The sequence below is a fragment of the Cynocephalus volans genome, chromosome 2 (assembly GCF_027409185.1).
Source record: "Cynocephalus volans isolate mCynVol1 chromosome 2, mCynVol1.pri, whole genome shotgun sequence".
NCBI classification, from domain to species: domain Eukaryota; kingdom Metazoa; phylum Chordata; class Mammalia; order Dermoptera; family Cynocephalidae; genus Cynocephalus; species Cynocephalus volans.
Window position 1 is genome coordinate 39,389,954 of NC_084461.1, and position 288,358 is coordinate 39,678,311.

Sequence of the window (288,358 nt, forward strand, 5' to 3'; positions counted from 1 at the left end):
TGTGAGCTAGACATTTAGATTCATTATAATACCTGCATTTTACTGCTTCATAATCTGGTACAATTATATAAAATAGATTGCTAAGTGGCCAAGTTTACCTGTAAAGGAGAGTTTAAAATACAACACAACATACACCATTATTCATGCTTCAGAGGCATGGCACTTAAAATATGACACAGTTACATCTGAACATTTTTATAGAATTCCACACCCAGAGGTTTGAGTATGTCACCTAACTCTATCATCCTGATGTTTGCCTTTTTGCCATGAAATTGTGCAAGGTGCCAATGATCCTCACAGTTCTGTTATATCATAAATCAGACTGTACCTGCAGAACTTTATGCATACAGATAATATGACAGAAAAAAAGAAAAAACCTTGTGTTATCATCTTTGGAACAGGATATAAAAGCAAGAATTTGAAATTCTCTTAAAAGTTGGAAAAGTAGGCTTGATAATCACTGGGCAGAACACAATGTCCAAGGCAGAACACAATAGGACTGAAAGACCTCATTCATCATTCTGTAGCTCTGGGAAACACAAAGTCCCTCAACCGAAACTCCCAGTAAAAAGTACATCCTCCAACAAATGTCCATGGGCCTGACTGAAAATACCCTGGGTTTTAGTATAAGTTGAAAATATAAACCTTTAACAGTTCTGCATACTCTGTTGCCTGTGCTGTCTTTCTCTTCTCTAAGGTCTACCTCAGTCATGCTGTTGGTCAAAGCTCCTTTACCAGGCCATCTCTGAAGATTCTAACCTACTCTCAATTGGCAACACTTGGATCAAGGGCACACTTCTGTGGTATGTCAACAGGGTTGGGGGTATTGGGTAACAGAGTGAGGTCATGAGGTCAGTGTAATTGGTTATGCTTAAGGACCCATCCAAGTCTGTCCCATTATCAGAAATAAGGCACAGCAGACATTCTGAGGCTTGGCCTATATGGTACAAGATCTGGGAAAAAAATTGTTCAGTAGTAAGCAAAGTATTATTAAGTACCCAGCTGAAGTTAGATGGTAAGAACTGTAGCACAAAGACAGCATGCTTCCATAACTACTTCAAAGACATATGGCCTAAAGCAGAACTGGGGAAAGCAGACTACATGGATTATTCTGGACTAGCTAATTGGATAGTACATAAGGAAGTGTACAGTAACTCAGTAACTTCTAAGTACTGTGCAGGTAGAGCAAGGACAGGATTAAATGATTCCAGCAGATGACTGATGGACCTGGGAAGGTTAAGAAAAATTAAAGATATCAATAAGGCAAAGAGTTGGCTCAATAAAAAGGGAGGGGAGGAAAATAAAGAAGCAGGATGAGTCTAAAGCAGTGGTTCTCAAAGTATGATTCCTGAACAACAGCATCAACATCAACTAGGAACTTGTTGGAAATGTAAAATCTCAAAACCTACTAAATCAAAACTCTGGGGATGGGTCCCAAGCAATCCAAATTTCAAATGTTTTTACCACAAAAAATGCCAAGTGTTTGAGGTGATTGTTATATTAGCTAGCTTGATTTAATTATTTCATATTGTGTACATAAAATATAACATCACTTTGTATTCCATAAATTTATGCAATTATAAATTGTCTATGTACAATAAAAAAAAAAGTAGAGGTAATAGGGGTTCTTAGCCTATTACTAAAGAAAGCTATGCATTGGGATGAGTAGAAAATAGCTCAGTGGTGGAAGTTATCCTGAAGCCAGCATGAATAACACAGCTCAAGAAAATAGTAGATTGGAAGGTGAGATCAGTGAAACAGCCAAGAGAGAATGGAGGATGTCTAGAGGGTGGAGAGAACACACGTTAATAAGATACAAGCCAACTTTCACATATAACGTACTGACACAAATTCTTTCATTACAAGCAAGAACAAAAGAGGTGGCTGTGGAAGTTGGTTGCTAGTTTTCTAGAGGTTATAATCATAGCTTTAAGGGTCCATTTAGAGGACAAAGAACATTTCTCATGGTAGAGGTGGGAACTGAGCTAACCCCACACATAAACTATGCAAAGTAAATTCCCATTCTGATAAAGGAAAGTTAGGACAAACCCCAAAATACCAATGTGACATTCTTAAATAAGGCCCTATATTTTAATAATATTCCTTTTTTTAGTATGGGGAAAGAAAGAGTAGAAAAGGTTTTGTAATTTGGCCAGAAAAAGTTACACAAGATAAAAACTTTATTTCCATGGATTTCTGAAATCAGATGCTCTTTAACAATCTCTAATTAAATGTACCCCCACTAAATAATATTCATTATTATACCAACCAAATTTACACAATTACTTTTGAAACATGATAAATAATAAACTATAAAATCTAATAGACTGTAAAATATAATAAATTGCAACAAATTTGTTAACAAGAAAAAAAGTTATTTCTCTAAAGACCCTGAACTTTTATAAAAATGTATAGAATTCTGTTTAACTTAATATATACAAAAAAATCTGCTTTGGATAGAGCATTTCTTTATGAATCATCCATCATTTCGCAGAGAATAAGGCACAAAATCACTAGCATTATAAATTACAAGTCTGTAAGAAAGTTTGAAGACAGCAGATGGTACATATGCCACAAAGAAAAGCAGGTACCTTTGGGACACTGACTAATATCAAAGTAACATGAGACTGTGCAAATGTAAAATTTACGGCAACTAAATTTTCCTTCTCTGATAAAGGTTAATCATTTTAACAGAGATCAACTGGTAATAACAAAGGAAAAAGCAAATTTCCTAAAACTACTTTATTTTGAAAAAAGGTTTTGTTTCTCAGTATCGAGCAGATTTTTAAAAACCGATTTAAGTCGTAAAATATTTTAAAATAGTATGTAAACAAACTGATAGCAACTAAAACAGTTTTAATGGCACATTCAGGAATTTACATTTGAAATGACATTACTGGCCAGTACTTTTTTGTGTGAATTCAAATTCTATGGTTATGATCCAAGTATCAATATTTTGTTAATGCTATTTGTTAACAAATATTTAAATTTAGTTATGTTTTTCAAAACAGCTAAAACACTAACACATGAGACTTTAGACAAATATACTAAAAAAATACTACTTCAGTAAAATGTTACAATAGCCAACATGTTATAATAATTATTTCCTAAAGTGATATCTGAAATAACCCACATCTAATGTTAATTACTGTCTTTTATGAATATTATAATGATATATCATAAGTGCTCTGAAGAGATTCTGCCAGTAATCATAATTCATAAAGAATTTTGCATATTAAATTTAGTCAGGATCAACATATATGAAATAAATACATGTCAGCATTCACTATACAGCTTATTCATTATCTTATTTATTTTGGCCATTTCACTGTTTCAATATCTCAGGAAATGAGGATCCAAGTATGCTAATTTTCCACAAGTTAGTCATCCTAAAATTTGAGCTGTTTTTCATCAGGAAATAGACTAACTCAAAGGTATACTTCCAGAAAATTTATTGTATATTAATCTAACAGAACTACTAGTAAAGCCAGATAAACAGAAGAAGCAATAAAAATATAGCATGGAATAAATGAAACTCTGATATTGCGCTCGAATGTCATAGAAGAGAGAAAGTAGAATTATAACAAATCTAATTTTTTAAAAAGTTGTACATGTCTCCTGAGCAGGAGGATTTAGGAATTATAATAATTAAACAATATAAGTACCTAACTATGTTTTTAAAAATTCCCTTTAATATTGGCTACCCTTAATTATTATTATCTGAACTATCTGCTTCTCTAAGACTGCCATATTGTTACCTCAGACATCAATACGAATTCCATGTTTCGAAGACATCATTTGTCTGGTCCCTGTTAAATACATAACCAATGAACAGATGTGAGGTAAAGATGATGTGATTATTACATAAAGCCAGAACGGCAAAGGAGAAGTTTTTCCAAATGGGCATATCCACAAGCCGTGACGAATTCCATCTCGGATATGGTGTGAGGTCCAGGATATAAACAACATCCAGGGAAGAAAGCACCATGAGTCTTTGAGCTTGAAAACATGCATAGTAATCTTCAGGGTCAGAACCACGATGGGTATCACAGTAGAACAGTGAAGGAAAGGTCTTCGTGGAAGAGTCAAAGCAGCCTGAAAGGGGGAAGTGGTAGCTAGTATCATTTTCTTCTTGGCAAAACAAAATTTTATAGCTTCTTAATATTTTAAAATATTTTCCAGAGTCTATTGGAAATGCAAAAGAAAGATTTTCTATTCTACCTCAATACATACACCAAAATTAAGTATAAAACAAAGAAGATAAAAGTGTGAGCAGGATATCATCTGAGTTAAAAAATGAAATCAAGGTGGTCTCAGGAATATGGTAATTCATTTTATAAAGTTTCCCATTATTTGCTTAGAAAAGCCACAATATTAACATAATTTACATCCCAAATGTATGGTTTGTGTAATTTGGATTTTTAAAGAATTGTCTGGGGCCTCCAAGAGCATTGAAAAAAAAACACCTCAAAACCAAATAAAGTATTCTTTGATTAATGAAGAAAAAAAGGAATATTTTTGTTATAACCATTTTATATTAGCCATGAATAATTTCAGAATTTATTTATAACATTTAGGGCTGGCCAGTTAGCTCAGCTGGTTAGAGTGTGGTGCCAATAGCACCAAGGTCTGGAGTTTGATCTCTCTACAGGCCAGCAAGAAAAAAGGAACAAAACATAGCTTGGGTGGCTTAAACAACAGAAATTTAAGGGGGCTTGCCAGTTGGCCCAGTTGGTTAGAGCATGGTGCTGATAACATCAAAGTCCAGGGTTTGATCCCTGTACCAGCCAACTTCAAAAAACAAAAAAACCACACAAATAAAGTTATACAAAACCTCAAACCCTCAGCATAAATAGAAGTCAGAGAATGCCCAAACTTCAAATTATCTGTAAGTATTAAAATAAACACCAAATCAGTGAGCTTTCTTTCTCATACTCCCACCACAATCCAGGAAAAGCTGTGTGGAAGAGAGAAGGGAAAGGTAAAATTTATCTAAAATTACCACTAGAAAGAGAAAGTTCAATCTAAGTGTGAAAATACTGAAAAGGGTCCTGGTAGATGAGAGCACTGACTACAGGGAAAGTCATTAATCCTGCATTAATTCTGGGGGAGAAGATGATAAAAAGGAAGGGAGAAGTATCCTTTGGAGATTGGGTGATGAAGGGGAGAAGTAGTAGTGAAAAGAAAAAATTTAGGTTCTGTCCAAAAAAACCCCAAAACTCAAAGGACACACAATCTTCCCATCTCATTAAAAAAAAGTCATCTATTATGAAGACTTTACCTGTCACACTGTCAAATCAGACCACCTTTAAGCTAGGAATCTTGTAAACTCCTCAAACTAGTATTCTTTAACTCTCACTTACTGACTGAACATCAAAGAGTTTATTCTGTGCTCCTCTTTCCCCCATGTAAAGCTAGGGCTAATGTCAGAAGCCTGCCGACTATACCAAGTGTAAAGCTACATGACTATGCCACTTGTCGAGTAAGGTAAATCATAACTAAGGCCAAAATGTTTTGTTATTTTAGTTATACTAAGCTTCCATTTATATTGTCAGAGCTAGGGCTCAGACCCTTCAAACCCCTTGTACAGACTGGGTCACCAGGCCCCTCACATGCCAGGCTGGGTCACCAGACCCCTCACACACAGGTCCACACTAGGTAATTGGGAAAGATCCTGGGAGCTGTTGGCAGACAACATGAGCTCAGTCCTCAGCAGCAGCAGCAGCAGCTTACAGTGGCCTCCAGCAGCAGTAGTGACAGACTCCCCATGGCCCCCCCTCCAGGGGTATCCTGGGGGTGGGGGACCCTGTGGATCAGAGCCACTCATCCTTCATACTTAAGTCCATAACCCAGGACATCTGGATGCACATGCTCAATTACAATAGACAATAACCAAGGAACACCTGGGCACACGTGCATATTTACATCAAATGCTCGGCAAGATTCTGAACATCTGAGAGGCCCTGACTATTTTCCTATATTTTCCCAACACCCCATTTGTCCACCACATTTTAAATTGTTTTGCTTCCACTTCATCAGAACGTGTAACATTTCTGTATTATTGTTCCAGTTTTGTCTCCACCTTTGTTTTTAAATTCTATGTCCACAATATATTTAGCTCAACACCAGTTCTTTTGTTGACACCACCTTTACCAAGAATGCCTTAGAATAAGGAATCATGTAATATCATGAAATGAAGTAATGAAACTGACCAAATCTATAAAAAGCTAGTATAGGAGGAAAACAGAATAAAAACGCCTTAGTTGTTCAACCCTGTTCCCCCAAATAAACAACAACAACAAAATGCTACATAAAGCCTAAGAAAATTATATTACAAGACTCTAAACTGAATTAAAGATCCTCAAACAACCATGTGTGGATATATGAAAAAACATCTTGAATCAGAAATTCAAAAATGTATGTGAATCCAATTATACGTTGTATATTAAAAACACACCAAAAATAAAATGATTCAGAAAAGCTAAAAATAAAGGGATGGGCAAAGGCATGCCAAGCAAATGGAAATAATAAGAAACAGAGGTAGTGATACTGATATTAGACAATGTAGAATTCAAGCCAAAAGCATAAATGTAACATTGAAAAGCCACTAAAAGCCACAATTCACAGTAAAGATATGACAGTTATAAAAAACTATATATCAAGTAATATAACAACAACTTTTATAAAGACATAAAGAGACAGAGAAACACACTAATAGGAGACAGATTAAGTGGACAAGAATAAGTAAGGATACGGAAGACACAGACTACATACCTGATAAAATGGATCTTATGGAGCTTTACATCCTGATAACAGAGAAATGCACATTCTTTCTCAAGTGCACATGAAACACTTGAACTGATCATATATTAATATGGGCATAAAGAAAACATCAGTAAATTTCAAAAAGAAGAGACATTACAAATAACAAAATAAAAAGACAAGGGGCCGGCCTGTGGCTCACTTGGGAGAGTGTGGTGCTGATAACACCAAGGCCACAGGTTCGGATCTCTATATAGAGATGGCCGGTTCGCTCACTTGGGAGAGCGTGGTGCTGACAACACCAAGTCAAGGGTTAAGATACCCTTACCAGTCATCTTTAAAAAAATAAAATAAGATAAAATAAAAAATAAAAAGACAGAAAGCTCCTTTCCATCTGGAAATTTAAAATTCTTCTATTAAACAACTTGTGTGTGAAAGGGGAAATACTAACAGAATTATACAGTTTCTAAAAATTAATAATGAAAACTTCAAATCAGAAACTGGGATAATTTAAAGAATGATAAGAAGAAACTTTATAACCTTAAAATCTTAGCAATAAAAGTAAAATAACAAAAAGAGAAGCATTATATTCCCAGCTAAAGAGGTTTTGAAAAAAGTAAAGGAATGAAATAGTAAAGATATCATGTTAGAGCTCTATCATTTGTTTCCAATACTTTGCATTTACAAATAATGCTGCAGTGAACAACTTGTGTATATATATTTTTATACTTAGAGGTATATCTTTTCTTTTATGTTTTACAAACTAGGCAGAAATAATACTATGCAATCAGCTAACTAAATTAAAACAAATGTTCTAGAACTTGCATTAAAAGCAAGACACACAGGAAAACTACAGATTTTATGACAGCAAGATTATTTCAAGTAGAGAAACTGTAATTTTTCTGATGTTAAAGTCAGTTTTACCGAATAGAACAAGGCAAACAATTGTTGCCAGCATCTAATTTCTAAATAAATGAATTTGAGGTCAACAACATAGCTTCTACTGAGATTAAGACAACTTCTATAAATAACTTCTACATCTAAATTTATTTCTTCCCTTCTACCACAGAGCACTTTCATGTACTATAATAGGAAGGTTTTAGTTTATAATCCATATTAGTAAAAGATAAATCATAGAACTGATTGGAAAGATTGACACTTTTTTTTTTTCTTTTTGGAGGCTGGCTGGTCTGGAGATCTGAACCCTTGACCTTGGTGTTATAAGGCTATGCTATAATCAACTGAGCTAACTGGGAGCCCAAAACTGACACTTTCAATAGAACACAAAAGGGTGGGTTCAAAGAGCCTATGGTAATCACTACTTGTAAGAAAGCAATAACTTGGTGTTGAGATGATTAGCAGTTATGCTCTGGATATGTTTAGAGGGATACTGATTCCTCACACTTTTGTGAATTAATATCTATTTATATTAATAGATACTAAGAAAAGAAATAAATTCTTGTTGTTTGGCTGATTTCCAAAACATCAGTGTAGATTTTCATTAATAGAAAAATAATGAATAATGAAAAGGAAATGGCATTATTATAGAATCATAGAAGTAAAAACAGATCACTGTCATAAATACTTATTCAATTTTGATATTTATTACTGACAATCACATACCACCTTATGATGAATATGAAAAAATTTTAATATTTCATTCAAAAATAAGGATAAGGATCAGTACTAGCACTATGCTATACTTTAATGTGCACTATCTCATTTAATCCTTATAACAACACTGTAAAGTAGGTAGTATTTTACAGAGGAGGAAACTGAGACTTAGGCTAGTAACTTCCCCATGTTTTACAGTTAATAAGTGACAAGCTGGGATTTGATATTAGGCCTGAGTCTATAGCTCATATTCTTAACACTACTACTTCAAGATCAATGAAAGGATATACTATAAAGCCTAAAAGCTTTTAAAAATTACAACAGGATGGTTAAATTCCAGATGAATACATGTATGAATCACATTTTTATAATGCTTTATAGTTTATCCCAATCTCTACTAACATTTATTGCTAACTATTTACCAGTCCATGTCACTTAACATGCTCACTTAACCCTCATAAGAACAATATGAAGTAATGTTATAATTCATACTTTACCAATGAAAAAATTGAATCTTTAAAAAGTACTCTGCTAAAACCACACATCAAGGATTCAAACTCAAGTCATCTCATTCCAAACATAAAAATGTTATATTGCATCTACTTATAGCAAAAAAGTTAAAATTTGTCTTTAATCAGCAATTACTGATTCCTTAATTAAGTTTCTAAATATATGAGACTATTTCTGAAAAATACCTGGTACACACAACTAGAAGAAGTGATAATTTCTCATTTGTTCAACAAATGTTACTGAACACCTAGTAAGTGAGCCAGGCATTGTTCTAGGCCAATGGTTAATGAAGTAGATAAAGTCCTTGCTCTATGAGTTTATATTTCTTTCCTGAAATGTTTACAGATCATAAACATGCAAAAGGTAGGCAAATGTTTTGACATTTAGAAAATATTATCTGAACCACTGTTTTAAGTTTAGTTCAGTTGGAAGGCAGGGCACTGTAAAGCTAAACCCTTTAATGCCTCAATGAAATGACTTAATTTCTCCACCAGGGACTGTGTTCTCACCAGTCCATTAAAATGCAGGCCCCAAGAAGGACTGGAGGAATGAATCCATTCAAGTCATTACCCAGGACTGTGAACCATCTTAAACCTATTCAACATTTTTTTTTTTTTAAAGATGACCTATAAGGGGATTTTAACCCTTGACTTGGTGGTGTCAGCACCATGCTCTCCCAAGTGAGCTAATGGCCATCCATGGCCTTGGTGTTATCAGCACCACACTCTCCCAAGTGAGCCAGGGGCCGGCCCAACCTATTCAACTTTTATGGAGCACTTAGGAGCTGCAAACTAACAAGGTTTGTATTTTCTTTTTTGTTTGTTTGTTTTGGTAGCTGGCTGGTACAGGGAATAGAGCCCTTGACCTTGTGTTACAAGGCCATGCTCTAACCAGCTGAGCTAACTGGCCAGCCTCTCATACTAACTATAAAACATAAAGAGTAAAGGGGAAAACTTAATTGTAGTCCTGAAGAAAGAACACTGAACAAAAAGAACTAGGACAGCTCTGAGAAGGACCCTTATTAATTTAAAGCAGTTTGCTAATACTGCTTTCAAGACTTGGCTAAATACATTCTCTGTAATCCAGCACTGAACTCAGAACAATTAGTGCAGTCCTTGCTCTACGTGCACCCATAGCACTTTGTGATGGCAAATAATTTGATGGGCAACATGTCTGTGTGCATCTTCAGGGAAGTATTAAGTACTCAAAAAACTTGAATGAATGGACTTTCTTATTTTAAAATAAGATTAATCCTCTCAAGCTCTAAATGATGTTGTGAAGATTGATATAATGGTGCTAAAGAAATTAAAGACCATAAAAATAAACATATGTGCTTCTTACCTTTAAAGACAAAGATCTAGCTAGAAAAAAGTGGTCAACATCAATAATAGAAGCTAAACATCCAGCTAAAATGATTTCTCCAAAATCAGTCTTCTTCTTGATACCAATGACTATCGCCCATGACCACATGCCAATCACACAATGTACTGCATTATCTGAGAGGGCGCGAACCCAGTCATTTTGCTGAATTATGGAAAACTGAAGAAGTTTTTCAGCCACTAGGCAAAATATCCCCAGACCAAGGCTGGAAATAAGAGATTCAGTACTACAAGTCTGGAGTAAAGCATGGGTCTTCTCAGTCTCAGACGCCATCACAATGTCAGTATATACTAAAAGCCATCAGGAACCAACAGTCTACTCTTGTTTACATTCCCAGCACCCTAAAACAGAAAGCAGAGAAAAATATTCATAAAGATTATGAACTGCCACATAATATTTAAACAAAATGATACCAGCAATAATTTCACAAATATAAGACCAAGTTGTAAAAGCTGGCATCTTTTATGTTATATATATAACATGCCATGTGGCCCAAGAGTAACATGAGAGGTCCCCAAAAAGTTCATGGAAAGATTTGTATTATCTTTTTATTCCATTTTTCCATGAACTTTTAAAAATATTCTCATAGATTAGCTTTGTAGGAACAATAGTATATGGTAGTATGTATCAAGGAGAATTCATCAAATAGTTCTCTCTCTTCACAATGTGTGCTACAAGGTAGTGGACATCCATTGTGTCTGTCTACCCAACAACTACTTTCCATACTTCTTCTGACAATGGTATCCTCTTCCTTTGGGAACACTACTTACCACAATACCTCAACTCCACAGCTGACCAATTACAGATCCCTGTTTCCCTAGTAACCGTGATTAACCTAGCAATGAGGGTGACCTAGGCTGGGCCAATCAGACTCCTTTCCAGAATATTCCTAAGTGGAGTTGGTGGGGAAAGTTGTTCTTCTTCTTGGAGGCCACGGGTTCCACTACAGGAAACAGCTTAGGAAAATGAAATCCCAGAGATGTAAAAACAAAATGCTAAGAGAATCATGAGGACATCAAGTCCTTAGGTCCCATCTCTAAGGTTTTCAGAGCAGCTCACCCTTCACTTCCATGAGCTACCCTAAGCATTTTTTCAATAAATCTCCTTTTCATTTCTGTTGCCTCTAACCAAAAAACCTTAAATTATATAAAAAGGCAATCATAATTCTGTGCTGAGTTCTTTTCTGGCACAGAATACTGAAATCATTTGTCTAGTTAAAGCCATCAAAACTGTGTGATACCTAATCTTCTATTTGATACTGTTTTGTTTTAATTTTGAAACTAAAGAATAACTAAATGATTTATTGAGAATGACTCAACTTTGGCTCTGCAATAAAAACTATACATAGCTCATTATCTATATTCTAAAATGTATATGGAAATGCAAATGACCTAGAATAGGAAAACAACTTTGAAACAGAGAAATAAGTTGGAGGACTTGCACAATCTGATTTCAAGTCTTATTATAAAGCTACAGTAATCACAACAGTGTGATATTGGTATACAGACAGACAAACCAATGAAAAAGAATAGAGAGTGCAAAGATAAGTCAACGGAGAAAGAATATTCTTTTCTACAAACGGTGCTAGAACAATTGAATATCCATATGCAAAAATAATACACTTCAGTCTATACCTTACTCCTTATACAAAAATTAACTAAAAATGGACCACAGACCTAAATATAAAACATAAAACTATAAAATTTCTGGAAGGAAACAGAACAATATTTTTGTGTCCTTGGGTTATGCAGAGTTATTAGATTCAACATAAAAAGCTTAATCCATTTTTAAAAATTTATAAATTAAACTTTTTCAAAATTAAGAACTTGTGCTTTTTGAAAGACAATGTTAAGAAAATGAAAAAACAAGCAAACTGGGAGAAAATATATGCAAATCTCACATCTGATAAAGGACTTGTATCCAGAATATATAAAGAATTCCCAAATCACAGTAATAGAAAAACAAAAAGAATACAAAAATTGGCAAAAGATTTGAAAAAGTACTTTACCAAAGATGATATATAGATAACCAATAAGTACACAAAATATGTTCAACATCATTAATTATTAGGAGAATGCAAATTAAAACCACAATGAGCTGCCAAATACACCTATCAGAATGGCTAAAATTAAAGACTGCCAATCCCAAGTGTTATAAGCAACCAGAACTCTCACACAAGGCTGGTGGAAATGAAAAATGGTATGACCACTTTGGACAAACAGTTTTCCAATATCTCAAAAAGTATGACCAGTCACTCAATTCCTAGGTATTTTCCCAAGAGAAATGAATGCATATGTATAAACAAAGACTTATATGTCAATGTTCATAGCAATTATCTGCATTAGCTCTAAACTGGAAACAACTCAAATGTCCATCAACACATGAACAGATCAAAAAAATATGGAGTAAAAAGAAACAAACAAGTGATATACATACAAATGTGAATAAATCCCAAAATAATTAATTATGCTAAGTGAAACAAAAAGAAGTACATAGTTAAAATCCATAGAACTGTACACGATAAAGGATGAAACCTAATGTAAACTACGCAAATAATAATGTATCAATATTAGTTCATTAATCGTAACAAATGTACCACACTAATACAAATGTTAATAGGGGGAAATGTACGCAGGGGAAAAGGGAGTACCTGAGAACTCTGTAATACCTGCTCACTTTTTCTGTAAATCTAAAACTATTTAGGTTTATAAAGTCTATTACTTTAAAATAAATAAATAAATGAAGTAAATATGAAAAAATGTTATAATTGTTAAATATAGATTATAGATGTAGATGTGCTGTACTTTATGATACTTTTGTGTGTTTGAAACTTTCATTTGGAAATGTGTTTTTAAAAAGAATACATAGTATGATTCAATTTATATAAAATTCTAGAAAATGCAAACTAATTTATAGTGACAGCAGATCAGTGGATGCTGGGGGACAGGAGAAGCAAGAATGATTAAAAAGGAGGTGCATAAAGACACTAGGGGGACACGTGTTCATAATGTTGATTGTTGTGAAGGTTTCATTGTTCATAGTTTCATACATGTACCAATATGTGTCGAATTGTATATTTTAAGAATATATAGTTAATTCCGGATCAATTATACTAGAACAAAGATGTAAAAAAGTTAGAAAAATGTATTTTGTTGGTAATGACAACATCAGGCTTTTGTGAAAAAAGAGCAATCTGAAAACAAGAGATTATGAAGATGAAAAACCTGGGTGATTAACTAAAAAGTCAATAGAAGCAATGCATAGTAAATAAGAACACTTTCAAATAATTTTTCCAAAGCTTAGGTGGAAAATAAAGGACAAAGACTTGGACACTAAAAGAAAAAAAATAAATTCCAAACATAAAAATAAAATCCTTAGAGTTCCCAAGTCATTAAAAAAAAAAAAAAAGTTATCTGCAAAAGAAAGAGAATGTGATTGTCATCAACCCTAAGTGCCAGAATATTGTGGGGTAACATTTACAGAGCTCTCAGAGAAAGGGATCATGACTGTAAGATTCTAAACATACCTGAATTATGGTACCTATGTGACAATCATGGAATTTTAAGAGTTTTGCCTTAGAAATTATAACACCCATATATGATTTCTTGGAGGGTGAGGATTGAGGAGTAGAACTTCTAAATATTTAAGAGGAGGAGGAAAAAAAGAAAACTACATCAACACAGCAAAACAGAAAAAAGAAAAAAAGGAAAAAAGAAAGACTTATACCTCCCCCCACAAAAAAGAAATAGGAACCCAACATATCAAGTATGAATACCCCCCAAAATGTGAATGTGTTAAATTTCTCTACAAAGGGACAAACACAATCAGACTGGGACAAAAGAAAATATCACTAAGTTACTGTTCATAAGAAAACACCTTGGGCTGAGCCCGTGGCGCACTCGGGAGAGTGCAGCGCTGGGAGTGTGGCGATGCTCCCACCGCAGATTCGGATCCTACATAAGAATGGCCGGTGCACTCACTGGCTGAGTACCGGTCACGAAAAAGACAGAAAAACAAAACAAACAAACAAAAAAACACCTCAAACAAAAAGTCTTAACAATATAGAAAATAAAGAGATAGGAAAATATTAAGTCTACAAAATATAAATAAAATAAAGCAGCAGTGGTAATATTAACATCAAACACAGAATTCCAGGCAAAAGTGGTTAAGTAGGACTAAAATGGGTAAAATATTCATGTCACAGTAAAGTTGTATAAGATGCTTGCATATCAAACAACACAGCAGTAAAATATGTAAATTAAATTTAGAAGTAAAAAAAAGGTACAGATAACATGAATAATATAATTACAAATTGATCTCATAATCAGGTCTAGAACTTTGTATACTACAAAGAATACACATTCTTTTCAAGTGTCCATGGAATATTTATAAAAGTTAACAACACATTTACTTAGCCATAAGAAAAACTTCAATAAAATCTAAAAAGTAGAAATATTCAGGCTAAATTCTCTGATCACAATGCAATATAATTCATCTCTTTTTAACAGGTTAAAAAAGAAAAATACAGTGGCCTGATTAGCTCAAAAAAACTAGGCTTAAATGGTGGTGCAAGAAATACCTTTAGAGTCAAAAGACTTGCCTATCTTTCAAGGGTTTATGCTCTGTAAGCATTTCAGGAAAGAAAACAAAAGCTCAGAGAACAAAGACTTTGTCTACTTAGTTCACCATTATATCCTCAGCATACAGTATGTGCTAAATAAATATTAGTTGAATGAAACAATGAGAAACTATCATACGCTGAATCTGTTATGCACCAGGTATTATGTATGAAATACTTAAAAGGCATTTAGTAAAATGTAATATCTGCTATGGTTTGAATATGGTTTGTCCCCACCAAAACTTATGTTGAAACTAATCCCCAATGTAAGAGTACTGAGAAATAAGGCCTTTAATTTTTTTTTTTTTAATTTTATTTTGTCGACATGCATTGTGGCTGATTATTGCTCCCCATCACCAAAACCTCCCTACCTACTCCCTCCCCCCCTCCCCCCAACAATGTCCTTTCTGTTAGCTTGTCGTATCAACTTCAAGTAATTGTGGTTGTTATATCTTCTTCCCCCCCCACCCGGTTTTGTGTGTGTGTGTGTGTGTGTGTGTGTGTGTGTGTGTGTGTGTGTGTGTGTGTGAATTTATTTATTAATTTTTAGCTCCCACCAATAAGTGAGAACATGTGGTATTTCTCGTTCTGTGCCTGACTTGTTTCACTTAATATAATTCTCTCAAGGTCCATCCATGTTGTTGCAAATGGCAGTATTTCATTCGTTTTTATAGCTGAGTAGTATTCCATTGTGTAGATGTACCACATTTTCCGTATCCACTCATCTGATGATGGACATTTGGGCTGGTTCCAACTCTTGGCTCTTGTAAAGAGTGCTGCGATGAACATTGGGGAACAGGTATACCTTCAACTTGATGATTTCCATTCCTCTGGGTATATTCCCAACAGTGGGATAGCTGGGTCGTATGGTAGATCTATCTGCAATTGTTTGAGGAACCTCCATACCATTTTCCATAGAGGCTGCACCATTTTGCAGTCCCACCAACAGTGTATGAGAGTTCCTTTTTCTCTGCAACCTCGCCAGCATTTATCGTTCAGAGTCTTTTGGATTTTAGCCATCCTAACTGGGGTTAGATGGTATCTCAATGTGGTTTTGATTTGCATTTCCCGGATGCTGAGTGATGTTGAGCATTTTTTCATATGTCTGTTGGCCATTTATATATCTTCCTTAGAGAAATGCCTACTTAGCTCTTTTGCCCATTTTTTAATTGGGTTGCTTGTTTTCTTCTTGTAAAGTTGTTTGAGTTCCTTGTATATTCTGGATATTAATCCTTTGTCAGATGTATATTTTGCAAATATTTTCTCCCGCTCTGTTGGTTGTCTTTTAACTCTGTTAATTGTTACTTTTGCTGTGCAGAAGCTTTTTAGTTTGATATAATCCCATTTGTTTATTTTTCCTTTGGTTGCCTGTACTTTTGGGGTCGTATTCATGAAGTCTGTGCCCAGTCCTATTTCCTGAAGTGTTTCTCCTATGTTTTATTTAAGAAGTTTTATTGTTTCAGGGTGTATATTTAAATCCTTAATCCATTTTGAGTTGATTTTAGTATACGGTGAGAGGTATGGATCTAGTTTCATTCTCCTGCATATGGATATCCAGTTATCCCAGCACCATTTGCTGAAGAGGCAGTCCCTTCCCCAGTGAATAGGCTTGGTGCTTTGTCGAAGATCAGATGGCAGTAAGTGTGTGGGTTGATTTCTGGATTCTCTATTCTATTCCATTGGTCAGTGTGTCTGTTTTTATGCCAGTACCATACTGTTTTGGTTATTATAGCTTTGTAGTATAGCTTAAAGTCAGGTAGTGTTATACCTCCAGCTTTATTTTTTTTTGCTGAGCATTGCTTTGGCTATGTGTGTCTTTTATTGTTCCATATAAATGTCTGGATAGTTTTTTCCATTTCTGAGAAAAATGTCTTTGGAATTTTGATGGGGATTGCATTGAAATTGTATATCACTTTGGGTAGTATGGACATTTTCACTATGTTGATTCTTCCAATCCAACAGCATGGGATGTCTTTCCATCTTCTTGTATCCTCTCTAATTTCTCTCAGCAGTGGTTTGTAGTTCTCATTATAGAGATTTTTCACCTCCTTGGTTAACTCAGTTCCTAAGTATTTTATTTTTTTGGTGGCTATTGTAAATGGGCAGGCTTTCTTGATTTCTCATTCTGCATGTTGTCTATTGGAGAAAAGAAATGCTACTGATTTTTGTGTGTTGATTTTGTATCCTGCTACTGTGCTGAAATCATTTATCAATTCCAACAGTTTTTTTCGTAGAGGTTTTAGGCTGTTCGATATATAGGATCATGTCATCTGCAAACAGGGACAGTTTGACTTCCTCTTTTCCAATCTGGATGCCCTTTATTTCCTTCTCTTCTCTGATTGCTCTGGCTAGTACTTCCAACACTATGTTGAATAGGAGTGGTGAGAGTGGGCATCCTTGTCTAGTTCCTGTTCTTAAAGGAAAAGCTTTCAGCTTTTCCCCATTCAGGATGATATTGGCAGTGGGTTTGGCATATATGGCTTTAATTATGTTGAGATACTTTCCCTCTATACCTAACTTACAGAGGGTCTTTGTCATGAATGAGTGCTGTACTTTATCAAATGCTTTTTCAGCATCTATAGAGAAGATCACATGGTCCTTGTGTTTGAATTTATTAATATGGTGTATCACATTTATTGATTTGCGTATGTTGAACCAACCTTGCATCCCTGGGATGAATCCCACTTGATCGTGATGAATAATTTCACGTATGTGTTGCTGTATTCTGTTTGCTAGTATTTTAGTGAGGATTTTTGCATCTATATTCATGAAGGATATCGGCCTGTAGTTTTCTTTTTTGGTTATATCTTTACCTGGTTTTGGTATCAGGATGATGTTTGCTTCATAGAATGAGTTTGGGAGGTTTGCGTCCGTTTCAATCTTTTGGAATAGTTTGTAAAGAATTGGTGTCAATTCTTCTTTGAATGTTTGGTAAAATTCTGCTGTGAATCCATCTGGTCCTGGGCTTTTCTTTGTTGGGAGCCTTCTGATAACAGCTTCAATCTCCTTTATTTTTATTGGTCTGTTCAAATTTTCTACGTCTTCATGGTTCAGTTTTGGGAGCTTGTGTGTGTCCAGAAATTTATCCATTTCCTCCAGATTTTCAAATTTGTTGGCGTATAGTTGTTTATAGTAGTCTCGAATGATTCCTTGTATTTCAGATGAATCAGTTGTAATATCACCTTTTTCATTTCTAATTTTGGTTATTAGAGTCTTCTCTCTTCTTTTTTTTGTTAGCCATGCTAATGGTTTGTCAATTTTATTTATCTTTTCAAAAAACCAACTTTTTGATTCGTTGATCTTTTGAATTGTTTTTTGGTTTACAATTTCATTCAGTTCTGCTCGGATCTTAATGATTTCTTTCCGTCTGCTAACTTTAGGTTTGAATTGTTCTTGTTTTTCTAGTTCTTTAAGGTGAAGTGTTAGGTTGTTCACTTGCCATCTTTCCATTCTTCTGAAGTGAGCGTTTAATGCAATAAATTTCCCCCTCAATACTGCTTTTGCAGTATCCCACAGGTTTTGGTATGATGTATCATTGTTTTCATTAGTTTCAATAAATTTTTGGATTTCCTGCTTGATTTCTTCTTGGACCCATATGTCATTAAGTAGAATGCTGTTTAATTTCCATGTGTTTGTTAGTTTCCAGAGTTTCGTTTGTTATTAATTTCTAGTTTTAATCCATTGAGGTCTGAGAAGATACATGGGATAATTCCAATTTTTTTGAATTTATTGAGACTTGATTTGTGACCTAATATGTGATCTATCCTGGAGAATGATCCATGTGCTGATGAGAAGAATGAATATTCTGAGGTTGTTGGGTGGAATGTTCTGTAGATATCTGCCAATTCCAATTGGTCTAGAGTCTTGTTTAGATCTTGTGTTTCTCTACTGATTCTTTGCCTAGATGATCTGTCTAATATTGACAGTGGGGTGTTCAAGTCCCCTGCTATTATGGTATTAGTGTCTATTTCCTTCTTTAGGTCTAATAGTGTTATTTTTATAAATCTGGCTGCCCCAACATTGGGTACGTACATATTTATGATTGTTATGTCTTCTTGATGGATCAGTCCTTTTCTCATTAAGTAGTGTCCCTCATTGTCTCTTTTTATGGTTTTTAGTTTAAAGTCTATTTTGTCAGATATAAGAATAGCTACTCCAGCTCGTTTTTCTTTTCTGTTTGCATGGTGAATCTTTTTCCATCCTTTCACTCTTAGTCTGTGTGAATCTCTATGGGTGAGGTGGGTCTCTGGTAGGCAGCATATAGTTGGGTCCTCATTTTTGATCCAGTCATCCAGTCTATGTCTTTTGATTAGGGAATTTAAGCCTTTTACATTAAGAGTTGTTATTGAAAGGTGTTGATTTATTCCTAGCATTTTATTGGTTGTTTGGTTGTCTTAGGTATCTTTTGTTCCTTGCTTTCTGATTTACTGTTTGGTTTCTGTGTTTGTTGGTTCCTTAGGTTGTAGATAGCGTTTTTGTTTGCTTGTTTTCTCTTCATGAATGCCATTTTTATTATACTAGTGGGTATTGATTTTTCTTGGGTTTTTATGGCAGTGGTAGTTATTTTTCAGGAACCAAACCCAGTACTCCCTTGAGGATTTCTTGTAAGGGTGGTCGTGTGGTAGTGAACTCCCACAGTTTTTGTTTGTCTGAGAAATATACTATTTGCCCTTCATTTCGGAAGGATAGCCTTGCAGGATAGAGTATTCTTGGATGGCAATCTTTGTCTTTTAGTATTTTGAAAATATCATCCCATTCCTTTCTAGCTTTTGGGTTTGTGATGAAAAGTCTGATGTTAGCCTGATTGGGGCTCCCTTATAGGTGATTTGATGCTTCTCTCTTGCAGCTTTTAAGATTCTCTCTTTGTCTCTGAGTTTTGCCAATTTGACTATGACATGTCTTGGAGAAGGCCTTTTTGGGTTGAATACGTTTGGAGATCGTTGAGCTTCCTGGATCTGAAGATCTGTGATTTTTCCTATACCTGGGAAGTTTTCTGCCACTATTTTGTTGAATATGTTTTCAATGGAATCTCCATTTTCCTCCCCTTCTGGAATACCCATGACTCGGATATTTGAGCGCTTGAGGTTGTCTGATATCTCTCTCAGATTTTCTTCCATGTCCTTGATTCTTTTTTTTTTTTTTTTTTTTTTGTCTGCTTGTGTTATTTCAAACAGCCCATCTTCAAGTTCAGAGGTTCTCTCTTCAACTTCGACAAGCCTGCTGGTTAAACTCTCCGTTGTGTTTTTTATTTCGCTGAATAACTTGTTCAGTTCAGCAAGTTCTGCTACATTTTTTTTTTTCAGGACATTGATTTCCTTGTACATTTCCTCTTTCAGATCCTGTATACTTTTCCTCATTTCATCATGATGTCTAGCTGAGTTTTCTTGTATCTCATTCAGTTTCCTTAGAATTATCGCTCGAAATTCCTTGTCAGTCATTTCAAGGGCATCTTGTTCTATAGGATCTAGAGTTTGAGATTTATTAACTTTTGGTGGTGTACTTTCTTGATTTTTTGTATTTCTGGTATCTTTTTTTTGGTGTTTATTCATTGTGACGGGGGGTTTCACAGTCCACTGGTTTGAGACTAATGACTAACTAGGATGTTGCTGTGGTTGCCAATTTCGTATGGCTCCCTCCATGACTGCTCAGTTGGCCTCTAATGCCTTGTGTGTGTGGTTGCCTCAGGTCTTGGGCTTCTCCGGGGAGCCACCTTTCTGGTCAGCTTGGACTCTGCTGGGCTGGTGGATCACGTACCACAGGGTGTGTGATCTCTGTTGAGCTTTCACTTCCTGTGCAGGACTTCTCCCTGTTCCGTGTGCTCTGGCCCAGGCTGTTGGATTGTGCAGTGGCGACCCCACAGGGTGTGTGGTTTCTGTCGAGTCTCTGCCTCCCAGGTCGCACGTCTCCCCACTCTGTGTGCACTGTGCTGGGCTGGGGTGTGTCTTCTGCAACCCTCGTCTATCAGCTGGGCCTTTAAGACCCTGCTCGGCACCACCTCGCCCAGGAAGTCTGCCAGGTTTCTGGTAGGCACAGACGACTGGTCGCTCTGGGTGCCTTTGTAGCACTGTGTAGATATTTCTCGGGACTTGTTCACGTTTGTATCCCCCCGGCATAGACCGAATCTAGCGCCCACCTGCAGCCAGCTCTCCGGCAGGTTCAAGCGGACCTGGGTACTCTCCTACCACACTATTCCCAACCAGAAATTGGTTAGGCTTTTTTCCGAACTGGTGGCCGCAGAGATGGTATCTGCCTCCCAGTAACAGGAAGTTTACTGGGGGCCAGAGTCCAGGGTGTAGTGGAGTGACAGTCGGCCCGCCCGTACTTCCTTGCCCTCCCGACACTGGCCGGAGACGCCCCACGCCACCAGCCCCGCCAGAGAACCGCGGAGGGAGTGGGAGGGGAGGCCGGCCCGCAGGCTCCGGAAAGCCCCGCGCTGGGGCAAGTAAGTGGGAAGGCTCAGTGACGGCCGAGCCGGGCGGAGCTGCCAGTACCTGGGAAAATGGAGGCAGCCCCAGGGCGGCGAGTGATCCGGTGATGCAGGTGGGAGCCGGGTGGGCGTCAGCCCCCCAAACAGGGCTTGGCCAGGGGTCACTCACAGTGCTGTGCGAGGTCGGGCGCTCACTCTGCCTCTGGTTTGCCGCCTTCCCCGTTCTCGGCCGCTGCCGCCTCGGGCTGTTCAGTCGCGGCGCGGCTCGGGCGCTCCCAGGAATCTTCTTTAATGCCGGCCTGGAACCTCGAATCCTGAATAGGGCAGCTGGCCGTCTTCAGCGTGGCCCCAGCCTCCAGGATCCTGTCTGCATCCACAGCAGCCCTGGCGCCGTGTTCCCTGTTTCGAGACTCGCTTTTGCAGCTAAGAAACAGTTCTTTTCCTGCTCCACACTTCAAAGCTGTTGCCTGTAAATGAGGCAGCCTCTCCTGCTGGGGGCAAAGTGGCGTTCAGCCCCCACGACCGGCCAGCAGCTGCGGTCCTCCCTTAAGAGATGGCAAGAGGAAGGTCCACAAGTTTCCCGGCTGCCTGAGGCCCAGTGGCCGCCTTTTCCACCTGAGCTACTCCGCGCCAGCCTCCGCAGCCACCGCCATCTTGAAACGCCAAAGGTCTTCTCTGAAATAAGGCCTTTAAAAGGTGACTGGATCCATGAGGGTTCTGCCCTCATGAATGGATTAATCCATTAATGGATTAATGGGTTAATGGATTAATAGGTTATCATGAGAGTAGAACTGGTGGCTTTCTTATTAATTAATTAATCTTGTTTGCTTTTTTTGGTGACTGGCCAGAACTGGTGGCTTTATAAGAGAGAGAGAGACCTGAGCTAGCATGCTAGCATAATCAGCCCTCTAGCCATATGATGTCCTATACTACCTTGGGACTCTGCAGACAGTCCCTTCCAGCAAGATGGCCCTTGCCAGATATGGCCCCTTTACCTTGGACTTCTCAGCCTCCAGAACTGTAAGAAATAAATTTTGTTTCTTTATAAATTACCCAGTTTCAGATATTGTTATAAGAAACAGAAAATAGACTAAGACAACATCCATTCCTGGGAATTTGCATTTTTATCAAGTATGCATAGCAGGTAATTCTTACGTTCACTAAACATTGAGAACTACTAGCTTACCGAAAATGATAATACCATTTGGTTGATGAAACCCAGAAACATTACCTTAAAAATCGGAAACAGTATAGCTACCATAACCCTGTTCTGACACTTTTAACCAATGCGATGAGGCAAATGAAAGAAAGGAAGGAAGGAATGGAGGGAGGGAGGGGGACAGAAGAAAAAAAATGTATCATTTTATTATCTGAAAGAAAAAGCTAATCACATTACTTCACAAGTTAAATTACTGCCTATGCAAGAAAACCAATTGAAAACTCTTGACTTGTAAGTTGGAAAATATGGCTTATTCAAGAAAAATACTACAATAATTTTTCAATATACCAGCAATAATCATAAGAAAAAAAGATGGGAGAACAAACATTCACAACAGCAATAACTCAGAATACCAAGGAATAAACTAAACATGAATGTATATGAAGAAAACTATAAAACTTTATTAAAGGATAAAAAAGATCAACTGACTTGTGCTCTGGTCAACTCAGCTAAGTTGGACTTACATTTCCCACAGTTCCCTTCCTTGTGTAGATCTGAGTAGTGTTGGCCACAGGAGACAATTTGCATACAATATGGGAGCAGAAATGAAGCAGCAGCCATATTTTTTACACTCTGAAGTTTGGTGCAGGGCACACTGTGGAGTTCGCATTCATTGCTGCTGATCTGTTAGCTTACCTTGTTGGCATGGGGAAGCAGCTGGACCTGCAGTTCTTTCACCTCCCATCAGATCTTCTTTCAGCTTCTCAAAATCCTGGGCCAGCATGTGCAGCTCCAGGATCAAGGGTGTTAGACTCTCCTGCAGGTGACCCGCAGCATCAAAATTTGAGTTGGCAAGAGGCCAATGCAGGTTCCATTTTGTCCCCAAGGGTTTCAGTCTGTCCTTGCTCTCATCCACATCCAGCATCCCTGACTGCCAGTCAAGCTGATCTGCAGCAGCTTCAGGATCCACATGGACTCAGTGGCAACAGCCTGCACAGACTGCTCTACTAGCTCCCACAATTCCACAAAGTCCAACCCCTGTAATAAATCCCTTATTCTTTAGCATGCAAAGTAGTATGCTTCTTTGGTGGAAACTGATACACAAGCCAGATTATTTTACTGCATAAGAAGACAACATTCCTCTGCAACCAGGCAAACGAAGGAGCTGGCCATGGGCCAGCCCTACCCCCCCGACTCCCCCTCTCACTCTCACTACTCTGTAACAACATCTTAGAATCTAAAAAAAAATTTTTTTTAAACTAATTATTAAAAAAAAAAGAAGATAACACTGATGGTGTTAATCTTTTCAAATTAATCTATAAATGTAATATAATTCTAATCAAATCATAAAGGGATTTTATTTTAGAATTTCACAAGATGATTCTAAATTTCATTTGAAAGAGTAAATGCTGACAAACTTTTAAAAATGCAAAGTAATGTGCATACTGAAAGATGAATACAAAGTCCAGAATCAGACCAAGTATGTGCACTGTAGGGGGGGTGGGGGAGATAATGGGTGCACCATTCCTAATTGGTAGAAGAAATGATGTATTCTTTAACCCAGATACTGTTATCAGTTAGAGTTCTTAAATGCATGGAGCAGAAAACACTCTTGGCAGTATAAGCAAAAAATAAATTTATTAAAATGATACTGGGAAATCACAGTCTTGCCCAGGTTTCGAGCACCAGGCTTCAAAGCTATCCCTCGAGAACTTCAGTCAAAATGACACCAGACAACTGCTCTGGTGAAGACCTCCCTGCCACCAAGACTGGCTTGCACTGCCCAAACCCATGTCACCAGATATACCTCTGGCATGACTGCCAGTGCTGTCCTGCCTGCTGCTGCCATAAAAGAGTCTTGGCAGCATTTGTTTCCTTGCTCTCAATACAAACTTTGGAGTGGGGAAGGGTATGTATCTCATTGGCTAATTCTAGATCACATGCCCACATCCTAGCTGCAAGGAAGGTTGGAAAAGGTAATATATGATGTTTTTACAAATATAGGAGAGGGTGGATTCTATCTCCCTTCAAGATGCATTAGAAGAAAAATCCCAAATACGCTATACTGAAAAGGAAATGACCAGTCCACACTGGTAGTCAGTAGGTTGGAAAAGGCTATAACTGCTAAGTACTACTGGAGAAAATCCATCATCAAATGAAGCCTAGATTGAATCATTGGCTTTCAGTCTGTATAATACACAGTTTTACAGAGTCAAACAACTTTAGATTTTAAAATGTCATATCCACATAGATTAGGGTTTTGCAATACAGACCATTTCTCTAGTTAAATTAAGAAAGGAAATCAATTTACTTGACTAGCAGCCTGAAAATTTTGCATGGTTACATAGCTTTTGTAATCAGCTTGGTTATCAAATTTGGGATGTTTATATGAATTTGTAAACAGACTTCTACATAGCCTAGCTAGCTAGATGAGCTCAAAATTATTTTTAAAAATTTGAAAGGCATGATTACAGAAAAATGCCAAAACTTCTCCATGGCAAAGTTAAAGACAAATAAATGGAGAAAATGTAGAATATTTAAACAGAGAAATTTAGAACATTTATGACAGAGAAAGATTAGTAGTCTTGATTTATTAAGGACTCTAGAAAGTAATAAGAAAAAATAAGTATCTCCAAAATAATATGGGCAATGCATATGAAAAGGCAATGTGGAAAAGGAAGAAATATGAATGGTCAAAAAAATTATGAAAAGATGTCAGGTCTATTAGTAATTGATTGAATTAAAATTAAAACAACATAATTTCAAAGTAAGATTCACAAAAGATTACTAATACTCTGTTAGTAGCAGTGGGAAAATGATCACTCTCATAGATTACTAGCAAGAGTATAAATTGGCATAACCTTTCTTTTTTTTTTTTTTTTGTGGCTGCTGGTTGGTACAGGGATTAAACCCTGGACCTTTGTGTTGTCAACACCATGCTCTAATCACTGAACTAACCACACAACCCTTGGTCTAACCTTTCTATGGGCAATTTGCCCATGCATCAAAAACCACAAAAAAATAAGCAAACACTTTGATTCAGCATTTGCAATTCTAGAAATTTATCATAAGATAATAATAAAGTAAATACAAAGACCTATACATGGCTGTACAGCATAGCATTGTTGACAATAAGAAAAACTTAAAAACAATATATATGTCCAAAACACAGGACTAGTGAAATAAATTCCACACAGTATTTTGCAGCCATTAAAAAAATACTTATTCCCATATTTACTTAAATAAATAAATATAAAATTTAAAAGGCAGCCTATAAAAAGTATGTAAAATTTTGCATTTTGCTTAAAAAATGTATTAATATATATGCATTAAAAAATCTGGAAGGCTGTTCTTTCCATTTATCTCTCAGTGGTGGCCTTATGAATGTGATCACTTTTTTTTTCTTTCTTTGATTTTCTAAAAAATTTTAATGTCCTACGATTATGACCATAAAACCAATAAAGCTACTTTGAAAAGTTAAAGCCAGAAGTAAACTCAGACTGTGATGTAAAAGACAGCCTCTTAAGTGTACTTAAAAATTATAGAAACATATTTATAACACTATAAATATATATTAACAGAAACATTAAAATATATAACATTAATTAGCATTAATAAAATCGCATACAATCTCTTAAGTCAAATTTATAGTATAATGTAAAAATAGTTTGTTCAGTTATGTATTAGTTGACACATGAAAAGTCTGTATAAAAGATTTCTATATCTTCACATAAAATAAACTTATGTAGGTTCCTTATGTGAATACTTTGCAGAGAACAACTATTTTTTTAATGATAATGGAGTCTACAACAATCCTCAAATTCTTGATCATTTGCAATAATGAAAATTGTTTTCTAAAGCACTAAGATTGAGCTACTTTCTACAAATTCTTCCAGGATGAGGAAATAATGATTTCCAGGTACTTTCAATCAAGATATATGGCCAAAATGCAAAAAATGCAAAGGATACCTCCATTACAAGGTCATGAATACTTTCTATAAACCTCAGGGTTTATAATGCTACAAATTAGGAATCATCTCTACTTTAAAAAATAAACATTCGAAAGCAAACAGAAAGGACATTGTTGGGTGGGAGTGGGGAGAGGGAGGAGGGAGGGGGGTTTTGGTGATGGGCCACAATAATCAACCACATTGTATATCGACAAAATAAAATTAAGGAAAAAAGAAATAAACATTCGATATTAGAATTAATAAAGAAGTCAATGTATTTAAAGGTTTAGTGCATATAATTATCCCTTTGAACCAAAAATAAATGCCATTATCCACTTAGCTGGATGGGAACTGGGACACAGAAAGTTTGAATTAATGGCCAAGCCAGAGAGGCACAGCAGCAGCAATATTCCCCTCCTTAGTAAGCCACTGTGGTCTGTAAGTTATCAAAAGATTACTTCAACTATTTAAATGATGATCCAAATTTAAAGTGACCAGAACTTATCATTTACAAATAACTATCATGATTTATAAATAGTAACATATACACATAGTAGGGTATTAAGAATGTATTTTATAAATGGAAAGTATAAAACAACTTACTTAATGAGAGGGAAAAAAACTCACAAGTGATCTTGGAAGCAGATCTTTCAGCTCCAGTCAAGCTTTCAGCTGCCTGCAGCCCCTGCCAACATCTGGACTGCAACTTTATGAGACCCTGGGCCAGAACTGTCTAGCTAATCCTCTTCCAAAGTCCTGACCCACAGAAAGAATAAGGTAATAATTGTTTACTGTTTTAAGCTTCTAAGTTTTGATGTAATTTTTTATGCATCAATAGATACCTAGAACAATATTGTTTCTATTTTTTTTTTTTTAATGAAGAAAAATGACATTTATTGCTTATAGTTTCTGAGGCTGGGAAGTCCAAAGTCCATCTGGTGGTGGTGACAGTGACCCAGAGGTCTCACACTGCAAGACGGTGGAAGCAGAGAGAGCAGAGAGAAAGACAGACTCTCCTCTTCTTTCAAAGCCCTCAGAACCACTCCCCTGACCACCATTTTTAATCCATTCACTACTGCATGGTCCTACAATCCAATCACCTCTTCAAAGTTCATCCCGTAATAGGATTTCCCACCCTCTTAACAGTCACAGTAGGGGCTAAGTTTCTAATACCTAAAACTTGGGGAATACAATTCAAGCTTCAATGAGTTTTGGGGAGACATAATTCAATCCACTACATTCTACCCCTGGCCCCCCAAAACTCATGTCCTTTTCACATGCAAATATATTCATTTCATCCCCAAAGCCTTAACTTGTTTCAACTCCAAAGTTCAAAGTCCCATCTGTCAAATCAATACAAGTTATCTACTTCCAAGATACAATTGTGTAACAAACATAGGGAATGTATTCCCATTCCAAAAGGGAGAAATAGGCCAAAAGAAAGGTGTAACAGGTCCCAAACAAGTCTGAAACCCAGCAGGGCAGGCATTAAATCTCAAATCTGGCAAATCATGTACCTTGACTCCATGTTCAATGTCCTCTGCATGCTGGTGTGGGGGTTGGGTCCCTAAGTCCTCTGGCAGCTCCACTCCTATGGCTTTCCTGGTCTCAGGTGATGCTTTAGTTCTCACAGGCTGGCGTTGCACACTCTGGTACTTCCACAGATCTGGGGTCTCCATGGCGGTCCCGCTCTCACGGCTCCACTAGATGTGGTGCTGATAGGGTTTCTCTGCTGCAATTTGGACCCCACATTTCTGCTCGGCATTGCTCTAGTGAAGGCTGTCTGCAGTGACTCCGTCCCTGCAACAGATCTCTTCCTGCGTCCCCAAGAACCCCCATTTTCCATACATCCTTTGAAATCTGGGTGGATGCTCCCAAGCCTTCCTAGCTCTGCATTCTGAGAGCCTGCAGACCTAACACCACATGGATGCTGCCAAGGCTTCCAGCTTGTATCTTCCAAAGCTGTACCTCCAGCCACACCTGGGGGCCAAGGTAGCCATGGCTGGAGCAGCCAAAGCAACTGGGGTGCTGGAAGCAGCTTCTCAAGGTGGCTGTGGGCATCGAGCCCATGGAGGGCACCTCAGGCCTGTTCCCCAAGACCATTCTGCCACCCTAGGCCTTTGGGCCTGAAATGGAAGGGTTGGTCCCAGAGGCCTTGTTTCTATTTTTAAGAAAGGTTTAAGTGCGGTTCCAGAAACACACATTTTGGGCATCTATTTCACTCCACCCATTGGTGCAGAATTTAATATCTGGCTTAGATTCTGAACACGAGAAGGAGAAATTTAATAAGTGCACTTCTATTATTTATTGTCTCTGACTAGGACACCTAAGTCTATCAATCTTTCCTCTTAAACCTTTTTCTTCATTTTCCACTTCCTGTTCCTCCCCCTACAAATAAAGTGGACTCCCGAACCTCCTGAACTCCCAAGACTTCAGTTTAATTTACATATTCACTTTTGTTGGTAAGGTTCCTTCAGGGCAATAATTATAATTTTCTTTTAAACCTGTCATGCATGAACTCTAAAGTGCTCAAGGTGTTTAATAAATATTTCACTATACTAAAAAAGGGGTAAGCACATAAGCAATCCTCAGCCTACAAACTAAAGATATTATTTGAGATGACTTCTTTGCCAGTAGCGTCACCCATATCATAAATTTCTCTCCATGACTTGCAGGAGCCACTTTCTGCAATGGCCAGACTTTGTCACTGCCCATCCCCATTATAGCAAATGCCATCAACTATGGGGCCTTCAAAGTATACACAGGAGTAACAGCCCTTGTCCTTAACCCCACAAACACATAATTAGCTGGTCACTTTAATCATATGCTATCATGTATTGTTTGCTAATAATCCCTTAGACATTATTTCTGCCCAAACAAAAAAGAATTAACAAATTCCAAATGTAAATGTCATCTTCTGTTTCAACCTTCCTCCCTCCCCCGCACCCCGCAATTTCACAAATTATTTACCAAAACTTGAAGTAAAAGCACGGTCTGAAATCCAAAAACTGCCTTTATTGTGCTTTACAAATATGTATTCTTCACTGAACTGTAGTTGCTGTGAAACTTAATATATTTAATTTCTTTCCTAAAATACCAAAAGCAGATGCCAAACGTAACGCAGCTAATTGGCAAATAAAGGAAACACAAATCTTGCTCCCTTCCACTGAAATTTTTTATTGCCATCAGATCTCCGCGTAAAACGTTTAGTTCCTATAACCGTTACGAATAAAACATACGATTCTAAATTTCAACACGTTCCAAGTCTCATCAAATTCCCAAAGTCATTCTTTTCTTAGGTTGGTGTGATGCGTAATTTTTAAAATGTCAATTTAAAAAACGGGGCAGGAAGCCCTGGTGTCTGTAGAAAAGGGACCATGTCACATAGCATTCAAGCCACTAGGGCTCCGGGGCGCGAAGGGCTCTCGTACTTGTTAAGGATGGCAAAGGGCTTCTCCGGCCACACCCCCGGAGCCCTGTCGCGGGAAGGGAAACGCCAGGGGCGAAGATCCTAGGCAAGAGCTGGGTATCTATGCGATCTGGAAGGCGCCCAAGGCCGGAGAACGGCGCCAGGGATCCGCGTTGACCCCCGGGGCCGCCGGACAGTGCCAGCCCGGGGGTCACTCCCACTCCGCTCGCTCCGAGCTCCCGCGCGCCTGCCCTCCCAGCACGCCCTCCCCACCCTCAACCCGCGCCTCCAAGACTTCAGGCTCGGTGGGTACCCGCCTCCGGCCTCCCAGCCCAGGTAAGAGTTTCATGGCGGCCATTCCGCCCCCTCCAGCCCAGCCCCTGACACAGCTCAGCCGTACCCACCCTGCCTTCTCACGGCTGAAGCACGCAGCGACGCAACAGCCACCCCGCCCTTCTCCCCCTCGCCGCTGTCGGCACCATAGAGCCCCCGGCCGCCGGCCAGAGCGGCTCCGGCCCGCAACATCGGCCGAGAGGACGCCGGGATACTGGCTCGGCTCCGAGTTGAAAGGAAGCGACGCTTGTGTGCTCTTTGGTTGAATGGGTAGATATCTTGAGTTGCCCCTCTCCCTCCCCAAAAGGAGACTTTGGGGACGACCGAGTGAGAAGAGAAAAGTGCCCTGTTGGTTTCCTTCTGTCAAACCTGAAGATTCGTTTCTCGGCTTAGCCGGGGCGTATTACAGACGCACCCAAGTGGCGACCGGGAAGCTAGAGACGGAGAAAGGGCCCTACCGAACGCCGGACGCACAGGACTTACTCCCAGACGATTGAGCTAGGAGCCCCGGACCGTCACGGGTCGCGAAGGTGAAAAGATATTTCCAACTTCCCCAAGTAGATCCTTCAGGGTGGGTGACGGAGAGCTTTTCACGAGGCGGAGGGACCGCGCGACCTCACGGACCTGACGCTTTTCAGTAGCGCTTTACCTCCCCCTTGGGGATTTCTTGATAACTGCTTGCCGCGACGCGGAAGGATGCTGGGGGCTATTCTGTCTTGTGAACAGCGGTGACACGGCTAGAACGCTTAATAACGACTCCTAAATGCCCAGGAGTCGAAAAAGCAACTGCGTACGGGGTAGCTTGACCTCAATTGATCACACTCACAAGATACAGTTTCTTTACTGGGACTGTCGCCAGGTCCCGTCCTGTCTCCCTGTGTCAGAGTGGTAGTTCTGTCTTAGCACCAAGGAAACATCTAGCTTGACATTCGACGCTAGGAAGCACTGGCCCAAAAGAAGAGGAACATTCTTTTCCCTTTCTACCTACAGTTTCTCAAAACAAGTGCAGAGGGAAAGCAAGGGAAGAAGTAGGATTATATTACATAGTTGAAAGAGGTCATAAAAAATTGGAATCTTCAATCTCAAGCAAACAGAGACTAGGCCCCTAACAGAACTTCAACATTTCTCATAGAATTTTTCATTACTTGTCACACAGTTGGCTCGTAGCCAATGGAAAAGATTCAACTGAGGATAGGTATATACATTTTAACGCCCACATAGATTAAAAGGTAATTAAAAATATCTGTCACCAAATATATTTACAATTTTGAGTGTTTTTAGTCATGTTAAGGGCAATTTTTTTCTGTCAATGCAGTAATAATTTGGCATTACTCTATGGCAGCATGGTACATGTCTTACAGTCTAGGCCTTATGGAACTGTTGAGGTGCTGTGAGGCACCCTCCCCCAAGAAATGCACTTACACGCCACTCATGCACAAAAGGGCAGTTTATTCACTCCAGCTGGCCAGCGTCCATCTCCCAACGAGCAACCAAGGAAGAACAGCAATTGAGCCTTGGTCTTGTGGGGTTTTTAAAGGCAAAAATTACATCCCATTGGCACACGGGTTTGTCCAGGTGCACAAAGCAAGCTAGGGAGCTAGGTCACAGAGGCCAAGAATGAGCTGTTTGAGCAATCAAGCATACAAGTTTTCATTGTGTGTGGTTCCTGTTACCATGTAATAATTCACTGTGTATGGCTTCTGTTTCTATGCAATTGTTTTTGTTTCTATGAGGTTAACAGTTTCTCACGCAGAAGCAGGGGTAGGCTGGTCAGACGAGGCAAAATGGAGTTACTTAGGTTAAGCAAGCAATTCTACAGAAGCAGATAGCGTACATTATGAACGTGTAGGGAGCTCTATTTCAGAGGGACACCATAGATGGCTTCCTAAAAACCAAAACAGAATAAAATTGTTAGTTCTTTTCTCTGGGTCAGTTTACTGCCTAAACTCATGGATTCATTATATAACACAGCTCTGTGTGGCAGGCAGTAGTAACAAGGCTACAAAATGACTATGGAGCTCAAGTTCTAGTGGGAGATATAGGCCACAAGGTAACAAGCTGGAGAAATGGTGATAAATACTGTAAAGAAAATATATAGGGTGATGTTATAGAGTTGGGAGAGGCTAACTTTAGTTAGGCAGTCAGGTAAGGCCCTCTGAGAAAATGATATTTGTGCTGAGACCTGAAATGTGAAGGAACCCAGTGTAAAAAAGGAACTAAAATGAGGACATTGAGCCCATTCAACTCACTGACATTATCACTCCTGATCTACTACACTTCTTTTCTCTCCATATTTCTCCTTGTTTCAGCAGTTGCTTCTTCCCTTTTATGAGAAGAGCCTGGTCTTTTACAGAAATCAGAAAATTAGAACATTTCTGGTTGTATTTTGTATAATCTTGAAGTCTTTTTAGATGGTTTTGTTTTTTTCCTAATAGACAAGGTTGTAATAAATAACACTTTTGGTGAGCTCATTTCTTTTAATTTCACACACTTTGCAGCATAAATCTTTTCATATGTTCGAAAGAAATGAAAATATCTGGTTCATGAGACCATTTAGATAAAATTTAGTCTTTATTGAAGTGCTTACAATATTAGATTTTTTTTTTAAGACGAGGTCTAGTTCTCATCTTATAATTTTATTGAAAAATACTTGAAGAGACTAAATAGCAAATGACCAAATGTACAATTCTGCATGTTAAAAAAAAAAAAAAAAACTTGAAGATTAATAGTGAATGCTCCACAAGATAAACATAACAACTTTATAACTTTATAAAATCTTTTCTCATTAATCTGAAATAAGAATTAAATGAAATAGTTAAAAATTCAAAATAGTTCTTTATTAATAAAATATATATTTAAAAAATTTACAAGTTAGGTAAAATGTCTCCAAAGTTAAATGTCAATTCTCATACAATATTGTGCAGAAGTAATATATGCCATTCTTGGCTTACTAGTAATTTTATACTAGTCACTTGAAACAACATCCTTAAAATTTAATAATATATTGCGCAGTGCGGACGACACCACGCCAAGGGTTGCGATCCCCTTACCCGTCACACACACAAAAAAATAATAATAATATATTGTAACGATTCCATGTTCACTTTTTAGAGTTTGATAGAAGACAGTCAATATCCTGAAGGATTTCAGAGGTTTTTTTCAGTGCTACTGATACTCTCTTTTCATTATCTTCTTCTAGCAAGATTTCTGAAGATCTTGGTTCATAATGATCAGAAAACTGTTCGTTTTTCTTAGAAATCTGGTTTAGAATACCACTGTTCTCCAGTAGCACTGAGTTGCTTAGTTAAGGAGCTTTTCCCCATATATTTCATTATATAAATATTTTTATTTTCAGAAATCCTGGCCTTCATACTAAAATATTTCTCAATTGGGAGGAAGATTTCTTTTGATTCATAATAGAGTTGGCAATTCAGAGCTTATCAAGTCAACATTTTATAGATGAGGAAATTTGTTTACAGTATAAGGAAGGGGGAAGGAGAGAGTATGTAAGTAAGTGTTTGGATGGAGGTTTGGTGGTAGGGAAGAAGTAAAAGAATTAAAATCTCAGTATATTAGTCCATTTCTATTGCTCATAACAGAAAAACCTGAAACTGGGTAATTTATAAGAAAACAAAATTTATTGCTTATAGTTTCAGAGGCTGATAAGTCCAGAACCCAGGGAACACATCTGGTAATTCAGGGTATCACATGGTGAGAATGGTAGAGCAGAGCGTTAACTCCTCACCCTTCTCCTTTTAAAGCCCCCAGAACTACACCGATGACCACCATTAAACTATCAATGGATGAATCCATTCACCAGGGCACAGTCCTCACAATCTAATCACCTCTTCAAAGCCCCACGTTTCAATGATCATAATAGGATTTCCCACCCTCAACAGTTACAGTGGGAATTCAGCTTTGATGAGTTTGGGGGGACATTTAATCCACAGCACTCAGTAACATTTCCTTGAGTGAAGAAGTGATATAGGAATATAAAGGGATAAGAGTGGGGATAATAGGATTATAAATAATCGGTGTTGTGTCTTTTTAACTTTTCTTTTTTGGGTAGCTGGCTGGTTCAGGGATCTGAACCCTAGACTTTGATATATATTTTTTAATTTAAAAAGGGTCTAGAATGAAAAGAAACATGTCCTCTGTTGAATAAAATTTATTTGAATAAGCTTACAGAAAAATCACAAGAGAAAACAAATTTAAATGACTGGGATGACAATGTACAGAACAAAACCTTTCAAAAGAAAAATAAGTCAGAGATAGGTCTTGAACAGTGGTAAGTTAGAATATACTCATATAAGTGAAGAAGTCTCCAAAAGAGACCTTAGCCCTACTTTACTGTTCTTTGCCCAATTTAAACCCAAAGAAAAGTATATATAAATGTTAATATGATGTACCCTCTACAGACAAGACATATCTTAAATTACAATCTTAAATATCTGCTGACTCAATAAAGCTCAGCAACATATAAGTGTGGATTAATATTAATAAAGTACAGTCATGAATTAAGCCCAGAATGAAAAAGGAGTAATTTATGCAGGATAATACATTCATTCTGTTTAAAGGATACAGTTGAACTTCTGTATCTTTTCAAGTTCAGAAGCAACAGACCTGTGCAAGAAAAAAAAAAGTTCATCTAGTTGTATGATTATTTTATATTCATGAAATTTCAAATAAGCATACTTGACTTTTTTCAGAAAGGTTAGAATTGTAAGCAGAAGAACCTAGAAGTTAAGAATTTTCTTTATATTAGCTTTATTTAGCAGCAAATCAACTTGACTCAACTGATATTTGTTGAGTGCTTTTAAAAGCAAGTGAATAAAAGTCCTACCTCAAGGATTTTGTAATCAAGTATCGATGTTTGAAGGTAATGGTCCTTCCGGCTATTTCTTTGTACTAACCTGGCAGGCCCTCTACTTTCTTTCCTAAAGTTTCCTCAAACGTTAAAAACCTACTGAAATTCCATCCCTTCTGTGAAAGAAGTGACTCTTTTTGTTGTTTTGATTTTTTGGTGGCTGGCCAGTACCAGGATCCAAACCGTTGACCTTGGTGTTATCAACACCATACTCTAACCAATTAAACAAACTGGCAAGCCCAAGAAGTCATCTCTTCTTCCTTGATTTCCCATAGCATAATGTTAATTATGTACAGTCTTCTCTTGAACTGTTTAACTTTCTGATCCTTCTACCTAGATTGTCTCTCTCAGAAGAAAGGATCTTTTCCTATTTTTCTGTACATTGCACATATAGTAAGACCTCATTTATATGGAACTCTTAGGGCATGGATGGTTTGGGAGGTCCAAGTTTTTACATAGTTGAATTAGTTGTCAAAATATAATAACATTTTTTTATTAAATTCCTTCTGGAATAGAATCCCTACCAATTTCATTGTTTTCTTAAGAACAAAGCATTAACATTCTGTAGATTAGCCCTTAACATGTTCTACAGAAAGAGATATTGAAGCAACTAGTATGAGGTAGAGGGCAGAATGTATACAACTCCAGCAGAACCCCTTACGCATATGTTATCTTTTTTCTCATCAAGCCAGAATAAACTATGAGCAGTGGCATGCAACTACAAATGGTGTAACTTTACTAGCTCTCTGCAAAATTAATGAGAACATTAGCCTAAAACATCACATTATTCAAGTTACTAGAAAAGTCTAAAGTTCATAATAGGGTATACAACTTGTCTGTTTCATTGGCTTTACTACAAGGGACCACATGCACCTCCCTGTCAGCTTGCACTCTTTTGTGGATGGGGAATGAAAGAGATCTTTCATCATTTTAAGCATCTGTGGTAAAGAACTTAAATATCACTTACTCCAAATCCTGATTCTTCGTTGCAAAACACCTTTTTTTTTAACACAAGATGCAATTTTCCGGGAATAAGCAGCAGTGCAACCTTAGCTGCTATCACCAATCAGCACTTTCACTTTTTAGTATGTCTTGACAGTTATCCTCCTCTCAGCTTTCACACAAACAGGCTGGCATTTTATAAACTTTGCCCCCTCAGCAATGGTAGAGTGATCAGTTTTATAGCCATGTACAATTTCCCTTTCTTCCCAAGTATTTTTTTGCTAGCTAGTCAAGTAACTTTTCTGCTCCCAGACAGGCTATAGCTGAAGAATGAGAGATCTAGAAAGCTGGATCCATAGATACTTGAGATATTCAGATAACACCTACTGATTTGATTTGATTTGTTCTAAGAAGTAATTTATGAAAGGTGATAAGAATCAGGCTTAATGTTTACATTTTTTTTCATCACGCTTTACTAGGTCACCTCACAACTTACTTTAAAAGCTTCCTAAATTGTTTCTGGTATCCTTCTTTTCCAATATATTCAGATTATACTCTCAGTGACAATAATCTTCCTAATAACCTTTCTTCTTGTCATTTCTACATTTAGGAACTTGTAATTCCATCAAATCTGAACTCCTCTATTTATTAAGTTCCATTCCTGTCCATCAAAACTTACATTGTATCCTAACAGATAGCATCTGCTCCATAAAAACTACCTTCTCACTATCTCCACATGGCAAAATGTCCTTTTTAACCTTTGCCCTTGCTTCCTACCTAAAATGTCTTATTTTTCCCTAAATTTTCCTTTGAAGCCCAGTTCTAGTCACCTGCAAAGTAAAATGCACATGGGAGGGACTAAAATATTTATTTGCTGGTTTGCCAATTAATTTAAGGGAAGTAATTAATATGATTATTTAAAATTATTTAAAAATCAACTTTTTCTGAAAGTTTATTATGTTAGTCAACATTTTATTTTAATATTACTAAAATTTTAGGCTGGCTGGTTAGTTCAGCTGATTGATTAGAACACAGCCTCATAAAATCAAGGTCATGGGTTCAGATCCCTGTACCAGCCAACCCCCCCCCCCCAACAAAAAAAGTTTAATAATCCCATTTAAATTTTTCCATAAAGTTTTCAGGATGAATTTATCACATAAAAAGAGTCATTCCTTTTGATGTGAAGTTCTCAATGCAAAGTTTTCTGACCTTCAGATGAAATATAATAAGATGAAATATAATAAGTTAGATGTCTTCTTAGAAATTATTTTCAAGCTTAAGCTATCTAAAATATTATAGGAGTTAAATATATTTAAAACTAAGAAAATGTTCTAGGGAAAAAAGCCTCAGTTTGCCATTTGATATTTTAATTTTTAAGCATTAGTTGATTCTTCTACACAGATTAAGTTTAAAAGAAATAGAAATACCAGTTTTCTTCGAGAACACAAGATGAAGGATGTGTGAGCATCTGTCTTGGACTAGCCTGGGTCAGTCTTCTGCACCATGATGTTACTGTTGTCACATATCTGGAGTGAACACATTAAAATAAATACTTAAAAAATGAACTTATATATATTATAAAAGTATGGAAAAATCATTAAGACAATTTGCAGAAAACAGATAAAAAAATTTTTTAAGTGAGGTATTTACTGAGCAATATCCTAAATCTTTTTCAGTAGACATAGAAAAGGCAAGTTTTTTTCCACTATTCATCAAGAATAAAATGATTCACTCACATTAGTGTGTTATATACTATAAAGCATATGTACTTCAGAGGGCCTGGTTTTCCAAAGCTTTGCAGTTTCAAATATTGACCTTGTGGAGGACTGGAAATTTTCCTCAGGCTATAAAGTCTCTGGTGTAAGATAAAGATTTGTGGCACAGCAAGGTTGCTGGTTCAAGGACAGACTAGTTACTGACTGTTATGTAAAGATACTGAAAAATTGCTGTAAGATCACTTAATTGTCCTCTGGAATGTCATCTGGCTTGTTTCACTGAAAGTTACCAACCTATATTGTTAAACTATAATCCCACCTATGTTCTCTTCCTGTAACTTCCTGGTCTGGAAAATAAATGCAGGAAGAGAACCCCAATTCAGGGTTAATTTCCCAAGGAAGGGTTGCCTCTTGCTTGAGTGTTCCCAAGAGAAGTTAACCACTTCGGGGTCTCTCACTGTTCAGAAGAGATGGGCTTTGAGTAATCCTTTGCATCTCCGTCACCCAGGGGAAGTGGGGTGACAAATCCGTGGGGGGTGAAGCAACACAAAGCAATACATTAGTGATTAATAAAGATGACATTTAAGAATCAAAACAAAGGTGATGCCTGTATTTCATTTAAAGTTCAAATTCGAATGTTTAAATTTTCCTTTTAGTTTTTCAAAGTGAAATGAGTTTCATTAGCTTTATCATGAAAATGTTTTTATACGTAATAGGATTCAGTGAGCATTTGCTTAATAAAATTTAAAGTAGAAAACACCCAGTAATGCATACACATACAGTTATATACACACATATGTACATATGTATAGTAATATATAACTCACTAAATAGACAAAATAAGCATCAAGTTAAATAAAATGAATGATATGAAATGATTGACTAAAACAAACAATAGTATTTGCTAAAGATACTATCTTCTTGAGACAAATTATTCAAAATAGCATTGAACATTAGAGTATTTAGACCAAAAAGCAATAAAGCCCAACAGAAAAATAAATTCAAGAGGTAAAACAATTCTTTGGTGAACATTCTCAAGTAAATTCACTAAAATGTCAAGACTATCACAAGTAGAATTACTATAACTAATAACAAATTATGTAAACCAAAAGAGAAAAAGTATATTCATGAAAAGCTGATTTCAAGAATTGTCCTCATGTTAAGAATAACCATCAGCTAATATAATTTCCATTTTATAGAAATACACACAATTTTAGTTATTTGTGGTTGCAAAACTTATTTCAAATTTGTTAGAGGTTTAGTTAATTGGCTAACACAGATGACAACAGTCCAACCTCCACAGCAAACCCGTTACGTCTATAACATTTTATTTTGAAAAATCACTTGACTACAAATGCAAATGATTAAAGCTGACCTTTCTTTATAGTTATGCTAAATGGCAATACTACCTTGAAACATGCTGAAATGACTTCATTCACATTGTCCACATGGAAAAACTAAAACATTTAAGTAATGTTTATATGCTTTCTGTCAATTAGAAATAAAACTTAAAAATAACTTTAAAATTGTTTCTCAGTACCTTTCATATGGTCCAGGGTGTTCAATTTGAATTAACTGATCTTGTCCATCAGGAAAAGTTAACTTACACCAACCTAAGTTGAGACTTTGATTTACCTTAAGAAACAAGGAGGAAGGGTAAGTTTTATCTTTCTAAAACTGAAAACAGAAACATAAACAATCTCTTCTAACTTCATTATCAATTTAAAAAAATAAGTAGATGAATCATTAAAAATTTACTTTGACAATTTAAACGTTATATTTTAAATGGGAAGGGGGTATTATTTAACCACCATTCATATAGATAATTATCAAAGAAAAAAATACTAATCACTCTCTCTATAATGAGTTGTCTTTACAAACCTAACTATTTGTCACACGTTGTGGATCAGTAAGGTCTCTTGACAGATTTTATAAATTGAAATAGTGTGATACTTTATTTTCTTTGTTCTGTTTCCCATAGATAAATAACTCATAACAAATAGATTTCAATGTGAAGTATACTCACCTGTCTGTTTTCAGTAGAAGAGCTGAAATTCCAATTTAGGGTTAGCGTAATGCCATCTAAAAAGATAGCATGTACTTTGTCATCAGAGTAGACAAGAAATCTTCCCACGCTGGGTATGAGTGATTCTTTCAAAAGAAAAGGCAGTATATTGCTATCATTTATCCTAGGTACCTAAAACCAAGTAAATAAAAATAGCAGGAAATAAGGTTATCCATTAACAAGACTTAAATGAATAATAATGAACTCTGAGGCAACTTCAGATTATTATTCAGAAGTTGAATATTGTAGAATCCTTATATGTTTTAACTTTTCCAGAAGTAGATACCCAAAAACAGTCCATTTATAAGCAGATTAAGATCTAATATCTTTGTAAAGTCACCATTCTGCTCTGAACCTTAAACAGAATATAGACAAAACTTAGAAACTACAGCAACATATAGGTTTGCAATTAAATTAGTATAGATACAGAAATCAAAGTCAGAATCATTTTCTCCAAACCAGCATTAAAAAACTTACTTTAGGGCTATAGCCCATGGCTCACTTGGGAAAGTGTGGTGCTGATAACAGCAACTCAAGGGTTAATATCCCCTTACCGGTCATCTTTTTAAAATAAATAAATAAATAAAAATAAAAAACTTACTTTTACAATTATAAAAATAAAGAATGCTATAATATGGTTTATAATGACTACATTTTTACATACTTCAAATCCAATGAATTCCCCTGTCCTTCACCCTCCATTAAAAATAAAAACTATATATAATAAAAGTATAACATAAAATCCTGAGTTTTCACTATCTATAGGTAGGTCTATTTCTGAATAAACCAATTCTTAAACCAATTTATCACAGAACTGAGATGAAAGCAGTTTGTACTTAAAAGCATAGATACAAACAATAAAACAATTAGAAAATATCTTGTTTGGAATTAATTTTAACATACCATTTTCCAGCAGCATATACGATAGTTATGGCTTAAAGAAAGCCTCACCTTAGCACAATGTTGAAGAATTCTGTGAAAATGAAAACCACTACTTAAGCATTTGCAAATAATGACTTTTTCCAATTCTAGCAATACAGTCCCAATGCCATACAACATTTTAGATGGAAAGTAATTCATTTCTACTGAAATGTGTTGGTTACTCTTTCAGTAATCCTTAAGCCACTGGAAGGGAACTACTCTTGCTTCTCTTTGGGCTAATATTACCTACTTAAGGCTATTCCTCTCATTTTTAGCAATGAAATGACTCCATGGAGAGAATTTTCAGGTGCACATTTTTAAAGGGTGATAGATTCATAGCGCCTGGAAGATTTAGCATAGCCTAAAGTGGTGGAGATGTGAATCAACTAACCCTATGAAATCAAATTACAAATTCTGCTACTTCATATCTATTTTGAAGTTGGTGCGTGGCCAGATTGTGGCCCGGTGGACTCCCCGCTTGCCGTGGGTCGGCGTCTTGTCTCAAGAAGTCTGCGTTCCCCGCAGGCAACAGCCAGGTCCCCTGGAGCCTGTGTACTTGGCACCTCAGACCTCAGGAGGCTCTGCCCACCGCTGGGGATCCGGCCGTGACTGTGCATCCAGCTTCGAAGGAGGGGGTGTCTGGGAGACCTCACCCCCAACCTAGGCAGGTCTCCACGAATGAGTGGAAGTACAGCAGGCAGGCCCTGGCAGAGGAGCAAAGGAGAAATAGAGGCCTAGAAAACTCCTACACAGACCTGAAGTTAGTGGCCCACCCCCGCGCCAAGTGCAAGGTGTGGAAGTACTTCTGCTCCAACACCAACGCCGAAGGATGCATCTCGCAGTGGAAGAAAATGTACTGCCACATCTGCACGGCCGATTGCCTACTCTGGAAATACTTCCAACCTCTCCTACCACCTGGAGAAGAATCACCTCAAGGAATTCTGTGAGTTCGTCAAGAGCAACACCGAGTACAGGCGTGAAGCCTTCGCCACTGCCTTCTCCAAACTGAAGCGTCCAGTAGCCTGCGCAGGATGCACTCCAGGTGAAGGTGGGCCATCGGGCGGCTTTGAGAGCAGCAGGAGCTGGTGGCCGCCATCCTCTGCCTCATCTGCGAGTGGTTGCTTCCATCGTGGACGGGCCCACCTTCGAGGTGCTGCTGAAGACAGCCAACCCCACGTACGAGCTCCCGAGAAGGCAGTAAATCTCCACCAAGGCCATACTTGAGTACGGGGCGCTCTAGGAGGCGGTGCTGGAAGGAGCTGGCCGATGCCTCTTGTTGTGGCATCTCCACAGACATGTGGAGGAGGGAGAACCAAAACCGGGCCTATGTGACCCTGTCCGTCCACTTCGTGGATGTCGGCTCCCCGAAATGCCTGTCTGTGGACTCCAGGTGCCCGAAGATGTTCGAGGTGCCCAAAGATATTCGAGGTGCCTGAGGAGAACAGGGTGGAAACCATCATGTGGGTGCTGTACAAGATCTTCACTGAATGAGGCATCAGTGCCAACGTCTTCAGAGCTACCAGTGACTAAGGCAAGGACATCATGAATGTGTGTTCCTTGTTGGACATAGCCCTTCAGATGCTGTGCCTGGGGCAGACCTTCAAAGCCGGCATCCAGCAGGCTTTCCAGCTGCTGAGGCTGGGCAGTCTGCTCGCCCTGTGCTACAAACTGGTGGATGAGTTCCAACAGTCCACTATGTCCATGTAATGCTGTAGGAGAAGCAGAAATGGCAGAACATAGCCCACTGCATGCTGGTGAGCAACCACGTGTCCTGCCGCAAATCAAGAAGCAACAGTTCCTCATAATCAGTGTTCTGGTGGAGGACAGCAACAACCATCACCTGATGCTGGAGGCCACTGAGTGGACCACCACTGAGGGGCTGGTGGACCTCCTGCAGCCCCTTCAAGCAAGTGGCTGCGATGTTACCTGCCTCCTAATACCTGACCGTCAGCATGGTCAAGCCCCTTCTACACATGCTGGTCAACACCACACTCAAAATCAAGGAGACTAACTCCAAGGAGATAAGGATGGCCAAAGAAGTGATCACAAAGGAGCTCTCTAAGACCTACCTGGAGATGCCCAAGATTAACATGTTTCTGAATGTGGCTACCTTCCTGGACCCCCACTACAAAAGGCGTCCCTTCCTGTCTGCATTCGAGCCACAGCAGGTGGAGAACTGCGTGATGGAAGAAGCCAAAAGCCTCCTGGACAAGGTCAAGGATGGCAACTACACACCAGCTGAGGACAAGATTCACCCTTTGCCTGAAGAGCCCTTGGTCAAAAAGCACATGCAGACATCCACGTTTCCTCCCATCAGTGTAATCAACAACATGGTGGCCAAGATCTTCTGCCAGACAGGTGGCGTAGAGGCCCAGGAGAAATGGTACACCCAGGTGGTAGAGGAGCTGAGCAACTTCAAGTTCCAGAAGGTGCTGGGCCTCAACGAAGACCCCTTCAAGTGATGGTCTGACCACCGGGCACCCTTCCCAGTGCTGCCCATGATCCTGCAGAAGTACTGGTGCATGGCAGCCACCTGTGTCTTCCCCACGTATCTCTTTGGCTCCTCAGCCAATGTGCTAAGTGCCAAGAACTGGCTGGCCCCTGCATACGTCGATGAGCAGACATTCTGTATGAGAATTTGCAGAGCCAGTGGAGGCCAAGCCTGCAGATGAGGACAAGGGACAGTGTGGATTGGACCAGGAGCAGGTGTCTCATCTTAGGAGTGGGTGAAGGGTTGGATGCTTTGCTGTAAATATGGACCTGTCAATCTTGGTTCTGCACCTCAAAGACTGTCTTCAGTCTTTGAAACCAAGAGGGGAAAAAAGACAGAGATGTGACTGTGGTTTCCTGAATGGAGCAAAATGATATTTCTCTGAGAATTGACCTTCCCCTCTCTGTCCCCTTATCCTTCAGAGAAAGGGAAACAAACTCCCTCAATCAGCTCTGCATGTAGGGCCTGCCTGACAATTAAATTCCCAACAGAAGCAGAGCTGGAAAGATGTCTTGCTACACAGATACAACCTCCCACTCAATTTACAGTCTCCCTCGGAGGATTTTGAATCAATCTAAGAAAAAGCCATATGTTTGGGTGGAAGAGAAAGAGCCTTTCCCAGGTACTATCCCTGTGACTTTAGTGATCTGAGGATGAAAGGAATTCAAGTTTACATTTTAACTTAAGCAGGAACCTTGCTTCTGGAAAACTTGGAAGAGATTACGTAGCCGAAATGCCCTTCTCCAAGAGACAAGTTTTAGGTTTTGTGAAGTGTTAAAAATGAGCATAAAATGTAGGCACTTATAAAAAAGCCACACACACAAAAAAGAAAGTTGCTTAGACAAATTTATAAAAGTAAATAATTCGACAATCCACTTTCATTCTTCTGGGTGCCACAGATTAATGAAGAGAATTTTAAAAACATATGAACCAAAGAACCAAACTAAACTTCATCTTTAGTGCACTCTCAGAAATCTTTATTATTCTAAGAATGATGAAATGTGACAATTTCAAATGTATCGTCAAATCCCCAAATTGCTTTCAAAGAAGAATAATGATGCCACACTTACCCAGAGAAAAGGCACTTATTTCCTCTCACCATTATGGATGTTTCTCTATATTTAAATTTCAAAGCTAGAAATACTCTTCTAATGATATAGAAATTGCCTTATTTTATAAACGAGACCAAAAAGTTGGAAGATTTTACCAAAGACATAAATTTCCATTGTAACTGCTAATTCTTAATCTCACCCTTAACCCCAAGAACATGTATCAAGGTTCTCAGACACATAACACTTGATTCAGTCCAATGTGAAGAACTTACCTGGTTGCCTGCTTAATTAGAGAACACACAGAGAACAGATTTCCTGGTCTATCTGGAGGAAGGTTTTTTACTGAATAAGTTTTTTCTTCTCTCTGAAAAGTAGTTTAAAATGAAAAACTTCATTAATAATAAATTTTGGCCCTTATTACTTAGGTATTTTTTTCTTGAAATATGTATTTACATAGTGACAAGGAAAGCAGTTATTTTACCAACCATAAAACCTGTATATTTTAAAAGGTTTTTTGTGATGCTTTTCTATTTTCTTATTTTTTAAAAGTACAGAATTTCTCCTATCCATTGAAAAGTTACATTCCAATAGCCTATAATTTACTGCCCAATTTAAATCTTGACTATACTTAAATTACAGTAACTAAACTTAATTTTCCTACACATTAGCAGGAAATGTATCACATAAGCCACCCTTTTCCCTTAAGACAACAAAAAATTAGCTATATAGGTTTTTAAAAACTATTTTAATTGAATAAATATCTCATTTTGTTATATTTTATTAATGAAAGAATTACTGCTAGTTTGTGGAGGACAATATTATTTAGAGACTCAGGTTCTTGAAAATTAAAAAAACTGCCATTATCTTGTTATCCCTTCTGAATTTCCTCTTTGTCAGACTTGATAGAGTTTCCAGGACTATATCTCCAGCCCTCTCTTCTGACTTTTTTTTTTTTTTTTTTTTTGGCACTGGCCAGTACAGGGATTGAACTCTGGACCTTGGCATTATCAGCACCACGCTCTAACCAACTGAGCTAATCAGCTAGCCTCTGGTTTCTTTTTGGGTAATCCCAACAGGGTCCAAAGCTGTGCTCACAGTAAATATCATAAAAGCAACAGCTAACATTTGTGGAGCAGATTCTATGTGCTAGGTGCTATGCTATGCACTTTTTATGGATTATCTCATTTACTCTTCAAAATAATTTTGAGACAATAACTATTAATGCTTGATTTTTAGATGAGGAGAATGAGGCTGAAGCCTAAGAAGCAGTAAAGATCTGATTTTAACCACAAGATAGTATAGCTTATATTTACAATCAGGGAAAGAAGATGGGTAACAAAGTCCAATAGATCTGGATTCAAATCACAGTTCTGCCTCTTACTAGCTATAATGATGGTTAGGTCATATGACCTTTTGAAAGCCTCAGTGCCTGCAACCCGTGAAATGGGGATACTGCCTACCATCCAGTGTCCTGAGGATTAATGATATAATACAGATATAAAGCACTTGGAACAGAATTTAGTATATAGGAGGTACTTTTTTAAAAACAAGTCTCTCTCCTTTTCTCCTAGTCTGTAAATTTGAATACAATATCTAAACCTCTGCTGGGCTTCTCTCACAACAGACATCTAAACGCCAACATGTCAAAAATGAAATTATCTTCACTTCAAAATTCACATTTTCACCTTCTCTCCTTCTTATTTACTTCTGGTATGTTGGTCATCACAATGTGATCCCTCTACCTCTTCCTCTACCTCCCTTTGTCTGGCTAACACCTATTTTTCCTTCAGTCTCAGGGAAGCCATCACAGAGGTCCCACAGACTAGGAGAAATCCCCCAGTCATGTCCACAAGCACAGTTCCCTCTACTCCTGCCTCTTGGATTTCACCACAATTTCAATTAAATATTTTTTTACTTAATGTCTGTCTTTCTGCTAGAATGCAGCTCACGAAGGTAGGGGCTGTATCTATTTTGCTCACCTCTGTATCCCCAGCATTTGTTAGCAAAAGGCTTAGCACATGGTAGCCACTCAAAATATCACATTTTACTTATATTTTTCTCTATTGGATACTGAGTTCCCTGAGGGTTCTTATCTTTCCATGACCCTATTTCATCAATTCTAAAAGGCATATTTTCCACAATTTAATCTCTCTGACATCTGGACACATCTTATAGTTGAGTGTCTTACAACCTATTAGGCAGCTGGGGTTGACATATAGTTGAATTTAAATCTTCTATTGACATCTCCTGGTAAGACCAAAGAGCAGCCATCATAAAAACAATTTTGATTTGATAAAAATATTGGTTTAATACAATGCCTGGCACCACCACTCGCTGATTTATTTAATAATTTGGCATCCTTTTCAACTCCTTCCTTGCCCTCAATATACATCAGTCATCAATTCTGTCATCTTAATATTTCTCGTGTCCATTCCCATCTTTTCATTTTCACTACCATGGCCTGGCCCTCACACTTTCGTCCTTCAACTATTATAAATGCCATCTAACTCGCTCTACAGCTTGAAGTTTTATCTCTTCCCCACCCAGTTCATCTTCCTCTAGAATGATCTAACAAAAATTTGATGTCACTTCCCTACTTAAAATCCTTCAGTGAGTCCCCAAACACAGAAAGGTTTCTCATGTTTGATTTATGAGCTGGCCCAACTTAGTGATCTAGCCTCTTCTCTGGACATTCCCCCCAACATCCTATGTTTTGGCCTACTGACCTACACATTTTCATTTCCTTCAACACTCTACACTTACCCCGGCTCTTGCCTCCATAGGTGCTGTTATCCACAGTTATCCACTGTTCTAAGCACCAGCAATAAGTGTGTTGAACAAAACAGGGCTTACTTCTAGTGTGTCTGACAGTGAACTAACATAGATCAATAAGAAAATGTCACCTACTATTAAGTGCCAGGAAGAAAAAGATGAGGATACCATGATAGTGAGACCCATGGGTTGCTTCTTTAATTTGCATAGTCAGGATAAGAATCTTTGAGGAGGTGATATTTAGATACAAACTTGAATGACAAGAACCCAGCCATGTAAAAAGTTGAGAAAGTTAATTGTTCCCTTAGCTATATGCTCCTACCTCCACAAGTCTCCTCCACAATGCCTCCTTTAGAATTATAGATCCTAGCTTAGCCATGTCCTCCTTCAGGAGGCATTTCTGAGCCTCAAAAACTGGGTCAGGTGCCCATCCTTATGTGGTCCCAAAGCACCAAGTTCTTATTTCTGTGGAAGCACTTACATTGTGAGTACCTGTCAATCTTTCCTGTTTGAATTTTTAATTACACAAGTAATAATACATTATTGTTTTTCTTGTTCAAAAAAAAAAAAAAAAGTTCATAAAAACAAGAATTAAATCCTCCCCGACTCCTCCTTCCTCACAAAATCCCAGACTCCTTCCCAAAAATAACTACTTCAGTTCAGCATATATCTGCCCAGATCTTTCCTTGTACATTTATATGTGTATTATATACAGTAATGTATAGGTTTGGGTTTTTTTGTTTTTACACAGAAGATATCATTGTACACATTCTAGTGCAACTTCCTTTTTTCATTCAACAATATCTTTGAGGTCTTCCAATATCCATCCCTCTATGCATGCACATCTTCCTCATTCTTTCAGCTGCTGCACAGCATTCCCATAATCTGATCACTATAACTTATTTCACCATTTCCCTGTTGATGAACATTTAGGTTGCTTCTGGTTTTTTGCTACTGCAAACAATGCCACAATCCACACCCTTGGCCATGCTTCTTTGTACATATGTGCAAATATTTTTCTAGGATACCTAGAGGCAGAGTTTCTGATCAATGTTACTTAATATTATCAAGTTTTCCTCCTTGAAGGCTAAACTCTGCCAACACTATGAAAGCACCTCTTTTCCCCCACCCCTCCCAGCAGTAGATATTATCAATCTTTTATAAAAAATTTATTTTTTAAAATCTTTTTAGTTTCTGACAATTTGATAAGTGAAAAACATTGTCATTGTTACTTTAATTTGCATTTCCCTGATGCAAGTCATAAAGTTGAACATGTTTTAAGATATTATGAGTTTTTATTTACATTGCCTTTTCAATGGCTTAACCATTCTTACCCTTTGCTCGTTTTTCTATTAGTTTTTTTTTGGGGGGAGGGGGTCTTTTTATTACTAATTTATCTGCACCACACTTTAACCAACTGAGCTAACCAGACAGCCCTACTACTGATTTGTAGCATGGAATATTTTCGTCCAGGCCTTTGCTTGTCTTTTTTACTTTATCTAATTTAACAGAAGTTTTAAATATTTAAAATTTAACATAAGCTTGAAAATTTGAAATCTGTCAAACTTTTCTGCCTCTTGGTTTTCTGTATTGTCTTTAAGAAAGCCTCCCCTACCCAAAGATTATAAACATTGTTCTTCTATATTTTCTTCCAACAATTACGAAGTTTGGTTTCTTACATTTAGCTCTTTAATTAATCTGGAATTTATTTTGAAGTATGGGTTCAAGTAAGGAGCAAACAGTGGTCCTCCAAAGAGTCAAGTGTTTCTAAATCTTTTCACTAAAGCAGACAGAGAAGAGTAAATGTGTTGCCCAGAGATCTGAGACTGATGGCCAAGGCAGTTTACCACAATTGCAAAACTTATTTGGAAGTCTTATGTTTTATTCTAAAAGCTCATGTTTTTACTCCACATTATGTTTGCTTTGATATCAAAATTCTATCATCCCCTCCCCTGATAGCGTTGGAAGACGTATAATATTTATCTTGCAATTTTGCGACCTCCTGCTATACTGCAGTCAACAGTGTGACTATACATACGTACTCTATTTGCCTGTTTACTTGATTATCTCAGGCACTACATGCACACATGTACCCACATATATAAGCATACATAGTATTGGTCACACTTCCATCTCATTTGCTTGTTTGCCTCTCTGACTGACCACTAGACTGTGAACTCTTGGGCACAGGAACTGTTTTCATCTTCATCACTCCCAGTCCTTACCAGAGTGCCTGCCAAAGTGTAAGTGTTCAATTAATATTTATTGAATAAATGAATAGTTTCCTAGAAATAGACCCAGTAGGGAATCTGCATCAATATATACTAAAATATTTATGAATGAAATGATATTTTGGATTTACTTGAAAATAAAAAGGGAGTAGAGAGGGCAATGGGAAGTACAGATAAACAAGCTGGGTGACAGGTCCATGCGGGTCCATTATATTTGTCTCTCAACTTTTGTATATGTTTGAAATTTTCCATACTTAAAAAAATTTGCTACATTTTAAACTCTTCTCCCTAGGGACTGTGATAACCTTATTACTTAAATAATACTCTCTACAATGGAGAGAGAAAATGTATTTATTCTGTTCCGACCTGCAAAGCAAAGTAGTATATTATGGTGATCACTATAAAAGGGTGGCTGTCAAATGTCAGACTGGGAATAAAGCAAACTAAAACTCATTAACAAAATATCCGCATTATTACATTATGGTCTGGTAAATATATCATTTTATGTTTCATTGTTTTCAACAACAGAGAATAATCTTTTCCAACTGTCTAGCTATATATAAAGATTTAGGAGTTAAGAGGTACTTAAAATATACAAACAAATCATGGTGGGAGAAAAACAATGTGCTTTATTTTTGTTCTTGTTTTTTTTCTTCCTGGCTGCTGGCCAGTTAGGGGATCTGAACCCTTGATCTTGGTGTTACAAGGCTCTGCTCTAACCAATTGAGCTAACTGGCCAGCTCCAAGAATGTGCTTTTTAATGTGCAAATATTAACTCGAAGTAGTATACTGACTCAAAGTAATGTTTCTGGTTTCAGCATTTCCTACTGATAAATTTTAAGACCGAAGAAATTTAGCTTCTGATTCAAACATAAATTGCTTAAGCAAATGGATGACAGCAGGTGGGAATACAGTAAAATTAAGATGGTTAATAATTACTGTGCCAATGCTGACAGTAAGATTATATTAATTCTCCAGACTGGAGAGTAGGAAGCGATGTTACATAAAGACCAAATTTGGGCCAGCCCGTGGCTCACTCGGTAGAGTGCGGTGCTGATAACACCAAGGCCACGGGTTCGGATCCTATATAGGGATGGCCGGTTTGCTCACTGGCTGAGCATGGTGCTGACAACACCAAGCTGAGGGTTGAGATCCCCTTACCGGTCATCTTTAAAAAAAAAAAAAAAAAAAGACCAAATTTCCCATACATATTTGGAATTATTTATAAAGAGATATATATACCAAAACTCTTCTTGAGTTGAGATCTTATTGTTGGCTTACCTCTTCTGATCTTCCTTGATTGGAATAACATGTAAAATAGTTTCCAAAATAAGCTCCTTCTGATTTGAAAATAGATCCATCTCCAGGATAAATCTCTATTGAGTTCACATTTTTATGGGTAAGTCTAACACAGAGAAATAATCATTAAAAAAATTTTTTTTCTAATAGAGATTGAAACATACATGAAGACACTTATCATATAAACAAATAAACAAGAAAAAACAAAACAAAAAAACAAGCAAAGAAGTACGATCTTTTTGCCTATCCAGAGAAGTCGATAATTTTAAATTAACTTTTTTGCAAAAGATAAACAGAATACTCAGAATCGGTTTATGTTTTTTAACAACCAAGCTCAGAACTTCTGGAATTTAGGCATCTTGTAATATCATCTTCCTGGTATTCATGCTGCCAACCACAGAGGCTGGCACATAATAGTCAGCTAAAGCAAAGTCTATTTTGTAGAAGTGAAACACAACACTTCCAGAACCTGAAAATAAGATTATTCTTTAAAAACAAAACTAGTAGAATCAGTACCGGATAAACGAGATTAGCCATCTATACAAGGAGTCACCCACAAGAGAAAGTGACTGATTGTACTTGAAGCAGCCAGGTACAATCAAGGTACTGGGTAATATACCATATAAAACCTTAAGCCAAGTTAATTTTATTGGAACATATATGAAAACTATGTTGTCAAAAGAGGTTGGGCCTTCATGCAGGAAAAGGAGAGCCCCTCACCCCAACACCCCTCCCCTGCCCCCATATTAGCAGTTTTCTTCTAGTATTATTCATGGAAGTGAAACTCTCAATCTGGCCAACACTAATACTGCACTAGGGACGTGTCTTTTGTTGTGGAGTAGGACTAATGGAATGAAATAGTGCTAGAATAGAGCAGCCACTCAATGAATATTTGCTTCATGAATGAAGGCCAAAATCTCTCTTAGATTATAACTTCTTCTCTAATTCCAGGTCACTAGGCAACCTTCTGATATGGCTAGTTCAGACAACTAGATCCTCTGATGCTTGAAAGGGTATCCTAAATAACTAATATGAATATTACAGTCACTAGCAAAACTAATCCCTCACTGGCTTTGGAGTTGCCACATAAATCTTGTAAACCTGGTAAACGTGAGTCACAAGACCCCTGTGTGCATGAATAAAATTAGTTTTGAGACCTATAAGATTCAGGACCAAGCAATAGGAGCACAGATGGCCTGGAAAAACTGTGTCCTCTTGTGAAAGTCTGTCTGCAAGGCTCGTCTCTTCCCCACTGTGACATCATTAAGTAGCTCCAACTCCAACACAGGTGTCTTACCTAAATGTAACACCCTTATACCAAACCACTTTCACCAGTTCAGGATAGGAATATTCTTCCTCATCAGACTGTCTCTGTAAAAGTGAGTCACAAAAATTCCACCTGTGAAGGATAAAATACAAGCTATTAATTCTAGTTACTCAATATAGTTACCTTTAAGTCAACAAAATTGTGCCGCTGTAACAAATTTATTTCTCATTTAACTCGTTAGGTCAAAGAAAAATAAAAATTAATATGAAAGTGTATTAATAAAATTTAAAAACAAGTCATTTTTCCATGTATTTTTTTCAGTATTTCAATAATCTCATTATTGAATCTCTCTCAATTAGATAAATTAACAACTTTACTAACCTTTAAAATGTAGCCTGTATTCAAACAAATACTTACAGAAACATCTATGGTGGGCCAGGCATTGTGCTGTACACACTGGGAAAAAGCAGACATGGTCCCTGACCTCAGTGGAGATTCCTATCTGGCAGGGATGTTAAATAGTAACTATTTAAGTTTACTATTTGTAAGTGTAAAGAAAGGGAAGTACTGGATGCTATGGGATTGTGTAAGGACCTAACTTGTCTAGGGTCTTCAGGAAAACTATCCTAAAGGAATGGGGCTTAAGCTGAGACCTGGAAATAAGCACAAGTAAGCCAGTTGAGAGAGATAAAGAGAGTGCTGCTGGCAGAGTAAAGAGCAGGAGCAGTGGTGAAAGGTTGGGCAAGCATTCTAGGGATTGCAAGAAGTCCATCCAGTATAGCAAGAGTGGAGAAAGCAAGGGCAAGAGTGGCAAGAGTTGAGGATTACAGATGTAAGAAGGAACCAGGTCACGGAAGACCTGTTAAGCCATGTTAAAGGATAATGGATTTCAACCTAAGGCCAGTGGCAAGTTATTGGGAAATTGTTAATTTAGAAGCACACATATTTTTATTTTTTATTTTTATTTTTTTGGTAGCTGGCTGGTAAGGGGATCCAAACCCTTGACACTAGTGTTATCAACACCACACTCTAACCAAGTGAGCTAACTGGCCAGCCCTGAGAAGCATAAATCTTTTTAGATAAATATTCATAATACTGGATTTTCCAGTTTTAACTTGATAATCATTGTTAAGCCAGAAAGTCATTCCCATATTTTGTTTCAATTAACAAATGTGTACTCAAAGACTACCTGGGATCAAATCCCAATTCTACAAGTACTAGCTGTATGACTTTGCTCAGTTATTTAATTTTTCTGTGTCTCAAGTTCCTTTACAAAATGGGGATAATTATACTTACCTCATGGGGTTACTATGAGATCAAATAGGTAAAGTACAACAGTGCCTGGCACATAAGCACTTTGTGTTAGCTATTATCATTATTATGGCACTATTTCTACAAAGTTCATGTTACAAATCTGTAACTATTAGGTTATTCATCTCTCAGTGGGAGTAATAGGTTTATATTTAGACATCCAGAAACCTCTCCATGTTTTACCCCTTTTGAAAGTGGACATATTTACAGTCAGGTAACCAAAAACAGAGGTAGCCTCTGAAGCTAGGTATGGAAGAATGAACCTATGATCACAACATTGTCAGATCCATGCTCCAGCAAGCAAGGTCACAGGCTCCAGTATGTGGCAGCAGGCAGTAAGTGGCAGCAGGTACTCCTCTGTGCTTACTCCCACAGAGCCCTGTGTGAATCCTGTCCCATCACTTACCACACTTTAATTGTCCTTTTAGGGACAGTGACCCTCATTAGACTCTAAGTTGCTAGAAAGTAGGGACTGTGTCTTAGTCATCTCCATAATCTCTGTGCCTAACGAAGCATTGAGTGCAGTCAGCCTTCTGTAAACATTCAATGCATGGACACAAAGTAAGAAACATAAGCAACACATTTGCTAGGAAAATGACTGATTTACTATTAGTTAAAAGCAAAGTTTCAGATCAACTAAATGAACTTTCTTTATGAATGGTATTACATGATTTAGAAAGAAAATTATCCTTAGGTAAAAACTGGTTCTGACATAAGCTTTATGACCAATAAGACATTTTTCCATTACCTGTGCAGGTGTGGGACAGGACAGCTGAGTAATAGGGCCCTGGGAAGAACAGACACCTCTTTTCCTCTTTCCTCTGAAACACGAGAAGTTAAAGTTCTACTCTGGGTGATATGTGCATCAATTTTAGACGTATCGCTAATTTTATTATAAAAATAAAGTGCTAAAGACAAAGGGTATTTCCATTCCTCTGGACAGGAGGCCACAGACCAGCGCTGCCTTACCCATGTGTATACACATGTGTGTCTTGTACCAGCTGAAGGCAGCTCCTTCCTGCCTTCAGTTCCATTTATACAACTTGTCTTCTCTAAAGGTTCTTTGGATTTCATGATCTGGCAGTAAAGTTCACTTTCTTTATTCTTCCGTCTCTGTCCTTGTAAACTTTCACATGTACAGATTTTGCCAGCTTTTTCAACTAGTTTATCTTTTGGGACTTGATTATTTTTTTCTGACAATATTGTGGATGAGTCTGGCTTCTGGCTAACTTTACACAAAAAATGTACTGTAAATTCATGCTGAGATTTGGGCAGGCAAAGATATGCGTGACCATCTACAGATGTTATCTTCACATTGCCATTCTCCATACACATCTTGCTATCATCTGTGTCAAGACTGGGCCATTTCACTTCTGAGATGTCAATGAAGACACGCTGAATTGATGGGAAAAAAGACATGGTGAGTATTTTCTGTTGACAGTCCAATTTTTCATATATTCGATACTTTTGTATAAGAAAGCTCTTAGACATTTGTTTGTGTTTTTCATACCTACAGAGAATAAAAAATGGAGTCAGATGTCAACCTATATATGGTTTTCCAGAGAATATCTGATAATGTTAAGATTCTTTTAGAAAAAAAAAAAAGACACAAAACACACACACACACAGACACATGAGAGAAAAGGAAAAGAGAATATCATCCGGATTATATTTAGTGTTAGACATATTTTGGTTTAAAATGTATAATGAATCGAGATAAACAGATTTGTCCAACCCCCTACCCCAAAAGTCTACACTGAAAAAGAATAGAAATGAGGAGGACCAGTGCTACAATGTACTATACAAAAAGCAATCATAGCTTAAATGGTATAGAACTAGCATAAAAACCATTAACAGAACTCAAAAAATACAAAAACAGACTAAATCATATCTTAAAATATTACACGTAATAACATAAGCTTTTCAAAGCAAGAGGGAAAAGAGAATTAATAAATGGTACTGGAGTTATTGAACAGCATATGGGAAATGCTATCTTGGAGGGTTATCACATGGACTAACTAAGATAACATGTATAAAGTACCTATCCTAGATAGTATGTGGCACACCATACTAAAATAAATTCCAGGTGGCTTAAAGAGCAACATTTAAAAAAATTAAATTAGGGCCAGCCTGTGGTTCACTCGGGAGAGTGCAGTGCTGATAACACCAAGGCCATGGGTTCAGATCCTATATAGGGATGTCCGGTTAGCTCACTGGCTGAGCGTGGTGTAGACAACACGTTGTAGCCAAGGGTTGAGATCCCCTTACCGGTCATCTTTAAAAAAAAATAAATAAGGGCCAAGCCCGTGGCGCACTTGGTAGAGTGCTGCGCTGGCAGCACGGCCACGCTCCCGCCGCGGGTTCGGATCCTATATAGGACTGACCGGTGCACTCACTGGCTGAGTGCCGGTCACGAAAAAACGACAAAAAAAAAAAATAAATTAATTAATTAATTAATTAAAAATTAAAAATTAAAAAATTAAATTACTCAAAGGTAAGTTGATCCTGACCAACAGCAAAGAGACTCATAACAAGTAACAGTGCCTCTTGTGTCTTTCCACATAAAATATAAACACTAGGAGTTGCACAACAATCTTTTAAACAATTTTGCCAACAATTTAACATTTCAACTTTCATTTATGTAAAATCTTAAATTTACAAAAACTATTGTCAAGAAAACTTCTTAAATTTACAGTGATACCTATACGTACAGATGTTAGAATGCTAAAATTAAGGGCAGTATTTATTGACGGCAAAGGTGGTTTGTAAGGATGGTCAGTAAGAAAATTCTCTCTTCTAGGATTAGACTATCTAATAAGCCTACTGCAGCCTCAACAGCAAGTGCTGCAGTTTCAATGAATAGTTAACTCAGAAGACACAATGGATAAACAGCATTCTAGACTAAGTCACAGCTTACAGTTTTTTATGTCTCCTTTGCCACAATATAATAGAAAATTACTCAATAGGCAGACAAGCATCATGACAGCATAGAAAGGCAGTAGAAAGTAGCTAAAAGACAGTCTTCAGAGTCAAATAGACTATGTTCAACAAATAGACTATGTTCAAATTCTAACTGCATCACTTAGAAATTTGCCATAGACAAATTAGGTGAACTCTCTGAGACATGTTTCCACACCTATAAAAAGCAGCTGATAACCAGCCAATGTACCTGTTTTGATTGGTTAAACATCTTTTGATCAGCAGGTACCCATGCCATACTGGTGTTATTAAATATTTTTAATATTATTTCTAGCTCTTGGCACATAGTAAACTCTCAATAAATGATAGTTATTATTATTATTCCTAAAATTCCAAAATACAATATAAGCAAAAGAATAAAGTTTTATTACCAAACATAATTACACATCTCTACTACACATTAACAATTAGCTACACATAAGTTACTGAAAATGGTCAAATAATTTCTTAATTTTGAGACCTCTGAGAATGAAAAAGTCACCAAACTGAAAAGTTCTGCTTATAATCCTTGACTATTAAAAAAAAAAAAAAAGAAAAGACAGGGAGATGAACTAAGTATCTTCTATGTTCCTTAGCCTGGTGAAATATATAGGCCTGTGCATTCTATAGCAACGTGGCTATTCCCAAGTGTCCCAGAAAAAAAAATTAAACTACTTTTTTCTAATTGTCCTGAAATATTACTCATAAAAAGGAGGTTCTTAAAAAATCACCTTTTTTCTTTCGGAAGGTATGATGCTTTCAGATAAAAAAGGGCAGGTAGCTGAAGAGTTTCGAAAATCTAGGGCTCGCTGTAGTTGGTCCTATAAACAGAAACATAAAATGTAATCTTAAAAAATGTAAAATGGTTTAGAAATCAATTTAGAATAACAGTAATCCAGAATATTAATTACTTTTCAAATTCTAGCCCACCTTGACAATATTTTGGTGTTAAAAAGAGTAGTTTTTTGTGACATTTAAGAGTACTTCAAAAAGTCTGTGGAAAAATAGAATTAAAAGATAACATGAAACTTTCCACGAACTTTTTGAAGTGCCCTGGTATTTACTTACTCGGTAAGTGCTAATAACAAAGTGTGTCCTTTGACGAATTCTTTCTGATTGTTCTAAAGGATGTGCTGAAGCAGGAGGTGACTTTTCAAATAAAAATTCAGAGCCACAGGGAGAAAGCTGCAATTTGGAACCATCAACATACTGTACTTGCACCGAATCATCTTCGTAAAGTACCATTCGCAGTTCAGCCGCCATTACTATGACAGGATAAGGTGTCCTTTCAGGTGAAGACTAAAGGAAATAGGAAACATGATAGCACAAATAGTTCTCTTAATGTACAAAAGTTCTATCAAAATAAATGGATGCATTTTCTAAGGACATAAACAAAATACATTGCCGTTGCATTTATGTTTGTTGGAGGAAAAGTGATCTTAGTACTTACGCTTAAATAATCTGAAGTTAACGTCCTTAACAACATGCCTTTATTAACCCCTAGGGCTTTACTCTAATATAGGAACTGACTTAGAAGGAGACAATCGCCCACAAAGTTATAACTGTCTTTATAATTTCAGTAACTTTACTTCTGAAGTTTAATTTCTGTAAATTATACACTCAATATCTCATTTAAAATAACAAGGAAATTCTACCTTTGCAATAAGAATGCAGTAGATCATTTGTAATACATGGAAAAGGCAAGCCAAAAGTAACTACTAGGCCTAAGGCAGTAAAAAAAAAAAACCACTGAAAAAGAAATCCAAATACCTAGATTTTGTCCCTAGCCTGGCATTAACGAAATAGCTCCATGTCACCACTGAGCAAGTTAAGTTATCTCCTAGTATCTTAGATTTATCCTCATTTCACTGAATTCGATTTCCTTTCTTCCACCTCTGAAATGACTATCTTCCCCTTGCTCTCCATATAGGTGTGACAGAAGGGGAATTAGAGAGGTGAATTTCATTCACACCATTTACTAGCTATAAGCCTCATGTTATTTCTTCATGTGTAAAATAGGGGTAGTAACAGGACTGTTGTGAGGATTAAATGAGAAAACACATATGACCATGCCTAGCATTGTGAATATCATTCTTGTAGGAGCTCAATGAATCTTATGAAATGTTTTTATTCCTTTCTAACACTAATCATTTCCCCTTCTGCATTATCCCTTTCTACACTAATCAGGTGACCAAGTTTCACCTGTCAGAAAAAAGATAACTTTCCATAGATAACTTTCCCGTTTACCCCCTATTTCCTACCAATAAACCTCTCAAGTGTAGTATCCACTCATTGCCCATGTTCTTTTCTATCAATCTTCAATCCATTGCAATGCAGCAATTCTCCTCGACTTCTCTACTGACACTGTTTCACAATGGTCACCAATGTCTCACACTCACTAACTTCAGTTTTCATCCTACTAAATCTGGTCAATCTGTGACAGAACTGTCTACTTTCCTTCCCATGCACAAAACTCTCTCTTCCTCTGCCTTCCCCCATTTCCCACCCCCCACATTGGGCTGCCATGTTTTTCCTCCCTACTTCTACCTCTGTTTTTAGTTTAATCATTTTTCTTCTTCACCATTCTCTCGAATCAAGGACGCTTCCCCATTTCATCTCTTCTTACCATAAACATTCATGTCACTTTTATACCCCCTCTTTTTTTTTTCAAATCTTACCTTCTTTCAATATATGTAATCAGCTGTTACATAATATAGCCTATAATCTTTTGTGGAGTATGTCAGGATATAAGTAAATATTTAATAACCATATGGTCTGTCTTGAGGAGATTCACACTTTAATAATTTTCTTTTTCTAGAGAACTTCTAAATCTATCTGATCTCTCTCCAGAACTTTCAGATAGCTGCCTGCTAGATCTCTCTCCATGTCCTTGTCCCATAGATAAACCAAAGTTGACAACTAAAAGGGAACTTAATCACTCCCACCAAAAGCAGACTTCTGTTATACCCCCTAATTTCACTTTCACTCATCTCTTCCCTCAAGTCCAGTTGACATATAGTAGCCAAAGGGGTCTTTTCAAATAAAAATCAGATCTATTGCTCCCTGGCTTAAAACCCACCAATACCTTCCATTTGCACTTAGAATAAAATCCAAACTCCTAACCATGGCCTGCAAAGGCCACAGAACCTGGCCACACCTACCTCTCTAAATGTCATCTCTTAACTCTCTCTCTCTTGTTCAGGTCACTTTAACCACATTGGCCTTTTTAATGTTCTTCAAACAAACCCTTTACCATCTCAGAATCTTTGCACTGTCCTTTCTGCCTGGCTGTCCTTTCCTTGGCTCATCACGTGGCTGATTCTTTGTCATCATTAAGGTCTCAACACAAACGTCACTCCCGCAAAGGCCTAACTTGACCAATTAAGGTAAAGTTGCTCCCGACCACCTCCTTTTTATTCCATTTCATATTTTTTCTTCATAGAATCTATCAGTATCAAAAACTGATTCCGTTTATTTACTTGCTTTTGTCTCCTCCCACTAAGCTACAAACTCAACCAGAGCAGGGACCTTATCTGTCTTATTCACAATTGTATCCCTGGAATCTAAAACAGAATTAGGAAAATAATAAGAGCACAATAAATATTCATTGAAAGACGAAAGAATAAATAAGTAAATTTTAAAATTCTTGCTCCTCATGAATTCGTAATTTGAGTTAATGGCATCAAAATGTTAGTAGCCAATGGGAGCAATATTTGACTCCTCACTCTGTTTTCCCCTGTATGAGTCCCACTCTTGAACCTAGCTCTCTTTTCCTCCTTTTCTATTTCAGGCCATTAACCATCTCAACTCCTGCAACTGTCTGGGAACTTTCACCAGTTTCTTCTCTCCCCAATCCATCTTTAGTGTTACCGTCATGGGTAATTTCCCACAACTCAGACCATACCAACTGCTTTACATCACTTGTTTCCATACTTGTTAAATGACAATAAATATTCATAGCAACGAATGACAATATATTTGTATTTGCAAATATCTATCTTATCTATCCATCCATATACACATCAAATATGTTTACCTGGAAAAAAACAAGTGCTGACACATAGTTGGAAGACCTTTTCTGATTCCAAATTGGGAAAAGAAGAGGTCTCTGGCCAAGTTTTTTCCTAACAGCTTTATTCAGGTATGACTACTTTGTGGATTATTTAAGTAATCAAGCATACATACACAAGAAACAATGTAATGACTTAAGTTCCTGGCATACTACGGGAAACCATAACCCAGCTCCAACTCACATTTCCAGCCTCATCTCTACTCTTATTCCTGTTTGCATTCTCACCACCCAGCCCATTATGTCACAGTATGTTTAACGATTTAAAAGCCACAAATCTGTTTTTGACATCAGTGGGAACCTCATTTTTCAAAATGCGATATTTCATTACAGAAAGAGCCTCATCAAAACAACCACCAAACGTCTTGCACTCACACAGCAGTTCTGGGCTGAAAAGTTGTGTAAAGGAGGCCAAGCAACAGCACCTGAGCTTTAATTTGCCAAAATGCTTTAAAGCGCAGCTAGCGTCTGTGCTGGCCCACGACCGCTTCTCCAGGGATGTTCCTTGAATTCGACAGATTACCAACAAGTGATTTTTCCCGATGAAAGAAAACAATCGCAACAGTAAAGGAGTATTTTGGCCGAGAGGGCCACTAAGTCCAGACAGCGACAGAGCGGCGGCAGCACCAGCTGTGACCACTGACAGAAACAGCCGCAATTCAAACCTCCCGGCGCCTTCCGGAATCCGCTTTACCCCCGCCAAAGACAGGAAGTCCCGCCCCTCCGCTCCGCCCCACCACCTTTCCTGCGAAGGGCGGGGCAGGAAACGCGGGAGGGAAGGGGGAGGGGGTTCCCAGTTCGGAGTCCGGTCTGCTTCTATTGGGTCTTTACTTCCGTTACTCCACACTAAGCGGTTCAATCTGGTTGAAGTAATGGCTGGTGAACCTTGGCCAAGAACAAGCCACAGGGTGGGCTTTAGTGGAGTGATACTTATTTCAATAATATAAACAATTATACTTCAATAAAGCCTGTTAAAAAAAAAATTGGCCAAAGATAGAGACCTCTTTTCCTAATTTAGCAGAAAATACGTCTTCCAACTATGTATCTGCGTATTTTTTTTTCTAAGATGATGTAGCACTCTTAATCCTGTTCGTGACACCAATTGTAGCGATCCTGCCGGCGTCGCCAATTGTCGGGCTAGGGCTAGGTCTGAAGCTCACAGACCCCTCAAGCCCTTCACAGACTGGGTCACCAGACCCTGCACACGCCAGGCTGGGTCCTCAGACCCCTCACACGCAGGTCTTTGAGCTAGGTAACCGGCAAACAGATCCTTGGAAAGGTAGATTGGAAAGCATGACTGCGCTCAAGTGGACACCAGAAGCGGTAAACTCCAGCCAAGCTGGCAGCCCTACGCAGGCCACTAACTCCACCCGCATACAACTTGCTCACGAAGAATGCTGCACCACCCCCAACCTGCCCTGAGTTGAGGGGACCTGATTAAATTATTCTGTTTTCCCAACAGATGGAAAGTAAACATGTTCATTATATTTATTTATTGCCATTAAACAAGTGTTTATGGTGTTAAATAAAAATCGTAGAATGCCACTGTTTTGGACTAAGTTCCTGAACTAGGTCCCACAAGACCAGACTAAAAATCTAAATGGAGCCACCCCTGCTAAGTTTCATGTCACTTAGGCTGTGGTCTGATTTTTGGAGAAGTTGGGATCTGCTGCTTAGCTTAGTTAGAGTGCACCCTTGTAATAGCAAGGTCAAGTGTTTGTTCCCTGCTTAGGCCAGCCACCAAAAAAAAAAAAAAGGACAAAGATAATAGGCAATTTCCTGAACAGGCCAGTTTAAATCTTCAGTAGGTATGATAATAAAGTTCCCTCTATTTTAACCTTTACACAAAAGAGATAGAGAGCCTATAGTAACTCGATGTTTTTCTATTTTTATGTTTCCTAGTCCCCACCTTACAAGGAAAGTATCTTTGAAATGACTAATCCACTTCGTTTCTGCTTTCTTTAGTCTTTTTTTTATCTATAAAACCAAACTCCTCTGCTTGGCTTATGGGACCACTTACTCTATTTTATGGAATAACATGTTGCCTGATTCTAGAATCCTGATTGTTGGGAAAATAGAATGGTTTGGTCAGGACCCTCACCTCTGGTCTGGTTGGGTGTGGTTCAGCACATCCTTTGTAAGCAAATTGCGTGTGTGTGTGTCTGGAATTAGTGCATGTGCATACCAATGTATCTTTTTAGTTTTGTTCCTATTCTTGTGTTCTTCAGAGTTTGTGAAGCAGGCTGGCTGGCTACTACCTCAGGCAGCTGCTGCCACGCAAGCAGGCATGCTTTCCAACCTACGGCTTCCAAGGACCTGTTTGCCGGTTACCTAGTTCATAGACCCGCGTGTGAGGGGTCTGGGGACCCAGCCTGGCGTGTGAAGGGTTTGTGACTCAATCTGGACAACGGGCTTGAGGGGTCTGTGAGCTCCAGACCCAGCCCTAGCTCTACACTGATAAAATTGAAATCTTCAAATAAATTTGTTGTAATTTTGTTCTTTGACCATGGAGAAACTACTCTGTGCTAGGCATACCAGGGATAAGGCAGGGAAAGAGGCCCAGTTTCTTGGGGGCAAGGATGGAGGCTGGAGGTGACCTGGAAAGAAAGACTGAACAATCATTTGATCAGTTGTGGTTAGGTGTTCCTAAGATAAAATACAGAGGTCTGCTGATAGCACCAAAGTCCAGGATTCCTGTACTGGCCAGCTGCCAAGATTAAAAAGAAAAAAAAAAAAAAATACAGTGGTTTGTGAAAGCACATATTGGACAGAAATAACCTAGGCTGAGAAAATATTTCCACTGAAATCTGAAGGTTAAGTAGGTATTAGCTGGGTAAACTAGGGGGATATTTCAACCAGAAGTTAAGGCCACCGTATTAAGGCCATGAGGCCCAAGGGAAAGATCTTTCCTCTTAAAAAGGCGTAAGAAAAGCGAGATTGGTTTAAGCATGATTAGGGAGGAGAGAGGGGCCTGAAGGGGACAGAAGACTGAAGTGGGGCTATAGAGTGAAAGAAAGTGAGCCAAGATGCCGGGTACGGTTCAAGCTTTATTAAAGAAAGAAATCTGCCAGGCTGTACTCAAAATGGAGGACAGCCCGGGGCTGCCCTGAAAATCAGGGGACAGCACCAAACATAGGGTGGTGGCAGCTTATATTGGTATGCTGGTGCCAAGAGCAGGGTGATGTAATTCCGGGGTGGGGATTGAGTTAGGTCATGGGGATGGAGAGTTCTGCGCACGCGGAAACGCCGAAAGTTTCATTTTCTCCCAAACCATGAAGCTTCTTGTAAAAGAGAACAGGAGAGGGGAGGGGAGGAGGTGGACGGCACCATTTTGTTCTTGGGCTTGTCTGAAGTGGTGCTAGTTATGTTGCAGATCTATTAGAGAGAGGTAAGCAGGGGCCAGATCATTATGGGTTTATGAGTTATGGACTTTATCTTAAGATATATTTTCTAAAACCAAGTGAGAAAAAAAGTCTTTGGCCAAGCTTTTTGTTTTGTTTTTTTAAACAGCTTTATTGAGGTACAGTCATGTGTCACCTTTGAAAGGAAACTTAGCCAGAGAACAGCCATGTTTGGGGTAACTAAGACCAAGCAGAAAATTTCAGTTAGCCGTTAACTTAGGAACTTATGATCATCAATTCCTTGAGGTTAGCAGAGGAATTGAGAAACTGACCATATGGCTGAAACTGCCTGGGGATGAAATCAGGGCCCAAAAGGATCCTTCTCAAAAGTTTATTTCTGTTTATCTCCCATAACACCTTCTTATGTTGATTTACTTTAGATGTTGTGCACCTAAAATTTAGAATTGAAACTTGTTTTTCTTACCTTTCCTAATCAACTGCAAAGGAATTCCAAGAGAAAGGCAAAACTTCCTAGCTGATAATTAATTCATCTTTTTGCTTAAAGGAAGATTGCATCCACATTAGTTAGATTCAGGTATTTTTATGTTCCAGTGATGAACTGAGATTATTGTCTTTGAGCTCTCCCTAGGAGATAAGGACTCTGACCCTGAGATAATATCAAGGATTTGAAGCTCATCAGTCCACCAACTGCAGACTCCACGACACCAAAGTACCCAGACTCTGATATCTGACTCAGGCCTTCTGTTGATCCCATGACCAGCCTCCCCCTTTGCTTGAAGGACAAAATCCTATCCTCACCTTCCTGCCTCTTCCCCTTCATAAACCCCAGAATAGGCATCAGAAGGTGGGATGATTTTAGCCTGGTCAACCCCAGATGCCAGTTATCTGAATAAAGCTTCCAATCCTTGCACCAACTTTTATACTTTCAGCTCATTTGTTTAGGGCAAGCCAAGCCTATTGATGGTAACAGCTTAACAACGGGGATAACTTCTCAGAAATGCATTATTAGATGATTTCATCATTATGCAAACATCACGGAGTGTACTTACATAAACCAAGATGGTATAGCCTACTATACACCTAGGCTACATGGTATAGCCTAAGCTCCTAGGCTACAAACCTGTATAGCATGCTACTGTACTGAGTACTATAGGCAATTTTAACACAATGGTATTTGTGTATCTAAACATAGAAAAGTTACAGATTATAATCATATGGGACCACCATCTTCTATGCGGTCCCCATCGTTGTCTGTTTAATTGTTTATTACAAGAGCTTTAAGCAAAGGTGGCAGCCCCAAGGGATGGTGAGAAACCTACCTCCCTAAATTCACCTTCATTTAAAAAGGCTGATATGCAAATTGATCTCAATCTTACATAAAGTGTAGTCTAAGGCATCCTTAGACAACCATGTTTTCCTTAATTTCTAACATTAGTTTGTATTAAACAGTGCAAACTTAGATCTTATGCCACCCCAACCTTTTCCTCTCTAATGTCTAAGGACCTCCTGTATAGAAATTGTCTACTACAGAGGGGTTTTGTGATGCTATTTGTACTTTAGAAAGATTACTGGAACTGCTGAGTGGGGGAGAATGGGTTGTAGGGTGCAAAAGCAGACATGGAGAGCTCAGTAGAAGCCTTTTGAAAAAGCACCAGGAGAGACTCAGAACCTTGGCACTGAGGATGAAAAGCACAGCTCCAAGAAATATTTTGGAAGTCAATTACATTCTTGGTGATAACTGAATCTGGGGATTGAGAGAGGTAGGAGTCATAATACAATGCCGGGGTTTCTGGTTGGGGCAAGTGGATAGGTGGCAGTGCCATAATGAGAGGGGGATGTAAAAGGAAGTGAAAATTTGTGGATAGTATGACAAATTTTGTAAATCCACCTGATGGAAATGACAAGTTAGTAAAGGTCTGCAATCAGGAGATAGGAATAAATCTGGAAGTCACTGGCTGATAGGTACTAACTGAAGCTACAGGGAGGATGAAATCATCCAAGAATACTGTAACATGAGAAAAGAAGAATGCTTCGGACTGGACTTTGAAAAACACCAATATTACAGATTAGGTTAAAAAAAAAAAGAGGCCCACAATTGAGGAGGAACAGCATAAAGATAGAAAGCAAGTTATTGTGTCCTAGATGCCTAGAAGTTTTCAATATTGGTGTCACTTGACAGTGTCAAATATTGCCAGAGGACAAGCTAAAATGAAGTGTCTACTGGACTTACTGACATATAGATCATTGGTGACTCAAGTAAGGGCCATTGTATATAGTGGGGGCAGAACCCATAGTGGGCTGGAAAAGCAAATACGAGGTAATAAGGAAATGGAAAAAAAATGGGACACCACTTGAGAAATCTGACAATGAAGCAGAGATAGGACTGTGGTTGGAGAGAAATGAAGGTAGAAATGAGAGGAATGGCATGTTTAACAACGGATGCAAAAAGCCAATGGAGAAAGAAAAAATACAGACCAAGTAACAATAGAATTCATGAGAGAGAGGAGGTACGATTCCAGCACATGTTGAATAACCAACCTTCACAAGAGGAGGGATACTTCCTGCACAGGAAGAGGAGGGATGCAGTGAATGCAAATACATTTGTGTACATTTATCCCATGGCTTTTTTTTTTCCTGTGAAGCAAGAAATCAGTTAGCAGATGAAGGGAACATTAGAGTGGAGAGGGTTTGAAACAGTTAAAAAGGGGTTGAAGAAACACAGTAAGATTTTTGGCAGCGCAGACAGCCAAATAAAAGGTGGTGACCATGAATTTACAGTGGTACAAACCTACCAGAACATGACTTCCAGCTGCAAGGATATAGCAGCAGTGTTGGGTTCATCCAGGATTGGTGTTTCGACAGGCCGACAAATAGGGCAGCAGCACACGTGAGCTTAAATTACTTACATCTGCTGAAGTCTAGTTAACCAAAAGCCACCAGGCTCAAGCCTGTCTTCTGACAAAATCATTTATTGACTTGCAAACAAGGGAGCACACTGCAGAGGAATCGAAGATGGTGCACTCCACAGGGGGAGAAGGGTACCATCTTCGGTTAGGTTTGAGTTCCTGTTGAAGGTTAAAGTTCCAGCTGAGAAAGCTCTCAGGGAAGGGAGACCAGTTCTGGGTTGGATGCTGTTTCTGCAGCAAGATTAGAAGCACGGATTAACTGGGGATTGGTTGCTGTCATGAGGTGAGGGCAGTTTAGCAAGTGGGTATCCCTAGTAATAGATGGGTAGAAGCAGGTCTGGGGGTATCACTGTTAACAAAACAGTGATCACACAAAGAGGGAGCCATGATGGCATTTTATAGCTGCCGCATAACCTTGAAAGAAAATGTTTAACTTTGCAGCTGGCTTTCTGTATCTGTCTTCACATTTTGACTAAAGGGACAGCTGTTTTGTCTGAGCTTTCAGTCCTGGACAGGTTTTTCACTTTCCTACCGAATATCCTCCTCCCTAAATGTGACTTTTTAAAAACAAGTACAACTTAACATATACCCTATCTGTCCTCACTATAGATAAGCTTTTTTTAAACACCTAATTATAGAACTATCCTTACTTTCTGACAACACCCAATCTAGAGTAAACCTCTGGGGTTTTAGACCATCCCCAAATGACACAACCAAAGGCCAAATCCTATAAGAGGTTCTTTCTAATACCATTTTACTGATACACCCCACAGTTCCAAGGTGTGTGTTCTCTCTCACTGCAACAATAAACCCAACAAGTTCAAGCACAGGTGTGTTCTTGGCAGTCCTTGGCTGAAGGACACTGACAACATAAAGACAGAGGGTCTGAGCTGATGACACAACTGTCAGGTTAAGACCAGTACCTGTGTTTTACTGCCAGAACACACTATGACATTTACTAGCACCTCTGTGTCCCTTGCTTGTTGGAGACTTATACTAATATTCCCTGCAAGACTTTAACATGTTTCTGTTGAAGACATGGCAATCCTAAAGGCCAAAAATTGTGGCACAGGGCCAACTCTTCCCTTCATTATGTACCATTGCAGTTTTAAAACTTGTCCACACATTCCTTGATGGCCTCCTATCTGATAGGGCTTTAGTGACTCACTTAGAACCAAGAGAATGTAGAGGAAGTATTGCTACATGACTTCCAAATGCAGCTTCTTCCTGGGTCTTTGGAAATGTCTGCTCTCAGAATCCAGCCAACATGCTGTCAGAACTCCAAGCCACATGGACAAGTTCCAATCTAGTCCTGGCTTAAAGTCATCTCAGTCCAGTCACCAGCCAAATGAGATGATTCCAGATGATTACAGCCCCCAGCTGTTCCATCTACCCCCAGCCTTGTTTTCTCAGCCTAGGCCCTAGACATTACAGAATAGAGAAAAGACATCCCCACTATGCCCTGTCCAAATTCCTGAACCACAAAATCCATAAGCATAATAAAATGGTTGTTGTTTTAAGACTCTACATAAGTTTGGGTTTTTTGTTTTTTTTTAAGCAGCAGTATCTGAAACATGCATTGATCCTGTTGGTAGCTACTGTGAATACAGTAGTTGGTGACTAGTAGGACAAGTAATGGATAGTTACTCAGAGAGCAACTGTTAGAAGTTTAAAGTATATCCAGTTAGCATTCCTTGGTCCCTGGTCTAATGCACTGCCCCTTCCCTACACCTCCTCCCCCTCCAATATTTATAGTAAGTCCTATTCATATCTTTAGAGAACTGCAGATTATGATAGCCACTATGTTACAGGAGCCATTCTGAAAAAAATAATTTATTACAACTTCCAAAAATCCCAATTATATAAATACTCCCCTTTTACAATAAGGAATCTAAAAGTTGTAATGTTAGGGTGGCTGGTTGGTTAGAGGGTGGTGGGGTAAAACCAAGGTCAAGGGTTCGGATTCCCATATTGGCTGGCTCCTTTCCCCCCAATTTAGAAGTTGTAATGTTTTGTATTTGGTAGTTTTTCTAGGTAGACTCACTTGTTATTGAACTGAATTCTTACTCAGCAGACAATGAATAGAATATTTTCTACCCTATTATGGTTTTCCTGATTTCAAACCTTTAAGTAAATTATGTCATCTAAACAAGTTAAGAACATCTTTAAAATACCAGAATGCTACTTGAAAAACTTAGAGGAAACAAAACTAAGTTTTATTTTCAAACTCTAATTTTAATTCAGACTGAACAAACAAGCAGAAAAGTGAGAAAATTAACTAATAGCAGACACAGATGTACCAAATGTAAAACAGTGGGTTATTAACAGAACTATTTACATGCATATTTACAAGCAATTCTTTTGTACATACATCTTCCTTTCAGTTAGTTGGAAAAAGATTGACATTAGGTAAAAATATTACTTAAATAGGGCTGAGGTGGTACCACATCATAATAAAAGTATTAGAAAAGTGATCCTCAAGGTGTATCAATTATAAAGCAGATGAAAACTTGAATGACAAATATCTAGTAAAATTCTCTAGTAAAAAAGTCAATGCAACCCATGCTACAAAATAAAAATGAGAAAGCCATATAAACAAATAATGTTCAAGGCCTTAGGGTAATGAAGTTAGTCAGGTGAAAAATGAACAATTCTAGAACTGGAATAAATCCTCAATGAAGAGTCTTGGTCATTTAGCTGGGAGTTCTCCAAGTTTTTTTTTTTTAAACATTTTTAAAGCCCTTGGTATCAAATAGCTTCTGCATTTGTAAATCAGTAGTTAATGATATATTCCAAAACTTTAGTGCTAAAGATTTTCATGATTGTGATTCACATTTGAAACTCAATTCATTGAGACACTAAATGTCAAATTAAAATGAAAGTTACTCATATCTAAAAAAGGATGCTACATTTATGCAGTAATATGTACTTCCGGACTAAGACTTTCCCCTCAAGAAAAGTAGAATTTAAAGAATAAGAATCTAACCAGCTAGCAAGCTTTACTTTCAACATTTCTTTTATTTCAAAATTGATTTTATTGCAGCCAAAACAGTGGAATTAACTGTACATAATAAACTATTTTATATATATACACATTTTAAGTTATAGGGAATAAATTTTATTTTGGCAGATAGTGTTAAACAAAATTAAAGTTGCATACATTAGTAATATAACTCAACATCCTTAATTTGGTATAAGTGTGACACATTTCCTTGCTTTTCACCATACCTAAACTGCTTTATAAAACTGATATGCTGAAATTTTGCTAAATCACCATACCTAAACTGCTTAATAAAACTGATACGCTGAAATTTAACTTTACTGTTTTCGCTTACGCTCTGATTCCAAACAAAACTTTTCATAAGCTTCCTCTATCTCTGGGTCCATCTCATCATCAATATCATCCAAGTATCTGTAAAAGAAGCAAAGATGATTCATAAGTTTAATGTTTTTCAATTCAGAAAATGTCTAAAGGTACTAAGCTCCCCTCCCCCACCAAAAAGAATGTATGTGACATACCTTTCCTAGAACAGGTTATAATACAAGCGTAACTTTAGAATTACATAAATGGCAGTCCTCAGACAACTAAATGCTTAATTTGATTAGTGAAGTTTTACACTAATTCCGAGTGCCTTGTGTCTGAAGTTAAGATTCTGCTATACTTTTAGACATACGTTAAATTCTGTATCCTAAAAGTTAAATCAAAGGATTGATATACAAACTTTGGGGCTCAAGATTGATATTAACATCATAAAGTTACTTTATCAATAGTTACACCCTAACTAGAACATAATTTCAGATATGCCACTCACCTCTAGTGATACGTTAATATTTTACATCTATTTAACATCAGAAAGTTATTCCTGCTATGATTCCCACTAGGTTGTTCCTCTAAAGTCATACAGACTTTCATATCAGTAAGCTACTTTTGACGTCTATTCTAGACTTTTTCCAACTATTAGGTAGTTTTAAATGGTAGAAAGCAAGGCTTTTCACGGTTAAGTACGGGGGAAGAAATTTAAAGTGCAAATTAAGGATTTAATATACACATACACATTCTTACTGAATTCCTATAGCTATCTTAAAGATACACACTACCATCATTTCCATTTTAGAGATTTAAAAGACACAGTGGGAGGTTAAATAATGTAAAAATTTGGGGTAAGTATGTGGCAGGGCCAAAATTTGTTTGACTCCAGATCTTCTCTACACTTTTCCTCCATAACACAATGCTCTTTACATCCCCCCTCCCCACAATAATCACTTCCACATCCAAGTGTGGCAAAACTGTCTTGCCAATCCTATCAATTGCTGATGGGGCTTTTTCTTTGTTTCTTCCCCATTTCTAGTACTACAAGGTAATGTGTTGCAACAACCACAGCTCATTAAGGCAAGAGAATATGATGCTTACTGAACAAAACTTAAGAGGATAACTTGAAGTTCAATGCCAAGAACAATTTTAACTTCCAGTGGTATCCCCAGCAGGACTGAACCTGCTAGTTCTGCCCAGGTCCTTACAGCCCTAGATATATTTTTTCTATTAAAATAGTATATAAAGGGCCGGCCCCGTGGTGCACTCGGGAGAGTGCAGCACTGGGAGCGCAGCACTGCTCCCGCCGCGGGTTCGGATCCTATATAAGGATGGCTGGTGCGCTCACTGGCTGAGTGCGGTGCGGCTGGTCACAAAAATGACAAAAAAAAAAAAAAAAAAATAGTATATAAAAGTATGGCAACATTATACGTGTATTTGTAGATCTCAGACTGACCCATAAGTAAAATGTCACTAGAATAAAGATTTTTTTTTTAAACCTACAACACACCAGAGATAAAATATAAGAAAGACTGAAGTCAAAGATGTAATTTATCTCCCCTCCAACTCCTACTTAGAAAGAAAAGAACCTAAGCACCTTGTCAAAATTCCTGCAAATTAACAGAGCTAAGACTAAACCTCATGCGTTTACTGGCCTTCCATAATGGTGCAGTACAGATTAAAGGTGTCTTTAATTACAGACTGGCAAGTGAAGAAACAGATATGAGAAGAGGACTGTAACATATCATCCTATCAATCCAAACATTTTATTTAATAACTTGTTTTCTTTACTCTTAATTTATCCTTTAACAGATGATACTTGAGCCTTTCCCTATGTGCCAAAGGCTGTCAAGCATTTATGTATTCTCATTAGTTCTCAAACAAAACCAAAAAACTCGAGGGGTACGATGATTCCTATTTTATAAATGGAGAAACAGACAAATAAGTTGCCAAGATCTTTAAGTATTAGAGCTTCTTATTTAAGTCTAACCTATTTTTTAAAAAATAATTATATTTAAGTATACTATATTTTAAGTTTTTCCCCTCCACTATAAATTTTCAGAATCAGTCTGAGTTCAATATAATTTTCTGAAAAGTTTTTAGTACAAAAGTGCTACCACGTAACGTACTATAACACTAGTAAATCAAAATGCCATTCTTTCATGTACTTTTTTCTGGTCTAATCTCCACCTACAAATTAGCCACAGAAATTTCATGTAGAAAGTTAAAGAACTTACGAATCACCGGCCCCTGATAAATCTGTTCCATTTTCTTCATAATCTGGAAAAAAGTCCTCTCTTTCAAGTAACTCTTGATATTTCTCTTGGTAATCTATAAGACAACATAAAAAAGAACCTAAATGCTAGAAAAAAAAGCATACGAAATGACCAGTAACCCCTAAAAATTCTTTTTATTTTGATTTTTTTATTTAAGTAGATCCAATATAGCAGTAAATTCCCAATTACGTAAAAAAAAGCTTTCATAAAACTTATATTGTAATTGGCCTGCTTTTGCCCTCCTGCATGCCCATAAATCTTAAAATAATTATATAATAATCCTCTAAATATAAGTTAGAAATCAAAGCCACTGTAATACATCAGAGAACATTTTGCAGCCAATGTGTGCTGTTCACGCTCTCTACTGCTGCTTTCCACTAGAGAAAATACTGGTTATATGACTTCCGGGGAAGAACACTCCTTTCCATACTCCTGTTTTTTCCTTCCACAAGGAAGAATTTTAATCAAATTCTCCTCGCTTTCAAGGAGAATTTGGAACTCCCCCATTATTCCTCCACAGGGAGGTAAGATAAGCTATCTGGCTAGTAGGTAACAGCAACTGGTCCATGTTTCTCATTTCTCAATCAGATGAGGTTAACCTATCAAACGTTCCGGGCATAGGGAATGTTCTATTCTTTCCTTCCCTTAGAGACAGGGAGAAAGCAGCTACCTGGTAAATGTTTCAGCTCTGCCAACTTTCTCTTGGTTGGGTCTTCCAAGATAGTACAAGTGATATTATGGCTCTCCACCTGCCAACTATGTTAGAGTTACTGGGTACCTTTTAAGATTAGTATGTCTATATGGAGTCCTTACATCTAAATAAAATGGATCAGTGTATTTATTAAGACTAGTTACCTTTAAATTAGTATCTGATGAATAGAAGCCACCTCAAATTTTGAAAGAATACTATCATTATATTAGGCTGGATAAAAATCATGTTTTCACAAGAGCGTCAGTCTCTATAAAATTCTAACTACAGCTCAAGGGATGGTGACATTTTGACATCCAATTTTGACAATTTTAACCATAAAATCTTCCTGCTACAAATGCTTGAGGTACTAGATAAGACAGACATTCTTTTAAATGTATGGATGAGTTCACACGTACAAAAATCAAGGCGCCAGATGATAAACAAAAAGGAACTGAAAGCTGTACATAAACCATTGCAGCTGGGAGGCTGACAGATGGTGCTGGTCTCAGTAACCAAAAGGTCTGCATTTTAAAGCCCACTGAAGGTCAGAAAGCTCGATTCTGGGCCCATGTAAAACAGAAAAATGGAATACATGCTGCACAAGCATTTCACCCCCAAACAGTTGATACCTTAAGCAAAAGGCGGACCAGGAAAAAAAACACAACATCTTAGTGGCAAAGGGAGATAGCAAGGAAACTTGGCTGTCTCTGCCTGGGTTTGAAGTAAGGACAGAGCATTCCGGAGAAACTGGCTCCCCAGGGAATTTGTAACAATGGGCCTGCACCTCAAATTTCTACTACCCACATAAAGAACCCCTATGACAAGAAAATAAAACTTGTTCCAAGGCAGTGATACCCTTCTGGCTCCTGGCAAATATAAAACCATTTCAGATAGTGTTGTCTACAATAAAAGCCACAAGAGGTTTTCATGAAGAAAAACAAAGATAGTTAAAACCATAAAATATTCATTTAGGGCCAGAATACAAGTAACCCAACTTTAAATGGTTGGGGGGGGGGGGTACGTGTAAGAGAGAGTACAACTGATAAGGCAAATTGAATTAACTTAAAGTATATCTGGGTAAAAAGTAGATAAATATCCTTTGTACAATTTTTACTTTGTAACTTTGCTGAAATCATCTCCTAATAAAAGTTTAAGAAATATAGGTAAAGATGGGCTTGCAATAATAATAATAAAAAAAATCAAAACATAAGGAAACAATTTTCTATGTGTGATAATCAGAAATAACAGCAGGTTTAGAATTAAAAGATATAACAAAAATATTTTTAAAAGGATGATGAGGAAAAAAGGATTTAAAAACTTTGGGAAAAGGTCAAGATAATTTGAACAAAATGCAGAAACAAAATTCAGCTTGAAAAACCAGACAAAAGAAAAAATAAATAGGATTATATCAAACTAAAAATCTTCTGTACAGCAAAGGAAACAATCAACAAAGTGAAGAGACAACCTGCAGAATGGGAGAAAATATTTTCAAACTATGCATCTGACAAGGGATTGATATCCATAATGTACACGCAACCCAAACAACTCAATAGCATAAAAAATAGTCTGATTAAAAAAGTGGGCAAAGGAGCTGAATAGATATTTCTCAAAAGAAGACATACAAATGGCCAACAGGTATACGGAAAAAATGCTCAACATCATTAATCAGAGAAATGCAAATTGAAACCACACTGAGATATCATCTCACCCCAGTTAGACTGGCTAGTATCAGAAAGACAGAATAACAAATGCTGGTGAGGATGTGAAGAAAGGGGAATCCTTCTATATTGTTGGTGGTACTAAATTATAAATTAGTACACCCATTATGGAAAATATGGAGGTTTCACAAACAACCACAGAACTTCTATATGATTCAGCAATCCAACTACTGGGTATATACCCAAAGGAATAGAAATCATCATGTCAAAGAGATACCTGCATTCCCATGTTTATCACAGCTCTAGTCACAATAGCCAAGATATGGAACCAACTTAAACATCCATCGACAGACAACTGGATAAAGACAGTATGGTATATATACACAATGGAATACTAAGCCATAAAAAATGAAATTCTGCCATTCTCAACAACACAGATGAACTTGGAGAAAATTATGTTAAGTGAAATAAGCCCCAAGCACAGAGAAATACTGTGTGTTCTCAATCATTAGTGGAAGCTAAACAACAAACAAACAATAATGATAATAATAAGTTGAACTTTCAGAAAGAGAGAGAACTGTGGTCACTAGAGATGGGAAAGGGGAAGGAGGATGAGGGTTATTGAGAGGTTGGTTAATGGACACAAAACAGTTAAATAGAAAAAATAAGTCCTATTGGTATATAGTCTAGCTAGGCATCTATAATTAATAGTAATTTACTGCATGTTATCAAATGGCTAGAAGCCAGGAGATCGAATGTCCTCATTGCAAAGAAATGATTAAGATTTGCAATGATGAATATGCTAATTAATTTGATCACTCCACATCGTATACATGTATTGAAATATAACTCTGTACCCTACAAATACGTATAATCAATACATTTCCACAGTAAAAAAATCCAAACTGAATTTCTATAAAATAGTTATTAAAAATAATTAAAAAGGATAAACAGATTAGACAAAGATGAAGAACAAAGAATTAAAAAGAATCAAGGTAACTTTGAAGAATAACTGAAGAGGAAAGATTTGTCTTACTAGACATAGTTAAGATTTACAGTAAGGTAAGAATAATTAAGAATATGGTATGAGGGTAGAGAGAGACTAGCAGAAGAAAGATCCACATAAACAAACACAGGAATCAGACATACAAGTTTATTGAGGAGTTACATGGTCTACAACAGAGGGGGCTTATTATAACTCAGAGAGGAAGAGTGACTTAATACCTGTTGCTAAGACAACAGACTATAGAGAAATATTTAACTCCTACTATATCCCATATACAAAAATTAGCCAGGTAGATTAAAGACCTATATATGAAAAGCAACAAAGTAAGATTTCTTTTTTTTTTTTCCCCCAAAGCTTCTATATGACAAGATATTATAAACAAAATGGAAGACAGCCACATACTGGGAGATGATAACTGAAACCCTTAGCTGATTAAGGATCACTTCTCTAGACTATATAAGGAATTACAAATCAATAAGAAAGACAAATGGTCCAATAGAAATACAGGCAAAGAGTACAAACAGGCAATTCTCAAAGAAAGAAATCAAAAGGTTGGGCTGGCCCATGGCTCACTCGGGAGAGTGTGATGCAACGCCATGGGTTCGGATCCCATATAGGGATGGCCGGTTAGCTCACTTGGGAGAGTGTGGTGCTGACAACACCAGGTCAAGGGTTAAGATCCCCCTTACCGGTCATCTTTCGTAAAAAAAAAAAAAAAAAAAAAATCAAAAGGTCAACAAAAACAGGAGAAGCAATTCAGAATCATTAGTCAGGAAAATAAAATGACAGCAAGAAAGAATTTCATACAAAGTGACAAAAATTATATCTGATAATAACTGTTGCCAAGAATGAGAAGCAGGAACTCTTAGATGCCGCTGGTGGTAATATTAAGTGGAATAATCACACCAGAAAGCAATTTAGGAACATTAAGTAAAGTTGAAAATGCTTATTCACAGCCTATAACTTAATTCTATTTCCTCACCCTAAAGAAAATCCTTTGTGCTAGAGGCACAGGATAGTCAATGACTGCTATCCAAAATAAACAAACAGAAAAATTCCAAGGTTGTAACAAATGGGAAAAATTTCTCTTACTTAACCTGCAGTTCCATCTATTACAATTAAAGCGATCTTTTCATAAATGACCCTTTTTTGGAAGAGGAAGTATGCAGAGATTTAGACTCTAATTCTGGCCCACCAAGTATTGAAGAAATCTTAATTCTCAGTATCAACAAGCATTAACCAATATTAATATAAGCTGCTGAATATATAGTGACCTAGAACCATATTTCCCTTCTATACTAGCCACTTGAAAGTTTAAGAGTATAAAAACAAAATATTAGAGTAAATATAAAATTAAAATGGTTGCATTCATTTGAAGGAGTCTTCCAATCCTCTGTTAGAGTGATAAGACACTATACACAGGGTCAGACTCTCACTTGAAATGCTTTAAGTGATCACTATGAAGAATACTCGATATAAGACAAACCTTTACCCTAGCATTTTAGAATGACGTGAACACATTAAAAAACTAATTTTGTGCTGGTGGGAATGTGGTTTTCCGTAATTTACTACTTTACCAAGAAGTTGGGAGAAAAATGGCTCTGAGACAACATACCTGGATCAGCTGCAGTGAAAGGAACACCATCAGATGTATAAAATGTTGGTTCATTCTAGAATTAATCAAAGTGATAAAAATATGTAATCATTTCAGAACTTTAAAAAAAATATGTTAATTAATGAAGCATGGATAATGTCACTTGTCTGCACTGATAATGCAAGAGAGCAAGCAAAACAACTTACTAACAGCCACTTTCATTTCACTGGAAAAGCCTATGGTTTTCAGATTTCCATTTTATCACCTCAAGTTCTTGTGGTTTTCAGGCTGGCCATTACCTCAGCTGGTTAGAGCTCGGTGTTGTAACACCAAGGTCAAGGGTTCGGATCCCTGTATCAGTCGGCCACCAGAAAAAAAAAATTCTTGTGGTCCTAACCCTGCTGTCTACTGTCTGTCATATTCATAGTAAACTGTCCTACTGTGCACTGTGATTTAATGTCAGTTCAATTTTAGCTGTGGTTTCTCTCTACCCTAACATTTCTTTAAGAATTTCTACAACCAGGTCTGTAGGAGCATTCCTCTATGGTTTATGTTTGGTTGTGTCAGGAGTTTCAGGGCATCATTAGCCTGGTAACCATTTTTAAAAAATTTTTATTTACTTTGCTACAACATGTATAGTGAAAGTCTGAGATGCAGGTCTTTGTTTATAAATTCTCTAGAAAAACTGCTTCCTGGCATCCCTATGCTCACTTAAGTGCAAGCTTTATCAATCTGGAGGATTCCAGGGCTCTTCTCTTTATTTACGTGCTCTGCTGGCTGCCATGCGACCCTAAGGCATTTAAGTCTGGGAATAACTTTATTTAACTCATCTAATTTCCAAAACTGAATTCAAGCAATAAGCAAAACTTAAATTGTAAACGCTGGTATACCATAAAGTAGTTAGGATCATTTTCAGGTGTTGCTTCTCTGTATGTTGAAGTTACATGGACTCTACCCCAGTTACTTGACCGGAGTTCTACAAGCTTCAAGAGCATCTGTTTTACATCTCTGCAGAGAAAAGTCAAAAACAAGTATATGCACCATTAAGTATTGTCAGGCTCTAAAATAACTCACAGATTCCTAAAACTTTATTTCCTAAATTTAACATGTACATACGGTGCTTTCATTTTCTAGATATTTCCTATAATATATATTCACCTTTAAAAAAAAAATAAAACAAAACAAAACAGCCTTGACTATGTGGTCCTTAAAGGCAGTGGCTATCCTTCAAACATTTTTATGTCTCCTACTCTGCTTAAAGTAGTACTTTACTCATGTATTTGTTAAACAAGTCTGAAGCATTTTATTTTTCATGGGACTCATATCTTACCATGGGAATATCTTAACTTTTTCAATTTCTAAACATAATTGAAAAAAAATGGCTAGTGAGCAGAAACTACAGGTAAAATATTACACCTTTAAAGAAAATACTTCAGTAAACCAACATGTAAATTTTCAATTACTGTAATGAAGTTTAGCAGATTAAAAAACAATCTCCAAAGAAAAAGCAAGAAATTGAGATCCACATTACTCTTTTCCTACCTGCTACAGTTTGCATCTAGGACAACATTTTTAATTCTCTGAATAATTTCTTCCATATCAGTCTTTCCTTTTTCCTTCCAGGCATCTTCCAAAACTGACCCTGTCAACTAATAAAGCAAGTGCCAGTAAAATAAGAAATTCAATGGAGTGTAGAAATTCTAAAAAGATATTAGTTAGCAGTTCAAGCATTCTTTAAACAAAATGAACTTGCCAAGTTAAGTATCCCCCATTATTCTGTTTACCATCTAATATTCAGAGATCCTTACACCCTCTGTTTTTCTTGACTGAGATAAACTACAGGAATAAACTAAAGAACTTAAATCATGAGTTTTAATCATGAGTGACTATATGTTATATTCCTTATATGACTAAAATAGGCTATTACATTATTACTTTTTGAAATATGCAACATACAAATGCAGAAGCTTTGAATAAAAAAAAAACACTCCATCCGGAAAAAAATGAGTTAAGGATGTAAACTGGTAATTCACAGAAACTAATAAAAAATGGATAATAAACAAATGTGTAAATTCATTAATGATCAGGAAAATGCAAAGTAAAATGAGGTTTTGTTTTTACTCATCATCTATGACAAAATAAAAACCAAGATGATTATATCCATCACTATAAGGATGTGGGGAAAGAAGTGTACTCATTCACTACTGACAAGAGTACACTCTGGTTTAGCATTTGGAAGAAAAGTTTGCCATTGTTTGTCAATATAAAGTACATTATAAAAACATGCCCACTGACCTACCAAATCTATGTTTAGGAATTTAACCTACAGAAATATCTGCACATATAAAGACATAACGGAAGATTAGTAGCAGTGCCTCAGTGGCTAAACCGAAAATAACCCAAATAGATAAACAATGTATATGCTTATAATGCAATACTAGGATGTTACTCAATAAAGCAAATCCATGCACCATGGGAAGATCTAAGGTCTCTCATTAGGATGCAAAAATAAACACACACACACACAAAGCCACAACAGAATAAGATTATATTTATAAGAGCACATACAAAGATATGGAAAGGGAATTTACAGATGGGAATGGAGTATAGGACTTCCATTTTTCAACTTTTGAACTTTACTGCTTATATTAAATAGTAAGGATATATTGCTTTCCAATATATTTGGGAGCAAAGTAAAATGTCAATATTTAACTTACAGTAGTAAATTAACCTTGAATTCATTTGTGTACTATATGTACTTTCCTTCCCCTAAATTGTAAATTTAATGAGTAAAACAGTTAAATTAATAAGAAAGTAAAACCTACCTTCAGTAATTTTACTGCACAAATTAAGTTGTCATCCATAGGATTAGAAAAGAGAGCATTCAGCAACTCCCGAAGACCAACCTGAAGAATATCTGCTCTTGTAACTTGTCCATTTGTTCCTTTGATCTTTTGGGGCAAAAGAAAATCAAAAGCAACAACTCCAAAATAAAATAGATACATAAATGGTCTAATAAGAGGTTGGCAAAATAAATGTTCTAGTTAAACAATACAAAAATCATAGGAACACACTGTGGTACCCTCACAGAATTGGTTAGAATTACTTTATACGTAACTAAGACCACTAATGAAACTAGTAAGCTACAGGTAAAATTTAATTTCCATGTCAGCATGGCCAGGATAATTTAAGTAAGCTCACTTTGAGGTTATTGCTTCATAAAACATTCTCCAGTTTGTTAAACTACCGCCTTTTCTGAACCCACAGCATTTTATTCTGCTTTTTATAGTATTTTAGAATATTCTAGATAGGGGAATTTTAGGTGCAGGTACTATGCCTTATCTTTACCCTCTCCACAGACTGAGCATCTCTACTTCCTCATAGGATATACACAACAATATTCTTAAAATAACTTCATTTGAGGCACATTTTAGATTAATATTTATTTTGGCTTGTATGAAAATTAGACTAAAAGAGAACAAGGCATAAGATGTTTAAAAAATTAAGTCCACTTTTGGTAAAAAGAGATAGTAAATTAGGCACTGGATGGATATAGACCTTTATCAGACACTGACTGAGATGCACATTTGATGGTAGATTCATGTGTCTTATGATGTTTATGATAGTATGATGTTTATGATATGAGGTTCGCAAATCAGGGTTTAAGAAGGTATAAATCTTTATCTGGGATTAATGAAAGAAAAAAAAAGTCAAGCAAATCCATTACACAGTAATATCCAGCACTTAAGTTGCCTACTAACAAGCATATACTCAAGTTCACCACCTAAATTTACAAACATGTTTAGCTGTAGACTTTATACAAATGCATTTTACATGAAAGAATATATAAAATAGGACAAAAAATAACTATTCTTGGGGGTGAGGGGATTGAGATGTTGGTCAAAGGACACAAAATTCTAGTTAGGAGGAATAAATTCAAGAGATCTAGAGGCTTCCGGTCAAGATGGTGGAATAGACAGTCCCCAGGGTCACTCTTCCACAAATCAACCAATTTACAACTATAAAAAAGCAAAAAGCAACAACAGCCAAGCTGGGGCCATTAGAGCCCAGGGGAAGAGGAGGAAAGACCTATGGAGTTCATGAAGGTGGGAGAAGCCATGATGAGAGAAGGAAAAAACTGCTCCAACCACTTTGTGCTGTGGCCACTTTAAGGCTGGAGCTGCTGAGTGCACGGAGAAGAACCCAGGAAATGCCACAGCTGTGCCCTTCGGATGAAGTTGCTTGAAGGTGACATGGGAGAAGAGGGCGTTGGTGGCCCCCAGGCTGGCAAGACCACTAAATAGGGTGGCCATGGATCCACATAAGAGGAGCCACAACTGAAAAAAGGAAGCCACTCAGAGGCCACTGAGTCATCACAAAGGACCAGCGTAGCACCCGTCACATGGGAAGTGTTTGCAGCACTGGCAATGGGGGTGACAGGCCCACCGGGGGAACGCTGGGGCACAGCAAGCCCAGCTGACTGGCACCCCAATCAACAAAGGAACACTCAGAGGAGACTGGTCAGGAATATGAAATTGCATGGGGTGCAGTTTGATGAAAAGACTCAGGCCTAGATCAGAGTTTCTACACGACCCAGGTGCATCGGGTCTCTGGAGAGCCAGAAGTACCTATAAGGTCAACCATTAAAACGTGAGCTGCACAAAAAGCCTTCCCTAGGGAATCAGCAGCAAAGCAGCAATTTAGCTAAACCACACAGCTCAAGTACTGGTTCCCACAGGAAGTTCCCCCATTTTAATGTAAACAAAGGACAACAAATTAGTTCTGGCCCCGCCTGGGGGTCCTGAGGCATGGAGCCAGAGACCAAACCTGCCTCCCACAACCAGGCACACCGCCAGCACCTCAGGGCCTGCCTGGGGACCTGAGGCAGGGATCTGGGGACCAGACCCCTCTCCCACAACCAGGCACACTACCAGCGCCAAGGAGCATGCTAAAAACATCACCTCCATGTGGGTGGCCAACCACAGCCACCACAATAACCACGGCTGCCACAAAAGCAGCTAGGCACCACAATCACCACGCAGATGGTCTGCAAGCCACTGGACTGTACTGACACCAGCAGAGACCACAGAAAAGAAGAGGATATCTTTCTCCACAAAGCCCATTCCAGAGTGACAGAAGAAATATCTGCTCTACAGTAATATTGAGGGACCTGAACACACCTCTCAGCATTGCACGGATCATCTAGGCAACAAATCAACAGAGTAACCATTACGCTTTCAGAGGAAGAAAGGAAATCTAGGGTTATCAGAGGTGGGAGGGGAGACAGGGAGAGATTGAATAAGGGGCATAAAGAATAAGTACTATTTATAACAAAAATATGCTAGTAATATTGATTTGATCAACATATCTCAACGGTGAACCCCCAAAATAGGTATAATCACGATTCAATAAAAATTTTTTTAAAAAAGATCTATTTACATCATGATATATTATTGTCTACTTGAATATTTCAATATAAGTATGTGAGGTAATGCATGTTAAATTACCTTGATTTAGCCATTCTTCTACAATATATACCTATATCAAAACATGTTGTATACCATAAATATATAATTTTTACTTGTCAATTAAAAAAGTAAGGAAGCAAAAATTTTTAAAAGAACTATTCTGGGTGAGTGAGTTAAGCTGAAAAGCCAGAAACCCAAAATTCTCTCCTTTTCACTCAAAGCTTTGTATTCTGCAGAGAAGTTGCTTTGGGCCACCATCTAAAAGTCAGCATACTAAAGGCATTTATATTTATGATGCAAGGACTCAAAAAGGTATCACTAACCTGTATCTCAAAAGCCTAAACTCACATGTAAACCACAGTTTCCTAAAAGAACATGACTTTAAAAAGGTCAGTGATCATTTCCCATCATCCTGCCCATAAGCAGAGAAACAAATGCTACAGACATTCATTAGAGTACAGATACTACCATGAGTATGTACATTCTCTCCCATTCCCCCTTCTTTCATTTCACTCTTAAAATGTTGTAAAGTACAATGTGAACACACTGATTCCTTTTTGAGATCAGTTTATTTTTTCAAGCCTTGTCAGTACTTAAAAGAAAAATTTCTCCTTACCTCCAGGTTAAGATAAAGTTCTCCCAGAAAGAGTACAAACGCATGAAATCGTTTTCGAGTCACTTCGTCCCCTTTCGCAGCTTGATCTTTAACTTCATATTCAGTCTGACATCTAATAAACACATATCTTTTACATTCTCGCATTGCTTTGTTTTTTAAATAGTCAAACAAGATGACCATCTGCCAGTTTGGTTGTCCACAGCAATAGAGGCAAGCACAATGCTCCTCTGCCCTGACTTTCTATAATAAAGAAAAAGTGTTCCTGTCTATTGACTAGACTATGCCCCATCCTTCTGTACTAAGTCTCCAGTTTTAAGAAATTGATAGTTTTATTTTGAACTATTCCTATCAAATCAAGTTTGTAATATGTTTAGGCAACATAGGTTTCATAAGGTTCACAGCATACAAGCAACAAAATAGAAAAAAAAGGCCTCACTTTTTCTTTTAGGCATTTTGTTAAGTACTGCTTTACCCAAATTGCCCCTGTAAAATTCTTTTTTTAATATAAGAACTTTGAAACATATCTTTAAAAATATATATAGATGACCTCCAACTAAGCTAAAAAACTCTTTTTAAAGTTCATTATCTTTATACTTTCCATTATATATATCAGAAGTATTATACTAAAGGAAAAAATTCCTCAAGCAATTAATTTGGTCTCTATTCCCAATGGGGACTGAAAGTTTCAAATAACTTGATTTTCCTTGCTTTATCCCTTAATTGGTCCATTTGCCTCACACAACTTAAAGAAATCTTGGAGGTTACAGTCACAGTTCCTACAACGTATCTAAACTAATCACAATAAGCCTGTCATTGCCAATTTTAAGTGAATTACTGTGTCAGCTACTATTACTAAAATGGATTTTTAAAAAATGACTAAAAGTTTACCATTTTGGTGTTAAGTATTTTTTCTTATCTTTACTGATAAGGTGGTGATAATTTTGGGAAAGTCATTTGTTTTATACAACTGATTGACAATTTTTTTTTTTTAAGACAAAGGGAAGAGCTTAAGACTGAATGGCTTTCATATAACCAGTTTAGATGGGCTTCATAAAAAAAAAAAAAAATTTTTTTTTAAAGGAAAAAAAACCCCCAAAACAACAATCACCTCTTGCCTAAGAATTTACCTGGGGTCAGCCTGTGAACCACCCATAAACCCAGCATAGCTTATTATGCCCATGTGGCCAATTCCAATGCTTACAAGCAATATTAACTGAGTACCAGCTTCTGTTTGAGTCAGATATATTAAGATATTTGTTATTGTCTCATACAAACTAAATTAATTCTTTGTCAGAAAAAAAATACTTACAGATAGAACCCTTTGGTTAATAATGGAAAAGATCAGTTAAATGCCAACTCAGTTAACCAAGCACCTTGTTGGTTGCTTTTCTGTTACAACTTTGCACATAAGAGTTTTGATTTAAAAACCTCCTTTTTGTTTTATAAAATACTATGACTATTAGATTGTACATTAGGACACAATTATGTGTATGCAAAAGTAAATTCCTATCCTTGCACATGGTTGATCATCTAGGTGAAAGACCCTTAACCTTTTTAAAGCTGAAGATTTTCAATTATAAAAGCAATACATGTTAATTTCAGAAAGGTTTAAACAGAAGAATATAAAGAACAAAGTCACCTGTAACACTATAACCAAGAGATAACTGCTGTGAAGGTAACTTCCATCCTGTCTTTTTCAAAGTATGTATATATTTTTAAGTGAGGTAGTAGAATCATGCTCTGCTTTTCACTTGTTGTATCTTAGCATTCTTCCACATTAATATCTTTGACAGCATTCTATTACTATAGAAGCGCACACAAGGGTAGAGTCAAAGAGAACTGAAGAGCAGGGAGCCTGGGCTCCACCTCACTCCAATTACAACAGAATTTCCAAGGGTGGGGGCAGGGTTTCAGTCCTATTCCAGGTTACTATACAGCATAGCCAGGGGTGAGAAGTACTGGGAAATAAAAGTGAGCTTTTCCGGCATCCTATGTTCTGGAAGTACCCAGTCTGTATCTTTCCAGAAGACCTAATCTGCATTTCTTTAGTTATATATAGTTAAGTTTATATATCTCTTTATAACTGTCATTTTTCTGAACTGTACCTATTCAGAGCCACTCTAAATATTTCTAAATATTAAGATACTGGTCTTTTCTTACTCACTCCTAAGAGGCCCCTCTTTTCATATTAAATAAATAAACTCATTGCTATGTGTTATGAATTTTATTTTTACTTTACTTCATATAAATGTATTCCTCCTCCCTCCCCCCAAATGTTATGATCTATATGTAACTAAAATTTTAAATTTGCTTTAGGGCCTATGGGTATCATGTCTTGCTTAAAAGGGCCTTACCAACGCAAGATTTGTTTGTCAATCCCCCCCCCTTTTTTATTCTTTCTATTTAACTTTTAATATAAATCTTTTGAAGTAGGGAGTGAGACAGGGACCCATCTTTGTTGTTTTCCCCAAATGGCTATCCAGTTGTGCTACTAGCACAATTTATCTTTTATATATGCATTTCAAGTACCACCTTCATCAAAAGCTTAATTAAGTGTCTCTGGGGTCTACTTTTAGAATCTGTTCCACTGCAATTTAGCCACACAATGGAATACTCTGCAACCATTAAAATATCTCCAAAGAATTAATGGACAAACTATAATAAACTTGAAGACAACCCTGTTACTGAAGACAATTCTAATTATAAGAAAATTAATTTTCCCTAACTTAGCTTATGAATTCAATATCATCCCCAAAATATATAACAAAATCAACAGGGTTTGTACAATTTCAAACACTGATTCTAAAGTTCATTGGAGAAAACAAGAGTAGCAAAGAAGATTCCACAAAAAAGAATAGAGAACTAGACTAGATATAAAATAGCTTTTTAAAATAGCTATTGTGTGGCAGTAAAAGGAACAGGAATGTGACAGTAAAAGTGATAAATGGAATATAATAAAAGCCCAGAATCAAAACCCAAATATAAGAATGCAGTGTGATAAAGGTGGAAGCTCAAATCAATAAGGAAAGAACAGATTATTCACTTTTACTCTAATTTAAATAAAATTATATCCTCACTCTAATCAAAACTACAAAAGTACCAAGAAATACATGAGTGCTCATTTTTAAGGTCTTGGAAAAGGAAAAGCCTTTTTCTAAACACAAAACCAAAGGCAAACATCACTACAGCAAAAAGACTAATATATTTGACCTTAAACTTTTAATACTATGCAAATAAAATGGCCCACACTATTCTCCTCCACAACTTTCTATCATGTAAGGTCTTTAGAATAGAGAAATGATCAAATTCTAGTATGGTTAGAAGCAGTTTTCCTTCAATTTCATATTCACACTTACCTCTGAAGTAGCAACTGGCGGAAGGTGCCACTCTGTGGGCTAATTGTCAGATGATGAGACAGGTAATTACACAGGCGAGCTCCCATGTAAGAGAAATTTGGGATAGACGTGGCCTTTTAAAAAAGAAAAGTTTTGTATAACACAGATACACTGTTATTAATGCAAACACTTAACAGCAATACAAAAAAAACATTTTGGTTCCCGAAACTGACCATATCATACAGAAAAACACATAAGTCTTTGTATGTAATTGACAGGCATAAGGAAATTAAGTTCACTCTCCCTCCCAATCTTACACCAAGAACAAGTACAGTGAAAAATATTTAAGGCAACTTCTTCCCCCAGTCCTCCCCATATTTACCTGAGGTTACCAGAAAGCAAACAGATGATGTCTCGATACTAACCCACTTTTGCAGAAAATATGCACATGCACCCAACTGCATGGTGACAATTATGAACAAGGAGAATATGTACCAAACTACTAACCAGTGGTACTTCTCAGGGCAGGCAGTAGAGACTGTGGTGTCTAGCAGTCCAGAACAAGATGCCCGGGCATTCTGCTTTGTGACCCTGGACATCACTAAACTTCCTTGAGCTTCAGTCTGCTTCCTAAAGAGGTGATTAATGGTACCCAGTGCTAGAGACTAACACTTAAAGAACATTCTAAAAACACTTAGGGTAAAGAGGGAACTAAGCTATTTAAAAAAATAAATAAAAGTGTGAAAACATTACATATCAAAGATTGTGTGATATAAACAAAGCAATACTTAGGAAGTTCAACTTTAATTGCAGCTTTTAAAGGAAAATATTAGGGAATATAATATTAGGCAAGAAAACACACTTTAAGAGGTTACAGGATTTGGCCAAGGTCACAAAGGTAATCACCCACAGAGACTAGATAGATCTAAAATGGCCTGATGCTCCTTTGACACCACCATGTGTCTACTTACTGGTTGTGGTAACCTCAGACAGGTCATTTAACCTTTTTAATAAGATACGTATAAAATGGGAATAAGAGTAATACCTTACAACCACTGAGGATTAAATGGTTTTACTATGTGTGAACTGCTTAGCACTGCCTGGCAAGTGCTTTATAATTACTATATTTTTTCATTTCTAATTATTTCCTTACTCACATGGGACCCCATATATTTCACATCAAGGGAAAAAGACTGATTTCTCCTGATATCAAATATATTTTAGCTGGTACCACAAAGGACTTGAAATTCAAACATACTTTTTCCCATTATTGGCATAATCTGTCTTCCTTTAGTTTCTTTTTAAAGTTATCACATATACGACTTAAAGACTTGAGTTCTACAAGGCTTGTTATTCAATGTTTTTTACTTCCCCCAACTTTACTCCTATAGACAACCATTTTCAATTCTTTCAGCTAAAAAGGTTTTAACCTGTCTCCATGTTACAGGATTTCAGTTTAGATGTTATTTCTTACCAGCTTCCCACCATGGAAGATGAACTTTTAGCTCTCATCCTGTTTAACTATACCCCATTCCTCTATTTCCCACTCTCTCTACCTACCGATATGGTTTTATCAAAATTTTACTTAGTAGTAGTGTTTCCATTTATAGCTGAATGATATGTTACAATTTTTCAATTTTTCCTTTTTTGCACAACTTTGTTTTCCCAAGATGCTCAGTTTTGTACTTTTTTATATACTTCTCATTGAAGTATATAAAACTCACTAGTTTGTAAATTTCTCATTATCTTCAAACATAGCAGATCTGCTCATCTTACCAGGAAAATCTTTCCTGGAGACTTCTGACCTATTCCAGTGAAGCTGGGCTGCTCTAGGTCTGCCATGCAGGCAGCTATTGTCCTGGGATCTCACTTCACCATCATGTGCATGATTCACTTACCTTCTCCTATATTCCCTAGTTTCTGGTTCCCATGTCTTCATCCTTGGTTTTAATTCCTCTTTTTGGTGGAATACCTCCTTTGTTAACTTCTTGAGAAGGGTTACAATAAAACTTCAAACCAGCTACTCAATGAAAAAAGATCTGTAGGGTCTCATCTTTTAAATTCTCAAGCAATCTTTTCAGCCTCATTCCATCCTTATCCTACAGCCTTTTGGAGATTCTGCATTATAAGTCAGGGTGATCCTCAGCTTTCCCCACTGGCTTGGATTTCAACTTTAGATCACGTTACCACTCACCCACCTGCTTTCTAGTCTCAAAACTGGTGCTTCTATCTCCTTTCCTCTTGACTTTATGGGCTTCTGCCTTTTTAAAACCTCATACTATCATTTTAGTGGTGTTTGGGGTGAGATCAAAGTGGAATGTGTATATTTAATCTGTGATCTTTTACAGTAGGTCCTCTTGTTAGTTGCTATGAGTAAATTTCCATAAATTACCTCAATGAAACTATGTATCATTGATAAACCTATCTTGATAAAACTATGTATCATTGACCACAGAATGTTAAAACTTTAATACTGAGTACATATTTGAAGAATTGGCTTTAAGACAATCACAGAAATAGTTGTAGCTCGTCAGGTTACAACCCTCCACCCAGCCCCGAAGAACTGTAATCATGCAGTCTATTAAAATAGCTGAAACTAAATAGGAGAGATCTGAAAAGCAACAATAAATAAGTATATTTCTTCCATTTTCTTAACTCATATTCCTTTTCAACCCACTTAGAGGCAGAAAGTAGGAAAAAGAAATACAACAGTTCTACCTTCCTAAAATCTCAGGCATATTCCTAAAACCTGAGAGTTGCCTAGGCAACCTTGGGGTCCAGTAAATAGTCCAGTACCACTTGGAAAAGTAGCCAAATGCAACATTAGGTAGGATATAATCAACTTGCTATTATAACCACCCTTCCACATCTTCCAGATTTGAGTTGCTCTTTTAGCAAAGACTTAAAGAACATTAAGTTTATACTTCTGTTCATCTCCTACTGTTTTTTTGCCAGTCTCACACTGACCTTAATTTTTACCTTAAGAAGCCCAATGTTGTCTACCGCATTTTTCACCCTTAAAATCACATTGTGTCACAAAATGCTGGGATCAAAACTAAATGTGTGTGATGAAAAAATCTCAACTGACATTAGACTTTCAAGAAATTAACAAGTAAATCCCTAAATTTTAAAAGAAAGTAATGACAAGTAGAAATGTTAAGGCTGAGAACATTTTTAAGTCTGGCTTTAAAAAAAAAAAAGCCATTTATGAAACAAGAAAGTTCTCCCATGATTTTTTTCTCACCTACTCCAACAGTGCTATATAATTAATACACAGGAGAAAAGAACTGCAGTCTTTTTGTGTATTAACTTCAGAGCATATAAAACGGAGTGGGGAATAGGTGTGATACTTATGTAGTCTTCCTTGTAAGTGCCCAAATCTCCTTCTATACAATACTGCCTGTATAGAACCTTGGCTACACAGAATAATTTGCAGTCCAGCCTAACTATAGCAATTTTATACAAGACAGATTTAAAAGCTCCCCTAAACCATAAAGAGTTAATAAGTGTAGAGGCAGGTGAATATGAATCTGCCCTCCTTCAAGGAGTAGCTGCTCTCCTTGGGCTTCAAGAAAGCTATCTGAAAACCATGCTATTAGCCAACCTATCCAACCTACCTGTTGATAGATGAGTTCCACAAGTTCTTGCAAAGCATCATCTGTTGTAACCCAGCCATTAAGGGTCTCTGCAAACAGTTCAATTTCAGTTTCAAAACTGCCAGGCTGCTCTGTAAGGTGATTCAAAAAATCCTGAACATATTCTGACAGAGTGGGATAATCCTCACAACCATCCTCATAGGATTCCTACAAATCAAAAATTTTTTTTAAAAATTAAAAATTTAAATCCATGCAACTGTCTAAAACAAATGAGGTGGCTTTAAGTTGGGATTTTTCTAGCATAAATGGTTTTTGTTCTTTTGCGTTTTTTTGGATCCTTCATATGATAAGGTTTGTTATGTTCTTTAATAAAATAAAGTCCACTGAGCTCTCTCTCTTCCTTAATAGCTGAACTGTTGTAATGTAAGAACAGAAGGGCTCCATTTAGCTGGACAGGGAATTGTCTTCTCATTCCTGGCAAATTTACAAATGGCTGAGAAATAAAGTTTAAAACCAATATTTCACTACAATGTCAATAAGCAAAATTAAGAATCTGATCTATTTATGGATGAAACAAGATCCAGAATTTGCTTCCAAATGGGACGGGAAAGACAGAACAGGAATATAGAAACAAGAATGGCCACATGTAGTCTGCCTGTTGAGGCTATGGGGATACATTACACCATACTCTATATTCTTGTAGATGTTTGACAATTTTTGGATTGAAAAAACCTAGCAATGTTTAGTCATTTGTTAATCCCCAAGGATAGGAAAACACATGTAGCTGCTCAAGTAACTATAAAATTTCATCATGGTGTAAAAATGGTAGGATACTTTTTTGGCTGCTACATCCAGGTTTCTAACCAACTTTGATAGCAGCTGTAGTTTCCAGCTGATGTCTCCACCAGTACCACCTTTGGTAGTGCCCAACCTTTTAATTAATGGCAGGAGGCTGAGGAGGTCAAATTGAAAAAGGTATCGGACCAGAATAGCAACGTTTACAATCTCAATACCTGGAATACCACCCAAAGCATTTCAATGTTTACATAACAGTTGTGTTCTAATTATAACTACATTGCTTGATGAAATTTATCCTTTTCCAAATGGAGTCAAATAAGAAACCACATGAAAAAATTATGACTACAGTACAGAAGCATCTTATGAAGAGATTAAATTCTAAAGCTAGTGAGTGCATAAAGAAAAAAAAGAATCACACAGTCAAAAATACTCTTAGAAAAGTTTAATGTTGGAGATGAACACAGGCTTAGTAGAAAGACTAACACAGCCAGTTGTCCAGTTGTGCCTCCATTGTTGGTATTTTCAGCTGACCATCATTTAGAGGTCTTGCTGCATAATTTTTATATACTTTTAGACACTAAAGTGATACTTATCACAAGTTGCATGTACTATGAGAGTCACTCAGGAAATAAGGCCAGCTGCAGGAATAGCAGATTCAAGTTCATGTACCATGCTCACGTAATGTTCACTGAGCAGAAGATCAGAAAAACTCTCATACATTAAATTTTTGTCTGATCATACAAGCTGAATCCAAGTTAACTCTACTGTAAAAGAAGGTATTACTGTTGATGAAATTTACTAATCATAAACATTACAAATATGCCTCTTGAGGATTAAATGAGTTAATGAGTAAATTCCCTTGGACCAGTGATCAGGACATAGTAAAGCACTGTGTTCAACAACTAAATTACATTTTAAACCTATAGGAGAATACTGAAATATATTCCAAATACAATAGCCAAGTACTCACACATAAAGGGGCTAAAGGATAAAAAGTATCCAAAAAGTAGAATGATAAAAAGCTATAGTTCTTGGCAGCTAGAATGGTACACTGATTAATTAATAAGCTAATAGCCACCAGTTGCATATGCAGTATTGGATAGACACTGTAAGGACTTTGCATGTATCTCACTTAACCCTAGAAAACTTTCAGGTAAACATTACTATCCCCTCTGCACAGAAGAAACAGGCACGCAGCACTTAAGTCACTTCGGTTATTGATTCAAAACAGTATTGAGGACCTACTAAGTGCCAAAGACTTATAGGCTGGGGGTACTGCCATGACATGAGTGTCTGACACGAATAAAGCAGATAAAGTCCTTCTCTTATGGAGCTCATATTCCATAATGGAAGACACAGTCATTGAAATATACTACAAAGAAAAGAAAAAAAAAAAAGGTCAGAGAAAGATTCTCAAGAGTTAACATCTAAACTGAGACAAAGAAAAAAAAGATCCAGCCATACAAATATCTGAGGAAAGATATCCTATACAGTGGGCACAAGAAACATACAGGCCTGTGGAAGTAGGTACTTGGCCAAATACCTTTGAGAAAGAAAAAGAATGGCCAGAACATAAAAACTGAGAATGAGGCAGTAGCTAATGAGGTCAACGAGGCAGATAAGTGGATCGTGTAGGTGCCACATTATGGAGAATGGCTCTAAAGGCAGTGGGAAAAACAGGGGAGAGGACAAGGAAGGACAAGGCACTATAACTTAATTTGTGCCTGGTCACACAGCTAGTTAAAAAAACTGAGCACAGAACCAAGTCTGTAACCTCTATACTAAAAATAACTGACAAAGGCTTAAAATCCAGCTTCGACATTACATACAAGGATATTCATTGCCCCCCGCCAAAAAAAAAAAAAAAAAATTACATCTAACAATCCATTAATGAGGAATTGGTTAAATAAATTACCATATATTCTGTATAATGGAATATATATAGCCATTTAACAAGATATATTTACATGTACCAATAGAGAAATATCTCTAGAGATCATGTGTTAAATGAAAAGAGTACAGAACCATATTTTAGTTCAACTCAGTTTTAAAAAAAGATTTACTTGTATAGGAAGAGAAAATTTCTGGAAAGAGACAAGGGACAACAGTATTTATCTCTAAAAAAATGTTCTTATAAATACTGACCCTTTGTTATAAAATTGTGATAACGGTTAAGCATAATAAATGTATACATTAACATGCTTAATGTTAACCACATACATGTGTGAATTTTATAATTAAAAACAAGTTTAAATTTTTAATGTACAGTTGATAGTTTTACAGACTTGTAGTATCCTACCACTATTAATGATAATGAAAAGCAGGAAGGCAAGTCTGCAGGTCCCAGCTGAAGTTACTCATCTCCTCTATCAAATGTCATTCATTGTGGCAAAAGTGCAGTTTAACAAAAAAGAAAAACTGGAAATCAGTGTTCTAAAGTCAACAGAACTCTTTTATGAAAATGTGAAGTCTGATAAGTAAAAGAGGAAAGCAGAGCTACTGTGAATATAGCAAAACAGAGGATCTAGCGGCTGCTGTTTTAAGCAAAGATGCATGGAGTATTCTGAACAGACAAGCACTCCAATGTGTTTGAATTAAAGCCTGCATTAGTTCTCTGAGACCAGATTTTTTAAAGTTTCTTTACTTTTCAATGTGGAGTCAAATGGCTTCCAAGCTGAGGAATATTTTCAAGCTTTATTTTTCTTAGAAAGAATTCTATGGCAGAGATTAGGAGAGACATCAGTTAGAAAATGCACTTTTCACGGTAGGGACTTTGTATATATTGTCAAAAGATGAGAACCTAGGGCCAGCCCATGGCTCATCTGGGAGTGTGTGGTGCTGATAACACCAAAGCCACAGGTTTGAATCCCGATATAGGGATGGCCGGTTAGCTCACTTGGGAGAGCGTTGTGCTGATAACACCAAGTCAAGGATTAAGATCCCCTTACTGGTCACCTTTAAAAAAAAAAGATGTGAACCTAATCCAAGGCAGTAGGAATAAAAAGAAACTGATAAAACACTAAAGTGGTGGAATAGTCAAGACTACTTCAGTTAGCTGGATTGACGGGGGCAAGGGTGTGAAGGAGAGGTGAGTCAATACACCAACAAGTTTTTAGCCTAAGTAGCTAGTCAGAAAGAATAGAATGGCAGAAGATAGATTGTTTTATACTTGAGCTTGAATGTGAGATACTCATGAAGAGGTCAAACAAACAGAAACACAACCCTGGAGTTCAGAAGAAAAATTAGATTTCCAGGTTACTAGCACACGGAAAGGTGATTAAAAAAAAAAAAAAGACAGAACCTCAGGAGCTGCCATTTGAGGAGAGAAGGAATGATCTCCAAGTTGAGAGGCCAAAGGGAAAGGTAAGTAAGAAGAGATGCTCAAGGGCCAGCCTGCGGCTCACAAGGGAGAGTGTGGTGCTGAGAACACCAAGGCCCCGGGTTTGGATCCTATATAGGAATGGCCCGTGCACTCACTGGCTGAGTGCCGGTCACAAAAAAGACAAAAAAAAAAAAAAAAAAAAAAAAAAGACTACAGAGGTTTGAATAGTTAGTGAGAGGTAAAGCAGTTCTAATAATTAATACTTTTACATGTTGGAGAATGTTACTACTGAAAGGTGGAAGAAAAACTGGGCAGTAACTTGAAAGGGGATGCTCTTAGGAAAAAAGCTTGTTTTGGAGGTGGAGTGGGGACTTTTGTCTCTTAATAAATGTTTGATGAATTCCTATGTGGAATTTTTGGTTCTGGCAAGTGAAAATTAAATAGTCATGTTTAACAGTTTGTCTGAGAAGAAGCAAAAGCCAGGAATAGAAGGATATAGCAACTAACTGGTGGTAAGAAGGCATGGAGAGTAGGAAATTCTAGCAGCAGGATTAGAGGAAGGACTGAAAATAACAGGGATTGGGGCTTTGAAAGAGTTAAGAAAGCACAGCAAAAGACTACCATAAAAGCTGTTAGAAAAAGCATTCTTAAGAGCAGACCTAGCTCAGGGATACCAGGCAACAGATCTTCATGGGTAGAACAAAAGCATACTTGAGAAATTTCAGAAACTGAGCTAGGAGACCACTAGAGTAGAGGATCCATGAAGATAGGAATTTTTGTCCATTTTATTCACTGCTTTATCACCAGTGCTTGATTGATAAGTATTCAACTATTTGTTGAGTGACTGAATACAGATAACACTGGATTACTGTTCCTACAGGCCAAGTATCCTTTATCTGAAATGCTTGGGACGTGTTTCAGATTTCAGATTTTTTCAGCTTTGGGTATTTGCAAATATATAGTGAGATATCCTGGGGCTCAGACCCAAGTCTAAACACGAAATTCATTTATTTTTCATATATACCTTATACACACAGCCTGAAGGTAACTTTATGCAATATTTTAAATAGTTTTGTGCATGAGACACATGACCCATCACATGAGATCAGGTGTGTTATTTTCTACTTGTGTTATGTCAGTGCTCAAAAAGTTTAGGATTTTAAAGCATTTCAGATTTCAGGTTAGGGATGCTCAATCTTTATAAGGAAAAATTTCCTCACAATAAGATCTTATCCTAAGAGTCAAGGGAAAAACTAGGATTTGGCTGTTTTGTGAATAAGGGGATTGAGAAAAACTCTTCATCTTGACTGAGGAAAATGTTAAGGTAAACTAGTAAGGACAGAGACCGTAGCAGAATAGGGGTAGCAAGTCTGAATGCCTACAGAATCCAGGTGGGTTACAAATGAATTAAGTAAATTAGAGCTCACATACTCCATTTACATGGACTGCCTATATTCAGCTCCAACCAATTTTTGCCCTATTAAAATGACAGCCCACTATGGCCAGATCTTATGATTTCAAGAGAAACCAGAAAATTCAGATTTGCAATATCTAACTCAAGTGTTGTTACAAACTAACTTAAAAAAAAAGAAAACAAAACAAAAAAAACACTAAGGGCCAAAGAAGACACATCTGCAGGCCACATAGGCTCCCAGTTCTCAATCTGTTCTGGCAAATAGAGAATAGAAGGAGCTGATCTACTAGAGAATAGCAAGGAATACCTGAAAGACGACAGGCTCAAAATAATACAGTACTTAATACATTGCTCTACAGCCCAGCAGTTACTTGAACTATGTAAAAATAGTTGGTACAGGACTAAGAAAAAAAAAAAAAACCCCATTGTATCCCTCCCATCATAAAACAGCCCAAGTCAATAGGGAGAGAAACAAATGAGGAACTGTTTGTGGCTGCTAGAAAGCAAGCATCCATAGGAGTTTATTCAACTACTCACAGCCCTCCAACAGTTCTTTCACTCTTTGAGCCAAATACAATTTTCTGGCAAGAATCCAAGCTGTCCTTATTTCTACTTTACATGATAAATGGCCCTTTCCATCTCAAATCAACTGCTCTTCCTGCTATGCCCACACTTTTCCTTTTCCAATCCCAAAGCTTTTTCCTATACATAAAGTTTCTAAAATATGGAGTATAGCTTTTCCAAACTTTTCCTATCAAACATGGAAGGAGAGCCAAAAAGGTATACCATTGTTAGTTATAAGGGAAATACAAGCTAAAACCACAACTAGATACCACACAGCCACCAGAATGGCTAAACTTAAACAGAAAATACCAGGTGCTGACCAGGAAATAGAACTGGAAATCATATACTACTCAGTGTACAGTGGAATAATCTCTTTGGAAAACTATCTGGCAGTCTCTACTAAAGCTGGCTATCCTATGTTTCAGCAATTCCACTCCTTGGTATATACTAAACAGAAATAAAAGCATATATCCACCAAGACACAGACAGGAATAGGAACCCTATTCATAATAGCCCCAAAGTGGAACCTATCCAACGTTCATCAACAAATGGGACTGTGATATATCCCTTCACTGGAATGCTATGAGAATAAATCACCTCCAATTACAAGCTACAATGAGTTTTGATGTTGAGTGAAAGTGAGAAAGAATATATTCTGTATGACTCCATTTATGTAAAAACCTTGATAGCAGGCAAAACCATTCTAAGTCAAAATAGTAGTTAACCTTGGACATCAGTAATGATTAGAAGGAGAGAGGGGGCTTTTGGGATGTTGATAAAGTTCCATTTCTTGACTGGGTTGCTGGTTACCTGAGAGTTCACTTTGTAAACATTGAATTAATCCTTATGTACACTATTCTATGTTACACTTCAATGAAACTAAGAAAATAGATCCTATGTTTAAGTATTATCAATCCTCAACTCTCTACAATTAATCTCTATTAATTTATTCATCTAGGTTTACTTAGCACAAATTCCTTTCACATGTCCCAACTGTGCTTTGTGCTTTCTGCTATTTAAGGAAAACATAACAATTTTTACAAATGGTCACATTATTGACAAAGATGAATCTGAAAGTTTAAAAGTTCTTTATACCTATGTAAACACTTCATCAAAACCCCTTACAACATTCTGCATACAAGAGGTAATTAGCACCAGAAATATTTCTCTATATTTTAACATAATGGAATAACAATCACTGGAAACAAGAGCCTATATGTGTATATCTCAACATTCAAAAAGCTACCTCAGCATTCGTTTAGAGCAAAACTACTGTTCAATTTTCCCTAAAGCCATCATTTAATAGTTATCTTGCTAAAAATCAACTCTTCCCAGCCACTATTCTTATCCATAAAGTCTGGTAACATTTCAGTCTTCTAAACTGAAGATGTCTTTGCTTGGCTACATCAGGTTTATTAGCCTATACTCTATAGATGCAGGAAAAAACAAAACAACCTTCTCTAAAGCTTACCTTTTGGTACCTAGAATATAACTAAAAAAATATATTCTTGAATCAGCTTTGTTTCTTCATGAGTTCAAAGAATTCATAATGAAGTGTTTCTATGTACACTCTGATTAATGAAATAATAACCACATCATTCCAGTAATATCAACCCAGAGTTGTAAGAAATGAAGTGTACTTACTGTGTAAGTAGAAGAATAACCTGATGGGTAAAATTCGGGGGCGTTCGCAGACAGCTTAGACATTAATACAGGAGCTACAACCACCTGGGGTTTGGCCATTGCTGACTCCGAGTTCTGCTGTGGGATTTTATCCTGTGAACTAGCTGGAACTCTCAGGGGCCTCGTTTGTTCTGAGAAACAAAAATAGGGGTGTTAGTAGTTATACAAAGGAATGAATGTACCCATCTACTGAAAAACCATGTGAAAAGCGCCGGTTTTTAAGAGTTAAATAGGAACCATCACGAAATGTAAGGTTATCGCCAGAACATGTACAGAGAGCCTGCAAAAACGAACAATAGACTTAGTTTAGCTCATTTATGAACATACCTGCCTCCTCCCAAATGAATGCTTGAGGACTGCCTCCCTCTCTTTTTTAAAGAAATGGTTAAAAAGAGGTGGTTGCTCGCCCGAAGTCTCACTTTAGAGATCTGGGGAGGGGGTAGCGATTTTTACTTCCTCCCCGGACGGCAGAACTCAGAGACCGCGCACCCAGCCCCTCCCCCAGCCGGGGCGCACAAAGGATGCCAGCAGCCACCTTCCAAACCCGGTTCTGGGCCTGTCTCTACCCCGTAACAAGAGGGCCCCGCTGGGGACGCTTTCGGGGAACCGGGAAGAGAGAAGAGACAGCGCGCCGGGCCTCGGCCCGCGCGGAGGGCCATGGGGAAGCGTTGGCCCAAGAGGACGGGGTCCCCTAGAGCTGCTCCGTACCTGGGAGCGCCCCGGGCCGGGGAGGCCGCTGGGGGCCGGCGGGGACCTCGCACTGGGCCCCTGGCGGCGGGGCCGTCCTGGGCTGGCGCAGCGGCGGCGGCTGCAGGAAGCCCGGGGCTTTGGGCTGCAGCGGCGGCTGGTGCCGCGGCCGCTCAGCAGGCCCTGCTCCGTTCTGGAAACTGCCGCCCTCAGGCCCGCCCCCTCCGCGGCCCAGGCCCCGGCTCCGGCCCCGGCCCCGACCAGCACCTGGGGCCCGATCGAAACCGTCCGACATGCTCCTCCTCCACCTCCTCCGGGGCCACCGCTGCTGCTCTCGGGATAGGACGCGGGAGGAGGCGCCGCGAGCCGGCTCTAGCCGCTGCGCCTCACTCGGGTCTCATGGAGGAGGAGAGCGGCGGGCCCTGGCTCGGCTCCTCCGCGCTTCGGGCGGAGCGGACGGCAGCCTGAGCACCCGCCGCCCCAGAGCGCCCGCCCCCTCGGCTACCCTCCGCTTTCCAATTCTCCCCCAAAACGCTGCTTCCCCCGCCTTCAGCGCGGCGGGGGCGAAGGCGGGTCACAGCGGCCCCCCGCGGTCCGGAGGCCCCAGGCGCGCCGCTCCTCCCGTTCGCCGCTGGCGGGCAGCCGGGGCCAAGCAGGCCACCCGGCGGGCGGCGTCTCGGTCACGGGACTGCCCTGCTCGCCGCCGGCATCAGGTGGGGGCATCTCGACGCCCCGGGCCAGACTGGGGGCAAGAAAGCGACGCTTACCCCAAGCGAGCCCGACCTACTCGGTGGCTCTCTGAAGAGAAGTGCGAGACTGACGGTTGATGCCCGGAAAATAAAAATACGGGGGGAGGGGGCGTGGACCCGGCTCCAGGGTTCGCGGACGCGTTCCCCGGTCGGCGCGCAGGTGTATGTAATGAGCCGGCACCGGCCCAGGCCGAGGACTGCTGGGGAAGAGGGGCCCTGGAAGAAACTCTGCCACCTGCTCAGTTAGCAGCGGGGGAGAGGGTAAGAACAGAATCAAAACACGCCCCCTGCCCTTTTCGATTCACAGTAGGTCACACCTGTGACCAAGCTTCAATCTCTTCCCTTTTCTGTTCCCCTCCAGAAATTTTAAGAAAATGCACTATATTTCAATGCAACTCTCTCCCTTTTTCTTCTTCTACTAGTGCTGCCCAATAAAAATACAATGCGAGGCACAAATGAAAGCCACTTATGTAATTATAGATTTTTTGGAAGCCATATTAAACGAGTAAAAAGAAACAGGTAAAATTAACTTTAATACATTTTATTTAACCCAGTATATGAAAAGTGGTATTATTTTAACATGTTTTAACATGTTTACCGGCCAGCGCCTATACACACACATATATATATATGACATAGTTTCTCTTTTTTTCTTACTATTTTATACTTATGGCTCATCTCAGGTGGGGTTAGGCACATCTCAAGTGCTCAAGAGCCACACGTGGCTAGTGGCTACCACATTGCAGCGCACATTTCTAGACATTCTTTAAGTGTAACTTATGTATAAATTGTTTTTGTCAGGTTTGACAACGCAAGTGCGAAATAAAGGATGAATATAAGTAATGAAAAGAAAAGGAGAAAAAAAATTGATTTCTTCACTGTTGAATTGAGCCATTTCCACAAATTCTGATGTTAGCTCTGTGTTTTAAGTAAGACTTAATGTTTTTCAATCTTTTTATCCTAAGAATCATTTCAATTAGGGACAAAAACTCTTTTTAACCGTCTTTTCTTCTCACTAGTAAAACATTAATGTCTTCACCTAAGTGAATGAGAAAAATGGCTTTAGTGAGGGCAATTATGAATAAACAATTTATGCTGTTGGTGTTAGGCAAAATAATGAAGTCAGGGAAGGAAATCAGCAGCAAGTGTAGTTCTTTGGTGTAGGGAAAGTCTTCTGGAGCTTGGTTGGGATCCAGCTTTGACCCTGACCATGAGGGGGTTAGCTTCTCTGAGCCTCAGTTTCCTCATCTGTGAAATAATAACTATGTTGTAGCACTGAGCATATATTACAGACAAGATTAAAATTTAAAGATTAGATGAGGTGATGCTTATAACCTTTTAAAAGCCATTATTTTCTTTTTATTGGTTATGAGTATTCATGGGGTACAAAACTGATTATCACCACTTGTGCCCAAGATATGATGGCCAAATCCATATTGGCAGCATGCCCATTACCACCAATTCTGATTCAGTCTCTTACTCAGATTTCTCTATTATTTAGAAAAGACCTAGAAACTATGCTCAAAAACTGAGAATGAGTAATCCTGGATGTTCCACTGAAGTAGGTGCCCCGATTCTGTCCCAGGCTTTTGTTTGCCCTCACCCCCCTTTTGTTTCCCCTTGAAACTTTCATGATGGCTAACACCTTCTCTAACACCTGGGACTTTGTTATGTGAAGATAAGGCCATTCTGCATTTATGGTGATGTCAAGGTGTCTTTACAGTCTCCTTTCATTAGATAAGTTAGATAATTGACATATCCTTCACGTTTTTGCTGTTATTTAACTTTAGCCTTATTATGACGGGACAACATGAATGGATTTAGCATCATGATAATAACAATACTTAATATTTATTGTGTTTTATTATGTGCCAACCACTGTTCCAAGAGCTTTACTTTTATAATTTAATCCACATACTCTGTGAAGTAAACATTCTCATATCCCCATTTTACAGAAAAGGTGTCAAGATATCACAAGGGCTCAGATTCATCTGCGGACTGTTGTAGAGCTCACTGGCAAGTGCTAGGTATTGCAAAATGGCAAGAGGCCACACACACACTCACACACAAACACACACACAAATATGAGTAGCTATGGGACTCCCTGAAGAGAATCATCAAAAAAACTTCTCTACATTTATGCCTTTCTTATTAATTTATGATGAAAGGAGAGTAGAAGGACTAAATTCAGAGAGATTGGATAATATGTTTCCAATCCCTGCAATATTGGGAAAGGATCTGCTATGAACCATAGAAAAGCTATGTTTCCTTAAACTGGGCTTGAAAGGTGGTCTCCAGGAAGACTTACCCAAGCTGTCTAATCTTAGATTTCCTCCCTTGTGATAGTAGCAACCTGGGAGAACTTTATCTTGTCACTTTGGCATGCCAGATTGTTAGTATTTGGTTTATTTAACTGTTTCCTCTGCTAAATTAGCCTTCTGAAGACAGAGGCTTTTAAAGTCTACCCCTTTAGATCCTAGTCCAGCACTTTGTTCATAATAAGTTTTTAATAAATAATAATGTTCACTTGTAATAGTCCTGCCTTTCCTTGGGTCACCAGTATGGCAACGGTAAAGAAGACTGGTTTTCATAATTTATTGATGTTAAGATCGTAATTGGACTTTATGGGAGGAGTAGACAGTGCAACTTTTAAGTCCAACTGACAGAAGAAAATTTTCATAAATGTGGGGGAGGAAATATTAGCAAACCACATATCCAACAAAAGGCTTGCATCTAGACTATATAAAGAACTCTCAAAACTCAACTGTAAAAGAACAATACAGTTAGAAAACGGACAAGATACAGGAATAGACATTTCACCGAAGAGAATATGCAGATAGCATTTAAACCCATGAAAAAAAAATGTTGAATGGCTATCATTAGCCGTTAGGTAAATAAAAATTAAAACCCCAATGAAATTTCACTACCCACTTATCACAATAGCTAAAATAAAACACAGTGACAATACCAAATGCTTGCAAGGATGTAGAGAAGCTAGAAACTGAATCACTCACATATTGCTGGTGAGAATGTACAATGGCATAGTCACTCTGGAAAACAGTTGGCAGTTTCTTTTTTTTTTTTTTTAAAAGATGATCGGTAAGGGGATCTTAACCCTTGACTTGGTGTTGTCAGCACCACGCTCAGCCAGTGAGCGAACCGGCCATCTGTATATGGGATCCGAACCCGGGGCCTTGGTGTTATCAGCACCGCACTCTCCCGAGTGAGCCACGGGCCGGCCCCAGTTGGCAGTTTCTTAAAAAATTATTCTTGTAACTACCATACGACCCAGCACTTGCACTCCTGGGCATTTATCCCAGAGAAATGAATATTTATGTTTACACAAAAACCTGTACCAAAATCTTTATAGCAGCTTTATTAATAATAACCCCAAACTGGAAACAACCCAAATGACCATTAATGAATGAAGTTAAACGGTGGTACATTCATACCACGAAGTACTACTCAGCAAGAAAAAGGAACAACTACTGATACAACAACTTTGATGGATCTCAAGGGAATTACGCTGAGTGAAAAAGAGCTAATCTCAAAAGATTATTGTGCGATTCCACTTGACAAAATTATAAAGATGAAGAACAGATTAGTGGTTGCCAGGGATCAAGGAAGGGTGGGGGGAAGAGAAAGAGGGTGTTTGGAGGGATATGGTTGTGGTTATTAAAAGAGTAGGTACTACGAGGAATCCTTGGAATGGAACTATTCTGTTCTTGACTGTGGTGGTGGTTACACAACTCTGCACATGTGATAAAATTGCATAGAACTAAATACGTGAGCATGCACATGACAGTATGAGAAACTAAGGTAGGTGGATTGTATCGTCAGTTTCCTGGATGTGATATTGTATTATAGTTATGCAAGATGTTACCATTGTGGGAAACTAGGTGAAAAGTAAACAAGATCTCCATTATTTTTTACAACTGCATGCGAATCTACAATTATCTCTTGCAGTGGGTTGAATTATGTCCCCTCAAAACTCCCTGAAACTTGAATTGTGTCCCCCAACTTTTATGTATTAGAAACAGCCCCCACAGTGACTTTTTTTTTTTTTTTTTTTTTAAAGATGACCGGTAAGGGGATCTTAACCCTTGATTTGGTGTTGTCAGCACCATGCTCACCCAGTGAGCAAACCGGCCATCCCTATATGGGATCCAAACCCGTGGCCTTGGTGTTATCAGCACCACACTCTCCCGAGTGAGCCACAGGCCGGTCCCACACAGTGACTTTTAAGAGGGTGGGAAATCCTATTATGGTAATTGAAAGGTGAAGCCTTGAAGGGGTGATTGGATTGTAGGACCCTGAAGTAGTGAATGGATTAAAAATGGTGGTCAGGGGTGTGGTTCTGAGGGCTTTAAAAGAAGTGGAGAGTCTGCCTCTCTCTCTCTCTGCTCTCTCCGCTTCCACCATCTTGCAATGTGAGACCCCTGGGTCAATGTCGTCACCACCAGATGGACTTTGGACTTCCCAGCCTCAGAAACTGTAAGCAATAAATTTCATTTTATTTATAAATCACTCAGTTTCATGTATTTTGTTATAAGCCACACAAACAGACAAATACATCTCTAAAGAAAGAGTTTTAGAAACCTGATACATGTAAATAAACCTTTTTCCATCTTATTCCATCAGTCCTAATTCTTTCCTAGGTAGTTCAGTTCACTCCTCCCCACCCAAATCATCATGGCAACTTACATGCCATTATAAATGAATGGGGCATCAGTAAGAGAGAAAGGAACTAGCTGATGTGTTTGTTCTCATGGGTCTCATCTGTGTAAATTATCTTTCTCTCCTAGTCTCTTGGGCCCACTATGGAATGTAACCCAGCCAGTCAGCCTGGGAATGTAAAATGGTATAATCACTCTGTCCATACAGTTTGTCAGTTTCTTTAAAAATTGTATGTGTAACTACCATACTACCCAGCAATTGCACTCCTGGGAGGAAAATACTGGAAACTTAAGATGGTCTCCATGTTCTCAGTAAAAAAGGAGGAAATATCTTTGCTTAGAGTGACAGTGGGGGATGTAAAAAGATGGTGCTTGAGGAAAATGACAATGGTTGCAAAAACTGCTCTGGGAGAGAAAACTGATTAGGAAGGTGGGGGTGGACACAGGAGAACTGCTGGGTGGTACTGAGGCCCACCTGAGGCTGGAAACTAGAGATTTGTGGGTGCAACACTCCAAATCATTTTGTGCTTTTTCTCTGGCAACTCCTGACAACTTGATGTAGGAACTGAGAAGCCTGCTAGAGGGAATGTAATTTTGTTATGCAGTTAAGGAACAAGGATAAAGACAGAAGAGGCTGAGAGGCTGTTCATGGTTCAGGCTAGATAGAGAAAGGGTTGAAGAGGGAAGATAGGTGATAGATTGGAAGGGAAAAGGCAATCAAGAGACAGAAATAAGGGAGTTGGAAATAAAGAAAGTGGTGTTCAAAGCATGAGACATAGGAGATGAAAATTTTAGAAAAGTTCTGAGGAAATAATTTCAATTATTAATTCAACTATTAATCAACTATTAATTGCACAATTCAACCAACTGAACTGAGTTCTTGCTAGCCATCAGGGAGGCAATGTAATTGCTGGAAATGTTCATTAATCAGAGTACAGAGTCCGGGTTTGGCACTCAAAAGACAGGAACATTAGAGTTTAATGTATGAATGTCAAGCAAGAAGTCTTTTGCCACTGGCATGTTCTGTTTCCCTATCTCTCTGGCTCAGACTATTTGCTGCTCTTTTTGTCAGCATATGATCTAAAGCCAATATCTTCTTTCTGTTTCAACTCCTAGGGATATTCACAATGTTTTTCTTCCTCTTAACAAATATCTGTTGACTTTTTATAGAGCTAGACATTCTGTTAGGTGTTGATGACATGTGAATGAATAAGACAAATACACTCATCAAGTAGCTTACACTTAAATGCAGAAATCAGACAAATATGCAATAATAATACAGAGTGCAATGGACTGTTTATGCCTCCCATCTGATTCATATATTGAAATTCTAACCCCCAAGGTGGTAGTATTAGTAAATAGGGCCTTTGAGAGGTGATTAGGTCATGAGGGCAGAGCCTTCATGAAACAGGTTAGTGCCTTTATAAAAGAGACCTTAGATATCCCTTGCTCCTTCCACTGTGTGAGGTTATAGCTGTCTATGAGGAAGCAGGCCTTACCAGACACCGAATCTGCTGGCACCTTGATCTTGGACTTCCCAGCCTCCAGACTGTGAGGAACAAATGTCTGTTGTTTATAAACCACCCAGTTATGGTATTTTGTTATAGCAGTCCAAGGGGACTAAAACAGAGAGTGATAAACACTATAAAAATGTTGAAACTTGAGTCTTATGGGAGGGCGCCTAATTCAACTTTGGGTGGTCCAGAAAGGATTCTGTGGGTACTCATTTCAAATAAAATAGAGGACTAGTAGATATAATTCAGACAAATGAATGGAGAGGGGAAAATAAGAGGGACTCGATGTCCACAGAAGTATCTCTCTCTCTCTCTCTCTTTCTCTGAAGGGGCTTCTGTTTTCCTTTCTTCTCTTGTTACCTTCCTTCCCACAGGGCAGTCATTTTAGCATCCCCTCTTAGAAGATGTTCTTCCCCACCAGGAATCACCAAACTTAGTACCAGAAGACCTACATTTACGTCTCAGCTCTATCTCCTGGTGTGACCTTAAACGTGTCAGTTAACCCCAAGCCACAATTTCTTCATGTTAAAGAGGGACTAATAGTACGTACTTCAGAGTTACTGAAATGATTAAATGAGATAATACATGTCAAAGTGCTGTATAAACTGTAAAATATTACATAGATTTTAACTGTTCGTACTGTTCTCAGGTGGTATGCCTTATGGTTTCGTACTCTTGAGTCCATTGTGGAGATGAAGAAACAAAAGATCCCTAATCATCAATATGGATTAATAGGTACTTTTCAGGTCTGCAAAGTTTAAACTCTGAAATTAACTGTTCCCTCAAACTATTTAAAATTTTTGAGTTAATGCCATAGATTACTTAATTTGTCTTTTACTCAAAAGCCACCACAGGGAGGATGTGGCAGCTAAAGCATCACGTAGCAGTAGAGTGTCTGAGGAATGTAATCCTTAGGGTATCTTTGTGGAATATATTATAAAGCATATGTAATTCACAGGGCCTGGTTTTCCAAAGCCTTGCAGTTTCAAATATTAACCTTGCAAGAACAGGAAATTTCCCTCAGGCTATAAGTCTCTGTTGCAAGATAAGGATTGTGGCACAGCAGGTTGCTGGCTCAAAAACAAACTAGTTACTGACTGTTATGTAAAAATACTAAAAAATTGCTGTTAAAAAGGAATGTTTGCTAAAATCAAACTGTTGTTAATAAAACCACTTAATTGCCTTACTAAAATGTCATCTGACTTGTTTCACTAAAAGTTAGCAGCGTATATTGTTAAACTATAACCCACGTTTGTTCTCTTCCTGTAACTTCCTGGTCTGGAAAATTAATGCAGGAAAAAAACCCCAATTTGGTGTTAATTTCCCAAAAAAGGAATGGCTCTTGCTTAAGCTAAGCATCCCAAAGGGAGATTAACCACTTCGGGGCCTCTCACTGCTCAAAAAAAAAAATGGGCTTTAAGTAATCCTTTCATCTCCGTCACCCAGGGGAAGTGGGGTAACAAATCTATGGGGGACAAAGCAATGCAAAGCAACAAAATGGTGCCCCGTGTGAGGACATTCTCCACAGATCGGAGACTGACCTGCCAAGCGTTAGAGAGGAAACGGATGTCTGTTCATCCCAGCAAGGGAGTCCCTAATAAGGGAAACGCATCTTGGTAAGAGAATCACAGGTGGCTTTATTTTTTATTTATTTATTTTTTTCACAGGTGGCTTTTGATTAGCAACTGCACACCTGTGGCAGGTCAAAGTTAGGCTTTTTCAACCCCGGAGATATATTTTTTGTTTTCTTTACTTTTAAAATATGGATTATTCATTAATAAAAGGGGAAACTGAACATACATTACAACTCCAATGTCTCCTTAAAGCAGCAGGCTGTAAGTAACTAAATGGCAGCTCGTAAAACTGTTAGTGGATATTAAACGACCATGTCCTTGATACCTCAAGAAAGGGAGCCTTAACATAAAAATTTGGGAACAAATTGGTCACTGGTTAATTATGCAATGGGTCTCGTTAAGGCTTCCCACCTAACAACTAAAAATCTATGTCAAGGTGCTCTAAAACCTATCCAAAACCTTAACAAAAAACTATATAGGGATGGCCGTGTTTATGTCACCATGTTTATGTCACCAAAAAAAAACAAAAACAAAACCAAAAAAAACCCTTAATCTTTGCCAGTTACTAAGTATACTTTAAATTAAACAATTTAAAGTAAAAAAAGTTAATAGTTCTTTACAGTGTTGGTATTGTTTAAGCATGTTTTTCTTTCTTATTTGCATAATGCTTCTCTCTCTTAAAAGCAGTGGTTCTTTTCTTTTCTTTTTTTTTAAAGAGATGACCAGTAAAGGGATCTTAACCCTTGACTTGGTGTTGTTAGCACCACACTCTCACAAGTGAGCTAACGGCCATCCCTATATAGGAATCTGAACCTGTGGCCTTGGTGTTACCAGCACCACACTCTCCCGAGTGAGCCACAGGCCGGCCCTATAAGCAGTGGTTCTTTTCTTAACTGCATATGCTACTCTTTTTCACTGAAAACTTGGGGGTTTTATTTAAAAAAGCAGCCATGGCGCCAACCAAACCCCTTTTGGGTCTACTGCTCTTCTCCTAAAAACCTCAAGAGTCAAATGGTTTTATCTCTAATTGGTGGATTAGCTCTTAAGCTCAGTAACCCACTTAAAAAACAGAAACTAAACTAAAATCTACCTGTTTAACTACATGGTCTCAAATTTTCTGCCATCTTAAACAAACTTCTAAATTCTCTTCTAGTCTCATTTATGTATTTCTTCACAAAATTCTATGGTAAAATGTTATACTATCTTCTTAAAAAAAAAATCTTCCCTGCATCTTCTTAAAAAGGTTTGCATACTTTGTTTTACAATGTAAACTTGTTATCTTGCTTTTGTTAAGGCAATGGTAAAGCCTCACCAATAAGTCTTTAAAAAAAAAAACACAATCTAAACCTGTCTTTTTTACTAGTAAACTTTTTTACATCTTAAATAAAACCTATAAAATCTTTGTTCTTATTGTTTATATCTGCATATATGCATATGTAAAATATATATTATGTTTAAATGTTCATGTCTGTTTGTGTAACTGTTTTATGTGCAAGGTACCAAATTGGCTTATAATTAATGCGCGCTCATTAAATAAATAAGTATACTTTTCAAGTTCACGTAACTTAAATCTTCTAAAGTTTTAATAAATATATTTTCAAAATTTAATTCAAGCCTTTTACCTAAATTTGTCTCTAGGTCAATATGTCTCCTCATTATCTCAGCTCTGCCTCCTGGCCATGCTGGAAAAACCAATATCTTTTAAACATAAATGGTAAATACTGCCCTCTGCCTCTCTAAATTCCACATAGCTCCAAACGCCACGTAAAAACCTAAAACCTAAAATAGCTAGTAAAAAAAAAAACCTATGCCAAATATTGCATAAGCCTTAGTTAGCATTATCTAATAAAGGTATAAATCTAATACACCAAGTTTTTGGCTAAAAAACCATACTATGTATTTAGTAAGTATAGCTAAAACTAAAACTGGGCTTTATATAATTTACTCTAACAAATAAACGCCTATTTACTAACATAAATATATAAAAATGTTCTTATCAGCACACATCGCTAACTGGGTTTACTAGTCAAACAAAATTACTAAAAGTCTTTTCACTTAACTGCTCTTAATACAAAATTATAAAAGGTTTTCATTATCCCTTAAATAACTGATTTAAAAAACTTATTTCATGATAAGTTCTTGTGCTCTCTGTCTTTAAAACCCTTTGTCACTTTGCTTTTACTTGTGTTCCAAAATCTTGTAAGGTTCTTAATATCTGTATCTTAATATAAATGCTACCGGTCATAATCTTGGTTTAATTATAATTTTAAAATGTTATGTCTTCAAATATCTCATAAAAAAACTCTAATGGGTACAGTTTCCGACAAACTTTAAATTCATAGCTTTAAACTAAAATTCCAAAATTGTACTCTTGAGTCCATTGTGGAGATGAAGAAACAAAAAATCCCTAATCATCAATATGAATTAATAGGTACTTTTCAGGTCTGCAAAGTTTCAACTCTGAAATTAACTGTTCCCTGAAGCTATTTAAAATGTTTGAGTTAATGCCATAGATTACTTAATTTGTCTTTTACTCAAAAGCCACCACAGGGGAGGATGTGGCAGCTAAAGCATCACGTAGCAGTAGAGTGTTTGAGGAATGTAATCCTTAGGGTACCGTGGTCACTGTGTGGATAAAATGATGAGTAGAAAGAGGAATTAGACAATTAGCAGGCCCAATAAATACTTAGACACTTAATGAAAGTGAGTTGGGGGGGGGGAGGGAGATTACAAAACAACAACAATAAAAACTTCTTTACCTCTGTGTTAGGGTTCTCCAGAGACAGAGAACCAATAGGATATGTACACAGATATGTGAGAAGGGATTTATTAGGGGAATTGGCTCACACAATTACAAAGGCCAAAAAATCCCATGATAGGCCACCTGCAAGCTGGAGCCCCTGGGATGCTGGTAGTGTGGCTTAGTCCAAATCTGAAAGCTTCACATCCAGGGAAGTTGGTGGTGTAATTCTCAGTTCGAGACCAAAGGCCTGAGAGCTGGGGGTGTTGCTGGTGTAAGTCCTGGAACTCAAAGGTTGAAGTGTATGTATCAAGTTCTGATGTCCAGGGACAGGAGAGAAGAGTATTTCCTAGCTCCAGCAGATAGAGAGAGACATTCACCTTTTCCTCTTTTTTTTTTTTTCTCTTCATGTCCCCAGCAAATTAGATGGTGCCCATGCACATTGAGGGTGGATATTCCCCACCTTGTCCACTCAGGCTCACATGCTAATCTCCTCTGGAAACACTCTCACAGACACACCCAGAAATAACACTATCATGTTCTAGGTATTCCTTAATGTAATCAAGTTGACACCTACAATTAACCAATGCAACCCCCAAATGTAGGATGGTCTTCTGACCATCAACATTTGCTTCCACTCTTCAGAAAAGCCCCAATGATGAGAAACCATTTCATGGAATTGCTTTCTTATTCTGTGGGAAAGCTCATTTGACAAACTTATGTATGGCACAGGAAAAGAGGCACTTATGAATACTTTGAATGAGTTGAATGTACATTACTTTTATCCTTTTTGTTACAACAATTTATTTTTTATTCTTTTTAGTTTACTGAAACATAATTGATTGTATATATCTGTGGGGTACCGCATTGAATATCAATATCTGTATGCAATATGTGATGATCAAATCAGGATAATTAGTACATTCAACATTACACAATATAATCATTTTTTTGTGGCCCTTTACCAATTTCTTACTAACCCTCCACCTCAGCCTGTCCCACCTCTGATGGCCTCAGTTCTGTTCTCTCTTTTTGAGAGTTCAATGAATTATTGTGATTGTTATATCTTTCTTTTTTTTTTTTTTACTTATTTGTTTTTTTTTTTTAGCTCCCATTTATGAGTAAGGACATGCAGTATTTCTCTTTCTGTGCCTGGCTTATTTCATTTAACATAATTTTCTGTAAGTTTATCCATGTTGCTGCAAATGGCAGAATTTCAGTCCTTTTAATGGCAGAGTAGTATTCCATTCTGTATATATACCACATTTTCCTTATTTATTTGTCCATTGATGAACATTTAGGTTTGTTCCTACTCTTGGCTATTGTAAATAGAGCTGCAATAAACATGGGAGTGCAGCTATCCCTTTAACATGATGATTTCCATTCCCTTGGATATATACCCAGCAGTAGGATTGATTGTATGGCAGTTCTATCTGTAGTTGTTTGAGGAATCTCCATGCCGTTTTCCATAATGGTTGCACTAATTTACAGTCCTACCAACAGTGTAGGAGTGTTCCCCCTTGCCAGCATTTGTTATTCTCTGTCTTTTTGATAATGGACAGTCTAACTAGGTGAGATATCTCAATGTGGTTTTGACTTTTATTCTTTAGATTGTGAGAATGAGGAGACTTAGCTTCAGACCAATTACAATAGTTAAAATAACATTTTTATTACAATTTTACTAAGAAATATTTCAAAACTATAGCTTATTTGAAAGAATTTTCTATACTCACTGTATACCTATCACCTATATTCTACTATTCATATTTTACTACACCTGCCAGGCTTATTTTTTTAATTAAACATTTTATTTTGAGATAATTACAGATTCACTTGCAGTGGTGTGAAATAATATAGAGATCCCCCTGTACTCTACCCAGTTTCTCCCATTGGTAACATCTTCTTGCAAAACTACAGTACAATGTCACAACCCAGGGTATTGACATTGCTATAGCCAAGCTACAGACCATTTCCATTACCACAAGGGTCCCTCAGGTTGCCTTTTAAGCAACGTATACTTCTCTCCCACTCTCTCTCCACCTTAAACTCTGAAAACTACTAATTTGTTCTCTATTTTCATTATTTTATTATTTCAAGAATGTTATATAAATGGAATCATACAGTATATAACCTTTTGAGATTGGTTTTTTTCCTCTCTGCTAAGTCTCTGGAGATTCATTAATTCAAGTGGTGTGTATCAATAGTTCATTCCTTTTCATTGCTAAGTAGTATTCCATAGCAAGCATGTACAACAGTCTGTTTAACCATTCACCTATTGAAGGACATTTGGGTAGTTTCCAGTTTTGGACTATCATAAATAAAGCTACTATGAAAATTCATGTACAGGTTTTTGTATGAACATAAATTTTCATTTCTCTGGGATAAATGCCTGGGAGTATAATTGCTGGGTTATATCATAGTTGCATGTTTAGTTTTTAAAAACCACCAAAACCAAAATGTTTTCCAGAGTGACTATACCATTTTATATTTCTAGTAGCAATGTTTGAGGGATCCAGTTTCTCCCCATCCTTGCTAGTGTTTGATGTTGCCAAAATATTTTATTTTAGACACTCTTGTAAATGTGTAGTGATGTCTCATTGTAGCTTTAACTTTCATTTCCTTAAATGCCAATGATGTCGACCATTTTTTCATGCACTTATATTCCTCTTCTGTGAAATTTTTCTTTATGAATTTTGCCCATTTTCTATTTGAAGTTTTTTTAACTGTTTACTTTTTAAAGTTCTTTACATATTCTACATACAAGTCCTTCATAGATATTTGGCTTGCAAATATTTTCTTCCATTCTGTAGCTTGATCTTCACGCTCTTAACAGGGTCTTTTGTAGAGCCAAAGGTTCTTTTTCTAAAATTTTTTTGTTTTTGACTAGGTTCAGTGGATTTTTTTTTTTTTTTTCAAATAAATCACACTTTTGGTGTTAAGACTTGCCCTAGGTCCTGGAGATTTTCTTCTTTTTTTTTTTTCTAAAAGATTTATGGTTATACATAAGTCTGTATTCTATTCAGAGTTAATTATTGTATAATTCCAAATGCAAACTGCTAGTAGCTGTTCGTTTAAATAGCATAAATTGCCAATTATTTAACTTTGTACCAACTGTTTAATGTCAGTTCTCTTTAATCCTCTTCCATTTAATATTGATTAACATCAGTTCATTTAGTTAATATTTATTTTCTAAAATCAAACACTCTTGATTGGTCAGCCTGGGAGAAGAGGGCTAAGATTGAAATTAGTGATGGTTCTGTTAAAACCTGTCAAATACTTGCATTCTTAATCGTTGCCGGATTCTAAGAATCCTCTTCTTTGGAGTTAATTCACTTTGCTCATAATTACTTATAAAAGAGAAGCTTGAAACAATAAACTGCTTATAACTGTTTAATATAATAACCACAATGAAAAGACATTAAAGCTACTTATTCTCTGGCCGGGTTTTAACTAGAGCCTGGGTTTTGGTAAGAAGTCACCTTTGGAGTTCAGTTTTTGATCACATGTCTTCTCAGGCTCAGTGTACATTTTGATTTTTGGCTATTGGGAAGTCCTCTGGTTTCTTGGCTTCAAAGCAGATCCTAATCGTATGTTACACTTTCCCAAAGATTTCATTCTTTTTGTTCTGATAAATTAGGACTCTAAATATTAAATACTATTTTTAAGCATTTGTGACTACAAAGTCTCCTAAGTTTCAGAGGGTTTAAATTTTGATGTATAACTAATTTTAAAATATACTTAAAATTAAAGTATCTGTAAGAACCCAAATGCCCCAAGGGATCACACCGAGGAATGTAAGAACCCAAATGCCCCAAGGGATCACACCCTGATCACATAAGTCCTTCTCGGCCACACCCCATCATGGCGCTGGTTGCCCTTCTCTTCCGTACTCTCCTTCCCGCTGGCGCGAATCGCACACCAATCAGCTTACCCCAAGCCCCAGGCGGTATGCTAAGTAGGGATTGTATTTTAAGCCAATCAGCCTTCCCTAAAAGCCCTATATATTTGTGTGTGTGTGTGCTGCCTAATAAACGAGCTCTCTCGGGTGGATCTCAACTGGTGTGGAGGGGTCCTTTCAGTATCCAATAATAGAACATGAGAATTTGCATGTATGTGAGAGATACTATCTTAAGCTGAGAGTTTGGAAGCCAAGATAGCCAGGGAGAAAGGAGCAGATATTGAAACGGGAAAGTCCCTTACAACTTCATAGGGAATATAAAATCTTCTCAAAAATTTTATTCTAAAATTCAGAAGCAACTAACTTACAAACTTTTGAAACTTAATTCAATTTTCTTTGGGGACTCCCTGTATGAATAATATACTGTAATTACATGTAGGAGCTTAAGGCCTAAACCAGAGCCTTCCAAATAACAAATGCTTTCACCTGAAGCAATGGAACCCAAATTATGTTGTACAAATGAGCAGAAAGAAACAGTAAATTATCAAATGCTTACTGTTGACTATTTTCAAAAGTGGAAAGCAGTGTGTTATCTTTGGATCGGTTCACATGTGATGTAATCATAAATAAGTCACTTTAAATAACGTATTGAGCATTAATTTAAGCCAGGATTTCTCAGCCTCAGCGCTGACATTTGGAGCCGGACAACTCTTTGTTGTGAGGGGCTGTCCTGTTTATTGCAGGACGATTAGCAGCATCCCTGGCCTCTACCCATTAGATGTCTCCTCTCTCTAGTGTCAACCAAAATGTCTCCAGACATTGCCAAATGTCCCTTGGAAAAAAGTTGTCCACAGTTAGGAACGACTGATTTTTAAGCCCTGAAAGAGAAAGAAGCAACTCCTGCCTCCCCCATCCCCCGCCCCAAAGTGTTGCTTTAAAACAAGAGCTTAGTTTTAAAAGTTTTAAATCCTTAACCATCACTCCAGCCCTGTTGTTCCTGCGGTATCTTGAACCTGTCTCTATGGTTGCACTTATCATGGTTTATTATCATGTTAAAACATGGGGCTGTCTTTTCCCATCTGTGAATCCTTCCAGGACAAGGACAGTGTCTTACCTTGTTTGCATCACAGTAGGAGTTCGTGAGTTGAACGACCTTTTGTTCCGGTTAAACACAAGACACGTTTCAAAGTAAGAGTTTCTCTGCAGTTCATTTTTTTCTTCAACATATGGAATACTAGTTTTGTTTTATGCCTTTTGGATTCATAATTCTTTTGTTAGTCTTAAATATTTCAATCGAAGTAAAAAGCATGACCTTACTGACACTTTACCATGATTCAGCTTTGGGTATGTGAACCATTTTACACTCTGTATTTTATTCCTCCCCTTTTTAGTCAGAATACACCTGCAGAACAAGTAACAGAACTACGTGAAAAGAACAACTACGTCATTACGTTTTGGAGTCATTCAATAGCTTTGCCGAAAACAGCCTAGGCTTGGTAAGGAAAGTTAACGTCCACAGAGGGTGCTTTCCAGCCGCTGGATATTCGCAATAACTGTAACACACGGCTTCCTCCAGGCCGGCTCTGATGCTGGAAGACAAGTACGCAGATGTGTGTTAATTTTCGGGCCTTGACATAGGTTCTGAGGAATTTAACTCCACCTCTCCCGCCGGAATGGAAGAATAACTCGCCCGTTCCCGCCCTTCAGCACCCCTCGCCTCCTCCCCATTTTCCTTAGGTCCTCTCTCGTTACAGAAGTTCTGATTTTTCCTAGATAGCTAGAGGAAAGTCAGGTACACAAAGTGGATTTATATTGTCCGCTTATTTGTTCTGGTGGGATACTAAAAAGGAAATCCCACTTCATAACTGGTTCTCCAGGAGGAGAGGACAGATGTATCCCTGAAAACTTCAGCGGCCTCATTTGGCACCAGGTTTGATTGACAAGGACGGGCCGAGAGAAAGCGCGGAGGCGGGGCGGGGGGCTGCGGGCCCAGGCGGAGACAAAGAGGTTTTGACTGCCACCGACAGTGGAAGGCCCCCTTGGAGTAACCGGCCTTTGCGCTCGAACAGGGCGATTCGTGAGGTCGCTTTTCTGTCCGGAGGGAGGGCGGGCGATTGGGAGGAGGGGGCCCGGCGGGCAGAGGGCCGGGGCAGGGAGGGGGCGCGGGGCCGGTATGGGGGTAGCGCCGGCGTCACGTGGCCGCCGCGGGCTTGGGGCTGTTCTTCCGGGTTGTAGGCGCGGTGCCGCGGGGCCCGAGCCCGGCTCTGCCAGCGCGGCGTCCCCTTGCGGCCCGCCGCGCGCCCCCCACGGCCGTCCAGCCCCCCGGCCTCCCGGCCCAGGTGAGCGTGGCGGCGCACGCGGCGCGGGCAGCCCGGGCGCGGCCGGGAAAGGGGCGCGGGGCTGGAGTTGTTGACCACCGACCCCCGCCGGGAAGGTGACCTGTCAAAGAGCAGAAAGGGGGCGGGGCCCGCAGTGCCTGGAGGGCTAGGTGCCCTGGGGCGCCCGCAGGCCGAGGTTTGGGCGGGGAGGAAGGGGAACAGTGCCTCGAGAGCCCCCTTTCTGGTGTTCTGCAGGGGCGACGTGGAAGGGAGTGGGCGGGCGGATTCGGAACTGGGTCCCAGCACAGGGCAGGGAATGAGGCGGCAGCTGTGCAGGTGCAGAGCTGCAAATCTTGGAGCTTTGGGGGACAGGGAAAGTCATACGGAGTCATTTCGACCCACAAGGAGGAAGGTGGTGGAGAGGAAGGTCATAGAGGACTTTCAGTGGGCGGTGCACCCAGAGAGGTGGCAGCTAGATGCCCCAAATTGTGCTTGAACCTTGAAGGAGTTCGGGGAGGGTCCCCGGCTGGGGATAAAGGATATAGCAAGCAAAAGTTGTGGGTGTGTGTCGGGGGTTATGCTGGTGGTGGATGCAAGCTTCTCTAGGGCCGAGAGTGGGGCCCGGGCTGGCGAAGGGCGAGAGACAGCGGAGGGGGCGGCCTGGGCAGAGCTGATTCAAACTCTAGAGGCGGAATGACTATCTTGTAGCCTCGGCCAATCGGCTTCCGGCGGGGGGGTGGGGGGAGTTATAAATAGCAGTCTCGGGCACATGCCAGAGGTGGCAGTTTAGTTGCCGAGGGAGGGGCAGTACCGGTGGCAATGGCCGTGGCACTTGGTATGTCCTTCTTGGTATGTCTCGCTTTTAAAAGCGTGGCTTGTTTATTGTTGCAGGCGTCCTTTATTTGCCCTGTGGTGCAGGGCAGTCCTTGAGCAGTTTGTCAGGATTACTACAGGACAGACTATTTGGAGCGTTGGGGTTTATGTGCCTACCTACTCTTATTTAAAATGCTCCCCTCTTCTCCATTGCACCCCTTTTATTTGCAATCCTCGCCTTTTATTTATTTATTTATTTATTTATTTATTAATTATTGAACAGGTAGTTTAGGATTACCTTATCAGCAGGCCTGCTCTGGCTCTTTACCTTTGCTGATAGAATCAGTTTTCCATAAGGCTTCATAAGCATTTCATTTTCAAAGGAAATTTCCTGAAACTCCTTGGAGAATGTGATCAAAAGATACTCATATTACCTAACCCTAGTTTTCATTCATTTAGTCAAAAAATACATATTGACTCCTCTATTTTGTGCAAAGCAGTGGACCAGAGGTAATACCAAAGTGAATATAACAGCTAATAAAGATATTGTGTTCTTTTTTTTTTTTTTTTGTCGTTTTTTCGTGACCGGCACTCAGCCAGTGAGTGCACTGGTCAGTCCTATATAGGATCCGAACCCGCGGCGGGAGCGTCGCTGCGCTCCCAGCGCAGCACTCTACCAAGTGCGCCACGGGCTCGGCCCAAGATATTGTGTTCTTTTACTGCTCACAACAACTCTGTGAGGTAGCTGCTGTTATGATACCCATTTAATAGATGAAGAAATCAGGTACAGAGAAGTTAAGTGACTTGCCAAGGTCACACAGCTAAATTGCAGAGTGGGGGCTTTCAATCCAGAGTTCAGCCTCTTAAGCCTCTGTGCTATCCTCCCTCTTTAGGTCGGGTGCTTGCCCTATTTTGATTAGGGGAGGTAGTAACACAAATAACTTAGATTGAACAGCCATAGGAATGCCATACTGAAAAAGGCTTTTTTTCAATTTTAAGTTGTAATGTTTTCCTCTTATTGCTTTAAAGTCATTGAAGCACAGGGATAATGAAGCAGCAGAGAGCTTTAAAATGAAGATGGGGATGTGATAATTAAGATGGAATACTATCTTTGGTGTAAACATGTACTGGCCAATAAGGTGGTTCAGATATTCTCTAAATATCTTCCAGGGCCATTTGTATTTGATTTAGGCTCGGTGACATGACTGCTTTTGCCAGTAAACTACCTCCTGATCTTTGCCATGTATGTTCATAACTTGAATCAAGTGGATTCTTTTGGAGAAATTGGCCTCTGAATGCCTTGTCCTTATTTATGTCTAACATCAAATTATCATTTTCTAAGTAGGCAGGACAAATTTTCCAGACTTCAGACCATTAAACAAGACTTCAGCTTTAAAGTACCGTAAAATCTCATCTAATCGTGAAACTTCTAGAGCCTAAAAGTACCCTAGACACCTGCTCCCTGATGCTTTTTTTATAGATGTGCAGACTGAGGATCAGAGAGGTTCAGGTCAGATAGCAAGCGAGTGGTAGACTTGGTCAGTATAGGGCACTGTTGGAGCTAGCTTCGTTCTTTTGCTGATAACATCTGGGAAATCTTTGTCAGCCTGTGAGAATGGTGGTTGTTGGGGAGCTGAGATGGTCCAGAAGAGAATCTCTTGTAAATGAGGAGGTTGGGATGAGGGTAGGTCATTTAGTAATGGTAGGAAAAAATCTCCCTCAAGACAAGAATTATCTCTCATCTATCTTTCTATCTCCCTCAGAGAATGTTTTGGATATGTGACTGAGTTTTGCACTCATTTGCTGTCTCTATCAGTATGTGACCCGTGAGTGAATGAGGAGGGTATTTATGGGACTTGGAATGCCCCGAGACTGAAATGAAATGACATATGTGGAAACACTTTGAAAATGAAAAATCATCTATTCAAATGCAAAGAATTATTCATACACATTTTTAATTGCCTGCTAGAACATATCTTGCATTCTCCCTCTTTCGTAACTTTTTTTCTATTTTATCTCATCTGAATGCCTTTCCCTTCCTTTTTTGAGTCCTCTAAGAGGACATGATCTCCTTCTTTGATCCCTCAAATAACTTTGTGCTTGTGTTCTCTGCTTTGTAGTATTATTACTTGTTGACTTTTCTTATCTCCAAGTGTGTGACTGAGTGGAAAAAAACACACTCAATTCAGTTTCTCTCCCTATACTCTCCCAACATGCCTTTGACAATAGATGTGTGGAATCTCTCCCTACCAGCAGGCAAGCAATCAGTACTGCAGTGGACACCAGCTAGGTGTCTTCCAGTTCAGTTCTGATGCTATGTACCTGGAGATGGTGTCAGACCCCACAGGTTGAGGGCTCAGTCTCACAAGACTGAGTGCACTGAGGCACAGTCACAAGTCCATCCTCTGGAATTTCTGATGAGTCAAATTCAAGATGTGATTCCCATGACTCCTCTCACCTCTTTAGGCTCAATTAATTTGCTAGAGCGGCTCTGGCTCACAGAACTCAGGGAAACATGCTTACCGATTTATTGTAAAGGAGATTTGAAAGGATACAAATAAACAGCCATATAAAGAGATACATAAGGTGAGGTCTGGAAGAGTCCTGGATGCAGGAACTTGGTCCCTGTGGAATTGGGGTGCACTGTCCTTCCAGCACACAGATGAGTTCAGCTGTCCAGAAGCTCCCTGTTTCCTGTCTTCTTGGGCTTATTGTGGTGACTTCATTGGATAGGCATGATTGAAGCATGGACAACCATGTGGAAATATGACTGGAAGAAAAGGGTATGATCCAATACTTGTAGGCTGAGTATGGAAACCCAGAAAGGCTTGTTTATTTAGATTCTTCTTGGCCTCTCTATGTAGCATTCCTTCCTCCTGGATATGGGGCAGGATCCCTTCTGGAATTGGGGTCTTATGAGACAGGCCAGAGGATTCCTTAATGGCCACTTCCAAGACAACGGCAGAGGAAGATTCAAGTCTTACCTTGGGGAGCCAGGAACCATGGATGGGGAAAAAAAAAAAAAAAAAAAAAAAAAAATATATATATATATATATATATATACACACACACACATATGTATGAATATGTATATTATATAAATATTTACACATACTTGTATATATAATAATATCACAGTGACCCATTCCAGTTTAATTCTACGAGTGCTCTTAATGGCAGTACCTCTGAGACTCTAACCTTGGTACATGTTTGTCAAATTAAAGGTCATTTTAGGAATAAGCACTGCTTCAACTGAGAATTTCCATTACCAGCATTGCTTTCTGGTATTTTTAAAAAGTTTCTTCAGGGAGTTGTGGCGGCATTTGTGAAATTAAAGATGAGCTAAATCCTTCTGGAGTCTGGAAGAGTGTTTCTGGAGGCTGCTGGGATCAGGTGCTCTGTCCTGTGAGGGCCACATGATAGACCAGAACCAAAAGGCATAGTTGATAGTCTTATCTGAGTTTGCCTGATGGAGTTCCTGGTCCTCAGCTTCTTCCCATTCTTGAAGCAAAGAAGAGAAAGGTGGAGAAACATTGGGAATTGTGGGGTTGGTGGAAGTGCCTTCCGTGCATCCCTGGGGATCTGCCAAGGAGGGCAATGGAGGTAGCTGCTGAAGCGTCAATAACAGCAAAGACCAGAGGCACTTCACCCAGCCTGGTTAGAACTGGCAAAAATTAGCCACTTGTGAGAACCACTGGCAAAAGAGTTCGTAGTTACACCCACATCTGCAAGCACAAGCCTGGGTGATAAAGATACCATGGAATTTCTTTTTTCTTGGCGTCATATCCCATGCATGTTTAATTTTCTTGAGAGGGTCACTTGGAAGACGTGAATCTTGTGTTCACTCAGTCAGTCCCAGTTCAGGGGGTCTCACTTGATGAGCATCCTGCTGCATGGAATAGGATGACAATGTTTTCCATACAACCTCGTGGCTACATGTATGTCACTATTGTACTGTACAGTATTTTAGACACATGAAGGGAAATTCAAAGGTAACTTTGATGATATGCAATTTTTGCTGGATGTGCTGACTTAGAAGATACTTTAATGTAAAGTATGACCTGGCTCTATAGTTGTGTGTGTGTGTGTGTGTGTGTGTGTGTGTGTGTGTGTGTGTGTGTGTGTGTGTGTGTGTTTAAGCTTTGCAGCTACATTAAGGGTCAAATAGACTTATGTGACCTAGGCTTGGAATTGAATAATGAATTTATAACTCTAATTTTAGTGGGAAAATGGATTCAACTTTTAAATACATGAATTGGAAACAAACTTTTGAAGCATCTTCTGTAAATAAAGGACCTGGCAAATAACTTTTTTGTAGATGTCCACATATATTATCATTATATTTTGATCTCTTTAAATTAGTATTTTTTATGTTTTTGATGTTGTTCAAAAGGTGAAGTATTTTTTTCTTGGAATATAAACATTTTATTTTCTTTCCTCTTAGTGATTTGCCTTCAAGGAAACTGGGGATTCAGAAAGTTGGGAGCAAATATCAACATGGCAAACCTACTGAAAACAGTGGTGACTGGCTGTTCATGTTCTTTACTTAGCAATTTGGGGTCCTGTAAGGTTCTACGTGGGAAGAAGAATTTTTTACGAACATTTCATACTCATCAGGCACTGTGGTGTAAATCCACTGTAAAAGCAGGTAAAGTCTCACTTCCTTGTTTGTAAATCAAACCTCAGGTCACAGGAGATGATAGATCTCCTGTTGATAGATAAAAGGAAAAGCCATGCAGTTTTATAGTCTTGTGCTTGTGAGTGATCATTTTTAATAAAAAACAAGTGAGTGCTTTCATATTTTCCATGTATTCCAAGTTCCTGGTTACCAGTGCTAACAGAAAAAAAGGAAATAGAAAAAGAAAAAAAGATAAGCCAGTTGAGTTGTACTCAGGAGACTATTCCTTATAGCAGCCCTTCCTTGTTCCTAGTTAGTATTGGGGAACTGTATCATATATAGTGCATTTATGCTCAGGAATTAGGAATTTAGTGTATTAGTCAATCCACATTAATGTTTCCAAATTTAGTAAATAGCAACTTCATCACAGTTGCTCAGGTCAGAAACCTTAGAGTCATCCTTCATCCTCCTATAGCTATAGATCAACCCTGTCTTGTATCTACAATCTATCCTCTTATCATTGCTGCTTTTATCATCTTGGTCGAAGCCAATATCATTTGTCCCCTGGACTGATGTACCAGTTTCCTAAGTGGTCTCTGTGCTTTCTACGTCTGCTTCACTACAATCTGCTCTGCACATGACAGTAGAATAGTCTTTTTAAAATATGGGATCATGTCACTTCTCTGCTTCATTCTCTACTAGCTTCCCAGCTCATACAGAGTAAGAGCTGAAGTCTTCCAGTGGCCTAAGGCATTCCCTGCTTACTTCTGTTCTTGGGTATAGGCCAGAGGAGGAGAGGCTAAAAGGGCACCCTTGTAAGCTGAGTCAAGTTCCCTTTCAGCAGAGACCTTCCCAGCACTTCTGTCTACCCCCTCACTGGCCAGAACTCAGACATGTGGCCATTTGTAGCTGGAAGGGAGACTCGGACGTTTAGTCTTTTATTCCTGATGTCAACATACCCAGCCTAAAATGGCATTTTGTTACTAAGGTGGAGGAACAGGATGGATATTTGGGGGGCAACTTTTGTCACATATGATAATGCCTTTTTTTGGTTTTTAAGTTTATAGGACTGTTTGTTTATTCATTAGGGACCCCTAAACTGCTAAGTGTTTTGAGTTCTTATGTCTGCCTCGAATAGATTTCATTAGCTTCTTTTCTTGTTCTCAGATGACAAGTCACTATTGGCGGGTTACCTGTCCCTAAGTGCCCCCAGCTTTATCTTCAGATGTTTTCTTTGAAACTGGTCTGGAAAGCTAGATTATCCAATATGATAAAATTGTGTATAAAATAAAATAACTGTTGAGGACATAAGAGTTGTCCTTTTGAATAAACCCATGGATATTAAGATCTCTGTATTGACTATGTATATATAAGACTTGTTTGTTTAATTTCTGGTTCTTGACTATTTCCTAGATAATTATTTTTATCTCTAAAAGATAAGGATTATATTTTTTTCTCTAATATAACCGCAATTTTATTACCACGTTGAAAAGCATAAAAAGTAATTCCAATCAGTATTCATATTTTCTCAATTGTTCTTCTTCTTTTCTTTTTCTTTTTCTTCTTATTTACAGTTGGCTTGTTCAGAGAATGATTCAAACAGGATCCACACATTGTATTTGCTTGCTATGTGTCTTAGGCCTATTTTGATCTATAGATTCCCCTTCTCTTTTTTTCTTTTAATTTACTTGTTGAAGAATTTAATGTTGTCCTGTAGAATTTCCAACATTCTAGATTTGGCTCATTGTACCTCTTTGTTTAACCAGTTTCTCTGTCCCTTGTATTTTCTATAACAGTTAGCTAGATTTGAATGCTTGATCAAACTCAAGTTTGCTTTTTTCGGCAAGAATACTGGATTGGTGGTGCTTCGTACTATCTATTGCATTATATCAAGAAGATCAATCAGGCCTGGCATATTAGCTCATTTGGTTAGAATATGGTGTTGATAACAATGAGGTCAAGGGTTTGGATCCCCTTGCTGGAGGCCAAGACAAACAAACAAACAACAACAACAATAAAAAGAACTAAAAAAAGTTAATCAGTGAGCTTAGTTGTCATTGTGATCTATCTGTTATGAAGTTACTATCAGTTTTTTACTCATAGGCTGTAGCAGTAATTTGATTGATGGTCATGAACTAAATCCATCATTCTGTTAGGGGTTTCAAAATGGTGATATTCTATCATTTTATCTTTATTTATTAGCTAGAATTTTTCTATAAAAAAAGCTTTCCCTCTATTATTTAGTTATCCTGAGATTGTGCTGGAAAGGTGGGATAAATGTTTGATTCTTTCTCATTTACTGGTTTTGGTAATAACCAGTTGGTTTCCACAAATTATCACAAACTTAGTGGCTTCATAGGACACAAATTTATTATCTTACACTTCTAGAGGTCATAGCCTGAAATAGGTGTCACTGGGCTTAAATCAAAATGTTGGCAAGGCTTCATTCCTTCTGGAGGGTTTAGGGGAGAATCTGTTTCCTTGTCTTTTCCAGCTTCTGGAAACTGTCTGCATACCTTGGCTCATGACCCCTTCCTCTGTCTTCAAAGCAGCAGCATAGCATTCCAGTTGCTCTTGACTCTGACTTTTCTGCTTTCCTCTTCCGCGTTTAAAGACACTGTGTTTACATTGGGCCTATCCAGATAATCCAGGATAATCTTCCTATCTTAAGGTCGGCTAATTAGCAACCTTAATTCCATCTGCTACCTTAATTCCCCTTTGCCATGTGTTGTAGCATATTCACAGGTTTGGGGAATTAGGACATGGATATCTTTAGGAGGCCGTTATACTGCCTACCACAGGTTATATCCTCCAAAGTTGACCAGTGAAGCTTTTAAAACATATTTTATTTATTAATTTTTGAAGTACCAGTATGAACTCATGGATTTTAATGTCTTTGGATGTGTTTTACTCCATTGCCATTAATTATTATTCTTTTTGATGCTCAGATTATCTTGTATTTGGCCAGTGAAAGCTCTTTCAAGCTGGCTCCTAAGTCCTTTCGATAACTTTAGTCATCTTTGAAAGCTTTCTTGACTTTTGGCATGTAGGGCCTAGATAATTTGAGGTTGTCAGATGAGTGAACTTCAGATGAGTGTATGTGATTTAACTTTGCACATCAATTTAAATGTTATCCAGCTTTCTATTATTTTCCTCCCTCTCCTTCAAGTAGGGAGTAAGATTCAGCATTTGTTTACTTTGGGTTTACTATAAATTATTACTGCATAAGTAGTATGGGATCTAAGACTATGTTCAAAATTTAGATATTTCTAGGTCTACTTAATCTCTCTAAGGTCTCAGTTAATAAGTTACTCTGTAGAGTTAATTTGATTCATTTTTTCGTTATATATATTCAGAGTTTAGGTTGTAAAAATGTATTTCTTGAACTTTAGTAAACTTTATACAGAAACCGAAATTCTTTATTTAAAAAAATGTGTTTATGCCTACACATTGAGTAAATAAATACATTGAGTAAAACATTAGAAACTAATGTTCTTTAGCTAAAGCTGACCTGAACCACATATAAATATATCTCTGTGTTATATAGGCTCTTTTGGGTTGCAAAGAACAGAATCACATCAGGTTATATTTTGTGATGAGGGTTTATTGTATGGATTCTTGGGAAGTATGGGAGCCCAGGAAACCCCTCATATACTTCTTGGAGAAGTGGAATGTTCTGGATTTTATAGTTATGGTGCATCTTCTCTCTTTAAATATCCACTACTGACGTTTCTACCCCTGTTGTTACTGACCTCTTTTTGATTACCTTATGGCTATGCTTAATTTCCATACCATTGTATTGTCTTTGTCCCTTTCAGTGGGTCTCCCATTCAAACTCCCTAAGAGAAAACCTGATTGGGTTGAATAGTCACTGGCCAACATAAATGTCCTTGGGCAGAGTTTCTGTATAAGTCATCTCCTAGGCTGAGGCTGCCGGTTTTCCTCATGTCTGCCCTATAGATGATTATCTTTGACACAGTTGCTGACCCCTTATCTAAATAAAACCAATAAAACAAAAAACCAGAAAACAACAAAAAAACCACTTGGAAATCTATGAGGAATTGCTTGTGGCTAAACTGAGGGGACTTTGGGTGTGACAGGCCATCAGTGTGTCTAGTACACAGCTAGTTACTGTTCTTCTGTCTTTGTTAAATGTAAGGAAGGGGAGACGATAACTCAAGATGGTTAGTTTGAAGAGCAAAGTTCACATGCTGAGTGATCTCTCACCCCCATTCTTTTTTCTTTTTTTTTGGTGGCTGGCCGATAAGGGGATCTGAACCCTTGACTTTGGTGGCCGATAAGGGGATTTGAACCCTTGACTTTGGTGTTATAACACTGTGCTCTAACCAACTGAGCTAACCAGCCAGCCCAATGACCCATTGTATTTTTCTAAGAATAAACTAAGCTGGCTGGCTGGTTAGCTCAGTTGGTTAGAGTGGAGTCTTATAACACCAAGGTCATGGGTTCAGATCACCTTACCAGCCAGCTTCCAAAAAAGATAAAAAGAATAAACTAAGCTTGTCTTGTGTCTTGAAGATAGCCATTTGATTAAATAAAATATTAGCACTTTCAGGACCGTGGGCATAAAAGTTTCTCATCTATCAAAAAAAGTGGAAGAATTATGATTACAAATCAGGAACATCATTTTGAACAGCAACTTGTGTGTGCAATGTATTTTGAGGAATAGACTGCCCACTTCCATTTTATGCGATCTGTTATTAAACATGGTTTATTTTGTACCAAATGTGTGTGTGTGTACATATATATATATATATATATATATATATATATATATATATATATATATATATATATATATATATATATAATTTTTTTTTGCCTTTGTTTGAGGAATTCCCTATAAGCAACTGACTGTTGGAGTCCCCAAGGAGATTTTCCAGAATGAGAAGCGAGTGGCATTGTCTCCGGCTGGTGTTCAGGCCTTGGTCAAGCAGGGTTTTAATGTTATCGTGGAATCAGGTGCAGGAGAAGCTTCCAAGTTCTCGGATGATCACTATCGAGCAGCAGGTGCCCAAATCCAAGGGACGAAGGAAGCGCTGGCTTCTGATTTGGTGGTCAAAGTAATTATTCCTTTTCCTTCTCCAATTTGCAGTATGCTGGCTTTCTGAAATATTTTCGTAGAAATATTAAATTACTTTCTCTGGTGTTATAGCTTTTCCTATTTTTAAGCAATGCCCTTCTCTCAAGGAAATGGTTGCATGTTGTAAATATTCTTCATGCTCCAGTAGAACTTTTGTCAGGCAATGTGATCTAGGTATAACCATGAGAAGAGAAAAAGTGGTTTTCAGTTTTACATTTGCTATGTGGAAATTCCCTTTTAATTTGCTAGGGAAACTTTGTACTACCTGGTTTGTATATATCCAGGATACCTACAGGTGAATATTTAACTACCACTAAAATGGAAAGAAGGCAGTGGGAACTAAGCCTAGGACTGAATGTACAATGATCTTCTGATACCTGATTTACTCTGACATAAGTGCTATTTCTAGAAAGGGCATGACTATTCTGGAGAAAGCAGCATTGGGCTGAGTATCAAGTAGCCTTACCTACTTTAAAATAAGGTCCTAAGATAATACACAATAGAAATCTACACGCTGAAGAACTTTAGAATTAAGATTTTATGTAAAAAAATCATATAGAGAAGTGGGTAGAGGCTATATCAAGAGTCTAGCATAGATGATAATTGGAGTTGAGCATTACATTAAATCCCAAGCCTTCTGCAACCAAGGCAAACAGGGAAGTATGAATTATATAAGCATGATTATCAGATTAAAATAAACTTTTTACTTTTTCAGGAAAGGCAAGCTTTTTAAAAATATTAATTTCTCAGCGTAATCACATTTTTTTGTTTGTTTTTTGATTTTTTTACATAAAGTCTACTGAATAAATTAATGGAATCTTAAATGCTGTTTTTTGCAGAAAACAAAACCAATTATTGCTATAGAAAATTAATAGTAAAATGTGTGGTATGGAGATAAATTGAAGTTCAGCTAAAGCTTTTAAAGTTTTAGGTTTATAGATATTTGGTATCTAGTAAAAGGATTTAGAGAAAATAGAAAAATACGTATAATCGATTCCAATGTATGTTGTAGGGATCAAAACCTTTTGAGATGTCCCTCAAAAAAGGGTAATAAGGGTGCACATAAATTTTGTAAATGCTCTGTGTTCCTTTTAGGGATTCACAATGTTTATGATCATGTTAAAGTCATGATGATAAATTCTATTATATAGGAACTTACATAGCTTTTTACTAGCATTAATAAATGACTTGACCTTGGGACTTTTTTGAGTCAAGTTTGTTAACATCCCAAGGAGCACATTAAGGGAAACATTCCCTTTTGGTTTGACTTATTCAGATACCAACAGTCTCAGCTGAGCATTTGATAGAGGCCAGTAGAATCAATTCAGAGTTGTCCTCTAATTTTTACTAAATCTATGTTATAGATTTTCATGGAGGAAAAATAGACCTTATCAGAGAGTTAATTAGTCCAGAACCTATAATCACATGCATCACCAGATCAACAAGTGAAATGGGAATAACAGACAAAGGGGTCTCATAGGTAAATTGAGGTGAAATGCTGTGATATGAAATTATTGACTCAGTGTTTGTGTTTGTATTTAAAACATAAATCCCAGAGGGTGTGTTTTCTGTGTTAACTTGCCTAAAAGCACTACTGTGGACTGGGAGCTAATGAAATGACATATTGTAATTGAAGATTGATTTTAAACTTGTATATAAAACATATTTTAAAACACTTTTAAAATGGAATTTTTAAAATTTGGCTTTAAAAAGTGGATGTTTGAAACTTTCAAGCATGTGGAGTGTGTATTCACTGATTTATTTGATAGTTCTGAACATAACAAATATATTGTAGCTTTTTGCTTAAACCCAGTTTAGCAAGGCTACTAATTTGAATTGTGTTTGTCTATAAATAGTAATCTGGAATTTTAAGGTGACATAAATCTGTACTTATTACCATGGAGATTTTAGTTTACAATGTTCTTAATGTTCTCACCAAGTGTTTATGCTTGCCAAAATTAGCAAGGTTTGAATCTTTGAACAAATAATAAAAACTTCCTGTCTTTTTATTCTAATATCTCTTAATGTTACGAGAGTAATAGGTAACATCACTATTGGGAGAAACACTGGGAGGATAAGTTTGTTGTAGAAGCTCTGTATTTTTTCACTGCTCTACAGTTAATTGTCAAACCTGTCCCAGTACTGTGTATTTCCCAGGTGTGTGATCTTTATTTAGCCTGGTCAGTAGGTCATCAGTCAGAAGATAGATGGTATACATCTTTGTGTGCCTTACCTTGCTTAAGATTTCTGTCAGAATTTGTTGATGAAGGATTTACTTCTGGAGTATTATTTTAATCGTAGCATATTATCCAAATTGCTCTGTTTACTAAAAAATATGACTAAGGTATTTATATATTTTAATCTATGACTTGACTTTTTTCTCAGGTACGAGCCCCCATGGTTAATCCAACATTAGGTGTTCATGAAGCTGACCTTTTAAAGACATCAGGAACACTGATTAGTTTTATTTACCCAGCCCAAAATCCAGACTTGCTAAATAAACTTTCCAAAAGGAAAACCACAGTCCTGGCGATGGACCAGGTTCCAAGAGTCACAATTGCTCAGGGATATGACGCGCTAAGCTCCATGGCCAACATTGCTGGGTAGGTTGGTTCTTTTTCATTTCAATTGAACAAAAGCACAGTGGAGCTACAGAAGCATCCACACTGTTAGCTCTTCTCTCTTGCAATGATTCTACTTGTAGTAATTGTTGGAGATTGCAGCCTTTTGAGAGTGCACTTAAATTATTTTTAAGGGCCGACCCGTGGCGCACTCGAGTGCGGCGCTGGGAGCGCAGCAGTGCTCCCGCCGCGGGTTCGGATCCTATATAAGGATGGCCGGTGCGCTCACTGGCTGAGCGCGGTGCGGCCGGTCACACAAAGACAAAAAAAAAAAAAAAAATTATTTTTAATACTTATTTTATTGTTTCACAGTAACCAGATAGGAAATGAACTGCATTGTATTTTCCTTCTTTAATCTCCACCACAGGAAATAACTGTCAGATTATTTGTATAAAGAATATACTGTATTTCATATGTGTATGTATATATGTATAACTAGCTTGAAAGTACTGTTTTTGTAGGTCAAAAATAGTTGAATATTGGCAGTTTCATATGGTCATATCTAATACATGCATATTTGCAGATTTATCATCTCAATTAGGTTTTGCTTAGGTAAATTCATAAAATATTTAATGGACAGAAAATGCACTAAAAGAAGTTTTTTTTTGGTGTCAAAAACCCATATTGATAACTGAGGGCTAACTATGTCCTCTTACCTTTAAGGCAAAGATGGTAATAAGCTTCATTTGCCCACAGCACTAACACATTCCCTGTTTATTGCCTGCGGTGCTATGTTGAGAAGGATTCTAAGGTCCATTCTGCTCAGAGGAATGTGGCTATAATTGAGTAATCATGCCTGACATGGGTGAGGGGTAGGAATAACTACATGAATGCAGTGTATTGCTGACTTTGCCTTAGAGGACAGGAGAAATCTGAAAATAGGATGAAGTGTATGAAACCAGCTCCTCTAAGAAACTAATTGAATTAGAATTTGAGCATGTAAACTATTAGAAGTTAACAATTTGCTAATATGAGTGAGGTACCAACAAAAGAAAATATTTTTTTAAAAAAGTGCATAGAGAAAAGACTAACATGAATAAAGCCTTTTATGGCCTGACACGAGAGCTGAAAGTTTTCAGCTATATTTTATGTGTAGCATATCAAATATGCCATAGATTCAACTTTGTGTTTCAGCTGTTCACTTTTTTTTTTTTTTTTTTTTTTTGTCTTTTTCGTGACCGGCTCACCGGCCATTCCTAGATAGGATCCGAACCCGTGGCGGGAGCGTCGCTGCGCTCCCAGCGCCGCACTATCCCGAGTGCGCCACGGGCTCAGCCCCAGCTGTTCACTTTTGATATGAATGAGATGCAATGCACAAAAATGACAAGTTAAAAACCTATTTTGTTGTCCTTAATGTAATGTGGCAAATGGTTTGTTTGAAGATATTTTTTGTGGTATAGGTAATGTACCAAGGGACAAAATAAATTGTTGCCATATTGGTTTAGTTGGTAAAAGAGTTATATTAGGCAATGTGGGCCTTAAAATTTTAAATTGAAAATATGCAATGTAAGGTTTTGAGGGTGTCATTGATTCTGTCATGTGAAATGCACAAATGTGAAAGAATATCAAAACCAATAACTCTAGATCAGTGTTTTTAGGTGCAGAATCTTTTGAGCAAATTAAATATTATGAGGCAATATAAATAAATCCAATAAAAGCTGAGTAGCCTTGGTTGCATTGAGGGGAGGAAGAGTGTCCAGAAACAGTCCTACTCTCCTCCCACCCACTGTGGCCCCAGATTTGTCTGAAGTTTAAACCTGTAGGGATCTATGGGACACAGTTTGAAAAATCACTGTCTTATGTCCTGAGGACATAAAAAGGACGTGCAGAATACATAGTGTGAAATGGATCTAGTGTACATACCTACACAGTGTGTGATACATTATCTAACTCATACACACAGACACATTACAGTGAAGATATGCTGCTTGCACTTCATAACTGTGCATTCTGAGTTTTTTTCTTTCATCAAAAAGTGCCCAGTTTATCATTATTTTCCACTATGAACATTTTCTTGTACATTTCCTATGTAATCAGTCTTGTTTTTATGATTCTTTTCAGAATAGCAACTGAACCTTTTGTAACACTAATTCTAAAATTAATTTCTTACAATGGCCTTTTAAATCTTTGTTACATTTGCCCTTTGAATATTTCTATCACTTGAATTCAGAAGTAAGACTAACAGATAATGTAATCTCTAAAATACCGTTTTCTTGTTTTGGTATGATTAACTTAAAGTAATAGTTGTGACTGTTACATGTTTATGCATCAATTGTTACAACAAGTGTTATTATATAAAAATATGGTTAGGGAGAGGTTTTGTTGCCAGCTAGCAGGTGGGTCTTAACATTAAATAGTTGCATTATAATATTGAGGCAGAGTGTGTATTACCGAATGAGAATGTGCAAAAGGCCTTTTAAGTATAAAATAATAAGAAAATGAAATTAGTGTAGTATGTAAAAAATATCCTATTGAAGAAAAGATGGTGTACACTATTCTTATTGCATAGTTTGTTTCTTTAGCTAAAACAATATTTTTTGAGCATTTTCTATGTGACAGACTTTATGCTAAATGCTTCACTTGCATTATTTCATTTAGTCTTCCCAACAACTTTAAGAGACAAATGCTATTTTCATCTCCACTTTATGGATAAGGAAACCAACGGTTAGAGAATTAAAGAAATTTATCCAAGTTTACAAAGCTAATGAGTTGTAGAACTGGGACATGAACTGAGGTCAGTGTGTCTCAAAATCCCTGCTTTCAATCATTAGAGATCTCTGAGGTTGGAATCTTATTACATACAAGCATATAGCTAATCTAATTTTTTTATTTTAAAGTTTTCCCCCCTGTTATATAAGGACTACATAGTCATCAAAAAAAATTTGGACAGCATAGTAAAGTAAAAGTGAAAATTCAAGTATGTGTCCCATGACCAAGGAAAACCACTTTTGACATGTTCTTTTCTTTCTTTCATTACTTTTTAAAAATCTCAACTGATTTTCTGTAGCATTTGTTATGAAGAGTTATGAGAGTCATCATGGATAAGATTGTCCCTCTGTAGTCAGGCTGCCTGGGTTAGACTTCTGGCTTTTCCATTTCCTTGTTGAGTAACCTTGGGCACATCTCTTCATCTCTCTGTGTCTGAGTTTCCTCACCTATAAAATAAAGGCAGTAATTGTACCTAGCAATAGGCTTGTTGCAAAGGTTAAAGGAGTAAGTATATATATAGCACTTAGAATTGCTCTTGGCACATAATAAGTACTATATAAATGTTAGCTATTCTTATTCTTCCATACAGCTTAATTGATGACTTATGATGATATATGAACCTAAGATCTTTCATTTTATAGAATTTTTTTTATTTGTTTGTTTTTTAAGTTATAAGGCTGTTGTTCTAGCAGCAAATCATTTTGGACGGTTTTTCACTGGTCAGATCACAGCTGCTGGAAAAGTTCCTCCAGCCAAGGTAGGTACAAATTTTAATGTTTCTTCATAATATAAATTGATTAAAAGAAAGGGTTTGTAGAGTTTTAAAATACAGTTATTTAAAAATTTTTGTAATGTGTTAACTTCACACAGATGACTTTTGTGGCATGTACAAATATATGGTGTAGCCTCAAAGCTGAACATTTAAGATTGCTTGAAAAATATGAACTTTGACCTTCCTGGAAGTTCAGTCTTTTTTTCTGTTTTTGACTTACTAACTTGAATTCTTAAAGCAATTTTGCATAAATTGTTCTATATGGCCTGCTTATTGCTAATTTAAAAAAAAACTTCAAGATACCATTCAGCAAATTCTGTAGTTCACAATTATTGCAACATTTTGGATCATAGAAAAGACCTTTTTGTTTTCCTCACTGTTTGTCAATTTTCGGGTCAAGCGGACAGAAAATGAGAAATGATGTAATCAGGATGTTTGGCAGAGGGAAAGGGTGCTGTTTCTTTAATCCAGATTGAGAGCAGAGAGGAGCAGTCAATGATGACAAGTGGGGATGGGCTAAACAGAAGAATTGGAGATTATGTTGTGACCCTTCAATACTAAGTATGCTAGCTGGCCTGTTAGCTCAGTTGGTTAGAGCACAGCCTTGTAACATCAAGATCAAGGGTTCGGTTCCTCATACCGGCCAGATGCCAAAAAAAAAATATGCATATTAAAAAATATTAAATACACTGAATAACAATATAAACCCTGAGGAAACATGACTTTAGGAAACATGACTTTCAATGTTGATATCTACCCGTCTATAGGGCACAGGTTTACCTGGTGCTTCCTGCTCTTAAGTACTTCATTATGTAAATCCAGAGTTCTCACATAAGATAAATTTGGAAAAAAAATGAAGAAAAAAAAAGTAGCTATAGGAACTTTGAGAAATCTAGGTATATATTGCTTTGAAGAAGAGGCTGGGAGAAAAAAGCCACAAGAAGTTTAAGTGCAGGCCGATCACAGGTGTGATATGTTAAGTGATTAAATTTTGACTTCTTTTTCAGGATCATGAGAAAACATCTGGCACTCAGTGGTGGCCAGAAATTTGATTCTGTTCTTAAAGTGGCTGAATGCTACGGCCCACCTGTGGCTCACATGGGAGAGTGTGGTGCAAATAACACCAAGGCCAAGGGTTCGGATCCTATATAGGGATGGCCAGTTAGATCACTTGAGAGAGTGTGGTGCTGACAACACCAAGACAAGGCTTAAGGTCCCCTTACCGGTCATCTTTTTAAAAATAAAAAAAAAATAGCGTGGCTGAATGCTTTGATGCACAAACCCACTATACTCAGTTTTGGTTAGAGTCTTTCTAGATGTATGTGGAAGTTGAGAGAAGAGAGAACCAATCAACCTTTAAAAGGTGGAAAAGTGGCTATCTTTACTGAGAACTTAAATTGCGCGTAAGGGACTTCGGTTACTTACAGAAATCATTGTTGGAAACTGAAGAATTAAACACTAGTTGGGTTTATCAAGGTGGATTGCATAAGATTTTATTTGGGTTTCCTTTAAACATGGAGGATTCTTACTTGTCTAGAATGAACTAAAATCAATCAGTTGAAGGCTTATGATATGCCAGGCATTGTTCTAGGAGCTGGGGATATGTCATGAATGAGACAAAAAAGACCCCTGCCACTCAAAACTTACATTTTGGTGGTGGGGGGGGGAACGGTGAGGGGACAAATTTGAAAAAAATCAAATAAATATATGTAATAATTTTATTTTATTTATTTATTTATATATTTTTATTTTTATTTTTTAAAAAAGATGACCGGATAGAGGATCTTAACCCATGACTTGGTGTTGTCAGCACCATGCTCACCCGGTGAGCTAACCGGCCATCCCTGTATGGAATCCAAACCCATAGCCTTGGTGTTATCAGCACCACACTCTCCTGAGTGAGCCACAGGCTGGCCCTATTTTATTTATTTTTTATTAGCATATTCATTGTTACAAATAATACTTATTCTTTATGCCCCTTATCCAATCTCTCCCCTTCCTCCCCCACTCTAATAACCATAGATTTGTTCTCTCCATCTGATAGATTAACTGTTCCTCTGTTGGTTTGTTGCCTAGATGATCTGTCCAGTACTGAGACAGGTGTGATCAAGTCCTCCCCTATTATCGTAAATCAGATGCTGCTTCTATAAATTACTCTGGAGTGTGCTTTGTGGAGAGAGGACCTCTCCGTTTTTTTTTTTTTTTTTTTTTGGTCTCTGCTGGTGCCTCTCCTTGTGTCAATGCAGTTGAGACTCTGGCGTGCCATCTGCACGGTGGCTGTGACTGCTGCTATAGAGTCTAGCTGCTTTTGTGGCAGCCGTGGCAATTGCTGTGGCTATGGAGGGCTACCCATGTGAAAATGGTGTTTTTGGTGAGCTCTTTACCTGGTTTTGCTGGGTTCAGCTTCCCCTGGTTCCATGCCTCAGGACCCTGGCAGGGTCTGGGGCAGTGGCAGCAGCTTGCCTGGATGAAATAATTTTAAATATAAAAAAAAGACCTGAATGATATGATAGTGAATAACAGAAACAAGTTACTTTAGTTAGACTGACGGAGAAGACTCCTCTAGCATTTGAACTGAGACCTGAAGATGGTATATTTGTTTTCTGTTGCTTATAACAGGATACTTGAAACTGGGTAGTTTATAAAGAAATATATCTTAAAGTTTTGGAGGCTGGGAAGTCCATGGTCCAGGGACTTCTTCTTCTTGGTGATGGACTTCTGGGTGGGAATTCTCTACAGGGTCCCATGGCAACCAGGGTGTCTCATGTGGGAAAAATGAGAGCTCTCTCATGTGCAAGAGAGCAAGAGAGCTCTCACATGTGCTCCTTATAAAGCCACCAGTCTGCACCTATGATAACTTATTATTGTGTGAAAGGATTAATCTTTTCACGAGGACACAGTCCTTGCAACCCAATCACCTCTCAAAGGCCCCACCTTTCAAATATCATAATTGGATTTCCCACCCTCTTAACACTGTTACAGTGGGGATCAAGTTTCCAACACAAGAACTTTTGGGGGACACATTTGACCCATAGCAGATGGGAAGAAAGAAAACAAGAATTTAGGATTCCAGGCAAAGGGAACAGTGTATACAATGCCCTGAGATGGGAAAGAGTTCAGTGTATTCTAGAAAAAAAGGCCATTGGTCTTGGAGTGTGGTCAAGTAGGTGGAGAGTGATTTAAGATTACGTTGAAAGGAAAGGTTGGGGCTGGACCATGTGGGGCCTGTCTTATAGGTCATGCTGTGGAGTCTGGATTCTCTTTCAGGTGAGGGTAATGTTCAATTTAGGATTTCAAAAAATCATCTGGCCAAAATATGTCCATCGATGGATGACTGGATAAAGATAATGTGGTATATATACACAATGGAATACTACTCAGCCATAAAAATGAATGAAATTCTGCCATTTTCAGCAACATGGCTGAGTCTGGAGAAAATTATGTTAAGTGAAATAAGCCAGACAAAGAAACAAATACTGCATGTTCTCACTCATAACTCACTGCTAGGAAGGAAGGAAGAGAAGAAGGGAGGAAGGGAGGTAGGGGAAGGAGGGAAGAAGGAAGGAAGGAAAGAAAGAAAGAAAAGACAACAATATGTTGAACTTTCAGAAGGAGAGAACAAACCTAAGGATACTAGAGATGGGCAGGGAGTGAAGGAGGGGGTTTGAGAAGGGGTAGGTCAGGCAAAGGGCAAAGAAATATCACGATTTATAAGAATGAATATGCTAATAATAAATAAAATTTTAAAAAAATCATCTGGCTGTTCTGTGGGGGAATAGGTAGAAGGGGGAAAAGTGAAGGGCAGATCTGTTAGGAATTGGTAGTTAGGAATTAGAAAAGTGGTGGCGACAGAGATGTAGAGAAGTGATGGATTGGTAGATCTTTGGAGGTTAAAATCAGTAGTACTTGTTGATGGATTGGAAGTGGAAGTGTGTGCAAAGGCGGGACTCAAGGTGACCTCCCCATTTTGGCTTGAACAATTGTGCACAATTAGTGCCCTTTACTGTGGTGGGGAAGCTGAGAGGAGAAGCAGGTTATGTGACTGAACATCAAGGATATTCCTAAAGTTAGTTCCGTTCTCTTTCCCCTGCTATTTCTTGAGTATATGTCTACAGTATGCCAGGTAGCTGTAAGCGCTGTACTTAGGTTCCATTGTTTCATGTAACAACATTCCGGGAAGGCATTTGACTGCTGCATTGCAGATGCTAAGCACCTTGCTCAAGGTCACCTAGAACTAGTTAGTGACAGAGTCAGGATTTTGACCTAAGCTCTCTGACTCTTAGTCTCTGTGTCCTTTTCTTTAACCTATGCTGCAGAGAAACAGTGAATTTCTACTGTAGGACATACATTGCTTTACTCTTGTGATTCTATCTTTTAAATATGGGGTCTTTTGTTATTTCTTGATTGAGGATAACTTGGACTAGTCCTGTGATTTTTACTTACTTTATTTAACTTTTCTTTCTTTCTTTTTTTTTTTTTTAAGCAATACTAGAGCTTCTGTGTGGAATAAGGTTGGTCCTTGGAGCCCAGATCCTGCTTGTCCCTCTGGTCCCTCTTTGTCCCCTTTCTTATAGACTTTCCCCTCCCCCAAATAATCTGTTGTCATCAAGATCAATTCACATGATCTCTGATAACGCTGTCCAGGGCTCGCTGGAGTGCAGTTTGACTAGCCTAGTGTTCTTAAAAAGGCAGAAGGAGGCGTGGGCACAATGGTGGGTAGGAATTTGTAAGCTTCACTGTTTCTGTGGGTGGCATTTTTTTTCTGCAGGAACAAGGCGCTGACTTCAGTTGACTGTTTATGGGATATATAGCAGTACTTTTCTCTGGAAGGCCCATTCCAGACTGGAGACAATATGGTTCTTACTTTGTTTCTTAGAAGGCAGGGAGACTCTTGTTTCTGAGGAATTCATTGATTCTCTTGGCTCTGATCCTTCCATGGTTATGGAGATTAGTTACATTGCTTTGGATTTCTGATATAGTTCATTAAAAATGGTTCAGAATTATGTGGTTGGTCATTTGAGAAGCATTTGAGCTCAAAATAGAGTTTAGGGTAGATGTTTTAGGAAAGATGTACCCATCTTTGAAGCATGTTTTGATATTTTATGAACACAGAGAAACTTTAGAATTTGATAGGGGAGAGGTAGTTAGAATGCCACACTGAAAATTTTAGTAGAGTAGCTTTTATACAGGGACAAAGAATCTGTTAATCTTTAACATATGTAATGCTGATTGTGCTCATGCAGCTTTTACACTGAGATGATCATTGTCAGGCTATCTTTAGTGAAGGTTGTTGGCCTTTGCCAGCAGTTGTTCCTTTGATAAATTTTTTAAAGCAAGCAGTAGTTCAGCTAAAGAGTAGTCAGTGCATTTATTGAGGGCTGATCATCACCATCACCATCAGCACCATGATTTGTTGAATGCCAACTGTGTACTAGGAACAAATAGTTATTAGCTGATGATTTTTCATAATTAGTTGATAATGAACTTTATTTGAAACGTAACTGGTTCTGTCTTCTTTTCTAGATTCTTATAGTTGGTGGTGGTGTTGCTGGGCTTGCTTCTGCAGGTGCAGCAAAGTCAATGGGTGCAATTGTTCGAGGATTTGACACGAGGTGAGTGCTTTACTAGTGGTTGATGTTAAGGTAAAAACATTTTGTTTCAGGGGTGTATTATGCCTTCATTAGAATTTGTAAATTGAAGCAGCACATTGAAACTGCTCTATAAGCTCTTAAAAATGTTTCCACTTTTTAAAAGTTAGCAGAAAGTGAAAAGGTATTACTTTTATGTTTTTTCTTTCTTTTTTTTTTTAATTTAAAGACCCAGCCTCACTACAGCAGGAAAAAAAAAAAAAATGAATTGGAAACTAACAACTTAGTTCTGTGTGTTTGTGTGGACTGGTAATGGGACCAGAGTTAACATGCTGCTTTACCATGTCCTAGTTCTGTTCAGAATGCTTTTAGGCACTAGCTAGGGTATGAACAAAGATGTTGGTGAGCATGAGAAGGAATAAAACAGGAGACATCTTAGAAACTGAGTGGAGGTGTGCCCGGTATGGAATGGATGAAAGCAGGAAATATTGAATATGCTGAATAGCACTTCACCTAAGAGTAGCAACACATGAATTATTATTATTGCATTGTTTATGCTAAGGCCTCCTGCTTTTAATGTAAAGGTAGAGTTGAGTGTATTTCTCTCATAATTTTAGAACTCCTAGATGAAAGTACTTGACTATGTTCACTTTATATTTCTTTAAAGCAGACATGTAACATAATCCTAGACTGTCTTTAAAATTCTTCATCATTTCAGAAAACACTAGATACTGGATTTTATTAAATGATTATTGAGTACTATTATTATTTGTGTGTTCCAGTACTTTTTTGAGGTTGAAATGTAGTTATTTATTATTGGCTAAGGGTAGTAGAGGAATAATACTACTGCCAATCGTGAATATACAATGATCAAAAAGAAGAAAGCAACCATTCAAAGTTTTAGAGTAAAGAATGTTCCACAGAATATGGTTAACAGTCCTTACCTGACATTCAGAGAAGTGATGTACTGATAAAAAGCTGTCCTACTGAAATGAGGAAATAAGTCATTTCCAGCGTAACCAGGACACAAACCAAGGATAGCCAGAGTTAACATGCCATTGGTTCTATCTTTTCATTTTTAAGTTCTAATTTTTTTTTAGTGGCTGTCTGGTATGGGGATCCAAACCCATGACCTTGGTGTTACTAGCACCATGCCCTCCGAAGTGAGCTAACCGACCCTGTTTCATTTGTAATGTTTGCTGATGTAAAGTTTTTTCAAAACCTTCAAGCCTGTAGAAATCAGGTTGTTCAAGTTTTCATTGTAGTGGACAATTAAAGTGGGTATGTATATATTTGAACTAGAGGTTATTTGAAACTTGATGGTGGTTGAACTACTGAGAATTTAGTATATTGATGTCATTATTTTACACTGTGTACAGAGGAGACAGCTAGAATATGACTGTTGCTTAACTCTTAATTTATAATTTGTTAAGTTTATACAGATGACTGTACAATAAAGACAGACATGGCTGAAGTAGTATAGTACTTTTCTAAGAATTATAGCTCATTTGTTAATATAGTTACTGTTTTGAGATGGGGGTTGGTATCATATTATAAATATGAAATCCAAATGTACTAGAAAACACACTTTGATTATAAATTCTTAGTGGAAGAGTGAATGGTTTATATTTTCACTTAAGCATCCTAAAAACTTAAGGATAACTCACTGCCCAATGATATTAAAATGATTTGATTTTTAAATTCCTTCAAACAATAATTAAGAATTCCCCTCTTAACAATAGTGGTGATTTTTGCCTCATGAGTGTATTACGAAGTTTAAAAATATAAAAGCTTTACTTTCTTTCTTATCGTAAAAATAATACATGATTCTCCCAATTCAGAAAAAAATAAAAAAGTACAAAAAATAAAAATAAAATACCCTAAAGTCCTATTGCTTAGTGATACTATTAACATTTTAATATGTTTCCTTTTCTATATGTTAATTAAAAATGTAATTTTACCAATAGTACTTGTACTAGTCCATTTCTTTTGCTTACAACAAAATACTTGGAACTAGGTAATGGGTAAGAAAATGAAATTTGTTGCTTACAGTTTTGGGGGCTGGGAAAGCCAGAATCTAGGGAAAGTCTTTGGTGAAGGCCTTGTTAGTGGCAACAGTGATGGCAGGGTATCACATTGCGAAGTGGCGAAGCAGAGAGAGCTCCAGGTGTACTCTCCTTTTTAAAGCCCTCAGAACCATGCCCATGACCACCATTTTTAATCCATTCAGTATGGAATGTTCCTATAATCTAATCACCTCTTCAAGGCCCACCTTTCAATTACCATAATAGAATTTCCCACCCTCAACAGATACAGTAGGGATTAAGTTTGGGGGGGACATTCAACCCAAGGCAATACTATTTAACTTTTTTCCATTTAACAGTAGGGTCATGAAGATCTCTCTTCCTTACCTATAAATACTTTTAATGTCTGCATATGATATACGGTGATTTATTTTACTAGTCCTCTATAAATAGCCATTTTTGCTATATAAAAACAACACAGTGTGTATGTATGTATGTATGTGTATTAGTCCATTTCTGTTGCTTATAACAAAATACCTGAAGCTGAGTTATTTATAAAGAAAAACAAAATTTATTGCTTACAGTTTCTGAGGCTGGGAAGTGAAAGGACGAGTGGACACCAGTTGACGATCCACCGGAGAGAGCTCGTTTATTAGGCAGCACACACACATATATATAGGGCTTTTAGGGAAGGCTGATTGGCTTAAAATACAATCCCTACTTAGCATACCGTATGGGGCTTGGGGTGAGCTGATTGGTGTGCGATTCGCGCCGGCGGGAAGGAGAATACGGAAGAGAAGGGTAACCAGTGCCATGATGGGGTGTGGCCGAGAAGGACTTATGTGATCAGGATGTGATCCCTTGGGGCATTTGGGTTCTTACATTCCTCCCTTTTTTTTTTTTTTTTTGGTTTTAGGAAAGGGGATGTTGAAGTAACTGGGGCGTTTTGCGGGGGGGGGGGCAAAGGGAGGAAGGTACATAAATACCCATTATGAAACCCCAAAGGAGGGTGGAGAAACAAGTAATTTCAAAAGGGGAAAAGTCCATAAACGTTCCTTGAAGCCACAAGTTGAATATGCACCGGTTCCATTGTTTGTAGTTGGAGACTGGAGGGAGCAGCCAGGCGTTGGTGGCGAGGGGTGTAGGAATGCGTTTCCTCTGTAAGGTGGTGTCTCTTCAGCATCGGCTGAGGCGCTCACGAGATGAGGCGGGGGGTTCATTGGTATCTAGAAGCTGGTAGTTTCTAAGCAAAAGCTGGTTAAAGGCCTGATTAGAGATTTTTCCCACTTGGGTTTGAAGAAACCTAATGATGCAGGGCAAGAAAAGGCAGGTTATGAGGATAATGATTAGAGGTCCCCAAATGGGCCAAATCCAAGTTAGGATAGGGTTTAAGATAAAAGAAGAAAAGGGGTTGGAACTGGATGTGGTTCGTAGGCTGGAAGCTAAGTTGGTGAGTTTGATGTTTGTTTCTACTAGACCGGATTCATTGATATAATAACAGCATTCTTTCCCAAGGAAGATGCAAGTACCTCCTTTTTCGGCGGGGAGGAGGTCTAGTGCTCTACGGTTTTGGAGGGTGATCTGAGCTAAAGAGGTAATTTGTCTCTGTAGAGAGGAAAGAGATTCAGCAGTGGAGGTCAGAGCCCCTTCAAGTTTAGCATTTATGTCTTCGACCGCCCATAAACTGTGTCTTAAGGCTCCTCCCGACAGGCCGGCTCCGACCCGCTGATGTTGTTAGGGAAATACCGACCATGATCGGGAGGAAGGTGGCCCTTTTTTGCCTTGAGGAGGGATGAAGAAGATGGAACAGTTCTGAACTGTTGTACAGAGTGAGTTGAGGGACGATGGTGACAAGAAGGCATGGGGCAGTAAGATTAGGCAGGATGGAGGTAGAGAGGGTTCCATTGCACCAGAAGAAAGAGCCTGGTGGGGCGACAGTGGGTATGAATGGTTGAGGAAGGGAAGCGTTTAAGGGGATGGCCGCCAGGAGCAGTCGCATGAGAGAAAACAATTTCCGGGAGAGAGAGAGAAAGATGAGTGTTTCAGAAATGATCTGTTGCCAGGTGTAAATGGGTGACCCTGGGGAGCTAGCAGAGGGGCCTGAAAGCTCCCTGGGTGAAATGAAAAGAACAGGAGAAGGACAAGGGTGACAGGACATGGGCCTTCCCACTTAGGGGTTAGGGGGGTTTTGGGTTCCGGGGAAGTGTAGAATACTAATTGGCCTGGGCTGAGTGAAAGGTTATTTTTGGAAAGTGACGGATCTGGAAGTAGCCAGTCCTGGTACTTCCATAATTCGGTGCGAAGGTGGGAGAGCAAGGGTAAGGCCATGGTGGGTGGTATGGGTCCTTCAGTTGCTGTGATCCCTGGGGGTAGGAGGGGCCTACCATACATGACTTCAAAAGGGGGAAGATTGGAGGGCCTTTTTGGGAGAGCCCTGGTCTTGAGTAGAGCGAGAGGTAGAAGACGGACCCAATCAAGGTGTAATTCCAGAGACAATTTAGTTAGTATGTCCTTTAAGGTTCTGTTGGTTCTCTCTACCTTTCCGGATGCCTGAGGTCGGTAAGGGCAATGTAAGTGGCAGGGGAGAGAGAGTGACTGGGAAAGTTTCTGTATTACCTGGGTGGTAAATTCAGGTCCATTGTCAGATTGAATGGAAGTGGGCATCCCAAATCGTGGGATGATTTGGGAAAGGAGAGTCTGGGCTACGGTGGAGGCCTTTTTATTGGATGATGGGAATGCCTCTACCCATCCTGAAAAGGTATCAACAAACAACAAGAGGTATTTGAGGCGCCGGACGGAAGGCATGTGTGTAAAATCGACTTGCCAGTCAGCCGCGGGTGTGAGACCTCTGGCCTGGTGGGAAGGGTATGGCCCAGGTTTGAGAGGGGTGTTAGGATTGGTACGCTGGCAGATTGTGCATGAGAAGGAAATTTTTTGTAAGAGGGCTTTGTCAGATGGGGTGACTGAGAAGAAGGCTTGTAAAAACTGGGATAAAGCTTGGGGGCTAGAGTGAAACAGGTCATGGAGCAAGCGAAAGAGAGAGGGGTTATCATCATTAGGCGGTTGAGGCTGAGAGGGTGTCTGTGAACCTTGGGAGCCGTATGGAAGAATGGGAAGTTGGTTTTGTGTTTGTGGGTGCCGTGCCGCAGTGCGTGCGGCGAGGTCATCCTTACAATTCTCGCGAGTGATTGGGGAATCGTCCCTCTGGTGGGATCTGCAATGAATGACTCCTAATTTACAAGGTAAATGGGATGCCTCAATTAATGTGGAGATTAAAGCTGAGTTGGTGATTGTGTTACCCTTGGTGTTAAGCAGACTGCGTTCTTTCCATATGGCGGCATGAGAGAGAAGTATATGAAAGACATATTTGGAGTCAGTGTATAAGTTAAGAGTTTTTCCTTCAACTAGAACGCAGGCTCGCGTGGTAGCGATAAGTTCAGCCTGCTGGTTGGTAGTACCCTTGGGTAAAGGTTGGGCTTCTATAACTGAATCAAGGGAGACTATGGCATAACCCGTGTAATGGGTGTTTCCTTCCTTGAATGAGGACCCATCCGTGAACCATGCGAGATCAGCGTGAGACAGGGGCCCCTCAGTGATGGAAGAGCGGTAAGGTATGAAATTCTGAAGGCTTTCTACACAGCTGTGCAAAGGGGTGTTGGGGGAATCTGGTATAGGCAGTAGGGTAGCCGGGTTTAGGGGTGGGCAGGTAGTGAAGGATAGGGCAGGATTTTCCAGAAAGGAGGATAGGAGGGTTAGGATTCTGGAAGGTGGGAGGGATTGGAGAGCCTTATAGGTAAGGAGGTCTTTAAGGTGATGTGGTGATAGAATGGTGAGAGGTGCTCCAAATGTTAATTTGGATGCCTCCTTATGCAGTAACTGCCCTGCTGCCAGGGCTCTTAAACAGGGTGCCCAGCCTTGTACAGTGAGGTCTAATTGTTTTGATAGGTATGCTACGGGGGCAAAGGAGGGGCCGTAATTCTGTCCTAGAACGCCCAGAGCTTGTCCCGTATTTTCATGAACATAGAGGAAAAAGGGTTTAGTTAGATCAGGAAGATGAAGTTCAGGGGCCATTAGAAGGGCCTGCTGAAGCTGGAGAAAAGGGCGCTGAGGTGAGGAGAGCAAAGGTTCTTCAGGAGGACCCTTACTCATATTATAGAGAGGTCGGGCTAGCAAAGAGAAATTGGGGATCCATGCTCTGAAATATCTGGCTAGACCCAGGAAAGATAGGATTTCTGTTTTGGTTTTGGGGATGGGCAGGTCAGTAAGAAGCTGTTTCCTGTTCAGGGTGATTTCCTTCCTTCCCAGGGAGAGGAGAAAACCAAGGTAGGTTATAGACGGCAAGGAGATTTGGGCCTTGGCAGGGGACATTCGATATCCCCTACCAGCTAGGAAGTTAAGCAAATGGGTAGTGTCAGCTTGGGATTGTTCCCATGAAGGACTGCATAGAAGGAGATTGTCCACATATTGTAATAAGGTGGACTCTGGATGGTTTAAGTGAAAAGATTTGAGGTCCTGTGCTAGGGTCTGCCCGAAAATATGAGGGCTATCCTGAAATCCCTGTGGCAGGACTGTCCAAGTGAGTTGTTCGGAGTGGCGGGAGTGGGGGTCAGTCCATGTGAAGGCAAAAATGTCCTGAGTATCGGTTTCCAGGAGTATGGAAAAGAAGGCATCCTTTAAGTTTAGAACAGAGAAATGGGTAGAGGTTGCTGGGACCTTGGAAGGAAGAGTGTATGGATTTGATACAAGGGGGTGGATAGGAATGACAGGAGCATTAACAAGGCGGAGATCTTGGACGAGACGAAAGGTGCCATTAGGTTTTTTTACTGCGAGTATGGGAGTATTGAAAGGGGAGCGAGTGGGACGGAGATACCCCTTTTTTAATAGGTCCTGAATGATGGGGCTTAACCTGAGGAGGGCTGTTGTGGTTAATGGATACTGAGCCTGACAAATATATTTGGAAGGGTTTTTTAGTTTTATGTGTACAGGGGAACACTGGGCCAGAGCAGGGCTGGCAGTGTCCCAAACTGTGGGGTTAACAGGGTGCGTTAAGATGGGTAAGGACTTCTTTGGAGGGGTGGGATCAGTAGGATCTTGGGCTTGAACTAGCACTAGGAGGAAGGAAACAGGGGAAGAGGAAGAGGACAGGGGCAAAGTAATGGAGACTTGAAGCCGTGATAGAATGTCCCAGCCAACAAGGGGACGGGGCATTGTGGCATGACTAGAAAGGAATGGGAGAAAACGGATTGAGTGCCTTGAAGGCAGCAGGTTAAAAGAGGGGTTTTTTGGGGAAAGATTTGTTTACCTCCTACCCCGACTATAGGAGAGCTGCTGGAGGTGGTGGGCCCTTTATATTCCCTTAAGACCGAAAAGGTGGCTCCAGTGTCCAGGAGGAAAGATATTGGGTGGCCGTCCATAACCATGGATACCCTGGGCTCCTGCTTTGTTATAGAGATGGTCGGGAAGGGCCCAAGGCTCCGTCAGTCCTCCTCAGCGAGGCCCACCATAGGTGGTGTCCACGGTTCGGGGGACTGTGGGGCAGTTGGTCCCTCACCCCTTCGGGCGAGGGGGCAATCAGATCCCCAGTGTCCCTTCTTTTTGCATTTTGGACAAGGAGTGGTGGGTGGCCTGGGAGTGGCGCAAGCCTTGGCCCAATGTCCTTCCCTCCCACATTTAAAGCAGGCTCCAGGTGGAGTCTTAGAGGTGGAGGCCGTGGGAGGGCGCCTAGGGGGTTTGATAAGCTGGGCCAACATCTGGAAGTTGGCATGGTCGGCCTTTTGTTTTCGACGTTCTTTTTCCTCCTCCTGATTATGAAAAACCTTGAAGGCCACCGATAGGATTTCGGTCTGAGGGGTTGCAGGACCCTGCTCTAATTTTTTAAGTTTAGTTTTAATGTCGGGGTAGGATTGGGCCAGGAAATAGGTCATAAGGACATGCTGGCCGTCTTCAGAGTTGGGATCTAAGTTAGTGTATTGTTGAAAGGCCTGAGTTAATCTATTGAGGAACTCAGAGGGAGTTTCTTCCTTTTTTGGACAATTTCTTGAATTTTTTGGAAGTTGGCGACCTTGCAAGCCGATTTTTTGAGGCCAATTATTAAGCAAGAGGCAAAACGGTCTTGAGCCTGGATTCCCTGAGCTGTGTTATAATCCCAATTAGGTTCCTGTTCTGGGACTGCTTGGGGGCCTGGTGGGTGATTCGGATTGGTACGATGAGTGTCAGTGGCATGGGTTTGGGCTGTATCCCAGACCCTGCGGCGTTCCTCGGGGAGGAGGGTATTGGCTAGGAGCATAAAGATGTCATGATGTGTGAGGCTGTAGGCCTGCAGGATCCATTGGAATTCTTTAATGTAGGTGGTAGGGTCGGTAGAGAAAGAGCCTAGTCTTTTTTCTAATTCTGTAAGGTCAGCTAGGGAAAAGGGAACATGGACCCTAAGTACTCCTTCAGCCCCAGCTACCTTGCGTAGTGGGGCGATTGTTAAAGGGGTGGGGGGTGGTCCTCGGGAACGGGTGAAAGGGGGGCTTAGTGGGTCAGGAGTAGGGGAGGGTAAAGACGGAGGAGTGGATGGCGCAGGAGGTGCAGAAGGTGACGCGGATGATGGGGGAGGAGGAGCAGGCGCAGGAGGCGCTGGGGGAGGAGGTGGTCGGTAGGGTGGGGGTTCATCAGCAGTGTCGAAGGTGGAAGAATTGAGGGGTGACTGTGAAGATGGTTTACAGGCTAAAAGGACTTGAGAGGGAGCACAGGAGGAGCAGAGGGTGGGGTTCTGAGCCAAGAGGCGAAAAGCCTTGATGTAGGGGATCTCCTTCCATTTTTTTAGGTGCTGGCAGTAGTTAAAGAGGTCTTGTAGAATGTTAGGATCTAGTGTGCCCTCAGGGATCTGTGTGTTCTGATTATCTAGCACTGAAGTGGAGAGTCCCCTAGGGAGGAGGAGGAAGCACCCATTCTGGTCTCTTAATGGGAATTTAGACAGAAATCGGATAGAGGTTAGTGATAAGACAGATCCTTTGGCAGGTTGGGAAAGGCGGGATCCTAGAGGGCATCCCTGGTAGGTCACGTCAGTCCCGGCAGGTTCAGGTATGAACCAGGAGGAGAGAAGGGAGGTGTGGGTCATCACCTAGACCTCCACTTCTCTAGGGCAAAAGCCCTGTGCCTGAAGGAACCTAGCGCTAGGAATTTCTGGTCGGGTCCCGGACCCGAGAAGTGGAGAGAGATGGAAATCAGACAGAGATTAGAAGAGAGTGGTGGACAAGAGAGTGAAAGAGAGAAGGAGAGAACAGAATGGGGCTTTTAACCTCCAAAAATGAAAGTAAAAGTTTACCAGGGCTTTGGAACCTGTTACAGTTTGGGAATTTATGGTGGTCGTGAAGACCGTGGTGGGGTGGGGTATGGGCGTTAGGGGCCACCTGACGGTCGTGGCTAGGCTCCCTGTAGTAGCCTGAAAAAGGGCTGGTGCCCTTTAGGAAAGGGGGCTTACCTAATGATGAGCCGGTGGTGAGTGGAAGGAGCCAGCGCCGAAAAGAATGGACGAGGGTGGACCGTCAATGGTGAGCGGTGGAAGGGAGGCTGGTCCTGGTGGGACGGAGTTCCCGAGGGGTGACTTGGAAAGTGCTGCCGCTGCGATTCGAAAAGTGTTACAGCTCGAGGGAGCCCTGAGGGGCGACTTGGAAGGTGTTGCCGCTGCGGTCCGAAAAGTGTCGCTGCTCGAGAGAAGCGCCAGCCCGGGTTTCGGCACCAAATGAAAGGACGAGTCGACACCAGTTGACAATCCACCGGAGAGAGCTCGTTTATTAGGCAGCACACACACATATATATAGGGCTTTTAGCAAGGCTGATTGGCTTAAAATACAATCCATACTTAGCATACGGCATGGGGCTTGGGGTGAGCTGATTGGTGTGCAATTCGCGCCAGCAGGAAGGAGAATACGGAAGAGAATGGTAACCAGCGCCATGATGGGGTGTGGCCGAGAAGGACTTATGTGATCAGGGTGTGATCCCTTGGGGCATTTGGGTTCTTACAGGAAGTCCAAAGTCCAGGGAACAGAGCTGGTCAAGGTCTTGGTGGTAGCGACAGTGATGGCAGGGTATCACATTATGAACATAGTGGAGCAGAGAGAGAGCAGAGAGAGAGAGAGAGAGAGAGAGAGAGAGAGAGAGAGACTAACCTCCTCATTTACTTTCTTTTTAAAGCCCTCCAAATCATGCCCATGACCACCACTTTTAATCCATTCACTATGGCATTGTGGAATCTAATGACCTCTTCAAGGCTCCACCTTCCAGTTACCATAATAGGATTTCCCATCCTCTTAACAGTCACAGTGGGCCAAGTTTTTAATACCTGAAACTTGGGGGACAGAATTCAAGCTTCAGTGATTTTTGGGGGACATAATGCAATCCACTACAGTATGTGTGAATGCATATATATACCACACATGAGGGTACTTCAAAAAGTTTGTGGAAAAAAGGAATTAAAAGATCATACAAACTTTTCATGAACTTTTTGAAGACACCTTGTGTGTGTGTGTGTGTGTATTTGTGTTTGTGTGTGTGTGTGTATCCAAGAATATATGTATTTGGAGATATCTCATTATTTTCTTAGATAAATTCCTGGAAATGGCATATTGGGGTCAAACGATATACACATTTTACGTTTTGATATAATGTTTTTAAATGATGAGATTACTCTGTGGGCAAAGATATAACAACAAAGATTCCAAAATAGCATTTATATTTCTAATGATACATGTTCATTATTGAAAAATACAGAGAGACATAAGGAAGAAAATGAAAATACCTTTTGTAATTCTACCAGCCTGATATAATAGCTAATGATATTTTAGTGTAATTTCTTACAGAATCTTGTGTGTATAACTTTTGAACAAAATTTGGATCATTTTTAATATATACATAATTTTGAATTTATCTTATTTCTTATTAATAGTAGTATATACATTTCTGAAACTTTTTAAAGAGCTTTATTCTTATGGCTGCAAGAAATGGAAAACACCAACTCAAAGTGCTTAAACCTTAAGAAAATGAATTATCTCTCCTAATGAAAATCCGTGGGAAGGACTCCCTTTTCACATTAGAGTCAGCAGCTCCTTGGTGCCATCAAAGACTAGGTTCTTTCTGTCTCTCCTTTCTGTTGTTCTCAGCTTTCACTTTTTCCTAAGGCTGATTCCACTTGTGGTTGTAACTTGACCTCCAGGGACAATCTGGGCTACCAGATTCCTTGTCCAAGTCAGCCGAGAGAGAAACTCTTGCTCAACCATGGACTGTATGTCCTATTCTTTATGCACACTCACGAACATGATGGTTGCTAGGTACTCATTGACTCGGACCATGGTTTCCCAAACTTCCTTGATGAGAAGAATGACCTGCAGCTCTTGTTAAAAATATGGCTTCTGGCCTCCCTGCTGCAGATTATAATTCAGTGGGTCTGGGAAGGGGCCTGGGATTTGAATTTTTAACAAGTACCTTGAGTGACTTTTGTCATTAGGGAGGTTTGGGGCTTACTGTAGTGGAATGGATATTGGTGAGTTAAACACACTGTTAACCACAGAGCTGAGATCATTGTTGGCTCTGGTTTTCCAATTAGGATATAGAGCTTGAGAAGCATTTATTTTTTTAAACCTAATTTATTTTTACATAATGTAAATGTGTTGAGTTTTCACATTTTACCATTTAGTACAATTTATAGGTTACTTTTACAAACACAATTTAATGAAGACTGGGGGCAAAAAAGCATTAAAATATTTCTAAGTAAAAGAGTCATTTATGTGGGAAAAATCGCCAATGAGAACAAATTCAGAACGTTGACAAATGAAAAACCTCAACTTGAGTGATTCGACGCTCATAAAATCTTAATGTATATCAGATATCATATAATTGTCAACATTGGGGCCACGAGGAATACAGTTGATTACTGGAGTTGGCAGTAGTGAAATTCCTTTTGCAACTTAACTATACTTAATATAGTTAACTATACTTAGAAGTTGGAATTCCCTGTAGTTTTTCTTTTTTTCCAGAAAAAAAATTATCATAGAAGGGTTGCCTGCCTTTAAAAAAAATTGAAACAGTACAGCCAAAGGCATCGAAAGAACCTCTTGACTTTTGAATATATACAGTTTGCTCTTCTTAAAAATGTATAAGTAAGTGATGATCTTGGTTTCTGTATTAGGAACCTAGAATAACCACTGTTTCTTCAATCATCACCCTAGAGCTGCAGCTTTGGAACAGTTCAAGTCTCTTGGTGCTGAGCCCTTGGAGGTAGACTTGAAGGAATCTGGCGAGGGGCAGGGGGGATATGCAAAAGAGATGTCCAAAGAGTTCATTGAAGCTGAGATGAAACTCTTTGCTCAACAGTGCAAAGAGGTGGACATACTTATCAGCACCGCGCTTATTCCAGGTATGCCATTAAGTAAATGGTTATCTTTAAAGCACTTTTGCTAATGATTTTTTTTAAAAAGGAGGTGAACAATTGTTTTACATTTGAATTTAAGTAAAGATCAATTTTTCTATTATGAAAGTGCTACAATATGAGAAAGCACATGACAAAAGCACTGCAGCCCCTAGAGATAACAGTCACTAAAAAGGTGGTATGTTTTCTTCCGGTCTTTTCCTGTGTATTTTCTCATAACTTTGTTCATAGATCATTACTGTAGATACAATTTTATATTTGTTATTAGTTTTCTCTGTTTGAACCCTTGAAAAATTGATTGTTAACTTATTTCTGTTCTCTTTGTTAAGATACTACATTCTCATTGTAGAAAATTGAAACAGTACTGAAAAATGTACAGAAGAAAAAAAGTACAGATCATCTGAAGTTCCACCAGAGCTGACCATTATTAATATGTTGATGATCATTTTTCCATACGTGAGAGAGAGAAAGATAGGGGGACTTTGTGAGTGTATATATGTATTTATGGTATTTCCAGTATATATGTTTGCTTAGGGATGTGACACACTGTCACTTTCAAATTATTTCCTTTAACACGTTTGGCCTTTTCAGTCAAATCATAAGCTCTTTAATGGCAGGAATTACTTTCTAATCTCTTTACAACATCTTCTTCTAAAGAATATTTTGTACTCAATGCATGATTGATGTCAAACCAATAAGTGCTTATTAATAAGTAAACAGTAGCTTGATCTAGCGATACTTGGCAGCAAAGAAACTTTCCACCATTTATATTCTTACTGCTTATCTTTCCCTGTCCTTTCCTTGTTATTGAATGATGAATACCATGCTGACTCTAACTTTTTCCTTTCTGAAAGAAAGAGGGCCAGAGAATGAGAGCTCTTATGTTAATCTTCTACTGAAGAAGGCTCACTTGCTCTAGGGGACTGTGCAAATTAGAAGTTGCTTTGTCATGAGCCTAAGGGAGAAGAGAAATTCTCTCTGGTATCTTTCCCCACAAAATCTGGCTGATGTAAACCCAAGGGCAGGGAATTGACTGGCATGAGATCTATGAGCTTGTGGGGGAAAATGTGCCTCCCAAGCTCTTCTTTCTGTTCTCTGTTTACCCAGGTGATAGGTTGAGCTGGCCTCGCCAGACACCTGCCTCACACCAGAGATGGCTAGGTGAAGCGGACAGGCAGAAGAGTGAGATGGGGTTCAGCTCATGGAAGCACCTGTGAGTGTAGAAATGAAGCCTGTGATTGATTACTGGAGGTGGATGCAGATCGGGCAAGCCATGGACCCTGAGTGGTGTTTGTGAAATCTGTCAGTGAGAACGGAACTCTTGCGCAAGCAGTAACAGGAGTGCACTTCAGGATTTGTCCTTTCGTTTCGTGGCAGTGGCTCCTGGCTCAGCTGCTGTACAGGTGTCTTTAAGGAAGGCATGGGGTGACCTATTATGTAGCCACAGTTAGACCTTTGAGGAGCAGCTGCATGCTGGGGAGGGGAGGAGTTAGAAACTGACTATATGCAACAAGTGGCCACTAGAGGGTAGTAGAACACTTACTAATGGGAGAAATGATGCTGACAGGAAGTTTTAGTCAATTCTTCATCTTAATATGAACTGAGGATAACTTGGACATAATGTATAGACTCAAGACTTCTTACACAAACACTTACTGACTTTTAGGACCTACTCCTCATAATATCTTATTTTTTATAAGTAGTTTATAGTCAGTATAATTTAGTAAAAGGACAAATTGCAGGATAGTTCTAAAGACTAGTTGAAGAAGTTTTATTGAACTGCTCCACTGAGCCTTTCCTGTTTTCTGAAGTCATGGTCTTCACATTAAACTCGCACAAAGTCCTTCATCAGTACATTGGCCCAGAGATCTCTTTCAGAAGGCTGGCTGAAAAAGACCTTTCCCTTCCTTATCTTGAAAACCAAAAAAGAGAAAAGTTAATTAGCATATTATAAGGAAAAAGCTCATCTTTCTAATGATCTTTCATATCCCTGGGAGATTGAAAACTGAAAGCCTGAGCATTAAAAAGAAAAAATGATTGAGAAGATTACATAAAGATACAAATGCCCTTTGGAAAACAGTGTTTTTGGCATTGTACCTTTACTGGTTTATGTCCTGAGCCTTTGCATGTGTCACCTGATGGTCTGTCTACTCCTGAAAGACTCCTAGAGTAGAACTTGTTCTTAAGTTTTTCTTGAATGGATCCAAAGGGGATTAAGTCACATGTCAGAAATTCTCCAAGCTAAGATTCCGTAGACTGAGATCCGCAAAAGGCTAGACTGGAGACCTGGCATGCATAAGAATGTTGAAGAGGGACACAGGTAAGTAGCTAGTTTCAGGGAACAACTTTATGAGGTTGGTAAATTTTCACAGTTGCTAGGTACACATCAGTCAGTGGGCTTGAAAAAACAATGACCTTGTAGTTATATAGATTGTATGTGGAATGAAATAGTTCTGTAGCTAGCTAGTCTTCAAGCTGTCTGATATCTTGCACCATGACCTAGATCACCTGTTGGTTTGCACGATGGGTCAAAGGTCAGAATATCACTTAATGCAGTTAATTTCAGGATAGGGTCTAGCTGAAAGTCCCATTTCATGGTTCTGTGCACACAAGGGAATGCTCCCAACCTTCCTGTTCACTTCTTTGATCTTTGGGGCCACCATTAGAAAGTAAGGCAGCCCTGTTCTCCAGTAATGTTCAGGCTGTGCTCATTATCTTTTCTGCTAAGCCTTTTTGAGACATGGAGATTTTTCAGCATCCCTATGATCTGGAGCCCTTTTAGAGAGACTTGTCATAGACATAGAATATTTAATCAGGAGAGGACTTAATCAGGTTAAAATTCTGATAGCTAGTTTAAGGAGGGGAGTTTTGGGGCAGGGTGAAGAGGAATCATAGTGATTTTGTAGTGACTGTGTCTTGGGCAAATTTTACCTAAGTTCCAGTGATAATTAAGAGTAATGTAGAGCACATGCTCTTCACCCTGGCAGAAACCGCCTTTTCCGTTTAAAATCTTTCCTGCTGACCACCTAATGAAAAAATCATGAGTATCATATGGTCCTATAGCTTCCCTGGTCTCCCACTTCAGGTCTTGCTCTTATTAATTTAATGGAAACATAGCTACTGTAAGGCCTGGGCTTTTGTTTAGTGATGATGACAGTATCTTGGACCACTCAGGTTCCCAGCATCATAGGATGAAGGCATCTAAATTGATCAGGGTTGGATCACAGTCTCCCACTCCCCAATTACCTGTGCTATAAAGTTTATACTTTTCGGTAGGTATTTATTGGCTCTCATTTTCTAAACCTGACTTAGCTTTCAGGTCTCATGTTAAACTAATGTCTTACTCTCTGGGCTTGATTTCAGTCATGCTGGTTGCTGTTATCTCTTAAAATGGGCCAAGATACTTTCATGCCTTTGCGCATATTGCTGCTTCTCTTTGGAATGCTATCCCTGCCCTTCCCTGCCTTTTGAAATCCTACTCAAGTAAGTTACCACTTCCGCCATAGTTTCTATTGAGTAGGAGGTGGTCTGCTTTCTGCACTCCTGGCACCATGCCTGTGCTTCGCGTGACAGCAGGACTTAGTGTCATCGCCCCTCAGTTGTCCTGTCTCCCAGTGAGTGCAGCTGGAATGTTTGATCTCTGTTGTGACCAGTGCTGGGCATAGTGCTTTGTACATAATAGTGGTTCCGCAAATGTTGATGAACTAATCACTTTGGGTTCTTACCTTAGGTCCTGGATGGTGCAATCCCTTTGATTTTTCCGGTGCTATCTAAGGAAAGATAGATAGAACACTCTTGATTCACTTTTGGATAGGAACATTGCAGGGGCTAATTTAAGACTGAGAATTTAGCTTTCTTAAATTTTTCAGAACTAGGACACATATCCAGTCTGCAATTTGAGGTGGTTAGCTAGATCTCTCAGGAGGTACAATTTAGAAGTAGTGGAAGGTCTGTCTAGGAGTTAGAAAGTGTCCTGTCAGATAGGAAGGAAGGTATTCATTGCTTGATTGTAAGTTATAATACCTTAGGCCATATATACTTGGATCTCTTTTTAGGTACAATCCAGATTAGGGTAGCAGTACTTTTTGTTTTTATTTATACCAGTTAGGGTCTGTAAAATATGCCTGTAAAGGACCTGTGTGGTAATTTTCCTTGACTCTGCAAAATTGGAAGTGGAGGTTTTCCTCTGACATGCAAGGGCCTTACCTTATATGAGACTGAACCTAAGAGATTTTGCAGATTTCTCCTACAAAATCTGTTGGTTCTCCATCTGATGCAGCTGTCTCTTTGAATCTGTCTTTTACATGGAGTGAAAACATAGTACCAAAGAATGACTTTCTACAATAATTTTCATACTTGTACTTTCAGGTAAGAGAATAATTGATACAAGAATAATTGATACTCTCCATTTGTATAATTCTGCAGATAATATTGTTTTGATGACTATACAGTTTTTTTTTTTCAAAAATAATTGTTTATTTTTCCAAGTGTTCTTTTTCTTCTCTACGCATTTTGATCTTATAGGAAAAAACTATATGCTATAGATCAGTTATTCCCAACATTATTTGAATTATATTACTTTTTTTTAAAACTATCTGATTCATCTACCATCTTTCCCTCACTTGCATGTATTTTATGATTATGTGGACTTTTATAATATTATTTCTACAAAGTCATTTGTTTTGAGAATTTTGAAGGACAGAGAGAAACACTTAAATGTTGCAACATCAAGGGTTGGTAACCACAGAATAGACTTCTTGGTAGTTTTCAACACAGACAGGGCAACTTGTCATCCAGAGAAGGATGCTATTTATCAGACTTGATTTATTAGGGTGTGTTTGAGCATACTTAGTAAGTGACCACACCAAACTGAACAAATGTTCTGTGAGGAAAATTTATGGTACAGAGTTATGTTTTGTTTGGTCTGTTATTTCTCCAGAAGTATGTTGCAAGATTGGGAAGCATTGTGCTCCCCTCCCTGGCAGTCCCTGTGTTGAAAAGGTGGAAGCTGAGGCTGCTCCAGTGAAGAAGCATGACAGTTCCCGCTAACATTTTAGTGCTTCCCACCACATGTGTTTCTCTCTCCTTCCTTCCATTTCCCCCATACTTTCTTGTGCCTCAGTATTAGTTAGGGTGGTCTAGCTCTAAATCCATGATCTTTGCTGTAACAGATTAACCCCAAAGTATATAATGGCTCAGACATGATAGAAATTTATTTCTTGCTTATTTTAACAGTAATAGGTAAGTTCACACATTGGTGGGCAGCTCTCCTTCGCATAGTCATCTGGGGATTCAGGTTATGGCACTGTTATCATCATCATGATAAGACTCCAAAGGCACTCTGGGCACTGTCTCTGTTCTAGCCAGCGAGAAGGGGAAAGGGGCATGGAGGGATGTGTAGGGGAGGTCTGGAAGTGGCACACATCACTCGCGCTCACATTTCTTTTGCTAAGACTTAGTCACATGGCCAAACCTAACTGTGAAGGAGGCTGAGAGTTGTCACCTAGCTGTGTGCCCAGGAATAAGAGACCATTGTATTAGTTTGTTAAGGCTGCCATAACAAAATACCACACACTTGGTGGCTTAAGCAACAGAAATTTATTTTCTTACAGTTCTAGAGGCTAGAAGTTTTAAGATCAAGGTGTTGGAGAAGTTTTAAGATTAAGATGTTGGCAGGTTTGGTTTCTTCTGAGGCTTTCTCCTTGGCTTGTAGATAGCTGTTGTGCTGCGTCCTCACATGGTCTTTCCTCTGTGTGTGCATCCCTGCTGTCTCTTTTCATATCTAAATTTCCTATTTTTTTTTTTTTTAAAGAAAATGTAATTTTATTAATATTATTTTTTACATTCTAGGATGTTGTTGTGGAGCAGCTGGGAGGGAGGGGGAGAGGGGAAGGGGAAAGAAATGGGATGGAGGAAGGAAGAAGGAGGAGGGGCAGGATTGAGGCCAGTGGCACCCCCCTCATTCCCACAGGGGAGACCAGGGGGCTTCCAGCCGTGGCTAGGTCATTGCTGGGCTGAATGCTGATGTCAGGGGGGTGTGGCAAAAGCCCTCGCCCCCCACTATCCCAGCTTGGGAACCCAGGGCCCTTCTTGCTGTGGCTTGGTGGTGGTCGCTGGGCTGGTTGCACATGTCCGGGGAGCATGGCTGAGGCCCTCGTCTTCCCATTGCCCTGGCTTGGGAGGCCCAGGGCACCTCCCGCGGCAGCTCGGTGGTCACTGCTGGGCTGGCTGCTGGGCTGGCTGTGGGCGTAGGGTGGGCATGGCTGAGGCCCGAGGTCCCCCACTGCCCCAGCTCGGTAGGCCTGGGGTGCTTCCTGCAGTGGCTTGGTGGTCACTGATGGGCTGGCTGCACGTGTTGGGGGGGCATGGCCGAGGTCCAAAGCCCCCCACTTCTCCAGCTTGGGGGAGCCTGGGGAGCATCCTGAGGCGGCTTGGTGGTCATCCCTGGGCTGGCTGCACGTGTTAGTTGGGCATGGCTGAGGCCCGAGAATCCCCACCGCCCAGGCAGGGAAAGCCTGAGGTGCTTCCTGTGTTGGCTCTGGGCTGGTGTGTCGGGGGAGTGTGGCCGAGGCCCTTGTCCCCCACCCTTGGGACTGGTTGCAGGTGTCAGGGGGCATTGCTGAGGTCCCCGGCCCTCCCCACTTTCTGGCTTGATAGCCCAGGGGACTTCCAGTCCTTCTAGGTGTTATAGGAGTTCTTTGGTGAAATGAGACCTTTACTAGTTAATATCAAACTGTCTTTGGTTGCAGGTACTTTTTTTTCCTTTCATTTTTGTGTTGGATTATTTGCTGTTCCCACCATTTAAACTCTGCGCTGGAACTAATTTTGTCCTTTGCTTACTTGTAAAATGGGGGAACTTCCTGTGGGGACCAGTACTTGAGCTCTGTGGTTGAGCTAAATTGCTGCTTTGCTGCTGATTCCCTAGGGAAGGCTTTTTGTGCAGCTCAGGTTTTAATGGTTGACGTTATAGGTACTTCTGGCTCATGAGAGATCTGAACTCTGGTCTGGGCCTGAGTCTTTTCATCATACTTCACCCCATGCAATTCTATATTCCTGACCAGTCTCTGAGTGGTTCTTTGCTCATTGGGGTGCAGATCAGCTGTCCTTAATGTGCCCCAGTGTTCTTCTGCTAGGCCCATCTCCCCCACCACCTGTGTTGCAAACACTTCCCATGGGATGGGCCTTGTGCCAGTCCCTTGCAGTGACTCACCGGCCTCTGAATGGCTCCTTTTTTTCAGTTGTTCTGGCTCCTTGTTCCTGTGTGGGTCCATGGGAACCCTATTAGTGGTCTTGCTGGCCTGGGGGCCACCAAGGCCTTCTTCTCCCCTGCCACCTCCAAGCAACTCCATCCAAATGGCACAGCTGCAGCTTTTGCCGGCTCCTTCTCTGTGCACTCAGCAGCTCCAGCCTGGAAGTGGCTGGGGCTCGAGACAGTCCGAACGATTTTTTTTCTCGTTGTGGCTTCTCTTGCCTTCATGAACTCCATAGGTCTCTCCTCTTCTTCCCCTGAGCTCTAGCAGCCCCAGCTTGGCTGTCGTAGCATTTTTATAGTTGTAAATTGGTTGATTTGAGGGAGAGAGTGACACTGGGGACTGTCTATTCTGCCATCTTGACCAGAAGCCTCCTAAATTTCCTCTTTTAAGGGCACCAGTCAGATTGGATTAGGGCCCACCCTAATGGCCTCATTTTAATCTCCTCTTTAAAATCTCCAAATACAGTCACGTTCTGAGGCACTGGGGTTAGGGCTTCAACATATGAATCCTGGGGGGGAGGTACACTTCAGCTCAAAACAAACATGGGTTTTTGTGCATAGCTATTTGCCTCTTTCCTCTTCCTCAATTTGAAATTTTATCTGTTTACATTTAACTTGCTCATTGGAAGTCAGAGGAAAGATCATGGATTTAGAGCCACGTGGAGTTGATTCAAATTCTGGCTCCACTGCTTAATAGCTGATTTGTCTCTCTTAACATCAAATTCCTCATCTCTGAAATGGGGATAAAAGTTTCTACCTTGCATAACTCTTTTGTGGAGTAGATGAAGAAAAGGTCCAGTGTAGGGCCCGGCATGCAGAACATGAGCATAATTCTCTGTTCTTCCATTGTTGATGCCTGGTCTTAGGGATGGTGCTCAGGACTAGAAAGCTTATTGGTGTTTGCAGTAAATGTCCAGACATTCTCAAGGATTAGGTGGAATACTGAAGATGGTCCTTGAGATTGTCAGGTTTATGGATCTTCTCCTGAAGTTACATAAGTTGTTTATTAGACGGCAATCTGGCATGGTTTTTCTTGGGGAGAAACGTGACTTAATTGTTTTTTACTTGAATTTTCTGAAGATACCATTTTTTTAAGGCTCTTCTGCCAACTAACCTCATTCTGATCTAAGTTTAAATTGAAAGAACAGAAAGAAAATAAACAATACTATTTTTATTTTTAAAAATCCTTTTCATTATTTTATATTAACAACAAGGTAAAAATCAGAATGTGTAATAAGTATTCATTGCTTCAATTGTTAGTGGACTTTGGTAGCTAATGTACATCTATACATATATTGCAGGGAACACAAAATAATGTTATAATCTCTATGAGAATATTTTATATTTCCTAATTTGTGCTACCATTTAAGTTTGGTAGATTGTTTTCCTTTTTGGAGAATTCCTATAGCTTATAAAGCCATGGTAAAATCTTGACTAATTTTGCATTGTATTTGTACAGAATTTTGCAGCTATGAGAAGTAAATTATTAAGATAATACTTTGAAAATTTATATAAATATGTTCTTTAATTATGAGGCAAAAGCTTGTTTTCAGGTTTCTTCTTTAAATAGACTTTTAGAGATTTTTTCCAGTCTGCTAAAATTTGCTGTTGACTCATCATATTTTGTAAGTATTATATTTAGAAAAATCTCAAGGCATCCAATTTGAAAAGCCAGCTATTTGCCAGTCTGACTTTCTGTTTGGTTCCTTGTACAAATAATTAATTCTGCAAAGAAAGTTTTTCTTTAGTTCTAGAGCTAGAGCTCACATATAAAGTATTGTGCTTGACTATTTAAGCTTGGGTCAGAATCTCTTCATGTTTGTGAACACAGCTATCTGTAGTCTCCCTCATGATGGACAGTGATGGAGGGTGTGCGTCTGTACTTTGCTCTGTGCACTGTGGAGCTGGCTAAATCAGACCCACTAGGTAATGGATCAGTGGATCAGATGTTCAACAGTTTCTTGCCACATCCTGTTACATAATCAATTATCTCTTTCTCACATGTATACACATATGTATAATCTTTTATCCTCATCTCTAACACTTTTAAAGCTTATGATTCAATACTTTAACCCCATCTGTGATTTTGAAATTCCAAAAGAGCCTTTGATGGGTGTCAGTTAGGATGCCTTTGGCTGTCAGAAACAGAAATTTTAACACAATCTGCCTTAAGAAAGGAGATTTATTGGGATATGAACAGAACAAAAGTCCATTTGTAACTGGATAGGTGTGGGTCGGGGGTCTTTGCTCCTTTGTATTCTCTCAGCTTTGCCCTTCTCTTTGAGTTTTGGCTTCCTCCTCAGTGGTGTGTAGAAGCAGCAGCAATTTCACACCTCCAGTTTGTACAACACAATATCCAGAAGACAAGACAGGCCAGTTCTGATGGCTTCCTCTTGAAGAGCAAGTAAAATTCTTTTTCAGAAGCCCTTAGCAAAGGGCTTTCCCTGTTCTTGTTGGCCTTAATTGGGTTATGTGCCCATTTCTGAGCCAATCTATGCAGGCAGGGCAGTGAGATGCTCCTCAGCTTGCACCTGGATTTCTGAATCAGACACTTATAAAGTGAGGGGATTACCCTTAGCCCAGCCAGGCCTGCCTCTGGAGCATTTCTGAGGTCATATCTCCTGAGGCTTATGGATGGTGTGGAGAAAATGGAAATCAGAGTAGTGACGAAAGGAGGAGCTAGATGCTGGGTAGATGCTAACAATGATCAGTGCAAAAATGTGTTGTTATAGCATAGTTTCTCGAAGTATAAACACTGAAGTTCAGGAAGGCTTTCTTTACCTGCTGTATTTTGTGTTTAGTCAGTATAGAGTACCGCATTACATTAAAAACCATCCTTTGCTTCCTACTTGTTCATGAGAAATCTATTTTGCTTTGGATAAATATTGTCTATAACTTATATTATTAATCTCTTTGCTAGTATGGAATTAAATAATCATGTTCTTGTTAAAGCAGAAAGTTCTATTTGAGCCTCTGTCTAATTTGATGCCTTGCAGGCCAGGAAGTTAGGAATTTCCCCATCTGATTACGTGCCATTGAGTAATTCCAGTAAATAATGCCGAATGCTCCTTGAAATCATTATAAAATTTGTGTTAAATCCATTTCATCTTGGTTTCGTGTTGTTCTTAATATTTTTAGTGGTTTCTTCCTAATTTCTATTTTTCTTTTTCTTCTTTTTGGTGTAAAGTGTCTGTGAGGGCTTGATTCTTTTTCCAATAGGATAGAATCTGAGAATTTATTGATTTCAGATGATCATGTTAGGCCCGATTCATTTAGAGAGGTAAAATATATTACAAAATTTTCTGGTATATCTTTAGCCTTTGGTATTTAGTTTAAGCTAAATCACTCGTTTTGAATTTACTGTTGTTGAGAAGACAATGATATATTCTTTTGCTACATAGCAATAAGTCGTTAAAGTGATTTTTAGAAATTAGTGATTTTTTTTAGCAGCTTCTAATTTTAATAGTTTTAAAACTACATCCTAGTTTTTTTATTAAGAAAACATATGATTATGAAAAGGTATTATGAATAACATTTAAAAATGAATTTATATGAATCACAACCATATGTACATACATCAAGAAACAGCATATATGCATGATGCATTTATTCAGTCTACATTCAATTCTTCGTGCGCACAGAGATTCAAGGATGCTTTATATTAACCTATGGTGTCCCTTCTCACCCCAAATAATGACCAACCAGTTGGGAAACTCTCTAATTAACATTTTTGGATGAGTGCTTTGAATACCCAACTCTTCTAGTAATGAAACTGTTGACTAGCTTTGAATGCAGCCTCTTTCAGTTGTAAAATATTAGACTCTGGAACTGTAAGTAAAATTTTCCTTCCCCATCTAGCCTGCACATGGGAGGCACTAAATAAGTATTAATTGCATGAATGAATGAAAGAGTGACCATTTGAATGATGACTGTGAGTGCTTGATGTCCTACAATTGTCTTGGCAAAAGTATGGAGATAACTCCTAATGGAAGGGAACTGAGTATCCTTACCAGGGGAACTTAGTGTCCATGAAACAGAAGGGAGCAAGAAATATTTCATGAAGTTGGACATCATGCCAGATCTTTCACCCAGTGTGTATTGTGCCAGGAAATATTCTTAAAAATTTTCTTTCCTTATTAATTTTTTCTGTCACAGTGATTGTTTTTTTAGGAGGGGGGGTGGTATTAGGAAATGTAACAGTCTTGGTCTTTTTCTGTGTCCCCTCTTTTGAAGGTAAATGATAAAATGAACAGAAATGACCGTCAAAAGGGGAAAGACCAATTATGCTTTTAAAAAAGAAATACCTCCTTTCTGCTTTTATTAACTTTTCTGCTTTCTTCTGTAATTATGTCTTGAAATACCTGATATACTCATTTTGTCTTAAATTTATACTTGGACCTTCACCAAGCTGTCTCTGGGGTATATGGGGCATTTCTTTATATTTGAAGGATTTATAGGAAATATTGCATGTATTCTTTTCTATGTTATACATCGTGAAAAATCTGTACACACCTTCCTGTTTCATATCCATCTTTACTTATGGCTCTGCCTCCTTTTACAAGTGTTTGGGTGCACTCTTTGAAATACTGCTCTAACTGCATAGCTCCATCTGCTGTAGCAGGGCGGGCAGGGGACTTTGTATGAAGCCTTTTCAATCGGTAGGTGAATAGGCTGTTCTAATGCTTTTTCTAAGTTATTCTAATTCTCCTGATACCACTTCTTAAACCATGTCCTTGACTTAACGGAGAAACTGGTTGTGATTATGCAGGGGTACTTTATTTTAACTTTTTTTGTAAAAATGTTATGTGGCTTTTGTTAGATGCATACAAAGTAGAAAATAAAGATCACCTGTGATCCCTCCACTTAGTGATAAACACTATTAACATTTTACCATTTCCTTCCAGCCTTTTTGCAATGCATTTTTATAATGTTGAGATCAAGATACAGTATCTTTCTTTTTTCCCCCACTTAATATTATGTCATAAGCTTTTCCCTTTAATATATAGGGATGAGTCATTAAATATTATTAGTAAATATGTGTTAATGGTTTAGTAGAATTTTCTTGTTGGATTGTACTCTATGCTTTATTTAACTGTTCCCTAAAGCTGGGCTTTTATTTCGTTTCCAGTTTTTGCCAAATAAAAATAATGGTCTGATAACATAGTTTTCTGTATAACTCCCGTGTCTGCATTTTCATTTATTTTCCCAGGAATAATCAGATTTTAGAAGTAGAATTACAGGATGAGTGGATGTCAATATTGGGCCGGTCGAAACATGCTTGATAAACTCTGCTTTCTTAAAGGTTGTGCAGTTCATAATCTCATAAATAGACTGTCCAGAGAATTGTTTCATTTCAACAATAAGTATTATGATTTTTTGACTCTGCTAGTTTGAGATGCAAAAGAAGTATCTCGCTTTTTGTACCCACATTTCTTTGATTCTGAGGGTGAACTTTTTTTTCATTTTGTAACTATTTTTTTGGAATTGACCATTTGCATTTATTGTTCATTTATCTACTAGGATTTTAGTGGGTTGTTTTAATTTAAATTTCTGTAAGTTTTTTATTGCATTAACTTTTTGTTGTTTATATTTTTTGAGGTTTATAAGGTATTCATTTTTCAAATTTAAATCTATCGATGTTTTCCTTTGTAATTTTCCACATTGCTTTAAATTTAGGAAGTACTTTTTTAATCCACAGACTAGAGAGATATTCACCACGGTTTCCTTTTTTTCTCTTTTCTTTCTCTTTATGGGTTGATTCTCTTCTTTTACAATTAATTTGAACCTAACTAGAGTTTGGTTTAAAGTATGATATTAGGCTTGGGTAGATATTTTTCCCCCAGATACCTAACTAATCATCTTACTCCTTTTGTTCTTTCCATGTTGTGATGCCACATTTATCATGCATTAAATTTTATCATATTAGGCTGCCAGAGTGTGATAGAATTTTGAAACTGTGTTCCCTGTCTTTCCTTCCCTTGACCTATTCTTTTGAGGATTTACTCATTTGGAACTTTGATTTACTGCTCTGCTTCTCTTTTGGCTCTATTTTTTCCCCTTCTGTTTTCAGTTTTCATTTCTGCACTTTCCAGAATTTTCAAAAAATTGATCCACATATGAGTTCTTGAAGGCAGCTGTACAACATGGTCATCGTTGTATTCCCTGTAGCACTTATTACAATTTTTTAATTTTAAAATTAAAACATTTGAGAGATAAGGAAAAGCACAGAGAAGAAAATAAATTAGCCTTGCCACTCAAATATACTCTGATATTGTTAAATGCTATATGAATTTACTTTAAACTATATAGTATATAATATTTTATGTATGTATATATTTGTATGAAATACTTGTCTTTGAATATTTTTAAACATTCGTACTATTTTGTTGTGTGCTTTTTACTTATAATAATTCCATGTCTTTAAATATTCCTCTGTGACTTACGTACATTTTTAACTTAATTGTTTTAGTGATCCCCTCTAGTCTGTACACTAAAATAAATTATCCTATGTGAAAGAACATGCTATAATTTCAAAAGTGATTGAATTTCAGAGCAATAATATGGATAAAACACCTAAGTTACCTCTGTTAAGGTGTAAATGTGTGCATGTATGTTTTAAAGTTGTGTCAGCCACTGCACAATTGTTTTGTGAAGGTTGAGTAAGTTAAATCAGAGGAGCCAATTAGGTTGTATATTTGATGTTTTCTAGGAAGCCTAAATGGTTTTGGCCACTTTATATCTTGCATGTGGTAGCAATACTGTCCATGGACTGATCCTTAGCTATATGTCCTGGAATAAAGAAGGAATCCAGAATTTCTAGGGCAGGAAAAGTCGGTTAGATGCCAAATCAAGTTTATGAGATCGATGGCCACAAAGTTGGTGCAGTCAAAAGTCAAAGGGGGTGGACTTGGATTTAAAAGAGCAGACAGTAAATACCTGGGAAGGTCAGGTGAGCACTTTAAATTTGCCACTTTAAACAAATAAATGGGGGGTAAAAAAAAGACAACTATCACAATAATTCCTTGAACTTGTTAAGATAAGGGAACAGTTATGTTGTTGATGGGGAGGAGCGGGGAATGGAGGGGAGAAAAGGAGGAATTGGTAAAGGGACATGAAATCATCTACATTGTATATTGATGAATTAAAATAAGTAAATTTGCCACTTTGTGTGGATGTAGCCATGTGAACCCTATCTTTAGATCATTGGAGAGCAGCATGACCTTTATTTTGGGAAGAGTCCTCAGATGTATGTGATTTGTATCCTCAAATTCTCATGGTTGAGTGAAGTCTAGTTAATTATTCGGGATGTCTTTGTTAAACTGCAGTGCTGTTGGTAGAGGAAAGGAATATTTCCAGAGAAGCTTGAGAAGTGGTGAAACTACTAGAACCTCATGATGTTGTCTTTGGAGAAAATGGCTCTTGGTTCTTGCTCTTTTGTGGAGACTCAGAAGAGAGAACCAGAGATCATCTAACAAATCACATGGCAGCCAGCCCAGTGTGGCTGGAGCATGAGGCCCAGTGTGGCAGTGATGAGAGGGCATGTTAGAAAGAGCACTTCAACCGTAGGAGCCTTAGGATTTGGACTTGATCTTGGAAGTATAGTTTGTAGCAAAAAGGAGGTACTACATAAACATCTCATTTGTGTCTTTACAGCTTTTTTTAATGTGTGCTACAAAAAATGTTATTTTTCCTTTTTAAAATCATACGTATTCCAGTCAAGTGGGTTGAAAACAGAGTTATAATGTAAGTTTTATTTTTAATTGATTTCCATTAATCCAATTTCCAATTGACAGTGTTTTTACTAAAATTTTATAAACACAGAATTGAAAACTTTCGAAAGAAGAGGGTAAAGATAATAAGGCTATTAATGCTCTGCTTTTATACTACTAATCTCGTAAATTTATTTCCTTTTTCTTTTGGTATAGGTATTTGCATTATTTTATGAAATGTGAACATGATCATATACTGACAGTGTGAGACTCTGTTGAACATATTGCTTTATGTTAGCTTGAAAAATCCTAATGTTTGGGGCTTTATGTTCTACGTTAGAATTAGTGAACTTCTTAAAAACACATTGTGAATTTAGAATGTGAATTATCAGTGAGGAGAATGTGCACCATATCAGGGACCTTTTCTGTTTATCTACCCCTACCCCTGTATCCCAGCACCAGGCAGAGATAGGGCTTGACTCACCACAGGCACAGAGTGAATAGTTGTTGAGTGGGAATAAAAGTGTATGAGTGGTTCCTAACCCTTCTGGAATTGTGGTATCTCATTGTTTTGATTTCATACCACTTTCCTGTCTCTCCTCGAAATTATCTTGTGTTAAATTAAGTTACGTTAATACAATGTGTTGAAAAACTTGGTGACACTTGTTAAGATGATTGGAATATTTCATTTTGTAATTCATAAATCAGTATTGAATTTACTCTTGACATTTGTGATCTTTAGGAATTGTTCAGTTTGGGTGAACATAGTTTCCTTAATGGCTTATTATTATGCACTTTTTTTTTTTTTTTTTTTTTTTGTCGTTTTTTCGTGACCGGCACTCAGCCAGTGAGTGCACTGGTCAGTCCTATATAGGATCCGAACCTGCGGCGGGAGCGTTGCCGCGCTCCCAGCGCAGCACTCTACCAAGTGCGCCACGGGCTCGGCCCTATTATGCACTTTTAAGAAAACAAGCAAAACCTTTATCTCTTTGTGAGTGGTACTGGCTGTCAGCGGGTTGGGAACAGCAGTGCTTTGATTCTCCTGTTGAGCAGGTCAAGGCCTGCTTGCCACCTAAAGGGCTCCCTCCTGCATACTGGCTTTGCAGCTCATATTTCTTCCTAAAGAGAATGACCAATCTCATCTGTGTTATGGTCTTTAAGGGTCTCTTGGAAAGAGTTAAAATTTCAAATGTTAAATTCCTGAATGCCTAGAGACTACCGTAATAAATAGAAGAATATAAGGCTTTAGAAAATCATAATATAATTTTACTATTTCCTTGATTTTATTAGGTAAAAAAGCTCCAGTTTTGTTTAGTAAAGAAATGATTGAGTCAATGAAGGAAGGTTCAGTTGTTGTGGATTTAGCTGCTGAGGCTGGCGGAAACTTTGAAACCACTAAGCCAGGAGAACTTTATATTCATAAGGTATAGCAAAAAGCATCTTCTATCTATGAATCAATTCTCACATATTTAGTGATTTGTGAGGGGGTGTTTATTCCTTTAAATATCTGGAGAAATTGAGGTCTGATATTTGTTTAAAATAAAAATAGGCACATTTAAAGCTTCTTTTGAAATATATTTCTGTTTGTGGGTATGTGTGTATGTTTATAAAGATACATAATTTCAAAACTTAGCATTGGCTATGAATGAGAATTGTCTTAGGAAGAATGTGAGCATAGGATAATTGACCTTTTTGACTGTAATTTTGTTCATATAGGGAATTACTCACATAGGCTACACAGACCTTCCTAGCCAAATGGCCACTCAGGCCAGCACCCTGTATTCCAACAACATCACCAAACTCCTGAAGGCCATCAGCCCAGACAAAGATAATTTTTATTTTGAAGTGAAAGATGACATTGACTTTGGTACGATGGGTCATGTCATTAGAGGAACTGTAGTGATGAAGGTAAGTAAAGAAATCTGTTCTTTCCTGTGTTTTTAATGTGAATTTGTTTCAGGATTTCTGTTCTTGGAAGAATTGTATTTTGGAATTGAGAAATATTCTAATAAAGTATTGATGTGCCAGGTTTATGCCAATAGAAATTGTTTATAAATGCAGAACAGTTTAGAGGAAAATATTTCAAATACTTACATACACATAACACACTCAAAATATATGTTGCTTTTGAAAAACAGAAAAAAACAAGCAGAAATTGAATAAAGTAAAAATTGTTCTTCCCACCTATCTGCTTTTAAGGATTTGATCTATGTCCGGAACAAATACAATCTATATATGTATGTATGTGTAACACAGACATATAATTATAGATACGTTATATATTTTTATAAATTGATGTTATACATTATATACGTTTATGTAATATTTAAAAGAACAGTTTTTTCCTAAGAGTAAGCTATCTTCCGCAAGCGGTTTTAAGATACTGAATTGTCTTTTCAAAAAACATGATTTTCTAACTTCTGTTAGGATGGTGAAGTGATTTTCCCAGCTCCCACCCCGCAAAACATTCCTCAAGGTGCCCCAGTCAAACAGAAGACAGTGGCTGAGCTGGAAGCTGAAAAAGCAGCTACCGTTACACCTTTCAGGAAGACAATGACAACAGCTTCTTCATATACGGCAGGTGAGGATCCCATTTATCAGGATTTAATTCTGATCGAATTTTCTAAGTAATGTATTAATTGTCAAAATTAGTAAATGAAATAGGGTTGTCCTTCTTTGGATTGCATTAGTAATTGGGACTGATAGACGTGATTTTTCACCAACATGTTACTTACCCCACCTCTGTGGAATTGGAGACCGCATTCATTGATTACCCCAAGAGATATAGACACTGTGCTAAATACTGGAAGGAAGGCCTGTGAAGTAATAGAGACTATTAACACTTTTCCTTTTATAGAAGACATTTTAAATACAGTCATTAATATTTTTATCTATATCAAATATATTGAGTAGTGATACATGTCAGGTTGTGCTGGTAAAATGCATAGAAATGTAGTTGTGGTGTTTTGTGCTTGGTAAAATATTGGTTGTGATTATCTGCACAGTTGAGTAAGACTGGGGAACCAGATATTTGTCTTGAAGAATAAATACTACGATACAGGTATAGCCCTTGAGTGTTTGACTAACATTCTAAGTTACTCACAGAGTAAAAAATTCAGTATCTTAATTTTGATCTCTTTCTTTACAATCTAACATAAATTCTTTGTTTTTTAACTCAGCTTTGTGAAAATGCTAAAGAATTATTGTAAAATAGTGATAAATGCTCATTCTAGCTATGCACTGTTAGAGGCTGAAATATGGATATTTGATTTTAAATTGGTTTCTCTCTCATAGAATGCATTAAAACTGTTTAGATCTGCTTAGAGCCAAAACAAAAACAAAACAAAAAGCAAACTATAAAGAATTAAGAACCAGCACCAGGAACACGGAATTCTTGTAGCTTCAGCATTCTCTAAATTCCCATGTGAGTCCAGATGTTTTAAAGCTAAATATGTAACTCTCCTTGAGTAAAGAGCAAGTCTCAGCAAAATGGCTGAAAAAGCCTCTAGTTGTGAGCACTGTGAATAGATGGGGCAGTGTCCCTACTTGCACTCATGTGATAAAAAAAAAAAAAACTAGATTGTAGAGTGTATTATGAGTAGGATTATAAATTTCCATATTTCTTTGAGAGTCATAAGAAAATATAGAGAGACATATATAATGATTTATTTTTCTAGGTTTCTCTTATGTTTGTTGAGTTAAGGTATATTGCTTTTTAATAAATATGAAAATGGCATATTCCAGTAAATACAAAGGTGGCTTTATATGTGTTTTTCTTTACCTTGAACTTCCTCCTTTATATTAAAAACAAATATTTTTCTTCTCTATGTGTTAGGAATCTATTTGAATAGTGTTCTTCATAGAATGCGATTTGCTTTTTTTTTCTTTTCTCTCTTTCTCTTCCTCTGTTATGTAGACTACAGAAATAGCACACTTGACATTATTTAATATATTATAGAAAAGACAATAGCTTATTAGTTTATAAATTAATATAGAATAGTTTATAAATAGCTTATTAATAGTCACATACCTTAGCTCATTTATTCCTTACAAAAATCAGTGAGGTGGGTATCTTATTTTCTTTTCCAGATGAAGACAGAGAGGGCTAATTTGTAGGTAAGGACACTGCTGCACAGAGAGGTTAAGTAACTTGCCTGAGATCACACAGCTAGTGAGCATCAGAACCAGGATTTGAAGTAGGCAGTCTGACTTAAGAAAACATTCTTAACCACAACCCTATACAGCTTTTCTAATTTTTGACTGGAAGGCAAAATAATATTTTATCTAATTCTTCCTCCAGATGGTTAACAGGTCATGCATTAGAACCTTGGAAATATTGTATGTGTGTAGGAAAATGTAAATTAAAACTACAGTCTTATTGAATGATCTAAAGTAAAATTAATGTCAATTCCTACATGTTTCAGCTGTGCCACTTATAAGGTAATAGTTCATACCAGGGAAAAAAAGGTAACTTTGTCAGGAAAGTTAAATTCTAGCTTCCCGATCACTCACTGTTATTCTGTTTTTACTGACCACGAGGTAACCCTTTCTTCTGTTGCAGAACAGCCATCCACGTGTTTGCTATTAAGGAAGGCGATAATTAAAGATGTATGCTTAGAGCTGACTGTTTGTATTCTGCACATTCTTAATTTAATTTGTATTTTTTTCCTTTTCTTTGTAAAATCCTGTTTGCTGACTTGGTGCTGAGGCTGGAGCTGACTGCCCTGGCTGGCAGTCCAGTCCAGATTCAGGAGCAATTGCAAAACTTCTGTCCCGGGTGGGTGGAAGCCATATGTTTTGGGGAGGTACTGGAGTGAATGAAATCCTTCCTACTCTTTTAAAACCCCTCTTCCTCAGCCAAATCTGAGAGTGACATAAAATTGGCCTCATAAAAGTCCTGTCTTATAAAGGTTGCGTCTTGCCCAAGTAGAAAATGCTTTGATAGATCCTCTATAGGCCTATAATTCTGGAATAAAAATGCTTGTATAAACACATGTGGCATTGTCAATGAAAGAACAGGGAAGAGAATAAGCTGCACAGAAGAAAATGTGCAAATTGTTATTAAGGTGACTCATAAATATTATTATTTATTACAATTTATTTGGGGGGGTGGTCAGAAAGTTGGGGTTTTTCCCCAGTTTCTACCCTACCCCCCTTCAATTGTCAAATGTCTAAAAAATCTGCTCATTACTATCAAGGGAGTGGAATTTAACAGCACTGACTCTTCCACATGTTTGTATTTGGGTGTGTGTGTGCTTTTAATCTTACTGAGTTAACTAGATGTCAGCTCATACTCTTTCCTCTCTTTCTCTAGGTCTCACTGGGATCCTGGGCTTGGGCATTGCGGCTCCCAACCTGGCCTTTTCTCAGATGGTGACCACTTTTGGCTTGGCCGGCATTGTGGGCTACCACACTGTCTGGGGAGTGACCCCTGCTCTGCACTCACCACTGATGTCTGTGACTAATGCAATCTCAGGTTTGTTCCTTTCCTGTCTTTTCTCATCTTAGGTTTTCATAGGCTTATTCAGCTCCAGGAGTGCTTCCAATGAAAGTTTGTAAAGTCTGTGTTTTCAAAGTGTTTCTCTTGGAGTCTGAGGTGGTTGTTGTGGTGACTCAGGGGCTCCCAGAGGGTGTGAGGTGTGGGGTCATGAAGTCAGAGGCCGTGGGAGTGTGTTTGCGCTGCTGCCATTTCAAGCAGTGCAGATCCACTGTTATTCCTTTCAATTATGATTTCCTCTAAGGAAAGGATTCTACTGATAATTTGAAAACAACTGTTTCACAGAATTATAGCTGCAACATCCTTTAGGGGCTCTTCTTAGATTCAACTCACCGTTTAGCCTGGCAAGGAAACAGGTCACATGTGGCATCAGGTTCACCATGAAGCTTATTGGACAGGAAGCACAGCTTGCCAGTGGGGCAGCATCAGGTGTTTCTCTTCGGGGTCAGTCTTCACATCAGTCCAAATAGCAGTCTACACTGCTGCCCAAGAACTATTCTCTTTGGCCTTCAGCAATGGCTCAGATATGAGGGAATGAAACCCACATCCGACAGGCCTGGGAGCTGCCCTGGCTTGGAAGCCTAAGGGCCCTTAATCGTCTCTTAATGCATTGCCATAGATACAGCATCCAGGATCTCTGCAGGGAACACATTCAGTTCCAAGAGGTGCTGTACTTAGCAAAGCCCAAAGCTATGGCATCCCCATCATGTGTTTATAGTTCATGAATACTTTCTTCCAGTTCAGATGCAAGTTGTTCAGCAGGGGTTACTTTTTACCATAAGCAGTGCCGTCTATAACATTGTTGACTAATATCTTTATCGGGGAAGAGAACTAGAATGTTAAAGGAAGATCAAATACTTATGCAGAAAGAGAGAAGTTCGTTAACCCTTTGCCCACATTAGTACTTCAAGTGAGAATGGCGTGAAGGTGTGTTGTCAACAGTCTTTATCAGACACTTGTTTATATCATTTTAATGAAGGTGCAAGAAAGCTGCCTTGTTTTTGAGAACTTTCCCCTTTATGAGTCTATGTGTATGAAGTCCTTCTCCTATGACATTTGATTTAGCCAGCCACTATAATTATTCACCACATTGATGCTTTCTTTGCAGGGTTGACAGCAGTTGGTGGGTTGGCCCTCATGGGAGGACATTTGTATCCTTCCACGACTTCTCAGGGCCTTGCTGCTCTTGCTACATTCATATCCTCAGTCAACATTGCAGGTATGATGATGGTGAAAGTACCCATGGTGTTATTTTAAATGGAGACCTAAGAAGCAACATTAATCAGTATAAAATAGATGTTCTTATTTTAAGAATTTAATTGTGTCTTTAAAAAATGTTTTGCTCAGACTATAAATGCTCTTTGAGAAGGAAAATTTTTTTGCCCATCTGTAATTTTTATTTTATTTTATTTTATTTTATTTTATTTTATTTTATTTATTTTTTTTTTTTTTAAATTTTATTTTGTCGATATACATTGTAGCTGATTATTGCTTCCCATCACCAAAACCTCCCTCCCTTCTCCCTCCCCCCCTCCCCCCCGACAATGTCCTTTCTGTTTGCTTGTTGTATCAACTTCGAATAATTGTGGTTGTTATATCTTCTTCCCCCCCCCCCCCGGTTTGTGTGTGTGTGTGTGTGTATGTGTGTGTGTGAATTTATATATTAATTTTTAGCTCCCTCCAATAAGTGAGAACATGTGGTATTTCTCTTTCTGTGCCTGACTTGTTTCACTTAATATAATTCTCTCAAGGTCCATCCATGTTGTTGCAAATGGCAGTATTTCATTCGTTTTGATAGCTGAGTAGTATTCCATTGTGTAGATGTACCACATTTTCCGTATCCACTCATCTGATGATGGGCATTTGGGCTGGTTCCAACTCTTGGCTATTGTAAAGAGTGCTGCGATGAACATTGGGGAACAGGTATACCTTCGACTTGATGATTTCCATTCCTCTGGGTATATTCCCAACAGTGGGATGGCTGGGTCGTATGGTAGATCTATTTGCAATTGTTTAAGGAACCTCCATACCATTTTCCATAGAGGCTGCACCATTTTGCAGTCCCACCAACAATGTATGAGAGTTCCTTTTTCTCCGCAGCCTCGCCAGCATTTATCGCTCAGAGTCTTTTGGATTTTAGCCATCCTAACTGGGGTTAGATGGTATCTCAATGTGGTTTTGATTTGCATTTCCCGGATGCTGAGTGATGTTGAGCATTTTTTCATATGTCTGTTGGCCATTTGGATATCTTCCTTAGAGAAATGCCTACTTAGCTCTTTTGCCCATTTTTTAATTGGGTTGCTTGTTTTCTTCTTGTAAAGTTGTTTGAGTTCCTTATATATTCTGGATATTAATCCTTTGTCAGATGTATATTTTGCAAATATTTTCTCCCACTCTGTTGGTTGTCTTTTAACTCTTTTAATTGTTTCTTTTGCTGTGCAGAAGCTTTTTAGTTTGATATAATCCCATTTGTTTATTTTTCCTTTGGTTGCCCGTGCTTTTGGGGTCGTATTCATGAAGTCTGTGCCCAGTCCTATTTCCTGAAGTGTTTCTCCTATGTTTTCTTTAAGAAGTTTTATTGTCTCAGGGTGTATATTTAAATCCTTAATCCATTTTGAGTTGATTTTAGTATACGGTGAGAGGTATGGATCTAGTTTCATTCTCCTGCATATCGATATCCAGTTATCCCAGCACCACTTGCTGAAGAGGCAGTCCCTTCGCCACTGAATAGGCTTGGTGCCTTTGTCAAAGATCAGATGGCAGTAAGTGTGTGGGTTGATTTCTGGATTCTCTATTCTATTCCATTGGTCAGTGTGTCTGTTTTTATGCCAGTACCATACTGTTTTGGTTATTATAGCTTTGTAGTATAGCTTAAAGTCAGGTAGTGTTATGCCTCCAGCTTTATTTTTTTTGCTGAGCATTGCTTTAGCTATTCGTGGTCTTTTATTGTTCCATATAAATGTCTGAATAGTTTTTTCCATTTCTGAGAAAAATGTCTTTGGAATTTTGATGGGGATTGCATTGAATTTGTATATCACTTTGGGTAGTATGGACATTTTCACTATGTTGATTCTTCCAATCCAAGAGCATGGAATATCTTTCCATCTTCTTGTATCCTCTCTAATTTCTCTCAGCAGTGGTTTGTAGTTCTCATTATAGAGATTTTTCACCTCCTTGGTTAACTCAATTCCTAAGTATTTTATTTTTTTGGTGGCTATTGTAAATGGGCAGGCTTTCTTGATTTCTCCTTCTGCATGTTCACTATTGGAGAAAAGAAATGCTACTGATTTTTGTGTGTTGATTTTGTATCCTGCTACTGTGCTGAAATCATTTATCAATTCCAACAGTTTTTTTGTAGAGGTTTTAGGCTGTTCGATATATAGGATCATGTCATCTGCAAACAGGGACAGTTTGACTTCATCTTTTCCAATCTGGATGCCCTTTATTTCCTTCTCTTCTCTAATTGCTCTGGCTAGTACTTCCAACACTATGTTGAATAGAAGTGGTGAGAGTGGGCATCCTTGTCTAGTTCCTGTTCTTAAAGGAAAAGCTTTCAGCTTTTCCCCATTCAGGATGATATTGGCAGTGGGTTTGTCATATATGGCTTTAATTATGTTGAGATACTTTCCCTCTATACCTAACTTATAGAGGGTCTTTGTCATGAATGAGTGCTGAACTTTATCAAATGCTTTTTCAGCATCTATAGAGATGATCATATGGTCCTTGTGTCTGAGTTTATTAATATGGTGTATCACATTTATTGATTTGCGTATGTTGAACCAACCTTGCATCCCTGGGATGAATCCCACTTGATCGTGATGAATAATTTTTCGTATGTGTTGCTGTATTCTGTTTGCTAGTATTTTAGTGAGGATTTTTGCATCTATATTCATCAAGGATATCGGCCTGTAGTTTTCTTTTTTGGTTATATCTTTACCTGGTTTTGGTATCAGGATGATGTTTGCTTCATAGAATGAGTTTGGGAGATTTGCGTCCGTTTCAATCTTTTGGAATAGTTTGTAAAGAATCGGTGTCAATTCCTCTTTGAATGTTTGGTAAAATTCTGCTGTGAATCCATCTGGTCCTGGGCTTTTCTTTGTTGGGAGCCTTCTGATAACAGCTTCAATCTCCTTTATTGTTATTGGTCTGTTCAAATTTTCTACGTCTTCACGGTTCAGTTTTGGGAGCTTGTGTGTGTCCAGAAATTTATCCATTTCCTCCAGATTTTCAAATTTGTTGGCGTATAGTTGTTTATAGTAGTCTCGAATGATTCCTTGTATTTCAGATGAATCAGTTGTAATATCGCCTTTTTCATTTCTAATTTTTGTTATTTGAGTCTTCTCTCTTCTTTTTTTTGTTAGCCATGCTAATGGTTTGTCAATTTTATTTATCTTTTCAAAAAACCAACTTTTTGATTCGTTGATCTTTTGAATTGTTTTTTGGTTTTCAATTTCATTCAGTTCTGCTCTGATCTTAATGATTTCTTTCCGTCTGCTAACTTTAGGTTTGGATTGTTCTTGTTTTTCTAGTTCTTTAAGGTGAAGTGTTAGGTTGTTCACTTGCCATCTTTCCATTCTTCTGAAGTGAGCATTTAATGCAATAAATTTTCCCCTCAATACTGCTTTTGCAGTATCCCACAGGTTTTGGTATGATGTATCATTGTTTTCATTAGTTTCAATAAACTTTTTGATTTCCTGCTTGATTTCTTCTTGGACCCATATGTCATTAAGTAGAATGCTGTTTAATTTCCATGTGTTTGTATAGTTTCCAAAGTTTTGTTTGTTATTAATTTCTAGTTTTAATCCATTGTGGTCTGAGAAGATACATGGGATAATTCCAATTTTTTTGAATTTATTGAGACTTGATTTGTGACCTAATATGTGATCTATCCTGGAGAATGATCCATGTGCTGATGAGAAGAATGAATATTCTGAGGTTGTTGGGTGGAATGTTCTGTAGATATCTGCCAATTCCAATTGGTCTAGAGTCTTGTTTAGATCTTGTGTTTCTCTACTGATTCTTTGCCTAGATGATCTGTCTAATATTGACAGTGGAGTGTTCAGGTCCCCTGCTATTATGGTATTAGTGTCTATTTCCTTCTTTAGGTCTAATAGAGTTTGTTTTATAAATCTGGCTGCTCCAACATTGGGTGCGTACATATTTATGATTGTTATGTCTTCTTGATGGATCAGTCCTTTTATCATTAAGTAGTGTCCCTCATTGTCTCTTTTTATGGTTTTTAGTTTAAAGTCTATTTTGTCAGATATAAGAATAGCCACTCCAGCTCGTTTTTCTTTTCTGTTTGCATGGTAAATCTTTTTCCATCCTCTCACTCTTAGTCTGTGTGAATCTTTATGGGTGAGGTGGGTCTCTTGTAGGCAGCATATAGTTGGGTCCTGCTTTTTGATCCAGTCAGCCAGTCTGTGTCTTTTAATTGGGGAATTTAAGCCTTTAACATTAAGAGTTGTTATTGAAAGGTGTTGATTTATTCCTAGCATTTTATTGGTTGTTTGGTTGTCTTAGGTGTCTTTTGTTCCTTGCTTTCTGATTTACTGTTTGGTTTCTGTGTTTGTTGGTTCCTTAGGTTGTAGATAGTGTTTTTGTTAGCTTGTTTTCTCTTCATGAATGCCATTTTTATTGTACTAGCGGGTTTAGATTTTTCTTAGGTTTTTATGGCAGTGGTAGTTATTTTTCAGGAACCAAACCCAGTACTCCCTTGAGGATTTCTTGTAAGGGTGGTCTTGTGGTAGTGAACTCCCGCAGTTTTTGTTTGTCTGAGAAATATACTATTTGCCCCTCATTTCGGAAGGATAGCCTTGCAGGGTAGAGTATTCTTGGCTGGCAATCTTTGTCTTTTAGTATTTTGAAAATATCATCCCATTCCTTTCTAGCTTTTAGGGTTTGTGATGAAAAGTCTGATGTTAACCTGATTGGGGCTCCCTTATAGGTGATTTGACGCTTCTCTCTTGCAGCTTTTAAGATTCTCTCTTTGTCTCTGAGTTTTGCCAATTTGACTATGACATGTCTTGGAGAAGGCCTTTTTGGGTTGAATACATTTGGAGATCGTTGAGCTTCCTGGATCTGCAGATCTGTGATTTTTCCTATACCTGGGAAGTTTTCTGCCACTATTTTGTTGAATATGTTTTCAATGGAATCTCCATTTTCCTCCCCTTCTGGAATACCCATGACTCGGATATTTGAGCGCTTGAGGTTGTCTGATATCTCTCTCAGATTTTCTTCCATGTCCTTGATTCTTTTTTCTTTCTTTTTGTCTGCTTGTGTTATTTCAAACAGCCCATCTTCAAGTTCAGAGGTTCTCTCTTCAACTTCGACAAGCCTGCTGGTTAAACTCTCCGTTGTGTTTTTTATTTCGCTGAACAACTTCTTCAGTTCAGCAAGTTCTGCTACATTTTTTTTCAGGACATTGATTTCCTTGTATATTTCCTCTTTCAGATCCTGTATACTTTTCCTCATTTCATCATGATGTCTAGCTGAGTTTTCTTGTATCTCATTCAGTTTCCTTAGAATTATCACTCGAAATTCCTTGTCAGTTATTTCAAGGGCTTCTTGTTCTATAGGATCTAGAGTATGAGATTTATTAACTTTTGGTGGTGTACTTTCTTGATTTTTTGTATTTCTGGTGTCTTTTTTTTGGTGTTTATTCATTGTGGCAGGGGGTTTCACAGTCCACCGGTTTGAGACTAACGACTAACTAGGATGTTGCTGTGGTTGCCAATTTGGTATGGCTCCCGCCGTGACTGCTCAGTTGGCCTCTAGTGTCTTGTGTGTGTGGTTGCCTCGGGTCTTGGGCTTCTCCGGGGATCCACCTTTCTGGTCAGCTTGTACTCTGCTGGGCTGGTGGATCACGCACCACAGGGTGTGTGATCTCTGTTGAGCTTTCACTTTCTGTACAGGACTTCTCCCTGTTCCGTGTGCTCTGGCCCAGGCTGTTAGATGGTGCAGTGGCGACCCCACCGGGTGTGTGGTTTCTGTCGAGTCTCCGCCTCCCTGGCCGCACGTCTCCCCCCTCTGTGCACACTGTGCTGGGCTGGGGTGTGTCTTCTGCACCCCTCGTCTATCAGCTGGGCCTTCAAGACCCTGCTCAGCACCGCCTCGCCCAGGAAGTCTACCAGGATTCTGCTAGGCACAGACGACCGGTCTCTCTGGGTGCCTTTGTAGCACTGTGTAGATCTTTCTCGGGTCTTGTTCACCTTTGTATCCCCCCAGTATAAACCGAGTCTAGTGCCCGCCTGCAGCCTGCTCTCCGGCAGGTTCTAGCGGACCTGGGAACTCTCCTACCACACTATTCCCAACCAGAAATTCGTTAGGCTTTTTTCCAAACTGGTGGTCGCAGAGATGGTATCTGCCTCCCAGTAACAGGAAGTTTACCTGGCCGGAGTCCAGGGTGTGGTGGAGTGACAGTCGGCCCGCCCGTACTTCCTAGCCCTCCCAACACTGGTCGGGACGCCCCACACCCCCAGCCCCGCCAGAGAACCGCGGAGGGAGTGGGAGAGGAGGCCGGCCCGCAGGGTCCGGAAAGCCCCACGCCAGGCCAAGCAAATGGGCTCAGTGATGGCCGATCAGGGCGGAACTGCCCGCACCTGGGAAAATGGAGGCAGCACTGGGGCAGTGAGTGGCCTGGTGGTGGAGGCGGGTGCCGGGTGGGCAACCACCCCCCGAACAGAGCTGTGCCAGGGATCACTCACAGTGCTGTGCCAGGTCGGGCGCTCGCTCTGTCTCTGGTTTGTTGCCTTCCGTGTTCTCGGCGCTGCCGCCTCGGGCTGTTCAGTCGCCGCGCCGCTCGGGCGCTCCCAGGAATCTTCTTTAATGCCGGCCTGAAACCTCGGATCCTGAATAGGGCAGCTGGCCGCCTTCAGTGCGGCCCCAGCCTCCGGGATCCTGGCTGCATCCACAGCAGCCCTGGCGCCGTGCTCCCTGCTTCAAGACTCGCTTTTGCAGCTAAGAATCAGTTCTTTTCCTGCTCCACACTTCAAAGCTGTTGCCGGTAAATGAGGCAGCCTCTCCTGCCGGGGGCAAAGTGGCGTTGAGCCCCCACGACCGGCCAGCAGCAGCAGTCCTCCCTTAAGAGATGGCCAGAGGAAGGACCACAAGTTTCCTGGCTGCCTGAGGCCCAGTGGCCACCTTTTCCACCTCAGCTACTCCGCGCCAGCCGCCGCAGCCGCCGCCATCTTGAAACTCCTTGCCCATGTGTAATTTTTAAAAACTTTTTAAATAAAAGAACATCCCCCACCCCTTGCTCCAAAACAAACAAACAAAATGATGTCTTGCTACAAGTTAACTGGAAGGTTATTGAATACATAGTTTTGAATTAAGTTGACTTGGAGCTATTGCCATAACATCTACAAATGAAAATAATTTTAGATAAAATTTCAGTCTTTTGCCTTATGCCAGCAAGTATTTGTTCCTGAAAACTGAAAGCCTAGCACATCACTCATGTATGAGACTCATTTGATGTTATTTTGTAGTTAAAAATTCTTTAATGTGTCCAAGAAACCTGATGCCTGTTGATATCGTATTTTTTTTTCCTTTTATCATTTATTACAGGGTTTAACAAACTGAATAACCTATTAAAAAAATACTGACCTTTGGTCTTTTTGCATTCCCAAGCTTTTTGAATGGCTGTTTACTTTTAGTCATGCACAAATAGTTGGTTTTGCATTCTGATAGCAAGTTTTCTTCTTGAATATATTTAGTTTTTTTTCCCTACTCCAATGGAACTGGCTTGAATAATAGAATGACTTTTAATTTTGAGGTTCTAGAATGTTACTTAAAATTATATTTATTCCTAGGTGATAATGATATGATTAAAATAGAAAAATTGTAGCAGTTAAAAAAAATTGTGTTGCTCAGTGAGCCCAATAAGATACTTCTTTCTGTTTTATATTTCCTTTGCTTTGATAAGGTGGCTTTCTGGTGACTCAGAGAATGCTGGACATGTTTAAGCGTCCCACTGATCCCCCAGAATACAATTACCTGTATCTGCTCCCTGCTGGCACCTTTGTTGGTGGATATTTAGCTGCACTCTCCAGTGGTTATAACATTGAACAAGTAAGAGGCTCTTTTTGAAAGTTTTTATTTTTATCACTGTGTTTTCTTCCCTATTGGTTTTAACATCATTGTTACCAAAATTCAAACTATCAAGCAAATACGGTCAAATTTTTGACCAACATTTTGGTCAAATAGAGCATTCCATCCCCTAAGGATCAGGGCTCAGGATTCTAGAGACAGATTTGCCTGGTAATTGAGTATGCAGATGTGGGTTTACCTGTTTGTCTCTAAGTTCTCTCACATGTAAAAAGAATTGAAAAGGTTATTAATATCTTCTTTATGGATCTGGTTGGATTGTTGTAGGGAAAGAATGAAATAATCAGTAAAAATTTTCAAAAATTTTTATTAAGGACTATTAGTCTTTTTCCTACTTCCTTTCTTCTACAAATCAGCAAGCACATCATCTCTTGCTACCAAGAGGTGTTATACCAGTTTATTTAAAAAAAAAATTTTAAAAATTCATACTGTATGAAAAACAGACATAATTGAGTTGAACTTTGAAAGTTCCGGGCCGACCCTGTGGCTCACTCGGGAGAGTGCAGCGCTGGGAGCGCCGAGACCATGGGTTCGGATCCTATATAGGGATGGCTGGTGTGCTCACTGGCTGAGCAGGGTGCGGGCGACACCAAGCCAAGGGTTACGATCCCCTTACCGGTCACCAAAAAAAAAAAGAAAGTTCCAATTCAAAATATAATAGAGCTTCAGCTTTGTTCTGGACTCTGTATTCCATGTCACTTTAATGACTGTCACTTCAACCTCTCTGACAGCAGAAAAGTCATCTCTTTTGGTTTCTTCTGTGTTCCCAAAATGCAGTATTTGTTGGATGAACAAAATCTTTTTTGAGAAGAGTTGGAGCAATGAGTCAGAGACAGAGAGACCCAAGGCTGAATTCCAGATTTGCCATTTACCCTTTATTTGACCTTTGAGAAATTTTGTAACCTCCTTAACTTCCATTTTCTCTTTTGTAAAATGAGGATAATGATTCTTTATTCTTGTGGATCTCATGAGACTAAGTTACAACATAAGTAGAGCATATGGCACAATCCCTGGCACTTACGTCAGGGGTTGGCTCTTTTATAGCATTTGGTCAGGCCTAGTATTTTCAGATCCAATAATAACTCTGTTTAAATTTAGGTACTTTTTAATGTATTTGTGCATGATATCAAATCCAGAAGAAACCAATTTACGTAAGTGGTATAATTGCAAGTACAATTTGAAGTATTTAATATGTTAGTATTCCTAATGGATAGGAAAATATATTGTAATATTAAAGAAGAACTCAGATTTGATCTTCTGTTGTCTGAATTTAAAATTGTCCTTGGAGAATCATGGTTCTACGAGAGAGGTCTTCCCTAAGCTAACAGTCTGAAGGTTTTAATAATCTCTCTTTCTCCCCTTTCCTTTGAAAAGATCATGTACCTAGGCTCGGGATTGTGTTGTGTTGGGGCCCTGGCGGGCCTTTCCACCCAGGGAACAGCTCGTCTTGGCAATGCATTGGGCATGATTGGGGTTGCTGGAGGCCTGGCAGCCACCCTTGGAGGCCTAAAACCGAGCCCAGAATTGTTAGCTCAGATGTCTGGAGCGATGGCTTTGGGTGGTACCATTGGTAAGCACTTGTGGGCTTCTGCCTTTATGTGAACCCAAGTCCTTTGAACACCTGAAGGCAGTTATTTAGGCTCAGAGATTTAAGAGTACTTTGTTAGGAGTCAGGCATTTTAATAGCACTTCAGTTTTCGAATATATATTTCTGTCTGTGGCCAATATTGATAAAGGAATTAAATGACTTTAATGGAAATTACTTTAATAAATATTATTTTGGTGAAAACTCATCACAGTTGGTATAATTGTCATTTAAATACGAACATTTTAAAGCATTAAGTGCATCAACTGAGTCAAAAGAGAGGGCTGAAAAAAATCCTGTTCTTATTTTTTTTTTTACTGACTGCATCCAGTTAGCTGATAATAGAATGGGGGATTGGAATACTTATGTATGTACAGTATATAGGCTTGTCTTTTGTTCTGCTGGGCATAAACAACAGCAGATGATTTTGCTTCATAAACCTGTTAAAAACTTGAAAAATACATGTGCCAGCAGAAAAACCGTTGTTTTAATTTTATTCAGTAGTGGGGCTGATTATTAAATTTTCAAGAATATTGGGAGCTGGTTGTTAAACACATCCATGATTAAAACTTAAAGTATAGTTCCCAGATTTCGGCAACAAAAAAGTAAAGAATTAAATTATATAAACTTAAAATTAAATAAATTATGTTAGGAACAAATTATATTAAACACTCATAACTTTATAATTAATGAGTTTTTTTATTTATGGCTTGGGGTTATTTATATCTATTATATGTGTGTAGTAGAAATACTATGTAATGGGGGGCTACTATACATCTATTTTCAATTCCACATTGGTAGGTTAAAGTTGGCTTTGGTAGGAGTATTTACACCATGGAAATAAACAAAAGCTACAAACCTGGCTTGATTAATTGTTTTGTTTTTTGTCCAGACCTAAGAGAGTGATGGAGAAAATGTTAATGCAGCTTAAACTTAAAATTTGTTGTCCCTGTGTCCATTATATTGTGAATGGCACAAAAAATTGAGCTAATATTCTTCTAGTATTTGAAAACTATTATGAGATTCAGCAATGAAGTCACTCACATGGTTGACAATTGAGTGAAGTTCTCACATAAATATCGTTTCACTTTTACTTGTTAATGTAAACAAAAATACCATCCAGTGTTCAAGTCAGAAGTTTATCATCAGTTGTGAACACTAGGTTGGCTATAGGTGCAAGAGTTTAGCAAAACTCAGTAAGTGTTCTGTGAAAGTCAATTATCTATGTGGAACTTACAACAAAGAGTATTGTGTATTTTATTATTATTTGAAAATTACTTTATATTAGTAAAAACGCATATATTTATACTTGCATATATTTTTTTCCTTGGGAACTGGTGGTTAAATACTTATCAGTACAACATTTTAGCTTTAGGCCTCCTTTTATACTTTCTCAGGAAAACTGTTAAGTCCTTTCTTCATGATCCCTAGAGAGGCACTTGAAGGAAGTGCTTGTGCTGTAGGTTCGTGGTGGGAAAACCTTTACACACTATCTTAACAAATATTCTGAGACCTACTCCTTCTATATCACCTACCTATAGCCATGAAACACTTCAGAGTTTCCTAATTTGGGCATTTACTACCTGGAATTATGCATTTCTTTACCTTTGGACTTTACCCACCCACCTGAAAACCTAGGCTGTCTTCATATTCCAAGTGCTTCTTGTGTGATTAGGAGCAAACATGGGCTATAGAGAAGAGGGCCTGGGTTATTCATTCAGTGGGGAGAATTTAAGGGGATTTAATTGGAGATTTAAGTAATCTGAAGTAGCATTTGGCCAGGAGAGTGTTTGTGAGGGGAAGAGGCATGCATTGATGCTGTGGGCTTGGGTTCGTTGTAGCTGGGCCTTGGTTAGGTGTGTATAGCCCCTGTAGAGAATATTTAACCCATACTAGGAACTAGAATACTATTTAATGGTAGCAATGATGGAAACCCTGAAGTAGGATCTTTGTTGTGGTTACTCCTCAAAGGCCTGTCAAATTTTAATTTCCGTTTGACCTTCATTTCCCAACAGGATTGACAATTGCCAAGCGCATCCAGATTTCTGATTTACCTCAATTAGTTGCTGCTTTCCACAGCTTAGTGGGTTTGGCAGCTGTACTTACTTGCATAGCTGAGTACATTGTAGAATATCCACATTTTGCTGTGGATGCAGCAGCAAACCTCACCAAGATTGTGGCCTACCTCGGCACTTACATTGGTGGTGTCACCTTTAGTGGATCTCTTGTTGCCTATGGAAAATTGCAGGGTAAGTGGCTGAGCATAATACCATAGAGGTATATATCTATTGTTTAGAATATTTAGGGATCCATTTCAGTTTTGGAAATTAATAGTAGAAATTATTAACTTTTGGAAGTTGATAGTAGAAACTTAGGTGAAGAATATTTGTATAACACTCAGGAATACATAAAAAAATTTTTCCCCCATAAAGATGGCTTCCCTTTATTAATTCCTACAAGTCTTATAGAGCTTTGAAGCTATTTCTTCTGCAGATAACTAATGGAAGAAATTAGTGCACAGAAACTTGTGTAGAGGGACTGGTTGACATTTGAAAATACATGCGAAGAACATAGCATATTCCTAATCCTTAGTAAGAGAGGTAGAGTTCACAGAAATGTAGAGTTCATTGTATGTAGCGTTCTCAGAAATGAACTTTATACATTTTCCAGAATAGAGAGAAGCCTATTGAATATAAGTTTGTGTGATTAGTAAACGGTATGTACTTTGAAAACAAATATGCATTTTAGGGCTCTAGCATGGCAATTATTGCTACTACTAACGTCAATCATGAAAATGGAAGTGGAAAAAAAATTCCAGAGGCTTCTTTCAGTGTTTTCACAAAAAAGTGAGTCTCTAGGGAAACTAGTTTCTGATTTAAAAACCTGGTCTTGCCTCTTAATTTTAAAGTCATTAAAAATTAAGTGGGGAACTTTCATGAAACTTAAAAATCATGAAAGAACTTTAAGCCTAAAACATTCTTGTCTTATGCTTTGTCTTTAAAAACAACTAACAAATAAGAGCTCTTCTCCCTTGGGTTCAGTTGATAGAATCAGAAATGCTAATGTGCTAGGACTCCCTATTGAAGTTTTAAATAAATAAAACCACACTTAACAACTTAAATGTTGGTCGTATGGGAAAAAATCACTTTTTAAGATTCCATGACAAAGAGTAAAGAAACTGTTTTGTGATCAAAGTAGGGAAAAGAACAGTTAAGTTGAACCATACTTTTCCTGTGTTCATTAATGTTTATTATGTGTAGTTACAACTTTAATTTGTTTTTATGTTTCATATCTGGTGACATAAAGTGATAGTTTAAATACCATGTTATTATTCTAATATTAAATTTCGGTAATTTAGGATTAAATGACATACTTGAGTATGTGTATGAGAAGGTTTCTTACGACACATTCTAGATTCTGAATACCATGTGCTTGGTTCTAGGTATCCTGAAATCTGCTCCTCTCCTACTACCTGGCAGGCATTTACTCAATGCAGGCTTGCTGGCTGCTAGTGTGGGTGGAATAATCCCATTCATGATGGACCCCAGCTTTACCACTGGCATTCTCTGCCTGGGCTCTGTGTCAGCTCTCTCTGCTGTCATGGTAAGAAGTCAGAGATTGAAAAGCACATAGTCAGTGAGGAACTGGGAATATTATGTTAGATTACAGTCGATTCATATTTCTATCTCTTCAAGACCTCTGATGGAATAAAAATGTTTTAAAATTATATTACATGTTCATTTTCTTAGAATCTGGAAAATATAGAAAAGTGTGAGAAGAAAATCACTTTCTTTCAAATTAATTGTTCATTTAGGTGTTGTCACATGTCACACCTTTACTGCTCTGGAGTCTCTTCATTGTACCAGTGTGTTGGTGAATAGGATATTAAATACACCAAGAGTTTCAATTTCATTTTTTAGGTGCCTACTATGTGACAAGCCCTACAAAATAATGCTTTGGGGTTCATACAATGTGTGTAAGATGATCTCTTCCCACTAGTTGCTCTCACGTTCATTGGAAGATGTGACACCAAATTAAAAAATTGTATGAAATGAAATGCAGATAATAAACTCTGTGCTCAGTGAGGGAGTTCAGTGAAGCCTTTCATGATAGGTTTGATCTTCCTCTTCCTCTCTAATTTTTGCATTTAATATAATGATACATACAGTATTTTTTAGTTATCTGTGTATTAGAGTTTAACATTTTATTATGCCAGTGTATGATGCTGTTACCTGCCCCTCTGTGTTATTCACTGATTGTTTTGTGTTCCTCTAGTCTATAACTTTGTAGACAAGGTTAATATTTTAAGTTTTTAAAAAATTATCAACAGTGCTTAGCACAAAGTTAGACATATAGTAATTGCTTATCAAACACTTACTGGCTCCTTGACTGAGAAACATGAGATTTATAGTATAAAAATGATACTTATTTTTATGAGATCACAAGAAATAAGTCATGATTTCAACACAGAAACTTTAGAACACGGAAAAGTAACTTAAAATTCTATCTTTGTATTCATACTGACAATCCATTTTTTTCTGGCTTTTATAGCACTGGTTTTTGTTTTATTTTAAACAAAAGAAAAATAGTTTTGATATTTTTAATCTGATAAAGCAGAAGTTAAAAAAGGTCTCAAACCTATAGTATAGAAATGTAAAATTTTGAGAATTGTTATTTTTGAGGAGTAAATATTATATTTAAAAGGTACTATTGGCCCTATGAGAATATCTGAGTAAGATAATATATTTTTTGGACTAATTGCTTTTGGCTTAATTAAGTAATACATAAATACACTCACATTGTAACAAACTAAAAAAATGTAGGAGTGGAATAAAAAGCAAAAATCTTTTCTCCCCATCATGCTTTTTCCTTTCCTGTGTTTAGTAAATTTGGATTGCACTGTGTACATTGATAATAGACAATTATAGACTTTTAGTAATTTTGGAGTGCATCGTGGACATTGTTAATAGATGTTATAGACACTTTGGATTCTATTGTATCCCTGCAAAAAGTATTGATTATTACTTATTTGTTATTGTAGGCAGCTAAACTGGCTGGGCTCAAAATTCAAATTTTGGCTTCGTCATGGTGGGAAGCAGCTGAAATCCATTGTTATTTTATCCTTAACAGAATTGCTTGGAGTCTGCTCCACATGTGTATAATACAAGTCAGCCAGAGATTCGGATAGAGTTTATACACAGAATTCAGGGTTCCCTTTAGCCTGTTCCTTTGCAGGGTTTCGCTTCTCACTTTCCAGCTGCCTTAGTTGTCTTAAACTCTATTCTCAGGATCTCCAAACAAGTATGTGGGCTTATATCTTAGTTTTAGCTGTTCCTCTTGGTACCAACAGGGGCTTTCCTTCAGTCTAAAGCCATAACAACTTATAAATCCTGTTAGTGCTTTTATATTTTCCCAAGCATAGATGCTTCTCCAGTTTCTGCCTGCTTTTCATCACTGCCTTTATTTAGGGATTTTTCAAGGTCTGGGAGGACATGGCTAAGTGTTTACAGTTGTTATATCTGGGGGAGAGTTGGTCAGATAGCAGACACTTGGTCATAACCAGAAGCAGAACTTATATTTAAATATTGTTAATTGGAAACTAGAATAATTAAGAGCCGAGATGTTCAATGTCAGAGATTTTATTTTGCATTCTGCTTTGGTTTCTGTGCTAGGGTGTGACGTTGACAGCTGCTATTGGGGGTGCCGACATGCCGGTGGTCATCACTGTGCTGAACAGCTACTCAGGCTGGGCCCTGTGTGCAGAGGGCTTCCTGCTCAACAACAACCTGCTGACCATCGTGGGTGCGCTCATCGGCTCCTCTGGTGCTATCCTGTCATACATCATGTGTGTGGTAAGAAACATGTAGGCAAAAGAAAAGGAAATGGTGTTCTGAAAATATGGATGTGTTTGTCATTCTTTCATTTGCAGTAAAAATGAGTATGTCAGTTTTAATTCTCTTCAGCAGGAATGTCAGTGTTACATTTGAATAAATTTCCAAGTAGAGAATTAGGAAAATTAAATGTAAAGATCAAAATCTTCTAATGCCTCTCTTCTTTGGGAGATGAACATGTAAGATTTTGGTTTATTTCCTTCTGTTCTTATTCTTTGTATTTTACATATTTGTGTATTTACTTGTCTGGTCATATTGTATATTTTTACTTTGAATTCTGTAAATTTTATATACTGTACAGTATTCTTGACTTTTTTAATCATTAAAAACCCTTAAAATTATTTTAAGAGACTTTATATTCATCCATCATATGGATATACAAAATTTATTTAATTTTTCCCTAATGCTGTACATTTTAGGTTGTTTGATTTTTATTTCTTTTTGTGCATAAGTACATCTTTGACATTTTTGATTTTTGGCTTAGAATAGATTCCTAGAAGTGAAAGGGTGTGTTCTTTTTTATAGGCTTTTATACTTATTGCCATGTTTCCAGAAAGCTTGTCCCAATTTACACTCCCACTGGTCATCTGTGAGAGTGCCTATCTTGAAGGTTAGTGGTCAGCATGATTTTTTTAAAAAGAAACAGAAAAAAGTAATAACACAAATACTTCCTCAATTCATTTTTGTTTCCAATTCTTGATGGCAAAAGGATATTCTGCAAATAATTAAGTTTGACTAGAAAACTTTTTCAAATTATAAATGTTATTCTCTAAATAATTGTTTTCAATGACTGTTAAAGTGCAAGCATGAAACTGAGTAAAATTAGAGTGAGAGTTTACACTGATACATAATTGACAGAAAAGGGATACTTAACTGCATCTTCATTCTTTTGTTACTTTATTTAAAAAGCCCCAAATCCTTATTTTACAAGTAAGAATTTTCCATATGTTTTCATTGAAAATCTCACTGTAATTTGGATAATGCTGAAGTTATCTTTTTATAATAAAAAAAAATTTTTTTCCTTTGACTGTATTGCAGAACAAAGGATTTGACAGCCCCTATTCAAAAGAAGCTAAGAGATTTTTTAATTAAACCACCCTCTTGGAAAGGTGGAGATTTGTGTATCCTGTTTGAAAAGTGTCAGACTTTGGGGATTTTAAATACAAATGTTTGTGAAGAAGAAAAAATTGATTCAGTTGTACTAGAAATACAGTTTTCTCAAAAAATGAACGTTTAGCTCTTAGTTAACTTAGCTTCATTTGGTGAATTTGAATGACCAGCAGGGGGCAGCAGATTTCCATTATTATTTTAACTTGTGGTTTGTCAGAAAACTGATTTGAATTTTGAAGAAGCCAGTGGCATACTGATATGGGGAGGAGACAGGGAAGGACGTGAATGTAGCTCTTGAAATGTTATCATGGGTACCATCTTCCTTTTTCCTTTCTTTAAAAAAATGGCTTTCTCTCAGTCCTTAAGTTTATCAACAGTATTTCCCAATATCTGTCCGTCTGTCTCATTTCTCTCCTTCTTCATTCAGTTTCTATTATTAGTTATAGTAACCACAATAGCTGTTACAGTAACAGTTCTGTAACAGTAACTAGCATAAAGTAGTAAGAGGCGCTTGTTCAAAGTACTCTCTTATATGTATACTTCTGTGGTTATATCATGTTTCTTTTTTCTTCTGTTCTTTTATGTTTCATGACCTGTTTTCTCTACTTCTTCTATTTCTTTTCTTTTTCTCTATTTCTATTACCTCAGGCATGCTATTTACTACCAGATATTTTTATTCCTATATTATATATACAGCTAACAAGATATTCTTATTCTGAGACCATAAATATAATATTGGGTCAGATTAATACTCTGTAATAGCAAGTTTGTATTAATTTGAATTTAAGGATAGTTGAAGCCTTAATTTAAAAAATATTCAAATTACTAAAGTAAAAGTCTTTTAATATACGAAATTTGGAAGAAATTGAAAAGGATAAATAAGAAAATAAAATCATCTAGGCTCCTGTTACTACGTAACTGTTAATTCAAGGCTTTTTCATATGCATATGTTTAAATACATTCTATTTAATGTGTTATTTAATTTTCTAACTTTAAATTTAATGTTCTGTTTAATTTTATAACTAATAATTTTTAGCATCTACATGTTATAGCACTTAGATATGCTATAATTTATTTATCCAAATCCATATTATTAGTTGTTTTTAACTTTTTTGTTGTTGCGGTATTCTTTCTTGTGCATCTTTATTTCCTGGTCAAATTTTTATAAGTGCAATTACATGGTCTAAGTGAATAAGATCTTTTTCCTGGTTTTTGATATTGATAAATTGATCTCCACAAAGGATTCATCTTTGTGCAGAGTTCTTATTTTATTGCACTCTTCTCTATTCCTAGGTGTTGTTATAGAACAAATAGGAAACTGGCAAAACAAGCCTGCTGTTTTAGATTTTTTTTTTTTTAATTTTATTTTGTCAATATACATTGTGGCTGATTATTGCTCCCCATCACCAAAACCTCCCTCCCTTCTCCCTCCCCCCCTCCCCCCAACAATGTCCTTTCTGTTTGCTTGTCGTATCAACTTCAAATAATTGTGGTTGTTATATCTTTTTCCCCCCGCCCCGGTTTGTGTGTGTGTGTGTGTGTGTGTGTGTGTGTGTGTGTGTGTGTGAATTTATATATTAATTTTTCAGCTCCCACCAATAAGTGAGAACATGTGGTATTTCTCTTTCTGTGCCTGACTTGTTTCACTTAATATAATTCTCTCAAGGTCCATCCATGTTGTTGCAAATGGCAGTATTTCATTCGTTTTTATAGCTGAGTAGTATTCCATTGTGTAGATGTACCACATTTTCCGTATCCACTCATCCGATGATGGGCATTTAGGCTGGTTCCAACTCTTGGCTATTGTAAAGAGTGCTGCGATAAACATTGGGAAACAGGTATACCTTCGACTTGATGATTTCCATTCCTCTGGGTATATTCCCAACAGTGGGATAGCTGGGTCGTATGGTAGATCTATCTGCAATTGTTTGAGGAACCTCCATACCATTTTCCATAGAGGCTGCACCATTTTGCAGTCCCACCAACAATGTATGAGAGTTCCTTTTTCTCCGCAGCCTTGCCAGCATTTATCGTTCATAGTCTTTTGGATTTTAGCCTTCCTAACTGGGGTTAGATGGTATCTCAATGTGGTTTTTTTTTTTGTCGTTTTTTCGTGACCGGCACTCAGCCAGTGAGTGCACTGGTCAGTCCTATATAGGATCCGAACCCGCGGCGGGAGCGCCGCCACGCTCCCAGCGCAGCACTCTACCAAGTGCGCCACGGGCTCGGCCCTGGTATCTCAATGTGCTTTGATGTGCATTTCCCGGATGCTGAGTGATGTTGAGCATTTTTTCATATGTCTGTTGGCCATTTGTATATCTTCCTTAGAGAAATGCCTACTTAGCTCTTTTGCCCATTTTTTAATTGGGTTGCTTGTTTTCTTCCTGTACAGTTGTTTGAGTTCCTTATATATTCTGGATATTAATCCTTTGTCAGATACATATTTTGCAAATATTTTCTCCCACTCTGTTGGTTGTCTTTTAACTCTTTTAATTGTTTCTTTTGCTGTGCAGAAGCTTTTTAGTTTGATATAATCCCATTTGTTTATTTTTCCTTTGGTTGCCCGTGCTTTTGGGGTCGTATTCATGAAGTCTGTGCCCAGTCCTATTTCCTGAAGTGTTTCTCCTATGTTTTCTTTAAGAAGTTTTATTGTTTCAAGGTGTATATTTAAATCCTTAATCCATTTTGAGTTGATTTTAGTATACGGTGAGAGGTATGGATCTAGTTTCATTCTCCTGCATATGGATATCCAGTTATCCCAGCACCGTTTGGTGAATAGGCAGTCCCTTCGCCAGTGAATAGGCTTGGTGCCTTTGTCAAAGATCAGCTGGCAGTAAGTGTGTGGGTTGATTTCTGGATTCTCTATTCTATTCCATTGGTCAGTGTGTCTGTTTTTATGCCAGTACCATACTGTTTTGGTTATTATAGCTTTGTAGTATAGCTTAAAGTCAGGTAGTGTTATGCCTCCAGCTTTATTTTTTTGGCTCAGCATTGCTTTGGCTATGCGTGGTCTTTTATTGTTGCATATAAATGTCTGGATAGTTTTTTCCATTTTTGAGAAAAATGTCTTTGGAATTTTGATGGGGATTGCATTGAATTTGTATATCACTTTGGGTAGTATGGACATTTTCACTATGTTGATTCTTCCAATCCAAGAGCATGGGATATCTTTCCATCTTCTTGTATCCTCTCTAATTTCTCTCAGCAGTGGTTTGTAGTTCTCATTATAGAGATTTTTCACCTCCTTGGTTAACTCAATTCCTAAGTATTTTATTTTTTTGGTGGCTATTGTAAATGGGCAGGCTTTCTTGATTTCTCGTTCTGCATGTTCACTATTGGAGAAAAGAAATGCTACTGATTTTTGTGTGTTGATTTTATATCCTGCTACTGTGCTGAAATCATTTATCAATTCCAACAGTATTTTTGTAGAGGTTTTAGGCTGTTCGATATATAGGATCATGTCATCTGCAAACAGGGACAGTTTGACTTCATCTTTTCCAATCTGGATGCCCTTTATTTCCTTCTCTTCTCTGATTGCTCTGGCTAGTACTTCCAACACTATGTTGAATAGGAGTGGTGAGAGTGGGCATCCTTGTATAGTTCCTGTTCTTAAAGGAAAAGCTTTCAGCTTTTCCCCATTCAGGATGATATTGGCTGTGGGTTTGGCATATATGGCTTTAATTATGTTGAGATACTTTCCCTCTATACCTAACTTATAGAGGGTCTTTGTCATGAATGAGTGCTGAACTTTATCAAATGCTTTTTCAGCATCTATAGAGATGATCATATGGTCCTTGTGTTTGACTTTATTAATATGGTGTATCACATTTATTGATTTGCGTATGTTGAACCAACCTTGCATCCCTGGGATGAATCCCACTTGATCGTGATGAATAATTTTACATATGTGTTGCTGTATTCTTTTTGCTAGTAATTTAGTGAGGATTTTTGCATCTATATTCATCAAGGATATCGGCCTGTAGTTTTCTTTTTTGGTTATATCTTTACCTGGTTTTGGTATCAGGATGATGTTTGCTTCATAGAATGAGTTTGGGAGATTTGCGTCCGTTTCAATCTTTTGGAATAGTTTGTAAAGAATCGGTGTCAATTCCTCTTTGAATGTTTGGTAAAATTCTGCTGTGAATCCATCTGGTCCTGGGCTTTTCTTTGTTGGGAGCCTTCTGATAACAGCTTCAATCTCCTTTATTGTTATTGGTCTGTTCAAATTTTCTACGTCTTCACGGTTCAGTTTTGGGAGCTTGTGTGTGTCCAGAAATTTATCCATTTCCTCCAGATTTTCAAATTTGTTGGCGTATAGTTGTTTATAGTAGTCTCGAATGATTCCTTGTATTTCAGATGAATCAGTTGTAATAGCGCCTTTTTCATTTCTAATTTTTGTTATTTGAGTCTTCTCTCTTCTTTTTTTTGTTAGCCATGCTAATGGTTTGTCAATTTTATTTATCTTTTCAAAAAACCAACTTTTTGATTCGTTGATCTTTTGAATTGTTTTTTGGTTTTCAATTTCATTCAGTTCTGCTCTGATCTTAATGATTTCTTTCCGTCTGCTAACTTTAGGTTTGGATTGTTCTTGTTTTTCTAGTTCTTTAAGGTGAAGTGTTAGGTTGTTCACTTGCCACCTTTCTATTCTTCTGAAGTGAGCATTTAATGCAATAAATTTTCCCCTCAATACTGCTTTTGCAGTATCCCACAGGTTTTGGTATGATGTATCATTGTTTTCATTAGTTTCAATAAATTTTTTGATTTCCTGCTTGATTTCTTCTTGGACCCATATGTCATTAAGTAGAATGCTGTTTAATTTCCATGTGTTTGTATAGTTTCCCGAGTTTCATTTGTTATTAATTTCTAGTTTTAATCCATTGTGGTCTGAGAAGATACATGGGATAATTCCAATTTTTTTGAATTTATTGAGACTTGATTTGTGACCTAATATGTGATCTATCCTGGAGAATGATCCATGTGCTGCTGAGAAGAATGAATATTCTGAGATTGTTGGGTGGAATGTTCTGTAGATATCTGCCAATTCCAATTGGTCTAGAGTCTTGTTTAGATCTTGTGTTTCTCTACTGATTCTTTGCCTAGATGATCTGTCTAATATTGACAGTGGGGTGTTTAGGTCCCCTGCTATTATGGTATTAGTGTCTATTTCCTTCTTTAGGTCTAATAGAGTTTGTTTTATAAATCTGGCTGCCCCAACATTGGGTGCATACATATTTATGATTGTTATGTCTTCTTGATGGATCAGTCCTTTTATCATTAAGTAGTGTCCCTCATTGTCTCTTTTTATGGTTTTCAGTTTAAAGTCTATTTTGTCAGATATAAGAATAGCTACTCCAGCTTGTTTTTCTTTTCTGTTTGCATGGTAAATCTTTTTCCATCCTTTCACTCTTAGTCTGTGTGAATCTTTATGGGTGAGGTGGGTCTCTTGTAGGCAGCATATAGTTGGGTCCTGCTTTTTGATCCAGTCAGCCAGTCTGTGTCTTTTAATTGGGGAATTTAAGCCTTTTACATTAAGAGTTGTTATTGAAAGGTGTTGATTTATTCCTAGCATTTTATTGGTTGTTTGGTTGTCTTAGGTGTCTTTTGTTCCTTGCTTTCTGATTTACTGTTTGTTTTCTGTGTTTGTTGGTTCCTTAGGTTGTAGATAGTGTTTTTGTTAGCTTGTTTTCTCTTCATGAATGCCATTTTTATTATACTAGCGGGTTTAGATTTTTCTTGGGTCTTTATGGCAGTGGTAGTTATTTTTCAGGAACCAAACACAGTACTCCCTTGAGGATTTCTTGTAAGGGTGGTCTTGTGGTAGTGAACTCCCACAGTTTTTGTTTGTCTGAGAAATATACTATTTGCCCCTCATTTCGGAAGGATAGCCTTGCAGGGTAGAGTATTCTTGGCTGGCAATCTTTGTCTTTTAGTATTTTGAAAATATCATCCCATTCCTTTCTAGCTTTTAGGGTTTGTGATGAAAAGTCTGATGTTAACCAGATTGGGGCTCCCTTATAGGTGATTTGACGCTTCTCTCTTGCAGCTTTTAAGATTCTCTCTTTATCTCTGAGTTTTGCCAATTTGACTATGACATGTCTTGGAGAAGGTCTTTTTGGGTTGAATACATTTGGAGATCGTTGAGCTTCCTGGATCTGAAGATCTGTGATTTTTCCTATACCTGGGAAGTTTTCTGCCACTATTTTGTTGAATATGTTTTCAATGGAATCTCCATTTTCCTCCCCTTCTGGAATACCCATGACTCGGATATTTGATCGCTTATGGTTGTCTGATATCTCTCTCAGATTTTCTTCAATGTCCTTGATTCTTTTTTCTTTCTTTTTGTCTGCTTGTGTTATTTCAAACAGCCGATCTTCAAGTTCAGAGGTTCTCTCTTCAACTTTGACAAGCCTGCTGGTTAAACTCTCCGTTGTGTTTTTTATTTCGTTGAATAACTTCTTCAGTTCAGCAAGTTCTGCTACATTTTTTTTCAGGACATTGATTTCCTTGTACATTTCCTCTTTCAGATCCTGTATACTTTTCCTCATTTCATCATGATGTCTAGCTGAGTTTTCTTGTATCTCATTCAGTTTCCTTAGAATTTTCACTCGAAATTCCTTGTCAGTCATTTCAAGGGCTTCTTGTTCTATAGGATCTAGAGTTTGAAATTTATTAACTTTTGATGGTGTACTTTCTTGATTTTTTGTATTTCTGGTATCTTTTTTTTGGTGTTTATTCATTGTGGCCGGGGGTTTCACAGTTCACCGGTTTGAGACTAATGACTAACTAGGATGTTGCTGTGGTTGCCAATTTCGTATGGCTCCCTCGGTGACTGCTCAGTTGGCCTCTAGTGCCTTGTGTGTGTGGTTGCCTCGGGTCTTGGGCTTCTCTGGGGAGCCACCTTTCTGGTCAGCTTGGACTCTGCTGGGCTGGTGGATCACGTACCACAGGGTGTGTGATCTCTGTTGAGCTTTCACTTCCTGTGCAGGACTTCTCCCTGTTCCGTATGCTCTGGCCCAGGCTGTTAGATCGTGCAGTGGCGACCCCACCGGGTGTGTGGTTTCTGTCGAGTCTCCGCCTCCCTGGCCGCACGTCTCCCCCCTCTGTGCACACTGTGCTGGGCTGGGGCGTGTCTTCTGCAACCCTCGTCTATCAGCTGGGCCTTCAAGACCCTGCTCGGCACTGCCTCGCCCAGGAAGTCTACCAGGTTTCTGCTGGGCACAGACGACCGGTCTCTCTGGGTGCCTTTGTAGCACTATGTAGATCTTTCTCGGGTCTTGTTCACCTTTGTATCCCCCCAGTATAGACCGAGTCTAGCGCCCACCTGCAGCCTGGTCTCCGGCAAGTTCAAGCGGACCTGGGAACTCTCCTACCACACTATTCCCAACCAGAAATTCGTTAGGCTTTTTTCCAAACTGGTGGCCGCAGAGATGGTATCTGCCTCCCAGTAACAGGGAGTTTACCTGGGGCCGGAGTCCAGGGTATGGTGGAGTGACAGTCGGCCCGCCCGTACTTCCTTGCCCTCCCGACACTGGCTCGGGACACCCCCCGCCACCAGCCCCGCCAGAGAACCGCGGAGGGAGTGGGAGCGGAGGCCAGTCCACAGGCTCCGGAAAGCCCGGCGCGCCAGGCCAAGCAAGTGGAAGGGCTCAGTGATGGCCGAGCTGGGCGGAGCTGCCCGCACCTGGGAAAATGGAAGCAGCACCGGGCGGTGAGTGGCCTGGTGGTGCAGGCGGGAGCCGCATGGGCATCCACCCCCCGAACAGAGCTGTGCCAGGGATCACTCACAGTGCTGTGCCAGGTCGGGTGCTCGCTCTCTGTCTCAGGTTAGCCGCCTTTCCCAGTTCTCAGACGCTGCCGCATTGGGCTGTTCAGTCGCGGCGCGGCTCGGGCGCTCCCAGGAATCTTCTTTAATGCCGGTCTGAAACCTCGAATCGTGAATAGGGCAGCTGGCCGCCTTCAGCGCGGCCCCGGCCTCCGGGATCCTGGCTGCATCTACAGCAGCCCTGGCGCCGTGTTCCCTGTTTCGAGACTCGCTTTTGCAGCTAAGAAACAGTTCTTTTCCTGCTCCACACTTCAAAGCTGTTGCCTGTAAATGAGGCAGCCTCTCCTGCCGGGGGCAAAGTGGCGGTCACCCCCCACGACCGGTCAGCAGCAGCAGTCCTCCCTTAAGTGATGGCGAGAGGAAGGTCCACAAGTTTCCCGGCTGCCTGAGGCCCAGTGGCCGCCTTTTCCATCTCAGCTACTCCGCGCCAGCCGCCGCAGCCGCCGCCATCTTGAAAAGCCCTGCTGTTCTAGATTTTGAAGATAGAATGTTTCTTTTCTTCTGATGTTTCCTAATTTCTGACTTTTTACATTAACCATCAGTGGTTCTTAGCTTGTGCTTCTTTATTATAAGAAATTGTCCCTTTATGGCTGTGTTTAGCAGCTCAAGGTAGTTCAAAATAATAATAAAAATGGAATAGCTACCCCAAATTGGGCATTAGTACAAAACTGCAGATGTTACACTGGGTGCTTTATGAATATTAGCTCACTTAATCCCCACACTAACTCTTGAGGTAGGAAATGTTATTCTCATTTTACACTGAAGGTATTTTAAGGTACCCTAAATTAGTCACCTTTGTGTTTATGGAGCCTGCCCTAGCACCTGGCACAGTCAAACAAATATAATGTTTGTTAAATGAACATTAGATGAATATTTTATTTGTTAGCTCATTTCATATTTTGGAATCCTTTTTGGATAGGTTATGGCAGGATATACACTGTAGTTAATATGGTACCAATATGTTGACCTTCATTATTATTTATTGAAGGAAACATACAAGTCCAAACAAGAAAAGCAAGGTTTTATTATGCAAGAGGGAATGGAATGGACCCAAAGTAGCTAGACAACAATTCCTAAAATTGAATTTTTGTTCTGACAGAGAATTCTTCTGGGTTTCCTCTGAGCCCAATGCTATGGTTTCACAACACCCAATATTATGAATACTGAAAACTGTTGACAGCAACCAGTCAGCTGAAATGGATGATTTGCTTTATATCCAGATAACATATAGACATTAACATCTTTATGATTTTATAGTCCCTCTACTTGTGCTAGTGTCTAGATTGTGTGGGAAATAGAGGATTTGTGAAAATGGAACAGTGTTTTCAGACTAAATTTTCTGATTTTTGCACTTTGATGCTTGTTTCCAAATGAAAATAGAACAGAATTAAGTGAGTCAAAAGCCAAACTAAAAATAATTTTTTTTGCTATGTGATTAATTAGTACCTACAAAGCATTGAAATGAGAGAAGCAAGTAAATGGTATTTATGCTATTGCTTTGGCTTTGTCTATTTTATGACTTTTTTGTTTGTTTTCAGATTTATTTCTTATAGTATACTTGGAATTAGGTAAATTAGGGGTCTCTTTCATGTAGAATACAATTTTCATTATAGGGCTAAATAGCTTAAAAGGAACAGTCTTGGACAGTGTTGCAAATTCATTGTCTTGGAAGCTGAGAACTCTTTAATCTCTGGATGAGTAATCACAGACTAGTCTCATTAATCACTTTAGCAAGCAGAAAAAACCAAAAAACAAAACAAAGCCATAAACCCTACACATTTGTTGACAATGTGATGTTGCAATGGTAAATTTAGAGATGAAAATAATTTAGTTTTTAAGAGACCACGTGAAATTAGCTTAATGCTGATATAATTGTGCATACGTGTTTAACAAGTTGACTTTGATTGTTAAATCACTATGTGGTTCCTTTTTTTTCTCCTTAAGATGCCATCAGAAGTGGATACACATTAATTAAATGCCCTCAGAAATTTTTTCCTTCTTCTTCATTCAGTTTTATAGGGGAAAATCATGGTTCCTTTTAAGCCAAGTTACAGTAAAGTGGTTATATCCTCTGCATCTGTCCCTCTGTGATCCGTCCTTCTACAGGACTTTGTGAAATATACAGGTGATAGAGCCTCTTTCTCCATTTGACTTTTGAAAAAAAATGTTATCAATTACAAATATCTCAGTGTCTGAAATAGTCCTTTGAATTTTTAAAGTCAAAAGTTTGGGGCCGGCCCGTAGCTCACTTGGGAGAGTGTGGTGTTGAGGACACCAAGGCCACAGGTTGGGATCTCTATATAGGGATGGCCAGTTCCCTCACTTGGGAGAGCGTGGTGCTGACAGCACCAAGTCAAGAGTCAAGATTCCCTTACCCTCATCTTATAGAGAGAAGAAAGGAAAAAAAAGAAAAAAAAAAGTTTGGTAGAACATATTTTTGATAACAATTTCAGAATCCTGTAATTAAAAACTAGAAAGGATTTATCAAAATCAACCGAAGTTGAATGTTTGGGAAGTCTCAGGTTGGGTATTTGGGTTTTCATTAAACCTTGGATTTAAATATGGGAGGATGTGTTGAGTTTAAAACTTCATGTCAGATTGGGATTATGAACTTAATCAAAAGCGTTAATTTTTCTCTGACCTGTTATCCATAATAATATACATAAAGAGATTCCAGGCTTTATTTTGTGCGCGATAACCTTAGGCAGATTTATCACACTTTGAGCTCTGTAAAATGTGAATGTTGTGTTTGATAAATGAGCTTAGGTTGAAAGGACAATTAAAATAATTCTGACATTTTGATCCATCATCTTTGAAATTTATGTTATTTTTATAGGCTCCCTTTATTGAAATGTGGCTCTTTGCACATCTTCTACGTTCCTTGTGCTGCCTTTGCCTGTGTCCCACTTCAGCAATAACATAAAAGTCTCTACCAAGGTGGTAGCAGGCTGGGCCATGATTAGATGGGAGGTCATGTTTTTTTTCTGATGTGGTGCTTATCAGTGAAGATTTCTAGGTGCTTTTGTGCTTTTTTAATAATAAAGTGTTTAAAAAAAGTAACAGGTTGACACTTGTATAGCTTTTAAATGGTACAATGGATCAATGGTGCATTTATTACAACCCTTAAAGTGGAGTTTAATAATTTTTTGGAATTTTTTCTGAAGTGATAAATTTAGTTTTGTTTCTGTAGAATGACCACCTCAATCATGTACAGTCAGTAATATGAATTCTTAAAATTAGATTCAACACCCAGCTTCTTTCCTTTTTCTTTTACCACTCCACCTCCAGAGGTCTACAAATTAACTGTTTTCAAGACTGGATCAGTTATTGTCACATATTTCAGTTGTGGCGTTCGTATAGTACATTCTTGCATGATTGTAAATGAACGTGTAACAAGAATTGCCTTTCTCTTATTTTTCTTAAGATTATTTTTCTGGTTAAAAGGGTGGGTGCAAATTTTAATGAACGTATAACCTTATTCATCTACCTCTTTGGAAGTGAAGTATTTTAGGATCCTAATGGGATAAATCCAATTATTTCTATTACTACTTAAGTATAGGGCTTCACAGAGCTGTAATTAATTTGGAAAATAGAACAGTATCAACCCACACACTTTTTTCTTTCTTGATAACAAAGGGCAGCAGAGTTCTAAATGAAATGGATCATTATTTTGATTTGTACCTGTTCCCACTTGACAGCTTGAATCAGCAAAATTTATCTGAGAGGTCTGTAGGGCTGCCTTGTGTGATTTCTTATTCCTGTCATTCTCTTTAGTCCTCCTTTAGTCTGGTAGAATACACATAAATACAGAGGCAGAAGTTGCTTAATCAACATTCAGACAATAATAAATAGATCTGAATTTTTCATTAATTTCTTAATTTTACTGGTAATTTTCCATTATATTTTTCTTTTCCAGTCAGCCTTTTTATTATTATTATAGTACCCGAGCTCTACCATTCTGTATTTGTTTGGTTGCTTCTTTTATCCTAAATACAGAACTTTATACTCAATCCTGTTGTTTATTTGTTTTTGCCAGCTGGCTGGTAAAATTTTTTGTTTTTATTTACTTTTTTACTGAAAATATATCAGTGCTCAGTTGATTTGATCGGGAGAAAAAAGATGTGGTTCTCAGATGTCTTCTGCCATTTAAATCTTTGAAATAAGTTTCAGAAGGCAGTTCAGATTTATCTAGTTAAAATGTTTTAAGTGATTAGCTAAACCTCTAAATGATTCTGAATATCATAAATACAAAACTTGTACCATTCTCAAAAAGTTATGTGGATTAAACTCTCACAGCTGATAATTTTGCTCTCTAGGCAATGAATCGCTCCCTGGCTAATGTGATTCTTGGAGGCTATGGTACCACTTCAACAGCTGGTGGAAAACCCATGGAAATTTCTGGCACACATACAGAAATCAACCTTGACAATGCAATTGACATGATTCGAGAAGCTAATAGCATTATTATTACTCCAGGTAAAAAAAAAAAAAAAAAGGGCAGAAAATAGAAAGCAAACAACCTATAATAGCTGTTGTAGTTGATTACATTAACACAATTTCTTAGGAAAAAATAGAATTGGAACTTCAATTTTGAAAACATAATGGAAACTTAGTAGTAATTCTATGACTGCTTCATGAAAAATGCTGAGAATTCTTGGTTTAGGTTAATATTTTGGGGATCACATAGATAGTCTATACATCAACATCGTGGGTTCTAGCCATGTCCTTCTGTAATTTTATATGTATGTTTAAATCACTTATGAGTTTTGATTATTTTTTTAGTTTAGGCAATTTTGGGTCTATTGTCAAATTAAATTTGATATAGTATATGAAAGAGTCCAGCTCATTTATTAGACTTGCTGATTAAATATTAGTCTCTTTTCAAAAATAAATATTTAAAAAACCATCAAGAATCATGGGGTTTCCAACCAGATAAGGCAATATGGCTTAGCAAGAAAAGCTTGGTCTGGGAGTCACAGCACCTCAATTTTGTTCCTAATTTTACCTCAACAATCTACATGGCATTGACCAAGTCATTTGATCTCTAAGCCTCAATTTCCCAATTTGCTGGGGTTTAGCCCAGTTCTTATTCTTTGTTATGACAGAATACGCTGGTATTATTGTCCATATTTTGATTTCACATTAAGATTTTAACTTTATTATGTTATCATATGAGGTCTTTATAAAGAAAGTTTGCTGATTTGACATGTGGATAGTGTACTGGTGGGTTATGGATGAAGATAAAAGTAATAAACAGTTGAACTGAATGTTAAGGTGCACGCCTTCTCAATTTAGGGGCAGTATCACTTAGGGGCATTTGAAACACATGGATTTGGGTTTTTAGTTGTCACAAGGATGGGACTGCTGCTGTCAGTTAGTGGGCGGAAGCAGATAAACTAAATATAATGTAATGCATGGGACACTCCTGCATAATGAACTGTCTCAGCCAAAGTGGCATTAGTGTTACTTGTTCAGAAACACTGTGATGGAGTATGAAGGTGTAAAGCTGCAGAAGACACGATCATTTCCCTGTAGGCATTTTCCATCGGTGAAGAAGTCAGATAGATAGACAAATTATGCAAGGTGGTTTGTGATAAGGGCTAAGTTGAGCTTTGTAGACAATTTTGCTATCATGAGGAACCTACTAAGGTTTGCGGGAAAGTGAGTTTTTGTTCTGGACCTTTGAAGATTCATGGTGTTGGGGTTGGGGGAAGGCTGAGAGGATAGTTTGAGCAGAGACTTGGTATTTGGAAAAATAGGGGTAAAAAAGTGGGGACAGATGTGAGATTCATTGTATGGGTAGAATGGACAGAATGGAGGGGTTACAGGAGAAGGAAGATGACCGAAGTTCTTGGTTATACCTGTAATAACATCAGAAATATGGAGAACTTTTTTGGGGGGTGATACAAGGGGAAATTTTAAGTTCTTTTTTGGAGATATTAACTTTGAGATGGAGACAGGGCAATGGGCATGCTGGACTGTAGCTGACATGACAGGTTGAGCCTGTGGACAGAGGATGAGGCATCAGGTGGTTGTTGAAGCCATGGGATGGGCTGAGAGTTACAAGGAGAGTGTGAGGGGCAAAAGTAGAGCCCTGGGGGAATCTTTGTCACTTGGCGGGGGAAACAAAAGGAGAAATACTATTCAAGGAATTAGGGGAAGACCAGTAACAAAGTTAGGAGGGTAGCCAGGGGATTGCACTGACATCAAAGCCAAGTATGAAGAGTTTAAAAACACATGAGAGAGAGAGGAGAAGAGAGGGCACACGCAAGTGTGTATATGGTGAGTGGGAGGGTGTGTCCCACAGTATCAGACACTGTCGAGGACTGAGGAGGGATCATTAGATTTTGAATTTCAAATTTAGGCCAATATTTTTAAAAGTCCAGATTACGTGTTTGTTTTCATTTTTAGTCATGTTAAGTGACTGTCTGTTGGCATAAAAATATGTTTTAGTCAAGAGAGATTCTAGCTCATAAAAATTCAAAATAAAAGACATGTTCTTCTGTGTTCTCAATGTTCTTCACAGGCTATGGTCTCTGTGCAGCCAAAGCTCAGTACCCCATTGCTGATTTGGTAAAGATGCTCGCCGAGCAAGGCAAAAAAGTCAGGTAAGTGTTTGTAGTGAGAGGCTTGCAGTGTGTGGAAAGATGTGTGTGTGAAGAAAAGGAAATAGATAGCTTTTTAAAAAAGATGAGTAATCCTTTAAAATGATGTTTTACATATGTAATCCTAGGCAAAGAAACTGAATTGTATAAAAACCCCTATTTTAGTCTTGGTCTTAGTACTTAGATTTTGCTCTCTCTGACAGCATCGGCTCTAAATATGGAGTCATTTTAGAAAGGGAATTTTGTTATTCCAAATTCTAGAATGTTTATTAATGGGGAGAAACAGAAGTCTTATTTCTCTGTGGTTTGATTTGGGGAAGGAGGTCAAGCAAAGCATTTGAGCTCCATCGAGTTGTGTCTTCTTGGTTTCCACTCACACTGAAGGAAGGGAGAGGACTTTTACTCTTAGGGTGGAAAAGACTGCTGAAGTGTTCTTTTTCTAAAGCCGTAGACTTTTTGAAATATGCATTAGAGCAGCAGCTGTTCTTGCCACTTGCCATTTGGGTATTGAACTCTGCTCTTGGGAGGATATTCAGCAGACAGCAAAGTCAAGGACTCTGCGTTCCTAGATTATTCCCCATGACCTTGGATAAAGGGTTTGAGGAGCACACATAGGGGCCATTGGGTGATGAACTTGGTAACCCTTGCATCTGTCCTGCTCACCTTTGGGTCCTCATTCTGGAACTCTGCTGCTACTCAGGAATCAGAGAGAGTGCCTCCAGAGTTATCCCTTGTGAGATAACTACTGCCCATTTTCTGGGGAAGCTGGTTCACTAGCAGTTACGTTGACATGGCACCAAAAATCAGAGAGACACGATAACTCATTAAAGAGTGTTAGTTTGTTTACTGGGATGTTAATGTCTGTTAACAAAAATTACGTCAACCGCACAATTTTGTCTGAAGACAGATGATAAGAAAATAAGCCAAACAGTATGCCTAGAACTAGTCAGTGTATCTGGGCTGGATTTGATGCAGAGTACTGATCTTTGGCTTGAATGTCCCAGCTATTAATAGAGACTTAGATGGTGAAATCAGAGGGTTGCCTAAATTGTTTTAATGTCAGCAGTTGTGTCAGCTGCATTCCATTTCTTCCTTTCTTTCTTTCCTTCCCATTCTTCTTTCTTTTCTCACTCCTCCCCCACCCCTTCCTGCAATCTATAGTTTGTGTTTTTCAAATACATAGAGTCGAAATACTGTTTTGTTGTGGGACCAGCATTTCTGTAATGTGGATGATTTCCACGTTTAGTGATAATCTTAGATGAATTGAGGATAGAAGAGGAGAAAAATCATTGACTTTATTTTTAAATTTTTGCATAAGATATCTCCTTTTTAGTTACTTATTCCTATTTTCATATAGGATATTAAACTTTGCTTTCTTTTTAAGTCTAAGGCTTGCTACTTAGAGCACTTGCAGCCCTACAAGGAAAAAGGATGTGTTAAAGAATTTTTTATGATTTTCCTAAAAAGAAATTGTTTTCTTTATTCAGTCCATATGTGAAAAAGTCTAATGTATTAGTAATGCCTTCTATCACCACATAAATGTTTAGGAGATGAGTGGCAATCATAATAAAATAGAGAGAGAAAGGTGGCTTTTATGTCTTAGTTATCCTTAGGGAAGGAAATGATTAATTTGACATACCTCTTGTTACCCATTGATCAGCCTAGGTTAACCAGACATCCTGGAAAATCAGTCCAGTGTTAGATGGGTGCATGTGGAGTTGAAGAGCTTCATATAACTGTTGAGCAGCTTGAAGGAAGGCAGGATGTGAAAAGAAATGAATGAGAGATGGAGAAAAATGATCTGAAAAGAAAAAGGATAAGACAAATGAATTTTTAATTTCTAGCTCAATTAAAATAGGATTTTATCCATGAGGGCATAATATAAACTGTGGTTGTAGGATGATTTCCATCACATTACATGAGAAAAGTAATTATTTGACTTAAGATTTATGAGAGATATTTAATTATACATGTATGAGTAGTTTCGCAGTTAAGAATTGTTTTTTATTGAAGCAATTTTGTGAATAGAACAGAAGGCTTTTCATGAGAAAGCTTTTAATTGTTTGGCATAATAGTTGACATAGTTTGTTCAAAAAATTTATTAATAATAAATTTATTGGGCTGGCCAGTTTGCTCACTTGGTTAGAATGTGGTACTAATAACTCCAAAGTTAAGGGTTTGATCCCTGTACTGGCCAGCTGCCAAAAAAAATTTTTTGTTAATTTATTATGTGGATTCAGAATAAAATTATTGTTCAGCCTGGTTCTCTATTTGTGAGTTAGGAAAATTTAGCTACTTGTATTTATGTCTTTTGTATTAAAGGTGAAATTACATATTAATACATTGCAGGGTTTTTTAAAATATAGTATGTTGAGTTTTTGACATGAGCTTTGCAACAAATTATATAAATCTCATGTTTGAATTAAGTGGGAGAGGACTATTTCAGCTAACATGATGACAGTAGATTATTATATTTTTCCTTTTTTTCTTTCTAGCTTCTGTGTGGAATTTTTTTTTTTTTTTCAAAAGGCATCATAGAAGCTTTGTTGATTTTGCCATATGTGTGTCATCTTTTCATAGGAGTAATGTAAATTTTTTTATGCAGTTAGGAATATGTATATACATAGATGCTAGTTTGGTTTTTTTTCTTTATTTTTAAGAGGCAAATATGTGTTTGAACAAGAGATGGCTGCAGCAGTTACCTCGTATTTTAATGAAATAAATCTGTATTTACAGTTTGTGGTAATTTAGTCCTTTCATCACTCTGTGGAGCTCCCACGGTGTTCATTGAGTACAGCTGCTGAGCCTCTAGTTTTAGTAGGTCTTTGTGCCTCAGGACCCCAGCGTGCATCCAGATGTGGTGACATATTTGCACACATCCACTGTGGAAATGTGCCAGTGTGGACATACGATTGTCATCAATTAGTTATGCCCAGCTGGTGCCAAGAAATTTACATCTGTCATACAGTCTGTCTGGCTTCATGGCTCATGATTGATTTAGAGACACTCCTGTTTTCCTTTAGTTTGACCATAGTCATAACATGCTCACAAAGAGCTGAGATTATGTAATGAAGCACATGGCATTTCATGACAAGAGCTCATTTCAGAATGACATGGAAGTTCATTAACTTAGAGTTTCTTTAGTGGCCAAGATATCATTGCTTACCATTTGCCCAGAGTGCCTGTGCAAATTACCTACCTTCTGCTTGATCTCTAAAAGTATTTTATGACAAAAATATTTGTGATACAAAAACATAGATATTTTTTCTCTTTAACTTCCCAGTCTTTGGATTGATTATATGGTAGGCTTTTCATTATAAAGCAGACATAGTGTTCTCAATGAGTAATTCTTAGAAACGGATGTAATTGTTTTTTTGTGTGCTTGATTTTCTTTCTATAAAGGATTATTGCTTGGATTGTCACAGCAGTCTTTTTTTTTTTATCATGCGTATTTGTGGGGTACAAAGTTGACTATCAATAGTTATGTACAATGTGTGATGGTCAAATCAGGATAATGAGCTTATTCATCATCACAGTATGTAATCATTCTTTGTGTCTGTTAACCAGTTTCTGATTAACCTCACCTTCTCCCCTGTTCCTTTCCACCTCTGGTAATCACACTTCTGTTTGCTTCTCACAGAAGTCTTGAATCAATGAAAGCACCTTTTAACTTCTTTGATTGACTAGCTCATTATATATTGCTTTTCTGTTAATGTTTAACTATATCTTTCTATTGATAATTGATTAATAGAAATTTATTAGTAGGTACTGAGAATACAAGGATGCATAAACTTAGTTCCCACTCTCAAAAGTTTATAATTATGAAGAAAACTTATAAACAAATGAATCAGTGAATGAATTCCATTTAATGTGATCATATGCTAAGACAAGTAGAGTAGAAGTAGAGTAGGAATGCAAAGGAGAAGAGTAGTTAACTGCCCAGGAGATATTTTTTTATATATTACTTTTATATACTATTCTAACCTGAAATTTTTTATGGGTCTTTAAACATGAATATTTTCATTTTTTTCATTCTTTGTCTAAACACATCTAGCTGTCCATGGTATTTGCAGTTTAATAGACTTTTACTGTCTTGTGTAACATGACTATAGGTTTACATACATGTTATTTTTACCAAGAAATTAAGTTTTTGAATATACTGGAAGATGAAATATTTTGTCCATGTACCTGTGTTTTTGTGTTTTTCATGCATTAAATGTGATTCAAATAAACAGAGTTCAGCCTTCTCAGATTTGTTCTGTTTTTGGTTGGAGGAAGAGCCAAGGCATGCAAATTTTTAAAGTAATAAAGGCAAATGCTTCTGAAGAAAATAGGGATCAGGCCAGGTAAAAGATCAAGTATGGTATTTGAGTAAAGAAATAGACATTGTTTAGCAGTTTCATGTCAGCTTTGTAATACTTTTTATTTTAAAGACATGACTATTCATATCAATGACCATTCATTGAACAAATAATTATATAGTAATTTGTACCAGGCACTGTTCTAGGTCCTGGAGATATATCAGTGAATATAGCAGATAAAAATTACTGATCATGTGGAGCTTACATTCATTGAGAGGTTAGTTAATAGGCTTCAAGGTAATCTTAACTGATGATACTTTACCTCATTGTGTCTCCAGTTCAGATGCTAGTTGGAGAGAGGAGGGACAGATGTAGCACAGGATACTGTATCACACTATTTGGTGATGAATTAGCCAGTGCATCTGATTTTCTCAAACAATATGGTATGTTTCTTTGCACTTTGCACTGAACCTGCCTTCTTCAAAAACATGGTGGCAGGAGGGTGGGAGTGATGGGGGTTATTTGTACAATTGCTCAAATAAGTGCAACTTTGGGTGGAACAGAGGAAAACCAAAGAAAGTGTGTGTGTTCATTCAAATCTATGTTGAACCTATTATATGGAATTGTTAGTAATATCCCAGATCCAAGGTGTTTGTTTTGCTCCTAGAAAGGGGCTACCTTCATCCCAGATTGTTTGGCATATTTGTATTGTGGAAAGAACAAAAGACTGTGTTAAAGCCTGTGCTTTAGGTACTTTAAAAAGCCTCTTCCAGCCTTAGCATCCTAGGACTCATTTCTTAGAAACTCTTGTCACAGGCATTTCAGTGGTCTGAGGAAGAAACTCTTACTATTGATGAAACCAGTAATTTTGGCTGGTAGTTCTAGTATTAGTTATAGTAAACTCTTTGAGTTGTTTTTCCAGTGAGGTTCATGTGAATATGGCAGAGTGTAAATAAATAAAAGCCCTCTTCTCATTTCATATTCAAATTCTTCAGTATCTTACTTACAGATAATTTCATTTTATGGTACTCATTAGCCATTACATTCCAAGAGCTATTCAACAACATCATTAGTTATTCAAACAGAAGGATGAAGTTACATATATAGATCAGAGCAGAACTAAATGAAATAGAGACCAAAAAACAAACAAACAAATACAAAAGATTGATGAAACAAAAAGTAAGTTTTTTTAGAAGATAAACAAAATGGACAAACTATTATCTAGACTAAGAAAAGGAGAGAAGACTCAACAAAAATCAGAAATGAAAAAGGAGACATTATGACTAACACACAAATACAAAGACTCATTAGAGACTATTATGAACAACTATACACCAACAAATTTGAAAATCTGGAGGAAATGGTTAAATTTCTGGACACTACAACCTTCCAAGACTGAACCAAGAAGAAATAGAACACCTGAACAGACCAATAACAGGCAACAAGATTGAATCAGTAATCAACAGTCTCCCAACAAAGAAAAACCCAGGACTGGATGGCTTTACTGCTGAATTGTACCAAACTTTTTAAAAGAAAAATTAATACCAATTCTTCTCAAACTATTTCAAAAAATTAAAGCAGAGGGTATTCTCCAAAACTCAATACAATAAAAGTCCTGAATGACAAACCTACAGCTAACATCATCCTGAATGGGGAAAAGCTAAAAACTTTTTCTGTAAGAACAGGAACAAGACAAGGATACCCACTCTCACCACTCCTATTTTACATAGTACTGTAGATTCTAGCCACAGCAATTAGGCAAGAGAAAGAAATAAAGGACATGCAAATTAGAAAAGGAGAAGTCAAATTGTCCCTGTTTGCAGATGACACGATCTATAGCAAAACCTAAAGACTCTACCAAAAAACTTTTAGAGCTGATAAATGAATTCAATAAAGTTGCAGGTTACAAATTAAGTATACAAAAATCAGTAGCTTTTCTATACACCAGCAATAAGTTAGCAGGAAAAGAAATCAACAAAGCAATCTCACTTACAATAGTTACAAAAAAATAAAATACCTGGGAGTAAATTTAACTAAGGAGGTAAGAGATCTCTACAATGAAAACTACAAAACACTGATGAAAGAAATTGAAGAGGACACACAAAAAAACGGAAAGACATTTTACGTCCATGGATTGGAAGAATTAATATTGTAAAAATCATCATATTACCCAAAGTGATCTGCAGATTCAATGTAATCTCTATCAAAATACCAATGACATTCTCGATAGAAATAGAAAAAACAATCCTAACATTCATATGGAACAACAAAAGACCTTGAATATCAAAAAAAAAAAAAAAAAAAAAAGAAAAAAGAAAAAAAATCATGAGTAAATAATAAAGCTGGAGGCATTACACTACCTGACTTCACAATATATTACAGAGCTATTAGTAATCAAAACAGCATGGTACTGGCATAATAACAGATACATGGACCAATGGAACAGAATAGAGAACCCAGAAATAAATTCACATATGTACAGACAGCTGATCCTAGACAAAAGCAACCAAAAACATACATTGGGGTAAGGACAGCCTCATCAGTAAATGGTGCTGGGAAAATTGGATATCCATGTGTAGAAGAATGAAGCTAGACCCTTATCTCACACTATATACCAAAATCAACTCAGAGTGGATTAAAGACTTAATTGTAAGACTTGGAACTATGAAACTTCTAGAAGAAAACACAGGGGAACTGCTTTAGGATGTAGGACTTGGCAAAGATTTTATAAATAAGATCTCAAAAGCACAGGCAACAGAAGAGAAATAAACAAATGGGATTATATTAAACTAAAAAGCTTCTGCACAGCAAGGGAAATAATCAACAGAGTGAAGAGACAACCTGCAGAATAGGTGAAAATATTTGCAAACTATTCATCTGACAGGGATTCATATTGAGCATATACAAGGAACTCAAACAATGCAATAGTAAGAAAACAAATAATCTGATTAAAAAATGGGCAAAGCAGCTGAATAGACATCTCTCCAAAGAAGACATACAAATGGCCAGCAGGAGGATGGAAAAAAAAATGGCCAACAGGTATATGAAAAAATGCTCAACATCACTAATCATCAGAAAAATATGAACCAAAACCACATGGAGATATTATCTCACCCCAATTAGATTGGATATTATCAAAAAGACAGAAAATAACAATTGCTGGTGAGCATTTGGAGGAAGAGGAACCCTTACACGTTGGTAGGATTGTAAATTAGTACAAGCATTATGGAAAATGGTATGAAGTTTCCTCAAACAACTACAGGTAGATATATCATATGATCCAGCAATCCCACTACTGGGTATATCCCCAAAGGAATAGAAATCCTCATGTTGAGGGAATACCTGCACTCCCATGTTTTTTGCAGCTCTATTCACAATAGCCAAGATTTTGAACCAACTTAAATGTTCATCGATAAAGAATGTTCAACTTAAATGTTCATCCATGCACAGCAGCATGGATGAGCTTTGAGAAAATTACATGAAGGGAAATAAGCCAAGCACAGAAAGAGAAGTACCTCATGTTTCCACTCATATGTGGGAACTAAAAAAAAAAAAAAAACTTTTAGAAAGAAAGAGTGGAACTGAGATTACTAGGGAAGGGAAAGGTGAGGGGGGAGGGGAAAGTGAGAGGTTGGTTAATGGACACAAGTTTACAGCCAGGTAGGAAAAATAAGTTCTGTTAGGTGTACAGTTGAGCAAGGCATCTACAACTAACAATAATTTACTACATGTTATCAGATAGCTAGAAGAGAGATCAAATGTTCACATCAAAAATAAATGATTAAGTTTTGCAATGACAAATATGCTAATTACCATGATTTGATCATCATGCATTGTGTACATGTATTGAAATATAACTCTGTACCCCGTATGTATAATCAATACATTCAATAAAAAGGAAATTTTATATAATTTTAACTAAATTTCCACAATATGCCAGAATATAATATTCTAGAACATTAGTTGCAAATGACTTTTAGTTTTTCCTCTGATATCATTCTTCATCATGTTGTTGGTTATTTTGAAATAAAAAGTGTCAGTACTCATACAGTTTCTATTCTGGGTTTGGTAGCTGGGTTTGGTTTAGTGATGGGAAGGCCAGATTTGGGAACAATCTATAATTAATCTCCTCGGAGTGGAAAAGGTAGTGTTGTAACATGGTTATGTAGAGGACTGCATGGATGTTTGCACTAGATTGTCTGACCTGATCCTCCTTAGGTGACTTCTCATCTCTTTGGGTGGCCTCAGTTTCACAGGCCACATGGACAGATGGAAAATGTGATCGTAGCCTGTCAAACATTTCCTCATTCACATTCATAGAACAGGGCCTATTATTCTGCATTAGAGAAATTGTGCCCCTGAGATGTTTTCGTAAGCTCTTTGACTTTCATAACTTTTTTTTCTGAAGGGAAGGCCTGGATGAATATCAGATTTCAGAATCAGAGTAGCAGTTCAACACTTACTTGTTTTCAAAAAAAAAAAAAAAAGAGAAAGAAAGGTACAAAGTGTTCTCTAATTCTGACAGTTGGAAAATCCTAGGAAATTAAATGAACATTTTTTTTTTTCAGTTAGAATTGTATGAGTGAGTTCGTCAGAACCACTGCTTCTAAAAGAAGGACTTTCACAATTTTAGAAAGCTGGGTTTCTATCCTTTTGCCTAAGAAGTCTTGCCAGACAGGTTGATTCCAAAGCCCTTCTCATTAATCAGTTTTTGTGAACTGCAGTTGCCTTCAGGAAGATTTTTTTTTCCATTTCATTACCATATTTGTGTTCAGATGGATAGACTGGCCCCACCCAGCTGGTTCTGGCCTTTTAACCACCAAGGATTATTTAGGTAACGTGTACCTGCTGACTTCATGTTTTAGGTTTTATTCCAAACCGATTTACTAAAATTATTACTTAAGAAAAAGTTTCTTTGTGCTTTTAATAAGTGACCTAGAACTGTCAATCAGAAGTTCTGATCAGTTGTGATAAACCAAAGACGCCTGCCTTTTCAGTCAGTCTGTCATATTTTTAACAGGTAAAATGACGAATTAAATGTAAAAAAAATTGAATGTGGTAATAAATCCTTTATTAAATCCTCTATGGACCCTCCTCAGAATGGAGCATTGCCAGATGCCAGTGTGGAATACAAAAGGTCCTTGAAGTGTAGCTCATACCAGGCACTCTTTATTGCATCTAGAGGAGAATTTCTACCTGTTTTGTGACAGAACACTATGCAAACATATTTGGTGTATTCTAAATAAAGGATTCCTGCCTTAGGAAGCCTTTGGATTGGAGAATCTTTAAGGTCTATATTAACCATTAAGGTTTCGTTTCATTTATTTATTTATTTATTACTTGATTATATGTATCTGTGGGGTACAGAATCAAATATCAATACATGTGTACAATAGTGGTGATCAAATCAGGATAATAGTATACTTACGTTTACAAAATGAAATTAATCTTTGTGACCCTTAACCAGTTTCTCTCCAAACCCCCTCTCCCTTTCCCACTTCTACTAACCATAGTTTTGTTCTCTTTTTTTTTTTTTGAAAGTTTAATGCATTATTGTGATTGTTTCTTTCTTTCTTTCTTTTAGCATGCATTTATGAGTGAGGACATGCAGTATTTCTCTTTCTGTGCCTGGCTTATTTCACTTAACATAATTTTCTCCAAGTTCATCCATGATGCTGCAAATGGCAGAATTTTATTATTTTTCATGGCAGAGTAGTATTCCATTGAGTATACGTACCACACTTTCCTTATCCAGTCATCTGTCAATGGACATTTAGGTTGATTCCAACTCTTGGCTACTGTAAATTGAGCTGCAATAAACGTGGGAGTGCAGGTATTCCTTAGACATGATGATTTCCATTTCTTTGTAAATTGGACTGCAATAAACATGGGAGTCCAGGTATTCCTTAGACATGATGATTTCCCAGAAATAGGATTGCTGGGTGGTATGGCAGTTCTATCTGTAGTTATTTGAGGAACCTCCATAATGTTTTCCATAATGGCTGCACTAATTTACAGTCCCACCAACAGTGTAGGAGAGTTCCCCTTTCTCCGCATCCCCAGCATTTGTTATTCTCTGTCTTTTCGATAATGGCCAGTCTAACTGGGGTGAAATGATACCTCAATGTGGTTTTGATTTGCATTTCCCTGATGCTGAGTAATGTTGAGCACTTTTTCATGTGTCTGTTGGCCATTTGTGATAAATGTCTATTCAGCTCCTTTGCCCATTTTTTTAATTGGTTAACTTGTTTTCTTTCTGTTGAGTTGTTTGAGTGCTTTGTATATTCTAGATATTAATCCCTTGTCAGATGCATGATTTGCAAATATTTTCTCCCATTTTGTAGGTTGTCTTTCTCTCTCTTAATCATTTGTTTTGCTGTGGAGAAGCTTTTTAGTTTGATATAATCCCATTTGTTTATTTTTTGTCTTGTTGCCTGTGTTTTGGGGGTCATATTCATAAAGTCTTTGCCTGGTCCTGTATCGTGAAGTATTTCTTCTATGTTTTCTTTTAGGAGTTTCATAGTTTCAGGTCTTATGTTTAAGTCTTTAGTTCATTTTTAGTTGATTTTGGTATATGGTGAGAGGTACCAGTCTAGTTTCATTTTTCTGTATGTGGATTTACAGTTTTCCCAGCACCATTTATTGAAGAGGCAGTCTTTTCCCCAATGTATGTTCTTGTTGCCTTTGTCAAAGATCAGTTGGCTTTAAGTATGTGGGTTGATTTCTGGGTTCTGTATTCTGTTCCTTTGGTCTGAGTGTCTGTGTTTATGCCAGTGCCGTGCTGTTTTGGTTACTATAACTTTGTAGTGTAGTTTGAAGTCAGGGCACGTTATGGCTCTGGTTTTATTTTTTTGCTCAGTATTGCTTTGGCTATTTGGAGTCTTTTGTTGTTACATATAAATGTTAGGATTGTTTTTCTATTTCTGTGAAGAATGTCATTGGTATTTTGATGGGGATTGCATTGAACCTGTAGATCACTTTGGGTAGTATCAACATTTTCACAATGTTAATTTTTCCTATCCAAGAGCATGGAATGTCTTTCCATCTTTTTGTGTCCTCTTTAATTTCTTTTCAGCAGTGTTTCATAGTTCTCATTGTAGAGATCTTTCATCTCCTTGGTTAAATTGATTCCTAGGTATTTCATTTTTTTGGAGACTATTTTAAATGGGCTTGCCTTCTTGATATCTTTTTCTGCTAGTTTGTTATTGCAGTATGAAAACGCTACTGATTTTTGTGTGTTGATATTATATCCTGTAACTTTATTGAAATCGTTTATCAGCTCTAAGAGTTTTTTGATGGAGTCTTTAGGTTTTTCTATATATAGGATTATGCCATCTGCAAACAGGGATAGTTTGACTTTGCTTTTCCAGTCTGGATGCTTTTTATTTCTTGCTCTTAACTGATTGCTCTGGATAGTACTTCCAATACTATGTTAAACAGGAGTGGTCATAGTGGGCATCCTCGTCTTGTTTCTGTCCTTAAGGGAAAAGCTTTCAGCTTTTTCCACTCAGGATGATGTTGGCAGTGAGTCTGTCATATATGGCTTTTATTGGGTTGAGATACTTTCCTTCTATACCTAATTTGCTAAGAGTCTTATCGTGAAACGATGTTGAATTTTGTCAAATGCTTTTTCTGCATCTGTTAAAGGTTTTATTGATTTACAAATGTTTATGGTTTAAAAACAGGAGGAGTAAGTAGGCTTTTAACAAAGATCTCTCCTTTTATTTTCTCTTTATGTCTTCTCCTAGTTAATTCGTCAACCTCCTAGGAGGTTGTAATAACCCATTTTGGAATATTGTGGAATGATGATATTCGGAAGGCAGAATTCCAAATGCTACCAGTGTACATTGTCTTGTATATGGTTTAATTTTAAAATATAAAACACAGGGGCTGGTCAGTTAGCTTAGTTGGTTAGGGTGCAGTCTTACAACACCAAGGTCATGGGTTCAGATCTCTGTACAGCCAGCTGCCAAAAAAATAAAAATAAAAATAAAATAAAATATAAACACGGTAAAATAAAGGAAATTCACTCTTTGAACATCTTGAGTATGGATGTTTTTATAAATATATAAATAAATATATAAATTTTAATTTATAAAATATATAAAATTTAAAATAAATTTTGCACAGTGACTATCAAAATATGTAAGCATAATCAAAGGTCGTAAAGAGCTTTTTTAAAAAAAGTTTGGAGATCCTTGTCGCTATTTGTAATAGCAAGAGGCTGCAAAATGGGGGAAAACACTCTAAATACTTTAGAAAGGGGCCCAATTAGTTTCTTCGTCTAATTGTTGAATTAGGGTGCTCGGTTCAACAAATCATTTTTAATGGTTTATTGCTGAGCTAGGTCTGTATATTTCCATAACGCAAAAAGGAAAATAGTTTATTTGAACAGATGTGGTAAGATCTATGTGGTGAATATTTTGTATTCTTTAGTTGCCCCACATACCCAAGAACAAGTGCTATAATGCACCCTGGTCAGGACATATTGTCTCCATGGCCTGTGATCATGAAATTCATGCTGTTGTGTCCTCTTTAAAACAAGTGGTATCTGAAATCTAATGTGAGGTTGTGAAAAACTGCAAGAATGGAGTTTATGTCATCGTATATTATAAAAGATGCTTTTTAAAAAATCGTACTTTTGAATTATTTCTTTCCCAAATTTTACCTAGTTTACTCAGTATTCATGAATTGTTCTTGTCTACACTCTTGTTTTTATTCTTTTATGGTTAATTTAAAAGGCTCTGAAGTTCAGATTGTTTCATGTGAGATTATTTCACTTTTTTTGAGCTGTGCCTGGGTCTATTCTTAATTGGTGACCGAGGCCTGAGCTTTTTTATTATGTAATGTTCCATGAGAGACTTTGTCATATTCATATGGGAGAGAGAAAAAGCAAAAAGTATTGATTTTTTTTTTTTGCTTCAAGATATTGAAGAGATTATCCTAACTTGATGATGACATTTGTTATATTTGTCAACTGAGTAAGCAGCATTTTTTTTTGCCTAATAGTATCTGTTGTTTAAAAGTAGCCTTTTGAAATTTGATTCCATCAAAGTAAATGTGTATTTGAATATTAGTTTTGACCAAAATTCCCAATGAGTCCAATGTCCATAATTACTGGCCTCAGTTTATAGTGACTGTATAATTTCTCTAGTCTTTTGATGTAGTTGCAAGTACAAAGAATTTCTGGCTTTTATTGTACTGTATTGATATTTACTGGGATTTCCAGAGAAAAGTTAGAAAAGCAGCCCTGACAGTGTTAACATTAAACCAATATTTGTTTTAATATGAAAATGTGTGCTTCTTTATATTGTGATCATTAAAAATGTACATTTATTTGAAAATACAGATGAGCATTTATATTACAAAAATGTATTTGAATAGAATATTGTAATTGCAGTTTACTTTTATTGATGGCTTATGTTCTTAAGTTGCTAGTCTAAAGCACTTTGAAAACCTCTTTGTTTGCACTCTCACTTAAATCTCACAATAATTCTCTGAAGAGGTTTTATTATCAGTCTCATTGAACACATGAGGAAAGTAAGGCACACAGAAGTAATTGTCTAGATGTTTTGAACCCTGGCAATGGCAATTTAGAACTTTTAATTGCTACCCTACACTACTTTCCTAAATTCTTTCTCTAAAAAGAGACATAGAAAGTTTAAGTCAGTGTATCTTATGAGACACACTATGTTGTTTAAAACTGCTTTTGTCTCTCCCTTTAGGTGAGTCCCTAGAATAGAGCCAGGTACTATGGGAACTGATAAATAAGGCATGATTCCAGTACCCCAGGAGCACCCAGTTGGGGAGTAGCACAGTCATGTCAACCAGTTATTACGGCGTGATATGATAAGGAGGAGATGCATAAAGAAAGAGTTCTGGGAGCATAGATGATCTTTTTATGATCTCATTTTAGTAGTTATTTTCCCTCTGTAGAATCTTGTCATGGTCAGGGACAGCTGACTCTGTTTTTTAAAACATGTGCATAATAAAATATAATTTTTGTGGTTCAAAGGGAAGAACAAAAATTCTGGTAGGCTTTGCATGTTGGAAATCTGGATATTCTTCATGTGATGATGGAACATTGATGAGTTTTGGGCATCAGTTCCTGGAAATTGCTGGTCATGGCCAACCAGTGTCTGATATAATTAATTTTAATATATACTTTGGAGATCAGCCAGTTACACGGGCCAGAATTGTTACAAACTCACATTGACTCATCAGCATATATATATATATTTTCACAAATCTGAGTGTATTCTGTTATTTCTCTCAAAACATTGGCATTCTCTTTTAAAAATCCTGCATGTATTTTTCTCTGACCTTACAATCTTAAAGTTTAGTATAATAAATTATTATGCAAACAGATATAAAATGATCCGTCCTTTAGAGTATTTGGCATAACTTGATAGTTAGCTTGGTGATTATTTATCCTTCACAACTAGCTCCACAGAAACATTGTCTTTATGCAGTCTGCAGTTAATCAAGACATTAAAATAAGAACTGATATATTTAGAGGTCTTGGATTTCTAATTTAGTCCAAGACATCTCAGTTAAAGCTTAAAGATGGTAGCCAGATGGATTAATTTAAAGATGACAAAGGCAGTATTAAAAATAAATAAATACAGTCATGTACCGCCTAATGACATTTTGGTCAACAACAGACTGCATATAAAATGGTGGTCTCATAAGAGTATAATGGAGCTGAAAATTCTTATTGCCTAGTGACGCTGTAGCCATTGTGCAGTCATAGAGCAATTACTTAATTTTTAAAATAAATTTAATGTAGCCTGAGTGTATATAAAGTCTACAGTAGTGTACAGTCATGTCCTAGCCCTTCACATTCACTTACTACTCACTCACTGACTCACCCAGAGCAGCTTCTGGTCCTGTAAGCTCCATTCATGGTAAGTGTCCTATGCAGGTGTACCATTTTTTATCTTTTATATCATATTTTTACTATACCTTTTCTGTGTGTAGGTATGTTTAAATTCACAAATACTTACCTTTGTATTATAGTTGCCTGCAGTATTCAGTACAGTAGCATGCAGTACAGGTTTGTAGCCTAGGAGTGATAGGCTATACCATATAGCCTAAGTGTGCAGTAGGCTATACCATCTAGGTTTGCATAAATACATTCAATGATGTTTGCAAAATGGCAAAATCTCCTAATGATGCATTTCTTAGAACATATCTTTGTCATTAAGTAATTCATGACTAAATAATCCCACTACTGGGTATATATATTCAAAGGAATGGAAATCAGAATGTCAAAGGGATGCCCGCACTCCCATGTTTATTGCAGCTCTATTTACAATAGCCAAGATATGGAACCAACCTAAATGTCCATCGATGTATGACTGGATAAGAAAAATATGGTATATGTACATGGTGGAATACTACTTAGCCATAAAAAAGAATGAAATTCTGCCATTCACAGTGACATGGAGGAGCCTGGAGAAAATTATGTTAAATAAAACAGCACAGGTGCAGAAATAGAAATACCACATGTCCTCACTCATAAGTGGGAACTGAGTTAATAAATAAATAAACAATAAAGGAAGAGAGAGAAATAAAGAAACAACAATCATAGTAATGTGTTGAACTTTTAGAAGTAGAGAACAGAACTGTGGTTACTAGAAGTGGAAAGGTAGAGCAGGAGAATGAGGGGCTTAATAAGAAATTAGTGAGAAATTGGTTAACAGACACAAAGAATGATTGCATATTATTATTATTATTATTATTATTTTTGTTGTTGTTGTCTTTTTCGTGACCGGCACTCAGCCAGTGAGTGCACCGGCCATTCCTATATAGGATCCGAACCCGCAGCGGGAGTGTCGCCACCCTCCCAGCGCCGCACTCCCCTGAGTGCGCCACGGGCTCGGCCCTGATTGCATATTATAATGACGAATAAGCTAACTGTCCTGATTTGACCATGATGTATTGTACACAACTATATATAATCAACTTTGTGCTCCACAAATATGTATAATCAATTATCTTTCAGTAAAAAACCAAAAAATTAAAATTAAAAAAAATCCTGGGATCCAGAAGGGATATAAAAATTGAAATTCAAAAGTAAATTGTAAAGTATGTATTGGGTTATTAAGCTAAAATGGAAACACTAATTCGTGGAATTTTAGGACTGGAAAGGGAGTTTTGTGATAGGCTGAATAATGGCCCCCCAACATCTACATCCTAATCCCCCAAACCTGTGAATGTGTTAACTTACACAGCAAAAGGGACTTGGAAGATTTAAGGTGAGGATTTGAGATGGGGAGAGTATCCTGCGTTATTTGGGTGGGCCTAATGTAATCGCTAGGTTCCTTATAAAAGGCAGGCAGGAGGGTCAGCGTCTGAGAAGGAAGTGTGACAGAGGAAGCAGAGGTTGGAATGATGTGACCACAAGGCAAGGAATGGGGGCACACTCCAGAAGCTGGGAAGGGCAAGGGATGGATTTTCCCCTAGAGCCTCCAGAAGGAATGCAGCCCTGCTCATAACATGATTTTATTTTAGCCCAGAGAAACTGATTTTGGACTTCTGACCTCTGGAACTGTAAGATTACAAATTTTTGTTTTAAGGTACTAAATTTGTGGTAGTTTATTACATTAGCAATATGAAACTAATACAGATCTTAAATGTCATGTAGTACATGTTTTTAGTCTTTCTTAAGTCTCACTAATTAGGTTTTCAGAGGAGGAAGGGGCCTGGGAGAAGCAGGAAACACTTAGTGTTGATCAGGAGGATTGGGAGATTAGGTGAAATTTTTGATGTCTGAGATTACTATTAACATCTCAAAAGAGCTCAAATGAGTAATTTGAGAAGCAATTAGTACTATAGGACTGAGGCAGAGCAAACAACATCAAGTAGTTGTTCAGAAATCCTTTGTTCCGCCTAAGCTGTTTCTCTTCTTACTTGTGATTAAGTCCATGGGTTGAAATCTCTCTGCCACATTCCATAAATGAAGGGCTGTTTCAGCTGCCCTAACTGTCTTGATCATGTCCACTGCCAACCATCCTTTACAGTTAGGTGTAAAATACTCTCGAATCCATTTTGAACTGAACTCATGGTTACTACATCAGCTGAAGTTAATGAGCCGCTCCTCCCTGAACCACAGGAAAGAAGCCTGAAACTTCCTCTACATAAGGCACTTATTCTAAATCACTAACAGAAAGTCTTCATTTATTTATTTATTTTTAATTTAATTCCAATTGTTTCTTTTGCATTTAAAGACCATTTTCTTTTCTTCTGTTCTATGAAAATGGTAAATATTTGGTCAACTTCTGTTTTTTTGAAAATCACAGTTTTATCTATTTTCTAGTCAGTTGATCCAGATTTTTTTTTACTTAGGGTGTGTTATCTTATAAGGTATTTTGTGTTTCTCTTGAATCTTATCCAAGTACCCTCTAATCCTTTTAATTTGTTCTCTGGACTAAATCTTGTTATTTAGATTTATCAGTGGGTCTAGTCAGTGATAGATTTTGGTGAATGAGGGAAAAAACCCTTGTTTTAATTTGGAATATTGATTTTAAATTGATACATTTGAGATACAGATTGGCGTTAAGTTTGAAAGAAAATCAGCTAATTAATATTGCAACTGATACTTTAGTTATATTACCAAGAACCTCTGTGAAGTGAGATGACCTTTTCAAACTAAAGTTTTTTATTTTAAGATATGTTCTTTTGGAAATGATTTTGTTTTATCATTACTCAAAAATAATCACATGTCAGGGTCCTAAAATTTATTTATAGGATCTCTACCTTTGTTGGGGCACATTCTCTGTGGCTTTAGTTCTCCCATACAATAATTAGAAGAACCCTGTGTTAAATAGTCTGTCAGTACGCATGTATAGCAAACAGTGCATCAAAATACATAATAATACTACCTAAAGCGATTTACAGATTCAATGCAATCCCCATCAAAATACCAATGACATTCTTCACAGAAATGGAAAAAACAATCTCAACATTCATATGAACAACAACAAATAGCCAAAGCAATCCTGAGCAAAAAACATAAAGCTGGAGGCATAATACTACCCAATTTCAAATTATACCCCAAAGCTATAGTAACCAAAACAGCATGGTACTGGCATAAAAATAGACACTCAGACCATTGGAGCAGAATAGAGGGGCCAGAAATCAACCCTCAGGCTTACAGCCATCTGATATTTGATAAAGAGCACAAAAACATACATTAGGGAAAAGACTGCCTCTTCAATAAATGATGCTGGGAAACTTGGATATCTATATGCAGAAGAATGAAACTAGACATGCATCTCTCACCATATACTAAAGTCAACTCAAAATGGATTAAAGACTTAGTATAAGACCTGAAACTGTAAAATTACTAAGAGAAAATATAGGTGAAACACTTCAGGAACTAGGTCTGGGCTCAGACTTTATGAACATGAGCCCAAAAGCACAAGCAACGAAAGAAAAAATAAACAAGAGGGACTATATCAGACTCAAAAGCTTCTGTACAGCAAAGGAAACAATCAAGAGAGTGAAAGGACAACCTATAGAGTGGGAGAAAATTTTTGCTAACTATGCATCCGACAAGGGATTGATATCCAGAATATACAAGGAACTCAAGCAATTATACAGTGAAAAAACCAAATAACCCAATTAAAAAATAGCCAAAGGAACTGAATAGACATTTTTCAAAGGAAGACGTACAAATGGCCAATAGGTACCTGAAAAAATGCTCAACATCACTAGTCATCAGAGAAATGCAAATTAAAACCACATTGAGATATCACCTCACCGCAGTTAGACTGGCTATAATCAAAAAGAATGAGAATAACTGGGCCGGCCCTGTGGCTCACTTGGGAGAGTGCGGCGCTGGTAGTGCTGAGGCTGTGGGTTCAGATCCTACATAGGGATGGCTGGTGCGCTCAGTGGCTGAGCGTGGTGCAGACCACACCATGCCGAGGGTTGCGATCCCCTTACTGGTCAAAAAAAAAAAAAAAAAAAAAAAGAATGAGAGTAACACATGCTGGCGAGGATGTGGAGAGAAGGGAACACTCCTACACTGTTGGTAGGACTGTAAATTAGTACAACCACTGTGGAAAACAGTATGGAGGTTTCTCAGACAACTACAGATAGAGCCTCTATATGATCCAGCAATCCCACTTCTGGGTGTATACCCAAAGGAATGTAAATCATCATGTCAAAGGGATACCTGCTCTCCCACGTTCATCGCAACTCTGTTCACAATAGCCAAGATATGGAACCAACCTAAATGTCCATTGATGGATGATTGGATAAAGAAAATGTTGTATACATACACCATGGAATACTACTCCCATAAAAAAGAATGAAATTCTCCCATTTGCAACAACATGGATGATCCTGGAGAAACTTATGTTGAGTGAAATAAGCAAAGCACAGAGGGATAAATACTGTGTGTGCTCTCTCATAAGTGGGAGCTAAGAGATAAAGAAGAAAGAAAAGAAAGACCTCAGTGGTCTCAAAGAGCTTTTATGAACTCTCTCTGCATCTCAAGGTTATTAATCTTTTTGGACACAAAGGACTTGGGAGTCACAGAGGTTAAGAGCACTGTGTAAGCAAGAGGAACTGCGTCCACATATTCTAATCCCTGTCCAGTGCCCCATCCACTGCTTAGTCTTTCACAGAGAGATGGCAGATGGCAGGTGAAATTGGTAGCAGAGCTGCCACCACCATTCTGGGGCCTTGCTGGGTTCCCGAGCCATGGAGCTGGGGGAAGCCAAACCCAACCACAACCAGGTAAAGAGCACACTCCAAACACATTTTCATGCGGGTAGCCTACCATAGCCACCGCAATTGCCACTGCTCCTGCAAAAGTGGCTAGTCTCTATAGCAGCAGTCACAGCCACCATGCAGATGGCACGCCAGACTCTCAACTGCATTGATGCAAGGAGAGGCACCAACCAGTGGAGACAAAAAAAAAAAAATCCTCTCTGCACAAAGCATACTCCAGAGTAACAGTAATAGAAGCAGCATCTGATTTACGATAATAGGGGAGGACTTGATCACACCTGTTTCACTATTGGACAGATCATCTAGGCAACAAACCAACAGAGGAACAGTTAATCTGTCAGATGGAGAGAACAAATCCATGGTTATTAGAGGGGGGAGAGGAAGGGAGAGGGGGAAATGGAAGGGGGAGGGGTAATGGGAGAGGTTGGAAAAAGAATAAAGAAAAAGTATGATTTGTAACAATGAATATGGCAATAAAAAATAAGAAAATAAAATGAAAAAAATACACAGTAAGCTGTAGTTTCAATTTAAGTTTGTCTTGGCTGAGGTTTGGATTATCCTTGGTAATCTAATGTGTTAGGTATTTACAAGTAATTATTATCTGGGGGAAAAAGAGAAATATGAACTCTGTCCACTTAATCAGATGCCCATTGAGCAAGGGGTCCAGGTGGTTACTATTTCTAACAACTGTCTGATTTTTGCTTAATTTTTAGTGAAGTAGCTATCAGAGAAAGCACTGTAAGTCTCTTAATTTTTTTCCTTTCTCTGCTGAGGTAAGAGTAAGGGAGTAGGAGCAAACTGCTTTGAGCTCTCTTTAATGCTGTGTTGCTCATCAAACTTGACCCCCTAGATGGAACATGTGCTGATGATTTTCACAGTACCCATCTTTATCATGATGCTTGCAAAATGGTGATTTAAAAACTCCACCACATTTATCATCTCATGGTCTACCACTGTAAGGGAGAGTGCTTTTTTTCATTATTTGTTTATTTCTTTACTTACTGACTTATCAATCTATCATCAATGTTGATTCATGGCTTCCCATTTCCCCCAGTGGGTTATAACCTGTTACTATCCTTGTTTATTTTTATGTTCAAATAACTTTCTTATTTTTGCACATTTTATGTTGTATTTAAAGCCACATGTTCATGTCGTTTTCTTGCATTTTGTTTTGTACTCTGCCTTCTTTCTCCCTTTCTGTAAGGATTCCATAAATTCACCCCTTTCTTCTTTTTAAACAAAATTTGAATTGTTATTACACTTAAGTGAGCTTTACCTTTTCTGGGTCTGCTGTCTTTTTCCTGCTGCTTCTTTTATTATCCATGAACCTAAGGGATTATTCAACTAGCCCCGCCATAGGAGAAAAGGTTAAAAGTTCTGAAGAGTGTGACACTTAATCATAAAATCAAGTACCTTAGAAACTTCCATTCATCATGTCTGTTCTTAACTAAGTTGCATTCTCTTTGTTATTTACATCATGCTAAAAACATATTTTAAGATATTTATGTTCTGATTTGAGGTTTAGGAAAATACCTTCTATTTAATGAGCCTGCACATTGGTGCTTGGAGAACATTTTTTTTTTCAAATGTTTTATCTTATTGCCTCTAAAAATATTAAATTTTTAAAGTAGATGTCTCAACCAAAGAGTGCATGTAACATTTTGGAAATGCTTTCTTTGGAGCAGTTAGAAAACAGCTGTAGTTTGAAGTGCTGCATATATGGCTTGTTTTACTACATGAAAACTGTGAACAAAAAGTGTCAGTATTTTGCCTCATTTATTGCCGGGAGCGTTTAAAACTGGTTTCATAGAGATGATGACATTAAGGTAGCAATGTCTTGTAAAAAAAAGAAAACTTTCTAGGGAATGTTTTTTATGTTTTTAAAACATTTTTACTCAAGTGTTGAACTATGTTACATTCCCAAAAATGATATGAGAATTTGTGGTTGAAGAACTTAAAACCTATAGAAAGATGGTGAGGTTGGGTAGCCACAGTCTGGAGTAAATAATGCATACCCTTAATTTTATTCTCAATTAAATAAAACTGCAGACAACCCACTGAGGGAAGAGATGATGGATTCCTTTTAAAAGAATTTTAGATTATTAATAGTGTATTCTGTATGATCATTTTCACTTACCATCTGTAATAATAAGAAATATATATTTGGTCTTTGTTTTCCATTTCTGACACAGAGCTCCTAAAATCCGTGGAATTTCCTGATAGGGGTGATAGGAGCATCTTTTGTTCTTCCTAACAAGCTCCCGCCAACCATACCTGAGTTTGTGCCAATAAAGTGACTCTTGGTGGGCCCTTAGGTAGCTTTAGGATGGGTGCTGGTTGCAGAAGGAACCAACCATGTGATTTGAGCATTGGGATTTTCAGCCACACTCCTAGAGCTCCACGGAAAGGAGAGGGACTGGAAATTGAGCTCAATGGCAAGTGATTTAATCAGTCATGCCTGCATAATGGAACCACCACAAAAACTTCTAATCAACAAGGTTCAGAGAGCTTGCAGGTGGCGAACACACTGAGGAGCTGGGAGGTGGCACATGGAAACTCCTCATGCTCCTCTCCACCAAACCTTGCCCTGTGTATCTCTTCCATTTGGCTCTTCCTGAATTGTAGCCTTTATAACAAATCAGTAAACATCAGTAAAGTATTTCTCTGAGTTTTGTGAGCTATTCTAGCAAATTATCAAACCTAGGGAGGGTCTGATTGGTCAGAAGTACAGGTGGCAACCTGAGACTTGTGACTGGTGTCAGAAGAGAGGCCAGTCTTGTGAGACTGAGCCCTTACACTTGTGGAATCTGACACTCACTCTGGGTATTTAGTGTCAGAACTGAATGGGATTATAAGACATTCAGTTGATGTCTGGAGAGTTAGAGAACTGGTTGTTGGTGTGGAAAAAACCCATACATTTGGTGTCAGAAGTGTTGTTAAGTAGAAACACTATCAGTCCATCCCTAGTACTTTCTTCAGAATCCCCTTCCCCAGAATTTAAGAGGTGCTTGTAAATGTTTTTCTTTGTTATAGATAGTGTGAATACTGAGAGGCATTTTTTTCTCCTATGTCTGTTCATCCATGCAAATATTTAATGTCTTTTTTATTTTGAAGCTTGTAGCATTGTTGAAACTTTCTAGGGCTCTCAGTTATTCTCAAATAACATTCTGAATTGAATGCTTGAAATGGAGCAGGCGTCCTATCATTTTTTTAACCTATTCCAGCAAAGATAAATAGGTATTTCTCAAATCTTTTCTGTAGCGTGATGCAAGCATGATGCAAGCTTATAATAACAGTTAGTTACTACTCTTTGGGAACACAGAGACAGAAAGAATAACTCACATAACTAGTTTGCCTGAGCTGATAACTAAACAAAAGTACCTCTTAAATTGCAGGACTATACTGACTATATTGTGTATTAGTTAAGAGTTCAGACTCTTGAGGCAGAGAGACTTGAGTTCGAATCCCAGCTTCACTATTTTCTAAAAAAAAGTTGTGCAAACCACATAGCACATCCTAAATAGTCAGTGTTAGCTATTATACCAAAATATATGCCAGCATTTTCTCTTTATACAATTCTCTCTTCTTTTTTGTAGATATAGGAATATAGCTCTAAAGCCCAGTACTGAGTTTGAATCCACTGCCCTAAATTCTAATTCTAGATGGAGATTATTAAAGATTATTAGGGATAGTATGAAATAATGTGTAAGAAATCAATTTTATAAATTGTATCACAATATAAAATCATAAAGTTAACTTACTTTAAATGAAAAGTTAATTTTTTCTACTATAAACACTACACCTTCATAGCAAATTTAGAAAATATATAAAAAAGAAGAAACAAAATAATTACCTATTTACCACCACCTAGAGATAATTGTTTCATTTCCTCACAGCCCTAGAGTTTCTGTTTTTTTTTTTTTTTTTTTAACGTAAATTAGTTATTTTGGAGCATTTAGTGATCTCAGATGGAAAATTATATAAATGGGAGTTTGATAAAAGAGAATACCTGTCACTTGATTTCTGTTCTTCCCCATTACAAGCCCCCCAATAATACAGGCTCTTCTCATGATCAGTTTTAAAGATGTAGAAAACTTTTTTACTTATCTGGGCTAAATAAATGGCCGTCTTATAGCTCTTTTCAGGTTTTCTCTTTGGGAAGGGGTCAATTTGCATGCTCTTTAATCTCTTCTGAACAGGGCCTGTGTTAAGAGTGGGGACGCCCGTCACGGCAGCAGTTTATGTGAAAAGTAACGGGGCATCTTAAGTGACTCAATTTTTTATGAGCCAGCAATGTGTTGTGGAGACCAAAAATGCTAACGCAGGTTAGGCATTATCATGGAAAGATCTGAGGATGTGATTTTCTTGCTGTGCGTTATGCATCTAGATGATGTCCAGCACATTGTATTCACTTTGAGGGACAGAAGTTTAAGCTGGACATTGACAATGTAGGAACAAGTGTCTAGGACAGCAGTGGGTCACAAATTCCTTTGAAGTAGATTCATTATGGTTCCAGATGGCAAAGCTACAGGTCTTGGAAATCAATGAGATGGGGTTTCTCTTTGGCTTAATATTATGTGTGTGTGTGTATATATATATATATATGTTCTCTCTCTCTCTCTCTCTCTCTCTCTCTCTCTATATATATATATATATATATATATATATATAAAACTAGGCTATGTATATATATATATATATATATATATATATATATATATATATGGCCATTACTAGGCTATATATATATATACCCTAGTAATGGAATAGACCTTAGAAGGGAGTAAAGTTGTGGTCATTGAAGTTATTTACGCTGAGGTTGGATGGATCCCTGCCAAGACATACTATAAAATGCATTTCCTTATTGGATTCATTCATTCACTTTTTAATGGAGCTTTTCCTGTGTGCCCAGTGCTGAGGTGACAGAAATAAATATAGTGGGCAAGAGTTTGGATTAAGAAACTTTAAAGATCCTAGAATGTCTGTAGTTGAAGGAAATATTTGATGCTTCAGTTTCCTTTGCCTTAAGCACGGAGCTCTGATTGTTTATCACCCACTCTTTTCAACACTCCAGTGTGTCACTGTCACATTTCTTCTGTGATGTGGAGTAATGCTTCATATCATTCTCATAATATTTTATTTCCCTACCTTCGAATGTAGAGGTTAAAGTTGAATGTGGAGTCAGCTTTTGATGGAATAATGTTGAGTTTTCATGGGAAACATTTAATTCCAGTTGGCTTAATGTGATTTTAAAGGTTCAAGATTTTATCAGGAAGTATCATGAGGAACACATGCTTTTTAAATGTAAGGTGATATTATTTATTAATATCGTTGGAAGTTTATTGCACTTAAAACATATATGGAAGAGTCAGGTTCCAAAGTAAAGCTTTTATTTTTCTGAAGGAAGTTATAGTTTGTGTATACTAAGACATGAATCTCCAACTTCAGTGTTTGTAGATTGACCATATATCTGGACTAACTATTTCTGCCAGTAGAGATCAGATAGTACCAGGAGAAAGCAGAGGTGCCAAGAACAACGTGTGCAGATTTGGAGCTGATATTAGGGTCTCTGTACATTTTGGCCCATCAAGTAAGGCCAGCTGTTCATTTGTTTCATGTCTAGGTTTGGAATTCACCCAGTCGCAGGCCGAATGCCTGGTCAGCTTAATGTGCTGCTGGCTGAAGCTGGGGTGCCATATGATATCGTGTTGGAAATGGATGAGATCAACCATGATTTCCCAGGTAAGTTAAGGGAGTGATGGTGAAATTTAAAATATTCTTAGTGTGAATAAAGGAATGCCAGACTTAGGATATAAATTGTGGAATCAGTGAAGTGAAGACCAACTAGTCAGATGAAGAATAACCTGCACATAGTAAGTATGCAGTTGAAATTAAGTGAAAGATAGTATTGAATAAGGTTCAAAAGATTTGTAAGCACACTGGATGCACATTGTCCCTCTGTGAAGAACTGAAGGATGGTGAAAATCTTGGGGTACCGTACAGAGGAAAAAACTGGGGAAGTGGGCAGACTTGGCTTTTGAATCCAGGTCCTGACTCTTAGTAGCTTGTGGTCTTGAACAAGATCCTCAACCTCAGGCTCCTCATTTACAAACGTGCTTCTATTGATAATTTATAGTGTCTGGTTCTTGCCAGTGTCTGAGATTTTACTGGTTTCCAATTGTACCAATTCATGATCAGTGAAGTAGTTTTCTTCTTTTTTTTATAAAGTACTAGGCCTTCACCAAATAAGGTACTGTACTTTATAGCTGTCATTGAGTAGATGCTGAATAGTAATGACATTTGGCCCAAGATCATGTTTGTTAAAATTAAACCAGTTCCCTCTGGCAAGTATCCACTGTGAACTTAAAAAATACTGTTTATTAGAAAAAAATGAAATCGTCTGTATATCTAGATTTACATGGCATTTTTGGCAATATCCTAAGATCATATTATTGTGCTTAAAGAGAGAATTTAGGCCATTTTAATTTTATGCCCGTTTTCAGATTTCACTGTTGCTAAATTATGTGTAAAACCAGCCAGTTCCAAGAATTGTGGACACAGCTTTAGTACAGTACAGACTTTGACACCAATGCCTTCTAGACATCAAACTGCATCTTAAGTGGTCATTTTAAAAGTTGAAAGTGGAATGTAAATCTTATAAAATCGCATGACTAGCAAGATAATTTTGGGATAATAAAAGAATTGTAAAGTCAGATTAGGTAGGTCCATTGGGAGGTGGGAAGCATAATAATACAGGCTCTAGTTAGAATGGTTAGGTTCACATTTAGGATCTACTGCTTTTTAGCTGTGTGACACTGGCTAAGTTGCCTGACCTTTCTGGTAAAGCTCTTTGTACAGTGCCTGGCACAAGTGAGCATCCAGTAAATATTAGCTTTTGCTATTGTTGTTATTACTAGTCATATCATTGTAATTTGCCTGAAAAGAAGCTAAAATTATCCCTTTTACTTTTATATTTTCTCTTTTTTCTTTTATTATATAGACACTGATTTGGTCCTTGTAATTGGAGCTAATGACACTGTTAATTCAGCAGCTCAAGAAGATCCCAACTCTATTATTGCAGGCATGCCAGTCCTTGAGGTCTGGAAATCAAAGCAGGTAAAGTTTCAGACATGTATTTTGTTCTGATGATCAAAGATAACTTAAAATATGCACACAGGACTTTCTTTGGTCACTTGGTGAGAAATGATGATGGCTTTTAGGAGGTTCAGGAGTAAGAGCACGTTTAGGGTCCAGTTCCCTATATTTAGCTTCTGTCTGTTCTCTGGCCACCAGAGAACATGAGTGAATGCACTCATCACGAGTAGAACCAGATGAGATTTTGTGGATGAATTAACAAAATCCGTAACCACAGCTGAAAAAAGAGCTGTGAGCTTTTGGAATGAGTCTGGCTGAATTCCAGATGGAGTCCAGGAAGCAGATGGCTTCTCTCCGGGACAGTGAGTCAGTATCATTGCCTTTATATACCAAGGCGAGCATATTTTTTTCATTTAATTTTTTTGAAAAGGAATTTGTGTGTTGTTATGGAGTGTCCAGCAGAAAGGTGATTTAGAAATCAAACAATAACATAGCATAAGGAAGCAAGGTTTGCATTTCTGAAAAAGACAATTGCTAGATCTTAGAGAACTCAAAGACTTGTAAATTTTCCTCTGCCCCAGCAGTGGGCATGTCTCTTTACCACTCCTGAGTCATATCTGCATTTTAAGAATCATAATAACATAAAGTACATTTTAAATTTAATTTTATTTCTCTTTATTGTAAATATGTGAGTTTAAAATTTAATATTTGTGATGAATGAGTAGATACAAAATACACTTATTCATGTGTATATGAAAATTATTGCATCAGTAGTCAATATTTGAGAGTCTGCACAATGCGTTACTGTATTAATGCTATATGAAGCACGAATAAATTTGCACTGCTTCCATTTTTGGATAGATTACATTTCCTAGAAGACCATAGAAAGGCTTTTCATTTTATTAAGGACTGGCTTGATATTCAGCAGGACAGTATCATTCATAATGTGTGTCATTGTAAATGTCTCTAACACATCACTATTATGGATCGACTTACCCCTTCCATTTTGCTCTGTAGGAGCATGCTTTTAGTTCTTAGCTCAGTCCTTGTGAGAAGCAGGATTGTTATTTGGGCTTTTGTGCTGCAACTTTCTGATGTACTTTACTCTAAAGTGATAGAAATCATCATACCATTTCCCTACTCAACCACATTTATCTTAGGATTTGTAGTGGAAGCTCATTCACTAAGTTTGTTCTCTGTAGCACATTCATAGAAAGACGCTTATTTTTCTGACTAGAAATGTTATCCATAGTCTTTATAGAGAAAAGCATTAACTAAAAAGATAATGTAATCTTTTCATTTAGACATAAACCATGGTTAATATAACTTTTTCTCTAATGGATATGAGTATGGAAGACTTTAAAAATTAAAATGAATATAATGTAAACACATTTAAAAATACTGCTTGTGTATTTTAAAAGTCTCTGTACTAAGGAATTAGTTATGGTACATGTCTTGTTCAAAGTTAGGAAAGGGCAATGTTTGTGTGCTTCACAGGTCCTAGCCAGGTCTATTAAATACACTCATTTCATCTTTGGTTCTCAGGTCATTGTTATGAAGAGGTCTTTAGGTGTTGGCTATGCTGCAGTGGACAATCCAATCTTCTACAAACCTAACACAGCCATGCTTCTAGGTGATGCCAAGAAGACATGTGATGCGCTACAAGCGAAAGTTAGAGAATCCTATCAGAAGTAAATATTAGAGATCAAGCCATTGTCTGTGAAGCCACCTCTTCAGTTGTGGGAACAGGAAAATAAATTGTTAGGTATACTTGGCTTATAAACATTTGTAGCAAAGCTCTTGGAAGAAAAGGAAGACTGAAGAAAGCAACACAAATAAAGGGAGATTTTTTTCAAGAGCAGTGATCCCTCGATTTTAAAAAAAGATTGAAAATTCTAAATGTCTCTTTGTGCATATTTTTTGTGTTATGAATCAAAAATATTTTATAAAAAGAGAAAAAATAGTCTAATTTTAGATGTAATCCCCTTGGATTTTTTATTCCTCCTCAGTAACCAGAAATGTTTTAAGAAATTAAGTGTTTAGGATTTCAGGGCTTATATTATACATGGGTCTGAAAAATCTGACACAGTGTAAACATTGTAGGCATCTGCATTTATGTTTTTCCAACAAATGTGACTATTTTGAAACTTTTATCAGTTCTTGAGCTGTCCCCTTGCAATTTAGCCATAGTCTGAATTGACCATATCAAATAGGTTTCAATTTTTCAAACTGTATTTCAGATGCTAGATTTCAAGGGTATATTTTCTCACTGATATTTTAATACGTTAAAGGACTAGATAATCTTCCGGAGATTCTGGAAACAAATCATTTGCTTTATATGTTTCATTAGAACACCAGTGAAACATATAACTTGAAATTAGTTGTATTTTTGAAAACCCCTTTTCCAGTCGGAGAGCTCTTTAATCTTAATCAGTTTTATAATGTGTAGTACTATATTAAATGTACTCGAGTGGAATTCAACTATTTGACTAATAAAATGAGTTCATCATGTTTGCAAGTGAAGTAGCAATTTTCTCTGGTGACAAAAGGCTAAAATCTAATAGTTCTGCCTGTTATTAACATTGGGGAAGGACCTGCCACTATGAAATAGATGAAATTAATTTGTCTTAACTGTTTATAAGACTGAATTTCTTTTCAAATCAGAGTGTGTTTTGAGGTCTTATGTAATTGATGACATTTGAGAAAAATGGTGGAACTGTTTTTAGTTACCTCTGTTTAAGCAAAAGTAAAAATAATGTATTTTTATAATAGACATCTAGATTTTCCTCGTGACTTTACTATTGTGCCAAAACCTCTAAATATAGGTGGATATGTAATGAATACTTAGAAAATCTGTCTCTATATGTAATTAATTTGGTACTAAGTTTTTAAAACAGTTATTAACTCATAAAAAGCTATCTCTAAACCAGAAAAAGAAATAAGTGGTACAAAATATTTTGCTGTAATGCTTGTGTTTATTGAGTTTATAATGTGTAGCATCTGCTGGTTAGGAAATCAATTACTGTTTTGCTGTCCCTGAGATTAATGTGTGTGTGTGCGCGCGTGCGCGTGTGCATGCATGCATGTATGTGTGCGTGTGTGTGTATGTGTTTTAAAGCAGGAAACACTCCTTTTACTTTTTAAGTGATAAATGTAATTTGTTAATGGATTTTTAGGTCACTAGTAACCTCAGGACTGAATTTTATTGTGGAAGTTCTATTAGAAGAAAGTAAACAGTATCTTTATGTCTTTTTCTCTCTCAAAGTAGTTGTAGGATATATCTGGAAAGTAGCTACTTGGTTTTTAAAAAGATAGTTCTTGCATTTATTTTAAACTAAAAATAATCATACTTGGATTTATTACTTCATTTTTGTCATTTATAGTAAATTTTTCCCTGTATACGTATTTATTTAGTACAATCTTATTGTTTGATACTTACAATCCTTTGTTATCCAATTGTGTTAATTGAATTGAAAATTCACCCTCCAGTTGGTTTTATTTTACTTTATTGGTTAGGATATTTAAATAATTTTTTGATATATGATTTCTTAAATTGATACTGGAAAAGGTTGGTGAACTGGGATTATTAATTATGGCAGAGTCTAAAAACAACAAAAATTATTTTCATACATCCTATTTTGTTATTCCTCCTTTTCTGATAAGTCATACAACTGGTAGATATGACCTATTTTATTTTTGTATTATTCACTAAATCATTTTTTGATATCCAACTATAAATAATTTTTTTAAAAAATTTATTGTATCCTACAGCCTGTCACCATAAAAAAAAGTTTGGGTAGTGAAATGCTAATGTTAATATGTCTTTTAGGCCTTATTAACCACCTTTTATTTTCTCTTGTCTTAAATTGGGAGTTTGTGTTTAAATTACTCATCTAAGTAAAAGATGTATATAAGTGAATGTATAAATTTTTATTTATAAATGTTTATATCTCTCTATGTATCTATCTGATTGGACAGTTTTCTGACATGAAGAATCTCCTCATTTTATATACTTTTTTCCTTGGGATTAGAATAGAGAGGACTAATCTCTTCATGCCGTAGGCTTTCAGCCCCTTTAATGAGTCAGGGAATATCAGTTAAGTATTTGGTAATGAATCTGGAAAGTGGGCCTTGGCCTTTTGGATTCCACCCAGGTCATGACCCTAACTTTTATATGTTGCTGTATTTGCTCATCCAACACAAATATGGAATATATTATGTATCAGTCAACTTTAGGGTTTAGTTCAATTTATCTGATCCCAAAGCTTTATTCTGTATAATTAATAACTCATAACCCATATGTTCACCTTAGAGGTAAATTTTCTAGTCCCCAAAGACATAAGTATTGTGAATTAAAGCATTTTAGTGTTGGAAAGTTGGACAGCTCATACCTGTATAGCTAGTGAGAATAGTTCAAGTATCTAATTTATGGCTCTTGCCAGTTTTTGAGAGCCTTTGTAAACACATATTATTGGGTCAGAGTGGTAAAAAAAAATAGCCAAAACCCTTCACTCCAGTGGCAGTGACTTGCATAATCCAAGATTTAGATTCTTAAAGGAAAGAAGAATTAGGTTAATTGATTAACAAGGAGGAGAAAAACAACTTGCTTATGTGAAACTTTTAAAGTTTTGGTTTAGTAGTAAAGCAGCAGAAATGTTCACTTGAATTTTGAAGCACTCAAACTTTTATTTCTTAGAAGTTATGTTTTGGGATAATGAGTGAACTGTTTCCTTTACTATTAAGTGATTATAGATATTTAACATGATGTGTATTGTAATTCTGGATGGAAATCTTTTGGATGCCGGCAACATAGTGATGTATATGATGAGATAGTAAATAGAGCAACGAATATTTGAAACTCTTATATATAATGATTAAGGTAGTAGTGGAAAAAATAGATATAGTAGATAATTTATTTGGGGGAATAGTGGGAAATCATATTTTTGATAGGGAGAGAAAGCTTGGTTTGATTATGGAAAACCTTAAAAGTTGAGACCCTAAGTAGTGGGGAGATATTATACCTTATTGTATTAATTAAGACATACAACTACCTTGTTCTATATATAATATTTCTTCTTCATATTTTATCAAAGATTACTACCTTTAACTTTGCTTTCCAGTTCTTGCCATAAGCATTTTTTCTTTTTAAAGACAGTTTATTCATTTTTTTTTTTTTTTGGATCGGTAAGGGGATCGCAACCCTCAGCATGGTGTAGTCTGCACCACGCTCAGCCAGTGACTGAGTGCACCAGCCATCCCTATATAGGATCCGAACCCGCGGCCTCGGCGCTCCCAGCGCTGCACTCTCCCGAGTGAGCCACAGCGCCAGCCCGCCATAAGTATATTTGTGAAGAATAATGCCAATGGAAACATGCCTAAAGGATGTGGAGTTCAGTTTGCCCCTGGATATTTCATACTTAAGCCACAGACCAAACCAAACCTTCAGAGAGCTAGGTACTTCAGCTTCATTTTTTGGGTTCTTGTGAAAAAGAAAGACATGAAGGCATTAGAATGGAGAGTAACAGTGATCCCACTTGTCTGTGAATTCAGGGGGCAAGTACACACGGCAGCAATAGAATGGTGGGGAGAAGTGGCTGTCATGGACTTTGAGAAGAATTGAGGAGAGGATGTAGATTTGGGGAATGCATGTGACACTTAGGATGATGGTGGCTAGTTCCTGTCCCCCACAGTGGAGATAAGTGAAAAGGGAAGTGAGAGCTCAGAGCAGGGGTTTGGGAGTGCTAAAAATTCCCCTATTTATTTATTTATTTATTTTTTTCTTTAACATCTTGTTCTTTCAAAGAATTGATATTTATATAGGCTGTGAATTAAAGACAAAGACTGATGTGAATGTTTAAAAGATATATATGCATATATTTTTAGAGGGAAGTGAAAATTCCCCTATTTAAGGATGGAATATGATCAAATAAACTCTCATCTTCCTGTTGCATTTGCGATGATGAAAAACACACAGCAGCAATATGATATGATTTAGAGAACAGTAAAAACCCTTGGAAAAGGACCATTTAGTAACTGAAATGAGGCCATTAAAAAAACTTCATTTTTGGCTTACTATAGGAAAAGCAGAACTTGGAAATGTCTACAGTAAGGTATAGAACTAAATTCAGCCAGTGAAATTTTATCTAAACCAGTTCTTTTTGGAACTGATGTTCCAAAAGCCAGTGAATTTTTATCAGCCAACCTTGTCCAGTTGTTTTCTGTTTTGTCTTTCTCCCAGTTAGGGAGTGTACTTTTCACAAGAATAAAGTGCTTACCACTAGTAGAGCAGGATCCTGTGCCTGGTTAATTCTCTTCATACCTTGTGATTCTAGTCCCCTACTACACACACAGAGGTTAGAACTGTAAGTCCATGTCTAAAAGTCTCCGGAGAGATCAGAGATTGTGGGATTAAATAACTCCTTTGTGCTATGTAAGGAGGGAGATGATTTCTTCTCAAGAGGGATGAAACAGAATGTCGTGGCTCTACAATGTTTGGTCACTAGTCTCTGAGTTTAATGGACACTATGCTTCAGAAATCACTCCTTCAAGAAAGGGCTTTTTAAAGCTTTCAAGGCTTTACTCATTCATGGAAAATTTTTGTGCTTGCAAATTATAGCTAGCTCTGTGGTTTTGTCCCATTGGGATATATATGGGCCTGGAAGCTTAGACAAATTTCAGGTTCACAGCCCTGTGTCTGATTGGGAATAACTGCTTCATTAGCATTAGGTATAATTATAGTAACTTAGAAACATGGTCTTATAAAGATTAGAATCATCATTGTGAGACCAATAGAACATTCAAAGACTATAACCGAAAATCTTATGTGCATACATACCATATACATAAGGATTTCAGAGTATACTGGCTTTGGTCCTTGCTGTAATACGTCTGACTTGGGATACTGTCTGTTCAGAAACATCAAAGGGTGGATTTTAGTTATGAACCCAGTATGAGCGTTTGGATAGTGGCATCACTATGAAAGGTGTTCTCATTTTCTACATAGTGAATCATTTTTGGTCATCCTTATATTTCTAGAGTATCACATCTTGATCAATTAAGTGCAAAGGCATGTGTGTATGAGTATGTATGTATGTGTGCATGTATATATATGTATGTGTATATATATAGGTGTGTGTATGTGCATATCTATATCTATCTATCTATCTATCTATCTATCTATCTATCTATCTATCTATCTATCTATCTATCTATCTATCTATCTATCTATCTATCTATCTATCTATCTATCTAAAAAACCATGCAGGGCAGAGGGAGGGGAATGTACTTTTTTGTATGTTTCACATTGACTTTTATTCAGAACTCATTATCTGGAAGTTCATCCTAGCTCTATTTATTTTATTTTAGTTTTTTAGATTCTAGATGAAAAGATCCTGCTCACTCATTCATTCATTTTGGTAGCTCAAGGGGTGGATAATAGTAACAGTAGCTACTAGTTAGTGAATACTCATTTCATGCTAGGTGATATCCTAGATTTTCAGTGCATCCTACAATTAAAAATCGCAGAGTAGGACTTAACGAGATCTAGCTGATAGTGAGGTTCACTAAACCACTATGTTGACTTCTGTTAAACAAAAATAAGTAAAGAAAAGGATGGTACTCATGAAAGGGAAGAACCATGTTCATACTAAACTATTTAAACATGTTTTTACAAAACCAGTTAAGTTTTCATCAAGAAGATGCTGAAATGACGAGAAGAAATGTTAACTACTTCATACAGAAAATACGTGCCTGATGTTTTTACATAACATTCTGGAAGTTGCTGGTTATACAGTCATGATTTGTGCTTCCACCCACTCTCTCTTTGAGCAGTTACTACAATTTTTGCCACGTACATAAAAGCCTAAATACTGAGGTTGCTTCCTCCTTAGGAGCAGAAAGAGAGGAGGCTTTGGGAAAGGTCCTCCATCTTTCTGGGTTTTGCTCTCCAGGACTGTCCCTGCTGCCCCTCCTTGCTTGTGTGACCTCCTACAGTTTCCCATTTCACAGCCAGTCAGGTAACAGCTTTTCCCTGTGGAATTTCATCTTTCACAAGCTGCAAAGTTGGATGTACTAAAATATGACTTTATTTTTCTGTAACTGAACTAAATACCTCTCTTGAGCCCTGTTTTCTGTCGTGATAGAAGTTTGACCTTAATTCAGGGTGTTTCCTTCTCCTTCTTTTCCTGAAGACATGTCTTTATTCAGAGCCAAATAAAATGGGGAGCAAGCTGAATGTCATAACATCACAGTCTGGGTGGAAGGAGCAGGTCCTTGGTCTTCATCTGTCCAGTCTGGCATCCCTGAGATGTGTATTGTCACATTTAGTCCTGGTTACTGATATCTTTGCACAATATCCTCTAATTCTTCTTTGTTCTAAATGAAGTGAAAGAAGTTACAAGATGTTTAAAGCAATGTGGAATGGGAAGGAAGAAATATACAAGGTGGAGTATAATAACATATTCTGGCAAATTTCTCTACTACTAAAATTTTTATTTGGGGTGAAATTTTTAAAAGCATTTGTATAAGAATGGAATTTTACTACTATTTCCACAAAGAAAGTAGTAGGCATTCTGTTTAAGTAATCTGAAATGGAATTGATCCAAGTGCTTCAAGCAAAGGAGGAACCATTTAATTCATCTCGAGATAAAGTGAATTGTTTTAGAAATCTGTAGTTTCAGAAACTTAATGAGACATTGAGTTGTTTTGGGAAGGTTTATTTCCCCCCCCGTCCTATGAGGAATAAAAAGTGCTCTATCATCTAATTTCTTTATCAGTAATGGTTTGGTATTAAATCTATAGCCAAGAGTTGAAAAGAACCATTCATTCATAGTTGGAGCACATCTGAAATAAAGACAGAAAGGTCAAAACACAGCTCTTTTGATAATTATTCTCTTTTTAAGAACACAAGTTAGCATTTCTAGCACATCTAATATTTTTGTACTGATGTATTACTCATGAAATGTTTTTTAAAAACAGTGATTTCTGTGTATGTTATTAATTGTAATTTTCACTGGAGAAACTGGAGCACCAAACATCACAACCTTCTCATAATTACCAAGTGGCAGATGGAACAGCAAGAATCAAATATTATGTCAATTGACTATCTTTTCTTCATATGTTACAAGTGCTTGGTCATTTCAGTAAATGTCATGGTTCTAATTTTATGCATAAGCTTTTGGCTCCTCTGGAATATTTTTTCCCCCTACAGAAATAAAGGAAGTTGAACAAAATGGTACAAAGAAGATAAACATGTTTTAGATTGCTGTAGTTTAATATTTTTATACCACCAACTGAACATGAAATTAGAACAGACCATGAGGAGAACATGGGGTAACAGTGTAATCGGTGTTATTGATATACTTGAGCCTGTGGGATGAGAGGGGCTTGTCAAGGTGGAAAACAGGTTGAGAAGAGGGAAGTGGCCACTGCTGAGCGTGGGCGACCTTTCATTTTTCATGAAATGGGGAGGAAAAGCTCCTGGAAAGGAGAGACTAAAGGGCATTTGTGAGATGGGTAAAGACCAAACTAGATTCAAAATGGATGTAGGGGATGTCTGAGGGGAGAAGAATCAGAGAGAGCACTGGCATGAGATTTCTGGGAGGAATGTAGAGTAGGGAGTTGCAATTAAAACTAGAAGCTGTAAAAGGAGCTAATGGGAGCAGTAAATGACATTTGCTAAATTATAAGGTGATGTAAGAAATTGCTTATACTGGAAATGTTTTGAATTCTGTTCTCTCCACTGTTGACTTGGTCTCCATCTGCAAAACATATGTTCAAGTGGTAATGACAAGCCCTACCATTTATTTATTGTGTCCATGTGCTGTGCCAGGTAACAGATACCTGTGACATGGCCCATGCCCTTCAGAAGCTTGCAATATGGTATGGGACATGTATAGGACAATTAAATTATAATTTGGTGTAAAAATTAAACGATTTACAAGATATGGAGGTAGCTCATAGAAAATGATTATCATTGCCTGGGGTAGGAGGTGGAGCCTGAGGAGGGGATTCTGGGGAGCATTTGCAGAAAAAGGGCTTTGGAGGGTGAAAAAGAGGTAGTTGGGTAGATAAGAAAGGAACAGGCATTTTTAAATGGAAGAGAAAGCATGTGAAAATTCACCAAATCAAGAAATTTTAAAGGAAATAATTATCTTCAAATATTGTAACATAATATAGATTTTTTATTAACAGTTTTAAATAAAATTCTTATGCTAGAGAACTGTATCATTTTTCAGGTTCTTGTGAGGAGGAGGCATGGAGCCATGACTCTTAGTAACTATGTTTTTTTAAAAATTGCCTCTGAATAGTCATTTGACAATTTTGGCATTGACCAATCTCTCTTTATGCTGTTCTCAGGCAAAAATAAAATAAAAAATAACATTCCCAGTATTTTTCACAGTCTGTTCCTTATCTCATCTTCGTCATAGCATGAGTGAAGGAGGAACTCTGTTCTTTGCATTACAGAAGGAGCAAGTTGCCAAGAAGACATCGAGTCAGTTGAAACCAGGCATCAGAAATTCAGTGGTGCCAGTTTCTCTACCTTCTTCTGAGGTCTGGGGTCTTGCTTGCCTTCTAGCTTGAGCTCAGAAGATCAGTCTACTAGGCAAGAAGCAGCCCTGCTTCTGCTGGGTGGTGGGCATAATTATGTAATTTTGGGTCAGTTTGGATAACCTGGAAGTATGTTTTTCAGAATCTCCTTCCTTGTTTGATTTTAGATTAGCCCAAGTAGCTCCAAGACAAATTGTATGATATTTGGAAGATGAAGTGAAGCAGCCACCATTTCGCTCTGAAGGTTTGTACCGAGCCCCGGGTACTACTGTGGCTCTGTGCATACTGTGACTGATCTCCAGGCTCACCTGTTGGCCTGGAGTGGCAGCTGGGAGAACAGTTGTGCAGCTCCATGTTGAACGGCGCCAGCTCCTGCAGGTCACCTGTGCTGTTGGGTGTGAGAGCAGTGAAAGACAGATGAGGGTTCCGATTTGTCCTCACTCTTGTCGATTCATGTCCAGCAGGCAGCCCTGCTCACTCATTGTCACTTCAGGGCGAGCACCAAAAACAGAGCCCAGAGCTTTTCATAGTCTTCTTCACCAGCATCCAGAATTGTGTCAAGTCTAATTCCAGTAAACCTCTTCTTTCCTGTCACTCATAGTGGTTCTGCTTCCCTGACTGAACCTTAACTGATAGTTACATTACAACACATCATGAATGCTCATGTCGCTAATTTATAGTTAATGGTGATGATGAATTGAGATGGCATAAGTCATTGAAATTACAGGTGATCAAAACATTTTATTTAATAATTTTAGCCACTTCTAACAAATATAGAAATTAGGTGACATATTTCACCACCTTTTACAATTGGATTGAATGATGAACACAGTTCATCGTTCTTCCATGTAAGTGATTGCTTTTTCCAAAGAAGATGATTTCATACTGTGGGAACCTCAACACTTGTAAAATATATCTTCTTTGTGGTGGAGAGTTGGGGTGTGTGTGGAGAATGTTTACAGATATGAGAAAAGGAGGATGCTGAATATTTTTAGTGCCACTTTAGTGATAGTATGTGCACACATACAGAGAAAAGCTGACATTATTTCCAGGAATCCCAAAAGTACTTGTTCCATTCCTGCAAATGTGAACCAATCCTTTTTTGACTCTAGGCTTAGCCATATGACTTGCTTTGGCCCATGGGACATCAGTAAGTGACATGCAAACAGAGGCTTGATAAGTACTTGTGCATTGGTGCTTAGCTTTCTGGAAAATTCCCTTTTGGGAGCCAGTTGCCATGTTGTAAAGAGGCTTGGGCTGAATCATGAGAGATAACATGGAGTGTCTTGGAGGATTAGCTGCTGGACATACCAGCTGAAGGCAGCTGCATGAGCCAATAGTACCAGTATCGTCCACTGAACCTTGCCAGAATTATGGAAAAACAGAATTGTGAGAAATAATAAGTTGTTGTTTGGGGGTGGTTTGTTGCAAGCAATGAAAGACTGAAACAAGCTACGACAGAGCCTTAACAACAAACTTTGTTCTTTCTTCTTTAAGCCCCCAAAACTATCCATTAACTTAGTTCTGACTATTTGCCTTTTAACTCTTTCCTTGATTTCCTTCTTATTTCTTCCCATTGTCTTCACTTCCCCCTTTCCCCTGGAAGTATGGAAGGTTGATGCTGTGGGCAGTGTGAGTTGGGAGACACTGGCAAGCCCTGCTTAACCCAGAATGTCCTCATCAGCCTATTCTGGTACTTGAAATGTCAACACTATGTAAGTAATGATTTTTTCCCCAGGCCAAGAATTTCCATATCCAAGAATGAACATGCAGCTATTCCTGAGCACATAACACTATTTGTCGTCATTCACCATTGAGCCAGGACTGGTTTGTTAGTTTGCTTTCCTAGGAAACATCTAACCGAGAAGTGCCACATACCAGGATCTCACTTGCCAGAAGGCCTTGCCCATGCATTTGATTTCTGCCTACCAGGCTCTTCTCCTATTTCATCTATTTAAGTCCAGTTCTTCTGTCAGCTCGTGACTCCATTAATACATTTTTTTAGGGAAACTGTCTCTGACCCCCATGATTAAGTCAATTCTCCCATTACAGGCTCTCATAGTACATTTGTCATGGTTGCAATTCAGCCTTCTTCATATGTAATTATATTTATACTCCTTGGCACTATAAGCTCGAAGAGGGCAGAGATTTTGTATATTTTGCCCACTGTATTATTCCAATACTTCACATACACTCTGACACACGATATGTACTCAACATTTGTTAAATGAATGAAGAAATGAATGAATGAACTGAGATTCTGAACAATTAAATTCTCTCTCTTCCTTTAGAAATTCTTGTGCCTGGACTTGGTGTTTTATTATTATTGGAGACAAGAAAGCAGGCACTTGGAATTCTAAAAGCCCTATGAAATGTTTCAAGAGGGGAAATTAAAGCTAAGAGTGCTATGCTGAAGCTAAAACTTATTAGACCAATGTGAGCTTTCTTACAATGCCCAATCCACTTAAATTTTAGCCCATGAACAAAGTCATTCCCAGAAGCAGGAAAACTAATAAGAGCTAACATGCATTATACTAGCATGCATTGTAAAAACATTACTGGGATGCCATAAATATTATTCCTGTTTTTCCATGCAATAATTGTTAAAAGCTTCCCTTTATTTTATGATTAAATAATTTCCGATTTGTTAAGGAAGAATTATTATGCTTTAATACATTTTACAGACCTCAGATCTATCTCCATTAAGGCCTAATAATTAAACACAAAAATTATTTATAGTGAGTTTACTACTATGAGTAGAAAAAAAGGAAGTGATGGAGATTTAGATTTTATTTTAACATTGCTATTCTGACTTTGAATGGGTTGAGCAAGAATAGCAATCATGGTTAAACTAATATTCATTATAATTCTCTAAGGGTATGAATCAAAAGCTTCCACTTTTATTTCCCTAGGGATAATTGTTGTTTGTTCTTCAATTTAGAATATCTGGGAATTAATTGACTTGAAGAAGCATTTCCCAAAGTGTGATGCTAATGGCAGGTAGGAAAAAAAAATGGGTTCTACTGTCACACAAGTTTGGGAAATGCTGGATTAAACAGAATTAAATAGTGTTTTTTCTTTTTTAAATCACAGAATTGATAATAATATGCACTGTAAATCTCCAAGAAGGAAGGATATAATATACAGCATTTCTCATTGTCATCTGATCATTGAATTTTTAAGTTTAATTACTTTTTTTTTTGGTTTATTGAGTTCTTTGGAATTTACATGTGTTCTGGCAAACATTTTGGGAGATGTATCTAGAGAGAAGCCTCTTATGCATACAGAGAGGTACATACATGATCAAATCCCTGGTGACATGGTATTTCTCTTCCCAAAGCCATAGCCCCATGATCCTCCTGTTCTAGGAACCACTTCCTGTGTTCCTCTTTCTATAATGGTGCTAAAAATTAGAATACCAGCTAACATTTGTTGAACACTCACGGAGTACCAGGCATGGTTCTGAAGACTTTCAATGTGATAACTCATTAAGCACAACAGAACAATCCTTTGAGTAGGTATCCCATTTTACAGATGTGGAAGCTCAGGGTCCAATTACTTAAGCAGGTGGTAGCGTCAGGATTTGATCCTGGCCTGTCTGGCTCCACTCTGAACCACAACACTAGGATGTCATAGAACTGATTTGCCAACTAAATTTTAGAAAACAACTTCTTGGTAAGTTGCTGGGAACTACTTGTAATTTGTGAACTCTTTGGGATACTAAACAAAGAAGCAAAGTAGTACAGTTTAATGTACCAATTTGACATTTGCTTAACTTCATGCATGTGTTTGGCAGAGTCAGTTTTTCAGAAAGATTTCTTCACCTTTTAGAAATACAGAATCTGTCTTTTTTGGTGGGGCGCCATGAGATCATGTGCTTTTTTCCTAGGATCTGAACTGTAGCATTTGTTTTTAGGTACAGACTGCTCTTGAGTTTTTTTTTTTTTTCTCTCTCTCTTTTTTTTCTCTTTTTAATGGTATATCTGTAGGACCTTATTATGTACTTAAGCAGACATATCCATGCGACGAACTATAAATAATTCAACTACAAAACCACGTTGTGGTTCTGGTGTTAACTACCACTCTTCCCTTACTAGAAAATTATGAAGCCTGTAGTCTAGTCTTGTTTGGACAGGATCTCTGTCCTCATCCTATTTCTGGTCCTCCTCTTTTTATTATCTGGATTCTTCATCATCTTCTGACCCTACTCTGTCCCATACTGGTCCATGTTCCCTATAGAGGTTGCTTCTTTACAGTAGAGCTGATAGAGTTTTTGCAGAAAATTGTCTGTGTCTGCTGTTTCTCACAGTTTGGACGCCCCTCTTCTTTTTACTAGCACAATAATTCTGCTAAACCATATTCTACTTCCTGTATATTACCAGTGCTAGTCTTTCTGATATGATTATTTATAAAATGTAAAATTTTAAAAAAATGCAAAAAATTATTATTAGAGGTAGAGCATAGCTAAAGCTGGATAATAATCTAGCCATACTAAGCATATAGCTCTTCAGTTTTCATTACAGTTTTTTTTGCTCTAAACTGCATAAATTTATCAAAGTTTTCTTAAAACAGGAGTTCTTAATATTGATCCAATAATAGTCTATCCTCTCTACCTAAAAGTTATTTCTTTCCTTTACTAATCAAGGCTAAGTGGATAGTTTACTTTGCTCACATTCTCTTCATTCCTTAAACATCTGTGTTGTTGGTTCCTACCCTAATTATTTAACTGAAATCCCTCTTGAAAGTCGACACCGACCTCTTTATCACCAAATGTGTATCTCAGAATGCATTTTCCTGGACATTTCTGTAACACTTGACACCACTGACTAGCCACTGTGGAAAACATCTCCTCTCTAGGTTACTACTTTAATTAGTATAATCTATGAGCACATTATCTCTTTTGACACTTCTTTTTCTAACACTGAACCTACCTAAAACCCTTATCTCTTTTTTCACACATACTGCTGATAATCCATTTCTCTTCCATTTACATGTCTGTACTGTCGTTTTGTTTTTTTAAAACTTGACCCATTTGGGCTCGTTTTCTTTCTTTTGAGATCAGGTTCCTGAGTCTGCCATCCAATGAGTTGACTGTTCCTTCTGACTCTGAGTCACCTGCAAATATAACATCACTTTCCTCATTGAAATTCATTGAGGAAAGAAAGATTTTCTCATTTCGTAGGGCTCAGGATGAAACTGAACAACACACGCTCCAGACTTCTCCAAGGCTGACTTTGATCTGTTAATCAGGACAATTTAGGTATAAACAGCAATAAATATACTGAACTCACATTTCTAAACTTTTGTCCAGGGGATATCTTTAGAAGATTTGTCAAATGTCTTCTAAAAATACACAGAAATAGGAAACTGACTAACCTAGTAAACACACAAAAACGAGTTAGTTCTGGTAAGATTTGTTTCCTATGAACTAATTCTGATTCATACTCAGCATGGTTTTCTTTTAAAATTCTCATAGCCTAAGATTTTAATAATTTGTCCTAGAATGTACTTGAGAATGATTATCATATTTCCAGTCCATCATTTGTAATATCTATTTCTTGCCATTTTTGGTCAGGAATGTATTTGCCCACTATCAATTTCGTAGCACTTCTCCGGTTTGTCTTGATTCCTCAAAGGTGGCTGACAACAAATTCAGTAATCTCAAGGCTTGTTCTGGAATTACCTTTTGAAATAGCATGTACAAGTCTCACTTGGCCACATTTTAGAGGAATTGGGCGGTCCTTTATAAAGTCTTCTCTTCTACCTTTTTTAGCTAAAGTTCACTACAACAGAAGAAAATAGGATTCAAGATCAACTTTCTCTCTGCTCCTTGTTATTATGTCATCATCTACCACAGTACAAAGCATGCTCCTCTCATGCTCTCATTTTTTTCTCTCTAAGTACAAGTTAAAGAGCCCAGTTTACTGTTCTTATTTTTTCCATAGACTTGAGCTCATTTTGTGCATTTGCTTTCTTTGACACTGTTTTTATACCTCTGTCTCCTTTTTAAAGGATTCACTTGGTTATAAATCCTTTTTATCATCTTTTGTTCACTTCATTTTAAAGTTTGAGATTCTAGAAATGCTGTGTATTGCCTCTCTTGCATAAAACATGTCCATAAGTATGAGCTAAGAATTAAAGGTTTTTAAAAAATTAGAGCAAAAGTCTAAAAACATCTTAAATGCATTTTGTTCCTTTTGTTGTTTTTTTTTTTGACCGGTAAGGGGAATCACAACCCTCGGCATGGTGTCGTCCGCACCACACTCAGCCAATAAGCTCACCGGTCATTCGAACCTGCGGCCTTGGCGCTCCCAGCACCTCACTCTCCCGAGTGAGCCACAGGGCCGGCCCTTAAATGCAGTTTGAATGCAAAATATTTTTAAAGTTTTATGTTTTCCCCCCAATCTTCTATAGTTGTTTCACTCCACCCTGACTTGACACCAATTCTTAAACTTATATGTTTTAGGTTTAGTATATACATTCTTATATATTATTTAATTAAATTGTGTAATTAATATTGTGTAACGAGAAGTAAAACTGGCGTGGACATATTTGGAAACAAAACCCAATTGCCTCTTGTTAAGCATAGAGCTTGGCCGGTAGGAACAGAAGTCTACGAATGCCTTAGAATAGCCCTCTAACCCGAAGCATTCAGCCTGCAGTGGGCATAAGTCAAAATCTTTTACAAGTATAGGGGAGAGCTTCAGTTAATATGGTACTGTAGAATAAGACGTGCTCCTTGCCCTTCAATGAAATTGTAAAATGGTAGGCAATTCTATCTGATCTTCTGATTAGAACTGATTAATTCTATTATACACTATATCATAATACCTATAATGCTTTATTTCACTGAAGTCTAAATCTACTGGACTATGAGCTTCTTAAGGGCAGAGTTTGTCCTCAATAAATGATTAGGTGAATATAATTTTAATAAATGACAGTGTGATAAATGAAAAAGAACAGGGAGAGAGCAGAGCATGGGCTTATACAGGACAAAATTTCAAAAGCCATTGAAGGATATTGGTACCATGAAATGTACCATTTAAGCACTGTCTGAGAACCCATAGTCATTGATGGTAGAAAGGCCAATAGAGATTGGAAATAGAAATCAGGCTAATTCTCAATTTCTACAAATTCAAAACAATAAAAAATTTGAAATACATAATATTTTTAGCCTTATCCATAACAATTTGCATTTAACAAATTTCATTACGTTTTAGAACAATGATAAAACAGTGGTTTGTTAGACTTTGCTAATGCAGATTAAGTAGTGATCATCAGGAAATGTTCTGTCATTATTCTATGTCTTCACTAGATGGTGCTTGTGAGCCAATGAGAGGAAAGATTGAGTTTATGGTTTGTTCACTTAAGGGGAAAAGAGAAAATGTGAATTAAATAGAATAAGGCAATGAAAAATTAGAACAATTTAAGACAGACCTTTATAGTTATGTTAAACTACTTGGAGAAAACCTCATCTTCCTTTCTGGTGAAAATGGTAAACTCTTGGGAAAAAAAAAAAACCCATTAAGACATTACAACCACCACATTCTAAATGTTTTGTGGGCTAACTGTCCAAGCTTAGTGAATTAAAAAATTCTCATTATTCTCTTTAAAATACATTAATCTTTGGCTGGAAGCAAAATCATTTAAATTGTTATCATGATGAGAGCATAGCTTCATCACCTAATGTTACTTTGTGAAATGGGTTGTTGTCCAGATTTTTAATGCTATCTGATTAGGCAATGTTCCTCTACTCTTATCCACGGGCATTAAAGTGTAGAGTTTAAAGGAAAGTGTCCGGAGCCATATTGCATATTGCTTGAGTTTAACCCCAGCTCTGCCATTACTAGCTGTGTAATCTTGGTACTTCACCTAACCTTCCTTTCCCTCATCTTACAAAAGGAGATGTCACTGTTTCCACCTCGTTAAGATTGTTGTGAGTCAATATATATGAAAGACTCAGAACAGTGCCTGGGCACATCGTAGGCACTCAACACCATTAACAATCATGACATTTTCCATCATGTGTCACTTACTTGTGGAGACCAATGTATCCCAAGTCACAAAACAATTGGGGGAAATGCCAATTTAATTAAGTTCATGCTTCTTTCTTTCCTTTCTTTCATTCTAGTGTTCTAACCTTTTATTACTCTGCCTCTATACGTAAAATTGACTTGTTTTACTAAGTACTTCTTTCGTCAGAGGCAGTTATGTTCTAATGGTGGGCGTTGGGACAGTTTAGCTTCTGAATTTCAGGAAGAAAGGGGTTTGTTTCTACATTACAGTTCCTGAGACTGAGCTACTGCAATGACTGATAGCAAACTTCTCCCAGTGGAACGTCTGTGGCTGATAGACTTCCTTCTTTTTTTTCCTTTCTAATATATGCATAATAATTATTTTTTTATCAGAACACAGTTGATTGTACATATCTGTGGTGTACAGCATTGAATATTAGTACCTTGCTGACAGATTTCTGACAGTGGTTGGTCAATATCATAGCAGAGAAAGAAAAGTGTATGAGGGAGAAATTATTCAAAAGAAATATTTTTTCTTCTTAAAATGATGGTAATATGGATGTGAAAAAGAGCATAGAAGAAGGACAAACATTTGAATAGATATATCAAAACTGAAATATGGTGGGTCTACATCTGGGAAAAATCATGAACCAATTATAAGTCACAGTTTTTGTTTATAGTTCTATTTTTAGTGTATGTGGACCTTGCAGTCCAATTCACTGTGATTGGAATGTCATATGATTGACCTGGACTGTGTCCTTTGCTCTCAAATATAGGAGATGATAAGTGAAAATAAAATAAATGATTTCTTTAGTGGACACCAATGACCATGAAGCCATCAGGAATACATAAGGCTTACACTGTGCTAGGTGTGGTGGTAGGAATTCTATTTGAACTATCATATTTAATCTTCACTACAACTCCACAAAATAGCTATTATTTATCCCCATCCTAGAGTTGAGGAAATTGGGGTTTGGAGAAGTTAAATCACTTTTCCTAGATTACACGGACTGTGAGTGGTGGAGTTAGTATTGGAACCCAATTCTGTCTGACTCCAGAGCCTCAGCATTTAGTCATTCTCTCGAGATGTCAGTTCAAATAAAAGACATTGTTTGAGTTGGTTCTGGAAGTATAGGCATCACCCTAAATAATACATTTCTTAATCAGTCTTCCCTGTTGAGAAATTAGCTTGTCAACATAGGATATTATCCTTCATTGGTTTCCTGCATGCCTGGATAGTTTAAGAGCCAAACTGTCACTCGTAATTTGAGGACGATACCACTGCCATGTGAGCTTGTGGCTGAGAAAACCAGCATCTGACAGCAGTTCTTTCCACATCATGTATACATGCAGATTGCTCTTTGGTTTGTGGCTGGAGCCTGTGTTGGCAGAGCCTTGCTTCTGTATTTTTTTCTGCCAAAGTGTGGTTAGCTCAAGCTTAGTTTGAAGAAGGCTACCCCACTGATCCTACGTGCTCATCAGGGCATCCTCTGTTCTTGTCCTTGACCATTCCTAGCTTTGTCACACCATCCTTTATATTGCAGGATCTTCAGAGGTCTTTTGGCCTTCCAGGTTTAACATGTGCAACCAATTTAATGTACTACGGTCCATTTTTAATACATGCCTGGTCCACTAGACCCAAGTTGCATGATTCACTCTTTCAAGGCTAGTGGACCGAATGAATGTCCAGGCCTTGTGACTGGTTATTAGTTGTTGCTATTTATTGTTCTCAGGCCTGAGAGAATTGTTCATAGAACAGGAGATGGTGGCTGCGTGTTACTCACCCTCCTCCCTGCTTTATAAAACTTTGTTTTGGTCAGGTGCTTGACGCCCTTTCCAGGGCCCACTAGTTCATAATTCTTATCTCTTCACCCTATGACCAATTGTACATATAGAAAGACAGGTGGTGGCTGGGATTAGGGGATGCCAGCCAATGACAACAGGTCATGATGTCTTGACATTCACTATACCAGAAAGCAGCTGCAATGAGCTCATCTCCTTTGCACAGCATCATTTCTCCTCTTCTTCCTCATTGCCCCCCCTACTTCTTCCTTCTCCTTAGTTTTCTCCACCTTTTCTTCCTCCTCCTTTCCTCTTTCTGGATAACATTTATTGACTGCATATTATAAACTAGGCATTAGACTAAAGTTAGGGTTTTGTAACCTCAGGACCCTTAATATTTTGATCCAAATAAGTCTTTGTTGTGGAGGCTATCCTCTGCATGATAGGATATTAAGATCTCTCCTGACCTTTACCTACTAGATGCCTGTAGCAGCTTCCTTCCCTCCCCAGTCGTGAGAATCAAAAACATCTGCAGACATTACTACATGTTCCTCAGGGGCAAAAGTACCCCTAGTTGAGAACCACTGGTCAATGGATATTATCTGATTTCATTTTCATAATGACTCTATGAACTAGGTAGAATTATTTATTATTTCTCATTTTACAGATAGGGAAATAAAGGTTTATAATGTTAAGTAATTTGCCCCGTGTCATACAAAGAGTCATTTCCGAAGCAGTGATAATATCACAAATCTAACCTTAGAACCAGATGTCTTACCTACATGCCATACTCACTACTACTATATGAATTTTGGGTTTCCTGATTTATCCAGGAATTGTGCCTTCTGATAATCTGCTGTTAAGACTGAAATCCTCTCCTCTCAGACTTTATTCAACTACTCTCAATCCCTGAATATATTGCTTTTTTTCAAGATTCTATGCCTTTGCACATGCTGTTCCTTCTGCCTGGATTAACTTTGCTCACTCTCCCCATCTAGAGAGATGCAAACTAATCCTCAGAGCCCGAGAAATACCATCACCTCTTCTGTGATACTAGACCTGGCCACAGTTCATATACCTACCCACTCCCATTCCAACAGGTTGCCATAGTATGAGGGGTCTTCAAAAAGTTAGTGGAAAGATTCATATTATTTTCTCATTCTACTTTTCCATGGACTTTTACAGCTATCCTTGTATTTTGTATTTATAGGCAGAACACAGATGTAACAGTAAGTGACCTTGAAAAAAATATAGAAAGAAAAGAAACAAGATTATATTTTGAGTTAAAATGTATAATAAACACATACTATATCAGATTAGAGATTTACAAAGTTACTTTAAAGAGAACAAACACTTTCCTTGTTTAAAAGATGTGTGGACAGGGGGAAGGGGAAGGGGAAGGAGGGAGGGGTAGGGGAAAGGATGAAGGGGTAGGGGGAGAGATTGGATAAGGGGCATAAAGAATAAGTATGATTTGTAACAATGAAAATGCTAATAAAAAATAATAATTAAAAAAGATGCGTGGACATCCTTCTCATCCTACTTAGGTCTTGACCTCTGCACCTGGTTTCTCGCCTGTAGGGACACAGTGCAGTGTCCAGACAGCAGTAGTGATGTGGGCGTCCTCCTTGCCTCACTTGGGCTGGGCCACACCCCTTGGGAAGGTCTTCCTCTCCCTGTGTGGGCTCTTGCTCCTGCAAGTGCTTCTGCTCTCTTCTGCATCACCAATTTTCCTCTCTACTGAGTCAGCAGCATTATTTTCTTCTGGAAACACTTCTTTCCCCTGGCTTATAAGATATCACTCTCTCTTGATTCTTTTGTATCTCAGGGGCTGCTGTTATTCAGTCTCCTTTGCTGTTTTTTTCTTATCTTCCCAAACTTTAAATGTAGGAGTGCTAAGACCTCTTCTGTCTCTATTTATACTCATTCCTAGATGAGCTCAAGTCTATAATTCCGTGTATACTTTCATGATCCCCAATCCCAATTTCTCCCCTGAACTCTTGTTTTTTATATACAACACGGAGAGTCAGAGCTTTAACGAGGAGAAGAGTGGGGTGTGGAGGGCATCCATAGAGAAGGGTGGCCCAGGATTCCAGCCAAAGCAGAGCAAAGAGGCTCACTGAGGGAGAGGACTTCAGCATGGATGTCAGAGCCCGGACAGGGTGAGGAGGACAGCTATGCAATAGGGTGGTCTGCTGTGAGAGTCTAACAGAGGGGTGGCCTGTGCAGGATGAATGAGGAGCCCCCATGGACATCGGTGAAGTTATCCTTCTGATGGATTCTGTTTTCTTGGGAAAACTGGAACTAAGGCCAGAGTTGAGAGGGAGGAGGTAGAGGAGGTGTTGATAGTTCGAAGTGAGAAGTATGAAAGCGATTTCTAGGTAAGGAGGACAGTGAATGGAGTAGCAAAATGAGAATTGCCAGGCAGTGTCAAGAGACATTTTTTTTTAGCTTACTGGAAATAAGTGTAAAGTGAGATTCATCGCATGATGGTTTGCTTTTCTCCAGCCACATTGAGTTGCTCACGCTATGCCCAGAGTTGCATTTACATAGAATCAGAGATTCATCTGGAATCTATGAGAGAGGCAAGAGAATTGAGAGTGTATGCAAAAGAGTGAATTTAATGATGATAATAAACACGTACTATACCAGGTTAGAGATTTACAAAGTTACTTTACAGAGACCAAAAACTTCCTCTGTTTCAAAGATGTATGGACATTGCCCCTCCCACTCCTTCCTTTGAAGGAAGAATTGAAGTCAGACAATGAAGGAAGAGAGAATGCGGCAGGGTGAAGACAGTGTAAAAGTAGTAGAGTTGATGGACTGGGAACAAAGTCTTTTGTATTGGTCAAAAAACTGTTGACAGGGTATTGAATGGGGTGAATCAGAATCATGAGAGTTGTTGGTTGAAGAGGGAATGCTAGGAAATTAAGATAATGGAGGGGCGTCAATGACTGATGATGCCATTCCTCTTGCTTGGAAAGCTTTCTCGTCATCTTTCTTTTTTTTTTTCTGGAAATTGAAATTTTTTTTTTATTTTGTCAATATACAATGTGCTCGATTATTGTGGCCCATTACCGAAACCTCCCTCCCTCCTCCCGCTACCCCCTCCCTCCCAACAATGTCCTTTCTGTTATCTTGTCGTGTCAACTTCAAGGAATTGTAATTGTTGTGTCTTCTTCCCTCTTCCCCCCATTTATTTGTGTATTTATTTATTTATTTATAGCTCCCACAAATAAGTGAGAACATGTAATATTTCTCTTTCTGTGCCTGACTTGTTTCATATAATTCTCTCTAAGCCCATCCATGTCATTGCAAATGGCAGTATTTCATTCGTTTTTATAGCTGAGTAGTGTTCCATTGTGTAGATGTACCACATTTTCCGTATCCACTCATCCGATGATGGACATTTGGGCTGGTTCCAACTCTTAGCTATTGTAAAGAGTGCTGCAATGAACACTGGGGAACAGGTATACCTTTGATCTGATGATTTCCATTCCTCTGGGTATATTCCCAGCAGTGGGATAGCTGGGTCATATGGTAGATCTATCTGCAATTGTTTGAGGAAACTCCATACCATTTTCCATAGAGGCTGCACCATTTTGCAGTCCCACCAACAATGTATGAGAGTTCCTTTTCCTCCACAACCTTGCCAGCATTTATCATTCACAGTCTTTTGGATATTAAACATCCTAACTGGGGTGAGATGGTATCTCAGTGTGGTTATCTTTCATTTTTGTAACTCCTACTTGTCCTTTTGGATTTAGCTTCCCTACCCTCTTCTAATTTGGTTTACTTGCTCTTTTTATATGCTCTTATTACTCTTGAGGTATAACTTTATCATAGCCACTTTCACATTTTCTTGTAAAATTTTACTTTATTTGTTTTCATATCTCACAGGTTTTTTTTTTTTTTTTTGAGAGATGGGATTTTTGTCTAATTCATCTTCAGACCCTCAATGATCAGCATAGTGCCTGACACATATTAGGTGCTTAGTAACTTTTTGGTGAAACAATGAATGAATGACGACAATGTGATTGAATTGATGGCAACCTAAATCTGGGGAGTTGGGGACTATGGATTGTGAGATTCATTTTGTTTATTCTTCCTCTATGTGGATCTGCCCAGTTCAAACATACTTGAAACTTACATCCTTAGATGCCTGTCCTTAGAATAATCAGGACTTGCTTTTCCTCTTTTGTCAAGGACTTGCTTTTGCTTGACCCTGAGACTTTCACTAATCTAGCTATTTCTCAGTGATCTGACCCTCAAGCAAGGAGCCTGGTAAGATGTTAGAGCTCATTAAAGATCTGGACTTCTTGATTTTGAGTCCTGTGCCTCTATCATTGTGCTGTTTAGTCTCGCTTGCTTCATGTGGGTTTAATATGATATCTAAAGGTAAAGATATCTTGAATTTATTCAGAGCCTTTTAACAAACTTCTCATTTTTAACTTTATTAGATCTCACGTATCTGTGAATTATGAAAAGACAGAAGTGAACATTCCTATCCTATAGACGAAGATATAGGTGCACAAAATAGTTGAGCCACTAACTCAAAAACACCAGAGTTCATGTTCTGTTGTGACTACTCTTTTTTAGCTTCTAGTGCTATGTCTTACATACAGGAGGTACTCAATAAATGTTTATTTTTGATGGTGATATTTAATGATGATGAGAACCCAAATAAAATAATTTTTTGTTCTAAATTATTTGGTTGTTATTTTTCAATGACTTCTGTGCCTATGATCATTGTTACCATAAAAAAGAATTTGTTAGTTGCCTAAATACAGAAATTATTTCCAACTTCTTGACAATATTAACTTTACTGAATTGAAACAGATTTTATAGATATTCATATATACTTTTAATATATGTATGAATGTACAAATATGAGGCCTATATAAACTGTAAACAGTAGAATAAAAATATAAAGCCAATAAAACAAAACTTCACTAGTTTGCTGTAAGTAAAGTGGAAAGTTCTGTTGGGTTAATAAGTTGAATTAATAAAAAAAATACTAGAATATTTTGGAAAAAATATAATCCTGGTTTTGTGACTTTGAAGTACCTAAAAAATGTTAGGCTACTAAAATACTGCTCATGAAATGTTCTCAGAAGTTTTGAATTAAATTAGCCAATCAGAATAGTTCAAAAAATTAATGTTAGCCTGTTGATAAATGGGTAATAATAAATTCTTCAGATTTGATTAAAAAACAAAACAAAGCAAAATCTAACAGCTTTGAAGATTTCACATTTTTGTATGATATCAGTTGATCATCCATCAAAGACTGAATGTCTTTTTCTGTGTCAGGGTCTAGGTAAAAGTACTAGGGATACACAGATGAATGAAACATGCTCATTACAGCTGTAGATGTTGTATTCTTATTATTTGATAAATAATATTCAGAGCTTGCACAGTAATTACAATACAGAGTCCTAAATGCTAGTAGGTGATAGAGAATAAGAGTTAAGAGGGAGGGTTCTGGAATCTGATGGACCAGAGGAGGACTCATTCCAATTCCTCCATGTACTAGCTCTGTGAATTCCAGGAAGAACTGAACTTTTCTTTTCTTTTTTTTTGTGACCGGCCGCACCGCGCTCAACCAGTGAGCGCACCGGCCATCCCTATATAGGATCCGAACCCGCGGCGGGAGCTCTGCCTCGCTCCCAGCGCTGCACTCTCCCAGTGCGCCACGGGTCGGCTTAAAACTGAACTTTTCTAAGTCTCGGTTTCCATGTTATACAATGGAGATAATAGTAGTACCTTCTTTATAGGGTCATTATTATACTAGTTAATGCATTTTAGGCACTTAAAGTAATTAGCATATGATGAGTATGCAATAAATATTAGCTATTACTGTTGTTATTAATACAAACTTGTACAAAATGTTTAGGAATGCCAAAGAAGGAGCAACTACCTGAAGGTATGTCTACACTATTAGGTTGTTCCATAAATGGTAAGTTTGCAAAGCAATAGATAAAAGTCAGCCTACTCAAATTATTACATATTAGAAATGATCATATTGATAAATTTATAAAATTATATTACATAAAATAGACAATCAAGTATTTAGATGACACAAAGAAAAAGATAAATGCATTTTATTTATTTATTTATTTATTTATTTTTTAATTTTTATTTTTTTTGTCTTTTTGTGACTGGTTGCACCATGCTCAGCCAGTGAGCTCACCGGCCATCCTTATATGGGATCCGAACCCATGGCGGGAGCACTGCTGCGCTCCCAGCGCCGCACTCTCCCGAGTGTGCCACAGGGTCGGCCCGTTTTATTTATTTATTGAATTGAATTGAATTGAATTTTTTTTTTGATAATGCATTTTAGAGGTAAGATAATGAATGAGCACACAAGGTGGGCGGAGCCATGGGAATTGCACACCAGGCTGGGCGGGAGTCGATGTCCTCCAGGTTTATTCATGTTGTGGCAAATGGCAGGATCTCCTATTTTAAGGCTGAATAACATTCCACTGTATATATGAAGGTACTGCAAAAAGCTTGTGGATAAATTGAATTAATAGATAGTATAAGTCCTTCCATGAACTTTTTGAAGACCCCTTATACATACCACCGTTTTTAAAATCCATTCATCCATCAACAGACACTTAGGTTGTTTCCATATACTGGCTATTATGAATACTATTGCAATGAACATGGACTGCAGATATCTTTACAAGGTGGTGATTTCATTTCCTTTGGGAAATCCGGAAGAGAGATTGCTGGGTCATATGGCAGTTCTATTTAAAAAAATTTTTAGGAACCTCCATACTGTTTTTCATAATGGCTGCACCAATCTACATTTCCTCCAACAGTGTAGGAAATGGGCTCCTTTTTCTCCACACTCTTGCCAACATTTATTATCTCTTGACTTTTTGGTAATAGTCATCCTATCAGGTGCGAAGTCATACCTCATAGAGGTTTTGATTTGCATTTCCCTGATGATTAATAATGTCAAGTACCTTTTCATATAACAGTTGGTCATTTTTATGTCTTCTTTCGAGAAATGTCTGTTCAGGTTCTTTGTCCATTTTTCAACTGGGTTATTTGTTTTTCTGCTATTGAGTTGTATGAGTTCTTTATAAATTTTGGATATTTACTTCTTGCAAATATATATTTGGATATATTGGCGTGCAAATATTTTTTCCCCAATCCATCGGTTGCTGTTTCATTTTGTTGATTGTTTCCTTTGCTGTGTAGAAGCTTTTTAGTTTGATGCAGCCCCATTTATCTATATTTGCTTTTGTAGCTTGAGTTTTTTTGTGAGAGATTCAGAAAATCATTGCCAAGGACATTGTTAAGGAGATTTCCCCCTATGTTTTCTTCTAGAAATTTTATGGTTCAGGTCTTACTTTTAGGTCTTTTATCCATTTTGAGTTGATTTTTGTGTATGGTAAGGGTAAGAGTCCAATTTCATTCTTTTACATGTGAAAATCCAATTTTCTCAGCACCATTTACTGAAGAAACTATCCTTTCCTCATCATGTCCTCTTGTCCTTGTCAAAAATTAGTTGACTGTATGTTTGGATTTATTTCTGAGCTCTCTATTCTGTTCCACTGTTCTGTGTGTCTGTTTTTAATGCCAGTACCATACTGTTTAGCTTTGTAATATAATTTTAAATCCTGACGTGTGATACCTCTTTGCTTTTCTTTCTCAGAATTGCTTGGCTATTCAGGGTATTTTATGGTTCCACACAAATTTTAGAATTGCTTTTCTTTTTTATTTCTGTGAAGAATGCCATTGGGATTTTGATAGGAATTGTGTTGAATCTGTATATTTCTTTGAATAGTATGGACATTTTAATAGTATCAATTCCTCTGATCCTTGAGCATGGGATATCTTTCCATTGTTTTGTGTTTTCAATTTCATCAGTGTTTTATAGTTTTTAGTGTGTACAGATCTTTTACCTGCATGGCTAAATTTACTCCTTTGTATTATTTTTGATGCTGTTATGAATGGGATTGTTTTCTTCATGTATTTTTCAGCTAGGTCATTATTTGTGTATAGAAATGCTACTGACTTTTGTATGTTGGTTTTATATTCTGCAGCTTTACTGATTTCATTTATTAGTTCTAACAGTTTTTTTGTGTGTGTGAATCTTTGGTGTTTTCTACATATAGAATCATGTCATTTGTGAATAGAGATAATTTTACTACTTTGTTTCTGATTTGAATGCCTTTTATTACTTTTACTTGTCTGATTGCTCTCGCTAGTACTTCCAGTACTATGTTAAATAGAAGTGGTGAAAATATACATTCTTGCCTTGTACCAGATCTTTTTTGTTGTTGTTTATTTATTTATTAATATTACTTTTTCTTTTTTACATTCTGTAATGTTGTTGCAGAGCAATTGAGGGGGAGGGAGAGAAAAGAAAGGGGAAGGAAATAGGGTGGGAGAAGGAGGAAGGAGGAGGGATAGGGTTGAGGCCTGTGGCACCCTCCTTGTTCCTTCATGGGAGACTAGGGGGCTTCCAGCAATGGCTTTGTCATTGCTGGGCTGGGTGTAGATGTCAGAGGGATGTGGCTCAAGCCCTTGCCCTCCACTACCCTAACTCAGGAGCCTGGGGTGCTTCCTGTGGCGGCTTGGTGGTTGTTGCTGGGCTGGTTACAGGTGTCAGGGGAGCGTGGCTGAGGCCCTTGGCCCCATGCCACCCCAGCTCCAGAGAGTCCGGGGCACTTCCTGCAGTGGCTTGGTGGTTGTTGTTGGGCTGGTTGCAGGTGTTGGGGAGGTGTGGTTGAGGCCATTGGTCCCCCACCACCCCAGCTCCAGAGAGCCTGGGGTCCTTCCGGCGGCAGCTCAGTGGTTGTGGGTGTCAGTAGGGCATGGCTGAGGCTCTTGGCCCCCCTCCCTCGGGACTGGCTGCAGGTGTTACTGGGGAATGGCTGAGGCTCCAAGCCCTCCCACCTCCCTGATTTGGTAGCTCAGGGGACTTCTGGTCCTTCTAGGTTTTACAGGTGCTCTTTGGTGATGAGAGACCTTTACTAGTTAAAATCAAACTTTGTCTCTGGTCTGTGGTTATTTTGTTTTTTCTTTCAGTTCTGCGTTGGGTTATTTGCTGTTCCTACCACTTAAATGTTGCACTGGAACTAATTTGTTGTCCTTTGTTTACTTCTAAAATGGGGGAACTTCCTGTGGGGATGAGTACTTGAGCTCTGTGGTTCAGTTAAATTGCTGCTTTGCTGCTGATTCCCTGGTGAAGGCTTTTTGTGCAGCTCGGGTTTTAATGGTTGACTTTATAGGTGCTTCTGGTACTTGTGAGATCTGGTACATCTGGGTTGTATAGAAACTCTCGTCTGGGCCTGAGTCTTTTTGGCAAGTTGTACTTCCGTGAAGTTCTGTATTCCTGACCAGTCTCCACTGAGTGTTCCTGTGCTGACTGGGGTCCAGACCAGCTGTCCTTGCTGTGCCCCAGTGTTCTCCTGGTGGGCCTGTCTCCCCCACTTCCCGTGGTCCAAACACTTCCCATGGAATGGGCTATACACTGGTCCCTTGCAGTGAGTCACCAGCCTCTGAGTGGATCCTTTTTTTCAGTTGTTGAGGCTCCTTGCTCCTATGTGGATCCATGGGAACCCTATTAGTAGTCTTGCTGGCATGGGGGCCACCAAGACCCTCTTCTCCTCTATAGCCTGCAAGCAATTCCATCTGAAGGGCACAGCTGCAGGTTTTGCCAGCTCCTGCTCCGTGTGCTCACCAGCTCCAGCTTTAAAATGGCTGGGGCTTGAAATGGTTGGAGTGGTTCTTTCTTTCTCTCATCATGGCTTCTCCTGCCTTTATGCACTCGTTAGGTCTCTCCTCCTCTTCCCCTGAGTTCTAGCAGCCCAGCTTGGCTGTCGTTGCTTTTTAATAGTTGTAAATTGGTTGACTTGTGGGACAGAGTGATGCTGGGGACTGTCTATTCTGCCATCTGGTCTGTACCAGATCTTAGTGGAAAAGCTTTCAGTTTTTCCCGTTGATTATAATATTAATTGTGAGTTTTTCATAAATGGGCTATACTATGATGAAGAACTTTCCTTCTATACCTAAATCATTGAGAATTTTTATCATGAAAAGATGTTGGACTTTGTCAAATGCTTTTTCTGCATCAATTGAGATAATCATGTGGTTTTTATCTTTCATTCTGTTAATGAAATGTATCACATTTATTGACTTCTGTGTTTTAAACTAGCTTTTAGACTAGGGATAAGTCCTACTTGGTTATCATGTATATATTTTTTGATGTGTTAAATTCAGTTTGTTAATATTTTATTGAGGCTTTTTGTATCAATGTTCATCAGAGATTTTGGCCTATAGTTTTCTTTTCTTGTGATGTCTTTGTCTGGCTCAGGTATCAAGGTGATGCTGGCCTCAAAAAATGTTTGAAAGTATTCACTCTAACTATTTTTTGGGAGAGTTTAGAAAGTATTGGTATTAATTCTTCTTTGAATATTTGGTGGAATTCATCCATGAAACCATCTGATCTTGAGTTTTTCTTTGTTAGGAAGTTTTTGATTACTTCTACAATCTCTTTATTTTCTATTGGTCTGTTCAGCCTTTATATTTCTTTCTGGTTCAGTCTAGGTAAGTTGTATTTTTCTAGGAATTTATCCATTTTATCTAGGTTATCCAATTTGTGGACATATAATTGTTCATAATAGTCCCTTATGATTCTTTTTATTTCTGAGGCTTCTGTTGTAATGACTGCACTTTCATTTTTGATTTTATTTATTTGAGTCTTCTCTCTTTTTTTCTTAGTTAGTCTAGCTAAGGGTTTATTGATTTTGTCTATTTCTTTTCTCAAAAAAATCAACTCAATTTTATTGATATTTGCTGTTGTTTTTCTATTTAACTTATTTCTATACTAGTTGTTATTATTATTTTCTTCCTTCTGCTAACGTTGGGTTTAGTTTGTTCTTTCTGTCATTCCTTGAGGTGTAATGTTAGGCTATTTATTTGAGATCTTTCTTCTTTTTTAATGTAGGCATTTATTGCTATAAAATTCCTTCTTAGAACTACTCTTGTTGCACCCCATGGGTTTTGGCAAGTTGTATTTCCATTGTTGTTTGTGTCAAGATTTTTAAGAATTTTCCTTTTGATGTTTTTTGTTGTTGTTGAACCATTGGTTGTTCAGGAGCATGTCTTTAATTTCCACATAGTTGTGAAATTTTTGATTCCTTCTTTCATTGATTTCTATTTTTATACCATTGTTGTTGAAAATGATACTAGATATGATTTCAATCTTCTTAAATTTGTTAAGACTTGTTTTGTGGTCTAACATATGGTCTATCTTGGAAAAGATTTCATTTGTGCCAGAGAAGAATGTGTATTCTGTTGCTGTTGCATGGAAAGTTTTGGGTATGTCTGATAGGTCCATTAGGTCTAAAGTGCAATTCAAGTCCAGTATTTTTAAAATTAATTTTATATCTGGTTGATCTATCCATTGCTGAAATGGGGTATGAAGTGTCCTACTATTATTGTATTACTATCTATTTCTCCCTTTATGTCAAAATATTTGCTTTATGTATGTAGGTGCTCCAATGATGGCTGCATATATATTTAAAATTGTTATGTCCTCTCAATGAATTGACCCCTTACTCATTAAATAATGACCTTTTTTTGTATCTTGTAACAGTTTTTGACTTGGAGAATATTTTATCTGATATAAATATTGCCACCCTAGCTTTCTTTTGGTTACCATGTACATGAAATATCTTCTTCTATCCTTTCACTTTCAGCTTAGGTGTTTCCTTAAAGCTAAAGTGCGTCTCTTGTAAGCAGAATATAGTTGGATCTGGTTTTTTTATTCATTCAGTCACTCTATGTCTTTTAATTGGAGAATTTAATCTATTTACATTCAAGGTTATTATTGATGGGTAAAGACTTACTATTACCATTTTGTTATTTATTTTCTGGTTGTTTTGTAGATCCTTTGTTCCTTTCTTCCTCTTTTGTTGACTACCTTTGAAATTTGGTAATTTTCTGTAATGCTAAGTTTTGATTCCTTTCTCTTTATCATTTGTTTATCTGCTGTATGCTTTTGCTTTGTGGTTACCACAGGGCTTACATAAAACATGTTATAGTTATAATAGATTATTTTAAACTGATAAGAACTTAACTTTTGTCATATACAAAACTCTAGGCTTTTACCCTCTCCACCACAATTTATATATATATATATATATTTTTTTTTACAATTTATATTTTTGATGTCACAATTTTCATTTTTTTATATCGTGTATTCCTTAACAACTTATTTTAATTATTTTTGCCACTGCTCTTGTTTTTTGCTTAGTGTTATTGCTTGTCTCTTTCAAAAATTTTTAATCAGCTTGTCTGTCTTCAGAAATAGTCTGTTTTTATTTGGATATCATTAAATTCATAGATAAAAGTAGGAAGAAATGATATCTATATGATATGGAGTTTTCTTCATGAACATGGCATCTTTCCATTTTTCCTACTTTTGTGAATTTTAGAGAATTTTATAATTTTTCTCACATAGGTTTTGAACATTTCTTGCAACCTCCTTTAAAAGTGTTCTTTGGATTATTGCTGTTTTGACAAGGCAGAACAATTTCTTATTGATTTTTTAAGCTGGAGGAAAATCTGAGTCTTTGTTGAAGATTGGCCACAACACCCAAGACTATCCACCAATCTGTGATCAAATTTTCCCTCTTGGAATAAAGAGAGCAGATCTTGTTTGAAAGCTCAGATTGTGAGATGAGTGAAATTTTAAAAAGCAAACTAGTGAGATAATATTTTCCAACTCATCATTGTTAGTTTATATATTTTATAACCAGTTTTTTCTTAACATTTTCCTCTCTTAAAGCACCCAATCTCTTTTTAAGTTTCTGCTTCAGATTACATTGCATGAAACAAACTTCCCACAATACAGAACATTCTATAAAATTGTTATAATATATTAGATATAATAGGAAAATTGAGTTCATATATTCTTAATTACATACAGTCAAATGTATACATGTCACAAATGTAGCCTAATTTTGTTTGGGAAAGTTGGGGTAAATGAAATCCTATAGATTAACCACAGATTACAAGACTCATCAATGGATGTTTCTGTGAAATAGAACCACTTTCTGGAACAGGTTTTAAAATTAGCAATGGAAGTGAAATTATTGTAGGCAAATAGTTGTGGTGTAACCTAAATCAAGGACAATCAGCATTAATATTTTACCCATTTTTTTCTTTAAATATAAACTTATCTCCTCCAGCTGGGTGTTGCTAAAGGGGTAGGTAGGCTTTAAAACAGAAAATAGAGGTTACTTTTTGTTGCTATTAAAATTTTTTTTAAAGCAAGCAACACTTTATTAAAAGAGGGGATATACTTATGCTTAAGAAAGGTAACTACCAAGAGCTAGCCCCCTCAGTGGATCTGTTCAGGGTCCTTTAAAGGGAAAGGAGAAGCAGGGTGAAGGCCAGTGTCATCATTCTGTGCCTCTGACAGTGGTCCATTCTGTTCTTCTTGGTTGTGTCATGGGTGCATGCACAGTTCGGGCTTTCATCCTTGTGCCTGCTCAGTAGGTCCAAGATGGTGGAGGTCTTCATTATTGTCACCCCAGGAGGGTCATTGTAGTGGTCATCTTGAAGCTTTGTGTGCATACAGGAACTCCCAAATGAGTCTTAAGATTAATTTGTAATTTAATATTTACAATTATGGGAAAAGAAAGATTGGGTAGATAATGTTTTTTAAAAATTTTATTTATTTTTAAAATTTTTGGCCTCAAAAACAAGTCTTAATACATTTAAAAAGACTAAGATCATAGAAAATATGTTCTCTGACCACAGTAACAGAAGGAAATTTAGAAAATTCACAAATGTGTGGAAGTTAAACAACACTCTCCTCAATAAACAATGGGTAAAAAGAACAATCACAGGGAAATTAGAGAATACTTTGAGATAAAATCAAAGTGCAACATATCAAAATTTATAGGATGCAGAGCTCATGCAGTGCTTAGAGAAATATTTATACTTGTAAACACCTGTATTAAAAGTAAGAAAAATCTCCAATCAGTAATGTAAGCTTCTAACTTAAGAAAATAAAGAAGACAAACTAAACCAAAAGCAAATATAAGTAGGAAATAACAAAGATTACAACAGGAATGTATGAAATAGGGACTTAAAGAACAAAAAAACCAAAACAAAACCAAAAGTTGATTCTTTAAAAAGATCAACAAAATTTGCAAACCTTTATCTAGATTGAACAAGAAAAAAAGAGAAAACCAAAATTACTAAAATCAGAAACAAAGCAAGGGCATTATTACATTCTCATTATAGTTTTTGTGGTGGTAAGATTTAGTTTCTCTTTCTTGTTTAGATTTTTTTTTTCTATCAGTGCATTTTGTTATTTCTTGTGTATTCATGGTAATGGTTATCATTTTTAGATACCAGATACATGATGTCCTGTGGATTTCTTATCGGGTTTGTCATGTGGTGGTGAACTCCCACGGTTTTTGTTTGTCTGGAAAACACACTATTTCTCCATAATTTCTGAAGGATAACCTTGCTGGGTATATAGTATTCTTGGCTGGCAGTTTTTTCTTTTAATATTTTGAATACATCATTCCTTTTTCTTGTGGTCTGTAGAGTTTCTGTGGAGAAGTCTGCTGTTAGTCTGATGAGGGCTCCATCATAGGTGTCTTGACTCTTTTCTCTTGCTTCTTTTAGGACTCTCTTTGTCTTTGAGCTCTGTCAGTTTGACTATAATGTGTCTCAGAAGGGTTCTTTTTGGGTTGAATCTGTTTGGGGATCTTTGAGCCTCCTTGGTCTGAAACTCCATGTCTCTCCCTATTCCTGGGAAGTTTTCTGTTATTATTTTGTTGAATAGTTTTGCCATGACTTTTCTTTTCTCCTCCCCTTCTGGAACATGTTTTGAATGTTCGAGTGCTTAAAGTTGTCTGCTGGCTCTCTTAGATTTTCTTTATTTTTTATAATTCTTTTTTCCTTTTTTTTTTGTCTGCCTGGATCATTTCAAAAAAGACTATCTTCAAGATCAGAAATTCTTTCTTCTGCTTGTTCTAGCCTGCTACATAAATTGTCAGTTGTGTTTTTTATTTTGTTGAGTGAATCAGTTCCATGAGTTCTACTACATTCTTTTTAAGGTATCAATCTCTTCGTAAATTTTCTCCTTCATTTCCTGGATTTTTCTTCTCATTTCATTATGTTGTCTGAGTGTCTTGTATCTCAGTGAGTTTCCTTAAGATTGTTGCTCAGAATTCTTTTTTCAGTTATTTCAATGGTTTCTTTCTCTATAGGGTCTGGTGTTTGAGAATTATTGTATTGTTTTGGTGGTGTCATATTTTCTTGGATTTTTGTGTTTCTAGTATCTTTACATTGATGTCTGGTCATCTGATAGAGCCGTTGCTTCTTCTATTGCTCTGGAGCAGACTTCTAGAAGAGAGATGTTCTTCTTTTTCTAGTCTCTGCTGGTGACTCTTTTTGTGCAAATGCAGTCTAGTGTCTGGCAGGCCACCCACAGAGTAGCTGTGGCTACTGCTGTGGTGTCAAGCCACTTTTGTGGAAGTTGTGGCTGTGGTGGTGGTGGTCATGGGTCACCCATGTAGAAGTGGTGTTTTCAGCATGCTCCTTGCCTGCTTCTGGGAGAGGGATGCTGACCTTGGCTCCTGCCTTAGGACCATGGGTGTGCTCTCTTGCTTGCTTCTGGGCAGAGCAGGCTGCCCTTTGCTTCTGACTTAGGACCCTGGCATGCTCTCTTGCCTGCTTCCTATTCCATTTTTAATTGACAACTTTTAGAAATAGCTTTTTAAATTTCAAATAAAACATTGTAGATAAGGTTTTGCTCTCTCTTTCCCACACTGTCAGATACAAGTGATGCTATAGGGCAGTATAGTCATGGTTACAAGAACAGACTTTGAAGTCACACTGCAGGGTTCAAATCCTGGCTCTGCCAGTCTCTAGTTATTTGAGTTGGACAAATCAATTAGCCAATTGATCTTAGCTTGGACCTTATAGGATTGATCTGAGGATTAAATGAGATAATATTTTAAATTCTTAGAGGAATGTCAGACAAATAGTAAGCTATATAACTCTCTGATAAATTAAAAAGTATGTAGTCCACTTTAATATCCTTGTCAGAATCTCAATTTAGATGAAGTTAAATAAAAATCAATATCAAAGATGCCTTCAAGTAGGGGTAAGGATGAAGGGAGGAAGCCAAACCAGGAAAGGCCCTAGCTCTACTGCACTTGCCATAGTATTGATGGAGCGATTCAAAGGATGATTGTGTTCATATGAATCCCAGGACCCTCTCCATATGGTGAACCTACCTCTTTCCATTGACTGAAAAATTTCTCTGAGTATGCCCAGTACAATGAATAGGATTCCACAAGGCTTGAGATGGAGGCAATCATCTCAACTTACTGCCCCTTAAAAAAAAGCCTGGGGAGCAGAAACAACAGTTAAATCATGGCAAGTCAGCAGATGGACTGTTTTACTAAGAATAGAGTTCATTCTTCTACTCATATTCTGCATAATGGAATCTTCAACCACTACCCATTTCATGGAATGCTTGCTCCAAACTAATTAAGTAGCTCTTGACTGAAGCTCAAGTCCATATGCAAACTATGAATATTTCTAAATAGGAGATAAAGAGGGTGTGTGTTTTCCCAATTATTTTGGTCTCACAGGAAAATGAGAAACAATTCAATTCAACCTAGCATCTATTTTCCAGGATTATTTTTTATTTCACAGCCCAAAGTGAAACAGAACACCTCTCAGATATAAGGGTACTTTTATCTCCAGTGTGGTCATTCATCTCCACTAACAACTCTGCAATTCAAGCTTAGGGAGACCACAAAGAGTGAAGTTAAATGGATACTCAGGCAACTGTGTGCAATAGTACAAATGCCATAATGAATCCTTAGGCCTATTACACTGTTGTCTGCTTTCATAGAAAATTTTAATAGTCTATGCTTGTGCGGAAGATTTAGTAATATAAAGTACTAATGCAAAATGAAGTGCATGTTGAAGCCAATCCAGGCAAAATGTCTCCAAGTAGAACTCTCCCCAAAGACTCAAAATCTACATGTGCTATATCTATCTATATTGTTTCCTTTTAAACCCTTTTTGTGAAATCATTTGTACCTTCATTTATTCAAAATTATTTATTTAGCACCTACTCATGCCATGAACTGTTCTAGGGACTGAGGATAATGTGGACAACAAGGCATGGCACTTACATTCTAATGGAGAAAAATAAATAAGTACATAATTTTGTAATATATTTTTAGTGGTGATCAGTGATTCAAAAACAAATACAGCAAGGTAAGGGGCAACTTTAAACATAATAATCAGGAAAGCTTTCTCTGAGGAGAAGACATTCAAGCAGAGGCTTGAATAAAGTGAGGAAGGGAGCCAAGGACTTCTGGGGAAGAGAGTTCAGGTGGCCTAGAACAGCAGGTGCAAAGCCCAGTATTGGAGGGTTCTTAGTGCAGTTGAGAAACAGCAAGAAAGGGAATTTGGTTAGTGGGATGAATGTGTGGGTGTGTGTCAGGGAATGAGGTTAGAGACGGCCAGGGGCAGATCACATAGAGCTTGATTGGCTGTGACTTTATTCTTTGTGTGAATGGAAGCTGTTGGAAGGTTCTGAGCCAGGGAATGAAATAAGATGATTTATTATTTTAACAACTCATTGACAGCTTTGTGAATAATAGAATGCAGAAAGGCAAGAGTGGAAGCAGAGAGATCATTTGTAGACTACCGCACAGTTTGTGCAATGATACTGGATCAGAGTGAGACAAAGGAATAGAAGGTGTGTATGTATAGTCGCTCTTTGGAGTTCTAGTTGGAGGGGGCCTCATGTGCATTCAGCTATGCAGATTAAGCTTTTATATAGATCCCTACTGGTGCTTTACTTCATTTTTTTTTCTTTTTCTACCTTGTTGAAATTCTGCTTTGTTTTTATTGACATATATTGATTATACATATTCATGGGGTACAGAGTTATATTTCAATACGTGTATGCAAAGTGTGATGATCAAATCAGGGCAATTAGCATATTCATTATTGCAAAACTTAATCATTTCCTTGTGATGTGAACATCTGATCTCCTCTCTTCTAGTCATTTGATAGCTGCAGTATATCATTGTTAATTATAGATGCCTAATTTGACTGTACACCAATAGAACTTATTTTTCCTATCTAGCTGTAATTTTTTCTTTCAGTTTTATTTAGAATTCATGGATCTTTATATAGTTTTGGGTACAGAGTATTTTATTTATTTATTTATTTTTGACACTGTCTGGTACAGTGATATAGGTGTAATTTTCTGTTCATTAACCAACCTCATACTTTCCTTTCTTCCTCTTTACCTTTCCCACCACTAGTAACCACAGTTCTACTCTTCATTCTTATTAATTAATTAATTAATTAATATTTTTAGCTCCCACATATGAGTGAGAACATGAGGTATTTCTCTTTTTGTGCCTGGTTTATTTCACTTAACATAATTTTCTCCAAGCTCATATATGCTGCTGTGAATTGCAGAATTTCATTCTTTTTTCAGGGCTGAGTAGTGTCCCATTGTGTATATACACCACGTTTTCTTTATCCAATAATCTGTACATGGACGTTTGGGTTGTTTCCATATCTTAGCTATTGTGAATAGAGCTGTGATAATCATAGGAGTGCAGGTATCCCTTCGTCATGATAATATCTATTCCTTTAGGCATATTCCTGGTAGTGGGATTGCTGGATTGCTGGCTCTATCTGTAGTTGTTTGAGGAACACCTTACTGTTTTTCATAATGTCTATACTAATTTTTATCCCTACCAACAATGTGTAAGTGTTCTCCTTTCTCTGCATCCTTGCTAGCATTTGTTATTATCTGTTTTTTTGGTAGTAGCCAATCTAACTGGAGTGAGATGATACTTCTATGTGGCTTTAATTTGCATTTCTGTAATGATTAGTGATGTGGAGTATTTCAAATAACCCAATTAAAAAATGGGCAAAGGAGTTGAATAGGCATTGCTCAATGGAAGATATATGAATGGGTAACAGACACATGAAAAAAAGCTCAACATCACTCAGCATTCGGGAAATGCAGATCAAAACCACACTGAGATACCATCACACTCCAGTTAGGATGGCTAAAATCCAAAACACTGAGAATGATAAATGTTGGTGAGGTTGCAGAGAACAAGGAGCCCTCCTACACTCTTGGTGGGACTGCAAAAAGGTGAGGACTTTATGGAAAATGGTAAGGAGGTTCCTCAAACAATTACAGAGAGATCTACCATATGACCCAGCTATTCCAGGGCTGGGTATATACCCAGAGGAATGGAAATCATCAGGTCAAAGGTATTTCATTTTTTTTTTTTTAACAGCACAGTAGTATTCCATTGTGTAGATGTACCACATTTTCCATATCCACTCATCTGATGATGGGCATTTGGGCTGGTTCTAACTCTTGGCTATTGTAAATAACACTGCAATAAACATGGGAATACAGGTATCCCTTTGACATGATGATTTCCATTCCTCTGGATATATTCCCAGCAGTAGAATAGCTGGGTCAATGGTAGATCTATCTGTAATTGTTTGAGGAACCTCCTTTCCATTTTCCATAAAGGCTGCACAATTTTGCAGTCCCACCAACAGTGTATGAGGGTTCCTTTTTCTCCACATCCTCACCAGCATTTATCATTCTCAATGTTTTGGATATTAGCCATCCTAACTGGAGTGAGATGGTATCTCAGTGTGTTTTTGATCTGCATTTCCCAAATGCTGAGTGATGCTGAGCATGTTTTCACCTGCCTGTTGGCCATTTGTATGTCTTCTTCTGAGAGATGTCTATTCAGCACCCTTGCACATTTTTTATTTTTAATAATTTTTTTATTGAAACCTAATTGGTTTTATGTATTTGTGGGGTACAGAATTGAATATCAGTACATGTATAAAATATGTGGTGATCAAATCAGGATAATTAGTATACTCATGTTTACAAAACATAATCAATCATTGTGACCATTAGCCAATTTCTTGCTAATGTACCTCCCCCTCTCCCACTTCTAATAACCACAGTTCTGTTCTCTTTTTTGAAAGTTCGGCATATTACTGTGATTATTTTCTTTTCTTTCTTTCTTTTAGCTCCCACTTATGAGTGAGGACATGTATTATTTCTTCCACCATATTCAACATTGGAGTTGTCTATGAGTGCCTGCATAGCCTAGGTGCTGAGGTGCTTGACAACTACTTGCCAAACTGAGTGACACTGGGTTGGGTTTCAGGGGTTGTGGATGAGGTCTTGAGCTCTTGAGAGAAGCATTGGAGTGCTTTGCTGCTCCTCAGCTAGAGTGGGAGACTCTGGGCAGGCTCGTTGGGGTTGAGATTAGGACCTTGAATTCTGAGGGAGACAATGAAATGCTCAGTAGCTCCTCAGCTAAAGTGGGCAACTCAGTGGAGACACTGGGTCTTCAAGACTGGGCCCTGTACCACAGAAGGAGGTGCTGGGGCCCTCTGAAGCTCCTCAGCCAAAGTAGGTGACATTGGGCGAGGTTGCTGGGGCCATGGGTGGGACGCTGGACCTTCAAGAGAGATGTTGGGGTGCGCTGCATCTTCACCATTGAAATGGGCTGCTCTTAGTGAGTTTGCTGGGTTCATGGGTGGGGCCCTGCACTCTCAAGAGGGATGCTGGGTTGCTCTGCAACACTGCTGTTGGAGTGGACCACTCTGGGCAAGGTTGTTGCCGGTTTGGGCCAGATCTTGTGCCCCCAAGAGGAATGCTGGATCACTCTGCAGCTCCTCAGCTGGAGTGGGCCAACCTGGGTAAGGTTGCTGTGGTTGTGGGTGGGAGCCTGAATCCCCAAGAGAGGTGCTGGGGACTCTGCAGCTGCTGAGATGAAGTGGGTCACTCTGGAAGAGGCTGCTGCAGTTGTAGGCAGGCCCCTATGACCCCAAGTGAGACACTGGGTCACTCTGAAGCTCTGTAGTTGGGGTGGGCTGCCTTATGCAAGGTCTCTGGGGTTGTGGGAAGACCCCTGTTACCCCAAGAGAAATGCTGGATCACCTTGCAGTACTCCAGCTTGGTCATTTAAGCATGAGAGGGCTCCCTGGAGCTGTAGGCAGAGCGCTGTGCCCATGAAAGAGTTGTGTGAGCCCTCCAACATCCTCCTCGCTGGAGTGCACAAGTCTGGGTGGGCCCACTGGAACCACAGCAAGATTCAGTGCTGCTGTTTGAGGTGCACGGGCACTTCACTAAAGGAAAAAGGGCCGCTGGCAGTGGCAGAAGGCCCAGATCAGTCAACTCTTTGGCTCTGGAGTGTGTGCACCTTTGTGTTCTTTAGAGAAATTCTGGGTCCTTCTGGAGCCCCTCTGCTGGGGTGGGTAGGCAGGGGTGGACTCACTAGAGCTATAGATAGGGCTCTATGCTGCTGAGAGAGCGGTGGGCCACACATCCCCTCCCAGTTGGAGTGCACAGTCTGGGAGGGTACACTGGAGCCATGACAAGACTCAACACCACTGTGAGAGGTGCATGAAGAGAGCAGAGCTGCTGACTATAGCAGAAGGCCCCAATCGGAGAGCACCCTCTGTCCTAAGGGTGACCCCCTTGCTGTGCTTAACCGCCTGTTCCCAGGGTGCAGGATGCTGCATGGACTTTGCTGCTGGAGATCTGGTGCAATGATGAGGCCTCGGAGCTGTGGAAATGCCAGGGCTATTGGGACCCAGATCAAAATGCTCTGATCCCAAAATGGTGACCACTGGGGCAGCCTGGGACCCAGGAGGTAGGAGGGCCCAGTGTGAAATACCTCCCCAGATTAGTACAGTTATGTGATCTCCCAGCAGCTCCCCACACTGTGCTGATGGCCTGCAAGGGTCACGCAGCTCCCTTGTGGCTTGGATTACACGTGTCTGCAGCGCTGCACTCATTCACCTTTCTCCATCAGGCAGAAACTCCCCCTTCGTCTGTGCTGCTCCTGGGGGGATATCATGGTGGAGGCCAGGTATTTTCTTCTGTTCTCTATGTGGCTATCCTGAGTTCCTATGCTCAGCAGCATCTCTGTTACTCCTTTGATGTGTTCCAACATCCTCCTTTATTTTTATCCAAATGTAGTTGTGTGTTCAAAGTGGAAGAGACAGGTGGTGGATCCTTCTCATAGACCATCTTCCGTGCTTTACTTGTAACTAAACAGTATTTTTTATTTATTTATTTTTATTAGCATATTCATTGTTATAAATAATACTTATTCTTTATGCCCCTTATCCAATCTCTCCCCTTCCCCCTCTCCCTCTCTCCTTCCCTTTCCCTTCCCCTCCCCCCTCTAGTAACCATACATTTGTTCTCTCTGTCTGACAGATTAACTGTTCCTCTGTTGGTTTGCTGCCTAGGTGATCTGTCCAGTACTGAGACAGGTGTGATCAAGTCCTCCCCTATTATTGTAAAGCAGATGCTTCTTCTATTACTCTGGAGTGTGCTTTGTGGAGAGAGAGGATCTCTTCTGTCTCTCTTTCTTTTTTGGTCTCTGCTGGTGCCTCTCCTTGTGTCATCCAGTCCTTCCAGGTTTTATAGGTGTTCTTTGGTGGTGTTAGACCAATTAATATCAAACTTCATCTCTGATCTGTGGGTGTTTTGTTCTTTCTTTCAGTTCTGTGTTGGATTATTTGCTGTTCCCACCACTTAAACTCTGCATTGGAACTAATTTGCTGTCCTTTGCTTACTTCTAAAATGGAGGCGCTTCCTGTCGGGACCAGTACTTGAACCCTGTGGTTGAACTAAATTTCTGCTTTGCTGCTGATTCCCTGGGGAAGGCTTTTTGTGCATCTTTGGTTTTAATGGTTGACCTTGTATGTACTTCCAGGTCTTGTGAGGTCTGGTACACCTGGGTTGTATGGAAACTGTGGTCTGGGCCTGAATATTTTCAGCAAACCTCACCCCTTGCAGTTCTGTATTCCTGACCAGTCTCCACCGAGTAGGCCTGTGCTGATTGGAGGACAGATCAGCTGTCCTTGCTGTGCCCCAGATTTCCCCTGGTGGGCCTGTCTCTCCCACCACTCATGCTCCAAACACTTCCCATGGGGTGGGCCATGTGCCAGTCCCTTGCCATGACTCACTGGCCTCTGAGTGGCTCCTTTTTTCAGGTGTCTGTGGTTCCTCACTCCTGCGTGGGTCCATGGGAAAACTGTTAGTGGTCTTGCTAGCATGTGGGCCACCAAGGCCCTCTTCTCCCCTGTCTCCTCCAAGCAACTTCATGTGAACGATACAGCTGCGGCTTTTGCCAGCTCTTGCTCTGTGTGCTTACCAGCTCCAGACCTGAACTGGCTGGAGCTCAAAATGGTGGAACCCAATTCTTTCTTTCTCTCATCGTGGCTTCTCCTGCCTTCATGCACTCCGTAGGTCTTTCCTCCTGTAGTGGTCCCAGCTCTAGTGGTCCCAGCTTGTCTGTCATTGCTTTTTAATAATTGTAAATTAGTTGATTGGAAGTCCATATGTTATATTTTCCATGCAGCAAAGTATGACAGAGTGGTTAATAAAGTATATTATATTAAGATACAGTTTAGCACTCGATCTGCCTTGCAAAATTGTTGCTAGATGCTGAGCAGGGAAACTGGACTTCAGTGTGCAGGGTAGCATTATGAAACAGGTCACAGAAGTTCTCAAAGACCTCCAAAAGCTCATCTGATGAATTCTCAAACAGCAATCACCTCTGTTGTCACCATATTGTACACCACAAAGAAAGATGCCTGTGATGGATTGGTGACCCTCAATGTTACTATGTCCTCACCAGTATACTTAATAAACAGATGATTTTGTCCAGAAGCTGCATTTTCCATATGCACAACTGCTGCAGTTGGTCAAAATACTGGAAGAAGCCCCTTGGCCATTGCACTACCATCTTGTTCTGCCTGGCACCACAAGTATACGAACAACTGGTGTTTCAGGGAGTGGATGAAAGGATCCCTAAAGGGGTTGGTCATGCCTATATGACTGTCCTGCTGTACCTCAGGGAAAACAGCTGACACAGTGAGCAGGTCATCCTCATAGCAGAAACATTCAATGATCTGCACATCAATGAAAGTGCCTTCAGGAGTCACCTCATAAAAAGGAGGGTGAGGCTCATCTGGGAGATAAGCAGCTGAGCCCACAATGACACACCGGCAGTCGTCAGTGAAGAGGCTACACTCCCAGTTCAGGTGCTCACTCTTGGCCACTACACTGGTAATGTGTAGCAGGACAAAAAAGCCTTTCAAAGAACCAGCCCCAGATGTTGACTGACCATTGGTCATTGCCATTGGAGGGATATCCCCCTCATATCCCTGTAGTAGGTCCTCTGTTGCCTGGAAGGCCTGGTACTTATAGATTTCAGGAGATGTCTGGTCTTGCCTGATCTGATCTGCGAGCATTCCAAGTGGTGAATGACATTTTGGTTTTGGATTTTTCGAGGTTTGATGGTGGAAACATGATGATCCATTATCACATTTCTGTTGAATGTGGGCTCAAAGGGCTGGAGCGAGGGATGCCCCAACCTGCTCCTTGGGCACCTCCCTAGGCCCCACCCCTGCCATGACTTGGGATCCTGGCACCCAAAGCTAGATAGTATTGTTTTAAATGGCAAAAGGTAGGAAACAAAATGAGTCCCCGTAAACAGAGAAATGGCTGATTAAATTCTGATGAATTCTTACTATGTATTATCATACAATCATTAAAAGGAGTGAGATAAATTAATACTGGGAAGGATGTCCAGGGTACTCTTAAATGAAAAAATAAACATATGTATATGTGTGTACATATAAACTCATTCTTGAACATCAAAGAGAATTCCCAACTCCTGTATGTATACATACACGTGTGTAAATAAAATTAAGTATATACACATAAATATATATTACATATATGTGTATATATGAATATATGAGCATGGAGAAGGATACAAAAATATACACAACGTTGTTTTGTTTTGTTTTTAATTGCTAGAATTAACATTTATTGGATGCTTTCAATAAGCCAAGCACTGTGCTCAGGCTTTTACGTGCAATATTTCAGTTAATTACCTTATTCTATTAGGGTTTAATTGCCTATCCCACTTAATCATCTAAATAACATTTCTTTTTTTTTTTTTTTTAAAGATGACCGGTAAGGGGATCTTAACCCTTGACTTGGTGTTGTCAGCACCACGCTCTCCCAAGTGAGCTAACCGGCCATCCCTATATAGGGATCTGAACCCGTGACTTTGGTGCTATCAGCACCACACTCTCCCAAGTGAGCCACGGGCTGGTGCTTCAATAATATTTCTTTTTAACAGCCTCACTGAGATATAATTCACATACAATAAAAGTCACCCTGTTAAAATGTACAATTAAGTGGCTCTTAGTATATTCACAGAGCTGTGCATCTATCACTACTGAGCAAATGCACCTGTTGCCTGTTATCAGAAGCAGAAGTCCGAGCACTCCTGCCCTCTGTGTCTCAGTATCAGACTCACAATGGAAAACACAACAATGTCAAGCACTGAATGGAAATGATCTGCTCACATAGAGAAGAGGAAGAGCAAGGACAGCTTCAGTGGTAGGTTTGGTTCCATTGGCCAGTGGATCCCTCCCAGATGCCAGGCAATTGGCCTACATTCACCCATATTGTAATGCAGCACAAGGACACTGACCCATCTCTGCAAGGAACAGATCCAGTAGTGCCAGGTGTCTGATGTTCTAAGCAGAACCAAGTGCACATTGAAACTGAAAGAAGGAAGTATACTCACACAAAAAGTATAAGCCCAGCTTTTGTTATTATATATAAGAAACCACCACCTAATCCAAAGTCCAGAAGATTTATATCTAATATTCTTCCAAGAGTTTTACAGTTTTAGCTCTTACAGGTAGGTCTTTAATCCATTTCGAGTTTATTTTTGTACGAGGTGTATACACACATTGTTAACAGATTGTTAACATTGGTAACTTGGTTGAGAGAAGACAGACATTAAGCATTTAAGTAGCATTTATGAACTTAGATGGTAGAAACCCTGAAGTAAGAAGAACACATCCCAGTACAAACGAGGTGGAATGTCCCAACCTAGTTGGGACAGAAGAGAGGATCTAGAACTGTACAAGAATTAGTCCCTTAGCCATAGTTATTAAGGGTCATTACTAGCTCCTTAGGGAGGAGAAACTGGAGTCAGATACCAAACCCCACTGTGTATCTTTTATATGTATTTTTATATAATTATGTATGGTAAAGTGTATAAAATTCTCAGTTAAAAAATGTCTTGGACATAAACTGATCTAAGAACATATTTAATTCATCATCCTTTGCATCATTAACACTACATGATGTAAATGTATTTCTGACCATAATAAAGAGTGAAATGAGTAGGCACTCACTTCAGAATGGAGTGTATGTGTTTTCAACCATTTTGAATGATCAGGTAGAAAAAGAGATGTACAGGTTGTGAAAGACAGACTTCATCCATTTGATCAGGAGTGAGGTGTGGTGGCCACACTAGACTCAGATTTCTTAAGCCAACATTGTATACCTTATTTTTGGGAAAGTTTCTCCTGTATATTTTAGACCTTTAGCCAACACTTTCCTATGAAACCTATGTTTAAGCAAGAATACTTGGTCTCTATAGTAACATTTGGTAATGAAAGCAACTCTTGTAGCTGAACCTCCGTCACTGTGACGATGACTACAGTCAAAGGAATTCTGGGAAGAGGAGTGGATTCTTCACCTCCCGAACTCTTGCATGCAACCATCATTGAGAGACTTTTCATTCCGGCTGGATGACTTGGCTTACGTAGTTCCCCAAGTTGAACATTTGGCAGGTTCGCTCACTGGTGACCAAATGGTCCTTTTAATAAACTCTGCTGATCATTGAGCAATATTTCTTCATCTGCTTTGACTTTTTAAGTGATTATATGTGAGTAGTATCTCGTGGGAGACTGAGGAGAAGGATGAGGTTTTTTTTGTTTGTTTGGTTGGTTTTTTTTTACCTTTTGGAAAGGCTGCTCATTCAATTTTTAAAAAATTGCCAGAAAACCCAATTGTTTACAAATTTCTCCATTGTGTTCTGTTTATTTGCCAAGAAAAATCTTGCACCATACTAACTTGTGTTAATAAAACAAATGGCTCCTTTCACAATACAGCTCAGTGTATTTGTATATTTACTTGAGTTTTCCAGCACTGCTTCGGAGGAAAGATTCAGCTACATTTGCACATGTTTTGTTTCCCTTGTGTGTAAGCTTTGACCTCCCACACTAGCTCCCAATGAACCCACAGACCAAGGATTAGTTGTAGGCATTTTGTTAAGCTTTCAGTTGGATAGAGTTTTGCTGGATTCCCTGAAGCAAAAAGGATGTTTTCAGAGAGTCTGCTAATTTAAATATCTAGGTGAATCACTAGTGAACAAATGACTACGGACTATGCTCCAGAGTTCCCACATTGCGAGGAAGACCTGAAGATTACTGACACTTAGTTGGCCATTATTTTATTTGTATAGGCTAATAAATAGCAACTTGTGACAGACTCACAAACATAGTGCTAGGCTATTCAGCTTGTTTGGACTGGAGGCAGACCTGTGCTGTCCATGTAACTGTCTATGCTTAATTGACTATATTCCCTAAAAATTTCATGGTTGGTCAATAAAAAATGTGGAAAATATTTTTCAGAAGTTTCAAATAATTTACAATTTATATAGTATACTTCTGCAAGGAATTGAAAGAAATTTCAACAGCCTCACACTTAACTTTTTATTCCTAACCACTTGTTAGTTGGGTTACCTTGGACAGATGACTTCACTTCTCTGACTTTTGGTTTCCTCCTCTGTAAAGTGAGGGTAGTAGTATCAATTTCATAAACCTATTGTGAGAACAAAATAAAATAACATGATAAAACATCTGGGACAGTACCAGGCACATAGTAGACTTTCTGTAAATAGGAGCTGCTGCTATTATTATTATTGGTGTTATGATTAGCATTGGCTAGGATGATGTTGGTCATTTTCATGAAAGCAAGTGATAGGTGAGTGAATCTGGATAAGAGTGAAAGAGAACATAGGTAGATTGTTATTCTGGTCCTTGATACACCAAGGAGGTCTCTGGAAATAAAACCGAGAGGTTCTGGAGGCACGCCTGAACACTTCTTACTCTTCCGTGACCCCGGCGTTTCATTCATAGCAAGGACAATTTGTGATATGTTCTAACTTGGGAATGGAACAAGTCTTGAAGAAGTTTTGGAAATCTCAGTTCTACTCTGTGAAATAAAGCATTATGCTTCCAGGGACAGTACTCAGTGTGTTGTTCCCTGGAGCGTGGCCACGTCTCACCACACAAGAAAAAGGCCAACCCGAATCACCTATACCTTCAGGTGAAATTTTTAACGTAAGCCTAAAATGTCGCCAGTGTTTTGGCCAGTGTAGGAAGGAAGGTTCATAATTCATTCTTCGTATTGTTGTCATTGAAGGACAGAGGAACATAAAAACCTCAAGAGGCATTTTAAGTCAGCTGAACTTCTCTTGATGTCCGGTTTTCTCCAGTGGCCAGTGAGACACGGCAATAGCGAAAGCAACAGTGGTGGAAAAGCCAGGGCAATTATTGACTCTTTACCACATGGAGGCAAAGTGAAGGGCAGCCACTAGTGATTTTGAAAAATCACCTTGTCATGTCAGAACACGTCATGTACAGGATTCTCAAATAGAGTAGTTCTGAGAACAGTGAGTAGGTTTCCTAGGTGCCAACTTCACAGCACACACATCACCCCAAACCATGATGGAGTAATGACTGCTCTTGTGGCACAGGGAGTAATTTTTCCCACTGCTAAATCCAGTGAAGGATTTTCTTCTACAGGTCTGCATGAAACTGCCTTCTAGTCAACAGAGAGTTGGGTCCAGATTAAAAGCGTTATTTGATGGTGCCACTGCTCATCTGTCATTGGTGTGAAATATTAAGATATCAGCTTTCAGGATGCAAATTATAAATACTTTTATGTGTGGGAAATTTTCAGAACATGGTCCCTAACAGATAGATATAAACTCATAATAAAGCTATTCTTTCAGGTTAACTTGAATATTTAGGAACTTGGGGACTAAAACCGTAACATAGTATCTCACTTATAGCATATGCATGTTTGCCTCCAATATAAAATAAACCCATCTATTAGTGACATCAATGGCTGTTCTCCGAAGAATTCTACAATCTTCATTTCAAAAGCAACTCTCAGAGCTCTTCAATCCTACATCCTCATTTTATAAGCAGTGATTTTGTTACTTGCGGATTTATTAATTTACACCTAGTTAATAATCTGTGACACACCTTTAACAAGGCAAAGGACTTAACATGAATTTTTTACTGAATTCTGTCTCTCTCTCATTCTTCTTCTCCTTAGTTTTTCTTTATTTTATTTTATTTTTTCCCCGTGTGAGTTTTAAACTTATTGTATCTTGCTGTGTTATGTTTGTTTTGAAGCTGTCTCAAATCCTTTCTGGAATAAGTCATACTACCAATAAACAAATAAAAAAAAAATATTCATTTGTATAATTGGACCACCCAGTTGAAACATGCTGGTAGTTTTTCTCCTTGAAAGGGTAATAGCATTGTTGTTATTTCATCATTCCCCCTTCCTTTCTTTGAACCTATTATCCTGTGGCTTTGAAAATTCCCATGGAGGAACAAATAGTCTATTTGCTTCTAGAACTGCCAGCAAGCACAAGGAAATTGTATCAGGGGTAGCTTGTGTATAAGGAGCAAAAGCATGACCTTAAATTTTCTGGCTTTCCTGGGCTTTTCCATGGGCTGAGGCCTAGGTCATATCTTACAAGGTATTACATCAGTCAGGGAATTGGCTGTTGGGAAAGTCCTTCATCCTTCTGTGAATGTCGCCACAGCTCATCATGTCGAACTGGGAGTATGCCCTTGCCAGTGTGGAATGGGTCACAAAATGATGAAAACAATACACCAACTTGGCAGATTTCAGTAAATGGCAGGAATTATAATGTGGTCTCCCTTTAGTAATTATTTTAACATTCACTTAAACTCAGTAAGAGAAAAGGAAAAAATGATTTAAACACCAGACAATAGGGCTGTAGAATGAAAATGGAAATTGCAGAGGCTTCTCTCTTAGTTCATCTGCCAAACACCTGTGAAGTTACATTTTAGTCATGTGTCTGGGTCAGGTAGGAACTGGCTGGTTTCTCACAATGGTGTTTCAGAGGGGACATCACTGAGGAGGTGAGATGCACAAGAGGCTAGCGATCATTTCCTATGAAAGGAACTAAGGATGTCAAAGTAAATTGGAAAGGATAGAATCTGGGCAGGCATGTGGGGCTTTGGCTTACACTTCAGGAAAATGTTGTGTCTAGTGATTGCCCACAGTTACCAAAAGCTGAGGAAAGGGGGCCCCACTAGACAACATTTGAATTTCAATAAATTTTACTGTTGAACCAACATCAGGAGGTGGGTTTTCTTTTAAAAAGTTCTCAATAAAAGTCAAGTAATCACTGAATTCATTATTCTACAGACATCTGCATTTGAAAAATAGTTAAAATTCTTCTCATATCAATGGATTTAAATGTTATTCACTAGTAATTCTTTGGGTCTTTGAAGCTTTCAGCTAAAGTTTTGGTCTATGACTCAATGTTACCTTATGTTATTGACTATCTGTTGCCATCTCATGTCAGGAAGCACTTCATCTACTGAAAGTATTTAAGATATGTTATGCATTCCTCTCAAAGGAAAAATTATTTTAATGTGTCTTGTTTCAACCAAGCTTGTCTATTTGTATTCATTTTAGCATTTTTATTTGAATCATCATCGTAGAAGGGGTAATACATGACAAAATGAAATAAATTACTGAGATATACATTTATTTTGAATTTGTTTTTATTTCTCTCCAAGTGAAGTCTACCCCTTATTTATGCATAATGATAAACATTATAATAACTTTTGAAATAGAAGTGCAGATATTTGTTTTAAAAATTCTCATGTCGTAAGGAAATATTTTATTCTCTCTTGATTTGGGGGGTTACTTTTGATAAACATTTAATAGAAGACTCAAATTATGCTCTAATTTCTGAATTAGGACATGCATTTATTTAGCAACTACTTGGGATCAAAAATGAAGATTTTTTTTCTCTTTTAGAGCACTTCTTAAACCCAATGTAAACTGCATACTTTTTAAATACTAGTGAAATCAGATTGTAGGGAAACCAAAATAGTTAGGAGGTCCTTTTCATCAGTGAGGCTGGTAATTAATAATCTATATTACTTTCTGGTTTTGTATTATACTTACTCACCTATGTGTGAAGTTAATACAGCCATTTAACAATCTCAGTAGTTACATTCTACATGGGGAGGTTTAATTCTTAGTCTTGGTGCTTTAATGATGAATGTGGTCTGGTGTTGCTGACACCAGCAAGTATTCTTTTCATCACCCTGAATTCCTTAATAAGGATAAGTAAGGGTTTTACAAATAGAAATGTTTTATAGAAAGATATTTACCCCTTACAATGATTCATATGCTCACTAACACTCTCCCCCAAAGTTGCAAAACAATGGTGGTTGAAAAAGAGACTTAAAAAAAAAGCAATGATGTCTCTTTTCATATTTTGCTTTTGTATCATCCATCTCACAGCATTTCTTTTGGTCTGTTTAATCTTAAGTTATGGAAACATTGAAATCTCCATGAGTTCTGTAGAAGATAGAAATATTTAAATAAAGCTGTTGTAATTTGGGGGTATGATATTTATACCACTCCATGAATATTGCTTTTACTGTATATTTAAACAATGTATTAAGGATGAGTGAACTGACCTACACAATGTCAGCTTGACACAAACCAGAGGCAGACAGAATGAGGGGCCTGACACTATATCTTCCACTAGAATATTGTACCATTTGCAAAAACACTGCATATTTCACTATTCACACAGCAAATGACCAATGGTGAACTCTGAGACAGAAATGATTTAGAGATGTTGTGTAGAGGTATTGCTAAAACTTAATGTAAAGACCTAAGTCTTCCACATTTAGGAATTTCACCTTTGATGTTAAGATTGGAATAAAAACTGCAGAAGACTGTAGCAAGATTTCAAAAATTGTCTTAAAGTATTTGTAAGGGTGAAATATTTAATGGTTATGTAATGTCAATTCCCTGCAAAGATCAACATTTTTCTTGTGAAAGCTACACTTTATATTGCAACAACAATGAAAACCCAACTCTAACAACTGTGTTTCTACACATGTGGTTAGGGTACACTACTTGAATCATTTAAAAAAAACCCCAACTTTACAAACTGGTAGTATTGTTTGCCAGAGGAAATAGTTCTCAGTCAACTTTCTTCTCAAATCACTTTAACTATAACTCATGCTTAAAATGGTCAGCTGGATCCTTTTTTCTGCTTGATGTGGAAACTATTTCTAGGCCTCTCATCATTTCTTGCTTAAGTTGAAGGGTTGGCTGTGGAGTTCCATAATGTCTTCTAGTTCGCGTCTGGATTTAGTGGTAAGCAGCAAACAAATGTTAGGTCAGAAGGGAGTAGGATCAGAAGAAGGCAGGGCTGGGAGTAAAGCAACTAACAAGATTTTTAGGGATAAATTGGAGGTTAGAGTCTCAGATGTTAGGCCAAAATGGACTTTTTTGAATTTTGAGAAGGAAGTTTGGGGCGGACATTCAGAGGTTCAAACTAAGCGGAGGTTATAGACAAATCCATGGTGAGAGGATGCAAAACTCAGTGTCTGAGGCAGCCCGGTAGAATGGAGAAAATGGATTTATTTTCAGGGATATCAGACAGGGTTTAGTACAGAGGTTTAGGTGAGGCTAGTGGGCATAGGAAAGAATAATGATTTTAACTAGGGGCACTAATCAAGTGCAAGGAGAAAGACAGGGCCCAGGAGATGAGGGGAAATTTTCTCAAACCTTAAACAGTTAGGTGGGTTCATATAGTTTCATGTTAATCCTAGGACAGGGATAATAATCTCTCTTTTATTGTTTAAAAATAGTTTTTTCTTGGTGTGAGCTTAACTAAATCCTTAATTAGGCCCTTTTAGTTTTATTAATCTTTTTTGTTTTCTATATAAGAGAAAAGAGGAATAGAGGGGATGGGTTGCTGCAATTTGTCCATGAAACATTGTAGCCTGATCAAGGTAGGGGCTTCTGGGAGAAGAAGGGGTTTGTTACACAGGACCAAGACTCATTTTCTACAATTGACCTCTAATTTTGCCTGGGAGAAGAGACGCTCTTGGACCACTCTGAAGCCAAACTCCCGTTTTCCCTTGCATGCTCCTCTGTTAGTGGGATATAACCTTACTTGAAAAGGTAGAACTCAAATAAGGAGGCATAGAAGATGGGATCAATTTTTTAAAATTAATTTATTGTTATCATTACTTTTTAAATTCTAAGATGTTGTTGCAGAGCCGTTGGGTCAACCAAGGCGCTCCTCTCCCCTGCAGTCTCCAGGCAACTTCACACAAAGGGCACAGCTGCAGTTGTTGCCAGCTCTTGCTCCATGTGCTCAACAGAGCCAGGCTTGAAATGGTCGGGGCTCGAAATGGTCCGAGCAGTTTTTTCTTTCTCTCGTCGTGGCTTCTCCTGCCTTCCTGAGCTCCATAGGTCTCTCCTACTCTTCGCCTGAGCTCTAGCAGCCCAGCTTGGCAGTTGTTGCTTTTTTAATAGTTGTAAATTGGTTGATTGTGGGAGAGAGTGATGCTGGGGACTGTCTATTCCACCATGCTGATCTGGAAGATATGGGTTGAATCTTGAAGGACTTTGGTAAGCCTTGTTACCATGTGTTTGTTAAATAATAATGAAAGATCTGTGATGTAGAATTTAGTATAGAGTTTGGTTTATATTGTGGTATAGAATTTGATAGATGAGAAACAGTTTTCTAGAGACATCTATACATTTCAGCCCACAGATAACCATGTTCTACTCAACAGTAATGCTTGGCTTGGTCAGCTGAAATTTGTTTTGCTTTCTTCAGTTTATGGGTCAACATAGAATGAATCTTTGTACTGTGTGTTATAAAATGAGTGATGGGTGGAGCAAATATGGGCCTGGGTGAGTTAGCATATGTTTAGCAGAGAAATCTGGTTCAAGGATAAGGGTTCACAGGTGCTATAGTCTGAATGTTTTTGTCTCCCTAAATTTATATTTATACTAACCTCCAATGCGATGACGTTAGGAGGGGAGACCTTCGGGAGGTAATCAGATCATGAAGGAGGAGACCTCATAAATGCAATTATAGTTCATTTGAAAGAGACCCTTGTCCCTTCTGGCATGTGAGGACTCAATGAGAGGATGGCCAACTATGAACCAGGAAACGAGACCTCACCAGACACCAGATACCAGATCTTAGATTTCTTAGCTTCCAGAACTGTGAGAAATAAATTTCTGTTATTTATAAGCTATCTAATCTGAATACATAATTTTATTCATTTTTTTTAGAAAACATAATTTTTTAAATTTTGTATTCTTTTTCAGCAGCCCAAATGGACTAAGACAATGGGGGATAGATTTGTGTGGAATTAAGTTGTAGGAAAAAGGCTAAGGGTTGTTCTGATGATTACCATCATAGGAAGTGTCTTAGGTACTAATATAATCCATGCTTTTCACTTTTCTCATGTTCACTCCATTACACTGTAGGCTTTGGATTGATGCATAGTAAGTTCCAGAAGGATAAGGAGATAAGGATGAGGAGAACCTATAGAATAGGAGGGTAAGGTGAGAGTTTTGGTTGGAAAGGATTTCTATTAGAAAATAGTATATTTACCCAGAAATGAATTCAGAGCCATTTTATTTTTGGAAAAATATGCTTGAAAAACATGGATAATGATGATCTTCCCAAAGAACCATGGAAAAGACTTGACAATCTAGAATAAATGGTTTCACAGGTAACTGACAATGCTTTGCTGATAGGTGAGAGTAAGCGCAAGACCTGGAGGCCTGAGATTTTCTGTTCCAGAATCATTCACTTTCTAGCACAAGACATTTCAGCTGAGCTGTTAAAGTGTTAAAATTCCACAGCCATTTTATTTCATGTATTTATCTTACTGATGTTGGTTGAAAACCTGGAGCCTCAGAATCTCCTTTTATTTTCTTCTACGTGCTTCATCTGGATCTGGTATTTTTCATGGGTCAGCAGCTATATTAAGCATCTTAAAAGGCATCTTCTTTATAGCTTCCTTCAGCTGGTTTAATTATTTCTGACTAATGTGAATTTCTTCTCTCTTGGCTCCGAATTTTATGATTTCTTTTGGTAAGTCTTTCTTTGGTATGTACAGCATTATGTGAATGATCTCTTGGTTCAGAAGGTCAAAAAGGAATCTGTATCTTTGAATTATTCTCTCTGATAATGTGGTTGCCTTGGTTGGAAGTGAAAATGGCCATGGGTTACTTGTGGTCTAATTCAAGTACATGAAGCAGTGGGCATCTAATTGAGGGTCCTGCTCAGCAATGCCTTGTCAGTATGTTTATTTCTACCTTTTGGAATCTCTCCTTGAATCTTCTTGCCTAATTTCAAACTTATTTGGTTTCTCTAAGTGGCCCAACGTGGACAAAGTATCTTGTGTACCTAGGGCCCAGTGTTAACAGACCAATGGCATGGAAAAGTCCCACTGAAAGGGAATAAGATCAAATAGAAAAGCAGGCCTCACAGTGTGTTAGAGACAAGTGCACAGGGAAAAGGATAATCTAAGAAAAGAGACTTTTACCAATAAACTGAAACAATAAAGCCAGGGCATCAAGAAACAGCTTAATACCACTTGGCATTTCAAGATATGAGTCTTGTATGATGCAAGTACTATCTAGCTCTTACAAAGTTTTGACCAGAGAAGTATAATATATGGACCAACAAAAAAAAAAAAAAAAAAAAAATGCCTTGCAGGTTATTAAGGGTTGGTACCAAAGAAGGCCTATACATGTGCCTAACTAAATGGAACTCCAAACCACTCGCTACATTAAAATGGTAACATGGAAAAGTAATTGGAAGAACTGGCCTAGTTATGCCCAAGATGGGTGGCCCTTCCCAAAGGGACTGTAAGGACAAAATCTGTATCAAGTAAAAAGAGGGTAAAGCGCAGGAGAAGGGAGGTGGTTTTGTAAAAAGGCTCAACCTTACATAGTTGGGAAATCCTTACGTACTGGAGACCTATTGCGTCTCCTGCTAGCTAGTCAGTGTTTAGTAGGTAATAGATCATTAACTGAATATACATATTTCCTTCACCTATTATTCTAATTGTCATCACTGCCTAAAAGAAACCACAGTGTAGGAAAATGCAAAAGTCCATTCTCTGGGAGGCTCCTCTGAATTGGCTGACATTGGAGCAGTCCAGGAAATCTAGTGGGTTGTGCCTAACCCAAGTGTGGATTAGAAGAGAGACTCAACAATATCCTGGCCGTTTACAGTGACATTTGGAAAGTGGATGTACTTTCAAAATTTGAATGTTGGTTCCCTATCACACTTGCTTCATTATGGTGCTACTGTCAGCATTAATATGAGTGACATCTCCAGATATGATCTTTCAAAGATTCTGGGGTACAGTTTTAATTCCTTGATTTCTTTAGCTTTTTTGAGGTTATAATTACATGGTTGGAGGTTTTGCTATATTCACTCATGAGATTTCAATGTTCCATGTAATTAAATCTGGAACTTCTACTTTGTAAATTTATTTTTTTAAAAAAATTACATATACATGTATGTATATGTATGATATATGTATGTGTATATATATATATATATATTTTTTTACCTTGTAAATTTCTTAATCATTTAATACTCAAACCATGGGGTGGTAATAGATAGGATGGGGAATCTCAGATGATTGAGTCTCCACACAGCACATTTGGGAAAAATCCACCCAAGAAGAAAGCCTAGTACTTTAACTCTATAAATAGTACTTTAGAAACTGGGAGAAAGTTATTCTTTCTCCTTTACCACTCATAAAATTGAATCTAAAGAGTACGTATGGAAACTGAGAGTCCTACAGTCTCATTTTGGAATAGCACCCAGGGTCTGAGGTCATGGAAGGTCAAGTATCAGGGCTGGAAATTGGCTTTCCTGATTTAAAAGACAATAGTTTTTCTCCTACACTGTGTTGTTCTTATCTTTCTCTGCTGCTGTCATTGGCAAGAGTGGAAAATCTAGTTACAGGGAAGAGTCTGCTTTGTCTAGAGAATAGCAGCTGCTGGATTATGTTCTTCTTAGACAGATTTGTGGAAAGGGTCATGAGGCAAATGCCTTATAGGGAGCATGTAAAGAAATGTTCTGCCACTGGATTGCTCTCTAGAGAGTCTGACCTGGAAAGACATAGGTTGAGTAGTACAGAGATCGTATATAAGGAAGCTGAAAAGCAGAGGGGTTAAGTGATATGTCCGAGGTCACACAGTGTGCAAGTGACAGAGCTGTGGTTTTAACACAGGTGCCCTCCCAGCCCTCCCAGCCCCGTGGCAATGATTGATTAGACACTTTTTTGAACAACTGCTTCTTTTAAGCTGCTGTACATTTGTGTGTACATTAAAATTTGACCTTGTTATATAACGTCTGGCACAGAAAGTTATTGGTAGCCTGCCTATACCCCACTTAAGTTCCTGCTGAAGTTTTTACCTAAGAATGAAAAAATTGTTGGATGGCTTTGGGGAGACAATTCTTCTTATAAATAGTGCTAAAACTCCTTTTTTATATGAACCTGTTCAACTAAAATCTAAACAAAAATGACATTTGATTTACTGCAGGCATTAAGTTGGAGTGTTAAGTGGTTGTTTTAATTTCAGAGTTTTTATAAAAGAGCTGCTCTCACCCTATAGTTGATTACAGTTTAAAAACAGAGAC

The 288,358-nt window shown here is 38.0% G+C and overlaps 4 protein-coding genes and 2 pseudogenes across 7 annotated transcripts; 2 read left to right on the forward strand and 4 right to left on the reverse strand.

Annotated features, from left to right (window-relative positions):
- Positions 1-3,613: 3,613 nt before the first annotated feature.
- Positions 3,614-10,539, reverse strand: TMEM267 (transmembrane protein 267). Its single transcript, XM_063087380.1, has 2 exons — positions 10,228-10,539; positions 3,614-4,095 (listed from the first exon to the last, which is right to left on the reverse strand). Exons 1-2 carry the CDS (start codon positions 10,537-10,539, stop codon positions 3,760-3,762), a joined length of 648 nt encoding a protein of 215 aa, XP_062943450.1. The 3' UTR covers positions 3,614-3,759.
- A 22,600-nt stretch (positions 10,540-33,139) lies between these two features.
- C2H5orf34 (chromosome 2 C5orf34 homolog) lies at positions 33,140-57,346 on the reverse strand. The gene is made up of 12 exons (XM_063087883.1): positions 57,122-57,346; positions 56,785-56,874; positions 53,844-54,490; positions 51,815-51,916; positions 50,500-50,623; positions 44,488-44,579; positions 40,655-40,724; positions 39,713-39,883; positions 39,227-39,321; positions 37,399-37,497; positions 34,745-34,785; positions 33,140-33,453 (listed from the first exon to the last, which is right to left on the reverse strand). The coding sequence occupies exons 1-12, from the start codon at positions 57,314-57,316 to the stop codon at positions 33,263-33,265; spliced, it is 1,917 nt and encodes a 638-aa protein (XP_062943953.1). The 5' UTR covers positions 57,317-57,346; the 3' UTR covers positions 33,140-33,262.
- Positions 40,797-43,402, forward strand: LOC134369439 (E3 SUMO-protein ligase ZBED1-like; annotated as a pseudogene).
- An 11,307-nt stretch (positions 57,347-68,653) lies between the features above and the next one.
- On the reverse strand, positions 68,654-98,948 carry PAIP1 (poly(A) binding protein interacting protein 1). Of its 2 annotated transcripts, none has more exons than XM_063085971.1 (11): positions 98,430-98,948; positions 97,683-97,852; positions 89,962-90,147; positions 86,366-86,478; positions 83,010-83,121; positions 79,751-79,876; positions 78,468-78,574; positions 77,816-77,933; positions 76,947-77,001; positions 71,938-72,031; positions 68,654-69,802 (listed from the first exon to the last, which is right to left on the reverse strand). In XM_063085971.1, the coding sequence occupies exons 1-11, from the start codon at positions 98,701-98,703 to the stop codon at positions 69,709-69,711; spliced, it is 1,449 nt and encodes a 482-aa protein (XP_062942041.1). In that variant the 5' UTR covers positions 98,704-98,948; the 3' UTR covers positions 68,654-69,708. The 2 variants fall into 2 exon arrangements, with proteins under 2 accessions (XP_062942041.1, XP_062942042.1); XM_063085972.1 differs by having other exon boundaries at positions 68,656-69,802; positions 98,676-98,946.
- A 16,308-nt stretch (positions 98,949-115,256) lies between these two features.
- Positions 115,257-232,768, forward strand: NNT (nicotinamide nucleotide transhydrogenase). 3 transcript variants are annotated; one of them, XM_063084222.1, is made up of 22 exons: positions 115,257-115,489; positions 121,135-121,338; positions 126,160-126,389; positions 128,795-129,012; positions 132,409-132,496; positions 138,035-138,123; positions 150,335-150,522; positions 166,786-166,919; positions 167,212-167,403; positions 167,923-168,076; positions 170,810-170,971; positions 172,101-172,211; positions 179,916-180,061; positions 181,472-181,667; positions 183,698-183,931; positions 185,125-185,285; positions 187,355-187,534; positions 200,822-200,981; positions 203,032-203,113; positions 228,779-228,897; positions 230,156-230,271; positions 231,796-232,768. In XM_063084222.1, the coding sequence occupies exons 2-22, from the start codon at positions 121,188-121,190 to the stop codon at positions 231,943-231,945; spliced, it is 3,261 nt and encodes a 1,086-aa protein (XP_062940292.1). In that variant the 5' UTR covers positions 115,257-115,489; positions 121,135-121,187; the 3' UTR covers positions 231,946-232,768. The 3 variants fall into 3 exon arrangements, with proteins under 3 accessions (XP_062940292.1, XP_062940287.1, XP_062940282.1); XM_063084217.1 differs by lacking the exon at positions 115,257-115,489 and adding an exon at positions 115,534-115,641; XM_063084212.1 differs by lacking the exon at positions 115,257-115,489 and adding an exon at positions 115,784-115,898.
- Positions 232,769-274,105: 41,337 nt separating this feature from the next.
- On the reverse strand, positions 274,106-275,020 carry LOC134370479 (DET1 homolog; annotated as a pseudogene).
- Positions 275,021-288,358: the final 13,338 nt, after the last annotated feature.

Excerpts from the sequence above, each read along its gene's own strand:
- TMEM267 (XM_063087380.1), bottom strand. The coding sequence starts at position 10,539 with ATGGCGTCTGAGACTGAGAAGACCCATGCTTTACTCCAGACTTGTAGT. Across the intron at positions 4,096-10,227 it reads CTAGATCTTTGTCTTTAAAG|GCTGCTTTGACTCTTCCACG; the intron begins GTAAGAAGCACA and ends TCCCCCTTTCAG.
- C2H5orf34 (XM_063087883.1), bottom strand. The coding sequence starts at position 57,316 with ATGGCGGCTGAACTGCGAATGGTACTTTACGAAGATGATTCGGTGCAA. Across the intron at positions 54,491-56,784 it reads TACCTTCCGAAAGAAAAAAG|CGTGTCTTCATTGACATCTC; the intron begins GTGATTTTTTAA and ends CCATCAATTCAG. Across the intron at positions 51,917-53,843 it reads CCTGTCCCACACCTGCACAG|GTGGAATTTTTGTGACTCAC; the intron begins GTAATGGAAAAA and ends TATCCTTCACAG.
- PAIP1 (XM_063085971.1), bottom strand. The coding sequence starts at position 98,703 with ATGTCGGACGGTTTCGATCGGGCCCCAGGTGCTGGTCGGGGCCGGGGC. Across the intron at positions 97,853-98,429 it reads CCGGCCCGGGGCGCTCCCAG|AACAAACGAGGCCCCTGAGA; the intron begins GTACGGAGCAGC and ends TTTGTTTCTCAG. Across the intron at positions 90,148-97,682 it reads GTTATTCTTCTACTTACACA|GAATCCTATGAGGATGGTTG; the intron begins GTAAGTACACTT and ends TTTGATTTGTAG.
- NNT (XM_063084222.1), top strand. The coding sequence starts at position 121,188 with ATGGCAAACCTACTGAAAACAGTGGTGACTGGCTGTTCATGTTCTTTA. Across the intron at positions 185,286-187,354 it reads CAGCTCTCTCTGCTGTCATG|GGTGTGACGTTGACAGCTGC; the intron begins GTAAGAAGTCAG and ends TTTCTGTGCTAG. Across the intron at positions 230,272-231,795 it reads AGGTCTGGAAATCAAAGCAG|GTCATTGTTATGAAGAGGTC; the intron begins GTAAAGTTTCAG and ends TTTGGTTCTCAG.